Genomic DNA, 288,358 nt, shown 5'->3' with positions numbered 1-288,358 from the left:
AACAGTCTTTTATTTTTGCTATACATTTCTACCAAATACAAAATACTATTTTGTCGTCATTTCAATTTCCTCTGGTTGCTTAGGATGTACTCTTTGAATTCAGGATGTTTTGACAGTCCTTGAATTTCTCAAAGTTTAAAATGTGAGATATTTGTTAATAGAACAGTTTGTTCTCATGCACAACTGTGGTCAGGTAAGAGGAAGTCAGCAACTCAGAGTTTAGTCTCCCCTGAGAGAGAGGTCATAGGATAACACAACACAGCATATTGTTACCCCATGTAGTTGAGTTACATTGTTGTTTTGTTGTGAATATATGTGGAATAAAATTTTTTCTGTATATAAGCAGCCCATGAACTATCGCTGTCCTTTTCATGTCTTCACTAGGATCAGATCACAAATATGTTCACAATCTCCCTAGTGACAAGAACTTTTGCAAATTTCTATGGAAGACTCACCTTTTCATTTCTGTTTCCTTGTCTTGAATGCAATTTCAGATACATTGGATTTTCTGAATTCCAGAATTTAATTAGTTGTGGACGCTTAATTGTGTTATCTGGGCTCCTAGACCCTCAACATACTTTTGATGATGGTAGACTGTTGACTCCCTTAGTCCTGTCTTTGTTCTTGTGGCTTCCAGAATTTTGGCTTGATATTGCCCCTGGCCTCACAGAGATATTTCTAATCCTTATACTTGCCCGAGGACTCTGTTACTTACTCCAATATTATTAAAATGCTTACCTCAATGGTCTCTTCTTACTGTTTGTTCCATCTTAATATAGTTTTGGTTTTCTATATAAATTGAAAGCTGTTGTTTAGCAATTTATCTTTTCCAACTAAAAGTATGATTTTGTGGTCTTTCCAGGCTAATGAATATGGATCAATTTCAAATTTTTTGAGTTGTTGCAGAGGAGCATCTGAGTATTGTATCATAATATTTATTCTATAGATAGGTAGATAACAGATTTCTACTTTTTTTGTTGTAAACAATGCTGTGATGAAAATACTTAGATGTACATTTCTGAGCATGTGTTAAAAATGCAAAACTGTGCATTGGATACATAAAATTTGAATTCTTAGATCAAAGGTTATATATTTTTGAAATTCTAGTGATGAATTACTTTTAATCAATACTGTCAAATTATCCATTAACATGACCATATTAGTTTCTACTCCATCAATCATATATAAGAGAGTGTCTGTGCCAGGTGTGGTGGTTCATACCTGTAATCCCAGCACGTTGGGAGGCTCAGGCAGGAGGATTACTTGAGGCTAAGAGTTTGAGATCAGTCCCATCTCTACAAAAAAATTTAAAAATTAGCTGGATCTGGTGGCACATGCCTGTAGTCCCAGCTACCTGAGTGGCTGAAGTACGAAGAATGCTTGAGCCCAGGAGTTTGAGGTGACAGTGAGCTATGACTGGGAGCCGGTGTGTAAAAAAAACAAAAAACAAGAGCAGAGGGTCTATTTACTCACATTTTAATCCACTTTGGTTGTAATCACTGTTACCAGTTGAATGATTAAAACAAACTCTTCTTTAAAATTGCATAGTAAAGGTGAACATATTTTCATCTGTTTATTGGTGATTTGTATTTCATTTTTGTAACATTTTCTGTTATTCATTGTTCATTTTTATATTTAAAAATTTACAAAAATTCTTTATTATAGAATTATTTTCTTCTTTTGATATTTTTAAATGTCTTTTTCTTTATGTGAACTATAATACATATGCAGCCCCAGAAAAATTTATATCAACTTACTAGTAGAGCAAACAATCGTGTATCCACTGAAGTAAAAAAACCCCAAAACAACAGCAAGAACAAAAACTTAAAAAATGTCCTAAAGAATTCTTCCTGTTTCCTCGCTTGTCTGAAGTGGAAGAGTTAATCTGAATCCATTTGTTTGCTGTAACCACAAGCAGAAGTCTTTTATTCCTTTTTTTAAAAAAATATTTTATGTATTTTCATAACCACAAGCAGAAGTCTTTTATTCCTTTTTTTTTACACATTTTATATATTTTCATAGAACTGATAATAGTTTCATTCATATAATTTGTTAGATCTATAGAACTTACAGATAAACATTCTATCAGTTTAACAAGAGTGGTCCATGTAGTGAATAGCTAATATTTTATTTGCCCATCTCCTGCTTTTTTTGGGAATGGTAAAATCCTTGCCCCCTGACCACAGAGGGTTGTGTGACAGACTGGGAAATGAAAATAGGAAGTCATTCTCTTTCCAGTGGCTGAAAAAGAAACCAAGAAGGGGAGACAAACAAATATGGGAAGAGGAAGGGAGATTGATAGAATGAATAATATCTGAGTCCATTTTCAAGTTTTATTCTGAGGCCCTGTAACAATTCTGTACTTAAATTCCATGTCAGCATAGTGTCGTTAGGATGATTTTCTTTTATGTTTAAGCTGGCTCGGGATGGGTTTCTTTCTATGACGAGCAACAAAAAACATGTAATGTGTATAGAATAACTGCCTGAGATAGATTAATTTACTTCCTTTCAATAAAGAGTTTGGATGTAAATTTCTAGGAAGGGCATTAACAGACCACTGAAGCTATCTGTAGGTAAGTTTATTGATGAGATGTTACCACCCCTCTTTCTTCTGTTTCCATATATCAAAGTTTAGTAAAATTGAGGAAAGATTAGGTGATAGAATAACAGGCAGAAAGAAAGGATAAGAATTTGTTAAAGATTGCTAAAAACACCAGATAAAATGCATAGTAGGGTTGTAAATTTCACTTACTATGTTTCCTGATCTAGAAGTGCTAGTTAGCTATTTGTCATTCTCACTTTTGGGGCTGAGTGCTTTGGCTCATGCCTATAATCTTAACATTTTGGGAGGCCAAGGTGGGAAGATTGCTTCAGCCCAGGAGTTCGAGACCAGGCTGGGCAACTTAGTCAGATCCTTGTCTCTAAAAAAGGTTTTTTTGTGCTGTGTGCCTGTAGTCCTACTTACTTGGGAGGCTGAGGCGAGAGGATTGCTTGAAACCAGAAGCTCAAAGTTTCAGTGGACTATGATCCTGCCACTGCACTCCAGCCTGAGTGACAGAGTGAGATTCTGTCTCAAAAAGAATTGTTACATTACTTTTTGTAGTTTTTGGTTTCTTCCAGATATTTTAAAGATTTAAAAAAATTTCTTCTATCATAATTATTTCATAGTGATACAGAAAGTCGTTATGACTCCATTTCAGTTGTGTCTTATTTCTCTGGATTTGTGTTCACAGTGTCTTGTTTCTTTGCATATTGACAGTCTTTACACCTGGTTATCCAAGTCCAAAGATTAAACTTTTCTGTGAAACTTAAACTACTAGCTTACTCCAGCTCACTCTTTTTCAGACAGCCCTAACTTAAAGAAGGGGTGGTGGTGCTTGTCAGCCTTTCTTCTTAGGTAGGTGCTGGCTTTTACTTTAGCTGTCCACGTTCTAAGAAGCTACTAAAACCTCGGATCTGTTCACAGCTTTATCTTCGTATAGACAAATGCCCTCTGTACCAAAGCAGTTTCTCAAGTTGTTCTTACTTTATTGGGCTCCCACATTCTCCTAGATTTTGGTCTGGCAATTTTCAGCCAAATTATAATTCATATATATATTTATATATACACATATATATGTATATCTCATGCATTATGCATGTAACACAGAGTTTTAGCTGTGCTCAGTGGGAGAATTGGTCTTACCTGGTTCCTCATATTAGAAGTGGAGGAGGTTCTTCTTCCCAGCACTGAAAGCAGAGCAGTGGTTGCTAGAACCTGGGGTAGAAATGAAGATTAACTTCAAGTGGCTATAAGAACACATTTTATCGTGATGTAAGTGTTCTAAAACTACATCCTGATCATGGTCGCACCACTATATAAATTTACTAAAATTCAATCATCTGTGTCCTTAATGAGTAGGTTTTATGGCATATGAATTATACCTCACTAAAGCTGTTTAAAGAAGAAATTCAGAGGTGATGATTACAGAGTGGGAGAAATCCCGGCTAGACAGAGAGGGAATGTGAAAGTACAGAGAGCTTATACTCTCATTCCCTGTTTGGCTTCAGGAAGGAGATCTGTTCATAGGGAGCCCCCAGGCCAATGTGGAGTGACCACAGCAGAGGAGAAACATGATTTGGCATGTTTGGGCAGGGAGAGTGCTGAAGATTGCTTTTCTCTCTTAAATACTGCTGTAGCTGGGTGGCATGGAGAGAGATATAAAATTTTACACTTGCTTTTTGTGGAGGATTTGGAATATAGCTGAGCGAGAACAAATGGCATCCCTGTGGTGAGAACCATGTTGTCCATATAGGGGAGGCCAGGCATGGCCAGCTGAGGCAGAGGCCAGATGGAGAGAGTAGAGGAGACCCAGAAGATCGGAAGTGCATGCAGGAGTTGAGACAGGGAGGTTCAGGTGAAAAGCAGCAACCCCCTGGTGTGCTGAAATAATGGCCCATGAGCTGAACATTCTAGAAGCAGAGGTGGTAGGGACAGGAGCTGACAGACCCGCAAAGATAAAATTGCTGTGCTCTAAATCCTACACCTCCTCTCCATCTGGACCTTAATCACAAGTGGACGGGAGCCCCTGCCCTTCCGTTTCCCTGGGCATTCATGAGCTTTACCTTGTTCCCAGAAAACTGTCTTGCAAAGGAGGAAGACAGTCCTTTAGAGAGAGAGAAATGACAGTCCTGTTAAATAGTTTGACCTTTGAATTGGCTAAATATTTTTCCAAAAGGGACTTTTAAATAAAAAAGACCATTTTGAACCAGAAGAGCATGATTCACCTCTAATTGGCATTTTAACACTCTGCCTCCACCCCACCCCCAGCCATATGCTGGAATGGGTGTTTGGCAGTAAATTCAGTATGCGTGTTTTGAAATGAAGACTCTTCACTTTTGTTATACATCTGAGCTATAGTGTGTAAAGTTTATTTCCCCCACCACTCTATCAGCTATCATCTATTAATATCCAAACAAAATTTCCATGTGGAGGGGATGATTGTCAAATAATATGTGTCCATATGAAAAAAGTATTTTGTTTCTTGTAGATGAGAAAGCCTCATGCTCTGCGTGAAAATGTGCAGCTTCTTTGTCAATACTAATACGGTTCACGTTTTCTTGGTCAGTACTAGTATATTTCACATCTGCTTAAAAGAGATCATCAGACAAACTGGTTAAGATGGTGCAGATTTTCAATAGTGTGGATACTGTTTCTGTTTCCCCAGTTTCAACCAAGATGGTCAACTCTCTGCCCTGGAAATAGCATGCTAATTTTTGAAACTCTAAGATCTATTTCTGTTGTTGCTGCTGCTTTTCATCCTCCTCCTCCTCTCCATCTAATGCAAATGCTCCCCTTGCTACTAGGCTCAGCTTCCACTCCCTCCCCCGTGAATTCTTCTCCCATCACGTTAAATCATACACATTTCCTACTCCTCCAAATTCACAAAACCATTTAAATACAGACATTTGGTTCTCAACCACACACTGCCTAGTATAGTAATTGAACCATCTTTTACGTGTTGATCTAAAATCTCTCCCAAGCTTTGTGAGGTTAGAGCCTACAGCCTATATTTCTTTGTATATATACTCAGAGTGTATATTCCACTGTATGGTGTCAATCAAATCTTAGCACCTCCACTACTCTTTCACTTATTAGCTATATGCCTCTGAAGCAAATATCTCAGCTTCTTTTAGCCTCAGTTTCTTGTGAGGTTGTTGAGAAGGCTGGTGAGATTGGGCGTGTAGACTTTAGCTTCTGTATGTATAATTGATGTCACACAAATACTCAGTAAATGTCAGCTATCACTGGGAAAGTTCCTTGAAGGCAGGAATTGCATATCCTTTCTTCCTTCTTGTTGACTAGCCTTCAAAATGCATTCACGTCCAACCGCTTCTCATGTCCTTCCCTGCTACAAGCCTCCACCTGACCCTGGGCCGTGTCATCTCTTGCCTGGCTGGTGGCAGTACCTCTTGGCAGCTCTCCTTGACTCTTCCCTTACCAGCCTGAAGTCTATTCTCCATACAGAGTCTGAGGTGACTCTACTGAACTGAAGAGTCAGAGAATCTTGGATAAAGTTAAAAACTTTTGTAGCTTCTTGTTTCCCGTTGTGTAAAATCCCGTCGTTTTAAGGACTGCGCCTATCGCCAACTCCCTGACTTCATCCTCTACCTCTCTCCTCTTCAGTCACTTAACTCTGGTCACACTGGTCTCCTGCTGTCTGTAAACTGCAGCAGGGATTTATCAATCTCAGGACCTTCATTCTTACTTTTTCACCTGCATGACTTGCTCCCTCATATTTTATGGGTCTCTGCTCAAATGTCACCTTATCAGAGAGGCCTTCCCCTGCTACCCAATGTAAATACCGTAACTCATGCCATCTCCCAAAGCTCTCTATCTCCCTCACTTGCTTCGTTTTTCTTTGATTCACTTATTCTCTGAGGTATTCTAGTTCCATCTATTCACTTGTTTTCTGTCTTCTGCTGGAAGGTAAGCTTCATGTGGATGGAGCTTTATTTTGTTTTCTACTCTATTTCCAGTGCTTTAAAAAGTACCTGGCATAGTGCATAAAAGAATAAAGACATTAATGCAAAAGTAATTAAGTGATGGCATATGTTTAACAGCTATATGTTAAAAAGTCATCTGAATGGTTGGCAATAGAAATGATGAGATTTTTCAATATACAAGCTTATGCTATAACCCCCAAAGTTTCAGCATATTTTTCAACTGAATACATTCAATAGCCTACAAATTTCGACTATGTTAAAATGACCATATTCACCCTATTACCCTGTACCCTATATTGTGTATTGTTGCACTGTACTATTTTTTTTGGTGAGTATATTGTTATTTACTGTATGGCAATCATAGGATTTCTATTTTGAGCCCAGTCAGACACTGCTGTCTAATTGTTAGAATTCATTACTAATAGAGTTGCCAAATTTAGCAAAGATACGATACATGATGCCCAGTTACATTTGAATTTCAGATAAACAGCAACTAATATTTTAGTATAAGTATATCCCACATATTGTGTGGGTCATACATATAGTAAAAAATCATTGTCCATCTGAAATTAAAATTTAACTATGTATCTATATTTTATCTGGCAACTATGATTGCTGGCTGAATTTCCTGCCTATTTATCTCATAATTCTGAATGTTTTCTACCTTTTCCAGATCCACATCAAGCAATTTTAGCTTGGCCGCCTTGGCCTGTGATCTATTTTACCACTAGAGGGATTATTTCACTTTTGTTTTTGGCTGTTTTTGGAAAGTAAAGCAAAAAAGGTAAAAAGGATTAGATAAGAAACTTCCTTTCCCCTGACTCCAGTAAAACAGAGTATAGAGCGCACACAGTTCAATTAGAACTTCATTTTGAGAGGGATCTTTGAATAATGAGTTACTCTTGCTTGTCTCAACCGTCTATTAACTCACCATCGTGAAACAACAGATGGCCTGGTGTGAAATGTGCCCACAGGGCTCTGTGTATGGGAGAAACCTGTGCCAACGGCTGGAATTGTTTCTTTTTTTCTAATTACCCATTTGGTGGAGATATTTTTGGAATTTCCAGCAGTGAGTATTACTAGGTTGAGGATATGATTGGAACCTGCATGGCTGGCATCTAAGCTCTTGCTTTTATATGATTTCAGGCTTTGTGTATTATTGTCCACTGAAACCTGAATAAAATATTTTTGACCATGAATGAAGAATTCATAAATAAAGTTATTTATTTATTTATTGAGACAGAGTCTTTCTTTGTTTCCCAGGCTGGACTACAGTGGCACGATTTTGGCTCAGTGTAACCCCCACCTCTCAGGTTAAGTGGTTCTCCTGCCTCAGCCTCCCATATAGCTGGGATTACAGGTGCCCATCACCATGCTTGGCTAATTTTTTTGTGTTTATAGTAGAGACGGGGCTTCACCATGTTGTCCAGGCTGGCCTTGAACTCCTGACTTCAGGTGATCCACCGGCCTCAGCCCCCCTGAAGTATTAGGATTATAGGCATGAACCTAGTCCTAATTCAGGTTTATCTACACAATGATAGTAATTATTTCCTGAAAGTTGTACAGAAATGTGTAGTTTTTCTGATAAATTTCATTTTTTTAAGCTTTAATACTCCTCAGTTAATGATTGTTCTTACACTTTAATCTCAGAACAAAGCGTCATCAACTTATATATGTAGGAGTCACTTTATCTGACAAGACATTTCACCTTACGTCACTTTAAGAGGTGGGCTAGTGGATTTCAAAGGCCATTTGACTCAATAAACAGAGAAGAAAGTCTCTTACGTTATAGCTGCTTTTCAGTTCTTCTATTTGTCCCATAAACTATTTCTAGTTTTGATTTTCTAAAGATACGTAGAACTCTGTGAGGAAACTGCATTCTTAGGATTATTAGACTAACGTGTAGGGCAAACATTTATAAAGAGAGTAAATATTAATAGAACAGGCGGTATGGTGTAGAGCTCAGGTTAAATAATATGTGGTTTGCTTTGTTCTCTTACCTTCCAAATTCTGCTTACTCAGAGGCGCCGTGTGAAGCAGAAGCATCCATTATTGTGTACACGTTGGGTCAGGAAGAAAAAATTGACCTGTTGAAGAACATCAAGTGCCCAGTGTCCATGTCCTCAGGGCATTTTATTCCAGCTCAAATAACAATAATAGCAGTAATAATAAAAAATGGAGTTAATTTTTAAGCACTCACTACGTGCTGTTTTTTTTCATATAATATCTTACTTGTCCTTCCGACTCATGGAGAACTGTCATCAATTGTTAAAATTCTTCCACTGGGCTGTGAGCTCTTCAAGAGCACTGGCCATCTTATTCAGCCCTGAATTTCTAGTATCTAGCATAGTGCCAACTCATTATATTTCTCAGTAAGTGGAGAATAAATAATAAATAAGTGAACACGAAAGCTACTTTATTATTTAAAATGTTAGAGTAGAATAGTATTTATTGGATGACTCATAGTAGTCACTTTTTAAAATAATATTTAAAAAATTATATTTATTTTACCTTTATTTTTATAATATTGATATATACTGAGGAATATATATATATACACACACAAAATAAAGCATCGTATAATGACTAATTATGATCTGAGTTTTAAGGAGAGGAGTAGAGACGAGGAGAATGGGAGGAGAGCAGCTACTGGGGTTTTCAGTAGGTGTCCCTGCCTGAGTCCTGGGCTGTACTGTGGGTGAGTGGTCAAGGCAGGCATTCCCGCTGTTGACCAGACACCAAGGGAAGACTGTCTTCCCGAGTCCATGATCAGTGTTGGAGTGTTTGAGTGCATGGATAAAGAGTGTCTCCTTTGTATTTAGTTAGGAGAAGAATTTAAAGGAAAAGAGAAAGAGGGAGAGAGACTTGTCTCCTTTTCTGTACTTAGAAGGAAAAGGATTTAAAGGAAGAGAAAGAAACGGAGAGACTTGTCTCCTTTTTCTCTGTTTACAAGGAGGGGGATTTAAAGGAAGAGAGAGAGGGAGAGACTACTTACCCGATCTGAAGGTGGCGAGAGGGTTGTTGGGCTGGTCTGATGCACTGAGGTCACAGGTGGGTCTCTTCTCAGAGGAAGAGCAGGGACAGAGTCAGTCTCCCAGAGGAGTACCCCTGTCTTGGGTCTCAGCACCAAATGTTAGGTACGCTCTTAATGAAGAGAACACCTAAACAGGCTTTGTGTGAGCAACAAGGCTGTTTATTCACCTGGGTGTGGGTGGGCTGAGTCTGAAAAGAGAGTCATCAGATGGCGGTGGGATAGGAGTTGGTTTTATAGGTTTAGGGTAGGCAGGGGACAGAAGTTACAGTTCCGGGTGGTTTTTGCAAGCTGGTGGTGGGGAGGTGCCCCAGTGGGAGGGGGTTGTCACAAAGTCCAAGGTCCAGCGTCACAAGGTTGGCTTACCAGTTAAGGCAGGAACAGTTGAGGCAAGAGCAATGGCAGATGTTTCAAGGTCAGTTAATTAGGTACTGCAGGAGCTAGCCATTCTTTTTCTTTTGTTGCTGGTTCAAGGTCTAGTATCACAAGGTTGGCTTATCAGTTAAGGCAGGAACAGTTGAGGCAAGAACAGCGGCAGAGCTAGCCATTCTTTTTTTCTGGAGGTGTATGTGTGGGTCACAGGGGTCTCCATGGCTTGACCGTGGTATAGCATGGTACAGTCAGTTCAAAAACCCTTGCACCTACCTATGTGCTCCTTCCTTCACTCACCCCGACTGCCCTCCCTACTATAGGGTAATGACTGTTCTGAATATTTTGTTCATCATTCCACCATTTTTATTTTTTTAATATTTTAATATATGTATGTGTATCTAGAGAATATATTGTTTAGCTTTGCTAGTTTTGAGCTTTATAAAATATGGTGTCATGCTATACAAAGTCTGCAGAAACATGCTTTTTTTTTTTTATGTAGCATCATGCTCCTAAAATTCATCTATGTTGTTGCATGCAGCTGTAGTTCATTCATTTTAGTTAAATCATGTGAATAAACCAAATTTTAAAATTTCTTCTCCTGTCAGCGGACTTTTGGGGCTTGACGTTTTACCTTTTTGCTGGTATAAGTGATAATATCCACATTCTTGGAACATCTTCTAGCATGTGAGCTAGAGCCTCATTCAGGCATATACCTATACTTAGAATTGCTGGGATGAAGGCTGTGGGATTGTTCAACATTACAAGAGAATGCCAAACTATTTAAGAAGGCAATCACCTTATTTCCTGGGGGAACTAGAATTGAGGACCCAAGGTTAATCTAATTCAAACTACTTACCTTGTTTTCTATTTAGTGTTATGTCCTGGAGACTGAATATCTGTTAAGGAGCAAATTCAGTCAAGACAACATTTTGCCTAGTCATAACTGAGTTCCTGATGAACAGTATATGGTCTACAAAGGTTGCATATTGGGTAAGGTCTTTGAGAGATGACTCTGTAAACTAAAAGTCTAAACTCTGATGGTTGCAAAAATATACAATGTTACAAGTAGAATAGTCCTGAAGACTTTGTAATTCCCAAGAGCTACTTCAATGAAATCTCCTGAAAGCATAAGTATTATTTTGAGAATAATAATACTCCATGTACTGATATGGAAAATATCGTGATACAGGAAGAACTCAACGTGTTTAGTTAATTATTTCTAGGATATTTTTTGTTTTGCATAATATATTCTTCTGTATGCTGTATCCTGGTCTATTGGAAATACAAAAGAAATCTTTGTGATTTACTGCTAAAAATGTATTTTATCCATATATAGAGTAAGAAAAAAGTATTCATGCAGTTAATTATATATATAGTCGTATCTTTATTGGAAATTTTTATACATCTGCTACAAATTGGAAATTATTGACTAGAGAAGAATCTATATACTTTGAATAAGTTTTCATCCGACCTCAAAGTATTCTGATCTACTTGGAAGATTAATTCCCAATAGATTCCAATTATAATCCATATTCTTAAATTACCTATACTATTTAGATTCAGACACAAAGCTACATGTAAGTGTTACCAGAAAATAGACCTACTATGTAAGAAACTATTTATGTTCCACTTGCATGCAGAGATTAATCCCTCAAATGCTGTGTCTGTGCTTTTGAACTGATCAAATCACCAATCTTATGTTTGAAATCTAAGTTGTTAAATTTCATACTCTTATCATTTGGAAAAGGTAATACAGCTGAATAAATAACAATTACCCAGTCTACAAAATTATGTTTATTGAGCTTATACCAACATGTATTGTCCTGCACCAGACACTATGGGAGCTGGCAGAAGAGAACATAGCCCCATCCTGTATTGTGGAGCAAGGGAAGAAATTTATATTGTAATAAATGACGAACTTCATAGGGTAGAATATTAAATGTTGAGTGAAAATTGTCATAACTTTCGGGAGAGGGCTATCTTTTGAGAAACTTATTTCTTACTGTATTTATAAATTGAAAGTCAATTTCCATTAGATCTTCTTTCACTTTATAATTTTTTGCTTTGAATAGAGTTGTTAAAATTCAAATTTATTCTCTGAAGTCAGATGTAGAGTTGTAATTAGTAGAAACTTCTTTTTTGTTTCACATCTTTATTCTTATTGCTTATACATGTGTTTAGCACACAGTAACTGCTCAATTAACATCAATTCTATTAACTATTACACACATTTTAAATTATAATTATAAAAACCAATAGAAAATATATTAAGCCAACACCATGGTATTCAATATCTAGGGATCAAAATGAATATTTTCAAACATTGCTTATGTGATAACCAGAGTTGAGCCAACAGAGTCTAATTTATCTGTCTTTACCATAAACACGCTCAAGATATCCTATTATAAACTATAGTCTCTAAAATAATATTGGTGATGAGAATTTAATGACATGCAGATTATGAGACACTGGATTGTTTCACTTAAGGAGAGATCTGATTTTCCTTAAAGCAGTTTGCTGTCTTTCCACTTGGCAGCAGGGTTATGACTAAACTTTGACTTGAAATGCATTGTTAGATACAGCCATGCCTAATGTAGCCTAAATTTCTTACTAACATTTAAGGAGAAAATAAAAGACGGTAAATGATAAACTAAAAGATTATATGTGTGTGTGTGTGTGTGTGTATACACACATACATTAAGTGACACATGAGTGTGTGTGTGTATATTTGTGTGACACATAGATATAAAAACATATCCCACATCATTAAGTCACACACACACACACACACACACACACACAATGATGTGTCATTTAATGATGGGGATATGTTCTGCGAAATGAGGTGTTAGGTGATTTTATCATTGTATGAAAATCAGAGTGTTCTTCCACAAACCTAGATGGTATAGCCTACTACACACCTACGCTAGAGGGTACAGCCTATTGCTCTTAGGCTAAAAACTTGAACAGCCTGTTACTATACTAAATACTATAGGCAACTGTAACACAGTGGTAAGTATTAGTTTGAACATATATAAACACAGAAAAGGCACAGTAAAAATATGGTATAAAAGATGAAAAATGTTACACCTGTATAGGGCACTTACCAGAAATGTAGCTTGCAGAAGTGGAAGTTGCCCTGAGTGAGTCCAGGAGTGAGTGATGAGTGAATGTGAAGGCCTAGGACATTACTGTACACTACCGTAGACTTTATAAACACTGTACACTTAGGCTACAATAAATTTATTTTTTTAAAGTAATTGCACTGCGACATTATGATGGCTACGACATCACTAGTAATAGGAATTTTTCAGCCCTGTTATGATCTTGGACTACCACTGTATATGTGGTCTGTCGCTGACTGAAGGTCATTGTATGGTGCCTCTCTGTCTCTCTCTCTCTGTCTCTGTCTGTCTCTCTCACTCTCTCACTCTCACTTTCTCTGTCTCTCTCGTGTGTGTATGTGTGTGTGTATAAAACCTTTCTTTTCTTTCTTATAAGTGTTGGCTTATATTTTTCCAAGGAAAGCATTAAGCCAAAGAGAAAATAGTAACTAATTTATAACATATAAATACCAGTAATCGGGGAAGATCGTAATCTGTGGTGAACCGTGGTAATTACTACTTTCCATCGATGAAGGTCTTTCTAATTTGTAAAATGGTGTTATCTTACCCATGTCTCTTTATAAAGTCATACACATAGAACAGATAAGGAAAATTAGGCCTGTTTGGGTTATGACTTCTCCAGCATTTCGTGATTAATAACTCACCATCATCCTCTCACAGTCGGGCTCATCTTAATATAGCTTCTTCTGTTATTTTTATATGCATATGTATTTTCACTTAGTTTAACCCTAATATACATAAAAACTACATAATATTTATATCCTATTTATTTATTACAGTATATATTCATGTTTTGATAATCTGTTTTTACAATTATTATCCTAAATATCTGTGTAGTATTTTCTTAAAAAGATGTGGATCTTTTCACATCTTTTCATGAGGGAACCTTCATTCTTTTATTCAAAAATATTTATTAAGCCTTTATAATGTGTCAGGTACTAGGCACTGAGAGTATAGCCCTGAACTAGGCAGTTTGTTAATGTCCAAAAATTTAAAAAAGTTTTTGGATATTGTTTTCTAATATGTCATAAGTATATAAAAAACACAACTGCATGCCGTTGTCACAATAATTAGTCCTTTCCCTAAGATAATTAGCATATGACCCTTGATGCATAAATTTCCTTCAGATAGGTTGTAAACATTATATAACCACTGAGTCCATAATAGTGCTTAATTTCTCCAAATTCTTAACAGGCTATTACACATACACATACTCAGGCATGTGAAATATTATGTGTATATTTAATTTTGTTAATTTGATAAGTGATAAATGGTATCTTATAGTGTTGATAACTATTGAAAATATTAACTATATAAATATTTTTATATATTGAAACATTTGTTCACATCTGTTTTTTCTCACATGAAACATCTGTTCACATCTGAATCCACTTGTATTTTGAGGTACTAAGTTTAAGATGGAGAGGCCCAGCAACATTTATGAAGAATCTGTTTTGCCCACTAGTTTTATCACCTTTCACACATTTAATGTCTCTGTATACTTAGATGTAATTTTGTCTTAGTTAAATATGTAGTTTAGTAATATCTGATTAAATTACATTATATTTAAATGTATTTTAACATCTGATAATGCAATTTGCTCATTATTACTCTTTCTGTTAGAAAGTTCATTAGCTTTACTTGATCATTTACTATCTTACCTCTTTTAGTGAAGCTTTGTAGTTTTCTTCATAAAGGTCCTATAAATGTCTTGTTAGGACATTTCTAATCATTACATATATGACACATTGACTTTTTCGTTGTCACTTTGGTATTATGAATGGACTTAGTTATTTATGATTTCTTACTAGCTAGTGATGATATTTTCTAATTGGCCGATATACTGAATACTCATATTATTTATTAGCTGTTTTCCAGTTAAGTCTATCGATTTTTTAAATGTAATAATACCACTGGAAGTTGTTTTCTACTAGTTTTCAATATCTACAGGTCTTATTTTACTTATTTGCTTTGGCTAAAGATTCATGAACAGACTTCCAGTTCTGAGTAGGATTCAACAGCTTGTGATATTCCAGTGTTTTTGATGAAAACACTTGGGAAAGATGGATGCAGTTGGAATTCTGATAGGTTAACTGACTTATTCAAAGTAACACATCTGAAAAAATAAGGAACTTGGTTCAAATCCTAACTTTAGTTTCCTAGGTCATTTCCACTGTGGCTGTCATCTTTCAAAATACAGAGTATGAAAGATGTTATATGAAAATCAAAAAATTAAGTGTCAAAATGAAATATATGTCATTTATGCCTCTTTATCCTATTTTTATTGGTTTTTGTCTTAAGGATTTGAATAAGCTGAACTTACTGAAAATGGAACAGATTTTACTTGCAACATGTTTTTCTGTGCCCTTTCAGTTTTAAGGCTAAACTTAGCTCTGTATAGAGTTACTAATCAGATGGTTGAGTGACTTCCTTCTGATTGCTTTTTATATAAAACACAACTTGGTTATTGAGATATTTGGGGCATTTTTCCCCCAGGACATATGAACTAATTTAGGGTGAACATTTTAAATCTTCCATTTGTGATCTGTTTGTGAATATGCAATTCAGCAGGATGTAGAGGCCTTAAAAATAAACCAGGAATGTTAATTGCAGTTCTCTGGACAATTTGTGGCCAGTGGGCCTGTGAACAGAGAGGTCACTGCAGGCATTATAGTTTCCTTGCCAACATTGTAACTATTAACTGTTAATTTATGGAACATGTTTCTGCCTACTCTTCAATTGTTCAGAATATTACTGGTTTAATTCATGCCCTAGGATAGGGTTTGGTAGGGAGTAAATGACAAAGTAGATGTTTTCTTGGCAAGTTATGATTAGGAGACTTTTCCAGGATACTGGACTTTTACCAGGTAATAGATCTAGACTTGTAGTTCAGTTGTGTTAAGTTCTTTAACAATAAAATACTTTCAGACCAGATTTAACTTAAAGAAGATATCTTTCTCAAAATCTTAACAATGATTTTAAATACTAAATATATAAATTTATTATATTTATTCAAGTTTATAAGGGTGATTTTGTGCTTTTCTTCTCTGGAAAAAAATTTAGATAGAGCTAAATTTATATGCCCTTTTTTTCCCCTATGTTCTCCAAAAAGGGCTGTTTTCTACTGTTGTAAGCTTATTTGTTACTTTATAAATGCTTATTCACAAATAATAGATTGTTACAAAAAGTACAAATGTCTTTTGAGCCAGTTTTCTAGCCAAATGTTCTCATTTACAAATAAGGAAATTAAAGTGGAGAGGTTAAGACACTTGCACAGAAGTCCACAGATAGCAACTGAGTCCTATAACTTAGATCACAAGACCCTATCCTGTGTTTTTTCTACTCTGCCGTAATGCAGATTAAACCTACAACTTTAACAGTACCACAGCATAGTCATGGTCCCATTACTCTTTCAGCACTGGTAAATGATTAAATAAAAAGTTTGGTTAGGGGACTCAAAAAAAAAAAAAAAACTACTCATTGATTTTAAATATTTCTTTTAAATTAAAACCCTAAATATGCATTTTTCACCAGTATTTTGGTCTAGGATCCAGGTCATATCTTTTGGTGTGTGCCCATTGATTAGGTTACTTATGCTTTTTTTTTTCTTTTTTCATAAATCACACTGACAGTACAGCATTTACTGTTCTAGCATCAGTTTCTTTAGGTTATTAGAGAACTTAAATACACTTGCAAAGTAATTTGAGTCCTGAATCTTTCTAGATTTTTATCATTTCTTCTTGCAATTTAAATAATTTTTAGTCCAGCAAACATGTAGGCGATTCTCTCTCCCTCCCACTCTGTCTCTCCCTTTTTCCCTCCCTCCCTTCCTCTGTTCTCTTCCTTCTCTTCCTCTTCTTCCTCTGTCTCCCTCTTTCTCTCCCTTTCCCCCATTTCCCTCCTTTTTCCCCTTTCTTCTTTCTCTTCCTCCTCCTCCTCTTCCTCTCCTTCTCCTCCTCCCCTCTCCTCTCTGTTCTGTCACTCTTCTCCCTATCTTTGTCTTTCTGTGTCTGTCTCCTCTCTCTCTCTTTCTTGCTTTTTAACTGACTGGACTTTATGGAGTCTTTTCCAATCTTTAACTTGGTTGTTAGAAACAACATCTGTTTCACTGCTCCTGTTCCATCTATTTACATGCTAGTTAATTAAATTACAGAATAACAATAATAAGAGTAACTGGCATAAACAGGCTTGGGAAACAATAATAGGCCCTTGATAAACATGATTTAACTGTTGGAGCATTAGTGCTGGAATGTCTTGGAGAGCATCATCTTAACTACAAGCCCTCAGTGTGGATGGGAATCAGATGTTTAGAGAAGGAATGGAGGGACATTAAGAGAGTTTTACTCAACCTAATTCCAGTGTCCGAGTAATAATTAAAATGGCTTTTTAGAGTGTTTCTGATAGGAAAAATATGTTTTCAAAAAGATTAAACAAGAAAAGTAAATCTGCTACTTTGAGATTACATTATCATTAATAATTTAGTATAGTACCTTCTAGTCTTTCTGTGATCATATATATTTTTATAGGATTATGTTGGACATATAGTTTACCTTTTGTACTGTTTATCACTGATTTATACTATGAGTATTTCCCAAATTAAATACTCTCTCAAAATGTACATTTTCAGTGATTCACAGGATTTCATGTTATAAATTTACTACAATTATTTACATAATTGCCTATTATTGTATGTTTAGTTATTTCTAAGCCGTTTGTCCACTTTTAAAGGAGAAGTTGTATACCAGAGTAAATACAAACATGAACTTTATAGTCAGCCTCTACTAATTATAGAAAATGACACATAGTAACTACCTAAAAGTATTAGTGAGAAATATCTAGCAGTGCAAATTGTCTTCCTTGTTTTTATGTTTTAAAGAAACTTCTGACTCTATGTATGTGTGTGTGTGACATTTTTATACAATTTTCCCAACCATGTATTTTAAGTAATTGGATTTGTATTATTTTTATAAATGAATTTGATGGGACATAATATGTTGTCAAGTATATTACATGAGACTTGTCATTAAGGAACTCATTTCAATTTTTCATCTCTTCAGGTTTTGTTTTAGGTACCTTCATTAAGTTCTGTGGTTTCTGTGATATAGGTGATACACACTTCTTTTAAAGTTTATTTGTTGGTATTTATGTTTCTGTCATTATTATAAAGATAAGCTTTCTTTACCATTACATTGTGATTCATTAAATTTTAGAGCTGTTGAACTCTGTTCTTAGTTCTAAGAGTTTCTTCATTTGTTGGCTTTCAAAGGTCTATTTAACATAATTGTTCATTTCAGCTGAATGTAGACTAATAAAAAGTCCAAGAATAGAAGACATGAATATCCATACTAGGAAAATTTAGTAAAGACGCCACTACCTAGATTACTTTCCCCATAATTGAAGTGTCTACCTTTCATAATCATCTCAATTTTGTAGCCCTATTATTCCTGACTAATGAGGTCATAACAATGAATCTCAACACTCTCAGATCAATGATGTCTCTTTTACAGTGAATAAACCTTTAGCCTCCCCAAATGAAAATTATGTACATATAATTATACATTAAAAATATCTATTTCAAAAAATTACCAATTTCAATATTTAGGCAGATCTGAACTATAACGAAGTAGTCAGATGAGTTCACCTATTTGTAAAATATAAATGTGAATTTAAGAGAATAAAATGATCAGACATCATACCAAAGTGAAAAATTGAAGAGTGTAGATACAAAAGAGAATAAAAACTAGGGTTAATACTTGGCCAGATTTATTTATACTTAAGAAAAAAAGATGAAATAATAGGTAGAAACTAATTACAGATTTTAAAGTGGAAAACGCTGGATATTTGCTAGTCTGGTTAAGTGAACTCATCCTTCTTTTACCCCTCCCACTTCAGGCCTTGGATGTAAGTTCCCAAGAATTCTCTCCCTCTTGCCTCTTGCCTAAAGCTTTACAAATAGTCTCTCTAAATTCTCCTTAAGTTACCCAATCTGAGTGTGCCATTTATTTCTCACTGGAGTACTGAGTAATACAGTACTTGACATTCAAAATAGCCCCATGAAAGAAACTCTCAAAGTGGGAGTGGGTTACTCATGTAATTAAGGAGCAGGGAAAATCTTCCTGTTTGGGAGAACTAAGGCACAAGTTGGCATGCCATGTGGTGACATCAAGCTTACCTCAATGTTGGCATGGGATGGAGGGCAAGGCACTGGTTGTCAAATGTTTGTAGAATTTAGTCACTAAGTCAACAAATATGATTGTGGATTTGGTTATCTGGTGCCCTAGTTTTATCAGTGTCATGTATATATCACCATTTGTGGTTTATCTACTCCCTAATGATGTCTTAGAAAATTATGTATTTATTGGATGTTCCTTATATCACTTAATTTAAATGTGCCATATATTTATACTGGGTGGGGCCCTGGTAGGAGAGACTGCATCTGTCATTAATGGAATAAATGATGATCTATTATAAAAGCATCCATGTAAGAGCAAGCTTAGTCCCTTCAAGCTTCTGTAACGAAGTACCGCAGATTGAGGGCCTTATAAACAATAGAAATGTTTTATTGACCGTCTTGGAGGGTGGAAGAGATTAGGGTGCTAGTGTAGTAGAATTTGGTGAGAGTTCTCTTCTGCATTGCAGACTGCTGTCTTCCCTCTGTGTCATCACATGGTGGAAAAAGTATGAGAACTCTCCGGGGTGCTTCTTACAAGGGCACTAATCCCGTTCATGAGGGCTCGATGCTCATGACCTAGTCACCTCCCAAAGGCTCCACTTCCTAATACCATCACATTGGGAATTAATATTTCAACATATGAATTGTAGAGGAGCACAAACATTCAGTCCATTGCAACAGCGATATAGTTACAAATATGTTTCTTTAAACATATTCTTATCTAGCTGCTGTAAAAGTTGAAACTTGAAAATGCTCTCGGTTCAAAGTAATAATGTCTATGCTTAAATACCATTATTCTCATCACTTTTTGATGTTGATTTAATTTTTGCATCTTAATAAGACCCTCATTAGTTTTTCAAATGTATGTGAAAGATGTATATTATGCCATACTATTTCAATTTTTAATATTTAATTTTTTACTGTTTGAAAACTTAATAGTATCAAATAGTAAACAAAATATTTTTAAATAGTTTCCTTTAGAAAACCATCATCTTCTCTGTTTAGGATGAAACATTCAAATTCTACTTCATTGTTATTGCATAGTCTCAGGGACAACTCTTAATTGTATTAATAGCACTGAATAGCACTCAGTGATTTGTGGAGCTTTCTACTCAGATACTTGGTGACCAAATGTAGCCAAAGAATAATGTGATGAATTTCTAAAGAACTTAGTGCTACTTTGAAAAAGTTGGCTATACACCCACATTGCTAAATATTGATGATATTCCATGTTATTCTAATGTACAGGCATTACAAAAACTTTTTCTATGAAGTAATTATGAGGGTTTCAAGCATCTAATTTTTGATGACTCTTTTGTATTCTTTTCCAGTAATTTTGAAAAGAGCATTATCTCAGTAAGTTCTTCATTCACTGAAAAGAAACAACATTGAGTATAGTAAGACTGTTATTCCACAGAAATGTTCATTCTATTGAAATAAAAATTCAGTTGATTGCAACTCATTTTCAGTTGCTTTTTGGCAACTTCTACCAAATCATTGATTCTTCTTGAAATGTCACCATTATTCAATGGCATAGAAAAGATTATTTAATTTTTTCCATCATTGTACTAATCTCTTTTGAAGCTGCTGTGACAAATTTTTATACAATATCACATGGTTTAACACATCTTGTAGTCACTTGAACTATTTTTCAGAGACTTCTCACATCCATTCACCTGATTGCTAAAAACCGCTAGTGTCTTTCCAACCTTTGTTACGTGCAGAAACATTCGTATTTGTTTCCAAAATGCCCCCACTAGGAGGAAGCATCATTCCCTTCAAGAGTCACTGGGCTACAGTAACATTAAGCCACCATTTTGAAAGTCACTGAGAAAGGTTGATTTTGGGTTATTAAAATAAATTATGCGGTTGCAAATTTAAATATTCCAATAGAAAAGATTTTAAGGTATCTTGCATTCTTGTAATCTATTAATTAGTGAACACAGCACCTTCACAAACCTCTCTGAGAGAAAAAATTCAGTTTCTAACTGCTTTTTCTGAGGACTAAGGGCCCAGTATCTTCCACTCTTACAGAATCATACCTTTGGAAAGTCCTTTGAGAGGCCGAGGCGAGCAGATCACTTGAGGTCAGGAGTTCAAGACCAGCCTGGCCAACATGGCAAAACCCTGTCTCTATTAAAAATACAAAAATTAGCTGGGCATGGTGGTGGGCACCTGTAATCCCAGCTACTTGAGAGGTGGAGGCAGGAGAATTGATTGAACCCAGGAGGCAGAGGTTGTAGTGAACTGAGATCCTGCCACTGCATTCCAGCCTGAGCAACAGAGTGAGACTACATCTCAAAAAAAAAAAAGTTCTTCCATAGAGCGAACACATGCCTGCCTGCCTGCAGGGCCCAGTGTAGAATGAGGAAACTGAGTTAATGTGCACTGCTTCCTAGCACTATTTGTTTTCCTCTTTAGAACATGACCCATTCTGTTGACTCGATTTAGGCTTTTATTCATGTTACAGAGAGTCAGACTAATAAGTGTTTTTATCCAAACTGCTTCTTTCAGGTCTGAGCTCCTGTCTTCTTTTTCTTGAGGTTATGTTCAAAATCTTATTTTTTGTCCTTCCCCTGCATGTGAAACTGCGGAACTTTCCTCCAACTGAATAGGTATTACATTTTCCAGGGCAAGAATTCACAGCAGGGGCCTGTATTTCAAGCTGTCTTTCTTCTTTCATCTCCTAAGTGTCATGTTCCCCAAGCCTGTAGGACTTCGTTAGCCACCAGAGCACTGAGGACTCTTGGGTCAGTGTCCCCAGCTCAGGTACCTCTCTTTTGCTCAAGATCCGTTCATCTTCTGTTCACCTGAATAACCAAGGTATGTATGTTCAAAACCTAGCTCTCTTCTACCTTGCTGAATGATCCCACCACTCATTCCATCACCCAAAACAAAACCCTGCAAATTGTGTGAGTCTTCCTGAACTCACAATCTGTATTCATTTAAGTGGTAAATGCTACCACAGATCTCTCATAGGTGTTCAGTTTTCTTCACCATCAATCTCAGTGCCTTAATTATAATGGCTCTCAGCAAACGCGAGCTGTGGTTTGCCAGGAACTGTGCTAGACTTCTCACATACAATCTAATTTAGTCTTTATAAAACACGGGAGGAAAGTAATATCATTCTAATGTTACCTAGACATAAACCAAGACTCAATTAGGCAAAATAGTTCTCCAAAGGTCACGTAGCTGCTATCTGTTGGATCCAGGATTGAAACCTACTTCACATTTTCATCAAATCCCATTTTTTTCAACTTTATCAATTTCCTTCATGAGAATTCTTGAAAGCATTCTCTTGGTTTCCCTGCTTCCATGCGTTTTTCCTCTAATCTCACCTCTACATGGCTGCCAAAGTAATCTTTCTCAAATATGAATTCAATTGTGTGATTCCCATCCTTAAAATTCTTCTGTGTCTCTGCCTTTCTTGTATTTCAAGACAAAACCCAGACTCCTTGGTTTAGCCCACAAGATAATTCATGAGGTGACCTCTGTCCGCCTCTAGCTTCATTGTCTGCCATGTCAGCATGGATAGGCGCCCTTCCCTCTAGTCACAGAAGCAACATTTAGTTCTCCAAACACATCATGCTCTTTCATAATTTAATATCTTCTCATGTGTTTTTGGTCTACCTGGGTGCCCTCAACCTAACTTTTTCTGCCAGGCCAGTGTCTTCAAGGCTTGCTCATGTTACTTTTCTTTAAGAAATCTTCCCTGATAATCCGGTCTTTTATTTAGACAATTTCATTTTCATCCACAATACTCTATACTTCGATTTTAGAGACTTCATTTTTTTATGTACTTTTCCAGAAGCAAACACCTGAGACAAGGATTCAAGTATAAGTAGTTTATTTGGGATGTGCGTGGAACACTGGCAGGGAGAGGGGCAGTGACACAGGGAAGAGAAATCAAACGCAAAAGGGTGTGTGATTAACCACAGCGGGCCAGTAGATCTTAAATCCTACCAGGTAGCTTTTAGGAATTGGCATGTAATACACAACTCAGAATTAAACCACCAGTTGGAGGGAGCTGAAATATTTATACACCAGCACTTGTATATAAATTAAGAATGTCTTGAAGGTGCTGCTTCTCAGATTTTGAAGGATTACTGTTCTTTGGGCAGAGCAGACTTGTGTGGTTCAGAATAAAGCACTCAGGCCCAGGGATGCAGATTATGGCTAGGGGTTAGGATTAGGCGGCTGCAAGTCATCTGGACCATGTGGAAAGCGTATGAACTGCATAGTGACTGGTCTGCATGCTAGCCTTTACTATGGTCCTTTATTTACTTGTCTGCATTCCCAACTAGACTATAAAGCGAGAAAGTATCTTACAGTTACCTCTACTTCCCCTGCAGCTAGGACAGTTGCTGCCACAGGGTGGATTACTCTCTTAAAAAATGGTAGAATAAAAGACTGAATAATATGAGGCCCGTCAAAAGTGCAAGTAGGCACAGGAGTCCCAGGCGCAGAGAGGAAGTAGATTGAAGTCTTTTCCTGGAGGGCAGGTTGGGAACATCGTCAACATTCGAAGGTGTTTCCTGGTGGCTTAGCTATTGGATTTCCTTCTCAGTTTTGGAGACTCAATACAATCATGTCCTAAAATAGTGGCAACATTAATTCACTTATTCATTTATTCACAGATATTTATTAGCCATTACCATGTACCAGGTACAGTGCAAGAACCTAGCAAGAACTCTTTCAAAATTTTGTGTCCACTGAGCAGAGTTCTTGTTGTTTGTGGATATTTGTGGGATATTTGTGAAATCTGTTAAATTCTGTGTAAAAGTATTTGAGTGTGTTTGCATTTTTATGAATGTCACGTTCTTACACTGTTATGACTCATCTACTGAAGATGTTAAATGGGAATTTTGTCTTGACAATAGCAGTACATCACAAGTGTTTTACAAAACCCTTTCATGAGCACGACTACATTTGACTGTTGCAACAATCCTGTGAGACAGAAAGAACAGACAGTATGTCTGTACTATATAGGTGAGGAACGTGAAGTTCAGGGACTGTAAATCACTTGCTCAAGGTTATTCATATAGTAATTAGCAGCCTTGGCTCTAAATTTTCAGAGTCCAAATTTAGTTCCACTATGCTTTATTATTATTAGTTTTATACAGAAGTCTTTTATTAATCACTTAACATTAACTCATAAATAGGTACATGCATGACTAAGAAATGAACACTTTTATTGTCTAACTATTACTGGTAATAATCTCCAACCACTTAAAGATGATAATTTAGCTCATATCCTGAAGTCCATCCTCTGATGCAAGTTTTTACTGTAGTGGCGCAGAACAGTGTCCACATCGATTTGCATGTTCAGGAAACGCTCTTTATTATCTATCTCCTGCCTACCTTTCTGACTTATTTCCTGTTATTTCTTCCTAAAACACATTAGACTTTAAACACATTAGACAGTTTCCCAAACACAGGATACAGTTTCATTTCATTGTGCTGTAGCTCATCCTCTTTGCTCAGGCTGGAATGAGTTTGAGCTAATTAATGAATCCAAGAATAAACAAACTCCAAAGTCCCCTCTTTTCAGCAGCTTTCCCTGACTGGTCTAGGCAAGATGAATTGCTCCCTCATCTATATTCCCACAATACATTTTGTTGGGAATGTGTCACAACTTTTACCACATTGTCTTATAGTCATTCATGCGTTTCTCTTCCTAGTTACACACAATTTCTTGAGGGCAAACGCCATGTCCTTTTCATTTTTGCATTCTTAGTGTTTTGCTGTGTCCCTAGCATGGCATGGTGTTTCAATAATGTCTGTCAGATGAACTGATTATAAAGAGCATTGATTATAAACTGCACTTATTATTATTAAGCTTGCCGTGGTGTCTCTTAATCTTGTTTAATGACATTGCTTCTGCCAAGTATTTTGCCCTGGAAAACAGTAGTTTTCAGTCTCCATAAATTAAGAGTCACAAATAGTGACTCAATTTATTATTGAGTTTTATTTGTAGTTAGATGATTAAAATTTAGGTCATAAATTTTATTTTTTTATGTTTATGACTGTGCTTAAAATGTATGTATTGAAGAATTTGAGTTCACTGCTATTTTTGAGAATCAACTCCATTATCGTTAGGGAGAGTTTTCTTAATATCAGTGTTTGATATTTTATAGATGTTTAGCATAACGATTTTTAATTCCTCTTCATATATCCCAGCTGACTGAATATAGAGTGGAAGGCTTTTTTCTCATGGTTTTAGATTGTGAATTTTCTGAAAGTAATTCCAATCATTTACTTCCTAAAACATTATTTTTTTGTTTCATGGTTCAAATTTTATTATCGTTCTCTATATCAGTTCTTTTTTCACATTAAGTTGAATAAATTGAAGTTGCTCTGAATGCCACAAAGTGAAATATAATTATCTCATAAAGCATTTTGATTTTGCAGGATAGAAACAGTGGACAGAAAGATGATCAGAGATAAACTGAACTATTACACCATTATTATACTTGTGAAACAGTGAATCAAGCTTTGTTGGGTTCAATCAGAAAAACACAAAACACCTTTACACATTCAAACGAAGAGAATGTAATAAAGCATTAGTTACACAGGTGTGTAACAAAGAAGTCATAAAAGATACTTTGGAGCCACTCAGAAATTAGCAAAAGCAGGAGCTGTTGTCACTCCTTGGCTGGAGAAGGTGTGTTTTGGAGGCCCAGGGACAGGATTCAAGCACTGGAACCACTGTAGTCTACCTAGTGCGAGCTGGAGCTATGCAGTGGACACAGACCAAGTCAGAGAGGGAGGGCAAAATGTACCCTGGTTTCTTGTTTCCTTCCACCCTACAGTCTCCTGACAGCGCCTCCTAGTGTCCAAAACCTAGTTTGATGCCTGTAAAATAGGGACGAAGGGGTGAGTTGTATGATGCAGAGTAGAGGAGAGGGAGGGGAATGAATATGAAATCACATAGGCAGCACTGACACCCACATTATTTATTATTTAGTTTCCGAATCTACATGCTCCTAACATCTTCTGGATCACTTAAGCTTGGCATAGTTGGAAGACCTGTGACTGGCTGAGGTATTGGATTAGCTGGTTGCTAAGTTTAGACAAAATATTATTGGACCATACTGCTTACAGTGTTACACTGCTATTGTGCGCTTTAGCCCCATTTTCCAGTGGCCATTATGAGGTTAGAAATAATGCATCTTAAAAACAGTTTCATTGTGATATAATTCACATACCGTAAAGTTTACTTTTTTTTTTTTGAGACAGAATTTTGCTCTTGACCAGGCTGAAGTGCAGTGGCGCCATCTTGGCTCACTGAAACCTCCGCCTCCTGGATTCAAGTGATTCTCCTGTCTTGGCCTCCTGAGTAGCTGGGATTACAGGCATGCACCACTAGGCCTGGCTACTTTTTTGTATTTTTAGCAGATATAGGGTTTCACCATGTTGGCCAACCTGGTCTCGAACTCCTGACCTCAGATGATATACCTACCTTGACCTCCCAAAGTGCTGGGATTACAGGTGTGAGCCACAGTGCCCAGCCAAAATTTACTTATTTAAAGTGCACAATTCATTTTTTGCACATTTACAGATATCTGATATTATCACCACGGTCAATGTTCAGAATATTTGTATCACCTCACAAAGAAACCCCTTACTCTTTAGTTATCACCTCTATACTCCCCCACTGGCCCTGCCTCCCAGGCCTAAGAAATATCTAATCCACTCCTGTCGCTTTAAAGTTCCCTGTTCTAGACTTTCATATGGACAAAATCATATAACATGTAGTTTTTTCTAACTTTCTTTCACTTAGCGTAATGTTTTTGAGGTTCATCCATGTTGTAGCATGTCTCAGTATTTCATTCCTTTTGATGACTGAATACTATTCCATGTATGAATGGATATACCACATTTTATTATCAGTTTGTCAGTTGATTGAGGTTATTTTCATCTTTGGCTGTTATGAATAATGTTACTATAAACACGTGTACAAACGTTTCTCTGTGGATATATGTTTTCATTTCTCTTGGGTATATACATAAGAGAAAACTGCCAGGTCATGTGGTAAATCTGTGTTTAACTGTTTGGGAAACTGACTTTCGGCATAAGTGTCTGTGACATTTCACATTCCATTAGCAGTGTGTGAGGGTTCTGATTTTGCTTTATTTTCACCAACATTTGTTATCTAGCTTTTTGATTCTAGCCGTTTTAGAAGATGGAAATAATACATTTTCATATGAAAGGAAAACTTTATGGCAGAAATTGTTCCTTCGACATGAACATATTTCCCAAGCAAGGAAGAGAGCACTGTAGTGCTCCTTTTTTCAGAGATATAGTTGGTTCAAGATCTGCTATTTAAGAACTGTTATATGGGCAAGGGTTCAAATTAGATGGGTTCTTTTTTGAGTTTTAATTGCATTTCATTATGGTATCTGAGAGTGATAATACTTAGAGAAATGTTAACAAGACTATGTATTTTTGCATTTATTATATTTGCTACAAATGGATTTGTCTAGTGTATTTTTAAGTTATAAAGCATAACAAAGTGATCACTTCTGAAACAATTGCCTACATTGAGAGATAGAACATTGTCTTATCACTGATGTTACCCCATGTGCGTCTTCTAGATCTCAAACTACTGACTCAGTCTCCAAAATTACTAATTCCTAGTATCTTGTGATTAAGATGTGTGCTTTTAAAAGCATATGTTACCACATATGTATGTGTCCCTAAACAATGTATTGTTCAGCTTGTTTTTGAGCTTTGTAAAAGTGGTATCATCTTATATGAAGAGTTTTGTGGCTTACCATTTTTCCTCATTTCTTTTATAGGAATCATGTATTTTGGCATATAGAGTTCCTTAATTACTGTTTTCTACAATAATTGAGTGTGTGAATGTGCCATATCATTTATCTAGTATCCTGTGTTTAAGCACTTAGGTAATTTTGTTTGTGTTTGTTGCTTTTATGACCAGTGCTGGTATAAACATTCTTGCATATCTACTGGGGTTTATGTGCAATGATTTTTCTAGAAAGTGGAGTGGGATTGCTGAGTGGTAATGTAAGTGCATATTCAAATTCGTATTATAATTCCAAATTACTTTCCAAAGAGTTTAAACCAAATTATTATGGATATAGGGGCTTCTACATAAAACCTAATTTAGCTGGCAATAATATTGCTGTAATAGCTTTACTTAGTTTAGTGTTTGATGGTATATAATTTTATCATTGTACTTTCTACATTTTCAGCATGCATATTTAAAGAAGATATAGGTGGATTTTTCCTAAATTTAAACTTGTATTTTAGATACAGGGGGTACATGTATAGGTTTATTACCTGGGTATATTGTGTGATACTGAGGTTTTGGGTATAAATCCTGTCACCCAGGTAGTGAGCATATTACCCAATAGGTAGGTTTTCAACCTATATGATATGGTTTGGCTGTGTCCCTACCCAAATCTCATCTTGAATTGTAACTCCCACTCTTCCCACATGTGGGAGAGACCTGGTGGGAGGTAGGTGAATCATGGGGGCAGGTCTTTCCCATGCTGTTCTTGTGATAGTGAACAAGTCTCATGAGATTTGATGGTTTGTGCAGGAGTTTCCCTACACAAGTTCTCTTCTCTTGTCTGCTGCCATGTGAGATGTGCCGTTCACCTTATGCTGCTATTTATGAGGCCTCCCAGCCACATGGAACTGTGAGTCCATTAAATCATTTTCTTTTGTAAATTGCCCCGTCTTGGGTCTGTCTTTATCAGCAGCATGAAAATGGACTAATATACCATGCTCCCTCCCTCACTCCCCGCATTTAGTAGTTTACACTGTCTGTTGTTCTCATGTTTATGTCCTTGTGCGTTCAATATTTAGCTCCCACTTATGAGTGAGAACATACAGTATTTCGTTTTCTGTATTATTTCTGATATTATTTTGCTTAATATTATAGCCTCCTGCTGCATCTATGTTGCTGCAAAGAACATGATTTCATTCTTTTTTATGGCTGTGTAGTATTTCCTGGTGTATATGTACCACATTTTCTTCCAATCCACTGTTGATGGGCATCTAGGCTGATTTTATATCTTTGCTATTGTGAATAGCACTGTGATGAACATATGAATGCATGTGTCTTTTTTTTTAATAGGAATATTTCTTTTCTTTGAGGTATATACCTAGTAATGGGATTGCTGGGTTGAATGGTGGCTCCGTTTTAAGGTCTTTGAGAAATCTCCAGACTGCTTTCCACAGTGGCTGAACTAATTTACATTCCCATCAATAGTGTATAAGCATTCCCTTTTCTCTACAGCCTCACCAGCATCTGTTATTATTTGACATTTTGATAGTTGTTCTGATTGGTATGAGATGGTATCTCATTGTGGTTTTGATTTTCATTTTCCTGATGATTGTGGTATGAGCATTTTTTCCTGTTTGTTGGCTGCTCGTATACCTTATTCTGAGAAATTCCTCTTCATATCCTGATATGGTTTGGCTGTGTTGCCACCGTAAATCTCATCTTGAATTGTAATCACCATAATCCCCATAATCCTCACATGTCAAGGGAGAAACCAGGTAATTTAATCAGGGGACAGTTACCCCTATGCTGTTCTTGTGATAGTGAGTGAGTTCTAGTGAGACCTGATCGTTTTATAAAGTTTGGTAATCTGCCTGCATTCATTCTCCTTCCATCTCTTGAAAAAGGTGCCCTGCTTCCCCTTTGCCTTCCGCCATGATGTTTCCTGGGGCCTTCCCAGCCATGTTGAACTGTGAGTCAGTTAAATCCTTTTCCTTTATAAATTACCCAGTCTCAGGCAGTTCTTTATAGCAGTGTGAAATGAACTAATATGTGGCCTTTGCCCATTTTTTAATGAGGTTGCTTTTATTGCTTGTTGATGTGTTTAAGTTCCTTATAGATTCTGGAAATCAGACCTTTGTCAGATGTGTACTTTGCGAATATTTTGTCCCATTCTGTAGGTTGTCTGTTTACTCTGTTGATAGTTTTCTTTCTTTTTTTTTTTGCTGTGCAGAAGATCTTTAATTAGGTCCCACTTGACAATTTCTCTCTTTCTCTATTTTTTTTTTTTTTGCAATTGTTCTTGACTTAGTCATAAATGCTTTCCCAAGGCAGATGTCCAGAGTGATGTTTCCTAGGTTTTCTTCTATGATTCTTTACTTTGATGTCTTACACCTAACTCATTAACCCATCTCGAGTTGGATTTTTGTAAGTGGTAAAAGATAGGGGTCCAGTTTCATTCTTCTGCATATGGCTATACAGTTATCCTAGCACTGTTTATTGAATAGGGAGTCCTTTCTCTATGACTCATTTTCACTGGCTTTGATGAAGAGCAGATGGTTGTATGTGTGTGGCTGGATTTCTGGGTTCTCTATTCTGTTCTATTGGTCTGTGTGTCTGTTTTTGTAACAGTGCCATGCTGTTTTGGTTAGTGTGGCCTTACAGTATTATCTGAAGTCAGGCAGTGTTGTGCCTCCAGCGTTGTTCTTTTCACTTATGATTGCTTTGGTGGCTATTTGGCTTCTTTTTTCGTTCTTATAAATTTTAGAATAGCTTTCTAGTTCTGTGAAAAATGACATGGGTAGTTTGATAGAAATAGCATTGAATCCTTAGATTGCTTTGGGCAGTATGGCCATTTTAATGATACTGATTTTTCCTGTCCATGAGCATGGAATGCTTTTCCATTTGTATAGTCTCTGATATTTTTCTGTAGTGCTTTGTAGTTATTTTTATAAAAATATTTCACCTTCTTGATTTATGTGTTATTAGGTATTTCAGTTTTTTGTGGCTATTGTAAATGAGATTGATTTGACTTGACCCTCAGCTTGAGCATTATTAGTGTACAGAAATGCTACTAATTTTTGTACATTGATTTTGTATCCTGAAACTTTGGTTTGAAGTTGTTGATCAGTTCTAGGAGCCTTTGGTAGAGTCTTTAGGGTTTTCCAGGTATAGAATCGTATGGTCAGTGATGAGAGATACTTTGTCTTCTTTTCCTATTTGGATGCTTTTTATTTCTTTCTCTTGCCTGATTGCTCTGGCTAGGACTTCCAGTACTATGTTGAATAGGAGTGGTGACAGTGAACATCCTTGTCTTGTTCCAGTTCTCAAGGGGAATGGTTCCAGCCTTTGCCCATTCAGTATGATGTTGGCTTTGGGTGTGTCATAGATGGCTCTCATTATTTTGAGGTATGTTCCTTCAATGCCTACTCTGTATAGGGCTTTTATCATGAAGGCATATTGAATTTTGTCAAAAGTTTTTTCTGTGTTTATTGAGATGATCCTACATTTTTTTTGCTTTTAATTATAAGTGGTAGTTCACATTTATTGATTTGCTCTTGTTGAACCAGTCTTGCATCCCAGGAATAAAGCCTAATTAATTGTGAATTAACTTTTTGATGTGTGGCTGAGGTGTGTGTGTGTGTTTGTTTGTTTGTTTTTCATCTTTAAAATCAGGGACATTGGCCTGTAGTTTTCTTTTCCCTTTGTGTCTCTGCCAGACTTTGGTATCAGGCTGATGCTGGCTTCATAGAATCAGTTAGAAAGGCGACCCTACTCTTTATTTATTTTTTGGAATAGCTTCAGTAAAATTGATACCAGTTCTTTGGACATATGGTAGATTCAGTTTGCCTGTGAATCTGTCTGATCTGGGGCTTTTCTCTGCAGGTAGACATTTTATTACTGATTCAATTTCAAAACACTTGTTATTGGTTTGTTCAGGTTTTCACGTTCTTCCTTGTTTAATCTTAAGGGATTGTGTGTTTGCTGGAACTTATCCATTTCCTCTAGATTTTCTATTTTGTGTGCATAGAGGTGTTCATAATAGACTCTGAGGATCTTTGGTATTTCTGTGGAATCAATTGTAATGCCATCTTTGTTATTTCTGATTGCATTTATCTGGATCTCCTCATTTGTTTTTTATTCTTAATCTAACTCATTCTCTAACAGTCATAGGTATTTCCTCCTTCAATGCTGCCTCTCCTCCATTCTTTCTATTATCTCTTCTATGGTTCTGATTAAATCTTATTTATTCTTTGTTTCTTTTATCCTCTCTTTCATGGTTTTATTTACCTTGTATTTCTTGGTAATTCCTTTTTCCATTGAATTTGCATTTTAATTACTGTATTTTTTTGTTTCTTAAGTTCTGTTTGATTCTTTTTTACCTGGTCATTTTTATAGTCTTTTGTCCCCTATTTTCAGTTCATAATCTAATTTGTTAACATTTCATATTTAGTTTTTAATGTTACTTTTCTAATAATTTTAATTTTCATTATATCATTGATGATTTTTTTTTGTTTTTCTGCAGTTGTTTTGCTGTTTTAACTCATTGTGGCTTTTTCTTTGTAGCGTTGATAATTTTTATTGTGATTTTATGTTTGGTTAAACTTAATTTATGGAAATGAATTTTCTCCAAAAAGGATTTATGTTTGTTTCTTCTTGCTTCCAATGAGTACTGCCGACTTAGTATCCCTTTCCTCCTTTCTGAGGCTGTCAAATTCATAAACCTCAGGTGTAGGTCCTTCATACTGCAGAGCCTGTGTCCTCCAGTTCCAATGATTCAGTCGTGGTGAGGCGACTGTCCTTGGAATCCTTATAGCTTACCTTTCTGATTTCAGTTTACTGTTTATTATGATCTTCACTGCTATTATTATTAATCTTATTAGCTCATATTTATTTACTTGTGGGTATAATATTAGAAAGCTTTTCTAAATTTACACTATATCTAATTTTTTGTAGAAGAAAGACCTTTAGATCTAATCTTCCTTATTGCTAGTAGAAATCTCTAGGGTATCTTTAAAGAAAATAGTCTTTTATTGCCTCTAAAGACAGGTTCATTTCCTGCTTATGTTTTTACCACCTTACACTGCATCAGCTGGTGAAAACAATTAAAAAGTGTTTGTTATGGTTATTTTATGTGTCAAATTGACTGAGCCAAAGGACGTCCAGATAGTTGGTTAAACATTTCTGGATATACCTGTGAGGGTGTTTCTGAATGAGAAGAACATTTGAGAACCGAGAAAAGCAGGTTGCCCTCCCCAACGTGTGTGGGCCTCATCCAATCTGTTGAAGACCTGAATAGAATAAGAGACTGATTAAGAAGGAATTCTGTCTTTCTGTCTGACTGTCTTTGAGCTGGGGCATCAGTCTTCTGCTGCCTTTGGCCTCAAACTCAGACTGGAATGTACACCATCAGCTCTCCTGCTTCTCAGGCCTTTGGACTCAGACTGCAACCATCCCATCAGTTTTCCTCTTTCCAGATTTAGTCTCCATAATCATGTGAACCAATTTCTTATTAATAAACAAATTAATACTTACCTATATGCTTACCTTTTGGTCCTCTTCCTCTAGAGAACCCTGACTAATACAATGTTCTGGAAAATATTGGCAATAGCAGACAATGTAAATCCTGTCCCAGCTTTTACTAGTAAGCACTTGAATATGGTTGTTGTATTAGTTCATTTTCACACTGCCGATAAAGACATACCTGAGACTGGCAATTTACAAAAGAAAGAGATTTAATGGACTTACAGTTCCATGTGGCTGGGGAGGCCTCACAATCCTGTTGGAAGGTGAAAGGCACATCTCACACTGTGGCATACAAGAGAAGAGAGAGCTTATGCAGGGAAACTCTTGTTTTTAAAACCATTAGATCTCATGAGACTTATTCACTATCACGAGAACAGCGTAAGAAAGGCCTGCCCCCATGATTCAGTTACCTCCCACCTGGTCCATCCCACAACATGTGGGAATTCAAGATGAGATTTGGGTGGGGACACACCAAACCATATCATTCCATCCCTGGCCCCTCCCAAATCTTGTCCTCACATTTCAAAACCAATCCTGCGTTCTCCCAAAGTCTCAGCTCATGTCAGCATTAACTCAAAAGTCCACAGTCCAAAGTCTCATCCAAGACAAGGCAAGTCCCTTCTGCATATGAGCCTGTATAATCAAAAGCAAGTTAGTTACTTCCTGGATACAATGGGGGTACAGGCATTGCATAAATACACCCATTCCAAATGGGAGAAATTGGCCAAAACAAAGGGGCTACAGGACCCGTGCAAGTCTGAAATCCAGCAGGGCAGTCAAATCTTAAAGCTTCAAAATGATCTCCTTTTTCTCCATGTCTCACATTCAGGTCATGCTGATGCAGGAGGTGGGTTCCCATGGTCTTGGGCAGCTCTGCCCCTGTGCTTTTCAGGCCACAGCCTCCCTCCTGGTTGCTTTCAAGGGCTGGTATTGAGTGTCTGTGGCTTTTCCAGACCTATGGTGTAAGCTGTTGGTGGAACTACCATTCTGGGGACTGGAGGACAGAGGCTGTCTTCTCACAGCTCCAATAGGTGGCGCCCTAGTGGGGACTCTCTGTGGGGGCTCCAACCCTACATGTCCCTTCTGCACTGCCCTAGTAGAGGCTGTCTGTGAAGGACCTGCTCCTGCAGCAAACTTCTCCCTGGGCATCCAGGTGTTTCCACACATCTTCTGAAACCCAGATGGAGGTTTCCAAACCCCCAATTCTCGACTTCTATGCACTTGCAGGCTAAACACCACCTAGAAGCTGCCAAGGCTTGTGGCATGGACCCTCTAAAGTCATGGCCTGAGCTGTACCTTGGCCTCTTTTAGTCATGGCTGGAGTGGCTGGGACACAGGGCACCAAGTCCCTAGGCTGTGCACAGCACTGGGACCCTGAGGTGGCCCATGAAACCACTATTTCCTTCTAGGCCTCCAGACAGTGATGGGAGGGTCTGCTGTGAAGACCTCTGACATTCCCTGGAGACATTTCCCTCATTGTTTTAGGGATTAACTTTTGGCTTCTTGTTACTTCGGCAAATTTCTGCAGGAGGCTTGACTTTCTCTTCAGAAAATGGGATTTTCTCTGCTACCACATTATCAAGCTGCAAATTTTCCTAACTTTTATGCTCTGCTTTCCTTATAAAACTGAATGCCTTTGACAGCACCCAAGCTGCTTCATGAATGCTTTGTTGCTTAGAAATTTCTTCCTCCAGATACCCTAAATTATCTCTCAAGGTCGAAGTTCCATAAACCTTTAGGACAGGAGCAAAATGCTGCCAGTCTCTTTGCTAAAACATAACAAAAGTACCTTTGCTTCAGTTCCCAACAAGTTCCTGATTTCCATCTGAGACCACCTCAGCCTGGACTTTATTGTCCATGTCACTATCAGCATTTCGGGCAGAACCATTCAACAAGTCTCTAGGAAGTTCCAAACTCTCTGACATTTTCCTGTCTGCATCTGAACCTTCCAAACTGTTCCAACCTCTGCCTGTTACCCAGTTTCAAAGTCACTTCCACATTTTCGGGTATCTTTCCAGCAACTTCCCACTCTACTAGTACCAGTTTACTGTATTAGTTTGTTTTCACACTGCTGATAAAGACATACCCAAGACTGGACAGTTTACGAAAGAAAAAGGTCTACTGTGAGGCGGACTTATTTTTTTGTGCTCAAACTCACTGAAGAAAATCCAGGAATGTGGAAGAAGAGAAATGGTAATTGGTGTTCATTAATTTCTGTGAGTCTATACTTAAACAGAGACTACCCTCAATTTTTCCGGGGAAGCAATTTCAGTGCTTTTCTATACATAGTTCTTTAGGAGGCATTCTATTATTAACAAATAAAATGCAGTGAATCACGAAATGCTGGAGCGTTTCTCTGTTACGCATACTAACAGAAAATAAGAAATATGGCTACTGACAAGAACTATGACCAAGGTATGCTGTTTATTAATATTTTCTCTCTCCCCACTTTCAATCTCTCCTCCCCTGCTAAATACAAATACTGAGTTAAGAATTTAAATAGCTTATATACTGAGAATCTTCACTGATTTATTAACATTGCTGCTAATACAATATGTTTTAAATATTTAACATAAAACCTTTATCGTTTTAATTAAAATGTAAATCCAATGAATTGAAAGTGATTGTGGGGATAAATTAGATTTCAAAATTGTCCCCTAAATTAAAAAATAGTCGCTGTCTGGAAGAAATTCTTAGGAGATAAATTTAATTAATGTGGCTCTTGCCAGGCAGCCTCTTTCTACTTTTCTTGTAAATGACCTCAGCTTGATAGAACTTGACCACCTGTTCTGTGTATCCGTTACAGGGCTCAACTTTAGCTCATTAAACTGGCCAGGTTGCTTTGATAGGAGTCCCAGGTTTCATTCCTGCAAATGTTCCTGCCTCCATAATAGCTGGCTTCTGATTTCCTAACCCTACTGCGTGAGAAGTCATAGTGGCAAGTTCCAGCCACTTTGACTTTTCATCTGCTCCGCTTGTATGAATTTATTTTAGTTTAGGACCTCCTGTTACAACTGCCGTGAAATGTACAAGGAGTGAAGGCAGTCTAGTCTTGCTGCATGGAGTCTTGGCATCCAGTTATATTATTAGGATGCTTTAGGGTCCAATGGAAGAAACCGAAATTTAAACTGGGGTGAACACAGGCTTACGTTATATTTTAAGGGAATCCCAGCGGGGAGAGCAAACTCCAAGATTACTTAATTGGGGAATTCCACTGGCTATTCAAAAGCCAAGGTTCTTTTGTTCCTTCATATGTGCTCTTGGGCAGAGGCGTTATCCTCAGGCTGTTACCAAGTTGCTGGGAGCAGCTCCAGGCATCATTTCCAAATATAACCATATCCTCAAGATGAAGAGAGTTCTTTTTGGTTTGGCTTTTTTCTCTGTCATGCTGAAACCCCATTGAATCCAGTGGGGATGGCATCAGGTTGAAGAGGCTTAAGAAGAGACTGAAAGCCAGCAAACAAGACACGGGGTTTCACTGGGGCTTACATAGAGGGGAGAGAGTCCAGAGGTGGCAGGCGAGAGAGTGATTGCACAGCCCAGTGGGAACAGACTGGGCAGAAGCACTGCAACTACTTGGAAAAAAGCATGAGGTTTATATAGCATTTTCTCGTAACATTCTTTGCCTAACAACCTCCACCTGGTAACCTTCATTCAACCCAAAACATGGGCCTTGGTCCTGTATATGGCTCATGTGTCATGGGATGGACTAAAGGCTCAGATGTTTCCCATAGACAAGGAACGAATTTGCTGGTTGGCCACTCCTGGATTCCCTAGCTCAGAACACACACTCAGGTATGTCTGCCATACAGGGCTATTCTCAGGTTACGCTTAAGTTATTACCATCAGGTGCATTTACTATACACTCTCTAAAGACAGGTAATTTTTTTTCCTTCAAGTGCTCTCCACCATCTTCCCTTCCACCAACTGATTTACCCTCATATGACATTGGCCAGAATTAAGTTACATTTGAACCCTGAAGCCTTCATGGCAAAGGGAATGGTAATGACCGTTCCATCAGGCACCCCTTGAGTAGGGGAGGAGGTCTTATCCTCTGAAATACATAGCGATGTGCAGGAGGGTGGTTATCTTAACAACATTTGGATTTTATTAAGATGAAAGAATGGACAAAAGATTCTGGGTAGGCACCCTTATAGCACCTATCATGTCCCTTTGCACCACTTACAATGTCATGCACAGAAGCCTGGGCTATGGAATCAGGCAGATCTGGATTCAAGCCCTAAAGAAACAGTGGTCTCTCCAGCTGACCTTGATCAAGTTACTTAACTTTTATGAGGTTCAGGGTTTTTTTCATCCTTAAAGTAGATATCATTACCTTTCAGGGTTATTGAAATGATCAAATAAGAATAGCAATAACAACCATAAAACAGAAAAGATTCATAGAGTTCTGGCCTTACTAAGTTTTTTTCCCTTCCACTCCATTAACCTGTCAACTCCCCATCCCTGGCAAAATCACTTAAAATTTTACAAATCGTATTTGTTGCTTTTCTGACAAAGATTTTGCTGGAGAAACACAATATCAAAGTTCTTCCAAACCTAGTATGTATTATCCTATTATGCTTCCTTTCTGAGTATGGAAGTGTTTGTTGAGCCAGAGTGTTAGCAAAATTTTAATTTATGAAATGGAATATTAATGGTTGTATAATTTGCCTAGCCCAAAGACAGTGCCATGTTGTTCTGAGGAAACTGTAAATCATGCAGAAGGATGAGAGTCAGATACACTAGACATAAAACATTCGTCGACTTGTCAAAAAACCCAAAAACCCCAGCCAGACAGGTAGACAGTGACCCCACTGCCATGAAATGTCATCTGACCTAGTCTCAAACAATGTTTTGAATCAAAGCTGGTTGCAGGCCAGTGATAGCCAAGTTGGAATTAAGTGGTAGCCATGCCATAAAATCCCACACCAATTTACCGTTGCAAATGAATTGGATGGTTCTCCGCAAAATATTTGAATTCACTGTTGTTGAGTTCAATTTCAATAGGTGGAAGGATGTAATGTGTGATGAGTTATGAGAGTTGATTTAGGGGAGAAAGTCAACGCAGGATTCAGAGCTGTATTCCCTGTGCTGAAGAGTTCACCAACTGTTCATTTACAATTTGCTAGTAAATATGTCTTGAGAGTATTACTTCCCCTCCTTTCTCAGTCAATAATTTTTACCTTTTTGTCTGTGGTTAGCCAAACACTGACTTTCCCCATTTTCTGCTTTAGGGAGTGTGGGCCTCTTGAGGCTATGAAGAGGAGTGCATTTCCCCTGTAGGGGGAGCCACTGCAGAGAGGGAGCGCCTGTTTGAGCTGTAGCTGATCTTTGACACTATCTCCTCACTGGTGTGGGAGGTAGCTGCCTATAACAAAGTGCCAGATTCTCCCCTAGGATACTCTCTAGGCTTGGACTCACATTTCATGCTTGGAACTTCTATTCTTACATAACTTCTCCAGATTTTGCCCTGCTCTCCTTCCCTGTAGAGCCCTTCCAGACCTACAACTTGATTGGATGTTTTGCCCAACTTTCAGTCTCTGATTCTCTTAACGATGCCAGCTCTCAGATGCTGCCCTCAGGGCTGGACTGCACAGCCATGCAAAAACACCCCACCTCCAGGCTGCACCGGGTTCCCCTGTGGGCAGCCCAGCAGTCCAGACGTGCTGCAGTGTTCCTATTGTCTTGGTGGGGGGACAGAACATAACTAAATTACATTCAGTCATGGATATGGTGTTAGATGTAGGCTTAGTCTCACTTCTGCTGTTTTCTGTGTGGGCTTAGAATCACACCTCTTCTATAAGCCTAGGTTTCCTCATCTGTAAATTGCTAATAAATTTATTTACCTCAAAAAGTCTGCCTTATAGAATTTTATATTTTCTTATTAATTTTCAAAAGTAATATGAAATTAGAATGTATTACTTGACCTATAGAATAAGAAAAAAGTAATACCTAAAAGCTTTCCTAATGCCCTCTAATTACCTTAGAGTATGTGGATGAATGCTTGAAAATTTGAATATTAAAACTGTACTCTGAGCCAGGCATGGTAGCTTACACCTGTAATCTCATTGCCTTGGGAGACTGAGGTGGGAGGATTGCTTGAGGCCAGGAGTTTTAGATCAGCCTGGGCAATATAGCAAAATCCCATCTCTACAAATAATAATAATTAGCCAGGAGAGGTGGTGTGTTCCTGTGGTCTCAGCTACTTGTGAGGCCGAAGTGGAAGGGCCACTTGAGCCCAGGAGTTCAAGGTTACAGTGAGCTATGATTGTGCCACTGCACTCCAGCTTGAGTGACAGAGTGAGGACCTGTCACTGGAAAAAAAAAAAAGACAACAAAAAACTACTTTATTCTGAGAATAAGCATCCTTACTGCTTGAAACATCCATGTTTTTATTCGTGTCAACATTTACTCTGTACAATTTTTCCTGTTTGTGAATGCACAAGGTATAGAAGAAAAAATCATGCTAATGTATATTATAATTTGTTAACGAGTCAGCAATTTCTTATCTGACACCTATAGGCAACAGCCTTCCATTGGTTTGTGTCACAAAACACTGCTTAGTTTTGTCTGTGGGAAGAAATCACTCCTGGTTCAGGAGATAAGGATGATGCTGCTAGAAGCTAATAGCAGATATCTAGTATATATAGTAGCATTTGTGATTCTTGGAGGAATTGACTTTTAAGCTATTTATTTAATCCCTTAACATACATTTATGAACATCTACAATATGTCTGGCGCTGTGGTTACAAAGACTCACCTTTGAGGGTCTAGAGTTCAGCCAGAAAGTTAAAGTGGCATGTTCTAAAATGGGAAGATGCATATAGTAACTAGAATTTTGGGAAATGACAATGATACAGAGGGATAGAAGCCTCAAAAATAGCATAAAGGCAAGTATTTGCTGGGGCGTGAAGAATAATGATCCGAGAATTGTTGTAGACTTAGGATTTTAGAAGTCATTTTGAAAATGTATGAGATGTAGGGAGTGATGAGGAGATAGAGGCAAAATTGTGCAGGTCAGAGGCTTATCTTTTGATTGGACAAAAGATGACGAGTTGATGTCCCAGTAATTCAAAAGCCACCTCTGTCTCATACTGTGTAATGCTTAGGTATATTTCTGAACTCTCTACAAAATCGCATTATCTATTGGTAGCTGGTACAAAGAGAGAATATAGCTTAATGGTTAAGGATGAGACCTCTGAGGACAGACTGCTGGAGTTTCAATCTTGGCTTTGTCTTTAGGACATGTGAACTGCAGCAAGTAGCTCCGCCTTCCTGTGCCTCAGTTTTTAATGTATTAATACCTTAAACAACATATAGTTGTTATCCCACAGTTTCTGTGGGTCAGGAATCTGAGCATAGCTTAGCTTGGTCCTTTGCTTAGGAACCCACATGGCTGAAATCAAGAGGCTGGCGAGGCTGCATTCGCATTTGGAGGTTTGGTTAGGAAGGTTTGTTTCCAAGCTCAATCAGATTATTGGCAGATTTCATTTGTATTCTAAGGTCCTTGTATTTTTTTGCAGTTGTATGACTTAGGTCCTTATATTTGGCTAGCTATTGATCAGTGTCTTAGTTTGAGCTGATAAAACACCATAAATTGGGGGTCTAATAAACAGCAGAAATTCATTTCTTACATTTCTGGAAGCCAGGAAGTCCAAGATCAAGTTGCTGGCAGATTCAGTGTGTGGTGAGAGCTGACTTTTTGGTTCATAGACGGCATCTTCTTGCTGTGTTCTCATATTGTGGAAGGGGCAAGGCGTCTCTCTTTAACTTAGATCGTAAGGGAACTAATCTCATAAATGAAGGTTCCACCGTCATGACCGAATCACCTGAAGGCCTCATCTCCTAACACCAACACCTTGGGTGTTAGAATTTTAACATAGGAATTTTGGGGGGACACAAAAACTCAGACTATAGCAGTCAGGGACCACTCTCAACTTCTAGAGCTGCCCTCACATCCTTGCTGTGTTGGTCTCTCACAGGCCCTCTCACACCATGTGAGCTTACATCATAAAGGCTAGCAGGACAATCTCTCTTACTTCTAGTCTCCTTCTCAAGGGTGGCCTGGGCCCTTTATAAAACACTAGCCTGATTAGGTCAGTTGTACTAATGATAATCTTTTTAATTACTTCAGTCAACTGACTAGAGATCTTAATTACAGCAAAAATCTCTTTATCATTTGCAGGTAGTATAGCATAGTCATGAGATTGAAATTCCGTCATATTAACAAGTCCTTCCTACACTCAAAGGAAGAGCAATGTACAGCATATATGTGCCAGGCGGTAGCTGTCTTGGGGGTCATCTTAGAATCCTTCCTACCACATGGCACTATAAAGCAGACCCACCCTTCTCCCCAACCCCTGCCACCACCAAAAAGAGAGAAAAAGATCAAAGTAAACAAAGAAGAGATGAGGCAAATAAAAAGTAAATAGCATGATAGTAGATTTAAACCTAATCACATTGATAATTATATTAATTTTAAGTGGTATAAATGCCACAATTAAATGGAAGAGACTGTTAGACTGGAGAAAGGAAAAAGGCCCAACTATGTATTATCTTTAATAAACCCACTTTATATATAACAATACAAATAACGTCAAAAGTAAAAGGACATAAAGAGATAAACCATCCTAATGCTAATCAAAGGAAAGGTGGAGTGGCTATATTTATAACAAAGTAGATTTCAGACAAAGTAGATTTCAGAATCTTGCCAACAATAGAGAGAGTCCTTTGATAATAATGAAAGAGTGACTTCATCCAAAAGACATAAAAATCCTAAATGTTTACATATTAATAAGAAAATTTTAAGATAGGAGAAACAAAAGCAAATAGAACTACAAGAAAACGTAGATCTTTAATTATAGTTGAAAAACTTAACATCCATCTTTCAATGGCTGAAAGTGCAGTAAAAGAAAAAGTGGTAAGATATAGAAGCCTGAAGTAACACTATTGATCAATGTGACTGATATGGTAGGCTGTGTCCCCACCCAAATCTCATCTTGACTTGTACTCCCATAATTCCCACATGTTGTGGGAGGGACCTGGTGAGAGATAATTTGAATAATGAGGGCGGTTTCCCCCATACTGATTTTGTGGTAGTGGATAAGTCTCATGAGATCTGATAGTTTTATCAGGGGCTTCTGTTTTGCATCTTCCTTATTTTTGCTTGCTGCTGCTATGGAAGAAGTGCCTTTCACCTCCTGCCATGATTCTGAGAACAGTTTGAGGCTGGTGGAATATTCCAGATGAGCCATGATGGTGGCTCTACCCTGAGTAGTAGCTGGGAAAGTAGTGAGAAGTATCAGATTTAATATCAGATTGGATGTATTTTGGAGGCTCAGCAAACAGGATTTCCTGACAGATACGATGTGGAGTGTGAGAAAAAGAGAGACATCAATGATAACTAAAGCTTTTGGCCTCTGAAACTGGAAGAATTGAGCTGGAGCTGCCATTTACTGATATAGGGAAGATAACAGAAGGACCATGCATTGGAGGATATGTTAAATTTGAGATGCCTTTTAGACACTTAAATGAAAATGTCACGTGAGCTGTTGGTTTTAGCCAACAGAATCTGGTGTTTAGGGAACCCTGATCCAGAAAAATAAATTTGGAGGTCATCAGTGTTCAGCTGGTATCTTAAGGCCTTGAAACTGGGTGAGGTACCCTAGGGGATGGCATAGATGGAGAAGGCAAAATGTCCAAGGGATGATCCCTGGGACAGGCCAAGGTATAGAGTTTCTTTGCTGAGGAATATATTAGTTTACTCTTGCTTCTATAACAAATTACCATACATTTAGTGGCTTAAAACAATACCAGGTTTTTTCTCTTACAATTCTGGAGGTCAGATGTTTAAAATCAAGGTCTCATCAGAGTTTCAGAATGGTGTTTATTTTAGAGGCTTGAAGGGAGAGTCTGGTTTCTTGCCTTTTTCAGTTTTTTTTTTTTTTTTTTTTGAGATTGAGTTTCACTCTTGTTACCCAGGCTGGAGTGCAAAGGCGTGATCTCGGCTCACCACAACCTCTGCCTCCTGGGTTCAAGCAATTCTCCTGCCTTAGCCTCCTGAGTAGCTGGGATTACAGGCACGCGCCACCATGACCAGCTAATTTTTGTATTTTTAGTAGAGACAGGGTTTCACCACATTGACCCAGATGGTCTCAATCTCTTGACCTCGTGATCCACCCACCTTGGCCTCCCAAAGTGCTGAGATTATAGGCATGAGCCACTATGCCCAGCTGCCTTTTTCAGTTTTTGAAGGCTGCCTGCATTCTTTGACTCATGGCCCTTTTCTCATGTTACTCCAATCTCTTGTTTCTGTCAACACATCTCTTACTACTGACTTAGATCCACTTTGTGATTCCACTGGGCCCACTTGGGTAATCCCTATCCCCAGATCCTTAACTGAACCGCAGGTACAAAGCCCTTTTTATCACATAAGATAACATAATCACAGGTTCTGGTCCCCCCACCTTTTGGGGGGACAATATTCAACCTGCCACAAGGAGGAACTGGAAGATTAAAGGGAGCAGTGACCTATGGAGTAGACAGAGAACAGAAGTGAGTTCTGGAACCGGGTGAAGACAGTGCTTCAACAAAAACAGAGTAATCACTGCTAAATATCACTCTTGGATCCAGTATGATGAAAAGGAGAATTGACTATTAGATTTATCCTATGGAAATCAGTGCAGACATCGAGAAAAATCATTTTACTTAGTAGAATTGGTGGAGGATAAAAGCTGGATTGGGGTGGGCGCTGAGTACAATGCAGCAGGACCAGGTCCAAGGCCCCATGCTTAGAGGAGGCCACACAGAGATTAACGCCCTGTTGCCACTGTCTTGAAATTCATAATTTTCAACAAGGGGTCTTACACTTTTATTTTGCACTGGACCCTGCAAATTATGCAACTGGTCCTGCAATGGAGGAACAGGAATTGGAGATAGTGATTATGAATAACTATTTTAAGGAATTTTACATAAATGGAATCAGAAAAATGGAGCCAGAGAAGGAAATAGCATCAAAGGGAAATTTTTAAATTTAGGTTGGTTGCTTTGTAGTTTGGTGCTTATTATGTAATAATAGAGAGTCATGGCTAACTGGGACCCATTTTCTCTACTGCCAGATATCCTACATGCAGTCTTCATTGATATTACAGCATAATTTGACTGGAAGTAGGAAGACACGCCTCTGTTTTCTGTGTAGGAAGACACGCCTCTGTTTCCTGGGCTTACCTCCATCATTTTTCCTGTGGGTTGGTGGTGTCATGCATGAAGAATCAAAATCTTTGTAAAGTCAAATTTTAATATGTCTTTGTAATCTACTAGGCTCCTGTCACTCTGAACTCAGAATTGGTAGAAGAGATTAGTTTTCCAGGCTTTGTTCTTCAAAAAACCATATTCTTTTAGAAGTATTTGAAGATTGATTTTATCGTGATTTGTTCTAGCATTTTCCCAGGCATACCAGTTAAGCTGACTCATACCCACGGTCATTCATTTGCTGTCTTAAAGAAAGGCACAGTTGGCATGTGTCCAAGCTGCAGGCATTTCTCAATCTATCATAGTCACTGTGAAGGGCTCCTAACCACACTTAACAAATAATCATCCAAAGAACTGTAGGAAGCAGCCAAACACACCAACCCACCATTCCATCAAGGAAGCAAAATGTAACACACACACACACACACACACACAAACACACACCCCGCTCCTGTGGCCCCAGGAAGTAAACTATCTTTGACATTATAGGTTAGAAATTTTCAGAGATCCCTGAGATGAGTGCTTTTGAAACTATTAACTAGAAAAGCAGAACTCACTCTCAAACCGTCTTTAACACTTATCTACAATTGTACAACTTGTTGGAGCAAATTACTGTTTTGTATTACAGCTTCAATTTTCCCCCATGGGATAACAAATCTTTAAGGCAATCCATATTAACAATTACAATAAAATTCAGATAATATTCTGTTACCCGATGCTGAAAATTTCAAATTTATACAGGACTTTCTTTCGTCTCTTTTAACTAACAGCACTTGCCTGCAGTACCCATTCTTAGTACTTGCTCAGTAAGTGTCTGAAGGTTGTGAAGGCAACAGGGAAAGAAGGATGAAAGGATGGACAGATGGATGAAAGCACAGTCTCAAAAAAATTGAAACAGACTTTTCTTCATTGATTTATGCAGTTATTGTTTGCCAGTTAAATACAGTAATACAAGGTTAGGAAATATAATTCTTGCAGTCAAGGGGTTCGTATTTTAATCGGGAAGACACATACATGAACAGGAAACTACAGCATATTATGAGAGGTGACATGTAATCAAGGCCTAAGTTTTAGGGACTCCCTCTTCTTTTCCTTTTTTTCTTCCCAGGTTTCCTTAGTCCTGAGTATTCTCGTGATGCTCAAACTTCTTGTCCTGGTTTAACTTTTCTTTCTCTTTTTCTTCCTTTTGACTCTTCCATCAACACTCACTCTGTTTTATTCTTCCAGAATCTTGCTCTTTAAACTGATTTTAAAAAGTCACTCCTAGTATATTAGTAAGTGAATAGTTCACCCTTCTCAGACAACACATTAGGAAATATAAGAAATTTTAGTTGTGAAACTCAAAATGCATTTTCCCTTTCTGATTTTATTTGAGAATAAGTTTTAATAGTGACCACTGCAGGCATTTTGGTAGACAGCTGCAGCACCCTAAAAATTCTAAAAGTTTCAAGAGTGTTTTTAGGTGTCATTTAATACTTACAACAAGCCTATAAAAATTTGTTCTTCCCATTTTACACGTAAGGAAACAAACGACCAGGCCAGGGTCACAGAGTCAGGAAAGGATGGAACGTCATATCGTATCTGCTTGTCATTTTTAAACCCAGTGCTCTTTTCAAGACGTTTTTGCTACCTTTCTAATTCCAAAGTCAAGTTTCTGAAAGTGCTCAGTTGTGATCTTGATTTTGAAAGAAAGGAGGGAAAGAGGAAGGGAAGGAGAGAGAAAAAAGAAAAAGAAGGAAAGGAAGGAAGAAAGGTAGGTAATGTTGGAATAGGAATGACAGGTGGAAGTTGAGTCAGGAGACTGAAGACATTTATGCTGTTTGGTACCAAAAAGCTGTAAGTTTCTTCCATATCCTCTTCTGCTATTGCTCTTCCAAGCAGCAAGTGAAAACTAAAATAATCCAATAGATAAAATGTATGAGTCAATACAGAAATTCATTTGTCATATTGAAGTTTGAATTAATAAATAATAGCTGGAGAGGCATATTTGTCAGATGATTAACTAGGTATCATCTGTACAAAAGATTCACTCTATGCTTTTGATGATCTTTGATCAAGGTAGAATAGCTTTAGCTCGATAACATTAACTTAAAGTAGGTGTAACATATTATTCATATCTATAAAAAGAACAGATGAGAGGTAAAAAAAATTCAGTGACTGAGTACTAATCTAGAAGGAGGCTATTTTCAATCAAACTAGCTCAGACTAATTTCTTTCTTGTTTTCTATGTTAATTATTGAATGTACATTTTAGATTTCAGTATTTTTATTGTAGTTTCCTTTGATGATCTTACTTCCCTAGATATTTGCCTTGATGTCAGTGATGTGACAAATGTTTTTTATGAATGCCTGATAATATCTAGCAGGGCTTACATAAAGAAATTCAGAAGCATCTATTTTAATTAATAGGTAGTTTAAATTTTTTCAAAAGAAAAATTTTCAAAACTTCTTTCAAAGAAAAAGATCAAATAAAATCTAGTATTTTATTTCATTTCTTACATAAAGAGAAAATTCCAAGTAAAGCTCTCCAAAAAAGTTATCGTCAGTCGTCGACTCTCATTCATAAAACATTTTATTCAGTGAACCCTCTTTATGCTAATATTGCTACCACAAACAAAACTGGAAAAGGTGCTATTAATTTTCCCTAGTGTTCTTTAATTAAAATATTGATAATTTAAATCTTCTTAAATCTAAATGTGCCTTATTTTTTATTCTCTTGAATTTTCATCATTATATTTTGTTGAAATACGTTTTTGAAATGATCCTTCCCCCAAAATTGCTTATTGCTGTGAAAATAAATTACAATATGTGAAACAGATGTTGCATTTCATAGTGATAAAATAAAATAAAAATAGAAAGTGAGTTGAATGGTGAAATTTCCTCTGAAAATTAGAATATTTTGTTATGTTTAATCATCTTGCTGATTGATACCTTAAATATATGGAAAAAGTCTACGTTAGGGAAATGATACTTCTTTGCTTGAACATTTATATTTTACATATACCTACATGAAAATAGAAGCTTAAAAGGAGATTTATCAACTTGGACTTAATTCTAAATTTAGTCCAAGTTGATAAATATATAAATATTTTAGGTAATAACTCAGAACCACTGAAAGGAACAGTTGAGTTTGTCCAAAAAACATCTGTAATAATGAATCAGTTATTTATTTTTTCAATATTGTCTTGTCAAATAACTATCAGTGCTTTGCTTTTAAAATGTCTTTTTTTTTTGTCCTAAGGGAAACAAAAATATTATCCTGTACAAAGTACCTACTAGATTATACAAGCATAAAATGTAAATATTTTTAGCATTTCTCCATTTTAGGCAACATGTCTTTTTAAGGCTAATTTATCTTGTGAGCTGAAGGGTACATTCATTTTAGACAAGTCAGATTTCCACTGTAAGTAGAAAAACTGGGTTATAAATTTAAAAATTATTAGCTACTAGAACATTTTAAACTGAAACTTCTGATTAACATTAACTTAGCGGACTAACAGGCAAGAGCTGCAGGCTCCCGGTTCTGCACGCCCTGTGGTGTGAGATGCCGGCAGCACGACTCGGCTCTCTGACTTCACTGAAGCGTGAAGCTGTTTCCTGCGCCTGTGGCCACAACGTCGCCATTTTCCCCTTTGTCTCCCGTTTGTCCTCATTATGGGTAGTCCAAGGCACTTTCAGAACAGCCCTCTAAATTCAACCCAAACAACCAGACTACGTAAAGAGTATCTGAAACAACCATGGCTCATAAGTTATAATAGAAACATAATTTATACCTCTCACTACGTCCTTTAAAATGTATTCAGCAGGGTGGATTTTGTCTTTGTGTCGGGATGAAATCTTTGTCTCAAGCAGGCCCCTTACAGTTCTGGAGCCTTAGGGGAGTGTCAGGAGTCCTAGAGTCTGAAAACTGTGATCAGCCCACTCACTTGGGCATGCAGCTTCTGTTGAATCACTGTGTCTTGGTGGAAACCTTGATGTTAACATCTATTTTACTGCTTTATTAGAGCTTTCGGGACTGATAGAGGTGACGAACTATAGCAGATGGGTAATATGAGGTAGAGAGTTTCAGCTTCACGTGAATCATGAGTCTTGGGTTTTACTTAGAGATGCTCTCAGATCTTTTAAATTCTGCCTCTAACCTCAGCATCTTCTCAGTTGAGAACTTGCTTCTGATTTTCCTGAATTCCATCTTACTTCTCCACTGTGGTACAGGATAGATACCAGCTGTGTTCTCTGGATAGTCAAAGCAGTCAGCTCAATTTTTATTTTTTTATTTGGAAACATTTTTATTTCAGTTTTCAGATTGCGTATATTCTATGTTCCTAGCTATTAAGGAAAGAAAAGCCTTATTTGACGTGGACTATGTCCTTCAGATTTTTACAATGTATTTTGCTTATTCATTTACAAAACTATACCAGACACTTTGTTGATTTATTTATACATGAGAAAATAGAAAAAAATGGATGCACACAGAATAGAATAGATTTAAATGATAACATATTTGGTACAAATGTCAGTAGCTATGGAAGAGGAGAGAGAAGTGTACTGTAATAGAAAAAGCACTATATCTAGCCTTACGCTTTGCTAATCAATCTGTGGTCCATGTGAACCAGACATGTCAGCACCATCTAGGAGCTCATTAGAAGTTCAGACTCTCAGAATCTACACTGTATCTGAGAGCAGAGGTATCTCCTAAATTACAATCTGCATTTTAACAAATCTCAATTAAACTTTGAGAAGCACTACTCAAGAACACATGGACGTAGTCCTTTTGGAGCCATTTTTGAGTGTATGACCATGAACTACTATATGATAGGAATGACTGATATCAACAGGATTACCATGAGACTCAAATTCAAGATGACAGATGTGAAAACTCTGTATAAACTATTGAATGATATATAGATGAAAATTACCTGTATTTTTAGAATTTTTTTTTTCATGGAGAATGTGTAACTCCAGGATGATCTGTGTAATATAATGCAACCTGAAGATCTCTTTTAGTTCTCAACTTCTGCTTGGCTGATGACCCTTTCTCTTACAAAGACACACTCTTTGACCTCTATTCCTGAATTCTTTTTTGAGATGTTGTTATTTTTGTTGCTGTTTTTTTTTATTCCACTCTGGAACTCCTAAGTCATTATACCTTTCCTGAAAGAGCCAGCATTATCATTTTTTCAATCTTTTTCAATTGAGTTAACAGTGAACTATTATCAGTAATACAGATATTTACCTAAACAGTCATACCAAAAGGTGATCAAACACTTAAACTTAGGAAATTGGAGTAATATGACATGAAATATGTAGGGATTATATATATAATTTGTTTGAAATTGAGACGCATGTGGAAATATTTAATTGTTTAATATTAATCATATCCCATTGCTATGTGACAAATGAGAACTAATTCACTCCTCCAAATTCTTTCCACTCCACTTTACAATATACAACTTCCTTGAAAGATATAAAATATTATCAGCTCACACCATTACTAACAACTAGGAGTGACAGTCATTCCTTTGCCAGACTATGGAGAGATTTTCCACTAACCATAAGGCCTATTGAACAGAACTAAGTTTTAACGATTGCTGGCCAAAGTAATTTTCCATTTGAATATTTTATCTCCAAAAGTCATATAAAATATTTAAGGATGAGAATACAATTTTTTTTTCTAGTTATTTGTTGTTTTTGATGGGGTTGGGGAATGAAGGAAATGCCAAAGACTGTCGTGTGTCATACATTTGGGGCAAGCTTATAGTTGATAAAATTTCTAGTTTGAAAAAAATTTTATATTCAGACAATTAAGCCACATATCAATAGGTTTATTTTAGTTGTAAGTATTGGACTGAAAAGCAGTACCTCACTTATTTTGTCTTTAATGGAGAAATAGTAGAAGTAATTGACATACTTAGAACTTCTGGAAAAAGTTTTAAAAATAAGTTATATACTTTCATTATTCTAATCCATGTCTCATCCCCAAAAACAGCACTCAGTGGGAAAACGTTGACTCACAACTGCTTTATTAACTGATATTTATCTATTGTTTAACACAAAATAAACTCTTTTGTCTCTGATCCTTTCTATGACATTTATGTTATCTAGCTATTATAATACAGAGAGCAATTATGTTTGATATACTATAATGCATTTGAGTGCGGTGACATTTTTAGAAGTTTTCTATGTTTACTAAGTCTTGTGTCATTTTTCAGTACCCCTAGCTGATAGGTGGAAGACTATCAAAGTGGATTATTCATATTTGGCAGATCAAAGTAACATATTCATTGTTTTGTATTCTTAAGAGTTTATTTAATCTAAATGTCATACAATGAATTTCATAATTGCATCCAAGATTTTTCTCTTCTTGGAACCTGACATTTTACAACTATGTTAATTAATAATGATGTTTTGCTGTTCTGTGGCACTCTTTTGTTTGAAAATCTCACTACTTAATCTTCATCATATTTTCTGGCATATGTGAAATCTGCAATATTTTCTGTTCTTTTTAAGTATAAAAAGTGTGTTAATCTCAATGTTTACTTAATCATCATATTTTTGGGCAGGTAGGAATCTTTTCTGCTTCTTCCTTTTTAAATATAAAAAAGTGTATTAATCTACTTTGTGTCACTCATTGTACGAGTAAAAGAAGGGTATCAATCAGTTGTTGTTTTCAAGGAGCCTGCATGAGCCCTAACTAGTCTCCTGCCTGCCTCTGATGAAGGTGCCAGTGAAGACAGTATGCATGCAAAAGTACTTAACAGACTTCTTGGAGGTAAAGACTATACCTTTACGTTTGATAATCATTCAATGTATTTTACATTATAGCTGAAATCAGGTAACTATGAACTCCACATGTACACACTCCACAGTATAACGGAATGGTGAATTTGTAGGAGAAGGTGAACTACAGCCATAGAAAATCTGAGATTAGTTCAGATTCCTTGTGGTAGCAATCTACCTTGGAATAACAAATTATCACAAATGCTGACGCTTAATACGGCACACATTTATTGTCTCACAGTTTGGGTGGGTCAGAAGTCTGGGCACAGCATAGCTGATTTCTCTGTTTAGGATCTTAAAAGTTTGCAAGCAAGGTGTTAGCTGGGCTGTGTTCACATCTGGAGGCTGACTGGGAAGAAGTCACTTCCAAGCCTCTTCAAGTTGTTGGCAGAATTCATTTCCTAGTGGTCATAGAACTGAGGACCCTGGTTTGTTGCTGGCTGTTGGATAGAGAGACTCTCGGCTCCTAAAGGCCTCAACTTCTTGTCATGTGGACCTTTCCACCTGGGTATTTCTTCAAAGCCAGCTAGGAAGACAGAGTCTCTAGAATCTGCTAAGAAAACATAGTCTTACATATATAAAGTAAACATGAGAGTGACACCTCTTTGCCTTTGCCATTTCCTGTTAGTGTTAAGCAAGTGACAGGTCCTGCTTATGCTGAGAGGGAGGCGATTGCCCATGGGCATGAGCAGTAGGAGGTGGAAGCATGGAGGACTGCCCTAGAGTCTGTCCACATGGCTCCTTCACTGTTTGTATCAACTGAGATTAAGGGAATCTGCATACAATGGAGATGCCAAGTTAATAGTGACTAAAGCAAAATAGATCTTTATTTCTCTCTTATGGAAAAAAAAAAGATAAATCTATGGAAAAAAAAAAGAGATAAATCTAGCCAGTTGTAGTGGCTCATACCTGTACTCCCAGCACTTTGGGAGGCTGAGTAAGGAGGATCAATTGAGCCTGGGAGTTCATGACCAGCCTGGGTAACATAGGGAGACCTTGTCTCTATAAAAAATGAAAAAATTAGCTTATTACAAATAAAAAAAATTGCTTGGCATGGTGGCACACATCTGTAATCCCGGCTACTCAGGAGGCTGAGGTAGGAGAAGTGCTTGAGACTGGAAGGTTGAGACTGCAGTGAGCCATGGTTGTTGCACCACTGCACTCCAGCCTGGGTGACATAATGGGACCTTGCTTAAAAAAAATTGAGAGGAGTGCTTGCCATGACTGGCATGGCAGGTTCATTTGTTCACGGGGGACCTATACTCCTTCTCTCTTTGTAATATGCAATTTTTAGTTCATGGCTTCTAGTCATGGCATCTGGTGTCACTCAAGGTTCCCTCATAGTCTAATATGACTGTTAGCACTTATAGTAATCACCGAAAGAAAGGAGGAATAGTAGACTTAAAAAAATTCACTCCAGCTGGAGCAGTTCCCTTAGTCTTCCTGTATACCCCACAGAACACTCCATCACTTTGGCCAATTCTTAGTTACACAGAGCTGAAGGTTACATACAACTTAGTTACATGTAGCCGAGAGGGAGGCAGAGAAACATGATTTTTAACTAGAGTTATTTTTGCCCACAATAAAACCTTGGTTCTTTTACTAGCAAAGGAAAGAAGAAATGTTAGATGATACCTTGCTGTTTCTGCCATGCTGGCATTCAGAGCCCCTTACAATCTTGCCCTGACTAAATGCTGACCTTGTTATCCAATACTGACCTCCTAATTGAAACCATTCACCTGGACCCACCTCTATCCTAAACAGAAAAAAAGTTATGTTGATCCCTGCCTGTGCTAGTCTAGCGTCTTCACCAGGGAAAATCCCACACATTGAGTTTTCTATCCTTGCCAGAGTGGCTGCATTGATAACGTTCTGGGAATCAATCAACGGCACTTGGGCTGTGCTTCGTGTTTTTACTAATCCTACCCTTCATCTCCACCCTTTAGATCCCCAAATTCTTGGGTTAGAGTCCTGGACCGGTGCCTACCTCCCTTTCGCTTGGTAATTTATTGACTGCTCTGGAATCCCTATCACTGTGCACTGCCTACATTTCAGGACTTCAGATTGTATTTTGCATCTTTTATGCCGGGTCTTTGGAGCACATCCTGTTCTCTGTCCTCATGGTCCTGGTTATGAGCTGCTCTATGACCTATGGCTGGAGCTAACTTCATGCTTGACATTTCTCATTGTCTGGACCTTGTTAACATTTTAGCTACCCTCAGCCTCAGTCTACCTCTCTTATGACAATTATCTAGACCATGCCAGAGGTCGAACAGCTGGTGATACCAGTTAAGGTGCACAGTAGGTACGTGGTGAATATGTGATTGATTGATTTGATTGACATATTAATTAAACTGGGCCTAATGAGTACTGTATTTTAGAGAAAGATTATTTGATCTTACTGATGCCAATCTCCCTCACCTATTCAGGTCATGCTCTTTTCTTCTCAGAGAACAATTCGGTATAGGCCCTAGTAGACTTGGGTCCTATCTTTGTCAGTGTCAAAGTAACTTGGATGGGAATCTTAATCAGTGGTGAAATATTTGAAATATTTGGGAGCTTTTTTGGTGCATTGAGACTCCTGTGACCTGGAGGCTAAGGTTGGGATTGTCAGAAGGAAGAAGGAAAGGAAACGTAGATCAGAATTCTGCTGAGCTGCCCGGGCTTTCGCTGCCACCTTTATATTTGCCACTGTTGCCTAAAACCTCCTTCCTCCTTCCACTTCCACCACAGTTTCTGGAGCTCCTACAAATGTGAGTAATGTCTTACACATGTCTTAGAAAAATTATGCTTGTCAGGTGATTGTGCTAGGTCATCCCACCCACCCTCCAAGCTCATCTTTTTGCCTTCGTGTCTGACCTACTTTGATCCCTAGGTTTCTAGTATGAAGTTACAAGTACAGTGGCCAATATTCTCACCTCTCCAGTAAAAACAACATCACAGTCTCAGTTTTTCATTCTCTTCTACTATCCTTCGGGAGCTCTTCTTTGAGCTGTGGTTTCTTCGAACCAGTGTTCCTGGTGGTTGGGATACAATGTTTAATAAAGAGAATATTCTTACTCTCACGTCGTTTATAAAGTAGACAAATACACAGACAAAGAGCAAGCAAACTAAATGAATAAACATGAAAAAGTTCAAGGAATGACAAATACATTGTAGGGAATTAAACTGTTGTGATAGTAGGTGACTTAGGTTTAAGTGATCAAGAAAGGCCTCTACAGAATTAAAACACATGCTGAGATCCAAAAAAATAAAAACAGCTAGTTGTGTGCTGACAAAAGTGAGCTTTTTCAGCCTTCCCACTATTGAAATTTTGGACCAGATAATTATTTGTGGTTGGGGACTATCCTATGCACTAGAGGATGTTTAGCAACGTCCTTAGACTCTAGTATAAGAAGCTAGTAGCACCTGCCAGTTGTGAGAAAACTGTCTGGGAAGGCATTGCCAAATATGCCCCTGGGGCAAAATTGCCACTGATTTGAGAACTACTGGATTAAGAGAAGAGCATTCCTAGCAAAGGGAACAGCTAATGCCAAAGTGTATCATTGGAAATCAGTTTGATATTTTGAAGTAGGAGAAAGGAAAGTAGTATATCTACAGCGTGGCAGTCAGGGGGAATGGTACCCAATGCCAAGAAACATAGGTAAGATCCAGGTAACAAGGGGATTGTAAACTTACTCAATAGGTAAGATCCAGGTAACAAGGGGATTGTAAACTTACTTACCCAATAGGTGAGATCCAGGTAAGCAGGGGATTGTAAACTTACCCAATAGGTGAGATCTGGGTAACGAGGGGATTGTAAACTTACTTACCCAATCGGTAAGATCCAGGTAACAAGGGGATTATAAACTTACCCAATAGGTGAGATCCAGGTAACGAGGGGATTGTAAATTTACTTACCCAATAGGTGAGATCCGGGTAACGAGGGGATTGTAAACTTACTTACCCAATAGGTGAGATCCAGGCAAAGAGGAGATTGTAAACTTACTTACCCAATAGGTGAGATCTGGGTAACGAGGGGATGGTAAACTTACTTACCCAATAGGTGAGATCCAGGTAATGAGGGGATTGTAAACCTACCCAATAGGTGAGATCCGGGTAACGAGGGGATTGTAAACTTACTTACCTAATAGATGAGATCCAGCTAACGAGGGGATTGTAAACTTACCCAATAGGTGAGATCTGGGTAACGAGGGGATGGTAAACTTACTTACCCAATAGGTGAGATCCGGGTAACGAGGGGATTGTAAACTGACTTATCTAATAGATGAGATCCAGCTAACGAGGGGATTGTAAATTTACCCAATAGGTGAGATCTGGGTAATGAGGGGACTGTAAATTTACTTACCCAATAGGTGAGATTCAGGTAACAAGGGGATTGTAAACTTATTTACCCAATAGGTGAGATTCAGGTAACGAGGGGATTGTAAACATTCCGAATAGGTGAGATCCGGGTAATGAGGGGATTGTAAGCTTAATTACCCAATAGGTGAGATCCGGGTAAGGAGGGGATTGTAAACTTACTTACCCAATAGGTGAGATCCAGGTAACGAGGGGATTGTAAATTTACCCTATAGGTGAGATCCGGGTAATGAGGTGATTGTAAACTTACTTACCCAATAGGTGAGATCCAGGTAACGAAGGGATTGTAAACTTACCCCATAGGTGAGATCCGGGTAAGGAGGGGATTGTAAACTTACTTACCCAATAGGTGAGATCCAGTTAATGAGGGGATTGTAAACTTACTTACCCAATAGGTTAGATTCAGGTAACGAGGGGACTGTAAACTTACTTACCCAATAGATGAGATCCAGGTAACAAGGGGATTGTAAACTTACTTACCCGGTAGGTGAGATCTGGGTAATGAAGGGATTGTAAACTTACCCAATAGGTGAGATCCGGGTAAGGAGGGGATTGTAAACTTACTTACCCAATAGGTGAGATCCAGGTAACGAGGGGATTGTAAACTTACTTACCCAATAGGTGAGCTCCAGGTAACGAGGGGATTGTAAACTTTCCCAATAGGTGTGATCTGGGTAACGAGGGGATTGTAAACTTACTTACCCAATAGGTGAGATCCAGGTAACGAGGGCATTGTAAACTTACTTACCCAATAGGTGAGATCCAGGTAACGAGGGCATTGTAAACTTACCCAATAGGTGAGATCCGGGTAACGAGGGGATTTTAAACTTACTTACCCAATAGGTGAGATCCAGGTAACGAGGGGATTGTAAACTTACCCAATAGGTGAGATCCGGGTAACGAGGTGATTGTAAACTTACATACCCAATATGTGAGATCCAGGTAACGAGGGGACTGTAAACTTCCTTATCCAATAGGTGAGATCTAGGTAATGAGGGGATTGTAAACTAGAGTAAGCCTTTGAATTTTATCCTAAACCTACTGGAAATTAGTGAAAAATTCAAATTATGGTGAGATTTAATCAGATTTATATTTTCAAAGATTATTCTTAATGTTATATAGAGAATTGGTTATAGAGAGTGTTAGAGTAGCTGATGAAAGTTATGGTGGCTTGAGCTAAGAAGTGATAGGGAAGACAGGGAAAAAAGGATAGATTTGGTTTTATGTCAGAGGTACAGTAGACAGAAGTTACTCATAAAATGGACGTAGAGATAAAAGTAAAAATAAGAAATGTTAACTCAGATTTTTGATCTGAGCAACTTAGTACTAGTGATACTATTTACTGAGATGTGGGAGACAAAGGAGGAACAGGAAACGTTATCAATTCTGTTCTGGTCTCTTAAATTTGAGAGCCGATTAGACCCTGCAGTCATGTTGGAAAGGCAGTTAGATATATAAGCCCAAGGAAAGGTCAGCACTGTAAATACAGTATGGGAATCCTTGTTTTTTAGTTGATCTTTAAAGTGACAAGACTGCGGGAGGTCACCTAAGACATTGTGTGAAAAGAGAAGAGCTCAAAGCCCAGGGCTGAGCTTTGAGTACTGTTCCATTTAGGAATTAGATGGAAGAGAAGCCAGCAAAGGGGTTAGGAAGGAATTGCCATTGAAATAGAATGGATGCCAAGAAAGTGTGGTGTTCCAGAGGCAAGAAGGGCTTGTTCGCACACCAAGGGCTTTATGCTACTTTTTTTGTTATGCTAAGCTGTTTTTCCCTAGACTCTATTAAAAGTTCAGTCTGTGAAATGAGACTGCTTGAGATGAAATCTTGGCATCACCTCTACCGAATGTTGACCTGACTAGGTGTTCCCTTGTGTTTTCAGTTTTCATCTGTAAAATGAGAGTCATAATCACAGCTCCTACATTATAGAATTGTTTTAAATGTAAGTGGAACTGTGAATCTAAAATGCTTGTGAACAGATGCTGCCATGTAGCAAATGTTTCAAAAAGTTAGATTTTGCTATTACTTGGACTCAAAGTTTTAGTACAAATAGTATGTGTCTCAGGGTGAAGAAAATTCTCACTTCAGAGTGGGAGAAGATATTGGTATGTTCTGTCTGAAAGAATGCATGCTAATGTCCATGAAAAGCTTAAAATATATCTATGTCCTTGATACAACAATCCAATTCTGGGAACTTACCGAAATAGTGCAAAACAATACATGTATAAGGATACTCATCATGATATCATTCAAAAACAAAATAAACGATAAACTGAGCCCCATTAGAAAATTAATAAAATAAAGTTTAAGTTTAAAAGCATGTACATTCATACAATATGCTGCAACTAAAATGAATGCTATAGATGTACATTTAGGTAAAGAAGTTTGCTTTACCCAAAAATGTTGCTACTTTGTGCAAGTTTATATAGAAAAATGTAACAATTATAAACGTTTTTTAATAGTACATAGTGAGGTTAGTGGTGAACTAAAAAATTTTTCCCTTTTTACTTTCATGGGTTATGTGGATTTTTTTTTTCAGTGTATAAGATTTTCTCTTACATTAAGAAAAGAAAAGCAATTAAAGCACTTAATAAAATAGAAAGAAAGGGATACAGACAGGCTGCCCCTAAGCATCTCCCTCTGCAGTCAGAGGTTAGTGACTCTTCATCATGACACCAAGGAGCTGCTCTTCTTACTGTTCCTCACAGTTTTTTTTTACACAAGATGAAGTACTACACAAGACTAGATTTATTTGAGACCCAGGTGAACGAGGATGAAGCCATGTGCAGCTGGTAGTTCCAAAGAAATGAAACTTCAGACAAGTTAATGAGAAAAGAAAGAAACAGGCCATTGAAGATGTCTGCTTGTTACTGAGCTATAAATTTTCTCCAATTACTTCTCTTCAGCCAGCTGTGCTATGTGACCTGATGCTTTGCCCAGGAGACCATCTATGTTCAACAGATTGTGTTAGAGTAATAATTCACCCATCCAGAAACATGAATATGTTTCCAAAGAGAAGCAAAGTGAAAGTTCAGGAACAATAAGAATTCTATACTATGCTGATCTCTTTTTCACATACAGACACATTTTATAAGCATGTCCCATTAACTAAAGTTATTTATTATGAAGACATTCTGCTCATTTTGAGAGAAATCAGATAAATTATTATACAGCTACGTTTATCCTATTTTTCCATTTTATTATATCCCAGTATAATTAATATGCTGTCTAATAGTATATATTGAATACAGTGCAAATTGTCCTAACGTGACAACTTAAAATTCTTTCAATTGAAATAAACACATTCATTTCTACGTGTGTTTTGATCTACTTACTGCTCAAAGTCGTATCCAAAGCTCTCAGAATAAGAATGTCCCTTAGAAATCGTCCTGTCTAGTTTTGGTACTGTAGAGGAGGAGGAGTTTTTTTTCAGAAACTTATGAGTACCAAAAAGCAGGGTAGAAACTGTAAAGGATATGACCCTTAAAGAAGAAAAACCTCACTGGAAAAGGTACACTTTAACTTGGCTTTTACTCTGTGGGAACTGTCTAGCCTGAAAGGCAAAGAACACAGGTAGAAATAAGCTGAAAGCTGTTGTGTTACTGACTTAAGGTGCTGGAGAACAGAATTGAGGACTGCCTGAGGAGTTGGAAATTGAGTGGGAAATCCTGGCAAGGAGGAAGACAGAAGAAAGAGCCCCCAGATCTTTATATAAACAGTCCTCAAATCTCGGATCCCCTCTGATATGCGTATAAGGGGAAGATTCTAAGGAACCCAGCTGAAACCCTGACAACGATTTCAATTGCTGCCCTTCATAAGGGAGACAGAATTTGAAATTTGAGTCTGGTCATATTGAAGCAGTTTGGTAAACTCAGGCTCTTCGTGGAAACCCCATTAATTTCGCATTGCAGGAGTAGACTATCCCAAAATTTAAACCTAAAGGATTCACACTAGATCTGTGCATAAACCATGAGACACTAAAAAATGGGTGAAACCTCCAAAAGTCTGATGTGATCATCCAATAATTTAACTGCCTGTTAGAATAAAAATCAACATTATCCAGAAGATGATAACAGAATCCACAGTCTCTGCAAAATATTATCCACAATGTCCAGTACAGAGTAAAAATTAGTAGGCATGCAAGGAAACAGAAAATTGTGTCTTATAATTAAGAGAAAAATAAGTCAAAATAAATCAATCCTAAGATAACATACATGTTGAAACTAGCAGACAAAAATTTTAAAACAGTTATAACTATGTTCAAACTGGCAGTTACCAGTTTGTCGTCTCTTAGCTCCAAGTCTACGTTTCTTTTCAGTGCTTTATGATCTATAGCTAGAGTGAATCAACTTTTCCCTTTTGTCAGTTAGGGAAATATTAAGATTTAAAAATTTTTATTTGGATACAAGGTCTTGCTCTGTCATCCATGCTGAAATGCAATGGGATGATCCTAGCCTGTTGGAATCTCAAACTCTTGGGCTCAAGGAATCCTCCTGCCTTAGCCTCTCAAGTGGTCAGGACTACAGGCATGTGCCACTAAGCTTGGCTACTTAAAAATTCTTTTTTTTGTAGAGATGGGGTCTAACTGTGTTGCCCAGGCTTGGCTTGAACCCTTAAGACTTGGTAATAGAAGGTGCTGAAGGAACACTGTAGGAGGAAGGGGCTTCTTTCTCTTCCTTATTCGGATATGCTTTTTATTTTTAATTTTTTGAAAATTCTGGTTTCTGAGTGTGAGGTAGCCTGTAGAATGTGACACCCAGAAGGTGTTTTTCCAGTGAATTTCATCAGGCAGCTTCTCAGTACTATATCACTGGGCTGGGCACTTTAGCAGGTGATTTTGTTTGCCATCTCTATATAAAGCACATCACTAACTTTCCTGCCATCCAGGGAGCCATGGCCACACCCCCTCCAGTCATGTCTGAATCTCAGCCCTGGGAATAGAGGTAACTTATTCTATGTTTATTTATTTCTTAGTTACTCTGCTTCAGTCCTAGAAACAGTGGCTGTTCTCTATATCTGCAATTTAAATGTGCCTTGGAATTGTCTTTATTTCTTAGTAGTTACTGATTATTTTAATTACATTTTCCTATTCAAATTTTTGGTGAATTTTCTACTTCCTGACTGGACCCTAGACTACAGCAATAATGTTCCAAATGAATAGAAAAATCTGGGGCAGAGCAAGATGGCAGAATAAAAGCCTACACCATTCGTCCCATCCCCCACTTCCCCACCACTAGAATCCTGGTTTAACAACTCTTTGTACACAGAAAAGCACAACTATTAGAACCAAAAACCAAGGCAACAATTACAGTTCCCAGTTTTAGTCTTGAATTTCTAACACACACCCCCCCCCACCAAGCCCCTAAGCAGTGACTATGTGGCATAGAGAGTCTGTGAACTTGGGAGAGGGAGAGTATGGTGACTGAAGGATTTCCATTGAACTCAGTGCTGCCCTGTCATAGTGGAGAGCAAAGCATGCTGGGCTCAGCCAGCACTGGTGCACAGGGGAGCCCTTGAATCAGACCCAGTCAGAAGGGAATCACCCTTCCAAGTGGTTGGAACTTCAGTTTCTTGGCAAGCTTCACCGCTGCAGGCCAAAGTGCTGTCGGGTCCTAGTAAACTTGAAAGGCAGTTGAGGATGAAAAGATTGCAATTCCTAGGCAACTCCTAGTGCTGGGATGGGCTCAGAGGGTGGCATTTTACTTAGGGAGACATCAGGCAGGATCACTGCAGGAGTGGCTCTGCTACGCCTCCTGCAACCAAGGCTATACAGCTCACAGCAACAAAGGTAACTCCTTCCTTCTGCCTAAGGAGAGGAGAGCAAAGAGAACTTTGTCTTGCATCTTGGATTCCAGGATAGGATAGAGCACTGAGCAGAGTCGTGAGGGCCCCATTTCAGGCCCTCGCTGCTGGATGACATTTCTAGAAACATGCTGGGCCTAAAGAGAACACACTGCCTTGAAGGGAATGATGCAGACCTGGCAGAAGGACTCATTGCTTTCTTACTAAAGAGCCCTTGGGCCTTAAATAACCAGCAGTGATATCCAGGGAATACCCCATGGGTTCTGGGCTCTGAGACATGCTGACTACAGGTGTGACTTAGCACATTCCCAGCTGTGGTGGCTATGGTGAAAGAATACTTCTGTTTGAGAAAAGCAGAGGGAAAAGTAAAAGGGACTTTGTTTTGCATCTTAGGTTCCATCTTGTCCACAGTAGGGCAGAGCAACAAGCAGGGATTTGGGGTCCTGAGTCCAGGCCTAGGCTCTTGGACAGCATTTCTGGACGTACCCTGGGTGAGAAGGGAGTGCACTTCCATGAATGGTGTGTCCCAGGCCTGGCAGCATTCACTACAAGCTGATAGAAGAGCCCTTGGGCTTTAAGTGAACATCACTGGTGGACTGGCAGAATTCTCCCATGGGCTGATGGTGGTAGTGGCCACAGAAAGAGGCTCCTCTGCCTGTGGAAAAGGAAGAAAAGAGTAGGAAAAACAGTATTGTAGTTTGAGTGCCAGCTTAGCCACAGTAGAATAAAACATCGGGCAAATTTCTAAGGGTTGTGACTCAAATTCTGGATCCCAGATAGCATCTGTGGAACTGCCCAGGGCCCGGAGGAACTCACCACCCTAAAGGGAAGGACACAAACCTGGCTGGCTTTGCCACCTGCTGATCATAGAGTACTTGGGCCTTGAGTGAGCACAGGAGGTAGATAGACAGTGGTTAAAGCAGGCTTTTGGCAAGACCCAGTGCTGTGCTGGCTTTAGGTCTGACCCAGCACAGTCCCAGTGCTGGTAGCCACGGGGTTAGTTACATCACAGTGCCTCCAGTTCCAGGTAGCTCAGCATAGAGAGAAGGCTCTGTTGTTTGGGAGAAAGAAAGGGAAAAAAACAAGAGTTTCTGCATGGTAATCCAGAGAATAATTGCCTGTCTTATCCAAAACTACTAAGAAGGTACTTATGAGTCTGCAAAAACCACAGTGATATTGGGCATGGGGCCTAAGTTCTTTCAAATACCTGGAAAGTCTTCCCAAGAAGGATGGGCATAAACAACCCCAGACTGAAGACTACAGTAAATACCTAACTCTTCAGTGTCCAGGTACTGAATGAACATTTACAAGCATTGATATCATCCCGAAAAACAAGACCTCACCAAACTAAATAAGGAACCAGGAACCAATCCTGGAGAAAGAGTCATGTGACCTTTTAGACAGAAAATTCAAAATAGCTGTTTAAAGGAAACTTAAAAAAATTAAGAAAACACTGAGAAAGAATTCAGAATTCTATCTAAATTTAACAAAAAGATTGAATTAATTAAAAAGCTGAAATTCTAAAGTAGAAAAATGCAACTGACGTAGTCAAGAATATATCAGAATCTCTTAATAGCAGAATTGATCAAGCATAAGAAAGAATTCGTGAGATGAAGCCAGCCTATTTGAAAATACACCATCAGAGGAGAGAAAAGAAAAAAGAAAAAAAATAATGAAGCATGCCTCAAAAGGGTGAATCTAAGAGTTATATGCCTTAAAAAGAAGATAAAGGGATGAAGGTAGAAAGTTTATTCAAAGGGATAATAACAGATAACTTCTTTAACCTAGAGGCAGATATCAACATTTTAGCACTGGAATGTTATAGAACACTATGAAGATTTAACCCAGAAAAGACTACCTTAAAGCACGTAATAATTAAACTCCCAAAGGTCAGGGATAAAGAAAGGATCCCAAAAGCAGCGAGGGAAAAGAACCAAATAACATACAATGGAGCCCCAGTACATCCGGCAGCAGACTTTGCAGTGAAAACTTTATAGGCTGGGAGAGAGTGACATGATGTATTTAAAGTACCAAAGGTGAAAAAATAAAACTTTTACCCTAGAATACTGTTTAGGGTAGAGGTGGGTTCAGGTGAATGGTTTCCATTAGGAGGTCAATATTGGATAACAAGGTCAGCATTTAGTCAGGGCAAGATTGTAAGGGGCTCTGAATGCCAGCATGGCAGAAACAGCAAGGTATCATCTAATATTTCTTCTTTCCTTTCCTAGTAAAAGAACCAAGGTTTTATTGTGGGCTAAAATAACTCTAGTTAAAAATCATGTTTCTCTGCCTCCCTCTTGGCTACATGTAACTAAGTTGTATGTAACCTTTAGCTCTGTGTAACTAAGAATTGGCCAAAGTGATGGAGTGTTCTGTGGGGTATACAGGAAGACTAAGGGAACTGCTCCAGCTGGAGTGAATTTTTTTAAGTCTACTATTCCTCCTTTCTTTCGGTGATTACTATAAGTGCTAACAGTCATATTCGACTATGAGGGAACCTTGAGTGACACCAGATGCCATGACTAGAAGCCATGAACTAAAAATTGCATATTACAAAGAAAGAAGGAGTATAGGTCCCACGTGAACAAATGAACCTGCCATGCCAGTCATGGCACGCACTCCTCTCAATTTTTTTTAAGCAGGGTCCCATTCTGTCACCCAGGCTGGAGTGCAGTGGTGCAACAACCATGGCTCACTGCAGTCTCAACCTTCCAGTCTCAAGCACTTCTCCTACCTCAGTCTCCTGAGTAGCTGGGATTACAGATGTGTGCCACCATGCCAGGCTATTTTTTTAAAAATAAATTGAAAAATCTAGAGAAAATGGGTAAATTCTTACCTACCAAGATTGAACCATGAAGAAATCCAAAAACCTGAACAGGGTAATAACAAGTAATGAGATTGAAGCCATAATAAAAATTCTCTTAGCACAGGAAAGCCCAGGACCGATGGCTTCACTGCTGAATTTTACCAAAGATTTGAAGAACTAACATCAATCCTGCTCAAACTATTCCAAAAAATAGATAAGGAGGGAATACTTCCAAACTCATTCTAGAAGGCCAGTATTACCCCAATATAACAATCAGATGAAGGCACATCAGAAGCAAACAAAAAGGAAAGCTACAGGCCAGTATCTTTGACAAATATTGATGTGGAAATCCTCAACAAAATACTAGCAAACCAAAAAGTATTCATCATGACCAAATGGGAATTATCCCAGAAATGCAAGGTTGCTTTAACATATGCAAATCAATCAATGAGATACATCATACTAACAGAATGAAGGATGAAGATCATTTTTTTTGTCATGATAAAAATCCCTTAAAAACTGAATATAGAAGGAATATACCTCAACACAATGAAAGCCATATATGACAGACCCATAGCCAGTGTCATACAGAAGGGGGAAAAACTGAAAGCCTTTCATTTAAGATGTGGAACATGACAAGGATGCCACTTTCACCTCTGTTATTCAACATAGTAATGGAAGTCCTAGTAGAGCAATTAGACAAGAAATAAAGGGCACCCAAATTAGAAAGGAAGAAGTCAAATTATCCTTGTTTGCAGATGATATAATCTTATATTTGGAAAAGCCCAAAGAGTCCACAGAAAAACTATTAGAACTAATAAACGACTTCAGTAAAGTTGCAGGATACAAAATCAACATAGAAGAATCAGTAGCATTTCTATATGCCAACAGTGAACAATCTGAAAAAGAAATAAAAATGTGTTCACATTTACAATAGCCACACACAAATACCTAAGGATTAACCAAAGAAGTGAAAGATCTCTATAATAAAACTATAAAATATTGACAAAATTAATTGAAGACAATTGAAATGGAAATAAATGAACACAAAAAATGAAAAGATATTTCATATTTATGAATTGGAAGAACAAATATTGTTAAAATATTCATGTAACTCAAAGCAATTTATGGATTCAATGCAATCGCTATCAGAATACCAATGACATTCTTTACAGAAATAGAAAAAACAATCCTAGAATTTATATGAAACCAGAAAACATACAGCATAGCCAGAGCTATCCTAAGTGAAAAGAACAAAACCAGAAGAATCACATACCTGACTTCAAGATATACTATAGAGCTATAGTAACCAAAACAGCATGGTATTGGCATAAAAATACACATAGATAAATGGAACAGAATAGAAAACCCAGAAACAAATCCATACACATACAGTGAACTCATTTTTTTTTTTTTTTTTTAAACAAACGAGCCAAGAGCATACACTGGGCAAAAAACAGTCCCTTCAATAAATGGTCTGGGAAACCTGGATATCCATATGCAAAAGAATAAAACTAGATCCCCATCTCTTGCCATATGCAAAAATCAAGGTAGATTAAAGACTTAAATCTAAGAGTTCAAACTATGAAATGACTATAAGAAAACTTTGGGGAAACTCGTCAGAACATTGGTCTGGGCAAAAATTTTCTTGAGTAATACCTTGCAAGCACAGGCAACCAAAGCCAAAATAAACACATGGAATCACAGCAAGTTAAAAAGCTTCTGCACAACAAAGGATGCAATCAACAAGTCATAGAATGGGAGAAAATATTTCCAAACTATCCATCTGAGAAGGGATTATATAAGAAGAATATACAAGGAATTCAAACAACTCTATAGGAAAAAAAATCTAATCCAATAAAAAATGGGCAGAAGGTTTGCCTAGACATTTCTTAAAAGAAGACATACAAATGGCAAATAGGTATGTGAAAAAGTACTTAACAGTTATCATCAGAGAAATACAAATCAAAACCAGTGAAATATCGTCTCAGTCTAGTTAAAATGGCTTATATCCAAAGACAGGCAATAACGAATGCTGGCAAGAATGTGGAGAAAAGAGAACCCTCGTACACTTTTGGTAACAATTAAAATTATTACCATCATTATGAAGAACAGTTTGGAGGTTCCTCAAAAAACTAAAAATGGAGCTACCATATGTTCCAGCAATCCCATTATTGAGTATATACTCAAAAGAAGGAGAATGAGTCTATTGAAGAGGTAACTGCAGTCCCATGTTTGTTGCAGCACTGTTAACAATAGCCAAGGTTTGGAAGCCACCTAAGTGTCCATCAACAAATGAACAGATAAAGAAAGTGTGGTAAACATATACAATGGACTACTATTTAGTCATAAGAAGGAATGAGATCTTGTCATTTGAAATAACATGAATGGAACTGTTAAGTGAAATAAACCAGGCACAGAAAGATCAACATCTCATGTTGTCACTTATTTGTGGATATAAAAATCAAAACAATTGAATTCATGGAGATAGTAGAATGATGGTTACCAGAGGCTGGGAAGGGCAGTAGGCAGTGGAGAGGAGATGGGGATGGTTAATGGATACAAAAAATAGAAAGAATGAATAATATCCAATATTTGACAGCACAGCAGGGTGGCTATAGTCAAAATAATTTAATTGTGTATTTTAAAATAGCTAAAAGAGTATAACTATAACACTGAGGACAAACACTTGAAAGGATAGATGCCTCATATTCTAGAATGTGCTTATTTCACATTGCATGCCTGTATCAAAATATTCCATGTACCATATAAATATATATGCATACTATGTACCAATAAAAATAAAAATATATTTTTAAAATAGAAATTTTCATGGGAAATCTCAGTAGAGATTCTGAAGCTAAAAATATATGGACTAAAATATGAGATACATATAAAAATAATATATAAAATATCAAAAATAAAAGTGCATGCCATGAGCTTAACAGCAGATTGAACATGACAAAAGAACAACTATAAATGTAAAGGTTAGTTAATATCTCTGTGTATCTCAGAAGAAAGGAAAGAATAGAAAATGAAAAAAATAACAGGGCTTTAGGGACCTGTGGAAGACTGTGACAAAAATATAACATACATGTAATTGTAGTCTCACAGAGAAAGGAGAAAGAAAAGAAAATTTAGCTGTAATCTCAGCTACTCGGGAGACTGAGGAAGGAGAATTATTTGAACCCGGGAGGCAGAGGTTGCAGTGAGCGGAGATCATACCACTGCACTTCAGCTTGAGTGAAAGAGCAAGACTCTGTCTCAGAAAAAAAAGAAAATATCATTCTTAGACACATGGTAGTTAAACTATGAAATCTAATGATAGAAAATCTTGAAAGCAGACAAAAATGATTTGTTGTATAGAGGGTAACAGTAATATTAGCGCTGACTTTTCAGAACTAATGGAGAACCATAATATCAGAAATAGCATCTTCACTGAAAGAAAAGAAACAAAGATCAACTAGGAGTTCTATATCCCTTGAAAATATACTTCAAAGTAAAAATAAAGGTAAAATAAACAATTTTCACATAAGTAAAAACTGAGAAAATTCTTCACCAGCAGGTCTCCACTATAAGAAATACTGAAGGGATTTCTTAAGCAGAGAAACAGAAAATCACATCTATAGTTGGGAATGAAGAGCACTGGAAATTTAGAAACTTATTTATCTTTTAATTTGCATAAAACACAAAAAATCAAATGAAACAAAGTTTATAACGTATGAAGATCTACAAAATATAAAAACCATAACACAAAGGAGTAAATTGAATGATAATATTGTAACATTTTTACGTTTTACGAAATGCGGTACAATATTAATGCTAATTAGTTCAATATTATGACAAGTTACAGGTGCATGGTATAATCCCTAAAGCAGCAATTAAAAAAAAGTTTTATGGCCAAATAATCAAAAGGAATGCAACTATTCAGTTAGTACTAAATAAGGGGACATGAAGGGGAGAAAACAGAGTGACAAATTAAAAATAGTATCACCCTTTCTGCTACTTTTTTTGTTTTGTTTGGGCTCTCAGTGAAAACATGCTCACAGACACACTCCAAAATGTTTTGTAGCTATCTGCGTATCTCTTATCCCTCTCAAGTTGTCTCATAATATTAACCATGACAATGGGAGTATCTTTCTGTTTATTTATGTCTTCAATTTCTTTCACCAATGTCTTACAGATTTTAGTGCACAGATCTTTCACCTCCTTGGTTAAATTTATTTCTAAGTATTTTATTTTTTTGATGCTATTGTAAATGATATATTTTCTTAATTATTTTATCCAAATAGTTCATTATTATTGTGTAGAAACATGACTTATTTTTGTATGTTGATTTTGTATCCTGCAACTTTACTAAATTTATTCACTTAACTGTTTTTTGGTATAGTCTTTTGAGTTTTCAATATATAGATTATATCGTCTGCAAATAAACAATTTAACTTCTATTTTTTATGACTTTTACTACCTTTTCTTTACTAATAAGAACTTCTGGTGTTAAGTTTTTTAGAAGTTGCAAGTGTGGGCATCTTTGTCCTGTTTCTTATATAGAAGAAAACCTTTCAACTTTTTAGTGTGAAGTATGATGTTAGCTGTGGATTTTCTGTATCTAATTTGTTGAAAGGTTTTTTTTAAATAATGAAAATGAGCAAAAAATGAATTTTGTGGGCCGGGCGCGGTGGCTCACTACTGTAATCCCAGCACTTTGGGAGGCTGAGGCGGGTGGATCACGAGGTCAAGAGATCGAGACCATCCTGGTCAACATGGTGAAACCCCGTCTCTACTAAAAATACAAAAAATTAGCTGGGCATGGTGGCGCGTGCCTGTAATCCCAGCTACTCAGGAGGCTGAGGCAGGAGAATTGCCTGAACCCAGGAGGCGGAGGTTGCGGTGAGCCGAGATCGCGCCATTGCACTCCAGCCTGGGTAACAAGAGCGAAACTCTGTCTCAAAAAAAAAAAAATTTTTGTTTAATGCTTTTTCTGCATCTATTGATAAGACTTCGTGGTTTTGTCCTTCATTCTGTGAATGTGTTGTGCCACATTTACATAAGTTGAACCATCCTGCACCCAATTGATCATAGTGTATTATTCTTTTTTTTTTTTTGAGACGGAGTTTTGCAATCTTGTTACCTAGGCTGGAGTGCAATGGCGCGATCTCGGCTCACCGCAATCTCCGCCTCCTGGGTTCAGGCAATTCTCCTGCCTCAGCCTCCTGAGTAGCTGGGATTACAGGCACGCGCCACCATGCCCAGCTAATTTTTTTTGTATTAGTAGAGACGGGGTTTCACCGTGTTGACCAGGATGGTCTCGATCTCTTGACCTCGTGATCCACCCGCCTCGGCCTCCCAAAGTGCTGGGATTACAGGCTTGAGCCACCGCGCTCGGCCAGTGTATTATTCTTTTAATGTGCTGCTAGATTTGGTTTGCTTATGTCTTGTTGAGGATTTTGCATCTATCTTCATTAAGGAAATTGGTCTGTAATTTTCCTTTCATGTAATGTCCTTGTCAGGGTAATGCTGGCCTCATAAAAAGAGTTTGGAAGTATTTCTCCTCTTCAAGTTTTTGGAAGAGTTTGAAATAAATTGGTATTATTTCTTCTTTAAATAGTTGGTAGAATTCACCAGTCCATCTGGTCTGGACTTTGTTGAGAGATTATTACTAATTCAGTGTCCTTTCTTGTTATTGGTCTGTTCATATTTCAATTTCTTCATGATTTACTCTTGGAAGTTTGTAAGTTTCTAGGAATGTGTCCATTTCTCCTACATGATCCAATTTGTTGGCATCTAGCTGTTCATAGTAGTCTGCTACAATCTTTTGATTTTCTGTGATATCAGATGTCATGTCTCTTTTTTCATTCCTGATTTTACTTCAGTCTTCTCTTTCTTTAGTCTAGGTAAAGATTCGTCAATTTTGTTTATTCAAAAACAAACAACTTTTACTTTCATTGATCTTTTTACTGTTTTTGAGTCTCTATTTTAATGATTTCTTCTTGGATATGTATTATTTTTTCCTCTGCTGACTTTGAGCTTAGTTCATTCTTTTTAGTATCTTGTTTAATGTTAGAGCATTTATTTGAGAGTTTTCTTTTTTCTTAATGTTGGTATTTATCTTCATAAACTTCCCTTTCACTGCTTTTGCTGCATCCCTTATGTTTTGGTCTGTTGTGTTTCCGTTTTTATTTCTTTCAAGAACTTTTTAATTTCTATTCTGATATCTTCTTTGACTTTTTTGTTGTTCAGGAGTGTGCTGTTTAATTTCCAAGTTTGTCAATTTTACTGTTTTCTTCCTCATATTGATTTCTAGTTTAATACTATTGTCAGAAAAAATACTTGATATAATTTTAATCGTCTAAGTTTGTTAAGACTTGTTTACTGACCTAACATATGATCGGTCCTGGAAAATTTCCATGTTTGCTTAAGAAGAACGTGTTTTCTGCTTCTTACGGATAGGATGTTATGTGTGTCTGTTAGGTTTGTTTGACCTAAAGTGTAGTTTGAGTCCAGTGATTCCTTACTGATTTTCTCTCTAGGCATTCTATCCATTGTTGAAAGTGCAGCTTTGAAGTCCCTTACTATTATTATATTGCTGTCTGTTTCTGCCTTCAGTTCTGTTAATATTTGCCTTATATATTTAACTGCTTCTATAAATGTTGGGTATATACATATTTTCAAATGTTAAATCTTTTTGATGAATTAACCTTTTTATCATTATTTAATGACCTTTGGAAGTCAATAGCACTTTAGTGTAATTATGTTTACTCATTATATTAGTTATCATCTGTAGATGTGCAACGGAGCTTAAGTGACTTAAACAATGAACATTTATTATCTCATGGTTTCTGTTTAGAAATCTGGTTGTAACTTAACTGAGTGTCTCTGGCCTAAATTGTCTCATGAAGTTACAGTCAAGCAATTGGCCAGGTTTACAGTCATCTCGATACTTGACTGGAGCTGAAGAATTCGCTCATAAGATCACTTAGTGTTTGTTGGCAAACCTCAGTTCCTCCCTGGCTGTTGGCCAATTCTTCACCCCATGAACCTCCCATTAGGCAGCCCGAGTGTCCTTATAAATGTCATGTAATTCCTCCCAGACTGAGCTACCCAAGGGCAAGCAAGAGCGTGTGTGTGAAAGAGCTCCCAAGATAGCAGTAACAGCCTTTTTATAGCCAAATCCTGGAATTGAGATACTATCATTTCTGTCATATTCTTTTTATTAGAAGAGAGTTTTTAAGTCTTGCGTAAACTCTAGGAAAGGGGATTACACAAAAGTGTGAGTACCAGGAGGTAGCGATCATTGGAGGTCATTTTAGAGCCTGCCCAGCACATTCATGTTTTACTCAATAATAGGCATTATTCATTAGGTAACTGGGGCCCTGATTACTGGCTGGTAAGGTGAATAATAGACACAAATTTGTTTTGTAGTTAGAAATGACAGCATTGCTGATCAAGTGCCGCCTCTGAAATGAATGCTGTAACAGGTACCACTATAAAGTCATTATAATTGAGATTCTGTTATAAATTTGAAAACACACTGAAATCATGGGCATAATCAAATTTGACTCCAAAACTAACTTATACAATCTAAATTCTCACATCAATATAGATTTTCAAAGGTTTCACAATGCATACAGAAATTGATTGCCATGACAGAATGTTTTATAAGTAGGAGTTGCAGAAATACTTCTCAGAATATAAATAAAATATTTTGAATACATACAGAGCTTATATGACTTACCCTAATATCAAGTATTAATAAAAATAATATTAATATAAATGTTTCTTAATGCCTTATACTAAAATAGTTTTAACATTAAGTATTAATGTGATAGATATTAAACTAATACTTAATTAATTATTGACAATATTAAATATTAATAAAGAAAACACTAATTCTAATTTTTTTCTTAAAGAAATCATCCTTCTAAGGTAGTATCAGCTTAATAGGTACTATCTCAGTGTCAGCAGCTTCGGCCCAAAGTAATAGCAGTAAAGTAAATAGTCATGCCTTGTTCATTTCACATTTAATGTCTGGGAACACTTTTAGCAAGGAGCTAGATTACACAAGCAATAAGTTATGCTAGTAGTTAACTGTAAAGTCGTAAAAGTTGTCTGTTTTTCCTACAGCTTCAGAGACTAATCTTTGTTGAACTCATTTGCTGGCCTTTCTTCTTGGCTTGATCGCTAAATATTGTAGCGCTTCAGGGCTGGTTCATGAACTTTCTTCCCCTCTTTACTTAAATCCTCTCCAGAGTCAGTTTTAGTAAACTCCTTCACTTCAAATATCCCTGCATTACAATGATTTCCAAGGTAAATCCTTACACTGAACAGCTCCTCTAGATTTTAGACTTGTGGGCCTAATAGCGTACTAAACGTCTGTACTTGTACATCTAGCAGGAGTCTCAAATCTCATTAGCCGATGTAAATTTCTTACTTTTTTCCCTAAAATCTATTCCTTTCCCAGGCTTCCCATCTCAGTGAACATCATTTAGCCAATCACTCAAGTCAAAAATCTAGTTTTTTCCACCTCTCACATCCAATATACAAGTAAGTCATGTTAGTTTTATCTCTAATTGCCCTAAGACTTGGGCAAGTGTGGGGACATTTGCCCTAGGCTTTTGTCTTGGGGGACCCCACTAGAGGTGATTGCCTGGGAATTTTGTAAGTCTCTCTGTAATGTCTGAAGTATGCTTGGGTTGACAGTGCCAGTTTAATAGGCTATTCCAAGCCCAGAATGGCGGCATATGGGTCCCAGTTCCCGTTTCTCTCTCTTGTGCTCTTCTCTTATTTTACTTCCCAAAACACTTGGGCTTTATCAGTTGCTCCTGGAAGCTCTGGAACTTGCACCTATGAGGTTATTCCATGGGTCCCTTGCCAGGCTTTGATTCCAGTAGACTACTCTGCTTCTAGTCTAGTGAATGCGTCTCTCTCATTGGCCCAGAGATTGGGCCACCAGAATCATGCTGAAAGTTTGATTTGAAGTGACTCCCACTCATGTTGGATGCAAGACAATTTCAGGGCTTGTGCTGTATTTGCATGGATCTTGATATCTGTGTACCAAGGTACCACTTCTGGTCTATAGCACTTGAATATATCAGGGGTGACAATAGGTATCCTTTACCCTATATGTCCCCACTGCTGGAACTGAGGGTAATCACCCATACTTTCTGCAGACTCTGTGGCACAAGTCAAGTAGTTCTCTAGGGGTGGCCATGCCTATAACTTTCTATGGCCTTTAGGACCATTGTCCTGTGATGCAATGACTTAATGTTCTTTCTTGCCTTTAGTTAATGCAGAGAAAAATCTGTGCTTTCCTAGGTTGATCTCTAATCATACTGGATAAGGAATGATCTTTTTTACTAACATAAGACCACTGTTATATAAGTGTATTTAAGACATCTTTTCACTTTCTTTACATTGTCTTTTGATTAACTAAACTTGTCTCTTTTTATTAATTTTTTTTTCTTTTATTATACTTTAAGTTCTGGGGTACATGTGCACATCATGCAGGATTGTTACATAGGTACACATGTGACATGGTGGTTTGCTGCATCTATCCCCCCATCATCTACATTTGGTATTTCTCCTAATGTTATCCCTCCTCAATCCCCCCACCCCCTGCTATCCCTTCCCTACCCCCTGACAGGCCCTGGTGTGTGATGCTCCCCTCCCTGTGTCCATGTGTTCTCATTGTTCAACACCCACTTATGACTGAGAACATGCAGTGTTTGGTTTTTAGTTCTTGTGTCAGTTTGCTAAGAATGATGGTTTCCAACTTCATCCATGTCCCTTCAAAGGATACGAAGTCATCCTTTTTTATGGCTGCATGCATAGTGTTCCATGGTGTATATGTGCTACATTTTCTTTATCCAATCTATCATTGATGGGCATTTGGGTTAGTTCCAAGTCTTTGCTATTATAAACAGTGCCGCAATAAACATACATGTGCCTATGTCTTTACAATAGAATGATTTCTAATCCTTTGGGTGTATACTCAGTAATGGGATCACTGGGTCAAATGGTATTCCTATTTCTAGATTCTTGAGGAATGGCCACACTGTTTTCCACAATGGTTGAACTAATTTAAACTCCAACCAACAGTGTAAAAGCATTCCTATTTCTCCACATCCTCTCCAGCATCTGTTGTCTCCAGATTTTTTAATGGTCACCATTCTAACTGGTGTGAGATGGTATCTCAATGTGGTTTTGATTTGCATTTCTCTAATGACCAGTGATGATGAGCTTTTTTTCATCTATTTGTTGGCTGCATAAATGTCTTCCTTTGAGAAGTGTCTGTTCATATCCTTCACCCACTTTTTGATGGGGTTGTTTGGGTTTTTTTTTTTTTTTGAAATTTGTTTAAGTTCTTTGTAGATTCTGGTTATTAGCCCTTTGTCAGATGGGAAGATTGCAAAGGTTTTGTCTCATTCTGTTGGTTGCCAGTTCACTCTGATGATGGTTTCCTTTGCTGTGCAGAAGCTCTTAAGTTTAATTAGATCCCATTTGTCTATTTTGGCTTTTGTCAACGTTGCTTTTGGTGTTTTAGTCATAAAGTCCTTGCCCATGCCTGTGTCCTGAATGGTATTGCCTAGATTTTCTTCTAGGTTTTTTATGGTATTAGGTCTTATGTTTAAATATTTAATCCTTCTGGAGTTAATTTTTATATAAGGTGTAAGGAAGGAATTCAGTTTCAGCTTTCTACATATGGCTAGCCAGTTTTCCCACCACCATTTATTAAATAGGGAATCCTTTCCCCATTGGTTGTTTTTGTCAGGTTTGTCAACAATCAGATGGTTGTAGATGTGTGGCGTTATTTCTGAGGCTTCTGTTCTGTTCCATTGGTCTATATCTCTGTTTTGGTACCAGTACTATGCTGTTTTGATTACTGTAGCCTTGTAGTATAGTTTGAAGTCAGGTAGCATGATGCCTCCAGCTTTGTTCTTTTTGCTTAGGATTGTCTTGGCTATGCAGGCTCTCTTTTGGTTCCATATGAAGTTTAAGGTGTTTTTTTTTCCAATTCTGTGAATGAAGTCTATGGTAGCTTGCTGGGGATAGCATTGAAACTGTAAATTACTTTGGACAATATGGCCATTTTCATGATACTGTTTCTTCCTAAGCATGAGCATGGAATGTTTTTCCATCTGTTTATGTCCTCTCTTATTTCCTTGAGCAGTGGTTTGTAGTTCTCCTTGAAGAGGTCCTTCATGTCCCTTGTTAGTTGTATATCTAGGTATTTTATTCTCTGTAGCAATTGTGAATGGGAGTTCACTCATGATTTGGCTCTCTGTTTGTCTGTTATTCGTGTATAGGAATGCTTGTGATTTTTGCACATTGATTTTGTATCCTGAGACTTTGCTGAAGTTGCTTATCATCTTAAGGAGATTTTGGGATGAGACAATGCGGTCTTTTAAAGATACAATCATGTTGTCCACAAATCGAGACAATTTGACTTTCTCTTTTCCTAACTGAATACGCTGTATTTCTTTTTGTTGCCAGATTGTCCTGGCCAGAACTTCTTAATATTGTCATTTGATAAATTATTACATTTAATGTGTTAGAATATATGAAATTTTTATTTAAAGTTAATTCCTTTTCTCTTCTCTCTAAGAAACATTTGCCTATCCTCAATGCCATGAAGATATTCATGTGTTTTTCTTTAAAATTTTTATAGTTTTACCTTTAAAATTTAGATTTACAGTCTATTTGGAATTGACTTAGAAGCTTAGTATAAAGAATAGTCAATATCTGTACTATTTTTATATGGATGTTCAATGAACTCAGCACCACCTGTTTAAAATAGCATGCTTTTTAAAAAATATTTTCAACTTTTATTTTAAATTCGGGTTACATGTGCAGGATGTGCAGTTTGTTACATAGATAAACTTATGCCATGATGGTTTGCTGCTCAGATCTTCCCATTACTCAGGTATTAAGCCCAGCATCCATTAGCTATTCTTCCTGATGCTCTCCCTCCTCCCACCTGCTACCCTACAACAGGCCCTGGTGTGTGTTGTTTCCCCCCATGTGTCCATGTGGAAAGGAACATTCTTTCCCAATGCTTTGCAGTACCATTTATATCATAAACCAAGTCTCTCTATATATCTATTCATATAGGTGTATATATATGAATGTCTGATTTTGGACTCTCTCTCTCTCTCTCTCTGTGTGTATATATATACATATTATAAATATATGTATATATTTATGTCTAATTTTGGACCCTAATCTATTTCATTGTGCTATTTCTCTATCTTAGCAGTAACATTATATCATCTGAATTACAGTAGCTTTCTACTAAGTCTTGACATATAGGAGTTTGAGTCCTTCAACTTTGGTTTGTTACTTTAAAATCATGGCTACCATTGGCATTTCATGTAAATTTTAGAATCAGCTTGTTAATTTCTTCAAAATAATCTTTTGGTATTTTAAAAATTTTGAGGTTACAGCTAATGGATATATTAGTTTGGGACAAATTGCCATCTTAAGAATATTGAATCTTCTACTTCATGACAATGTTATAACTGAATTCATAGAATATTTATTTTCCTAAGTAATGTTTCCTAGTTTTCAGTGTTGCAGTCTTGAACATCTTTTGTTATTTTATTCACAGGTAATTATTGTTTTAATGCTGTCTTCAGTGGCTTCATTTAATTTGAATGTGGATTGATATTATACAAATTATAATTAATTGTTTTCATTGGCATTGCATCCAGCAACCTTTCTCACTTCCCTTGCTAAATATAATGGGATAATCTTTTGGATTTGGATTTTTATTGACAAAATCATGTTATCTGAGAAAAATCACAGTTTATTTCTTTCTTTCCAATTTTTATAACTTTCATTTTATTTTAATTTTTGTGTATTTTTTCCACCTATTGCACTGGTTAGGACCTCCAATACAATGAGCAATAGAAGTCTTATTGCAATGGCAAGATGTCAGTGTTGCATATTAAGAATAACTTTGCTGAGATTGTGCCACCACACTCCAGCCTGGGTAACAGAGGAGACGCCATCTCAAAAAAATAAATAAATAAATAAAAATAAAATAAAATAAAATAGAAAGAATAGTTTTGCTATTGGTTTGTGTGAATTTAGGATGTTCCCCTATGTTTTGAATTTCCTAAGAGCTTTAAATCATGAACAGGTATTAAATTTTATCAAATACTTTTCTGCATCATTTTAGATTGTTACAAATGCTCCTTGACATACTATGGGATTATATCCTAATAAACCCATCATAAGTTGAAAATGTTGTAAGGTCGCCTGCTACCTTAAGTGTGAACAGAACACTTATATTAGCCAACAATTTGGAAAATTTATCTAACAAAAAGTTTATTTTATAATAAAATGCTAAATATATCATGTAATTTATTAAATACTGTACTGAAAGTGAAAAACAGAATGGTTCCATGGGTACCTGAAGTGTGGTTTCTATTGAATGCATATTGTTTTTGCATCACCCTAAATGTCAAACATGATAAGTTGGGAGCGCTAGGTATATGATTTTTTTCCTTTATTCTTTTAATGTGATCAAACACATAGATTGCTTGCTGAATGTTAAGCCATCCTTGCATTGGTGAAATAAACTTAATTTGGAAACATGAATATTATTTGCTAATATTTATTTACAAGTTTACATCTATGTCTTTTTAAAATTATTAAGTTTGGGTGTACATGTGCAAGATGTGCAAGTTTGTTACATAGGTAAATATGTACCATGATGGTTTGCTGCGCCTGTTAGCCTGTCACCTAAGTATCAAGTCCAGCATGCATGAGCTGTTTGTCCTGATGCTCTCCCTCTCCACCAGTACCCCACTGACAGGTCCCAGTGTACGTTGTTCCCTCCCTGTGTCCATGTATTCACATTGTTCGGCTCCCACTTATGACATGTGGTGCTTGGTTTACTGTTCCTGCATTAGTTTGCTGAGGATAATGGCTTGCAGCTCCACCCATGTCCCTGCAAAGGACATGATCTTGTTCCTTTATATGGCTGCATAGTGTTCTGTGGTATATATGTACCACATGTTCTTTATCCAGTCTATCATTGATGGGCATTTAGGTTGATTCCATGTTTTTGCTATTGTGAATTGCACTGCAATGAACATACACATGCATATATCTTTATAACAGAAGGATTTATATTCCTTTGGGTATATACCGAGTAATGGGATTGCTAGGTCATATGGTATTTCTAGTTGTAGGTCTTTGAGTAATCATCACCACACTGTCTTCCACAATGGTTGAACTAATTTACATTCCTACCAACAGTGTAAAACCATTTCTATCTCCCTGCAGCCTCTCTAGCATCTGTTTTTTTTTCTTTTTCTTTTTTTTTTTTTTTTTTTTTTGAGACAGAGTCTCACTCTGTTGCCTGGGCTAGAGTGCAGTGGCACAGTCTTGGCTGTTGGCTCACTTGAACCTCCACTTCCTGGGTTCAAGCGATTCTCCTGCCTCAGCCTCCTGAGTAGCTGGGACTACAGGTACTTGACTATGCCCGGCTAATTTTTGTATTTTTAGTAGAGATGAAGTTTCAACATGTTGGCCAGGCTGGTCTTGAACTCCTGACTCCAGGTGATCCACCTGCTTTGGCCCCCAAAAGTGCTGGGATTACAGGTGTGAGCCACAATGCTTGTCCTATTGTTTTTTGACTTTTTAATAGTCTCCATTCTGACTGGCATGAGATGGTATCTCATTGTGGTTTTGATTTGTATTTCTCTAATGATCTGTGATGTTGAGCTTTTTTCTTATGTTTATTGGCCACATAAATGTCTTCTTTTGAGAAGTGTCTGTTTATATCCTTTGCCCACTTTTTAATGGGGTTGCTTTTTCTTGTAAATTTAAGTTCCTTGTAGACTCTGGATATTAGACCTTTGTCAGATGAATAGGTTGCAAAAATGTTTTCCCATTGTGTAGGTTGACTGTTCACTCTCATGATAGTTTCTTTTGCTGTGCAGATGCTCATTAGTTTAATTAGATCATATCTGTCAGTTTTTGCTTCTGTTGGAATTACTTTTGACATTTTCGTCATGAAATCTTTGCCAGTGCCTGTATCCTGAATGGTATTGCCTAGATTTTCTTCTAGGGTTTTTATTTTGTGTTTTACATTTAACTCTTAAATCCATCTTGAGTTAGTTTTTGTATAAGGTGTAAGGCTGGGGTCCAGTTTCAGTTTTCAGCATATGGCTAACCAGTTCTCCCACCACCATTTATTAGATAGGGGATCCTTTCCCCATCACTTGTTTTTGTCAGTTTTTTTTAAAGATCACACGGTTGTACATGTGCAGTCTGATTTCTGAGTTCTCTATTCTGTTCCATTGGTTTATGTGTCAGTTCTTGTACCAGTACCATGCTGTTTTTGTTGTTGTAACCTTGTAGTATAGTTTGAAGTTGGGTAGGGTGAGGCCTCCAGCTTTATTCTTTTTGCTTAGAATTGTCTTTGCAATAGGGCTCTTTTTTTTTTGGCTTTGTGTGAATTTTAAAGTAGTTTTTTGTATTTCTGTGAAGAATATCAATGGTAGTTTGAAGTGATAGCATTGAATCTTTAAATTACCTTGGGAAGTATGACCATTTTGATGATATTAATTCTTCCTATCCATGAGGAGGGAATGTTTTTCCATTTGTTTTGCATCCTCTCTTATTTTCCTGAGCAGTGGCATGTAGTCTCCTTGAAGAGGTCCTTCACATCCCTTGTTAGTTGTATTTCTAGGTATTTTGTTCTCTTTGTAGCAATTTAAAATGGGAATTCATTCATGATTTGATTCTCTGCTTGTCTGTTGTTGGGGTACAGGAATGCCTGTAATTTTTGCACATTGATTTTGTATTCTAAGACTTTGCTGAAGTTGCTTATCAGCTTAAGAAGCTTTTGGGCTGAGATGATGGGGTTTTCTAGATATAGGATTACATCATCTGCAAACAAAGGTAATTTGACTTCTTCTCTCCCTATCTGAATACCCTTTATTTCTTTCTCTTGCCTGATTGTCCTGGCCAGATCTTCTAATACTTTGTTAAGTAGGAGTGGTGAAGCAGGGCATCCTTGTCTTGTGCCGGTTTTCAAGGGGAATGCTTCCAGCTTTTGTCCATTCATGATATTCACTGTGGGTTTGTCATAAATTGCTCTTATTATCTTAAGGTATGTTCAGTCAATACCTAGTTTATTGAGAGTTTATAACATAAAGAGATGTTGAATTTTATCGAAGGCCTTTTCTGTGTCTATTGAGATAATCATCTGGTTTTTATCTTTAGTTCTATTTATATGATGAATTATATTTATTGCTTTGCATATGTTGAACCAGCCTTGCATCCCGGGGATGAAGCTGATTTTATTGTGATGGATATGCTATTGATGTGCTGCTGGATTCGGTTTGCTAGTATTTTATTAAGGATTTGTGCATCGATTCTCATCAGGGATGTTGGCCGGATGTTTTCTTCTTTTCTTGTATCTCTGCCAGGTTTTGGTATTAGGATAATGCTGGCCTCATAAAATGAGTTAGGGAAGAGTCCCTCTTTTTGCACCGTTTGGAATAGTTTCATAAGAAATGTTACCAGCTTCTCTTTGTATCTCTGGTACAATTCAGCTGTAAATCCATCTGGTCCTTGGCTATTTTTGATTGGTAGTGTATTTATTACTGCCTCAATTTCAGAACTCATTATTGGTCTATTCAAGGATTCAACTTTTTACTGGGTCAGTCGTGAGAGGGTGTGTGTGTCTAGGAATTTATCCATTTCTTCTATTAATAGATTTTCTAGTTTATTTGCATAGAGGTGTTTATAGTATTCTCTTACGGTTGTTTGTATTTCCATGGGGTCCATGATAATATTCCCTTTATCATTTTTTATTGTCTGTTTAAGTTTCTCTCTTCTCTTCTTTTTTAATCTAGCTAGCAGTCTATTTATTTTATTATTTTTTTCAAAACAGCTCCTGGATGCGTTGATTTTTTTCGAAGAGTTTGTGTGTGTGTGTGTGTGTGTGTGTGTGTGTGTGTGTGTATCTCTTTCAGTTCTGCTCTGATCTTGGTTTTTTCTTGTCTTCTACTAGCTTTTGGGTTTGTTTGCTCTTGGTTCTGTAGTTCTTTTAATTGTGATGTTAGGGTGTTATATTTGAGATCTAACTTTTTGGTGCAGGCATTTAGTGCTATAAATTTCTTTCTTAACACTGCTTTAGCTGCATCTCAGAGATTCTCGTACATTTTCTCTTTGTTCTTATTAGTTTCAAAGAACTTCTTGATTTATGGTGTAATTTTATTATTTTTCCAGGAGTAAATAAAAATCAGGTTGTTCAATTTCCATGTAGTTTTTTGATTTTGAGTGAGTTTCTTAATCTTGAGTTCTAATTTAATTGCCCCGTGGTCTGAGAGACTGTTATGATTTTAATTCTTTTGCATTTTGGAGTGTTTTACTTCCAATTATGTGATCAATTTTAGAGTGTCATGTGACACCACGAAGAATATATATGCTGTTGATTTGAAGTGGAGTGTTATGTAGATATCTGTCAAGTTCACTTGATCCAGAGCTGAGTTCAAGTCCTGAATATCTTTGTTTATTTTCTTTCAATGATCTGTCTAATATTGACAGTAGGTTATTAAAGTTTCCCACTGTTGTGTGGGAGTCTAAGTCTTTTTGTAGGTCTCTAAGAAGTTGTTTTATCAATCTGGCTGCTCCTGTATTGGGTGTATATGTATTTAGGATAGTTAGCTCTTCTTGTTGAATTGAACTCTTTATTCTTACATAATGCCCTTGTTTTTTTGATCTCTGTTGGTTTAAAGTCTGTTTTGTCAGAAACTAGGATTTCAACCCCGGTTTTTTTTTCTGTTTTCTTTTTACTTGGTAATTTTTCCTTTATCCCTTTATTTTGAGCCTATATGTGTGTCTGCATATGAGATGGGTCTCTTGAACACAGTACACTGATGGGTCTTGATTCTATCCAGCTTGATGGTCTGTGTCTTTTAATTGGGGCATTTAGTCCATTTACATTTAAGGTTACTATTACTGTGTGTCAATTTGATCCTGTCATTATGACGCTGGCTGGTTATTTCACAGACTTGTTAAAGTAGTTGCTTCACAGTGTTACTGGTCTGTGTACTTCAGTGCGTTCTGTAGTATCGTATAATGGTTCTTCCTTTCCATATTCAGTGCGTGCTTCAGGAACTCTTGCCAGGCAGGCCTAGTGGTGACAGAATCCCTCACCATTTGTTTGTCTGGAAAGGATTTTGTTTCTCCTTTGCTTATGAAGCTTAGTCTGGCCAGATATGAAATTCTGGGTTGGAAATTCAGAATGCTGAATATTGGTCCTCCAAACTCTTGTGGCTTTTAGGGTTTCCACTGAGAGGTTCACTGTTCATCAGACAGGCTTTGCTGTATAGGTGACCTGGCCTTTCTCTCTGACTGCTCTTAACATTTTTTCAGTCTTTTCATGGGTTTTTCTCCTTTTAATCTTTGAAGCTGTTGACCTTTGGCTGGGTTTTTGTGGGATCATTTTTTGGTGATGTTGTTGTTTTCTCTTTGTTTTTGTTTTTTTTTTTTAACAGTCATGCCCCTCTTCCACATGGCTGCTACAGTTTGCTGGGGGTCTATTTCAGACTCTATTTGCCTGAGTCTCTCCTGCACCTGGAGGTATCACCAGTGGAGGTTGCAGAACAACCAACATGGTTGCCCGTTCCTTCCTCTGGGATCTTGGTCCCAGAGGAGTACTGACCTGATGCCTGCTAGAACTCTTCTATATGAGGTGTCTGGCGACCCTGTAGGGAGGTCTCACTCAGTCAGGAGGCACAGTAACAGGAACCTGCTTAAAGAAGTAGTTTGGCTGCCCCTTGGCAGAGTGTGTGCACTGTGCTGGGGGGAATTCCACTTGCTGCCCTGACTCCTCAGAGCCAGCAGGCAGGAAAGTCTAAGTCCCGTGAACCAGAGACTGCAACCACCCCTCCCTCCAGGGGCTCCATTTACTTGTTGCCTATTATTTAAAAATATTAATTATATATGCTAAAGAACTATAAATTATTCAGAATTTCCAGCCAGAAGTTTAAATTGTTTTTAACTTAAGAAAGAAGAAAGCCATGATATTAATTTTACAAATAACAGAAATTGCCCTAATGTCAGACTATTGCAAACAGATGGTATTATACTCTGGACAGCGGTTACGAACCTGTAATAAGAACAAGACGAACTTCTCTGCTGGTTTCGTGAGATAAACCCCTTACCATCCTAAATAAGTTACACAAATGCTTATCTCAGATAGCAGCAAAGATGGAACGTATTTATAAACCATGCTTTGTATGTTCAACATTCTCCATGGTTTTCAAGTTCTGTGATTTGTCTTCTCACTGTATTTCTCATATTCACCCTCTTCTTCTCATTTCCTAGAAACATACCGTAATTCAAGATCTTGAGTATTTCTCATAGGGAGTGAGAATTATACAGTAAAGTGGACATTTTTGCTAAATTATTATTTGAGTCTAGTTTTAATAGTGACATTTACAGGTTGATAGGCCTTACAACTGACTGAATTAAGCTTATATCATGACCTATGCTATTAAATATCATCCCCATTTTATTCCCCGCCTTTTTCACGTGTCCTCCTTTATGTGCTTATGATGTTATTTGCATGGCTTTTTTCTCTGTCACTTTTCTCACGATCCACTCAACCGTACTCTGTCATTCAAGGCAATGACTTCCTGTTGTATTTTCCACTGGTGCCTTTCGCTTGGCATTCTTGATCTGTTGTGCTTATGTCCTTCACATGTTCACATCTTGACAGATAATACATACACGAATCATCAAATGGGAAATTACTGTTTCCTTCTCCAAGCTCACACTCCACCTTTCCCAGTGGGCTCTGTTGCTTAGGAGGTTGACCTCTTTAACTGCATCACACACATTCCCTCACTCTCTAGGTTGTGGTTGGATTTTGCAGGTGACTCTTACTGGCTAGATATTGGTGAGTGGGAGTAAAGAGACATGAAGGTGTTTGCTTTTGAGATATTGCAGTGGTTGCAGCCTCTCACTAAGGTCGTCATTATTACTGGGTGACTCCTCTCCCACAACTATAATTTTTGCTGAGTTCTGTTAATATCTACCTTCTATTAACCCATCAGACCAAGGAGGGTAAAAGTTTCTAGCGATTTCTAGTTCTAGAATACTTAATCCTTCTTAAGTGTTCCTACAACTTGCCTATAGCTTTTCAAATGATCTCTCCATAAAATTCTCTTTGCTTTCCTCTTTTGGTATGACGTCTCTCAAGACCTTGATGGATACACCTGTTTGACATAAATAAATGAGGCTGGACTATGTGACCATCTCTGAGGGCAGTATTTTTTTCAGCTTTAGAATAACTTGTCTCTTCTGCATTTCTAGAGGGTATGTGTGTAGAATATTGCAAAGTCCTGGCTACCTGGAAGAACTCTGTCTAGCATTTTCTTAGACAGCTTAACCAAGTCTACGGGTTTAGATTCCTGATTCATAGGTAATTTGAATCACAAAACTGGAAGAGATTTAGCTGATTTTCAGCTATATTCATTGAACCAGATAGTGGTGTAGGCTGGGATTGATGGAAGGGCTGAGCAGGCTGTATTCCAGCTTCCCATGCAACTCTGTGTGCAGAAGCAGCACTGCTGTTATCTGTTGTATAGCATGAACTTTTACAAATATTCAGATTTGAAGGCAGAACTATGTGTTAAAAAACTTCAAAACCAATTATATTACCCAATACTCTTATTTTACTGATAAAGAAACCAAAGATACAATTTAGGATTGGCCATTCCTAAAAACTGAACATGGATGAATGCTTTCTTCACTTTTGAGCTTTAATTTTAGCTCATGTGATCTCACTAGTACCTAATAAGTCTCTGCAAAATTAGGATTATTTATTGTTATGGGTTGAACTGTACCTTCTCCAAAATTCATATGTTGAAGTTCTCACCTCTAGTAACACAGACTGTGACTTTATTTGGAGTTCAGGCCTTTCAAAAGGTAATTAAGGTTAAATGAGGTTATTACCATGGGTTCTACTCCACTATGACTAGTGTCATTTTAAGAGGAGAAAATTAGAATACAGACACACAGACGGGAAGACCCTATGGGGACACAGAAAGAAGGAAGCCGTCCACAAGCCAAAGAAAGAAACCAATCCTGTTAGCACATTAATCTTGGACTTCTAGCATCTAGAATGTGAGGAGATAAATTTCTGTTGTTCAAACCATGTCATCTCTGGTAATTTGTTATGGCAGCCTGAGCTGATGGAGACATTTGCATCTCCATTTGACTGTGGAGGAGAAAGGCTTAGAGAGCATTGAACTCAACCCGTGTCTTATTACACTATTCTCATGCTTTTGCTGTTCCGTGACACTACTCACCTGGACCCATGTGCCTTATGGAAACACCCTAGCAGGAGACACGAAGGAGCTGTGGCGTTGCAGCCAAGCAAAAATGAGGAAACACTAGGTTTGGAGCCAAAGGAGGTAGATCTGAGTCCTAGCTTGGTCACTTAAGAAGTGGGCACGCAGGGCAAGACTGCCACCTCTCTGAGCATCAGTTTTCTCCTCTGGACAAGAAAGTGATAATACAGACATTTGTGCAGCATTGTTGTGTTCCAGGCACTGTTCTACACTTTGCATTTCTTAGCTCATGTAATCCTCACAATTAGCTTTCTTGTTTTACAGATAAACAAGTTGTTCAACTGATCTGATCTTCAGTTTTCGAAGGCTCTGCAGCTGTGTCGGAGACTAGATTCAAATTCAGACACTGTGCTCAGAGTCCACATTACTAACTGCCATAGGGTACCTTGCAGGATTATTATGTGTTGATGTGTTAATGTTTGGTCTCAGCTTCAGCCAGTAATGGAACGGGCTGGGATCATCTTTACTCTCTTGGAGACAGCAAATCAACAAACCTCTACACCTCTACACCTCCACACTGTAGAGGCCTTTTCAATTCATAACAGATCAGAGACATTTCAGTCCTGTCAAATTATACTGAATAGAATGGGAGACAGAATGAGAGAGAGAGAGAGAAAGAGAAAGGCAGACAGAGAGAGAACTGGCTAAGAGACAGAGAGTTGTTTAGAGTGTTTGAAATTAGGAACAAAATCTGGATGAGAGAAAAACTTTACACTGCTTGCCTAAAAGTTTAACTACACATACTATGAAAGCAAACAATTCTACCCTGAAATAAATACAAAGAATTTATAAGAACACACTCATGGATGTTTGGAATGGTAAAATCGAAGACCAACATTTTAGGTCTGATTTCTTCTCATACTTCTTAAACAAATAACAATATATACCCAGATAACCACCACTAAAGAAAGAATATATATAGCCATGAAAATAACATATGCTAACTTTTCCATCTAGCCATCAAGATTAAACTCATGAGATTTTCCTGCTCAAATTCATGAAATTATTTCAGGAGTCACATAGATTAGGTGTGGGGTATAATCTTGCTATTACCTAGAAATTCCTGGTATAAAAACTTATTATAAAGTTTTTATAATAAGTATAAAAACTTACATGAAATGAACTATGTCCGTTAAGGACCTCTGGACACAAATATTATAAAAATAGTTAACAATAGCTGACACTTAACAAATGCTTAATGTACATTGGAATAATTACATTCATTATGTCATCTAATTATAGCTCTACCACCACTACTCAATAAAACATAATAAAACTCACCCCAGCTCTGGAGATTTTACTGCATTTGAGTATATAACTACACTGTAATGTTTGGCCTCATTAGTTGACAGCTGTCAAGATGATGAGAGGTCGAAAGGGCATATACCAAGATATCTCTAAATCTCATTCATTGAAAACATTTTATTTCTCTAATTAAGTCTGTCACCTGAAACAGCACAGTTTTTTCATGGTGAAATGGTGAAATGGTTTGGGAGGAGAATTCTTTTAATTAGCATTTACCACATATCTGCTATGTGTCTGTCAACATAGGAAGATGATATACATACAGCCTGTGCCCACAAAATGCTCATAAACATGAACATAAACAAAGTGACCATACAAATACAAACTGTAATCTACATTGCCAGGTTTTAGCACATGAAGGACCCTTGGAAAACATCTAATCCATCCTCCTCATTTTACACATGAAAACGAACTATAAATGCAATTAATGTATGCAGTTCCCTGGTCTTCAGAATTCATGGAGTCACTCACTAGCTTAATAATTAAAATTTAAATTGTTAGAGAGCCAATGCCTTGTACCATGTCAGCAATTTGGCAAGGATTTAAATTTTAATAGTTCCATTTCACTCCAGTTTCATATTTCTAAGAACCCTTGGTCTTATTCAAGTCCTCCCCACCATGGCCATTCTGTCCTCTTGTCTGAAATGTTTAAGACATTTCTCATAGTCCCTGTCTGTGATGTCTCTGAAACATCACCCACAGAAGGCAGTCTGTAGTTTGGAGGGAAAGGGAGAAATACACTGTAGCATGCCTAACCCTATACAATTGAATATTAAATATCCTGGTTCATAAATAGCAACTGGACCTCCCCTACCTGAGGAATTACATGAAAGAAATAGCATGAGTTGGGCCTTGAAGAAAAATAGGATTTTTTAAAATTAGAAATTACAGGGAGAGCCTTTTAGAAAAGAAACATTAGAAGCAAAGGTACAAGTCAAGGATAGGACATGAACAAATATCTTTCACAAAAATGACTTTCCTGATTGTCCACCACTACTCTGACATACACACCATTCATTTGGCAATAATAGTACCCTGAACTGCCTTAGGGAATAGTGGTTTTGCTAAATGAAAGATGCATAAGTGAGTACCGTGGATAAAACCTAGAAGGTGGCTTGAGGGAAATAGTGGAGAGTTAGATAAATTTAACATGTATGATAGAAGACTATGAAGGTTTTTGAGCAACGGAGTTTCTTTACCAAACCTGGGTTGGTGGAGGATTAATATAGGAATGATGTATGTGCTAAATCACAATAGGGAGAGGTGAAAAGAGGAAGGCAAGCTGTCACGAACAGGGATGTGCTCTCCAAGTGGGGCAGTGATACTGGGAGTTTTGTTCATAGACAGCCTTCTGTTGTCAGACTTGCTGTGGATTGCATCACCTACAGAGGGTTCTTTCTCTCGGCCAATGTCAGACCCCTTGCAGTACTGGCTCACCTCTAGTGACTGATGGATGTTTAAGTATAAAGCCCGGACATATTGGCCCAATTCAAGACAACCCTGTAGTGTCTTTCTAGCTTCTGAGCTCCTGGGATGGGTGGTGGACTTGGGCTGACTTTTATCTCTGTGCACTCCAGGTTCCTCCTTCTCCCTTCCACTGGTGTTAATCCAAAGCACACACTTTTATCAGTATTTTGCACCTTAAACTACATCTTAATCTGTTTTCCAGAGAAGCCAATCCGAGGCATTGGTTAGAACATGATTACCCTAGTCTAGGTGAGGGGCAATAAAGACCTGAATTAAAACTGTGTCATCTAGAATAGAAAGTTCAGACTTTCTGTTAAAGGAATCAGTTCCTCCATGGTATAGCTTTGCTGCCATGTAGATGTTATTGGGGATTCTGTAGTTAGGATTCACTAGGACCAAGTCTGTGTGACTACAGGATGATTCAGCCTAGTCCTTTCAAAGTATATGTGAAAACATGAATGTGTGAATAAATCTATAAATGAATCAGTAAGTGCAACAGATAGGGTAAGTTCATTTATCATCGCATTAGTAGAGTGGGTCCGGAAATACTTATTCCACTGTTTGTAGGGCAGCAGTGACAAGCCATAGAGAGGCTGACTGGCTGGGTGTGTTGTCGTGTTTGATTTGGCTGTACTTGTATATACAAAGACTGTGATCAGAAAAGCAGCACAGAGCATTTTCAATGAGATATTTATTGTACTACAACTGCAAGTCCCATACATGCTAATCAGGAATGTGAGATATCCTAAATAGGTATATCTTACCACAGTCCACTGCCAGCTGGGAAACAAGAAATGACCTTTTGTTTCCTATTTAAGGTATCAGATTTATAAAAGGATACACTGAAATTTCACCAAGTATTTGTCAACTGTGGATCAGCCAGGAAATTGTTTTTCAACACTTTGATTTTATGAGCTAGTAAAAAATGAAACAAGATGATAAGACAAATTTCACAGTAAACGAGCTTGTTCTGTTGTAATTTGTCTTTTTCTACTAAACATGAAAAAATAAGACCTGGATTATTTTAAATACTGTCAGTTAGATGCTTGCTGATTGTTTTATTTTTTTTAATCCCATTAAGAATGGCAGTTCAGGGGATGGCCTAATTTCTACACTAATGCAGGCAGCTTCCTACCCTAAGTATGTCCATAACTCAGACACACTTATCCTTAGACACTAAAATATACCTACTCTCCAAAGAAAATGTATTGTTGTGGAATATATTATTTTTATCAAAGATATTTTTATTCTACAAATACTTATTGAGGATTAACAATGTACAAAGTACCACACTAAGTAGGGGGATGTAATGTTACTAATGTTATGAAAGAATAAGAGCACTCAAGGAGAAAGGGAGAAGGGGAGGAAGGAATGGAAGTTGACAGTGTCACTGTTGCTGAGGATTAAAACATTCATTAGATTCAACATCTTGTACATCAGAAGCAACTTTTGAAAAGCAGTTTCTGCAGGGTAGAGGACAAAATGTGGTGGGTTCATATTTTTCACATCAAGAGAAAGAAGCGGATTCAGAAGATTCTTTGTGTTTTTTGTTTGTTTGCTTGTCTGTTTAAGCTCTATCACCCAGGCTGGAGTGCAGCAGCACAATCATAGCTCACTGCAGCCTCATACTCCTGAGCTCAAGTGGTCCTCCTGTCACAGCCTACTGAGTAGCAAGAATACAGGCATGTGTCACCACACCAGCATACATAGCAAGCTCTGAGTAGATTTCAGGCAACTTGATGTGAAGCAAAGGAAAAATGCAGGGCAGTGACTTGGGAAGAGGAATAAAAGCAGAGAAAGAAGCTTTTTTACAGATGTGAAATAATTGATCTTATATGCTGAGAGGAAGAAAACTACTAGAGAACAAAATGCAGAAAACACAGGACAGTGAGGGAAAAAAATGAAATGAGAGACTCCCGGGGCAGCCTGGGATGGGACTGTGAAGACAGTTGTTGGGTTAAGTTTTGACAACAACCAGAGTAATAGCAATAATGATAACTAATAAGCATTGATCTCTATGTGCTATACCCGCCTAAGGATTATATATGTTGCTTAATCTTCCCCACAACGTTGTTAGATGTATATAATTATTATCTCATATTTTAATGGTAGCTCAGGTGTAGGAGATGGGTCAGGGTGGTGGGAAAAATTATAAGGAAAGATGCAAACCTTCTTGGAAGGCCAGGAGGTTTTGCAAAATGCTTGGGAAAGAATTTTGGCTGAAGGCAGCTAAATCCTCTTATCTTGGGGCTAGGGCAAAGAGCAGGTTACAAGGGAGTGCAAAGGAATTTATCTAGATGAGTTTGTTTACCTGTTTCCCTGGAAACCACCCTTTGATCATCCAGGCAAATGACTGCTCTCTACTCAGAGGGTCAGCAATGTTTATTACCCACAAATGGTGTTTGCTTGAGACCTTAGTCATTGAAACTATTCTAAATAAATACAAGCATCTCTGGCATATGGGTGCTACACCGCACAGCCGGACTCCCTCTTGGGGGTCTGTAAGCCAAGGGGTCCCCTTGCCATGCTCTTACAGGCAAAACACCTGTGTCTGCAAACTCCTTTCATCCACTGCTTGCCAAAGTCTGCAGGTCAGACTTGGAACTTAGGAAAGTGAGACACAAAGAGGAGAAGTATAGATTCGGCCAAGGTTTTAGGTGGGGAAAGAAATTGAGGTGTTTGCTTTGCTGGGCCTCACTTTGGCCTGTAAGGCAGAAGGTCAGTAAATCTGCTGAAAATAAGGATGAAGCTGATAGAGCTTGCGAATTGTCAAGGTTGGAAATGGTTGTGAAAGAAACTGGAAATCTTATGACACTTCCTTAGCAGCTCTGAGGAAATGAGATTCAAGATCATGGATTTCTACAATTTCATCAACTTAATTGTGCAATTTGCTCTAGGAGCAGAGAAGGAGCTCCCAGGAGCAGAGGAGGTAAACACTTAGTGTTGACACCAGGATCACAGTCTTTCTCAGTAGCTCCAAGAGCTTCTAGCATCTTGAGGACATCAGTGTTCACATGATGGCCCATAAATTATCCCATTGTTAAAGTCCCTTGACCTCTCCATTCCCATGATCTCCCTCCTCACTGCATTTCACCTGCTTATTTCATGGACATTTTATGAACTCATTATAAACCTTGTTTGCACAATATATATTCTGAGACCTCATTAAAACTAGCAGCACTTAAGTCCTCCATCTTTTCCCAAGCTATGAGATTCTTCCTATTCAGCCCAGATCCAAACTTTCATTGTTTTAATTATTTTTAATTTTCTCTGTAAATCAATCAATCTGTCATCTATATATCTATCTATTGAGAGACAGAGTCTTGCTTTGTCACCTGGGCTGGAGTGCAGTGGGACAACTATAGTTCACTGTAGCCTCGACCTCCTGCCTTGGCCTCCTGAGTATCTGGGACTACAAATGTGGCATGCACCATCATGCCCGATAATTTTTTTTTTATTGGAGGGATGCGGACTTGCTATGTTGCCCAGGCTGATTTTGAACTCCTGGCCTCAAGTGATCCTCTCACTTTAGCCTCCTCTAGTGCTGGATTACAGGCGTGAGTCACGGCACTTGGCCTTAATCATTTATTGATACTGTCTAAACTACTACCTCCCTGTTTGTATGTCCTTCCACATGCTCCTCTCTTTGTCTAGTACATAGTTTTCTGCTTTCTTTGCCTGGCAAAAGCTGTCCTATATGTCATACATAGCATATGTCTTATATGTCTAGGAAACCTTTCTTGACTCCTCTCATTCCTAAGGATTATTATTATTATTATTATTATTTTTTGAGATGGAGTCTTGCACTGTCGCCTGGGCTGGAGTACAATGGTGTGATCTTGGCTCACTGCAACCTCTGCCTCCTGAGTTTAAGTGATTCTCCTGCCTCAGCCTCCTGAGTAGGCCCAGCTACAGGTGCCCACCACCAAGCCCAGCTAATTTTCTTTTTTTTTTTTTAGTAGAGACAGGGTTTCACTAACATTGGCCAGGCTGGTGTTGAACTCCTGACCTCGTGATCTGCCTGCCTCAGCCTTCCAAAGTGCTGGGATTACAGGCATGAGCCAGCGCTCCCAGCCAGGACTTTGTAGTTATGTATCTCCTATAGGCTTCCTCCTGTAGCACTCTGCATGACTCTTTCAGTTACTTTCTGGCCTCCCACACAATTAAATCATGAGGCTCTTAAAGCCAGAAATTCTGTTTTTGTTTAATGTCTATGTGCTTAAAATTTACCATAGTGACTTAAATAGAGCAATTGCTTAATAAACTCTTGAAACATATAATCAATTTCTTTTTAATATTAATTCCAGACTGCAGAAATGTTCTTCTACTCAATATTTTCCCAAGAACATGAAAATAAAATTCTGAATGCAGATATATATTCACTGTGTAAGAATTTAATGACACTAGACTAATATACACTAATTTTCAGTAATCTACACAAGCATTCAGAAGTCTTGATGCTGCATTTATCCTTTTATTTATCATTTCTTAGTGATGCATCATATGCTATTCCTGAGAAAGTATCTCAGTATTAACATGAGTAATATTAGCATTGAGGGGCTGACAAAGTTGCCATACTTTAAGAAAATATTTTTTAAAAAGGAATAAATTGGAGAGATCCAAGATGGCTGATCACTAGCAGCTCGGGCTTGTAATTCCCAGTGAAAGCACAGAGAATGAGAGGACGCCACACTCTCAGACGAATATTTGTTGCTCACGGACTAGGAGATTCCCAGCAGAGGAGCCCCATGGGTCACCAGGGCGACTCTTGTGGCCGGCATGGCAGTTTTGCTGGCACCTTAGCGCGCCAGTTCTTGGTGCAGAGTCCAGAGATTCCCGGGCAGAAAAGCACCATCAATCTTAACACCACTGTTTTGGCCGGCGCAGTGGATTGCTCAGATTTCGGCGCTGGGAATCAACAAGTTGGACGTTGGCTCAGAGACCTAGTTAGAAAGTCGGTAATTACAAAGACGACAGATGGATAAATATATAATGAAGGGAAGAAACCAGCGTAAAAAGGCAGAGAATACTCAAAATCAGAATGCCTCTCCCTCTACAGGGGATCACAATTCCTCATCAGTAACGGAACAAGGCTTAATAGATTACGAGTGTGTTCCAATAACAGAAGCAGGTTTCAAAACGTGGGTGATAAGAAACTTCTGTGAATTAAAAGAACTTGTTCTAACCCAATGGAAAGAAACTAAGAACTTTGAAAAAAGGTTTGATGAAATGTTAATGAGAATGGACAATTTAGAGAAGAATATAAGTGAATTGATGGAGCTGAAAAACACAACACGAGAACTTCGTGAAGCATGCACAAGTTTAAACAGTCGAATTGATCAAGTAGAAGAAAGGATATCAGAAGTCGAGGACCAGCTCAGTGAAATGAAACGAGAAGACAAGATTGGAGAAAAAAGGATGAAAAGGAATGAGCAAAGTCTCCAGGAAATATGGGACTATGTGAAAAGACCTAATTTATGTTTGATAGGTGTACCTGAATGTGACGAAGAGAATGAATCCAAGTTGGAAAATACTCTTCAGGATATCATTCAGGAAAACTTTCCCAACCTGGCAAGGCAGGGTAATATTCAACTCCAGGTAATACAGAGAACACCACAAAGATATTCTTCAAGAAGACCAACCCCAAGGCACATAATTGCCAGATTTATTAGGGTTGAAATGAAGGAGAAAATACTAAGGGCAGCCAGAGAGAAAGGTCAGGTTACCCATAAAGGGAAACCTATCAGACTTACAGCAGATCTCTCAGCAGAAACCCTACAAGCCAGAAAAGAGTGGGGACCAATATTTAACATCCTTAAAGAAAAGAACTTTCAACCCAGAATTTCCTATCCAGCCAAACTAAGCTTTATAAGCGAAGGAAAAATTAAATCTTTTGCGAACAAACAAGTACTTAGAGACTTCACCACCACCAGGCCTGCTTTACAAGAGCTTCTGAAAGAAGCACTATACATATAAAGGAACAACCAATATCAGCCTTTCCAAAAATATATCAATAAGCAAAGAGCATTAACACAATGAAAAATTTACACTAGCTAATGGGCAAAACAGCCAGCTAGCATCAAATGCCAGTATTAAACCTATATATATATTCTAATTGGATAAAAAGCCGAAACCCATCGGTATGCTGCATCCAGACCCATCTCACATGCAACGATACACAAAGACTCAAAACAAAGAGAAGGAGGAAGATTTATCAACCAATCAGAGAGTAAAAATAAACAAACAAAAAGCAGGAGATGCAATTCTCGCCTCTGATAAAGTAGACTTTAAAGCAACAAAGAGCAAAAGAGGCAAAGAAGGACATTACATAATGGCAAAAGGATCAATGTAACAAGAAGAGCTAACGATTCTATAGATCAACGAGACAGAAAATTAACAAGGACATTCAGGACTTGAACTCAGACCCGGAACAAGTAAACTTAATAAACATTTACAGAACTCTCCACTTCAAATACACAAAACATACATTACCACCTCACACCTATTCCAAAAGTGACTACATAATTGGAAGTAAATCACTCCTCAGTAATCGCACAGCATTTCATAGGTTTAAATGAAATATTGGTTGGCTGCTTGTTTGTTATTTTCTTCCCTTATTCCTTCCTGTCTACATCAAGTATAATTATTGGTATAAAAGAGGTTTTCAATACCCATTACTAAACTGCATTCTAGCCTGGGCAAGAAAGCGATGCTCCCATTCTCTCTCTCTTTTTCTCTTCCTTTTTCTTCCTCTTCTTCATTTTTTTTCTTTCTTTCTTTCTTTAAAAAAAAAAAAGGAATAAATTTTATATCTCAAAGCTTTGTGCTATTTTTACAACCACAGAGAAATTAAATGAGATCTGACAGGGCCTCACTTTATTACTTGCAGTACTCTTCATTCCTTGAATCTTGGCATTGCTCAAATCTGTCCTCACTGGAAATAGAATATTATTTTTATTTTGATATGTAAAAATAGTAATAGGTAGTTTATCTTTAAAGTTTGAAGAGTTATATATGTTTTTAAAACACTGAGAGTTATGTAGATTTTCTAAGACAAAAGTGACGGAATAGGAGGAATGATGTATAAAAGTGTTGAGAAGGTTATGATGGATCATTGATACGTGGAACTTGATGATGAAGCCACCCAATATTCGTCTGGTTCCCTCCATAAGCACTCATAAGATGGAATGCCCCTTGCTGTTTCAAGCCAAGGGCCTTGGCTAACACTTTCCTCCAATACAGAGCTCATGGCTTGCCTCCTTAGCCTTACTGGACACTTTGGTTGATTTAAGTTCCCCTTTTCTGTGGTCTCATGGCACCCAGGCAATACTTTGTCTATCCAAGCATCCAGAGCTCTGTATTTTGATTTTAGTATGTTTATTAGTCTCCCTCCTAGACCATGAGCTTCTTTAGGTCTTGGATCATGTCTTATCTGATTGTTCATCACCTTTCTTTCTTAACAGAGAGCTTGGCACAGAGTAACTGCTGAATAAATACTGATGGTTGAATGGATGGATACATGGATGGAGGAGATGAATAAGTACAAAATATACCAGATCTTTGCCTCTTTCCCTTCTTGTAATGCAGACGGGATACGTGGAGCTAGAGAGGGGTACTGTGGGAGATTTCTGGTTAAGAATGTCTCTCTTTTCTCTCACCACCTGTTGTTTTTCATGAGGTTTATACTTCCCATAGGCAGTAAACTTCCTAAAGCAATTAGCTCTACCATTCAGTTCCATCCTGCAAAGATCACGCACCCATCAGTCTATGCACAGAGCTCAAAGAGAGATGACACTTGACACAAGAAAAATCCAATTCTAATGTCACTGAGCTGCCTGCAGATGTCACTCAGAGATAAGGCCAGTATCTCTGTACCTGTCTTTCTTTCTTTCTTTCTTCATTCTGGGTCACTCTCTCTTCAGATCAATAAAGAGGAAGAGATAAGGATTCTGTTGTCTGTTACGTGCCAGGCTTTATTCTAAGTGCTTTACTTAGTGTCATCTTATCTCACCTTCACACAGTACTGCAGCATAGGTAACATTTATAGACAAGTAAACCAGGGGCTGACTACATTCATTAGAAGCAAGGGGACCCATTGAATGGTGCACCAGCTTTGGATTCAAGCATTGACTCAACCATTTGCCAAGATATTACCTTAGGCGAGCCATTTACCTCTTCTAATACTCAGTTTTTTAGTCTGTAAATGGCAATATAAATGCTTTCTTTCGAGAGTGGTCATAAGGGTTAAAGCAACTAGCACAGTGTTAGGCACATAGTGTTAAACACACCTACATTATTATACAAATTTATTTGCAGTCTAATATCATTCTAGTCAATAGTAAAATTTACTCCAGCTTCTAAAGACCATGTCCCCAGCCCTCTACAACTCCAGCTTGAGACAGGAATACTCGGTGGTCACAGAAGGGAGAAAATGTCAAGCAGCAATTTCATCTGGCTGCAAGAAAGGAGCTGTTAAAATTAGCCACAATGACAAGGATGAGCCTAGGCTGATAAGACCCTAACAGAGAGGATGGGGGATAACCTGGTTGAAACTGGCTGAGTCCAACATGGTGCTGGATTTGACGCATGCTCTATCCCAGACCTAATTACATGCTCATTACCATCCTAAATGACACACCCACCAGCACCACAACAGATCCGAGCATGCCCATATTTAATATAAAAATAGGTGCCACCCCAATTCTAAGAAATCACCACCTTTTTTCCCCTAGAAAACCTCCTGATTATTCCACCCCCTAATTAGAAGAGCACGTTAAAATAGAAAACCCAAATTCCTTTGTGTGTGACTTGGTCTCATGAGCATGCCTGCACTTCTCTCTCAAGCGTGTGGTTCCTCTTTCCAGTGCAAGCTTCTTGTCTTTTGCATCATTCTGACTCCTTCCCAAATTCTTTCTTGTGATGGTGTCAGGAACCTGGGCACTGGCTGGGGCTAGGATCTGGAGACCTTCCGGAGCCCTCCAACAATAAGCTGACCTCATCAACCACATCATGAGCAACACTGAACACATTTCCCATTGGGGCCACTTATTATAGTGGAAAGCAGACAGACTTTAGAATCTGAGGACACGTGAGTCCCCTCTCTGGCACTTAACCTGATCTTGGGCAGGTAATTTAAGTTCTATAAGTTTCTGTTTTCTCATGTGTAAGATGGCGATAATACAATGATACGAGATAATTTATGAAAAAATATTTCTAATAATATTTTAGTGTCCTCCAGAGATCACTATTACTGCTATCACTACTTCTATATTTAGTACTTACACTTCTACGACAATGCCGAGCTATCTATACAGTCTCATTTAAATCTCACAAAACGCTTGATGTACTGACATTTATTATACAATAATTACAGCTGGTGAAATTAAAGCTTAGGGAGTTTAAGTCACTTTCTGAAGATAAAACAACCATTAAGTGGCTGCGTTGGGATTTTGACATATGTCTTCATACTCCCTGACCTAAAAATGCTACTCTGTGGCCTGTAATGTGGTACAGAAAGGCCCTATTCAAACTAGTTTATCATATGATATGATGGCAGCAGTTAATTGTATCATGTAACTGAATACCTTCTTAATACCTGTAAGAAGGCATTTGAAAACGTTCTCTAGGATTCATTCTCAAATTACTTCCTTCTGAATCAGCAGGAGCTCAGGGTAGTTCTACACATCCTGCCATTTCTCATCCTGGAAGGTCTATTGCTAAGACGGAAGGAGAGGAAATGTTACACCCATTTCCAGAGTACTGAGGGCTCAGTCACTGATGAAGATGAGACAGTCAGATGGGAGTGGTCCCTGGCAAACTCCTACTGGCCTGCGCACTGGGAGGAATGCTCACTGAAGTGGATCCTTGGGAAGTTCGCCACATTTGCAGGGGGAAGGAGCCTGGCCCCTCCTCTTCCTGTGTGTGGAAACTGGAATTCAAACTGCCCCTAAGTCTAACAGGGGACTCCGGCCTTGCGGAGAGTCCCTGTTTCCCCCTTTTCTTCCTTTTCACCCTATAAAACCCTGCTTTACTCACCCTTCAAACCGTCTGCAAGCCTAAATTTTCGTGGCCGTGAGATGGACAAGGACCCTGTCTTTAGCTGAACTAAGGAAGAGTTCTGCAGCAAAGGCAGTTGCACGTACTGAAGAGAGCTCCTGGTTTGATCAACACACACATGAACTAGAAACCAGCTTTGCCATCTTGCAGCTTTAGCAGGCAAGCATTCTATGCCTCATTTCCCTCATTCATAAAATGGGAACAGCTCTACGTCATTACTTCATTAACCTGAAAGCACACACGGTGACTCAAAAGCCAAAGATTTCCACAAAGATAACTAAAAGGGCAGGGCAAGTCTGCAAGCCTTTGTGACAAATAGCATTAAAAAAATCACTTCTCAGTGTGGGACACCTTATGATTCAAACATCCAAGTTGAAGTTGAACTGGGATTTGTTTCGTGAAAAGCAGAGGAGCCAACATGAAGGGGAAAACACGATCGAATATATGTTATAACTTGAAGAATGTGATTACAGAGCGATATTTGCTACTCAAAAGCCCCACGAAGTGTGGCGTACTTGAGAAATACCCGTAAATGAGTACACTGTCGGGAGGAGACAGAATAGGACAAGTTTTGGCTTCATCAGCACAACAGTACTTAAAAGCCGAAGTCAGTTTCATTGCATGATGGAGCTGCTGCCTTGCGGCATGTAGGGCAGGGAGAGAGCTGCTGAGAAGGAGACTTCAGTCCTCTTGCTGTGAGTCAAGATTCACGGAGGAACATCTCAAATCACTCATAGGTCTGCCTACAGGGAAAAGAGTGTGGGCATTAAGGCTTTCAGATATTTCTGGCCTCGGAGGCAGGGACTTTTCATGTTTCTCAGCAGCTTCCCATGTTGCTTACCACAGGAGAAGAATGTGCTTGTCCTACGTCTTTTATTGCTGTGATATTTGTTTTTTCCCTGGCTAACACCAGTTCTTTTGTGCATTTTAGTAAGCATGAGTCAGCTTCCCAGGATCTGACCACCCTAAGGCATTGACCCAATTATGTCTCTGGCCTTCACAGAAAAGGGCTACATCCAGTCGCATCTTCTAAGAAGGTGCTGCTTTCTCACGCACACAGGTACAATCCCACACTCAGAGCATGCACATTATAGATAAAAAATATAAACATAGTTGGAGACCTGCTTGGCTGCCATGGAAGGGAATCTTGGACACTAAGGTCAGCATGTGATTTCCCATAAAATTACAAGAGAATGTGCTTGTAAAAAGAAATGTTGTCTTTTCTTCTTTTTTTTTTTTTTTTGCCTGAGGCAGGTCATGGAAAGTGACCTATACCAACACTTGCCATCGTCCCTTTATGTGACCTTCCTCCCACTTCCTGATTCCTCAGATCTGTGTGAACCACACTGAAGCTCAGTACTGCAATAAAACTTTCTGCCATAAAATTCAAAATTCACCTGAATATTTTAGTCCAAGTTAGTCATTTTCCAACTCTAGAAGTGTATGAACATTGAACATGCTCAGTGCACGTATGTTCACACCACATCCCAGGAGAGGAGATGGCCATATGGGTGAATGGGTGAGATCTTCCACTTAGGCGGCATTCTGTATCTTCAAATTCGGAAGAGTACAAAGCGGACAGTACATACGTGGAAGCTCAGTTAGACACATTTTTCTCGTAAGAACTGCCCCCTCATTTACCAGCTTTCTTCTCTCAGCCTTTTTGAATTCACTTACATGAAAGCATGAATAAAATACATAAAATTTTCTGAAGACATCATAGAGGAGACAGAGGAAATTCACCTCACACATTCCACAGCCAAATTTTGGAAGAAGAGACGTGATAATGGATTGTTTTTTGTCCAAGTTTGTTCTTAGCCAGGGATGCTGGGCTCCAGGGGAACATTTTTCTTAAAGAAGAATCACTGGCACCTCATTGGTGCTTGCTCCCTTCCTCCCAGATGTTCCCCCGGGAATTTGAAATTGCCCAGTCATTTTTGGAGGACTTATTTTCCATCTCAAGAAACTTATAAGGAGTTTCTAAACAGAGGATAACCTGCTTGTGAGGAATTTTTATACTAGCTTCTAAGAGACAAAAATCACAGTTCCTTATTATGTAGTAATATAAAAATATTCTTATATTTTATGTGTGAGTGCAGTAATATTATGCCACAGAATGAGGAAGATTCTTTTGAAACATTTAGAACAATGGAAATAAAAATAAACTACAGACTTCTATATTTACAGATTAGAGAGCTCTCTAAAAGCAGTGTTCTATACTCTTCTGTGGAGTGACAGGTTAATTATATTTAATGACTGAAAAATAGACATATTTGAATAGCACGCTGTATCTCCTAAATGTATACAATTAGTATGTGTCAATTAAAAATAAAATAAAACTTTAAAAAAGCTAGGATAAAAAGCTAGTCTACTATGTTATAACCATTAGTCATCAATAGTAATTATGAAAAAATATCATAGTCAGTGGTCTCTATTTTGGAAAACTCTGGCTGTGGTTGAGTATGTTTCTCAGAAAAAAGATACATGATTGAGACAAATCTAGACACTGGAATCCTATCTTCTTTGTGGTTATATAAGTGATTTGGAGGGATAGTTGCTTTATCAGTCACGGTCCAGCTGGGAAAAGAGAAATCACTCTAGCTCTTTCAAATAGAGTAAATTTGATACAAGAAATGGTAGTACTGGGGTAGAAAGGATGAAAAGCCAATATGAGGTAGTGAGGCACCCTAGAGATTTAGCAGCAGCAGTAACACAACAGGCGTAATGCCAGACCTTGGACACCAGGGCTGTGTAGAAGGTGCTAGAAGAAGAGTGGGTAGCTTGATAGAAGCTGGGAACCCAACTAGGTCAGAACATGAGCCATGGTGAATGTGTAATTGCTGCCAGACACCATAGGAAGTGGACAGAAAGAGGGAAGGAAAGGAGTACCCTGGTTTCTCCCTTCCTTCTGTCCTTCCACCTTCCACAATTGCCGCCAAGTACCCAAACTTGTCATCAGACCGGAAGAAATGGCCTAGGCAATGTAGCTCCCTATAATTCAGAACATAGGAAAGGAAGGATAAGAAATGTATCTCAGAAAAAATGGAATTTTGACATGCATAAGTGCTATTCTTGTAATCTGTATTTGAACTAATAAGAAACTTACAAAATATAATTTTATTGGACAAGTAGTTAGAAGAAACCTAGTCGTGTACTTTCTCCACTACCCTTCACCAACTTAAGCTGTTCATCGAACCCATCGTTACTCTCTTACCTCCTTTAACAAAGAACTATTCTTCCTTAATATGAGTCTCATAATCTACCTAGGCTCTTGTCAACCTGCCATGACTGTGTTCCACCAACTAACCCATGTGTCCTCTAATACCTTCCCTCTCTATTCTTTCAGCCAAGATTCTTTGCAAAAGAGCATATACATGGTTTTTACATTTTATTATTCACTCTAATCTGATTTCTGCTGTTAGACTCTTTAAATCCAGCGAAGTTTTCCAATAACTCATCTCTTACCGAATTGATTGAATGGGACTTCCCCTTATAAAACTCTGATGCTGAATTTGATTCTATTTATCTCTCCCTTCTTTAAATTGTTTCCTAACTTGTCCCTGTGAGACCAGTTCCTGTAAGCTTTTCCTTTTCTTTCTTAATAGGGAAAGGTGACATTTCTTGATGGGAAGAAGAAACGGAGGGGAAAGCAGTGCTAGGTTTGGAAAGAATAGATGACTCTTGGAAAGGAGAAGTTAGAAGGTAAGTTTCAACATCCCCACAATCTCCCCGGTCAAACACCCTGTTTTGTACCAATTAAATGGATACCAATACTGTGAAATCCCTGGTAAAACTACCACATTTTTCTGAAGAGGAAAGAAAATCTTGCATTTAATATAGTTGCCAGCAGAGTGGATTATTTCAGCTCCCACCCTCAGGCCTAGCTACCAACCGGCTGCCATATGCAAGCTGTCCTCATCATGCAATGAGGCTGAGCTAGGAATGATAACACCCTCAGCAGTGGTTGGAAAGGCTCCTATATAGCTTTATACCCAAGGGGAAAATACACAGAAAAATTCAGTTTTTCAGTGTGAATTTCAGCAACACTAACACATGGTCACTCCATGGAGTCCAGTCTACCCAGTGTTCTGGGTTCCAGGATTTCTCTCTCTCTGCTAGGTCCTTGGACTCTATCAGGCCTCTCATACTGTATCCAAGCCAGCTGGCTGGGACCTGCATTCCTCTCTCATTCCTACCCCGCTCTGTTTCTTTGCACTGAGCCCTATTTTGAGTATTCCATGGTTCATCTCAAAGAGATTATCCAGGGCATGTCTCTGACATCCGGTTGCCATTTCTGTCCCTGTTCTGCCCTCCTGAATCAAACTTTTGTTTTCCTCCTCAAACCTTGAGGCTTTCCCACTTGATATAAATCTTGTGGCTACACTTTCTTAGGATCAAATATTTCTGCCCCTGGTGGTGCCTCCTTACTCCTGTGAATTAACTCCCTCTTGTTGTCTTCCTGTGTCAGCTCGGATGACAGAAAATGAATGGGAACAAACAACTGAAATGGTTAAAGCTTGCTCTTAAAAGACAGGTGTCTGGTGGCTGAATACTTCTTATACAATGAATTAATTAATTAATCAATATTATTGAGCTTCTACCCATACTGTTCCCAACTGTGCCAAACAGCACAGAGGAGGCAAAGTAATACTCTAAAGAGTGTGTGATTTAATCAAGTAGATTAATAAATAAGTGAATACGAGTAGTGAGCAATTAGACCCTAGTTCCAATCTGGGCTCTCTCACTACCTGTGCAACTGTGAGGCTTGAAAAGGTAAATCACTTTCCCTTCCTATAGTATAGGAATTTAAAACATACCCTCTTGGATTATTTCATCATCAGATAAGAAGATGAAAATAGAATGTATACCATTCACTGAAAAGCTCCCGGTTTTTGAGCACTGCATCAGTAAGTGTCCAATAGATAAACAGAAACGACTTTCAGTATTCAGAACAGGAAATGCAATGCTCACAGTTAGCTACACAGGTGGTAGAAAATCTTCAAAGATCACAGGAGGAGGGGAGGCAGCCCAGAAGTTAGCAGCAGCGGGAAGCCACTACCCTCCTTAGGATGAACAGAGTAGGGAAGATCTGGGTTATAAGCAGGGTCACCCATCGAAAGTTGGAACCGCAGTGGCATGTGGAGTAGCAGCAGGAGCCACGAAGCAGCTGCCCCTGCTGCTGGAGAACAAGCCCTTGGTGCAAAGCGAGGGAGACATACTTTGTTTTCTGCTTTCCTCCTCCTTCCTCCACCCCCAGTCCTCAGGAGATAATTTTGACTAGTTGAATCCATCTTAGTCAGAAATAGGGAGAGCAGTGGAAAAGATTTATTGTTCCCACCCAGCTATTCCTCTCCCCTGGCCGCCCCCCCTCACCCATAACAGGCACACAAAGGCAAGGGCAAAAAAAAAAAAAGATTTAAGGGCAAGCCTGCCCAGCATTGGCACAGCACTTGCCTTGGGTATGTGTGTGTATATGGTGGGGTGTGTGTAGGGTGGGTGGGGTGGGAAATAGGGTCACGGATGTATGGTGTTTGTGCTGGAGAAAGGCATGATATGGTAGGGTGAAAGAAGAACAGGTAGGGGTTCTAGAGAGAGTAGGTCTAGACCAGTAAGCAAGTGGTCATATTTAAGAAAACCAGATGGAAGGAGTAGGTAATAGGGAGTCATTGTGGACTACTGAGTAAGAGCAATGCAATGGCAAAGTAAATATAATATCTAAGCCAGAACCTTGCAAGCGCCGAATGCACTGAGAGCAAAGCAGATTATTTTTAAAAACATTTTATTTACCTATTTAATTGCTAAATGACAATGGTATACATTTATTGTATACAACATGTTGTTTTGAAATATGTATACACTGTGAAATGGCTAAATTGAGCTAATTAACATGGATTACCTAACACACATTATTATTTTTTGGGGTGATGAGAACACTTAAAATCTACTCTTTCAGGAGTTTTCAGGAATTCTTTACATTGTTATTAAATATACTCACCATGTTACACAATAGATCTCCCGAACTGTTCTCCTAACTGAAATTTTGTACCCTTTGACCAACATCTCTGCTTTTACGTTCAGTATTTAAAATTTAAATGGTGGCTGTTCTTAATAATTCTACCTGCTAGAACGTCTGGGTAGTAAGAAACTAAAACTCATACTTTTCATGGGAATAATATATGAATGCAAAGGAGACTCGTTTCAAGTGTTTTCATGATTTAGTTGTAGTTCAATATACCTGATCTTACTCAACACATGTATAATAAGACTAATCATCTTTTTTTTTTTTTTTTTTTTTTGAGATGGAGTCTTGCTCTGTCACCCAGGCTGGAGCACAGCAGTGCGATCTTGCCTTACTGCAATCTCTGCCTCCTGGGTTCAAGCATTTCTCCTGCTTCAGCCAGGCATGAACCACCTGGCAGGCTAATTTTTGTATTTTTAGTAGAGACAGGGTTTCACTGTGTTGTCCAGGCTGGTCTCAAACTCCTGATCTCATGTTATTCACCCATCTCAGCCTCCCAAAATGCTGGGATTACAGGCGTGAGCCACTGCGCCCGGCCGGACTAATCATCATTTTTAATTAAAAGATTATTTGCAAAATTTTTATACAGCTTCTTTGAAAATGTATAGTCTCCTAAAATTCAACTCTCTTGATGAATTTTCTTTGAAGCCCTTGTGTAATATAAATCTAGTGATCTGACACTGCAGATTATGAAGCAGAATGATCTGTTTCTTTCCACATAGCAAATTGGCACTGGTGACTTTTACTCCAGGAAACTACCCTACGGTGTTGTCTCTGCTTACCTGCTGCCAGATGCTGAGCTCCTCTGTGGCATTATGTGTCTTATGTATCTTATGGCCTGGATCTAGCACACTGCCTGGCACATGACAGGAGCCAAGTTCATGTTTGCCAATTTGTTCTCATTAAATTAACTTCAGAATATTCTTACCAAGGAGGCTACAAGAAGGTCCCATTTCTCTCCCTTCTGTTACTCTAATGCCATGCAAATGAGGCTTGAAGTAGTGCTCTGACAAAGGACAGACTTCTTGGGCTTCCTCTCACGCTCTCTGATCTGTATTCACATCTCTGTTGTACCAGTCTTGGGTCATGTGAAATTAGCTTCTCTGAAAATAAGCTTTTGCATTGGGGACTACCCATACCTACATTCAGGGAGTTCTGTGGATTAAAGAAGATCATGTAGCTGGGAGTGAGTAACAGTTACTAGCCACCTTCTATGATCCTGGAGTGGTTTCACTCAGCTATTGATCTGCTAGGACACTACTTATTCCCAGTGGGGCTCCACTTCAGTTTCCTTGTGGTGACATGAAGTCTCATGGAATTTGAAGCTATGAGGTTAATTTCAAGACAGTTGGCTAGGTGCATTCCAGCTGCTTAGCTAAACGTACCATCATTTCATGCCATTAACACCCATTCTGCTGTATTTCCTATGGCACAATATCCTTGTGATTCTTCCTCTGAAATAAGCCTTATGTTCCAACTCTTCTATTCTCATTGCTGCCATACCTGTAGGCTGTAGACCCCAAGATAAATTACTGCAATAATTTCTTAACCATTTCTCCAACTCCTGTATTTCTGCCTCTCCATTTCTATATACACCTGCTGGATTTATCTTCCTGAATCCTCCCCTCTCAACCTTGCATCAGGTAGAATTGTGATAACAATTAGAGGATTTCAAAGAGTATTTCCAACTAGCCTCAAAAAGCAAAGCAAAATAAAAGCTAAAACTTACTTTTCTTTTACATTTTTTAATGCAATGATATTGAAGATAGTAGATGTCTTTTAGAATATAGGCTATTACATCAATGTGGTACTTTTAGCTTTATGTAGAATTCACGAGATAATGTCATTATTTTTACTTTTTAACTGAGATCATTAAACATTTCACCACATTGGTTGGCAACAATAGAAATAAAAAAATTTCACCACAGGTAAGTATTCAGAAACACTAAAATATACATCTCCTCTAATAGGTGTTTGGACCCAAAAGCAGTTTCTAAAACCAAGCCCCAATAAGTAGTTGAAGACATGAGAATAAAGTCCAGAATGAGGAATGGAAATAATTTCTTCCATTAACTTTACTAAACTAGCATCTTTGCTGTCTTTTTTCCCCCTCCTGCCTCTAACCTAATGAAATGTCCCATTGCACCATTCACCCATTGCTACTGGAGAGTTTCAGTCCTCACAACCCTGATAACATCCATCCTGCATAGCTCATCACTTGGATTGGGGTAAGAAAATACAGAGTGGCCATGTACCATATCATGGGTTTTGAACTTAAAAAGCTCTGCACTAGAAGTCTCAGGTCTACTGGTTAACTGTCTGATAAACTCAGGCAAGTTTTTCAAAATATTGGTGTAAAAATGTCTAGTACATTATAGTTCCTGATACCTCAGACTTGCTCAATGATCGTTACCTTTTTTTTTTTTTTTTTTGAGACAGAGTCTTGCTCTGTCACCCAGGCTGGAGTGCAGTGGCGTGATCTTGGCTCAATGCAACCTCTGCCTCCTGGGTTCAAGCAGTTCTCCTGCCTCAGCTTCCCAAGTACCTGGGATTACAGGAATGTTTCACCATGCTGGGCTAACTTTTGTATCCTTAGTAGAGATGGGGTTTCACCATGTTGGTCAGGCTGGTCTTGATCTCTTGACCTTGTGATCTGCCCGCCAGATTGAAGAAAATAGGTAATACTGCCCCCCAGATTGAAGAAAGTAGGTAAAACCTCTCCAAGTGCTGGGGTTACAGGGGTGAGCTACCACCCCCGACCCACTGGTTACATTTCAACTTTATTTTAGGACATGAGAACAAGAATGAAAAAGGTTAAAGTGTTTCAGAACTGTTTGTACCCTTTTAGTCATGAACAAAATGGAATTAAAATTTCTGAGTCTTCTACTTCCTTTCTCTCAAACCATTTTAACACTACTCACTTTTTTCTACTATTGTACAGAACAGAAACTACAGTCATGTGCCACATAATGACTTTCCATTGAGCAAGGGGCTGCATCTATAATGGTGGTCTCATAAGATTCTAATGCCGTATTTTTACTGTATCTTTTCTATGTTTAAATATGTTTAGGTACACAAACTAGTATGTTACAGTTGCCTGCAATATTCTGTACAGTACCATACCATACAGGTTTGCAGCCTGGGAACCACAGGCGATACCATAGTTCAGGTGTGTAGTAGGATATCCCATCTAGATTTGTCTAAGTGCACTTCGTGATGTTTGCACCAGGACAACATTACCTATGATCATTTCTCAGAATGTCCTCTTGCTAATATGCGGAGAATGAATTCCTGATTTTTTCCTAAGATCTAAATTAGTAGTCATCAGAGCTCAACTTATTAATAGAATATGTCACATAATTTCAGAGAAACAAAATTAATCAAAATTCTTCCCCGAAGTATTAATTCCATGTATATAAAAGACAAGCCAAGGGTATGGGAGCAGGAAATGGGGATCTCAGGACCCGTGGTGGAACATCCACTAAATCCTCAGTGGGAGACTCACAGGAAAGAGGAGATTCTGTTTAAGCACAATAGTAAAGGTCACCCTTGCTTATTTTTGCTGCTTCGGGGAGAGAAGAGGCAGACCTAAATATATTTAAGAGCTTAAAACAGAATGAAGTTGAGACTGTCTGGGTTATCTGACTGCTGGACTTTTTCAGTTCCATTACATTCTAAACAGAATCCATCTGTGTGCAATGTTCAAAATCTGTACTGAGAAAACAGATGACACAGAAACATAAAAACTCATTGGAAAACAAATGATATTGAAAAGAGCTGATGTGCGGGGTTTATGACCCTGCACATGTCAGTATCCCCTGTAAATCATCATAAAACAAGGTACTTCATGACCCCTGCACTGTATGAAAATTCATTTAACCTTCTTCCTGAAAAATTTGTAAATGTGTGAACTTTAAAACAAAATCTGAAAAAATGAATTTTGATACATAGCATGAAGATTCTACTTAAAATTCTTTTTTTAGAGTGAAGAAACATTAGTATAACCAATTAAGTACTGATTTTTCTAAAACCTACTTATCTAATACTCGATATTTACATAAATGTGTACTTCTTTAAATATGTGTGTGTCTGTGCGTTATTAAAGTGCCTGATGGTGAAGACTGGATGGCAGGAGAGCGAGATGATGCTGGCTTGTTCCCTCACCAGCAGGAAAGCAGCCAGGTGTAAAAAGCAAACTGAAGGCCAGGAGTGATAATTACTCAGATCAGGTCTGAGCTAAGGTAGCTCATACCTGGGCAGCCCTTCACTCTCCTGAAACTCTAGGTTCTTTGGATGAAAGATGGGATTCTAGGTCAAACCCAGGAAGAGTGAAGGCAGAGGACAACAGCAAGAAGAACACAGAACAATAAATAGTGGAGAGCATTACACTGGAAGCAAGTAATATTTAAACTCCCAAGGAAGTTGTGGGTGATGCAGAAAGGCCGGATGGGGTTAGAAAACATTTATATTTGAGTCGCCCTGGATAGCTCCCCCTGGTGATTGAAAGCAGCTTTGCAGCTTCTTCTCCATCACCTTTGGTCATTGACGGGGGATTCTGCCTCATAAGACACCCATTCCTGCCCATGAGTCAGTGAAGGCCATCCTTACATCTTTTCCACTTTGGAATGAAAACCTATATTTTCATGCTAAAATGTAGTTGTTAAGAGAAAGAGTAAATAAAACCTGGGATAGAAGACTAAAGAATGAAAATTTGATAGAAAATTTTTGAGTGTCCAGTATTAGTAAAATGGGAATTTGTTATCAAAACAGGTTAGATCGCTGAGTTCTCTGTTTGTAGTACACATGTAATAAAAAATACATTAAACAATTTTTTATTTGACATTTGAGTAATTATCGATTTCATTTTGCTCAAAAGGGTTTAGTGTAAGGATAGCATTCTAGAAGGCATTCTTAGCTTAGATCATGCAATTTTAGAGTTTCAGGGATCTTAAACATCAAATAATCCAACATTTTCATTTTGGAAATGGAGATAAAAAAGGCTGAAAAGGTTGGAAGAGAGTCAAAGTTACATAACACATTCATTTATTTTTCAGTATTTTTATGGTCTCCAACGTGCCAGGCATGTGGACCAGATAGTGACAAAACCAGGATAAGCAGCCAGATATTATCTGCTGTATCCTAGGAGCCTCACCACCGAACCACTGGTGCTGGGTACACCATGAAGCCCCCAAATCTTTCCAGTTATACTGTTTTCTTCTGAGAAAAATAGAGCCAAGTAGTTATTTTATGCATAAGGAATCAAGTAATTGTAATCTTCCTCCCTGGCCACTGGAGAAGTCAAAGAATACCTACACCACATTTCTGCAATTCAGTATGAAGTTCCCCTGACGTTACCAAATTTGCTCTTTGGCAATAGTAGATACTAGGTAAAAGTAGGTTTGTTGCCCAGTTTGAATAGAACTAGGCCCAGATTGACTATGTGATAGGTGAGCCAATGTCTTGAGTTACATGCATTTTTGTTAATCCTGTACTAAATCCAGGGTGAATCAGACTTGGTGATGGTAATGCATTACATTGGAGACCAAGGGCTATGTATAGACACGTTCAGTGGGAAGGGGCACAAATCAAAGAGAAAGTGAACAACATGATGTATAAAGAAGCAGGAAGAGAGCCAGGCATGGTAGCGTATACCTGTAGTCCCAGCTACTCAGGAGGCTGAGGCATGAAAGATAGTTGGAGACCGCAATGCACTATCCTAGCGCTTGTGAATAGTCATGACACTCTAGCCTGAGCAATGTAACAAGACCTTGTCTCAAAGCTACAACAATACCAACAAAAAAGAAGCCATAAGAGGTGACATGTAAAGTTTTTGAGACACAGTAAGGAGTTGGAATTTATTTTGCCAAAGAATTCCAAGATCCTTTTATAGCTTTGAAAGGTTTCTCAACAAAAATCTAACAAAATATGCAACTTAAATTTTAGCATTAAATTTCTATAATATATGTAATCCCAGCACTTTGGGAGGCCGAGGCGGGTGGATCACGAGGTCAAGAGATCGAGACCATCCTGGTCAACATGGTGAAACCCCGTCTCTACTAATACAAAAAATTAGCTGGGCACGGTGGCGTGTGCCTGTAATCCCAGCTACTCAGGAGGCTGAGGCAGGAGAATTGCCTGAACCCAGGAGGCGGAGATTGCGGTGAGCCGAGATCGCGCCATTGCGCTCCAGCCTGGGTAACAAGAGCAAAAAACTCCGGCTCAAAAAAAAAAAAAAAAAAAAAAAAAAAAAAAAAAAAATTTCTATAATATATTAAGCAATTATTATTGACTACATATGGGGAAGATGGGATTCCATTAAATGTAAGATCAAGATGAAAAAGCGAAAATGTTTTTCAAGTGAGCAAATGTTAGAAAGGCACAAAGGTTTTGGTAGGTCTCATTATCTCCTCTAACCCAGCAAGATCCTCTGGGATTGAGCTTTACATTGTCAAAATAATGTACACAAAGTTTTATCAGTAGCAGTTTTAAAATAATCTATACAAAGTTTTATCAGTAGCAGTCTCCCATAAACAAACATTTATGGGAAAAGCAGAAAGGTTATGGCTTAAGTTCAAATATTATCAAATAAGCTTAATTTATGACAAATAATATATCTTTTGTATGTAGCAGTCAGTGGAGCTGCACTTAGCAAGGTGGGTCAAAGAAGGTAGAGAATAAAGAGTTTCACATCACATCCTGTATTAAAAATTACTAGGTTGATTATATTCTAAGTCTTCACTTAAATTCTCTCTGATGAAAAATGCATATGGTTAATAACTTTTAAGTTTTCTGCCTTACTGAAATAGTGAGGAAACATGTTGACCTTCAGAGACCTAAATATTTCATGACATTTAGAGATTACTTAAGTTTTGCTTGAAACCACATGCAGATCTGACACTCTGCAGAGAGTTTTCTGGTAACATGAAGTAACATGAGAGCAGAAATTGGGAGAAAGGAAATTTATTATTCCTTATTAGATTTCATTTAATTTTCTTTCTGATGGGATTGCCAGATCAGGAATCCTTTAGATTCCAGTAGGTAGTAAGACCACCATGATAGCTCTGTGAGTTAACAGGGAAATGCAGGCAAGAGTTTAGTGCACTTAGTTTTAAAACTAAGCAGTCATGTCTGATGAGTGCCCATAAATGAACTGGTGTCAGCTTGGAAGGTGGTATCTGGCGATATGTGAAATATCAACATGAATTTCAATGGGCTTAAATCAGAAGATTGAAGTGAGTATTCCTATTTTCCTCAGTATATGTTCAAGTTTTGTTTCCTTCTAATCCATCCCCATCCCACACTCTTACCATAGAAATAGAGCACTATTTCTAGAACCTCACTCTGTCACTTGTCACTTTAAAAGTTTTCAAAGATTCATCAAATACTTTAGGATTATGACTCAACTTCTGGGCATGGTTTGACTCTGTGTATTTTCACAGTCTCATCTTTTTTGTCCCTTTCCTCTCTTTTATACTTTAAGGATAATTAATCAGTTTGGCGGATTTGGATATATGACTTCTCTGCGTGAAACATCACTTGCCCTCACTCTTCAACTGGCTAACACCAAATCACCCCTCAAAAACCAGTTCAAGTGAGTCTTCATCAGGCTTCATCTCTGAACCTTTCTTCCACAAGTAGGGTTAAAGTTAGCATTAAGGGTTTAAAATTTCTTCACAAGCACAAACTTTGAATCAGAAGACTTAACTAAATTTATTGATCTTTGTTCTCATTAATCTTAAGTAATACCTGACATCTAGATAAAAATTTTTAAATGTTTACTGAATGAAGAGAGAGTACTGTAACCAAAATTCAAATATTTAAGCACTCTAAGATAGCCATTGTTCAAACATTTCTAAAAGTTTGAGCTTATGAATAAACAATACAAAATTAATGAGTCTATACAATGGAACACTCACTATACACATGTAAAAATGTTCTTATAAAAGAATATTTAAAGTGTACATGTAAATATTTACTACTTGTGGTTAGATAAAAGAAGTAGGATACAAAATCATATTTATAGAATGTACTGTTTTTATAAAAGAGAAAAGCACAAATAGAAAGGTAAAATTTTCACAAGGACTACATCAAATGTTAACAATGGTTATTTTGAAATGATAGGAGTGATGATTTTTATTTTTAGTATTTCACCTGTTTATATTTTGTAACATAAATGTTTGGTCTGTAATATAAAAGAGAAAATATTTTAGGAAGTAGAATGAACTCCCTGAGAAGCTCATCATGAAGAAGGTTCTTCAGGGGCACTCCTGCATTGCTGATTCCCTTGGGTATGAGTCAGTAGAGACATGAATGTGCCTCGGGGCATGCTTCCTTTTGCTCCCCATATTATCCTCACATAGAGGTGAAATGTCCAGCTTAAGAAAGAAATGATATGATGTGTGCTTGGTGGAAAGGGGCCACCATAGTTTTTACCCTGTATGCTTCATGACATAATCTCTGTAATTCTTGAGAAAACCACACCAAAAGTTAAGGCCCTACACAAGAATTTTCTTATGGTTAGCTTCTGGAACTTAGCCACGCTAACATGTTCTTTGCACATGTTTCTCTGAGAGTGCAAGTCTTCCTTCGGACATCCAGAGTGTGAATTCCCACCCACACAATAGCTGCCTGCGCTCTGGGAAATGCATCATTCATTACCCAGCCAGAGACTTTGTTAAATAGTGTGGAGAACAGAGCAATCTTTAGGAGGTGCACCCTAGATTAGAAGAATGTTATGTGGGAACATCAGCAGAATAGTAAGAACATTATGTGGGAGTATCAGCAGAGTAGTTCAGGACTCCAGTCTGGCTTAATCTCAAATCTGACATCCTTTGAGGTTTCCTTCACACAAAACACACACACACACATGCACGCACACACGCACGCACACACGCAAGCATGCACGCACACACAGAGTAATGCTTCTGAGCCAGGGAAATCTTGAGAATACATTTGCGGGGCATGCTCTGTTATCGTCTGTAGATGGGAAGGGAAGGCAGTATGAGGATCTTTTATCCTCAGTGTTATGCACGCTCTGAATGAAGAGACCCCCTAAACAGGCTTTGTGTGAGCAACACAGCTGTTTATTCACCGGGTGTGGGCAGGCTGAGTCCGAAAAGAGATTCAACAGAGGGCGGTGGTATAAGAGTTGGTTTTATAGATTTGGAGTAGGCAGTGGAAAGTTACAGAAGTTACAGTTCAGGGTGGTTTTTGCAAGTTGGGGGTGTGTCACAAGGTCCAAGGTCCGGTGTCACAAAGTTGGCTTATCAGTTGAGGCAGGAATGGTTGAGGCAGGAACAATGGCAAAATGTTGTCAGGTTAGTTAATCAGGTTTCAGGGTCCAATGTCACAAGGTTGACTCAGACTTTCTGGCTCCAGGAGTCCATCTGGAGGTGTATGTGTGGGTCACAGGAGTCACCACGGCATGGTCCATGGTGCAGTCAGTTCAAAGAAACTTGCACTCAGGTTGTGCTAAATGGCAGGAGATGAGAGGGTGGAATAGAGTGTTTATTTTGTGGAAAACAAATTTTCTTAGTTTTTAAAAGACTGTTAAGATCTTAGGGTAAACAGTGAATGGAATAAAACTTCACATCAGAGAGTGTGAGGTGGAAAGTTAGAGAGATTTTGAGTCTCAGCAATATTCAAAAAAAGACAGTAATTTATGTCTCTTTCTCTCTCTGTGTCTCTGTGTGTGTGTGTGTGTGTGTGTGTATGTGTCTGTGTGTGTGTCTATGTGTGTGTAACTGGAGTTTTATTATTACTGAAATAAGTCTACCTTGGCATTTGGGGATCAGAGTTTTTAAGGACATCTTGGAGGGTGGGGGTAAGCCAGTGGGCCAGGAGTGCTGATTGGTCAAGTCAGAGATGAACTCAGGGAGTTGAAGCTGTTTTCTTACAGAGTCACTTCCTGGGTGGGGGCCCCAAGATCAGATGCGCCAGCTTTTCAATCTAAGTGGTGCCAGCTGATCCATCAAGTGCAGGGTCTGCAAAATACATCAAGCACTGGGTTTAGGTTTTACAATAGGGATTTTATCCCCAGGAGCAATTTGGGGAGTGTCAGAATCTTGTAGCCTCCAGCTGCATGAGTCCTGAACCATAATTTCTAATCTTTTGACTAATTTGTTAGACCTGCAAAGGCAGTCTAGTTCCAAGGCAAGAAGGGTGTTTGTTTTGAGAAAGGGCTGTTATCATCTTTGTTTCAAACTAAAAACTATAAAGTTCCTCTTAAAGTTAGTTCAGCCTATGCCCAGGAACAAACAAGGATATTTTGTAAGTTAGAAGCAAGATGGAATTGGTTAGATCAGTTCTCTTTCACTGAAGAGACAATAATTTTTAAGAGAAGGGAGATACTTTGAAAAGAGAGCTTAGATTTCCCTTAGAAGTGTGGTAGCCTCTTCTCATTCCACTTACTGTTTCAATTCTGTGTTCCAATCATGAACTCTCCAGCATCCCTGAACCTTCCATGCTGCCTTTCACATTCAGGTTATTACCTTTTCCTGGAACACGCCCACTGTCTCCCCTGACTCCTAGGGATATCAGTCTCCTGATGTCAGATGCTATGACATCTCTTCTGATGCTCAAAGCAGAGTAAGTCTCTAACCCAGGCACCTCCATACCATTGTGTTTATCCTTATCATAGGTGCTATCACAGTGCATCCATTCTGTCCTCAAGCCAAAAAGCCGACTTGGTTTTAGAGTTGGTGCTGTGTACATTTTCACCATTGTATTCTTAGTGCGTCCCACAGTGCCAAGCACCAAGTGGAACTCAATACATTTTTTTAAAGATATCAAAGAAGAAATGTTGGACTGAGAATAATCTAGACTTAGATTTTAGAGGGAGATCAGAAATATTCAGAAAAACGAAATTAATAAGATTTTTTTCTACCACATTCGTTGTGTAACTCATACATGTTTAATTTACTCACAGAGTTGATATCCCTCTCTATTTCCACTGCCTGTAGTAAGGCAAAGCAGTTACCCTGGAGAGGGCCACTGGAGGAAATGTGTTATGAAAATAAACTTTCCACCTATTTTCTCTGTGACTGACAGAAGCTGAGTTATCTTTGGAACGTAAAGTCTTTTAAATGTATTTCAGGACTATCTCAGTGTCATTAAGCTGGGAAAAAAACAATTTTTTTCTATCCATATTTCCCTCCAATTCTCAAGGGCCTACTAGGGCAGAATCACAGACTAAAATAGATTAGACTAATTTAGGCTCTGTTAGGCAAGCTATTTCTTCTGTTGTACATAGTTGGTTTTTTTTCTTCTGAAACATCTAGTTAATTCTATTAATGCTATGAAAGCATCTATGTGGTATGAACGAGACTGACAAGACTGCTGTTCATATTGAGTCACTTCCTTGAAAGTAATTCTCAGCATTCAGCTTTTGTTGAACATCTGTTATTTCTCTCTTCAGTTCATTTTATTACAAATTATGTTTCCATATTAAAGCCACAATACTTTAATATCTGCCTGATTATTGATGACACATTCATCTATGCAAACAATCACATTCTCAACATGTAAATATTTTGATTATAAAGAGAAAATTAGTTTTATACATTTTCATTTCTTTGACTTTGGGATTTTTCATGGGTCACTTTATATTGAGTACCCAAGTCCTTGTGGTTATATATACATATATATACACATATATATATACACACACATATATATAATATATATACACACATACATATATATACACACATACATATATATACATATATATACACACATATACACACATACATATATATACATATATACACACACATATACACACATACATATACATATATACACATATATATACACACACATATACACACATACATATATATACATATATATACACACACATATACACACATACATATATATACATATATATACACACACGTATACACACATACATATATATACATGTATATATACACACACATATATACACATACATATATATGTGTATATATGTGTGTGTATGTGTATATATGTTTCCTTCATTTTCTTCCTTGTTCACTGTGATCATTAATGCTTTATCCATGTTTATGTTTCTTTCTTACTATATCTTTCAAGTTCTTCCTTTAAAGTTCCTTCATGTTCTCCAAAGTATATCTATCATCTTGATTCCTTCATGTGGCTTTTTATGAAGGTTCAGATTGTGATTTTCTCAGTGTGTGGAATATAGAAAGAACAATGTCAAGGGCAGTATATTTCTGTCACTTTAAGAACTCTCAAAGTATTGAGTAACTATTCCATCTTGCAGCAATTTCTACCTCCTACCTCACTTCATCACCCCTACCTCCAGCATGTGTGAGGTTCTGGTGTATTACGTTTTGCTAAATTAATAAAGATTGATTGAGTCAGTAAGACCCAAGGCAGAGTCTTGATATGGCAAATAATTCTTGAATACTGATGTGCTAAGTACTCTTCTTGGCACTAAGAATTCAGTGGTAAAATACAAAAGGTTCCTGCACTGGTGGATCTCATAATTCGATCATAGAAGATGGCCAAGTAATACATGAACATTCTATATGTCAAGTTGTAATGAGTGCAAAAAAGAAAACTGGAAAAAAGGATAGCGATGGCCTGCAATTCTTTTGCAAGGACACATAATTTCGTTTGTATATTCTGAGAAGGCTCCTCTGGTGAGGTAGCAATAGGCAGAGACAAGAATGAAGGCAGGGAGCCAGCTGTGCTGATAACCGCAGGGAGGATCGCTTGAGATGGAGCGAGCTCACACAACCAAGGCCCTGAGGCGGAAGCACTCTCTGCCTGTTTGAGAAACAGCAAGAAATAAGTGGAAATGAAGAACTACCATGTCTGCAAGTTTCTGCAGGGTCCACGTCTGCTAATACCGCAGCCAAGTAAGTTGTACAGCCAAACTCAGAATCAAGGGTGAGAAAATTGACTCCCATCGTTAACAGGAAAAACTGCAAAGTCATGGCAAAGAATATAGAGAAATGGGTAAAAAACTGGTACTCAGAACATCTTTACCCACATCCCCACTTATTGCCTTAGAATAAACATCAAAAGTAGGAATTATGAGACATGATTTTTTGAGTTTTTTCTTTTACACAATTAATGTAACAAATAACTTGTTTGATTTTTTAATATTAAATTTCCCTTTTGTTCCTAAGATAAAATCAATTTATTCATGATGTGCCTAATTTTTAGGTATTTATGTAGTGCATGATAATGAGTGAAACTGGCTTATTATTTTCTTTTCTTACACCTTCTATCTGATTTGATATTAAGAATATGTTGTTCTCATAAAAATAATTGGCAAGTATTATCCCTTTTATTATTCTGTGGCTAAGCTGGTATAAGATTGCATTCATTGCCCTTTGAAATGTTTAGTAGAATTAGCCAGTGAAGCCATTTAACATTGTTTTCTTTATGAGACATTTTTAAAGCCTGATTCACTCTTTTAATCAGGAAATAGAATTCTTATTTCTTCATGTGTTAATTTTGATAAGATGCATTTTTTCTAGGAATTTTTCAGCTTTCATTTGGGTATAACTTTGTATATAATATCTTGCCATTATTTATTAATGGAACTGTACATCTTACAGATGTACAGTGATTTTCTATTTTGCAATTCTAAAATTGCTTTTTTCTGTTTTTGTTCTTTTCTTGGTAAGCTTGCAATAGGTTTATCAATTTTACTAATTCAAAATATCTATACTACACTATGTTTTGCATTATACTGGTGGTATTAACCAATGCAATTAGACAAAAGAAAACAACTAAAAGAATAGAAAAGCTGTTTTTAATTGCAAATGGTGTGATGTTACTCCTAGAAAACCCTGAATAATTGATGATAGAAGTAACTGAAACAAAGAACTTGGTAGGGTAACAGGATATAAAATTAACATATAGCAATCAGTGGCCTTAATGCAAACAAAAATAACTATTTATATAACATAATGGAAAATAAAACTATATTTAAATTGAGTGATAAAAGTTTTAAAGTAAAAAATGTGCTTAACAAGAAATATGCAAAACCTGTGTGAATAAAACTACAACAATTGTCAAAGATGAATACAGATTTGAGTAAATAAATAGGGCATCCCTTGTATTTGGATATAATGACTCAACATCATAAAGATGTCAGTTTTTCTTAAATTAATGTGTAAATTTAATGTGATCCCACCAAAATACCGCCAGGTGTTTTTTTCTGGTGTCAGAAATATTGATACTAAAATTTATATGAAAAAATAAGCATACAAGAATAGCTAGGAATATATAGAAAAGAAACACTAAGAGACTAGTCTTAAAATATATTAAAATATATTGTAAATCCTCTACAATTATAACAATGTGGAACTCACAAGTAAATAAATATATAAATGAAATAGAAAACTCAAGTCTAGAAGTAGATTCAAGTACATGCAGAAATTTAATAAGTGAAAAAGGTGGTACCTAAGAACACCAGGACAGAGGTGAAGTTTTTAATAAATGCTACTGCGGTAAGTGAAGAGTCATTTGGAAGAAGACAAAATTGAATCCATAACTCACACCATACACAAGAAAAAAATTTCAAAATGAATCAGATATAGAGATATAAAAATGAAGCCATACAAGCTCTGGGAATTGTGTTTTCTCTTACACCTTGGCTGTAGGGAAAGAAAATTTAACTATGACCCAAAATCCAGATTAGATAAGATTTGAAGAAGTTATATCGCTATCTTCTGGTACTTTAGAGAGCAATCATTGGCTAATTGAATTGTTGTTCACCTTTGTATATTTTATCATATTTCTACTGGCTGCTTTCAAGATTATCTCATTGTCTTTAGTTTTCAGTGGTTAAACTATGATTTGCCTGCTTCTATATGGTAAATTAAGTTTCTACAAGACTCACATCTGCCATATTTAACAACTATTAATTCTGGGGAAAAAGGCAAAAAAAATATGCAAAGGCACTTGAGAATGAATGAAAGCAGCATAATTCTTGAGGGGAGTGAAAACTTGAAAGAAGAGTCCCATTTGGAGTACATTTCTCTCTTTTTTGACTTTTATTGGAGGAGAGGCCAAAATTGCCACAAAGTGGGGTGGGAAAATCTGCAGTAGAAAACTCATAACCTTAATGGCCTCTGGACAAGAGGACAAAATTCAGGACAGTCTCAAGTGCTGGGAAGTCAGAGAAGATTCCTAAAAGAAGAGATTCATAATGGGGGTGATTTTCAGATTATGTAAACAACTCTGGCCAAATCTGGCTGGAACTAAGCATACATGGGGGTAGATTCAAAGTAGCACAGCTAAAAATAAAAGAACTGCCTTGAGCTGCTACCCCAAAGAAATAATTTGCAATTTGTTTGATCAAGTGAATTCCTTTATTAAAAAAAATAAGACTTTTCCAGTCTTCAAAACCTTATATTCATTTGCCTAGGTTACAATCATATATAGTTTAATTTTTAATTTTTGTGGGTACATACTGGGTGTATATATTTATGTTATACATGAAATACTTTAATTTTTTTTAATTGTACTTCAGGTTCTAGGGTACATGTGCAGATCCTGCAGGATTGTTGCATAGGTACACACATGGCAATGTGGTTTGCTGCCTCCATCCCCCTGTCATCTACATCTGGCATTTCTCCCCATGTTAACCCTCCCCAACATCGCCACCCCCCTGCTGTCCCTCTCCTGGCCCCCAAAACAGACCCCAGTGTGTAATGCTCCCCTCCCTGTGTCCACGTGTTCTTCTTGTTCAACACCTGCCTATGAGTGAGAACATGCGGTGTTTGATTTTCTGTTCTTGTGTCCCATTCACGATTGCTACAAAGAGATTAAAATACCTAGGAATATAACTAACAAAGGATGTAAAGGAGTAGTTCTTCAAGGAGAACTACGAACCACTGCTCAAGGAAATAAGAGAGAACACAAACAGATGGAAAATCATTCCATGCTCATGGTTAGGAAGAATCAATATTGTGAAAATGGCCATACTGCGCAAAGTAATTTATAGATTCAATACTATTGCCATCAAGCTACCAATGACCTTCTTCACAGAACTGGAAAAAACCACCTTACATTAAATAGTTTTTTTTTTTTTTTTGAGACGGAGTTTTGTTCTTGTTACCCAGGCTGGAGTGCAATGGTGCGATCTCGGCTCACCGCAACCTCTGCCTCCTGGGTTCAGGCAATTCTCCTGCCTCAGCCTCTTGAGTAGCTGGGATTACAGGCACACGCCACCGTGTCCAGCTAATTTTTTGTATTTTTAGTAGAGACGGGGTTTCACCATGTTGACCAGGATGGTCTCGAACTCTTGACCTTGTGATCCACCTGCCTCGGCCTCCCAAAATGCTGGGATTACAGGCTTGAGCCACTGTGCCCGGCCACATTAAATATTTTTATTCAGACATACAATGCATAGTAATCATATCAGGGTAAATGGAATAACCATCAGCTCAAGCATTTATCCTTTCTTTGTGTCACAAACCATCCAATTCTACTCTTTTACTTATTTTAAAATATACAATAAATTACATTTTATTTATTTTAAAGTAAAGTAAGATGGTAGGTACAGTTAGATTATAGTTTTGAGGCTCATGTGAAACCAGTGTCACCTTATTTTGATATTCTTGTTCAAGTCAAGGCCTGAAACATCTGTAGTCACCCTGTTGTGCTATCAAATACTAGATCTTATTCATTCTATCTAACTATATTTCTGTACCCATTAACCATCCCCCTGCCATACCCACTACCCTTCCCAGCCTCTAGAACCACCATTCTGCTCTCTGTCTCCATGAATTCAATTGTTTTAATTTTTGGCTTCCACAAGTGAGTGAGAACATGGGAAGTTTGTCTTTCTGGGCCTGGCTTATTTCACTTAACACAATGACCTCCAGTTTTATGTTGTTGCAAATGACAGGATTTCATTCTTATCATCTGACAAATACAGAACTAGGGAAATGTGACCTACTTTTTTTTTTTTTTTGAGAAAGTAGTAAGGATTTTTTTTTTGTTGTTGTTAAAACAAGAGATCATAATAGAAGACGCAAATAAATTAATTGTTCTGATAATTCTAGACTCCAGGCCTGTCTATGGAAAGGTCAGCTTCTTATGAGATACTATCCAGAACAAAAATGAGTGTTTGAGACAGCGTTCAAGACAACGACTGAACATGTACACAGTGAGGAGAAATAAAAAGGCAGTTTCCCTGTTTCTTTTCCTCAGTAAAGTTATGTGTTGTGTAAAGGAATGAGGCTCATTTTGGTGAAAAATGCTTTCGTACAGAAAATTTTGAATTCTTTCACCTCCCAGTCCAGACGTTTCAGTCCCTGATTTGAACAAGCATATCAAAATAAGGTAACACTGATTTCACATGAGCCTCAAGACTATAATCTAACCTATCATCTTACTTTACTTTAAAAAAGTTTAATGTCCATTTACCTGTAACAATTCAGCAGACTGAATTTTCTCTCTTAGAAAGTCTTTAATCAAATTGGAGTTAAATTAATCTCACTTTAAAGCACAAGAAAGGTTTTGCCAAACTAGTGTTTGTTCCGTGGCATAGAAAGAGAAGCATGCCTCTCCCGGTACTGGCCTAAGAGACCCCACATGAAGAAATGGCTGCAGGACAGTGATCCATTAGATCTACCAAAAAGCAGGGGGACTCAAGGTTCAGCCTAGAAAGAAGGGTCCATGTCAAGTCTGCCTTTTACCAGTACCCAAGTTCCAAACAGATCTTGGGTCCCCTAAATGACAAGGCTGGAGCACAGTACCAGCAGTCAAGAGGGTTAGAGTCATCTCAGTGAGTCAGTGAGCACCTCTATGCCATGATTTGTAAATGCTCACATGGATAGTGGTAAAGGAATCAAGAGCCTGGGTTTCAGAACAGCACAAACATTCCTTATCTAGTAAGCAATGATTGAAATTCTTACCTAGAGTAAATGATGAAAAAAGCAGGTAATGAGATCCCCCATACATCACTGCTGAGATTATTTAGTCCAACTTTAAAGCAGTACAAAATGGCTTCTTGCTCACAACAAGGGCAAGCTTTGTACTAATGTCTCTTAAAAACCAATTATGTCTCCAGCGCTAGCCTCAATTTAACAGGTTTTTAGAAATGTACCTTTCCTATGTCAGAGCCAATGTAAAAGGGAATTTGGGAGCAAGAAACCCTCTTTACCAGGGTCCCTGGAATAGAAAGGGCTCTAGAAGCCAGTGGGTGTGAGCACATTCAAGGTATGAGGTTTGAGCTTATGGGTCCGTGGTGGATGTCTCTTCCATCACTAGGATGTCCATCTTGGGTGGCTTCAAGGTTGCTGGGTCTTCAGCCATTCAGTTGGCCTGGACATGGATCAGTTCCATTGGAGAAGGCTTCTGGACTCCTTGGTAGGCCTGGGTGGCAAAACTTCCAGAATCATACTTCTGAAGGGATCTTGGTCCAAAGAGGGTCCACTTACCTGACAAGTTTCTGTCCTTATCTCCACTTCCATAGTCTATGGTGCTAGGGTTTGGCCCAGGGAGGGCTGTGGAAGAACCAGAAGTGAACTAGCCTCTGGGCTTCTGCTTAGGGGAAGAATGAGGAGTGGTGCTTGGGGTGACTGGCCTGATGCAGGCTGTGTCTCGTCTTTTGTTATCTCCCCACTCTGCAGCTCCAGTTTGTGGAGCGCTTCTGCCACTGGAAGGTACTTGGTCTCCTTGGTGGTGAGGTCCCGGTCGGTGTGTAGCCAACATCTCTCAGCCCTGCCTGTCGTCCAAAATGCTGAATGCTTTCCTGGGTTTGTTTCGTGATCAGCTAATTCATGATGACATGGGTAGCTTTAGCCTTCACCACTGGGACCTTCTCCACACTGTCAGGGGCTGATGACAGGGTCATGGCAGGGGAGGGTAGACTGGCCTCATCTTCCTCCACCTTAGTGAGGCACTGATATTGTGCTCTGGAATCTGGCTTTTAGGGGACACTGCCCGTGTCCGACGGAGGAGGAGTCATGGGCGCTGGGTTCTCGAGGGCATCTTTGTAGCTGGATGCTCGATGGTGTATCCTTGTGGGCAGGAACGTCTTGCCTAGAGCCCCACGAGCCTCAAGAACAGGGACTTCTGGTTGTCTTGAGGCCATTGAAAAACTGGGATCCAGGTGCTTTTTCTATATAGAATTCCGAGTTGAGTCCCTGCCACCGCAGTGAAATGATGTGATGACTAAGCTGACAGACAGATGTTAATGAGAAACATGGTCCAGCTGCTGCAAATTAGCAAAGCTTCCCAGGAAGAGTCCATTCAGAGGCTCTTTATCCAGCTTTCACGGGGCTGTCTGCAGTCTGGAATCTGGCACTCAAGAGATTTCGAGGGCCCACGTCTCCTGAGAGACTGTGGCGAAGTCTAGACCCAAGCCATGGTAAGAGCGGCAGTGACACAGGTCTCCAACACCCACTGGACAACACTGCCCCAATACGACCTATTTTTAAAGGAAAAGATAATGAACAAAGATGACGCAGTTGTTAGAAGTAGTAGATAAGGATTTTAAAGGAGTTGTTATAACTATGTGCAGTGAAGAAAAAGAAAATATTAATAGAAAATATCTAAAAGGAAGACATAGTTTGCATAAATATAGAAATGAAGACTAGCTATGCTTTATTCTTTATTACCTTATCCTTTATGTATAAAAAAGTATCCAAAATTTTGGATGTAATATCTGAAATTAAAAAATTTATTTCATTGTCTTAGCAGAATCAAGATGACAGAGGAAAAGAACAGAGAATTTAAAATGGATCAATAGAAAATATCTAATATGAAGAACAAGAAAAATAAGAATGAAATAAACTAAACATATAACATACATGTATTTTGGAGTCTCAGAAAGAGACAAGAGAATGGGCCAGAAAAAGATATTTGAACATATAATTAGCAAAATTTTATCCAAATTTAATTAGGCACCAGTTTTCAGATTGAAGTAACTCTGTGCTTGCTTTTGATACATCAGTTCCACTTGTAGGTATTCATCCTAGAGATACACCTTTGTATCTGTCTGTTCTCACACTGCTAACAAAGACATAGTGAATAACGTATGAAGGAAAAAAGTTTAATGGACTCACAGTTCCTCATGTCTGGGAATCACAATCTTAGCGAAAGGCAAAAGAGGAGCAAAGTCACATCTTGCATGGAGGTGGGCAAGAGTGAGTGTGTGCAGGGGAACTCCCCCTTTATAAAACCATCAGATCTTGTGAGATGTATTCACTATCATGAGAACAGCACAGGAAAGACCCTCACCCATGATTCAATTACCTCCCACCAGATTCCTCCCATGACATCTGGGAATTATGGGAGCTATGATTCAAGATAAGATTTGGGCAGGGACACAGCCCAACCATATTAACCTCCAATAATATGAAAACACACATACACAAGACTAGTCATTATATCATTATTAATAGTTAAAAATATTGGGCACAGATTCAATATCAATGCATTGGACATTGTTTGAACAAATTATGATTAATTTTCACCAAGGGACAGCAAAATTTTGTTAAAAACCAGGGAGGAATTTTTGGCTCACATAGTCTCTATTTCAATTACTAAATCTGTGGTTGTAATCCAAAAGCAGCCATAAAAAACGTATAAACAAATGTGCATGGCCCTGCATCACAGATCGTTTACAAAAACAAATGGTAGGTCAGATTTTGCCTGTGGGCCCTAATTTGTAAATCCTTGATTTACACAATGGATTTACATAACAATACATCAATTTCAAAAAAGATTGAAGAAGATTTCTATAAACTGATATGGAGGGGTTTTCAGAGGCTGATCAAAGTAGCAAATCTAGAACCATTTGAGCAGCAAAATAAATTATGATGATAATGGATAATAACCACTTCAATCAAATATTGGATAATGAATAAATGTCAGGAAAAGAAAGTACTTTTCGTTCACTAACCGTGCATTCATGGATATGCATTTTAAGTATTTATACCTATTTGTATATATATGTATTTATATATTTGTCACAGATTATTGCTCTTATATTACTATTATTTTTATCTAATATGTATATATAATAATGTTATTATTATTTCTGGGCTCTCTATTTTGTTCCATTGGCCTGTGTGTCTGTTTTTATGTCAGTACATGCTGATTACTATAGTTTTATAGCAGATTTTGAGATCAGGTAGTGTGATGCCTCCAGCTTTGTTATTTTTCCTCAGGATTGCTTTGACTACTTAGAGTTGTTTTAGTCAAGGTTCTCCAAAGTGACAGAGCCAATAGAGTATATATAGAGAGATATGAAAAGTTATTTATTAGAATTGGCACACTTGATTTTGGAGATTGAGAAATCTTGCAGACCATCTTCAAGTGGGAAAACCAGGAAAGACAGTAATGTGTCTCAGTCCAATTCCAAACTGCAGAACCAATAAAGCTGTGGTGTAATTTTCAATCCTGAATACTGGAAATCCTGAGGGCTACTTTTATGAGTCTTGTAGTTCAAAGACCAGACAACCTGGAGTTCTCGTGTCCAAGGGCAGGAGAAGAAGGATGTCCTGTCTCAGGGAGAGAAAGTGAGAATTCTCCCTTTCTCTGCCTTTGCTCCACTAGGGCCCAGAACTGATTGGATGTGCCCATTCACATTGAGGGTAAGTCCTCCCCACTCAGACAACCAACTCACATGCTAATCTCCTCTGGAAACATCCACACAGACACACCTATGATAGCCCGATCATCTAATGAAACCACAACTACCTGGGCTTCCCTTTTAGCAAAAGAGGGATCAGTTCCTCCTGAAATATTAAGAATAAATAATACCTTACCTGCTATCTGAGTATACCTTAATCAAGTTAAGTTCAAAATTAACCATCACAGGGTTTTTTGTGGTTCCATGAATGCTTTAGAATTCTTTTTATTTCTGGGAAAATGTCACTGGAATTTTGATGGAGAGAATCTGTAGCTCACTTCGGGTAGTATAAACATTTTAACAGTATTAATTCTTCCAGTCCATGAACATAAAGTATCTTCTATTGATCCATGTCTTCTTCACTTGCATTCTTCAGCGTTTTATAGTTCAGCGTACAAGTCTTTTGCCTTCTTGGTTAAATTTATTCCTAAGTATTTTTTTTAGCTATTGTAAATAAGATTGTTTTCTTGATTTCTTTTTTGGATAATTTTTTTTTTAAATAAAAATGCAATGAATATTGTATGTTGATTTTGTATCCTGCAACTTTACTATATTGTTTATTATGTCTAACAGTTTTTTTTTGGTGGAATCGTTAATATTTTCTAACTATAAGATTATGTTATCTACAAACAGGGACAATTTAACTTCTTCCTTTCCAATTTCGATGCTTTTTATTTCTTTCTCTTGCCTAATTGCTCTGGCTAGAATTTCCAGTACGCTGTGTTGAATGGAAGTAGGAAGAGTGGACATCCTTGTCTTGCTCCTGATTTAGAGGAAAAGATTTCAATTTTTTACCATTGAGATGATATTAGTTGTGGGCTTGTCATGTATACCTATATTGTGCTGCAGTGCATTGCTTCTATATCTAGTTTCTTAAGAGTTTTTAATCACGAAAGGATGTTGAGATTCGTAAACTGCTTTTCCTTTAACTATTGAGATGATCATTTGGTTTTTGTGCTATATTCTGTTAATGCGTATATCATGTTTATGGATTTGCCCATGTTGAACCATACTACATTCCAGGGAAAAATGCCACTTGATCATGGTGTACCATCCTTTTAATGTATTGTTGAATTCAGTTTGCTAGCATGTTGTTGAGGATTTTTGCATCGATGTTAATTGAGGATATTATAATTTTCTTTTCTTGTAATGCCTTTGTCTGGCTTTGGTATCAGGGTAATGTTGGGCTTGTAAAATGAGTATAGAAGTATTCCCCCTGCTTCAGTTTTCTGAAGTAATTTGAGAAGGATTGGTACTAATTCTTCTTTAAATGTTTGGTAGAATTCACCAGTGAAGACATCAGGTGCTAGGCTTTTCTTTGACAAAAGATTTTTGATTACTGATTCAGTCTTCCTGCCTGTGATTGGTCTGTTCAGATATGCTGTTTCTTTATAGTTTAGTCTTGGTTGATTGTAAGTTTCTAGAAATTTATCTATTTCTTCTAAGCTATCCAATTTGTTTCTATATAGTTATTTGTAATAGTCTCTTAAGATTCTTTGTATTTCTGTATAAGTTGTAATGTTTCCCTTTTCATTTCTGATTTTAGAGTCTTCTTTTTATTATTAGCCTACATAAAGGTTTATCAATTCTGTCTTTTCAAAAGACCCACTCTTAATTTTGTTACTCTTTTATATTGTTTTCTGAGTCTCTATTTTATTTATTTCTTCTCCGATCTTTGTTATTTCCTTCTTTCTACTAGCTATGGACTTAGGTTGTTCTTTTTTTTTTTTTGGTTGTTGTTTTGAGGAATGATGTTAGGTTATTTATTTGAGGTCTTTCTTCTTTTTCAATGTAGGTGTTTTTTTGCTACAAACTTTTCTCTTACAACTACCTTTGCCGCTTCCCATAATTTGTAAGTTGTGTTTACATGTCATTTGTTTCGATATATTTTTTAATTTTCCCTTTGATTGGTTCTGTGATCCATTGATTGTTTAGAAGTATGTTGTTTAATTTCAAAATATTTGTGAATTTTCCAGTCTCCTTACTGTTATGTATTTCTAGTTTCATGCCATTGTGGCAAAAAAAGATACTTGATATGATTTTAATCTTTTTGAATGTGTTGATTATACACTTTAAAAAGTTAACTGTATCTTTAGTAGGTTTTTCAACTTCTTTAATTACACTTGACTTACTAACGCATACCATTTTTGGCAAAGGTATGAGACAGAAATCTCTTATCCAATTTAATTTATTCCACATTCCTTCACTTCTCTAATTGACTTAAGATGTGGTCTTTATCATACCTTAAAATATTTTGTATCCTTTATTCTTTCTATTAAATTCTTTATATATTTCTAGTTTGTGGGTACCAATTTACATTATTTATTGTGGTTTTATTAAATCATTTCAAATTTTTTAGACCAAGTTTCTTCGATTGCTTTTCTTTTTTGGATTTTTCTTTCTTTTACAAATTTATTTTTAGAAATGTGAAAAAATAAATAGCAGAGAAAAACGTGTCCTTAGGAAGATAATATTGAAACTACTACATTCTACTAAATGTATAAATTTAATATGAGTGTAATGAAATTATCAAAATATATTATATAATTTGATATAGATCTTTGATTATTTTTCAGTTAGGTCTTAGTGAAGATTTATAATTTTCTTTTCATAGGTTTTATAATTCTCTGTTAAACATATTTCTATTTTATATTTTATAGCTTTTATTATGTTTTGACTTACTCTTGACAATACAAAGGAAAACTACTGAATTTTTATTGTTTACTTTTATTATCTGAGACTGTATCAAACACATTTCTCACTTTTGAATTTAACTATTTTTGGTTAAAAATATTGAATTTTTTATAGTAGACTATTATTATATAGCCTGTAAAGTAGTAGATTTATGTTCTCATTTCAAACTTTTTTGTTATGTTTTATTTTACTTACTGTTGAAGTTTTTAGGTATAAAAAATAGTAATGATAATTACAAACACCTTTATTTGATTTCTTATGTTAATGGAAACATCTCTGGTATTTCCCCATGTCGATTTTATCTAAAACAGTTTACTTCACTACGTCAAAGATGTGTCTGTTACTCTTAGTTTATGAAGCTTTTTCTTATTTTCTTTTAATAAATGAAGAATAGATATTAAATTTTATCAACTTTTTGGATCCATGGAGCTAGTGATTAGTTTTTGAATTTTAGACTTTTTCTTAGAGGACCTTAGTTTTCCTTTAACTTTCCGTTAAGTATATTAATTTCCTTTGTAGTATATGTGGAAACTTGAGGTCCAAATTGTATTTGAACATCTCCAGTGAAAGAAAACTAAAAACAAGACAAAAACCAGCAAAAACAAACAAAACGATAAACCAAGAGCAGCTCAGTCCATTCCTGATATGTCTTTATTTACCAAACTTGGGTGACATTGATCTATAAATCAACAATCTTTTCAACCATCCTCTAAATATTTATGAATCACTCCTTTGTTACCCAGCTCATATTTTTCAGTCATGCTGACAAACATATCACACTGTGCTCTTGGTAAATAGTTTACTAAAAATTTCCCAATAATTATGTCGAAAGAGATGTTAATTTAGTACAAGATAACTTTTTCTCTAAGTGAAACCTTATTAATCACAAGTGCTTATAAAATAAGTCTATGATAGTGTTAGAATTTTGGACAATATCTATGTCAAGCTCAAATTAGAGCAAAAATGAAATTATCAATCCATAGAGTCTTCTATTTGTTTCTGATGGTTAATAACATAACATTTTAGCTGCAAGAGAGATACTAAATTATCATAACCTCTTTATTTTAAAAATTAAGAAATTGAGGTTCAAAGATACAGTAGCACCTGCTCAAATTTGCCTCAAACTGGAGTTTGCAGAGCACTTTCATTCCTGGAGAATCAGCCCCTCTGCAGCTTCTGAGGTGTTTCTGTTCTTACATGTGGTAGGAGTCAGGGCTTATGCTTTAAAATATCCAGATGCAATCATGACTAAACTTTTACCTGTGCTTCTGGCCAACCAACTCCAAACTGGATTTCCCAGAGAGACTCCTATGCTAGCTGTTTCCCATCAGCAACAGCAACTCACAGACTGCAGCTTTGTGTAACTTTTGAGTTTCTTGAGTCATTAAGCATTTAATGTTTTCTCAACCTTTTGCTCCTAGTGGCAATTTCTTTTCCTTTCCCTTTGGGGTTCTTGCCTGAGACTTCCAAGAGCAGGGGTCCCCAACCCCCAGGCCATGGACTGCTACCCATCCTATTAGTAACTGGGCCACACAGCAGGAGGTGAGCAGTAGGCAAGCCAGTGAAGCTTCACGTGTATTTACACTTTTCCCCATCACTTGCATTACAGCCTGAGCCTCTACCTACTGTGAGATCAGTGAGGGCATTAGATTCTCCTACAAGAGTGAACCCTATTGTGAACTGCGCATGTGAGGAATCTAGGTTGTGTGCTCCTTATGAGAATATAATGCCTGCTGGTCTGCCAGTGTCTCCCCTCACCCCTAGATGGGACCATCTAGTGGTAGGAAAATGAGCTCAGGGATCCTATCAATTCTACATTATGGTGAGTTGTATAATTATTTCCTTATATATTAAAATTTAATTATAATAGAAATAAAATGTACAATAAGTTTAATGCACTTTAAAAATCCCAAAACCATCTGTCCCACCCCACAGGTCCATGGAAAAATTGTCTTCCACAAAACCAGTCCCTGGTGCCAAAAAAGTTGGGGATCACTGCTCTAGAGGACAACTCTTTTTCTTTACTCATTTTTCTCCTATCAGCTTTTCAAAACAGTGTTATTATATGTATATTACGTGTATACAGTATATATACACGAACACACATACATATAAAATACATATATGTTATGTATTTTCTACACACATACATAAAAAACATCAGTTTTTGTAAAATCAATCTATTAATCAAACAGTGCAGATATGTATAATGAGGCAAAGGTCCTCTCTCATCAACATCTCTTCCTCTGCCCACAGAGACATATAGCTCACCTTCATTCTCATATCTCAGAATTAATGACTGAGCGTTCATTTTATTTCAGTAGCATAAACATATTACATAAACATACGTAACCTTTAATTGCATAGCAATTTCCAACGCTGTAAGAACTCAGTCCTGTGCTCACCCAACAATTTTTAACTTTAAAAACTATTGTTTCTTTGTTCACTCAGCTTTCTTCATGACTCCAAATCTACTTAATACTTCCATATTAGTGCAAAAATATATTATTTGATCATGTTTTGTCTTTTTTTAAATTGGTTTCACCATGATTTTAATGTAAAGTGATAAAACTGCATGGATAACTATATAATGAGGGAAGTTAGAGATTGAGGCATAATTGTATACCAGCTTACTGATGAATAAACCGAAGCAGAGAGAGATTTAATGACCTCTCTGAAATCATGCGACTTCAGTTAGGGAAATGGCCGAAATGAAAATCCAGGCTTTGAGACTTCTGCTCTAACGATCCCACTCATCATGTCATGAGCTGTTTCAGAATCTTCTAACATTTGTACACCATCTTATTCCTTCGGTGTACTCAGTAAATGCCCCTGGGATTGTTGGTCTAGTACTCACTATACTTAAAAACAAAAAACAAAACAAAACAAAAAATAGAGAAAAACTTGTCCTTACCAAATGATAAATTGATTTCAGAATAAAAGTTTAGTAATTTTTTCAATGTGAAGGTTGTTACCTGTAAATGAAAAAAAGTATTAGGAGAAAAGGCACAAACAGCTCAACTAACTATAACAACAGCAAAATAAATTGTCTCAATTTTTTTTTACATGAAAGATTAACACTTCAACTGACACTACAAGTATTTTCTAACTTGGCTTTAACTCACAGAATTTGAGTTGGGTGGAAAACGTTTGATATTACTTTTCCCATGAATGTTTTCCCATACTTGGTGTTGCCAAAGAGATGAGTTTGGCAGTTTAACTAAATATTTATTGACGAATTCATTCAAGCATCAAAGCTAATGTATACTTACAGATAGCAGTTGCCACAAACAAACTTCAGGCAGAATATCTTATTGCTAGATATGATAACCAGAAAATTGTAAGAATTTTAAATCATGGCTCTACATGTTGAGAGATCAAAAGGAAAGCTTTTAAATCGGAAACAACAGACTTCAGAACGATCCAGGGTTGTTCACTTCCCCAGGGAAAATGTTCTTTCAGGTGCCAAGAACATTTTTTTATTTTTTCTATATTCCATCCATGCATCCATGCATGCAAGCACGCATATAAACATGCATGCATCCTGCATACCTGTGACAAATACAAAGCTAGATCCTCTGGATAAACTGGTTTCTGCTCTGAGTTTCTGTTCTAAATTTAAAGGCAAACTCAGAAGTTTCTAAATGTGTGACCTCTTTTGCCCTTTATCAAATCGATTGCTTTTGCCCACCCTTCCAACATTCATTTTGTTGTCCGCCTGTTCGTGGGAAGCATAGGCACCTTTGCAGACAGATTTCAGTCTGGCTTTCTTCCATCCAATTGCAATAGGCCTCTGATCTTTTCATGGCTGGATGCTTGCCACACATGTCTCAACTTAACAAGCGCCTCCTTGGAGGGACCTCTTTTAACCACCTCATCTGAAGTAGTCAGTCACCAGCTGCCATCACAGCAACCTGTTTTATTTTCATTGTAACATTTGTCTTTGATATTTTTTCATTTGCTTATTTAATCGATTCCCCTCTCTGCCATGAAAGCTCTATGAGGGCAGACAGGTGCCTCATCTGCTTGTTTGCCTCTGAATTCTGTAATAATTTGAAACGCAGTTGGCATTCATTAAATATTTGTTGACTGAATGAATGGATTCTTAATTGGCTACTACTGTGTAAAGGTCTACAAATACTGATTCATCCTTGTTGACAAGTTTTTACTTCTCACATGTATGCATATTTATCAGAATTGAAAACTAAGTCTTAAAAATAAAAAGCGTGGAAATGTGGGAAACATCTGGCAGAAAAATAATTCTGGCACTAGCAGTGATGGAAGGAAATTTTTTTCTCTGAAGTAAGCAGGTTGTTGGCCTCTTTATCGCTATCATCGGAAAATGCTTGCCTATTTTTGTTGGTTTCCTCAGAAACTGGGAACATCTGGCTTTGGGAACACAGAACGTTGTTCGTTTTTAAAGCAAAGAGTCATAATAACTTTAGGAGTTGAGAGTAGGAGAGAAAATGCCCATAGAAAACGAAGGCAGTCTGGAGAAAGAAGAGGCTCCTATCCCTTTTAAGGAACAGGTTTCCTTGGCTCTTCGAGAGTGGTTCTTAAAAGAATCTTCCTAGAAAGTCCGCAGTTGGGTCCTTACTAAATAGGCCGACTAAATAGTAGAGGGGAAAAAAAGTGTGTGCCTGGCTCCTCCTTGTTCAGATTCATACCGCCTCCTGAAAGTTGTGGCTACAGGACATGCTTTGGGTGCTTTCTAGAACGTCGCTCTGATCCCTTTAAAGGTGGGGATCTTGACGGAGAATGCGGGGGAAGAAGGCGGGAGCTGAGGGCTGGAGAGTCTCGGTTGACATAGTAACTCTTCAGCTCAGTCTCCCTTGTTCTCGGCTCTCAGGCTTTGCTGCCACCCGCGGCCCCGCCTGTGCTCTCTCTGCCCTGGGGCCCCGGAAGCATCCTCGTGGGGTCTCCTCGGCCTGACCCGCTCAGGTCAGGGTCCCCTTTGCACCCCCTTAAGTGGTGACTTCTCCCTGGGCCAGCGGGCGAGCCACACGCGGCGGGCATCTGCACCCCTGCCTCATCGCCGTCCCCTGGGCACCGGTCTGCCCAGGACCGGTTCTGCCACTGACGCGGGCCCTTCGCACCGGGTCCCTGCTGGAACTGTCCACTCGCTTCCCTCGGGAGTGGAACCCAGGCCAGTCGGGAGTTCCTGCCATGAGCCAGAGCCCGGAGTTCGGTCCCCGGAGGGGCAGTTATCCCCGGGGCACAGTCGGAGCCGGTGCGCGGCGCAACGAGAGCCAGGACTATCTGCTCATGGACTCGGAGCTGGGAGAGGACGGCTGCCCGCACGCCCCGCTGCCTTCTTACAGCTACTACCCCTGCTTGTGAGTGCCAGTGGCGCGGGCGGGTCGGGCGCGGGCTGCGCGGACGGAGGCTGTGCGCTCGCATGAGTGGCCGAGCCCGGTCCGCGCGCGTTCTGAACCCGCGTGTGTACCTCCTAGGACGGTGCTGGGAGGTCTGTGAGAGCCAGGGCTGGGACCCGAGTGAGTGGAGGGGCGCGCGGGGAGTGGGGGTGTGTGTGTCTAGGTTTGCTCCTGGTGAGTACCCATGGATATGTTTGCCCAGGAAAGTGAGACCGCGGAGTACCAACACCATTGCAGGTGAGAGAGCTGGTCGATTTCTCCAGACCCCTTGATCCTGTGCTCCCGAAGAGACTGGATCGCTGCGTAACAGGCATGATATGAACAGGGGGCTGATTCAGATGTGCGCCCTGGTGACTCTTGGCCTCTGTGGGAGAGATGACTACAACTCCAAGGGTTGGAGCCGCCTGGGTGCGTGTGGGTAACTCTGGAACTCGCGCGCCTGGTGGTCTCCACGCCTGGCTTAGCGCTTCAGGCTGAGCGCAGAGGTCCTTGGACCGCCGGACAGCCGAAGTTAGAAGGCGTGCTTGGAAGGGGGTGGACATGTTCCCCAGAATATTCTCTCCTCGGTCCTGGGGCCTTGGGGTGAAGACAGAAATAGAATCAATAGGCCTCCCCACTGGCTGCGCGAAGGTTTTTACCAGGGGCGGGAGTCGGGGGAGACGAGCCTGTTAGGAGAGTGTGCCGGGAGACTCCTGGGCTGTAAAAGTGAGGGCGTCGGGGTGGTTTGTATTGGCCTGTGGGTACCTACAAGGTTTGTTTGTGAATCTAGGGTAGTTTTTTTTAGCGGGGTGGGTGGAGGGAGGAGAGGTAGGGAGTAAGCAGAGTGGACTCCAGAAGAAAAGACTCCGCTTCCCCACACCACTGTGACCACATGTGCAGCGGGCAGATAGTATTTCTGCGCTTTCCCCTTTGGGTGATTGGGTAGTTACGTTTCCTGACTTATCACATCCGCCTGCAAGTGGTTTCTCCAGGTTCTCAGCTCTATAAACAGCTTTAGTTGGAGGGAGGATTCCTCCCCTTAGGAGCCTGGGAGACCCTCCTAATAGATGGGTGGTGCGTCAGGGCTGCCTGCCTCAAAGCCTGCTGCGGTGCCCTAAGTAACAGGTGCGCCCCAGTAAAGGATCGCTGCGTCTAAGCAGCGATCTAAAAGAGCATCTAAAAGAGGTGAGCATTTAAAAGAGGTGAGTCCCAGTAAAGAGAGTATCTAACTTTTCTCAAAGATAAAAGAAAATAGTTAGAACTGGTTTCATTAATCGGTGTGCTGTGCAAGTTAAGAGCATTTACAATTTTTTATATATTTTTCTTTTTAAAAGGTCAAGACATAATTCCCATATCATATAATTCCCCCATTTAAGTTGTACAATATACTATTATTTAGTATATCCATAAAGTTGTACAGCCATCACCAATATCTAATTCCAGGACAATTTCATGATCCAAGAAATCTTATATTGATGTGTTAAATTAGAAGATATTTTTATGTCTCATAGTACATACAGGCTCTTCCAACTTTAATGGGTGGCATACAGATCATCTGGAAATCTTGTTAGAATGCAGGTTTTGAGAAGGCAGGTCTTAGGTGCAGCCCAAGGTTCTGCATTCTTGACAGTCCCTTAGATGATGACAAGGTTGCTCATCCGTGGACCACCCTCTGAATAACAAGGTGATATATGATGGGAAAAAATAAGAATAGAAAGAAAAATAAATTCTGGATATTTGGAAATGCTGCTATTTAAAAATTTGCTTTGAAAGTGTAAGTTTAAGGCACAGATGGAATTTTTATTGGCTTAAACTTGAGATATCCTATGTCTGAGGTTTATAGGTTTGGCACCATTACCTCCCAACTAAACTAAGTGACTAAAAATTTATACTGCTTTTTAAAAATTAGACTGTACCATGAACAAAACATTTTTTTCATTCTATAATCTCTATAATCACTTGTCACTGTGTCAAAAAATATTTGATTGAGAAACTTGTGGTTATATGTCAGTAGTGAGAGAGACTCTCAAGTTGTCCTGAAAACTGTCCCCAATGCTTTCTTCAAATGTGGCTTACTGCCTAATTTGTCTGTTTATTGTTATTAAGTTTTTCAGCTACAGGTTCTCACTGTGCTGCCCAGGCTGTCCTGGGCAAAATACATATTCTCATATGCTATTTTGTGAATATGTATTTTTCTCTCTTAGTTTGAGAATCCTGGACTATTCTTAATAAATATAACTGAGCAGCAGAGTGATAAGCAGAAATATTTTAATGTGCTTCAATTCAGATCATCCACCCTCTGTGTCATATAAAGGTACTGTAATACATGTAAGAGTGAGCCATGCTCTAGAATTTGAGTTTGATTTTATATGAATCTATTATTTCCAAAAGATTCTATAGTTATTTTTCATCCACTGTTTTCTCTGACAAGGTTTTAATTTTTCCAGTTCAATAATCAACTAATGGAAAAATTTTAACCAATAAACCAAAGTATTTCATACCTATGATGTATGAGAAAGAGCTAAAGAAAATTACTTTCTCTGGTAGAGTGGAAATCAACTCTTTCATATGCTTTTGACTTGTGATTTATACAATTTCATTTTTTTTTCAGTGGGAGGTGTATTTCTGAAAATGGCAATCACTAGTACATTTTAGATATGAATATTGCCATTTTCTTAAATCATTGAGATTTTCACTTATAAGATCTCAAGTCTTTGTAAGTTGTCATTTCTGTGGAATAAATTCTGTGACTCTTGCCAAAAATTTCTGTTGCATAGTTTTCTTATTTAGTAAGATTTTTGCATATATTTAAGGGGCTTTTACTTCTGAAAATTATGGTAAATTATCTCATTTGTGAGCAATTATGTATTATAAAGCCTTAAATAGTAAAAGTAGTAACAAATTAAAATGGTGTTTAGAAGAAAATGACTCATTTTCTTTTTTTCAACTTTCAATAGCAAATTAATTAATACACTCGATCAATTTATAATGGTGATTAGCAAGAAAGGCCCATGTTCTGCCAAGGTCCCAGGAGGCATTTCAGACTTCCTTTATTTAGTCAGAACTTTAAAGATATGTCTACAGTTCATCACTTCTGAACTTGGGGAAGAATCCCAGACATTAAAAAAAGTTAAGCATTTCTAAAATTTCAGGATCTGAAAACACAGTCCAATTAAACTTTCTGCTTGGGAAGGAGTAAATGATTAATTATGAATAATGAAACAGTGAACTTTAAAGCACTGGCAATGCAGTTGACTGAGACAATCTGAAAAATTTATGGTTACAAACACCTAGCAGTACCGGATGGAAGATTTTTGAGTAGTTTAAAAATATTATCCAACTTTGGGAAAAATGGAAGGGCAATCTACCATGTGCCAAGAACAAAGACGTTCAAAGTGAGTATGGATTGTGAGGTGATGATGTGGCTACCATAGGAGTTATGGTCTTGGTGACCAAGAAGCCTGGAATCTAATGTCCATATGAGACAGAAAGAAGGGAAACTTGGTGCCAGATGAGGTAGAGAGCTGGAACTGAGATATCCCTGTGCCCCGCATAAAACCGTTAAATAAAAATGTAGGCTAGAAATATATACCCACTAACATAGAGTGAGAACAGGAAACTTTATTAGTAAGACGAAGAGAAATCTCCCCCTTGAGAATTTCAATTTTGGGTTTTTTGTTTTTGCTTTTATACTCTACCTAACTAGCCTAGAAATTATCAACCTGGAAAATACTCCTGGGGCTCCTACGAGAGTAAAACACAAAATCATTATGAAAGAATAGTACCAAGCATCTAGATTGCCTAGGATTTTCAGGAAGAAAGCAAGTCCGGCTAAAGATATGCTAGCTACAATGAATGACAAAACACACAAGAAAATGATCGACCGAGTGAGAGTCAGAGGATGATACAATCCGTGAGTGAGCGTTGACACACGACATGCAGTAGTGAGTGGACTTTTCAAAACTTGAGATTATAAAACAACATGAAAAAGAATATTTAAAATGTACATATAAACGTTGACAATATAAATGAAGAAATCAAACCCTAAGGAAAAAAACAAGACATTTTTAAAGAAAAAAAACAAATAGAACATCTATAAGTAAAAAATACAATTCTTAAAAAGTTCAGTGGAAGGGTTAAATGTAGACTAGACAGACCATAACTGATGATAATACCCAAAATGCAGAGACATAAAAAATAGAAACTATGAACGTCGTTAAGAGTAATGGAGCTAGAAGGTAAGAGTTCCGGGAAGAGAAAACATTAGAAAGGGGAGAGGCAACACTTGAATAGATAATGGGCAAGAATTTCCCAGAAATGATGAATTCTCATGTTCATGAAGTATACCAATATTAGTGTAAAACAGAAAATTAAACCCTTTCAAATGTACAGTTTAATCTGCAGAATACCATAGATAAGAGGAAATACTAAAAATCAATCAAAACATACAGATTTGAATGAGTGAGTTTTAAAAATTGAAGTATTTACAGTGGAAAGGAACTCATAATATATTTTGATATTACCTTGGTTATATAATGTGTAGCTTGTAAGAACTATGGCTTTTCTATTACATAAAAGGTTTACTCTCCAGTTATTAATGGAGTCAGTGCTTCACTGCTGATAAGGTCTCTGATGGATATGTACTAAAAGTTTTTGGAAGGTGACTTATTGAATCACAGTCTTAGGGGAAACTGAAAGTGATTCTTAATTCTATCTTCTATGTCATATGAAAAAACAAAAAAATGACTTTTTAAAAATGGGTCACAGATTTTTTAAAATTTTTATTGACTTCAAGAGTGTTTTGGATGATCTGAACCTCCCATTTATGAACCCCAAGATCCAGAGTTTAAATTCCCCATTTAAGAAAGGTAATGTAATATTAGAGACCACAAGTAAATAAAACCCCACGTATAGCCTTCTTTTCTCCAGGCAAAAAAATTAGTCTTGAATACATTGATAAATAACTGAGAGAATGAAAAATTCAGACTATAAGTTGGAGAATCTTTCCTGATATTGATTGCCAATAGGGCAACTACTGTCTTAAAGAAGTTTAAGATTGAAGAATATGGACTCAGACCTATGCATCATATTAAATTATCATATCCTTGTTATCTCTCCCTCGTTTGTGGCAACCATGTTTGTTGAAACATCTGCTACACATTTTTACACTTATTTGTTCATGTGTCATTTAACTCTTACTAGAATGTAAGCCACAAGAAGTGGGACTGTCGTTCATCCCCCTCTACTTAACACAGTGCCTGGCAAAGAGAAGGTGCCATTTAATTTATTCCTCAACAAAGGGATTTCCTCTTCCTTGATATGTGTTCTAATAAGAAATAAAATATGCCAGCTACTTTATAAAACAGCATCTGGATCAGCTAGGTTAGGTAGAAGAGTGAATGTCCATATCAAAAGAGATACCTGTATCTTATATTCCAGCTGCCTGTCGCAAAGACTCATCTCTCAGGGAATCTTTCACTAATCACCACTGCCACCAGCATACTATTCTTTTAGCTCTCTAGCCTGAAGTTCTTCCCTTGAAGTTTCCTCTGCACACCTGAGATGAGGCTATGTCTTTGCCAAAGAGAATTAATAAAAAGAGAAAAACTCCTGGCTGGCTATAACTGCTCTTCCAGCTCTTTTATAGTCTTTTAGGGACTGACCCTTGCCTGGCCCCAAGTGTCATCTATCTGGCAGTGAGTGTTCTTGCTTTCTCTCTGCAGACTGTCCTCAATCAAACTAGTCCTTAGTCTCAGCCTAGACTGAAGAATGACTTTTTCTTTGTTGTAAGATCTACTTTCCAAACTTTATTTCTTTTTAAAATTCTCCTTCTTTCCTGGATGATTGACATTAGATATGTCCACTCCTGTAAGCAGAGATACCACCACTGACCCACAGAGGTGTGGCTTTACTCTCTGACCCCAAAGGGGCAGTCACATCAGAATACGACAGCCCAGCTGCAGGATGGGGTATTTCCAAATAAAATGAAAGGTCTGATTTTCTTACAAGACATATTTATCAAATGATAAATGAAATCAATAAAAGAGCATGTGCAACACCATGATTTCTTATACATATGTAGTGGTTTAGAATGTGGAAAGAATCCTATAGTCTATTATACCCTTAGAAATATCGTCTATAACCATAAAGCCAAGACCTGGACTTTGGTGAAACGTTTGCAGTGTGGAAGCTTGCTCTTCCAGGAAAAAGGACGTGTAAAAACCACCTTTGAATCTGGATCCCCTTCTATTAGGAGCCATCATCTTTCCCAACCACTTGGATTAATGGTAGGTCTCATAGCTGATGACTTTGAAGCTCTGTGTTCTGCATGGAAACCACCTATTTTGTGTTGAAACTTTTCCTGGCCTGAAATAATCAACTCTGCTGGTAACACATTATTATCATGAAACAGTTTTAGGATGCCAGCATTGTAGGTTGTGGAATGATCGCCAGATGTGCTTAAAAGCCCACATTTATTCTGTAACAAAATGTTTGCCTCCAGGAAGACATTGCGTAATTCTTTTTCTCTAGACAGTTATGCTTCTTGAGTTGTAAGAAGTAACTTCATTAGGCAATTCATCTTAAAGAGGGTAAAAGTCATAAAAGAAAAATATTTTCTTGAGTCCATTCATATTTTTCTCCCTCTTTCATAAAAAAATGCTAAATATAATTGGTTCCATTTGGATAAAATTACCATGTGTGATTGCTCTTTGTTTAGGAATCTTCTGATGTCTTTCAATACGTAGAGAAGTGCTCATCCATATGGCAAATTTCAATTAAACTTTGGCATCTAAAATTTGGTATGCTGCTCAAGAGGCTTTAAGCCATTGGAACTGATTGAATCACAGTTGTTATAGAATCTCTGTTTAGAGCAGAATACAGAAATGAGTGTTACACATACTCAAACAACCTATATGATTGCAGCCTAACTGCTCTCTACCTAATTCAGCTCTCAGCCTCGACAAAGAGGAGAAATGATGTGAACTAGAATTATATACAGTTTAATGTAAGTTGCTGTTTCTGTGGAGGACTAATCCAAAATATTTATATATATTTGGGGCAGCTAACATTTTTTGAATACCTATTCTGTAGCAGGTTCTTTTCTAGTTGTCATACAAATGTAATTCGATCTTCAGAGCATCCACTCAGCTATTTTTAGTATCTGTTTTATAAAAGAACAGTGCTGAAATGTAGAGATGTTAAACAAAGTGAGGAAATTTACACAGCCAGTCAGTTGTTGTCAAGTGGGCAAAACCCAATATATTTGGGGCTGGAACACGTGGAGAGAAGGGCTGGCAGGTTGCGTGGGGTCCTCTATTCTCTCAGTATCCAGCCAGACACAGCTGGATGCAGGTGGATTATGCTCTTCAAAAGCGCACTCACCTGCCATTCCTTCTCTTCTCCCTTTTCATAGGTATTTGAAGAGCCACACATTGGCTCTGATCTACCGAACCAACATTCCTTGTGCTATGCTCATTATATCCAAGTTGTATCCTGGGTACGGGCAGAAGACTAGAGGAAAAGGGCATAAATAGCAGTATTAAGTATGTTTAACCCCCACTTCCTTGTTCTGCTGAAATCTTAGTCATCTTTGAAGGTCAAGCTTTATATCTCACTTCTTTCATTAATTCATTAATCTATTTATCCATTCATCTGTTGATTTTATATGATTACGTCCAACAAGAATAGAAATAATAGGTAGATTTATCAGAGGCTTCTGTGTGCTAGGCCCTTATCCAAGTGCTTTGTAGGTATGAACTGATTTAATCCTTACAACAAACCTATGAGATATGCATTTTTATAATACCTACTTCACTGGTTAGAAAAAGGAATCACAGTAAAAAGAAGGTAGGTGACTTGCCAAATGTTACACAGCTAGCAGTTGGAACAAATGGGAAGAAAAGGAAGAGCAAAGGATTTTGTTTTATCTCTCATTTCAATACACAGTGAAAGTAGGTTTTGAAAAACTGCCAATCTTTGTCACCAGAGGAAGACTATGAATGTAACAAAATTGTGTGTAGATTGCTAATGTTACCAATGACCCACAAACTGATCATGACTAAAGATTGCAAAAGGCAAGGCTTTCTTTTACTTTTCATTGCCATCGAGTGGATAAAACTGTTTCTATGCTATAATGCAGGTTGTTTTAGAGACACTGACTCACATAACAGTGTGAAACCGGGAATTTCACCACAGGATTTGCATAATTTTTAAAGCATTTACATGGCATTTATCTAAAAATTTAAGTTGCCACAAATCAATTACAATGTGGATAGTCGTATAAAGAGTGATTGCCTATTCGAAGCAGAGTTCACGTTTCAATTGCAGCAGCTTTGGTTTGTGGCACAAAGAGCGTATTTTCCTGACCTGTTAGCACAGAACCCTCACACAAAACTAGGAAGAGTTCTCTTCGTGGGAATCACTAACAAAACTATCTTGAGAGTTGTGAGTCATAATAAGAATTAGAAGTGGTAATTTCTAAAGGTAACTTAAAAATTCTTTTAGGGGGTTAAATTGTTAAAGATAAAAATCATTTTTGTTATTACTGTGTTAGCCCTTCTTGAAACAGAATTTTGCATTGAATACATTGAAGGGTGGAAGAAGCAGCTACAAAAAGCTGATCCCTGGGCAGTTAGAAAATCCCAACGCTTACCTAGGGGAAGGATTTCTGCAGGAACCCTTTTCTTGGAGGGGCATTTAGGGCCAGACAGTGTATTCCATCTGGAAAGATTCTTAATCTATTTCAACAAACATTTGTTTAAGTTCCTTTGGTACGGTAGGCACCATCTTAGGGGAATCATGAATACCACATTGCATGAAGTCTAAGCTTCTATCAATTGTAACCTGCTTTGACATTTTATGTATCTTAAAGAAATAAGCAAAAAAAAGTGCTATCTATTAAATTGTATCTTAGATTTTTATTTTATACCTATCAAAACACTTCTTTATACTCAATTAGATATAGATTTGGATCATAAGTAAGTCTTATATACATAAGAAAAAAATATATAAGCAAAACAAATTTGTTATGGTATTCCTAAGTTCTTCAAGCTTAGGGATGGACTCTTCAGAATCACTTTTCAACTCAGAAACTTTAGTGCTTACATTTTTCCACAGTATTGTGCTATGTGCCAAAAGAACATTGGTGATGAAGCATTTTTTAAAACACAATCTAAAGAATCTGTAATAGACCAAAAGCTTTTGGTGCTAGGCAATTAAGCTGACTTTGCAATTACATATAACTAGTCTATTTTGATTAACAGTTCCAGAATGTTGCTAAACAAATCTGATTCACCACTGTTCCTTATGTACTCTCCACTCTTCTTCCCAACACACACACACACACACACACACACACACACACACACACACACACACACGTATTTGTTTCTTAGACTTAAAAGGAGCTTTACTACTGTTTCCAGGATTTTTTTTCTTCAAGCCATGCCATTCATTCTGAAACTCTGAATGCCGTTGTTTTCAATGTTTGAACATGCACTGGTAATGAAAACTATGTCACAGTAATAACTGACACTTGACTGACAGTGATTGCAAGAAGGCTTAGATTATAAGACGTTTTCTATTTAGAGAAGTTAAAATGGCAGAAATATGTGTCTTAGACTCAATGACACATGATGTTCAGTGTGCTAGAGTTAGGGTGAATGAGAAAGAGGAGACGTGAAAGATTATAAGGCAAACAGTATTGTTTATGATCTGTCCACAGCTAAGGAGTTTGGATATTATTCTTTAGTGGACTTTAAAACACAGATAAGACTATGCCAGGGCGTTGCTTTATTTACATTAGCTTATTTGATCCTCACAGCAAACCTGTGTGGTTGGTAATATTATTTCTACTTGTAAATGCAGAAACAGAAGTTGAGAAAGGTAAGATCATTTGCCAAAGAATTAATGGTTCTTAAGTATCTGAGCCAGGATTGGAGCTCATGTTTGACTGTTTTGTTTATATCCTTGTTTGTTTTTTCCTTTACCGTTTTATGCTTCCCCTGAAGTAGAATAGCAGCTCGATGAGGACAAGATATACTCTGTAAACAGTGACTGGCATCTGGTAGGGACTTAGTAAATATTTGTTAAATGAATAAATCATTGCCTGCTTTATACAAAATGATTTCAGTGTATTGGCCTTATCTCTACAATTCCTTCCTCTATGGACATCATATGGTATCACTAGACTTTGCCTTTAGGGTATCATGTTTTCATCTTAGCCTTTTAAGAAAAACAATATTAGAGTTTTATATTCTTGCAGCTTAGGTTATTTGATGAGTTTTAAGAGTTTTGTGTTATATTCTTGATCTCTAAAATGGTGCTTGTTAAATATTTTTTGACAATCCTACAAATAAAATATGTATATAAACAGTTTTTCTTTTCAAGTTCATAGAATACCGATGGGAATACATCTTTTTTGTTTTTGTTTTGTTTTAATAATAAGATGTCAAAATCTGAATATATCTGGGTATGTACTAATCGAATAGCAGTCAGTGTATACATTTCAGCCAAAGCCATAGAAGAAAAAGCAATAGTTGCTTGCATTGTGATCACCTACCACCAACTCTGCTCAGCCCTGTAACGTGGTAGGGAGAAGGTATGACAGGAAAAGCTTTGACTTGTCACTGTCTATACACTCTCTGTATCTTTTTGGGGTAACTTCTTGGCAGTTTCGGTGTTCAGCCATGTCAGTTGAAACTAGCTAGATTTTTCTGTAGATTTTGTACTTACCCCCGGGGGCCTAACACTGTCCTGTAATCCATTTGTCAGGCTGTGTGTAAATGTAGAACCCTAATTTTTCTATTAAAAAACTGTACGAAGAAAGAGGGCAGTACCAATGGGTTTTTCTGCCTTATTTTTACCTTGATCTGAGCTGTCCCTGCAGATTTAACCTGTCTTCTTCTCTCCCATTATTCTCATTTTCCTTTTACCTTTCTCCACCATCCAGAACCACAAAAGCAAACCACCTACCTCCTACCTCCTTTTCTCTGGGACAAGGATAAAGGAATATGCTTTTCCAGAGCTAGCTCATCTTCCAGGTGCTCAAATCACTTTCCAAATAAACTGAAACCTGGATTTGATACTACAAATGTTGGGAAATCTTAGAATAAAGAACAAGAAAGAGGAAGTCATTGGCTAGTAGAATTAAGAAAGGTAGGATTCAGTGCTTACCGATGACTAGAAGCACCTTGATTAAACTGATGTTGCAGCATTTGATAGAAGAAACAGTCCTGAGGATCATGCTCATTTTTCAGGGACCCTCTGAGGAGTCCCTGTCTTTGGGAAGGTAGCAAAATGGCCAACTGACGAGTGGAAAATGTGGCTTGTCCAACCCTCCTCCAAGTTGCATTTCAGTTTCTTTCCAAAACTTATTAGCTCCCCTGATTTGAGACTTTGGAAAAGGTGGAAGGAAGAATTGTGTCTTTATATTCCCCTCCCTGCATGTGTCAACACTGTGATGTCAGTATTTATTAATCTATGTTTGGTGGCTTGTACAAATAACCTCTGTAGTAAGAAGATTCAGGATACTAGAGGTGGATTTTTGAGTCATTTACATGTATACTACATAGCAAGTTGATATTCATGATGCATGTTCTTTAAAATTAGTGATTGTGTGTCTTAAGTCTTTAACTTCCAATAGTTTATCATGTATGTAATACCTTCCATCTTTGCTTCTGATAAATGGAAATGTAGATTCACTGTCACTTCCTGGGATATCTCTGCTCACGCTTCCAAGTTGTTTTCAATGACATTAGCCAAAGTTGGGTTTGCCATTCATCCCTTACGCATGGTAAATCTTGTGTTGTTCCCTGCTGTCCTCCATAATATGTGACTGGGAATAAATCTTACAGCAGTTTATTTTAAAAAAAAGTCTTTGGAGGATGGGAGAAAACGGGAGAGAAGATAGGAAACAAAATAGAGAATTTTTGAGATTTTGTTTAAACTAAATGTTTTATGTAGGATGCAACACGTTGGCACGTCAAAAATATGGCTGTGTAGACAAATGTAGTTGTGCTCAGTTTGTGGTGATGGAAAGTGTATTTTACTTTGATCAAATAAATAATGCTGGAATACTCAAAAAAAAAAAAAAAAAACCCAAGAGGAAAGGGGGTGTAAATTTTTATTTAATTTAAGTTGAAAGGAATTGTGAAAACTAAACTTCCTGAGACCAAAGCTCATTATCTCCAGAAAAAAATACTGAAATGAAGAAATCCAACTTAAAATCAAGAAAGTTAGAAAAGAATGGGTAAGCAAAAAAATACTCTAAAAGTTACACATTATTGATAAAATAATTTTGATTTTTACAAAGTTGTGCCTGGGCAAAACTTATAAAGTGACTTAGTTGATTTTAATTGTAATCTGTCTTCTAAAAATAAGGTCAACATTTTCAAATTAGATTACAATATACCCCATATACTCTAAGTAGCTTAGAAATTATTCCCATCTCCCTTCCTACCTGCAAGAATCTAATATCCCTTTACTAGAAAATTATGGAGAAAGATACCACTGAAGAAAGAGTGTTATGTGTTAAATGAACATAGAGAAAATATTAGCAAGCTCTTGTCTAATCATGTACGTCAGATAATGACGATTTAAAAATGTTTTAGTTAGTGTTTTTTACATCTAGTTATGTATTCGAATCACTTAAATGATTTTTTAAAAATATAGATTCCCTAAGACTGACAAGAGTCCAGATAAATCAGAATTTCTGAGGGTAGAAATTCTGAGCCTAACAATGACATATTTTTTTAAAAAAAATTACCTAGATGATTCTGATATGTAGCTAGTTTTGGAAACCTATTATTTCAACTATTTTAGATTCACTGTGAAAACCAGAGCTGAAAATAAACCTAGTTTCAATCAATGAAACTATTACTGTGTATTTAAGAACAAACATATGAGATTAAAAAATTATGCTATTTAGGATCCAATGATCAGATATTGTCAAATAAATTAGAAAATAGTATATTCTAATTCAGCACATTTTTGTCTAATACCTACTATATACAAGATGCTATTCTTGATATATTTTAGGAGCAGAAATGATGGGTCTTTATTTATATGCTAGATAAGATGTTGGAAGAGTAGTGTCAGAGCATTGTTTTTTGAGAAAGTATATGGAAAAATTCCCCTTCCAGTTTGTTTCTTAAAGAACAGCCCATTGCAATAATTTTACATTTAAATTACAGAATAAAATTTCTTAGGATTTTATTTTTATCATCATATTGACTTTCTTCCTCATTTGGATTCTCAGTGTAAACTTCAAGTTCTGTAATTTCAGAAAGTATTGAGGAATCTGTTTTTTTTTTTTTTTCAAATCACCCAAGATTTTTAGGGTAAAATTTCCCTGAAATGAAAATTTTGCTATTAACTAAACTCATTATCATTTAGCTGTTTTTCTTCTTGTCTGAATATTATGTAGTTTTGAACACTTCTTTTCATTTGTTGATTGTTTTCTTTGCTGGGCAGGAGCTTTTAGTTTGAAGAAGTCCTACTTGTTTACTTTTGCTTTTGTTGCCTGTGCTTTTGGTGTCATATCCAAAGAATTATTGTCAAGACCAATGTCGAGGAGCTTTTTTCCTATGTGTCCTTCTAGGAAACGATCTTATGTTTAGGTCTTTAATCCATTTTGAGCTGATTTTCGTGTAGGGTGTAAGAGAAGGGTCCAATTTAATTCTTTTGCATGTCGGTATCCAGTTTTTCCAATATCATTTATTGAAGAGACTATCTTTTCTTCCATTGTGTCTTCTTAGTACCCTTGTCGAAAATTATTTAACCCTATATGCTAGGGTTTATTTGTGGGTTCTCTATTCTGTTCCATTAGTTGATGTGTCTGTTTTTATACTGTACCATATTGTTTTGATTACTATAACTTTCAAATATAATTTAGCTTGTGTGATGCCTCCAACTTTGTTTTTCTTTCTCAGGATTACTTTGGCTGTTTGGATTCTTTTGTTGTTCTGTATACATTTTAGAATTGTTTTTCTATTTCTGTGAAAAATGCTACTGGAATTTTGGTAGAGATTGTTTTGAATCTCTATATCACTTTGGGTTATATGAATGGTTGAACAATATCGATTTTTCCAACCCATGAGCACAAAATATTCTTTCCGTTTGTTTGTGCCTTCTTCAATTTCTTTTATATTGGAAGCATCTCTTTTTAAATTCATGAGAAGACAATGATACCTGCACCGCTGCTTCTATTAGCATGTACTGAAGCCTTAACTAGCACAGTAGAAAGTGGAAGAAATAAAAATAACTTTTAAAGGAAAAGACAAAAGTGCCACTATTAGCATAAGACTGACTGTATAGTAAAGCTCTAAAATTCTGTGGAAAAATTATTAGATACAGTAAGACATTTTAGCAAGTTGTTCTGTATATGATTGATATATAAAATCAGTCAGACTCATTTATATCAGCAATGAACTGTTAGAAAACATAATATATATACTGTTCACATAAACAACAAAACTTGCGGTCATTGGGAATAAATCTAGCAAAACATGGCTTTAATGGAATAAAGTTTAAAATTCTATTGAAAGACATTAAAGAGTATTCATACATTGCAAAAGCATATGCCATCTTCACAGATACTAAAGCTTAATATTAAAGGTGTCAGTTTTGTTTTCTTTGCAAACTGATGTCTCACACTGGATTCGTTATTGAGGAGGTGGGAGTAGGAGGAAGGACAAGTTTATCAAATCTTGCAATGTGTGCAGCAACCGTCTCTGTTTCTGTAGCTCCATGCAGTCAAACATATAACTCTGCTTTCCTCTGGCCATCTCTTTCTCACTCTAAATGTACAAGGAGAAAATGGGACAAAGAAGGAAAATACTTAATATAAAACTAGTGAACGATTCTTGGGTAGAGGGATGCAGAGGCCTGGATTGCCCTCACCTTCGCTCTATACGCCCTCTGTGTGTTCACTTCATCATGCTCTGCATACCCAGTTATACACAAACCCCTGGTCTCTCCCATCCTGACCTTCTCTTTTCTTCTCCCTCCAGCCCCATTTGCAGATATTCCCATCCTCTCTATCCTCACTCCATTCATACTTGACTTTTAAAATTTATGAATTAAGTGAATGTATGGTGAGTACCTATTAGGCTGTAATTATTGTACTAGAATCAAGAAATTTTAAAAAAGATGTAAAAGACATACAAGACAATAAACAGCCTTAATATGTTTTGCAATGTTTTCCTACCTAAAACCTGTTCACTCTTCAAGACCCCTTAAGCTTCAGTTTTCTAACATAGCAGCCCTGCCCCACTCTTGGAGACACATGGGAAAAGCAGACACGTACACATAAAAGCATCCTCAGCTCTTCATGAAGCCGCTGGGTCTGTTTCCTTAGGTCTCTGTTATTCTTGTTATTATAATCAGTTTCTAGTACAACACTACGTGGTAGAAATTTTTGAAGTGGTGGGTGTGTTCATTATCTGCTCTGCCCAGTGTAGCCACCACTGATACCGAGCACTCGAAACATGGCTGGTGCAACTGAGGAACTGAATTTTCAGCATTGATTAATTTTAATGAATTTAAATTGTTATACATGGCTAGAGGTTATCATACTGGACAACACAATTCTAACCTCTTTACGTGGATTAGTTTTCCAGATTACTGGCAGAAGAAATATTAATAAAGAACATACTATCTGCCAGGCATGATGCTAAGCGTTTTATGCATAGGAACCCATTAATACATCATGACAGCCCCATGAAGTAGGCCTATTATTTTCTCCATTTTACAGCTTAGAAAGTGAAAGAGCAGACACAAAAACTAATTTTTGCAAAGTCACGTAGGTAATTTGGAGAGCTGAGATTCAAACCCAAGCAGTCTGACTCCAAAGTTTATATTCCTAGGGCTTATTCTCTACTCTCTTGGACAAGGTATTTTTAATACTTACTTCCAGCGTCATATTTCACAGGGGTCAGAAAGAAGGACAAAGGCATTTTTCCCATTATGCTTCAACTCACAACAGTAGGAAGCTGCCTACATATGCATATGGCTCAGATTATTTTATTATGTAAACTAAGATTTTTGTTAGGAGATCTGTAGAGCAAAATTTAATTCACTTGTTCTACAATTTCACGTTTTATAGAAACAAGCATTTTCACATAAAATATATGAAAAAATTTGGTAAAAAGAATAGAGACAGAATTTTAAAACATAGGATTTACAAAGGGATTTACACTGGAAATATTCTGGGACTCAAGATGAAACCATAAGCTTTTTGAATTTAGGGACTGTCCCAAATTCATAGGTACTAAATACATAACTGTGTGCTAAATACATAACTGTTCATTCAAATCTTTGCAAGTCCCACAGAAATTGGGTAATTTCCCCTAGTTTCTTATCTTCCTCTTTGTATTCCTTTCTTTCTTCTGTTACCATCTTTATTTTTGAGTCCATTATGTCTTTTTCTCTTCTGTTCTATGACCCGGTTTATCCATTTTCAGAAGTATTAGAAGAGGACAAGAACTGAGAAGTAGGAACCATCCATAAGCAAAGGTAGTTTGAATTTTTGGTCTCCTGGGATATTTATATACCACAGGTTCGCTTCACTCACCCAGGAAACCAGCACCATCTTCTTATGATCCTATGGTGTATCTTAGGCATTTGTGAGCTGTGCCCCAGGCAATTTATTAGTAATCAGAACTAAAGACCAAACTCCTAAAATAATTTACTTCTAAAATCATTTAATGTATGTTCTTTAATATCTTCATATTTATAAATACATATAAACTAATATGTATAAATATATAAAGTAATATGTGTATATTTTATATTATTTAATGTCTTTCTATTTATATTACGTATTTTTAAATGGGGTCATACTATGCTTACTTATATTGCAATTGTTTTTCTTTCTCATTTAACATGATTATAAATTTTAGGGGGTTTAAGTTTAGCCCTGGAACTCTCTGATATTGTCAGGCCCTCTCGTATGTTTCCTAAGAAGAAGACAGAGGAATGAGGCTTTCGAGAGTCCCCGCCTACACTGTCAGTACCTCTATATAGCAAGCTAAGGGAGCTTTCTCTCATTAGGTAAACATCTGGTCAGATGTAGAGTAGCAGGATAAAAAGGATTAGAACCACTATTCTCAAATGCTTTCAACAGTCTCCATGAAAATTTAAAATAAAAAGTATGGAGGGGCTTCCTAGTAAATAAAAGAGTTGGCATGAAATTTGTGTGTATAATTTATAAGGGTGCTTGTTCTAACAAAAATAAATGACTTTACATATATCTAATGAACTTGCTCTTTTATTTTAGCTGATAGTATGTCAGAAAGAACAAATGAGAAGAGGGGGACAGTACTTGAGATTTTTAATTTAACTAACAGCTTTGTATTTAAAAAAGATGAGTTACTCAAGTGGAGTATTATTAGTGTAGGAGGAAAAGTCCCATAACTCTCAAACCCACTGATAGCATTGATATTTTATCAGCAGCATGCTGTAGTGATTGACATTCATAATGCATTGTTGATTCATCCAAAGCAACTTAATCTGATCATTAGAAATATAATTTAAGAAAAGAGAGATGTATCCAGTGTATTTTAGAAAGATTTTAAATCAAATATAACAGAAATGTTCACACTATAAGACATGATATTAAACTGGAATGCTCTCTTATGTGGATTAACTCATAGGCAACAATCTGAGACCCTATTGTGGGATAGCTCAGTTTATTGGCTTCCACAATCCAAATTCTACCTTCCTTCACCAACATCAGCTCTTGCCTTCTTCCCAGTCTTTGTGCTCTAATAAAAAATGATCAATGTTTCTGACTGCTGTGCCTTTCCTACACTGTTTTCTGCCTAGATTACCTTGGACTCTTTTTGATTCTTTTTTCATCAGGAACAGCACTTCAGAGAATCCTTCCCTGAATTTTCCTCTGCACTCCGGGTTGCTTCTCAGAGCTCTCATAATGTTCTGGGCAGATCTCTGCTATGTTTTTTTCTTACCATACTATAGTACAATGATTTATTTCTGTGTCTGCTGTATGGAGCTTTTGGGTATTTGAGAGCATAGACTAGGTCTTAGTAACATACCTGTTATAAAACAGTTTGTCACACACATTATCTAAAAATGTTTGATGCATGGAAGGATGGTTGAATGAATCGGTCTTGCCAAGTCAAATGCTTAAGTGCAAGTAATGAAAACAAGAAAAGCAAATCTGATGTAAAGGAGGGTTGGGGACATAATGATCTTGAGGAGAGTCTTACATAAAACTGATAGTGTTCATTCAACCCTGATCACTTCTTGCCTGGAGGCTTTAGAGGCTTGTGTTCCAAAATTCTTTCTTTTTTTTTTTAAGAGAAGCCAGAATTAAGGTTTGATATGTGAAGTGTTCTGATATTCTCAAATGCTAAATGATCCAAAAGAAATACAAACCAGGCTCACCCACAGACTAATCATTTTTAAAAGATTGAGGATGAATATTAGGTCAATTTCCATGAAATTCTAATTGGAAATTGAAAACATTTTGCCTGCTCATATGCCACCATAATGAAACCTAAAACTCAATTGATCCACAAGAAAATTGAAGTTATCTTGCTGCCATACAGGTTTTATTTTTGTTTCAGTACTTGATCTGACAGACGTTACTTTTTCACAAGATGGCCAGCTGTTGCTTTAAAAATTAACTGTAAGAAAAGACATTGAATTATAGTAGATGCTTTTAAGTGTAGAGAGAAATAAATTTTGAAAAATCACTGAAATAAAAATTATTTCAAATTGCCAATAAATTCTCTTAACTCCCTATGAAAAAAAGTTCACTTGTATCTGTGGTATGTCATGAACATTATTTGTTTTGTTAAAATCTATGGTGATAACTTCATAAAAAATCACTCCCTAGGGAATAGCCTACACAGTGCTCCTCAAACTTTTAAAAACCGTAAATTGGCAATTTACAATTGTATAATTTTATAGGGTACACAGTGTTATGATTTATGAATACAGTGTGAAATTAGAGATTAGTCTAATCACTAAATAGCTCATCAGATTAGTGATGTTGAACATTTAAAAACATATCTGTTGTCCATTTAGATGTCTTCTTTTGAGAAATGTCTATGTAAGTCTTTTGCCCATTTACTAACTGTGTTTTGTTTTGTGTTTGTTACTGAGTTGTTTGAGCCCCTTATATAGTGTGGATATTAATGCCTTATATATATGGCTTGCACATATTTCTCCTAAGTCACAGGTTGTCTCTGCATGCTGTTGTTTCCTTTGCTGTGCAGAAGATTTTTAGTTTGATATAATCCTATTTGTCTGTTTTTGCTTTTGTGGCCTGCACTTTTGGGTTCAAATCCAAAAAATCATTGCCTAGATCAATGTTGTGTAGTTTCTCCCTTATGTTTTCTTCCAGTAGTTTTACACTTTCTGATCTTATATTTAAATCCGTTTTGAGTTGATGTTTGCATATGGCATGGGATAAAGACCCAATTTTATTCTTCTGCATGTGGATAGCTAGTTTTCTGAACACCATTTATCAAAGAGACTATCCTTTTGAAAGTTACCATTGTGCATTCTTGGCGCCTTTGTCAGAAATCGGTTGACCATAGGCTGGGCTTAGTGCTCATGTCTGTAATCCCAGCACGTTTGGAAGCTGAAGAGGCAGGATTGCTTGAGCCTGGGAGGTTGAGGCAGCAGTGAGCTGTGATTACATCATTGTACTGCAGCCTGGATGACAGAGCAAGGCCCTGTCCCAAACCCAAACAAACACAAAAAAAATCAATGGACCATACATAAATTGGTCCTGGGCTTTCTATTTTGTTCCACTGGTTGGGGTGTGTGTGTGTGTGTGTGTGTGTCTCTACCTTTGTGTTTTTGTGTGTGTGTGTGTCTGTACCTATGTGTTTTTGTGTGTACATGTGTGTCTGTGTGTGTGTGTGTCTGTACCTATGTGTTTTTGTGTGTATGTGGTGTCTGTGTGTGCGTGTGTCTGTACCTATGTGTTTTTGTGTGTGTGCGTGTGTCTGTACCTATGTGTTTTTGTGTGTACATGTGTGTCTGTGTGTGTGTGTATTTGCCAGTACTATGCCCTTTTGATTACTATTGTTTTGTGCTAGATTTTGAGGTCAGGTAGTATGATAACTTCAGTTTTATTTTTTAGCTGATGAATTGCCTTGGCTATTTAAGGATTTTTGCAGTTCTATATGAAATTTAGGACTGTTTTTCACTTTCTTGTGAAAAATGATGTTGGAATTTTGTTAGGGATTGCATTGAATCTGTAGATCACTTTGGCTGGTATAAACCTTTAACAGTATTAATTCTTGAAATACATGAACATGGAATATCTTTCCATTTATTTATGTCTTCCTCAATTTGTTTTATCAACATTTTATGATTTTCCTTGAAGAAGATAGTCACCTCCTTGGTTAAATTTATTCCTAAATATTTTATCCTTTTCGTAGCTATTGTAAATGAGATTTTTCTCCTGATTTCTTTTTTTGGATAATTCTTTGTTAGTGTATAGAAACGTTACTGATTTTTGCGTTTTAAATTTTTATCCTGCAACTTTTCTGTATTCATTTGTTCTAACAGGGTTTCTTTGTGTATGTGTTTGTGTGGAATCAGACAAAAGCCTCACTCTGCCACCCAGGCTGGAGTGCAGTGGCATGATCTCGGATCATTGTAACCCCTCCCTCACAGGTACAAGTGATTTTCATTCCTCAGCCACCCAAGAAGCTGGGATTACAGGCATGCACCACCATGACCGGCTAATTTTTGCATTTTTAGTAAAGACAGTGTTTCACCATGTTGACCAGGCTAGACTGAAAGTCATGGCCTCAAGTGGTCTGCTTGCCTCAGCCTTTCAAAGTGCTGGGATTACAGGTATGAGCCACTGTGCCTGGCCATCTTTATTTTATTGAGATACCTTTTTTCTTTACCTAATCTGGTAAGAGATTTTATCATGAAAGAATATTGAATTTTGTCAAATGCTTTAGATGATCATATGGATTTTATTGTCCTTTTTTTCTTTCAATGTAATGGATCACATTTGTTAATTTGTGTATGTTGAACCATCCTTGCATCTCAGAAATTAATCACCCTGATCATGGTGGATGGCCTTTTTAATGTGTTGTTGAATTTTGTTTGCTGGTATTTTGTTGAAGATTTTTGCATCTATGTTCATTGAGGATACTGGCCTATAATTTTCTTTTCTTGTAAAGCTCTCATCTGACTTTGGTATCAGAGTAGTGCTGGCTTCATAAAAAGAGTTTGGTAGTATTCCCTTCTCTTTAATTTTTTGGAATAGTTTGAAAAGGACTGGTATTAATTCTTCTTTAAATGTCTGGTAGAATTTAGTTATGAAGGCATCAGGTCCTAGGCTTTTCTTTGATGAGAGACTTTTAATTATTGGTTATTTATTTAATCTCCTTACTTGTTATTGGTCTGTTACATGTTCTGTTTCTTTGTGATTCAGTCTTGGTAGGTTCTATGTGTCTAGGAATTTATTTCTTCTAGGTTATCCAATTTGTCGACATTTAATTGTTCCTAGAAATCTCTCTTACATACCTTTGTATTTCTTTTTTTTTTTATTGTACTTTAGGTTCTGGGGTACATGTGCAGATCATGCAGGATTGTTGTATAGGTACATGCATGGTAAGATGGTTTGCTGCCTCCATCCCCCCATCACCTATTTCTATGGTATCAGTTTTAATGTCTCCTTTTTAATTCTGATTTTATTTGAATCATCTCTCTTTTTTTTCTTAGTGAGCCTAACTAAAGATTTGTTGATTTTATCTTTTCAAAAAAACATACTCTTTGTTTGTTGATCTTCTCTATTGGTTCACTAGTCACTATTTCATTTATTTCTGCTCTAATGTTTATTATTTGCTCCCTTCTGCCAACTGTCGGCTGAGTTTATTTTCTTTTTCTTTTTCTGTTTCCTTGAGATACAATATGAGGTTGTTCATTTGAGATCTTTCTTCTTTTTCGATATAGGTGTTTATTGCTATAAACTTTCCTCTTAGAACTGCTTTTGCTGTGTTCTCTAAGTTTTTGTATATTGTGTTTCCACTTTCATTTGCCTCAAGACATTTTAAAAATCCCCCTTTAAATTTTTTGTTGGCTCCTTGGTTGCTCAGGAGCATGCTGTTCAATATCTGTGTATTTGCAAATTTTTCAAAAGTCCTCTTGTTACTGATTTCTGTAGTTTCAGTCTTTTGAAATTTGCTGAGGTGGATTTCATGCCCTAACATGTGATCTGTCTTGAAGAACGTTTTGTATGCACTGATCTTCCAGTTTTATAAATAAATTTTATTTATATAAAATTATCCACATTTTATGTTCCTGGCTACAGAAAAAAAATGACTGGTTCTCATAGAAATCTGATACAGTCCACCATAAACACAAATATTCTTTGACATCTGTTTTACATTAAAAGTTTACATTCACATAATGTTCCCATGTTCATCTAAAAATAAAATTGTTTTTCTATCATTCCTTCTTCTAAAAAGATGAAATATGTTTCTCCATAACTTCATATGTCCTTAGGTCACGCTGCATGCTCAGGGGTATTCATACCAGGATGCAGAAAAGCAGATGACTCACGTCGATAACTATGCACAGAATATATCAGCTCAACCGCTTACCAAGCTCAGGTCGTGAACAAATACACTGAGTACACAGGACCCTTCCTAAACAGGAAAAGGAAGCCTTTTTGTGGTTGTGGTTAAATAATAGAATAGAAGAGAAGTCCATTTCAGAATGGTGAAAGAGTAGGATGCCATGTGGCAAAGTTGAAAAGAAAGGTACAGTTTTTGGAACAGAAGGAATAGTATGGAGTCCTCATATGTTCTATGACCAGTTGACACCCAGCCTAAAACATCCTACCTTTGAAGAATAGGTGAAGGCTGATTTCATCAATAAGAGAGTTAGTCGTGTAATAAACTTAACAAAAGGATGAGCTCCCAAGGTCTGCAACTCTCCTGCTCATGGCAGTATCCCTTGGCCCAGCACAGGGTGAGGGCTCAGTGACTATCAGACCACAGTGTCTTAGCACTGAAAATTATCTAGGTAGGAAGAAAGCAAACATTAATGCAACCTGGACCAACCTCAACCCATGGAGTGACATCTTGGTGGCCTGTTGTAAGACTTGAGCATAGAGAACAAGGTAAGTTTAGAGAGGACAGAGAGGGAAGGGAGTCAAGTGGGTGACATGCCTACACCCAGCAGGAGGACAAGGTAGGGCAAGGAAATAGGGCTGGGATTGATTGAGAGAACACTCAGCTTTGAAAGAAGATCAGCTGCTATCTGTCTTAGGCTCGAGTTTACAATACCTTTCATTAACTTTTGGTTAATAAATAATTTTGTTGATTGGTTGTTTTCATCTTTGTTTTTTAAATTTTTTCCTCACTTTTTGGGTGAAGCTGGGAAAGGAATATAGTGAGGCCGATAACTTGATTCTTCCCATTGCCTGGCAATGGGCAACCACCACCTGAAATGGGCTAGGGCACTGAAGGATGCCGTAGAGGTCAGTGTCTCACACTGACACCGGGAAAACCCACCACATTCCCTATATATATATATATATGTTTTATACATACATTCCTGCAAGCATGGGAAACATTAAGGATTCCAACATAACGAGGCCACTGTTTATTCTCTTAACAGGTTAATTTGTTTTATTGTTGCTCTACTTTAAAATAAGCCTAGATGCCCAGTTAATATACCAAGCATAACAAATGCAAACAAAAGTTTATACACGTATCTAAAACTTTTCTTTTGTTACAGCTTCTCTGCTACTGACCTCTTAATGAAAAGCAGAAGTGAAAAGAAATAATTTTCATTTCAGTTCTTCCTATTGAAGTGACACAGTATAGAATATACCGTCTTACACATCCATTTCACTGAGTGTGCTGGTCTTCTGCCTGGAATGCTGATTTCTCCTTCCTCTTTATTTATAGAACCCTTTTGCATCTGACCCTTTATTTATAGAATGCTTTTGCATGGACATGTACTTTAAAAGTCACAGCCAGTGAATTCAGCTTCAACTGATGCAGAGTCCAGTGTGCCTATTTCTTTATTTCCATGTGCATTGTACATACCTCTAGCATAGCATTTAAATCATGTGTGAAATGTGTTCACATGAACATTTTTCCCATGGAACTATGAAAACTTACAACAGCATCTAGTACAGAGCAGGGAATTAATTTTAATTTTTATTTTTTTGCAATTTTCTCATTTTCCTTTATAGATACCCTATTGCTGAACTTGGTATCTGGAACATGATAAATCGTAAGTACCTTTTTGTGGAGAGAATGATATATGACTGCACTTACTCTTCTAAAAGTAACTATGGGAGTCAGAAGAGATGTGAATAAAGCAGAGGAGCTTTTCCATACATGTGTGCTAGAATGTATTATAATTCTTAGTGAATGTGATACAATGTATGCTAAGTTCTCAGTAGGCGAACTGGTTAAGAGCAAGGAAAGCTGGAAACTATTAGAAACACAACCTGGTGGATTCTAAACTATTGATCAGCAATCTAAAGTATAACGTCCAAAACATGGGACTAACGTTACTTGCTTTAAACTAACATTGGCTGATGTGATAGGTAAGGAAGGCAATAGGAGTTCACAGGCAGGGAGATATTTGTATTTAGCCTATGGTTTCATCTTAATTATTCTTTTGTTTATCTAGTTTGAAATAGGATATCAGCTGTGATAACGGTTCAGGGAGAGGGTTCAAAGCCTAGTTAGGAGGAAACAAAAGCAAAATTTTTAAAAAATAAGGGTAGTATCAGAGTAGGCAGAGATGGGATAGATGATAGGAAAGAGTTAGCTTAAAACAGCATTTGGTTTCTGCAATAAACTTCAATTTTTCAATGGTAAATTTCACTGGCTGGAGTTATTACATGTATCAGAGCTAGCTCAGGTGTACAATCTTGAATCAACAGGGAAAGAGGGGACTGGCACTGACTCTTTGATATGCGTTACCCTGTGGACACTATCTTACTTCCCATTAATACTCTACTTCCTGAATTTCTGCGAACCAAGACTTGAAGGAAGCTTCTCTTTTCACATTAGCCAAATACTATGTACTTCTTTGCCATTATCTGAGAAAAGAATAAACATTTATTGGTTCTGATATTTTCACTTAATTTCTGCCACTTGAAACAGAAAAACCACACTGGATGAAGTCTAAAGATGTTTGTCACTATCATTTATATTCATGCCATATCATTTACTCATGCTACTCCAAACATTAACGAACCCAGAATTAGACCTGATCCTCATCTGCTGCTATCAGGTGTGTATTTAGCACCAATTGAAAAATAATAATGTAGGAATTATAGAGAAACTATGCAGAGTTTGAGACATTATCATCTTAATTAGATAGATTGTTTTTGGAAATGGGTAATCTAACAGCTGAGACTAAACATTTAGAATTTGTTGTTGGATCATCAACCAGTGTTTTATTTTTGATTTCTGCAACAAATAAACCTAAATAGAAGAAAGATGTCTGAAGAGCAAAACTTGAACTTTCTGACTCACCTCCTTAGTTTGTCTTGTCAGAATGGATTGACTAAAGCTTTATGATTTGGTACAAATACTTTCTGGACCCTTTTATTTCTTTATATGGAAACTGCTGAGACAGAAGGTGATGAAAATACTTAGAGCCAAGTAATTTTGGATGATTAAAAAAGCCAGCCTCATGTGGCTTTGTTATTGTTTCAAATGTAGGCCACTGTGTGTTTCAAATGTGGGTTACTTTGGTTTCTCTTCGTCATCTTTCTTGTTGCTTACAGCTAGAGGTGACCTGCTGCCCAGTTGAAAGTGTGCAGTGAATGGCCCTGACTTCACTTAGCAAAAGAAAATGATAAGTTTCTATGTTCTGAAAATAACTTATAAAGGATAAAATAAAGTATATGATCTTATGTAGAGACCTGTGAAAGGTCTGAGATTTTTGCTTGGAAACTTACAAGATGGCCTGTCATAGCTTCATAGATGCCTGATAAAAAACACAAACCTCCTGGGCAAGGCTGGACAGCTTTTACTCATAGCAGTAACAGAAGCTAGTGTATTCTCATTTTTTTTTTTTTTTTGAGACGGAGTTTCGCTCTTGTTACCCAGGCTGGAGTGCAATGGCGTGATCTCGGCTCACCGCAACCTCCACCTCCTGGATTCAGGCAATTCTCCTGCCTCAGCCTCCCGAATAGCTGGGACTACAGGCGCGCGCCACCATGCCCAGCTAATTTTTTTGTATTTTTAGTAGAGACGGGGTTTCACCACGTTGACCAGGATGGTCTCGATCTCTTGACCTCGTGATCCACCCGCCTCGCCCTCCCAAAGTGCTGAGATTACAGGCGTGAGCCACCGCGCCCGGCCTCATTTTTGTATCAGTTTCCCAAACCCCAGTTTCTACAAGGAGACACAACAGGATGGGATGGTACCTGCACTCACAGTGAGCTGTGTTACAGAAGGATCTCTAAGCTTAGAGAACCTAAACCTTTGGCAATGAGCAATAACCATGACTACCCCTGAGGCTCTGGAGGGAGACATTCTATCTTCCATGACTGTTTGCTTTAGAGAGGGCCTTGAAAATACAGTTTGGATCAAAGGGCAAACATTGCCTTGCACACAGTATGTGTAGAAATTCTAGACCCATCTGTAAATAACTGAATTTTAGGAAAGTTTCTGAATCATTAACTGATAGAGGTAATTTGTTGATGGGGGAGGTGGGAGTTGATTTAAACATTGTTTAGAACTACAGAAAAAATGTACAGCTTTATGACTATGTGAGAGGGTAATGAATATCAATTTCGTGATGCAGAGGTAAATCAAGTTTTTTTCCTAAAGAATGTTATTTCTTAGTAGAATAATTTGTATTACTTTTAAAAAAGAGAAATTATGCCAAAAGATACTTTAAATGATCAAATCTAATGTATTTTTGGCCTTCTTTTTGACAAACTGTTTATAAATATGTTTTGTTACTAAGATTGTCACTCCAGATTGGCCGTCAATACTGTTTATTCTTTAATACTTTAAAGTATGGTTGCAGTTAATGACTGCCAATTCATAGTATTCATTTAGTCCTTCTAATTCATTTAGTAGTTTCCCTGAGTGTATTTAATGATTAAATGTTAAATACTCGCTTCCAGGAAGTTTGAAATTGAGCTATTTATTTATAGAAGGATGTTGACTTGAAGATATGCTCTTATATGGAGAAACTATTTTCTGATTCTTAAAGTACAGAAGCATTTTTTTCTAAGCAAACCAGATTATGGATACTGACTACTTTGTCCTATGTACTTACCTATTTGTAGTCTTATTGTTGCTCTTAATGAAAAGATTATTTTAATTTTGGTCGATGCAGCACCAAAATTAAATATTTCATTATTAAATCACATAGTTCAATTTACTTTAAATACTATGATCTAATAAACTATGGGAATCATCTTTTATATCACAACATTATTAAGTGAGCCCAATGAATGTGTAGTTGAGCACATATATTATTTTTAAAATAAAAGGAAATATGCAATATTTCAAAAGCACTACACTCAATAAGAACGCATTTCTCCAGTACAGTGAGATTATGCCAGATGCTCTCCAGATTGTGTGTATTTTTTACTTAATCTGTTTGTGTTTTATAATGTATCATCCTACAAAGGCCTTAGGAAACATTTATATATAAAGAATAATATTGTTATTCAACTGCCCTTTGTCCTTATTTATTAGTGCTTATGACAAATATTATAGATTTTGCTGTTGAAATTACTTTTTCCTTATTTCTGTTGCTTAAAAACACTACTGTGTGTTTTAAGATTATGAAAATTATTATCAGCTGCACAAATATTTGCATAATAGCATTAGCAGAAATAAAACTAAAATTAAGAAAAAAGCATCAATAAATCTGCAGTCTAACAAATCAAATTATATTCTTTTTAAATTTAACATAACATCATACTTGTGTTTTCATATGTGTAATATGTATTCTTTATAATTATGATAAAAGGCAGATAAAATTCAAGGAACTTTTTGTTGAGGAATTAATTATATGATGATTTTGTAACTGATGATTTTGTAACTGCTGGGCATATGTAAGTTGATTCTAAACTTTTGTTCTTATATACAATGTTGCCAAAAACATCTTATTTAAAAAAAAATTAGATTCTTTTTAGACTAAATTTCATCGGTAGTAATTTCCAACGCAGAAAAACTGAATATAATTATTTTCATGAATCTTAGACTATATTATTAAGTTAATTTCCAATCAGACTGTTCTAATTTCTATATGATCAGAAAAAGGGGAGGTTATAATTTTATATCAGTCTTGTATACTTTTGATATCATTCTTTATACTGCTAACTCAATATGGAAAAATAATACCTCCCGTTGTTTATCATTTGCATTTATTTGTATTAGTTGACTAAATCTTTTTCTAAGTTGCTTTACTAATTGTATTTTTTAAATTACATTAATTATATCTACATGAAATTTACCTATTTATCTATTAGGGCCATAATAGTTCTCTCTCAATTTTATTTTATTTTATTTATTTTTTGGCTTTTTTTCATTTGTGTTTTATATTTTTATTATTTAATTTATTTTGTAATGTTCCATTTTACATACGAGAGTTTTTTTATCCCTTTTTTGGGTCAAATTTCCTCTCAATTTTACATATAATAACTCCTCTTTTCTCTTATTCAATATAATGTTTTTGTGCTACCACTTTTTATTGAAATTATTTTATCATAAACATTTGAATCTTGCTTTTTATAATAGCCTCTTCTAACTCATCAAATTTGTAACTACCAATATAAGATCTGATAGATGTTGAATTGCCTTTCGGTATTTTCTTGGATTTGTCTTTATTTAGCTAACTAAATAAAACAGGTAAAAATGTTTTACTCACATTTTTTTTTTTTTGCTTTATTGTGTCATATGAGGTGTGGATATAAATATTTTTCCATATAACTGACTGTCCTCACATTGTTTTAATAACTATTTTTTTACATTTTATGATATATTCCTTTTTAAATCAACCTATTGAATAAGTCAGATGTATTTCTAAGTTTTGAGTTCTCTTTGACTAACAGAAGTGTTTGATTTTGCACTTCACTTGCTGAAATCACTTCAAGTGATTAAAGCAGGCATGTCTAGTATTCATCTCCTGCTAGTAGTAGGCCTTTGTTCAGATCTGAACACCTCATAATCTTTTTAAAAATCGGATTGTCTTTTAATTTTAGAAAGTGATATTTGAACATGAAACATCAAAAAATACACAAAGATACAAAGGGAGAATGTCAGTCTCTCTGCATGCACCCTACCCTTGCTGCCACCCCCAGGGTTACCCACTGATATGTCCTTGCACATTCTTTCAGAACACGTCAATGCATATGCAACTCTATCTATTTTTTGTCAAAGCAAAATTAAATATCATCACACTCTTCTACACCACAATTTTTTTCACTCAGTATATGTATTTTGTAAAATTTTGCACTTTAGCGACTATAGATATATTGTATTCTTTCTAATAGCTGCACTGTATTTCACTGTGTGGAAGTATTTTTTAAAGTTTTAAATCATTTCATCTCAGTTTTCTTTTTATAAATAAGCATGATTGTTTATAGATGCAGCGTCTCTTGAAGTGAGAATAGCATGAGCTTTGCTATCACACAGAATTGGTGTCAATAAAAAAATAGAATTGGATTCTTACCTTGGTTTAGTGGCTGGACAACGTTTTGGATAAGCTACTTAATCTCTTTCAACCTCACTTTTTTCATCTGTGATGTGATGTGTGTGTGTGTGTGTGTGTGTGTGTGTGTATTTATATAATACCTAGTTCTTAGGCTGTCGGGAAGATTAAGGAGATGGTAAATTTTAAATGCCTGGCATATAGCTCAAGAAGTGAAAGGAGAGAATATTTCAGAATACCTTGTTTTGTTGAAGTTCTTTTAGATTATATTTGGTTTAACAGAAATCCTATTTTAGCCCCATTACTGAAATAATAGATTCACTGTACATGGCAAGACTTCCATACTCTCAATAGCCTTAAGGAATCCTAAAGTCATAATTGGTATCTCCTGGAGACAGTTTATATGTGAGAAATATGTGTGAACATATTTGCAGCATATTTATTGATGTAACAGTTACATTTTGGTGTCAGAATTGTCTGGTAGTCTTATTTCAGTGTTCCTTAGTTTGCTATATGATTCTGAATATTGGGAATTAATGAGTAGGAGGGGACAGGCAGCAGGCTAGGAGCATATAGTGCCTACTGGGATCAAAGAAGATACAGCGGTGTGCACCTGTTCCATTCTCCATGTCCGTTTGTTAGTGTATGCTGGACCTTCAGGCAGTTTTCTAGGACACACGTCAGAAAATTACTACCTGGATACCTGTTAACATTGTCTTCTACAAAATTCTACATAATTTCTAATAACTCATTGCTTTCTAAATTAAAAATACGAAGAAATATTCATAACAGAAATTGATGGTCTCAGGTGATATACTGGAGGCATGGTTGACATAATTGATAGGGCTTGTGCTAAACCCACAGGGAGTGTGTGTTCTCCTTAGCTTGAACCAGGAAAGTTTGGGAATTTCTAAATAAGCTATTAGAATCCTACAAAATGTTCTTTGCAGCAGAGCCTTTGTTCCATGCCATTCATCCTATTTGTGTTTTAGAGTACTTGAGATGCTTTGTTATTCTCATACCTAAAAGGAACTATTACATGTTTGTGAGTTCATGGGAATCTCAGGGCCCATATAGACTTGCAGATGTCAAGTGTTTGTGAAAGAAAAGGAACATTAATTAACTAAAAATAATTAATACTTTGTAATGCTAATGACAGTTTTGTTTCATTCTTTATTGAGAGTCACATAGAAAAGTAAATAATACATATAAAGTTTAATAATTATAAAATGAATTCCATGTACCAATGGTCAAGATCAAGGAACAAAATGCCACCAAACCCAGAAGATTCCCATGAACCTTTTTTTGACCTGACTCTTGTGAAGATCATTTCTTTGTTTTTCTTTATCACTTAACGTTTATTATATATTTATCCTTAAACAATATAATGTGTTTGAACTTTCTGTAAGTGGATGATGTCATTTGTATTTTTTATTTCTTGCTTATTTTGTTCACCAGATAATTTTGACATTCATAAAATTTTAGTGTCTCTAGTTCATTCATTTTACTATTGTACAGTATCCCATTGTATGAATATACCATCATTTATTTATCTGTTCTGTTATTGATAGATATAACACAAATATATCTATCATCATCATATGTAGAAATTCTGATGGTGTATTCATTATACAATGATGAATATACCATCATTTATCCATTCTGTCATTGATAGATATTTGTATTATAACAGAATGGATAAATAAATGACGGTATATTAATCATTTTTTGGTAAAAGTCTTTGGTAAAAGATATCTTTTTAAAAAAATCATAAATAGAAGTTAAATTTCATCAAGTTAAATTTCATCATGTTTCCTGCAGCTGCACTTCACTTTTTTTAATATCCACTGCTTCCCAAATGATGTGATAGATCCTTTATATATATAGTCTCTAAAACTCAGATCAGTGTTACAAATAAGTATTATAATTCCCATCTTGTAAATGAAGAAGCCAAAGCTCAGAAAGGCTAAGTAGCTTGCCCAAATTTCTAGGTACTAAGTGGAAGAGCTAAGATTCAAAGTGAGGTCTCTCAGGCTACTTCATTCACTCATTTATTAATTCATGCACATACTTATTTACTAACTTGTTACCGAGGAACCTGCATGTTACCTTGAAATCTTTGCAGTTGCTTTCTCTCTCTCTCACATGAATCTGAGGGTAAAGAGTTCCAAATGTGATACTACATAATCACATTTTTATTTCCTGTAAACTCAGATAGTTTGTCTTCACTCTCTCTTCTTTATAGCACTATTCACAGAATGGAACAAGTTGGACATCATAGGCAAGCACATAAAGGAAGGGCCCACCTGCGTGAAAACCAGATGACACCAGGGATGCTTATGTGTAAATAGGTCAGATAAAATGATGCCTACGTTTAGTAGCTGATATGAAAAATAACGTCTATCTCAGGCAAGTGGAAAGTTGTCTTAATTAAAGGAAGGTAAATGATAAAGGCCTCCATCATCTGCCTAAAAATTATTTTAAGGAATGGGGAGACTACTAGTGTGTTAGCTAAATTATAAGAAATGTATTAAGACTGAATCCAGATGACTGCTTTATCCAACTGTTTGGTTTTTATCAGGAGATTTCATGATGTGGTTAACAGAGTGTTGGATTAGCAATCAAAAGACCCAGACTATTTAATAGTCTCAAGAAAGCTATTTTATGGATTACAAAACTAGCCAATGTGCCTTATAAAATAGAAGTTTTGTTATTGTGGCAATGTAATGGATAGATAAACAGTTGTTAGTATCCATAGGGGATTGGTTTTGAGTTACCCACTCCCCCTGCAGATAGCAAAATACATGCTCAAGTCCCCGATATAAAATGAGCTAGTATTTTCTTATAACCTATGTACACCCTCCTATATACTTTAAATAATCTCTACGTTACTTACAAAACCTAATACAATGTAAGTACTGTGTAGTAGTTGTTACATTGTATTATTTGTACTATTTAAATTGTTACTGGTTATTTTTTATTTATTTCAAACATTTTTGATCCATAATTGGTTGAATCAGTGGATGTAGGACCCATGGATACATAGGGCTGACTGTATATGATGTTTGCATTTCTGTGTGTGTGTGTGTGTGTAAAGACTAATACAGACCTAATTCTCATTCAGAACCATAACTCTTATAGGAGTCTCATACTTAAAGGCTAGGTGATCTTCATAAATTGAACAAATTCCTACAATATTATTTCACAGGGCAGAGTTTCTACATATAACACCACTGGTGCTCCAAATATATTCCTAGAAAAGTTCAAGAAGTGTCAATTAATTTGCAGACCACTGAACAAACATATGTTTTTATCTGTCTTGGAACGGGACTGCATGGTCATACAGAACATGTAAGTTGCAGTTTATATGAAATTGAAAAATGCTTTTCAAAATGGCTACACCATTTTGCATTCCCACAGCAATGTATGAATTCCAGGTTGTTCACACCCTTGCCAAACTAGATGTGGTCAGTCTTTTTTATTTCATGATTAATTGTGTTGAGCATCTTTTCACATGCTTATATGATATTTGTATATATGTTTTCATTTTTTGCCCTTTGTTTTGGGTTGTCTTGAGTTTTAAGAATTCTTTATATATTCTGGGTAGAGGTTCTTTACCGTGTATGTATTTTGTAAATATTTTCTGTCTATAGTTTGTTTTTAGCATGTTCTTGAGTATCAAAGAGCAGAAGTTTCTAATTTTAATGAAGTACAGTTAACCAATTTAAAAAATAGTTAATGTTTTCAATATCTTGTCTATGAAATCTTTGTCTAATCTAAGGCCACTAAGATTTTCTCATGTTTTCTTAAGTTTCTTCTCTTATGTTGAATTTTAAAGGTCATAGAATTTTAATCTGTTTAGGTGTGTCTTTTATTTTCATTTTAAAATAATAATTATATATACATCACATTCGCTATGCATAATGATAGATTATATAAATAGCTATAAAGTTAGAATTTGTTTTATTTACTAACCTTCATAATGGCAAAGTATGCTTACTTTTTAGTAGACACTATTGTCTCTTTAGTTTTCTTTTATGTGTTTTTTTTGAATGTTGTAGCTTTTTAGGATTCATAATAAATGTTAAACTTTAGACAACAAATTACTCATTGTAGGTAAAATGCAGGATGCAAAACCCAAATGCATCATTTGGTTTCTGTGTATCAGCTGGGTTTGACTGCTGACTTTAGTAGTGGCTATCAGCTAGTTGAAGTCAGTCTTTACACAAGAAAAACTTGCAAAACTACCTAACAAAGCTAGCTCTGTCCCAGAAAGATTTATTTTCGATTTTTACTTAAGGGGACTATCTTTATCAGTGGGTCTGAATAGAGTGGCCAATTGACATTTTTTTAGTCAGGAGGCGTTAATTGGCACCCTGTTTATAATTGATCCTGGTGTTCATTTATTACATATTTGGATGGGGTGCCGCAGGCAGGTGCCCAGCAGACCCTGCACTTCTCTTTTACTCTGTGTCTCGTCTGATTCTACCCTTGAAATTACAATGATCAAAACACTATAGATCAAGGCACAATAAATACATTAAGTACAACTGTGGCTCTAATTTCAATTCTTTCAATTATTTTAAAAATTCATCTAGGAATCATTTGTTTGTCTAGGAATTTGTTTTTTATTTATCTAGGAATTTATTTTTTATTTATCTAGGAATTGCTCTTCCAGTAGCAAATGCATCAGCCATTCTACCAATTACATTTTAGACATGACAGTTGCTGATTTCAATCTGAATTATCCAAGAGTTGCCTGATATTTTCCAGATACTCCAAATTTGTGGACTTAGTATATATTTCAAGATAATAGGAACTATATGGGCGCTTCTTGGTTGGAGGCTGTCTGCTTGAGTCCCCCCATAAGCCTCTTGAGAGCACACTGTCATCACCAATGCTATACTTGCATATACATTAGCATGCTCTGAGCTTTCATTCTTGAATTATTAAGAAAATTAATAATGTAATACTTTTTTTCTCTTGTGCTGCAAAGCAACTGGAGAAAGCATCCTCCAGCCTGACATCCTCCAAGGTATTTTTCAGCCTTTGGCAAAAGTAGGCATGAGTGGTGCCCTTACTCAGAAATCGCCCATGGAGAATTCCCTCACCATATCGACCTACTCAGTCTGCCTCTGGCCTATGCTCTCTGTCTCATATAGACTATAAGAAACACAGTAGAACTCTGCCTCTACTAAAAATATAAAAATTAACTGTGTAGGGAGGCAGACACCTATAATACTAGCTATTCGGGAGGCTGAGGCAGGAGAATTGCTTGAAACCGATAGAGGTTGCAGTAAGCCGAGATCATGCCACTGCACCCCAGCCACTGCACCCCAGCCACTGCACCCCAGCCACTACACCCCAGCCACTGCACCCCAGCTTGGGCGAAAGAGCTTCTGTATGAAAAAAAAAAAAGGAAAAACAGAGGCATTGTAAGAAGAAACTTATTTGCTTAAAGCATCATAACTCTTCTGCCCCATTTTGTCAAAAACCTCACAGAATTGGATAATGGATAAGAAGCAAGCTGAATGAGTTTAAAATTTTTGGATATGTTTTCCACAAAGAAAAAAAAATGACTGGTTTTTATCTATCAAAGAGACTTATTTCTGAAGTTAGTATAACTAAAGAATCCTTTAGCCTCATAAAAGTTTGAACCAAATTTCCTTGCCTATGGACATTAATATACTTTTTCTATTAATTCATAAAGTATGTCTGTCATTGTTTTCACATCCTGGAGCTTTCAGACTATGGTGGCTTGTGTATCTGCATTGCTAGCCTGATTTTGTCTCTCTTGTGCATTAAGCAAGTTTCAAAATATTGTTTTAAAGTTAAAAAGTTTACATATGTAAAGGGTTTTATAATTCCTTGTAGGCTACAAAAGCCTACACGAAGTAGGTTATTTTTTATTTATTATACTTTCAGTTCCAGGGTGGCTTGGGTAGAACACGCAGGTTTGTTACATAGGTATACATGTGCCATGGTGGTTTGCTGCATCCATTACCCCATCATCTACATTAGGTATTTCTCCTAATGCTATCCCTCCCCTACACCCCCTCTAGCTCCCCACCCCTGAAGGCCCCTGTGTGTGATGTTCCCTTCTCTGTGTCTCTGTGTTCTCATTGTTCAACACCCACTTATGAGTGAGAACATACAATGTTTGGGTTTGCTGAAAATGATGGTTTCCAGCTTCATCTATGTCCCTGCAAAGGTCATGAACTCATCCTTTTTTATGGCTGCATAGTATTCCATGGTGTATATATTCACATTTTCTTTATCCAGTCTATCATTAATGGGCATTTGGGTTGTTTCCAAGTCTTTGCTATTGTGAACAATGCCGCAATAAACATACGTCTGTGTGTGTCTTTATAATAGAACGATTTTTAATCCGTTGGGTATATATCCAATAATGGGATTGCTGGGTCAAATGGTATTTCTAGTTCTAGATCCTTGAGGAATCGCCACACTGTCTTCCACACTGGTTGAACTAATTTACACTCCCTCCAACAGTGTAAAAGTATTCTTATTTCTCCACATCCTCTCCAGCATCTGCTGTGTCCTAATTTTTTAGTGGTCACCGTTCTAACTGGTGTGAGATGGTATCTCAGTGTGGTTTTGGTTTGCATTTCTCTAATGACCAATGATGATGAGCTTATTTTCATAAGTTTGTTGGCTGCATAAATGTCTTCTTTTGAAAAGTGTCTGTTCATATCCTTTCCCCACTTTTTTTTTTTCTTGTAAATTTGTTTAAGTTCTTTGTAGATTCTGGATATTAGCCCTTTGTCAGATGAAGAGATTGCAAAATTTTTTTCCCATTCTGTTGGTGGCCGGTTAACTCTAATTTCTTTTGCTGTGCAGACACTCTTGAGTTTAATTAGATCTCATTTCTCTATTTTGGCTTTTGTTGCCATTGCGTTTGGTGTTTTAGTCATGAAGTCCTTGTCCATGCTTATGTCCTGAATGGTTTTGCCTAGGTTTTCTTCTAGGGTTTTTATGGTGTTAGGGCTTATGTTTAAATCTTTTATCCATCTGGAGTTAATTTTTGTATTAGATGTAAGGAAGGGATCCAGTTTCAGCTTTCTGCATATGGCTAGCCAGTTTTCCCATCACCATTTATTAAATAGGGAATCCTTTCCCCATAGCTTGCTTTTGTCAGGTTTCTCAAAGATCAGGTGGTTGTAGATGTGTGGTGTTATTTCTGAGGCCTCCGTTCTGTTCCATTGGTCCATATCTCTGTTTTGGTACCAGTACCATGCTGTTTTGATTACTATAGCCTCATAGTGTAGTTTGAAGTCAGGTAGCATGATACCTCCAACTTTGTTTTTTTTTTTTGCTTAGGATTGTCTTGGCCATGCAGGTTCTTTTTTGGTCCCATATGAAGTTTAAGGTGATTTTTTTCCAATTCTGTAAAGAAAGTCAATGGTAGCTTGTTGAGGATAGCATTGAATCTATAAATTACTTTGGGCAGTATGGCCATTTTCATGATATTGTTTCTTCCTAAGCATGAGCATGGAATGTTTTTCCATCTGTTTATGTCCTCTCTTATTTCCTTGAGCAGTGGTTTGTAGTTCTCCTTGAAGAGGTCCTTCACATCCCTTGTTAGTTGTATTCCTAGGTATTTTATTTTCTTTGTAGCAATTGTGAAAGGGAGTTCACTCATGATTTGGCTCTCTGTTTGTCTGGTACTGGTATATAAGAATGCTTGTGGTTTGTGCACATTGATTTTGTATCCTGAGGATTTGCCGAAGTTGCTTCTCCGCTTAAGGAGATTTTAGGCTAAGATGATGGGGTCCTCTAAATATTCAATCATGTCATCTGCAAATAGAGACAATTTGACTTCCTCTTTTCCTAATTGAATACCCTTTATTTCTTTTTCTTGCCTGATGGTGCTGGGCAGACCTTCCAACACTATGTTGGATAGGAGTGATGAGAGAGGGCATCCTTGTCTCGTGCCAGTTTTCAAAGGGAATGCTTCCAGTTTTTGCCCATTCAGTATATTTCCTATGGGTTTGTCATAATTAGCTCTTATAATTTTGAGATATGTTTCATCAATACCTAGTTTATTGAGAGTTTTTAGCATAAAGGGATGCTGAATTTTGTCAAAGACCTCCGCATTATTGAGCGAATCATGTGGTTTTTGTCTTTGGTTCTGTTTATGTGGTGGATTAAGTTTATAGACTTTCATATGTTGAACCAGCCTTGTATCCCAGGAATGAAGCTGACTTGATCGTGATGGGTAAGTTTTTTGATGTGCTGTTGGATTCAGTTTTCCGGTATTTTATTGAGGATTTTTGCATCATTGTTCATCATGCATATTGGCCTGAAGTTTTCTTTTTTAGTTGTGTCTCTGCCTGGTTTTTGTATCAGGATATTTGTCTGACAAAATGAGTTAGGGAGGATTCCCTCTTTTGTATAGTTTGGACTAATTTCAGAAGGAATGGTACCAGCTCCTCTTTGTACCTCTGGTAGAATTCCATCGTGAACCTGTCTGGTCCTGGACTTTCGGTGGGTAGGCTATTAATTGTTGTCTCAATTTCAGACCTTGTTATTGGTCTATTCAGGGATTGAACTTCTTCCTGGTTTAGTCTTGGTAGGGTGTAATTGTCCAGGAATTTATCCATTTCTTCTAGTTTTACTGTTTTATTTGCATAGAGGTGTTTGTAGTAATTTCTGATGGTAGTTTGTATTTATGTGGGATTGGTGGTGATATCCCCTTTATCATTTTTTATAGCATCTATTCATTCTTCTCTTTACTTCTTTATTAGTCTGGCTAGCAGTCTATCTATTTTGTTGATCTTTTTAAAAAACCAGCTCCTGGATTCTTTGATATTTTGAATGGTTTTTTTGTGTCTCTATCTCCTTCAGTTCTGATCTGATCCAAGTTATTTCTTGTCTTCTGCTAGCTTTTGAATTTGTTTGACCTTGCTCCTCTAGTTCTTTTAATCGTGATGTTAGGGTGTCAATTTTAGATATTTCCTTGCTTCTCTGGTGGGCATTTGGTCCTATGAATTTCCCTCTAGACACTGCTTTAAATGTGTCCCAGAGATTCTGGTACATTGTGTTTTTGTTCTCATTGGTTTTGAATAACATCTTTATTTCTGCCTTCATTTCATTATTTATCCAGTAGTCATTCAGGAACAGGTTGTTCAGTTTGTATGAAGCTTAATCCTGAGTTCTAATTTGATTGCACTGTGGTCTGAGAGACTGTTTTTTATGATTTCCATTCTTTTGGATTAGCTGAGGAGTGTTTTACTTCCAATTATGTGGTCAATTTTAGAGTAAGTGCAATATGGTGCTGAGAAGAATGTATATTCTGTGTATTGGGGTGGAGAGTTCTATAGCTGTCTATTAGGTCTGCTTGGTCGAGATCTGAGTTAAAGTCCTGGATATCTTTGTTAATTTTCTGTTTTATTGATCTGTCTAATATTAACAGTGGGGTGTTAAAGTCTCCCAGTACTATTGTGTGGGAGTCTAAGTCTCTTTGTAGGTCATTAAGAACTTGCTTTATGTATCTAGGTGCTCCTGTATTGGGTGCATATATATTTAGGATATTAACTCTTCTTGTTGCATTGATCCCTTTACTAATATGTAATGTCCATCTTTGTCTCTTTTGAACTTCGTTGGTTTAAAGTTTGTTTTAGAGACTAGGAATGCAACCCCTGGTTTTTTTTTGCTCTCCATTTGCTTGATAAATCTTCCTCCATCCCTTTATTTTGACCCGATGTGTGTTGTTGCATGTGAGATAGGTCTCTTGAATACAACACGCTGATGGGTCTTGACTCTATACAATTTGCCTGTCTATGTTTTTGATTGGGGAATTTAGTGCTTTTACATTTAAGGTTAATATAATTATGTGTGAATTTGATCCTGCTATTTTGATGCTAGCTGGTTGTTTTGACCTTCAGTTGATGCAGTTTCTTCATAGTGTCAATGGTCTTTACCATTTGGTATGCTTTTGCAGTGGCTGGTACTGGTTGTTTCTTTCCACGTTTAGTGCTTCCTTCAGGAGCTCTTGTAAGGCAGGACTGGTGGTGACAAAACCTCTCAGCAGTTGCTTGTCCTTAAAGGATTTTATTTCTCCTTCGCTTATGAAGCTTAGTTTGGCTAGATATGAAATTTTGGGTTGAAAATTCTTTTCTTTAAGGATGTCAAATGTTTACCCCCTCTCTGTTCTCACTTGCAAAATTTCTGCCAAGATACTGTGAGTCTGATGGGCTTCCCTTTGTGGGTAATCCGACCTTTCTCTCTGGCTGCACTTAGCATTTTTTCCTTTATTTCAACTCTGGTGAATCTGATGAGTATGTACCTTGGGGTTGCTCTTCTCGAGGAATATCTTTGTGATGTTCTCTGTATTTTCTGAATTTGAATGTTGGCCTGCCTTGCTAGGTTGGGGAGGTTCTCCTGGATAATATCCTGAAGAGTGTTTTCCAGCTTGAATTCATTCTTCTCCACACTTTCAGGTACATTGATCAAATGTAGATTAGGTCTTTTCACATAATCCCATGTTTCTTAGAGGCTTTGTTCATATCCTTTCACTCTTTTTCCTCTAATCTTGCCTTCTTGCTTTATTTCATTGAGTTGATCTTCAATCTCTGCTATCCTTTCTTCCACTTGATCGATTTGGCTATTGAAACTTGTGCATGCTTCATGAAGTTCTTGTGCTGTGTTTTTCAGCTCCATCAAGTCGTTTATTTTCTTCTCTATGCTGTTTATTCTAGTTAGCATTTTGTCTAACCTTTTCTCAAGGTTCTTAGTTTCCTGGCATTGGGTTAGAACATGCTCCTTTAGCTCGGAGGAGTTTGTTATTACCCACCTTCTGAAGCCTGCTCTGTCAATTCATCAAACTCATTCTCCATCTAGTTTTGTTCCCTTGGAGGAGAAGAGGCTGTCTGGTTTTTCGTGATTTTAGCTTTTTTGTGCTGGTTTGTTTTCATCTTTGTCAATTTATCTACCTTTGGTCTTTGAAGTTGCTGACTTTTGGATTGGGTCTCTGAGTGGATGTCCTTTCTGTTGCTGTTGAAGTTATTTGCTTTCTGTTTGTTAGTTTTCCTTCAACAGTCAGGCCCCTCTGCTGCAGTTCTGCTGTAGTGCTGTAGGTCCACTCCAGACCCTGCTTGCTTGGGAATCACCCACAGGATCTGGACAAAAGCAAAGATTGCTGCCTGTTCCTTCCTCTGGTAACTTCATCCCAGAAAGGTACCCGCCAGATGCCAGCCTGCACTCTCTTGTATGAGGTGTCTCCCTGTCAGGATACACAGGGGTCAGGGAGCCACTTGAGGAGGCAGTCTGTCCTTTATCAGAGCTCAGCACTGTGCTGGGAGATCCATTGCTTCCTTCAGAGCTGCCAGGCAGGGACGTTTAAGTCTGCTGAAGAGGAACCTACGACCACCCCTTTTCCCAGGTGCTCTGTCCCAGGAAGGTGGGGGCTTTATTTATAAGTCTCTGACAGGCTTCTGCCTTTTTTCAGAGATGCCCTGCCCAGCAAGAATGGAGTCTAATGATAGTCTGCTTGCAGAGGCCTTGCTGAGCTGCCATTGGCTTCTCCCAGTTGCTGTGTAAACTTCCTGGTGACTTTGATTTACACAGGTGAGGTTAAAACCGCATACCCGAGCCTCAGCAGTGGTGGACGTCCCTCCTCCCACCAAGCTCGAATGTCCCAGGTCGAGTTCAGACTGCTGTGCTGACTGCAAGAATTTCAAGCTAGTGGATCTTAGCTTGCTGGTCTTTGTGGGGTGGGGCTTGCTGAGCCAGATCACTTGGCTCCCGGGCTTTAGTCCCCTTTTTCAGGGGAATGAGTAGTTCTGTCTCACTGGTATTCCCAGCACCACTGGGGTATGAGAAGGAAAAGAAAGCTCTGCTATGCTGAAAACAGCTGCCCAATTTCGTGCTGAAAACCTGGGGTGCTGGTGTTGTACGCACTGGAGGGAATCCCTGGTCTTTGAGTTGTAAAGACCGTGGGAAAAGCTCAGTTTCTGAGCCAGAGTGCCAGAGTGTCTAGAAAAGTCCCTAATGGCTCCCCTTGGCTGGGAGAGGGAGTTCTCCAGCACCTTGTGCTTCCGAGTGAGGCGATGCCCCATCCTGCTTTGGCTTGCCCTCTGGGCTGCACCCACCGTCTAACCAGTCCCAATGAGATGAACCTGGTGCCTCAGTTGGAAATGTGAAGATAACTCACCTTCTATATCACTCTTGCTGGGAACTGCGGACCACAGCTGTTCCTGTTCAGACATCTTCTAGGTTATATTTAATCTAATCCTCACAATTCCTTTGTGCCTTTATGTCTGCATCACTGGTGAGAAATTAAAAACTCACCTAATTGAGTCAACAGAAACCAAAAATGGTGGTCAAATAAGGAATGTAACCAAAATATTTTGATTTTTAACTCAACCTTCTTTAGAGTTCATATTCAAAACAAATTGTTTCAGTATTTCAGAACAAAAAATATTGTATCTGAATTAACTGGACTCCTCAGGTCAAAATTATTTTTAATATTGTTATGCGTATACATTTTTTCTGACATCTTCTCACTGATGAAATAAATGGCCGTGACCTCTGAATTGTACATTGAGTTGCCTTGGATGTCTCTTTACATTACATATGACAACACAATTAAACAAGAATGAATTTCAATAGACTCCAAGCATGTAGAATGCAGTCATTTAACACTGCATATGCCCAGGAAATGTAAAGGATAAAATACTCTGAAAATGTGCTATGAAGAATATTTTCCTCCATGTCTTTGATAAAAATTAAAAAAAAAGAAGACAATTTAATTGGCTGTGATTTAATGTCTTGCTCTGAGTACCTGAGTCTGCTTCACTCCCACGTCGTTCCTTAGACCCTGCAGTGTTTTGTTTCCTCATCTGCTCTCGCTCTGCCTGTGTGCCCTTCCCATCACAGCTGAAGAGCAGAGGCCTCGGGCAGTCTTCTATGTGGCTACCTCATTGGTGTTGCCTCATTTCCACTGCTGATAATTGTTTCAGCATTTCCTGGAGAACAGGAAGTTTTACACATATGCGTTGTTCACAGCTAAGATAAACCAAAAAGCTTTTGAATAACTTTTTAATTTTCTCATAAAACTCGCTCAATTATTTGCTGCATTTTGACATAAGTAGAGGTTTAAAAAATGATTTAGTGTTTCAAATCTATAATTAATTACATAATAAAAACAAATGATCCCATTGAAACTTCCGTGACTGACTCTGAACGGCTCTTCCTTCACCACTTGCCAGTTCTTACAGCATTGACGTCTAGACAGGTGGGCTTCATCGCACACTCCCAAATTCATAGACCAGATGGCCTAGGACTTAATGAAATCTATTTTAATCCAGCTCTCCTTATGCAGAAACTTATTACTAAGTTTTTAAAGACAACTGCCATTAGAAAATTGAAATATGGCCTGTTTTAAGAATAATATTTATGAGCAATTTTTCTTAAGTATGTTTAGATTAAGCCCAGGATTCTGGAAAGATGCTTACAGCAAAAGAAGCATATTTTTTAAAAAATGTCTTTAAATTCCCCCGTATAAAGTCATATGCAGGAGGAACAACATCAAAGATAACTCTCTCTACTTCACAAAAGACTAGAAGGATTGGAATCAACACGAAGAAAACAACTAGAGGAAGCTGGATCTTCTGGAGAAGGATGTTCTTGGAGAACAGGCAGATTGAAAGAGGTGAAGTCAGTGACTCAGGAAAACTTCACGTTTTCACCTTTGGCATTTAGATGATACTTTTTACTGTTTGCCAGAACACTTGAATGTGCCTCAGCAAAGGTACCTACTCCACGTTATGTTGCATTGCATGATGATCAGGATTTTAGGATCATACAAGTGAAGCATTGAAGGAGAAAGTCTCAGAGATATTTAGAATATTTGACAATGGTTTGAGAATGTAAAACAAAAAGGAACTAGTTAGACAAGTTTTAAAATTATTTTTTACTTTGTTGCAATTTTTTGGCATTTTGACTGAAATATAACTATCATTAATTTCCTCTTCATCTCTGATGTGCTTGGCAATAACCAGGTCCATACATATCTTCTGGTTTACTATATGCAAAAGTTGTAGTTGAAAAAAGATGACAATTTTAAAGTCAACATGAAGAAGGTAAAATCCGTATACATTACAAAAGGCTACCTTTTCTAAAAGCTGTGTACATATAATTTATTAAGGAGCTTAATATTTTTTAATCTAAAAAAAAAAACCAGCCAAGGCAACTCTTTAGTAAAACCAAAACATGACAGACAATATTTATGACAAAATTGGTGACAGAGTGTCTCCACAATCCCAAAATGTATGCTGATGAGGCAAGTCAGCTAAAGCCAAAGACCTGCTTGGAGTACGTATCTTCAGAGGAAAGCTCAGTGTGGCGTCTGAGAAACTGATTAGCTGCACACAGTGATGAATATTTACTAGACGGCCCAGGCAATCTGAGAACAGCAGCTGAAACTGGGAGGGTTTCGCTCATTCTAATAACAAGCGCACAGGGCTTACAGTCAATTCTAAACGTGAGAGCAGCCTAGCCCCAGAGTTGGAGCAGTCTAGCTCTAAGGAATCTGAAAACTGAGATTTTAGGGATCCTTTCTAGGACTAGACCTCACAATGAGGGTTGGAGTCAAAATTGAGCATGATAAAGAAGACAGAAAGAAAGAAAAAAGATTAAATAAAAACAGATGTGCTTGTTTTCAGATTACTAGTGTAAAACACTGCCACAAATTTAGTGACATGAAATAACGTGAATGTATTATCTCGCAGTTCTGCAGGTTAGCAATCTGGGTGGGCATGGCTGATTTCTCTGTTCTGAGTTTCATGAAGTACAACCCAAAGTATCAGCTGTCTGGGCTCTTACTGGGAGACTTTAGAAACAATCCTCTTCCATATTCGTTTAGGTTGATGGCAGAACGTTGTAGCATGTAGTTGAAAGACTGAGGTCTCTGTTTCTTTGCTGTCTGTTCTGGGGATAGTTCTTATTTTCAGAGCCTGCCAGCATTCTCTGATTCATGACCCTCTTCATCTTCAAAACCAGCAGCAGTGGCCCTGTCACATGAGTCCAGTCTTTGTCATGTCTCACATGTCTCTGATCTCTCATTCTGCCTTACGTCTCCTTCCTCCAGCTGGAGAAAGTTTTCTGCTTTTAAGGGCTCATATGATTAGACTGAGTTTACATGGGTAATCCGGGAAAATATCTCCAGACTTTATTTCATAGTCGATAACCTTAATTTCCTCTGTAGAGTCCCTTTTGTCATGTAACATGACATACTCTCAGGTTCCAGGGATTAAGGCACAGATACCTTTGGGAGACGATTCAGTCTCCCACACAGGAGTTGGGTGGGGGGTAAGGTAAGGGGGCCACAGAGCCAGGAAGTCTTGGGAAGCAAAGCTGCTCTACAAAAATGATGGGGAGTTCTGTGACATTAGAAAGCTACCCTGAGTTATGTGCCTCCTAAAAATTCAAAGAAAGGAATTTCATAGAAAAACAGGCAACAGAAAAGTATAGAAATAGCTTTTTTCAAAATAAGCTAAAAGACTTAAAAAGATGATTTAAGAGCAATATTGATCAGAATGAGGAAAATTCAGAAAGGTGGTGACAGAACTGAGGTATTAGAAGTAAAGAACAAAAATCCACACAAGAGAGAAGCAGCAAACACACTGGACAGTGCTAAGTAAAACTAAAAATAAAAAAAAAACGAAGAAGGAGATTTTAAAAAGAATAGAAAGTTAACAATTGAGAACAGGCAAAGAAGAATCAACATAAAGATAATTGAGATCTATGGGAAAAAATTTAAAAAGCAAGAGGGCAGAAAAATATACTAAGAACTGCAGTCCAAGAAAACTGCTAAAAATATGTATGCATTTACAATTACATATCGAGGGTACATGGAGTGATTAATAATGTCAACCCAAAATGACCAACATCAGACACATTCTAGTAAAATTACTCATTTTAAAGAAAAAGTAGTTCTTCATCTAAGCAAAACCAGTAGGTGAATTATAAGGCAAATAAATGTAAATTGTCATCAGACTTTTTTTAACAGCAATTTTTTTTTGCTAGCAGAAAATGGAATAACATATTTAAGATACTCCAGGAAACAACTATTAGTGATTTTTTATTTATTTTTTGTGTATATTTTTTATTATACTTTAAGTTCTGGGGTACATGTGCAATTCTGCACATGTGGGTTTGTTACATAGGTAATCACATGCCATGGTGATTTGATGCATCCATCACCCCGTTGTCTACGTTAGGTATTTTCCTAATGCTAACCCTCCCCAATTACCCCATCTCCTGCTATCCATCCCCTAACCACCCAACCCTAGCAGGCCCTGGTGTGTGATGTTCCCCTCCCTGTGTCTATGTGTTCTCACTGTTTAACACCTACTTATGGGTGAGAACATGCAGTGTTTGGTTTTCTGTTCTTGTGTCACTTGCTGAGAGTGATGGTTTCCAGCTTTATCCATGTTCCTGCAAAGGACGTGAATTCACCCTTTTTTGCGGCTGCATAGTATTCCATGGTGTATATGTGCCACATTTCTTTATCCAATCTATCATTGATGGGCCTTCGGGTTGGTTCCAAGTCTTTGCTATTGTGAACAGTGCCACAACAAACATAGATGTGCATGTGTCTTTATAACAGAATGATTTCTGATCCTTTGGGTAGATATCCAATAATGGGATTGCTGGGTCAAATGGTATTTCTAGTTCTAGATCCTTGAGGAATTGCCACACTGTCTTCCACAATGCTTGAACTAATTTACACTCCCACCAACAGTGTGAAAGTGTTCCTATTTCTCCACATCCTCTCCAGCCGCTGTTGTCTCCTGATTTTTTAATGATAGCCATTCTAACTGGCATGAGATGGTATCTCAGTGTGGTTTTAAATTGCATTTCTCTAATGACCAGTGATGATGAGCTTATTTGCATATGTTTGTTGGCTGCATAAATGTCTTCTTTTGAGAAGTATCTGTTTATATCCTTTGCACACGTTTTGATGGGGTTGTTTGTTTTTTTCCCTGTAAATTTGTTTAAGTTCTTTGTAGATTCTGGATATTAGCCCTTTGTCAGATGGGTGGACTGCAAAATTTTTTCCCCTTCTGTGGTTGCTGATTAACTCTAATGATAGTTTATTTTGCTGTGCAGAAGCTCTTGAGTTTGATTAGATCTCATTTGTCTATTTTGGCTTTTGTTACCATTGTGTTTGGTGTTTTAGTCATAAAGTCTTTGTCCTTTTCTATGTCCTGAATCGTTTTGCCTAGGTTTTCTTCTAGGGCTTTTATGGTGTTAGGGCTCATGTTTAAATCTTTAATCCATCTGGAGTTAATTTTGTATAAGGTATAAGGAAAGGATCCAGTTTCAGCTTTCTGCATATGGCTAGCCAGTTTTCCCAGTATCGCTTATTAAATATGGAATCTTTTCCCCATTGCTTGTTGTTGTCAGGTTTCTCAAAGATCAGATGGTTGTAGATGTGTGGTGTTATTTCTGAGGCCTCTGTTCTGTTCCATTGGTCCATATCTCTGTTTTGGTACCAGTACCATGCTGTTTTGATTACTGTAGCCTCATAGTGTAGTTTGAAGTCAGGTAGCATGATACCTCCAACTTTGTTTTTTTTTGCTTAGGATTGTGTTGGGTATGTGGGCTCTTTTTTGGTTCCATATGAAGTTTAAGGTGGTTTTTTCTAATTCTGTGAAGAAAGTCAATGATAGCTTGATGGGAATAGCATTGAATCTATAAATCACTTTGGGCAGTATGGCCATTTTCACAATATTCATTCTTACTAAGCATGAGCATGGAATTTTTTTCTATCTGTTTGTGTCCTGTCTTATTTCCTTGAGCAATGGTTTGTAGTTCTCCTTGAAGAGGTCCTTCACATCCCTTGTTAGTTGTATTCCTAGGTATTTTATTTTCTTTGTAGCAATTGTGAATGAGAGTTCACTCATGATTTGGCTCTTTATTAGTGGTGTATAGACATGCTTGTGATTTTTGCACATTGATTTTGTGTCCTGAGACTTTGCTGAAGTTGCTTATCAGCTTAAAGAGATTTTGGACTGAGATGATGGGGTTTTCTAAATATACAATCATGTTATCTGCAAATAGAGACAATTTGACTTCCTCCTTTCCTAATTGAATACCCTTTATTTCTTTTTCTTGCCAGAACTTTCAGTAGTATGTGGGATAGAGGTGGTGAGAGAGGGCATCTTTGTCCTGTGCCAGTTTTCCAAGGGAATGCTTCCAGTTTTTGCCCATTCAGTATGGTATTTCCTGTGGGTTTGTCATAAATAGCTTTTATTATTTTGAGATATGTTCCATTGATACCTAGTTTATTGAGAGTTTTTAGCATAAAGGGCTGTTGAATTTTGTCAAAGACCTTCTCTGCATCTATTGAAATAATCATGTGGTTTTTATCTTTGGTCTGTTTATGTGATGAATTATGTTTATAGATTTGCGTATATTGAACCAGGCTTGCATTTCAGGGATGAAGCCTACTTGATAGTGATGGATAAGCTTTTTGATGTGCTGTTGGATTTCATTTGCCAGTATTTTATTGAGGATTTTTGCATCAATGCTCATCATGGCAGTGATTTTTATATTCAGCAAACTGACTTTCAAGTATACAGAGTGCAGAGTAACTGTGAACAACATACAAGAACTCAGGGAAATAGTTCCCTAGATCCCTTCCTGAAGATGCTTCTAAAGAATGTTCTGGACAGCCAGAATGACTATAGAAATATCAACATGATGCCATGTGGTAGCATTAAAGATGTAGTTACTTACAGAATTCAGACAAGTGTTTTTGAAAGAGTGAGAGAGAATATAGTATATACGACCAAATGTTCAGACAGAATATAGTGTAACTGCAAAGAAATAGAGGGAGGAAAAAATAAACCCATTCTCAGTAATTGCATAGGCAACAGTAGTATTAGTGTTGTTATTCTGAGACTGATGATTGTAATGTGGGATAAAGTGAATGAATATATATGGAATATTCTATCATCCCTTGTGTCCTTGGGAATCAGGATTCTTGGTGTAGATGAAAAAAGATACAGGTATAATATAAAAGAGGTTAAGTGAAAAACAATGTAGTCTTGAATTTGGATTTAAATTAGTACAATTTTGAATATTATCTTAAAATTTTCTAAAGGAAGTGAGGTTCAAAGACTGCATTATCTTATCACAAAGTACTCCAAATACAGAGACAGCACTATAAGCCTAGATGTTCAATCCAGGCATTGGTAAATGCATTTAACCTTTTACATCCTCAACTCTTCGCTCACAGCCAATCAGCCTGTAAATCCTATTAATTCTGCCTTTCCAAGATTTCTCAAATTCATTGACCCCTTTCCATCCTAATGGTGCCATCTCTCACCTGGAGCACTTCGATAGTCTCCTAACTGGTCTCCTTGCATCTAGGCTTGCCACCCTCCCATCTGTTCCTCAGATTACAATGTATCTCTACAAAACAAATCTGATTGCATCACCCCAGGTTTTAAACTCATCAATGACTTCCCAGAATCCTAAGAATGGTACAATGACCTATATGCTCTGGCCGCTGACTAATGACTGAGCCAAGAGAGGCATTATTCTCCTTTCAGCTCTCTGATCCTCCAGCCCTACAGGACTTCTGGCTCCTCGAGCATGCCAGGATCTTAAGGGCCATGATATTAGTTATTTTTCCTTTCTGGAACGCTTTCTTCTCCCCCTACTACATCATACTTTTTCTTTGGTTTTCATCTTAAATATCATTTTCTCCAGGAAGATTTTCCTGATTCTTACCCTAAACTAGAGAATATACCTGGGAGTGTGCAGCACTTTGCAGTTCTTATCACACTCTGAGTGCTTGCAGTTACATTTTCTTTTCCTTTCTTCTTCTTCTTCTTCTTCTTTTTTTTTTGGATAGAGTCTTGCTCTGTTGCCCAGGCTGGAGTGCTGTGGTGTGATCTCGGCTTACTACAACCTCCGCCTCCCAGATTCAAGTGATTCTCATGCCTCAGCCTCCCAAGTAGCTGGGATTACAGGCATACACCATCAAGCCTGGCTAATTTTTTGCTTTTAGTAGAGACAGAGTTTTACCATGTTGGCCAGGTTGGTCTCGAATTTCTAACATCAGATAATCCTCCCATCTTGGCCTCCCAAAGTACTGGAATTACAGGTGCGAGTCAGTGTGCCTGGACTGCAGTTAATTTTCAGTGTCAGTTTTTCTCATCAGTATGGAGTTCCATGAAGAGAGAAATCTGTCTGCTTATTTCCCACAGTTTCCCCATTTCCTAGCAGATAGCAATGCTGAGTAAATATTTATTGCATGGATAAGGGAATTACTGTCTGAATAGACAGGATTGGAGCATTTTTAAAAGACTGACATTTTTCTTGTTAATCTTTGTATTAATTAAAATCAGGCATGATGCAATCTATTTGATTTATAGGAATATCATCGCAAGGATATTCTCACATTCTACAGCCATTAATCTGGTTACCAACTTTTTGTTATTAAAATTTTTCCAGGCAGGTCATTTCATTTATCTATAGAATATTTTATTCTTTCCATTCTAACTTCTAACTAAAATAAAAGCTGATTAGTATCTCTAATCAATAATGCTTTTATGCTCTGCTTTTATCAGACTAGACAAATCACAAAGGGAAAATACTATATTATAAGGTATTTTACTAATAAGTAAACCAAATTATGAAGTCATATCCTAGAGTCAGCCCAGTTTTCTATATGTTCTATATTTGAAGTGAACATAAATGTTCACAATAATGACTTTATAGTCTTCTGAAGTTCTGAGTCATTAAAAGGAAACAGAAAGTTTGGAGCAGAAATAGACAAATATCTTTTATGAATACTTTCAGTAACAAAGTTTAAAGCCAAAAAAAAGACCATAAGATTAAGGAATTAGTTGGCTACTAGCTAAGGTATCCATAAAAATAGGTTAATTAGAACATGCTACTTCTGAGCATTCTGGAAAGTTTTTACCTTTATTTTTATATTATTATATATTTCCTAATCACTTTCACTCCCCAAATAATTTCCTTCCTTCCTTCCTTCCTCCCTCCCTCCCTCCACTTCTCCCTTCCTTCTCCTTTTCCCTTCCTTTTCCTTTCTCTTTTATCTCCCTTCACTTCCCTTCTCCCTCCCCTCTCATCCCCCTCCCCTCCCCTCCTCTTCCCTTCCCTTCACTTTTTTCTCCCTCCTCTTTCCTTCTGTCTCCCCTTCCCCTACCCTCCTCTCCCCTCCCCTCTCCTCTCTTCTGTTTCTTTGACAGAATCTTGCTCTGTTACCCAGGCTGGAGTGCAGTGGTGTGACCTTGGCTCACAGCAACCTCTGCCTCCCAGGTTTAAGCGATTCTCGGTCCTCAGCCTCCGAATAGCTGGGATTAGAGGTATGCATTACCACACCCAACTAATTTTTTTTTTAATTTTTGTTAGAGATGGGATTTTGCCATTTTGGCCAGGCTGTTCTCAAACTCTTGACCCCAGGTGACCTGCCCCCCTGGGCTTCCCAAAGTGCTGGGATTAACAGGTGTGAGCTACTATGCTTGGCCTGGTTTGTGTTTATTTTCTCATATAAATCTTACATATTTTCTCATATAAATGTATATGACCTATATACATTTCTGATGTGTAGAAATCTCCTAATAAACCCTTAAAAGTTTTTCAGAAAGTACAGATTGGATTGAAAGCTCACTCAGCTGTTAAGTAGCTGTGTTAAAAAGATGTGAGCCATCTCTTGCTAAGTGGACCATTAATTCTAAATGTGTATCAGTTGTTACTTAATCTTTCTTTTAATTAAAAATATATGGAGTTATCAATCTTTTATCTATAGTATTATTTAGAAACCTGTTTTTCTTTTTTTAAAAAAAAACTTGCTTGACATTATCAAAAGATAATTCTAAGTGAATTCGTTTGTTTTAGGATAATGTTTACACCAAATCCTTACTGTTAAATCTTGAAATGATACTTGAGTGTAGGCAGTAGTAATGCAGATTATATAAGAAGTAAAGGGAGGCTAGGCGTGGTGGCTTACCTCTGTAATCCCAGCACATTGGGAGGTCGAGGTGGGTGGATCATTTGAGGTCAGGAGTTCGAGACCAGCCTGGTCAACATGGTGGAACTCCATCTCTACTAAAAATACAAAAATTAGCAAGGCATGGTGGCAGGCGCCTGAAGTCGCACCTACTCAGTAGGCTGAGGTAGGAGAATCACTTGAAGCTGGGAGGTGGAGGTTGTAGTGAACTGAGATGGTGCACTTCAGCCTGGGCAACACAGTGAGACTCCATCTCAAAGAAAGAAAGAAAGGAAAGAAAAAATGAAAAAGAACTGGGGCCCAGTTCAGTATCCAATATTGAGGAAGGATAAGAACAGAGGAAACTTCCTGATGACAGAGCTTGGTTTTGGAAGAGCTGCCTCCTGAGCTGGCTGGAATGGAAGCTTCCAGACAGGCATATAGAACACAACATCAAGGAACCTATTAATAGTTCACATGGAGTGACAGGAGTGGATGATCATCAGCCATAAGCTGATAGATTATGGAGCCCTCAGTTGCCTGAGTGCGGCTGTGAATACAGCAAACAAGCTGGCCTTAGATATCGGGCTGAGGTTCAGGGTAGGATTAATTCCCAAAAGGAAATGGAACCATGAGCAAAAAGCTAGTTAGAATAAAGGAACAGAGAGAAAGACAGAAGTCCCTGTTTATAGACTGAGATACCATAAAAAACTAACGGCCAAAACTTAAGCAACACCTCAGTTCAGTTTAGGAGTGACACCAAGATCCCAATATGGTGAAGCTCTTTCTACTGTGAGTCCCTGAACCTGACACTGGAATTTCACTTGGAGCTTTAGACCTACAACTCTGATACGCTTTGCCTGTTTGTTCCTGTGCAAACCTCAAGTTGAATGATCATCCCCAATGCTAGAGGTGGGGCCTGGTGGGAGGTGTTTGGATCATGGTGGCAGATTCCTCATGGCTCTGTGCTGTCTTTGTGACAGTGAGTTCTGGTGGAATCTAGTCATTTAAAAGTGTGTGGCACCCACCCCACACCCAAACTCTCTCCCGCTCCCATTTTTGCCATGTGATATGCCTGTTCCCGCTTTGCCTTCTGCCATGATTGGAATCCTCATGAGTCCTCCCCAGAAACAGATGCCATGAACCAATTAAACTTTTCTTTTTAAGTTGCGCAGTCTCAGATATGTCTTTATAGCAATGCAAGGACAGCCTAATACAAAGTCTTACTCCTATCCTTTCCAACCCTGATCACCTCCCAAAGACTGAGCTTCATTCATTGTTCATTTTCTGTATTCTCAAGCCCATTTTTCTAAGTGCTTTCTGTACCCTGACCTTCTTGGTTTGTGGCTCACCGTGGCACTGTTGAGTGTTTAGCCATGCAGTTCAACCAGCACTGAGATTCTGGGGTGCTCTTTTCTGAGGAGCTCAGAGTGACTACTGGTTTGGCAATGAATTCTTAGGGCATCTGGGAGGAAGAAAGATCTGAGGCTGCCATGTAGTCTCAAGAACCTTTGGTCTTGGAAATCTGATGTGCCTTCCCATTCACTGCCTCACCCTCTTAATGGCCACCCCCAAGTGACAGAGAGGGGAACAGCTTTTCTCTTTCTCCCGTACTCCTCAGTCATGCTACTGGCTGATCTTGGCTAATTCTTTCTCCTCCTCAAGGCATCCTTCTTATCTGCTGAATTTCATTAGCATAACAATGTTGGCTGAGGGCTGGAGCCACACTTTCCATTAGCCCTCTGTTGTTTTCAGGAGTTGCTTAAATTCACTACATTGTCCACTCCTATTTACTTCCACCACTTGGACAGTCCTGATGAACAGGCCATGTATCTTTCCGTAGTTCTCATGCCATGCTATAAGTGACCCTCATGCACACTGACCCTAGGCTAGGACTCAGTAAATCCTGGCAAATCATTTTTATTCCTGGATGCTTTTAGGAAAAGAACAAGATCTATCTCAAACTCAGGTTAACTTCAATAGTTTATACAACAAAGTAAGAATTCCTCAAAGGCAGAATGAGACAGGCTATAGGACACCAGAGATGCATTTTGTCTGGTTTTCAATTTTCTAAATAGCTGAACCAAATTCCACCTTGAAGGTATGATTGAAACCATTGATTCAATGAGAAGATTTAGGTTTTGTGGATTCTTGAACTTACACAATTTTAGGAACCTTTGCTAAAGTCTCTTCTAAGGCTTGGAAAGGGATCTGTACCATTGAGGTACTCTGAAGATTGAGTTACTTAGCTTCAGGATACATGTGCCCTTGGGTTCAGCAGTATAATGTTGTTGCTTGATCTGAACCCTGGACTTGCTTTTGCTTTAGCACCACGAGTGATTTCATTTTGATCCTTGTCCACCTAATCGTGCCTCTGCCTCAGGACACTTCTTGCCACGCCTGCAACCTGCAGAGCTAACACCTTTCCAAGTCTCCATAACCAGCCATCTCTGCTGTGGTTAAAACAGGTAGATAGGAAGGGAGAGAATGCTTAGGGCAGTTCTACAATAACCCGGGAATAGGCTTCTGAACCTCAGTGGAGCAGAAAGAATAGGGAGAAGAGGGAATGAACTCGATTGCTTATGGGGGATGCCAAAAATGTAATATATAACGTCAGTACTATCTGGGAGTAGGAAAAATGGATGTGGAAAAGTTGCTGATGTGGGTCTTGCCTGTTTAGATTGGGTGAAAATATGATAGGCAGTAAAATAGTATTAAATACAAAACGCCTCAAATTATGCCTACTTCATTCATCCTATTCATAAGATTTGGGAAGAGTAATTAGCAAATAATCTTCTTTCAGCAAAATCAGATATTCCCAGAATCAAGATTGTGAGTCAAATTCTTTTTTAGAATAAATGCTATGCATGCTGTTCAAACACACTACCACAATCCTTCACATCTAGAAAAAGTAATACTGAGTGCCTACCAAGATAAAAGGCAATGCATTTGAAAGGTTCAGGATGCGGACTCTGGGTCTAGACTTCCTGAGGTCAAGTCTCTGTTCCACCACTAAGGAGCTGTGCTACCAAGACCAAGGCACTTATACTCTCGTTTCTCATTCTTCTCACCTGTAAGCAGTGGTACTAATATAATGTACCTCATAGAGTGCTTATGAGGATTGAAGATTTTTTCCCAGATTTATTAAAGTATAATTGTCAAATAAAAATTGTATATATTCAGGGTGTATTACATGATGATTTGATATATGTATGCGTTGGGTGATGATCACTACACTCAAAGTAATCAACACATCCATCACCACACATTGGAACCAGTGTGTGTGTACGTGTGTAGGCATATGTTAAGCACACATTAGCAAAGTTCACTCTCTTAGCAAAGTTCAAGTCAACAATGCGGTATTATTTGCTATAGTCACCATGCTGTACATTAGATTCTCGGAATTCATTCATCTTACAACTGAATGTTTGTATCCTTTGACCAACACCTCCCCATATCCCCACCCTCAGGCCCTGGCAGTGCTGTGAGTTTGACTTTCTAAGATTCTACATATAGATGAGATAATACAATATTTTTTGTTGTGTTTGGTTCTTTTTTACGATTTCTATTTATTTATTAAATATCTTGTTTTATTGATGCATTGGTTCTCTGCTTTTGCTGGGTCCCAGGACTGATGGGATTTCCTCCAGTTCACAATCTGTGCTTGGTAGGGCTGTTACCAGGCGATCGAGCTGGCATCAATATTGTCTGGTCCTTGGGCATTCTGGACTTCCAGAATCTTGGTCAGTAGGGCTGGTACTAGTAGAAGGGTCCCCTTCAGGGTCTGCAGACAATGGGCCTGTTACTAGGTCTGTAGGCAGGCGTGGCTTCTTTGGGATTCCTGGGAAGGGTCACTTGGTGGGTCCCTGGCGGGGCAAGACTGGCCCTAGCCTGCAGATAAGAGGAACTAGAACTGGGTCACAGGGCTGCTTCAGGGCCTACAGCCCAGCCTCACATCTCAGACCTGCCTTTGGAGGCACAGATGGGCGTGTCTCCTCCAGGTTCCTGGGTAGGCAGAACTGACCTTGGATCACAATTGAGGGGCCCTGGAGACAAGCTGCTGGGCTGTCTCAGGATCAGCTGTGGGATGGAGTTCAGCAGCCTGCCTCCCAGGGTCCACAGAGGTGTGACTCCCAGCAGGCTCCTGGGTGGACAGGACTGCTTTCAGACTGCAGTTGATAGGGGCTGGAGCCAAGTCAGAGCTTTTTCAGGGTCTGCTGTGGGACTGAGGGTGGCAAGCCTGCTTCCTAGGGCACGGATGGGTATGTCTCCCAGCAGGTCTCTGGGCAGACATGATTGTTCTCAGACTGGTCGATGAGGGGCTGGAGCTGAGTTACAGGGCCACTTCAGGGCCCACTGCCAGGCCTGTGGTTGGTGGACCTGTCACCCAAGCATAGCTGAGCATGACTCCTCCTTGATAGATGGTTCTGGTGTCAAGACCAAGGCCAAACAGGATTGTAGCTGGGTCTACAAGGGATGGGGTCATTTCTGATCAATAGCTTATACCATAGTCAGCAAAATTGACACCCAAGTGTGGGCCTGCCCCTATTAAAGCAAGCCTCCTTAATCTGGGGCTCTACCAGAGTTTTAAAGTCTCCTCCCTGGATCCCAAAGCTTCCACAGAGGCACTTTTATCAGTGGATGGCTGCCAAATCCTTCTTGCTGTGTGGGTATGTGAGCAGGGGGCCTCCTGTTCCATTATCTTGGCAACCGTGATTGACTTATTATTTATAAAATAACGTTGAAAATTGTACCTGGCATTTACATAGGAAGTAGTATCTGTACTTCATAAATAAGTGCATGTTTTTTAAGGTGCCTCCTAATTCCAAGATTATCAAATTCTGTAGAACAATGTATTCTAGCCAGTCTTTAGCATTGGTTTAGTTTACTTTGCATCAGATGATTCTGCATTAAAACAAACAATTTTGAAACACTATGTATGTCTGAGGTCCTAGTTAAATGGCAAGAGATCACTCAGTGCACGTTCGTGCTTTTACTTATGCAATTTAATTCCTTTTATGAAGCAGCAGATTCTACTGGTTCCCTTATGGGAGTGCTCCAAAGGCAGGAGCTTTCAGTGCCAAGACGCCGCACTGATATCTAGCCTAGACTCTCCTTTCTTCTATGTCTCTCCTTCCCTCCTAGCTAATCAACTATACGCATTATGCTTCTCCCACCCGCAGGAGCAGGTATTGGGCAGCGAACTCCCTTCATTCTTTCTGATCTTTCTAGACTTTTAGTGAACTTTGAAGCTTTTTTTTAACTGTTTGATCTGTGAACCCCTGTGTTACAAAATGAAGCCTTGTGGATCCAGAAGTCTGGTATTTAAAGTATGTGGGAATTCCTAAGAAATGTACTTATTATTTCTTACTTTCAATTAATACTCAGTTCATGAGTTGTTCAAGGGAGAAAAATGGTGCCTATCCATTGTTTATGTCTCCTGCTTGCTAATGTGGCTGTGCAGTCATTAGTTGGAATTTTCCAGAATACATGGCTTGGGAAGAATCATTAATATTTTCATGATTCCAGATGCCAGTTGACCTGTAGTATTTTTTACAAATTGTTTCTTCATATGCATTCTTAGGTCAACTTAGCCTTTCAGAAAACATTTAAGAACCTTTCAGTTTGTAGAAATTCAGTTTGACCCAATGAATCTTTATTGATATAATTACTTGTTATCTTACACTGCTAAGCATGTTTATGTTTTTCAGATATGCATAGGCTAAGAAAGTACCACATAGCAAAGGTGATGGTCCTACATCTGCAGAGATTTCTATAAGAGAAAGCAGATTGCACATAAGAGTAAAAATAATACAATGGTAATAAACATATTTACTGAGTATGTAATATGCGTAACTCTTTATAACGTGTTACCTCGTGATACAGATGCCAACAACCCTCTAAAGTAATATCTGTTTAAAGATAATTTTAAGTATTTCATAATAGATCATACCAATAAATAAGATCGTATTGCATACATTAACTTTGTGCAGTGACAGTGACAATGACGTTTTCAATGTGTGGGCAATGAGGTTTGTCCAAGGTACAATATTGCTGATTGAAAACTTTTCCCATATTACATATACCACCTCAGGATCTACTTTGTTTTTGCAAGTGAAAACATTTCACCAAGACTTGGAGGCAGTAATTCATCAGAACCTTGCAAAACCAAGAAACCCTATTTGGAATTTAAGAGGAAGTATACATTTCAGAGGCAAATAATATATTGCAGTAAATGAAAAAAAAGAAATTTTATTCCTGAATAAAATTCTTGCAAATGATTAAGATTATTCATATTTCCAGCATTTTTTCTTGTCCAATGTTAGTAGTGTGCTTCAAAAATACTACACAGCCTCGTACCTATAAAATATTTTTTGAAATTGTAGCCTTGTTCATTCATTTAACATTTATGTATACAGTGAAGAGTATTGCTCACTAGAAACATGACTGAATCAGATATACTTTAAAAATACATTTTCTATTGTTCAGGAACTGAGACTATTTAATTAAATCATCTTCTAATATTCAGAAAATTCTGGAAAGGATTTATATACACAAATAAAGAAACAGTTTAGGAATAGCACATCTGAAAAGATTCACTCAGCAAAAAAACAAATATACTTAATCATCTTGAGTTTAAAAGAAGAAAGAGAAACTAAACTATGCCAAAATTTAGTTTTAAGTTCAAAGTATGTATCTTATATGTTTCTGAGGTCAGAAAATGTGCCATATTTAACTTAATGTTCAGCATATAATACCATTTTGCATAGAAATTACCACTGAGAGTTTTTATAATAACAGTGGTCTTCTCTCTATTGGAGAAAACAATTCCATTAATTCAAGGGTCTGCATCATGCCTATGAGTGGTCACTGCTAAAAAGAGAGGCACAAAGAGAGAGAGATTCATAATTACACTCTTACATTAACGTACATATATGGAACTCTTCAGGTGCCAGAAATTGCGTGAGGGACTAGAAACAAGACACTACTCTTGGAATCTGTTCTACTATGTCATTAAGATGTACTGTGATAAGCGCTCTGCAATGAGGGCCATGAGAACAAAGGAATATGCATCACAAAAGAAAAAGAGCTGTCCCACCCATCCTATGGAATCAGGGAAGGTTGTTCTCATGTGTTCTCTTAGTTCCTGCTGCTGATAGCAACTTTAGGCCACCATTGTGGCTTATAGCCATAGTCTCTTACCTGGTCATCCTGCTTCCTGTCCCTGCTCCTCTCACCTTCAAATGATTTAGAAGATTTCAGTGTCTCCACATTATGCTCAGGATAAAGTACAAACATTGCATAATAACTCAAAAGTTTCTTCGTGATTGGCTGCCCGTTCCCTCCATCTTCATCTCTATCTACTCTGTTGCACTTGACTCCTAAAGCATATTAAACTACTTTGAGTTCCAAAAACATGTCATGTTCTCTCTGACCTTCTGCCTTTTGTTCATTTATCCCCAAGTTCTAGAATAGCCTCTTTCTTCTTACTGAACCTTTACCTGGCTAAGTCATACTCATCCTGTAGGTCTCAGTTTGGATCTGTTCATCCAAGCCAGAACTATGAAAGTTGTCCTGGACTCTTCCCTTTACTTCCTTCTTTCCATTCAATTCATCACCATGTCCTGAAAATTCTAAGACTAAGCATCTTTGCTGTGGGTTACTTGAAAAATTTCCCCTACTTATTAAAATTAACCTGCATGGTTGGTATTCATGTTGCTCTTTCTCATGTGGTGAAACTGAAGCTAAGTGATATTAAGTTACTCACTCAAGATCACACCCTTACTAACTCATAAGCTAGAGTTTGAGCAAAAGTCCACTTGACTCCAAAGACAAAATGGTCTACCACCTTGCCTTTCGAAGGCAAGAGATATGCTAATGACCATTGTGTGCTTGTTCCAAAACAATAGTACTTTGATACTTTTCATTTCATTTAATTTTTCCTTCCATGGTTATGCAAAAATCAGTGGCTAATAAAATTGGCACTAGACTTATAAACATTTTCATCTCTTCAACAATTCCTTTAAGATTTCTACTTAATGCAGAAGCTATTTCGTGAAGCAGTGAGACTCGATTGATTGTTGCTAATGTATTTCTAAGGCCTAGAAATGAAGAAATAGTTGGAAAGTAAATTTAAGCAGCATTTCATTTTGTATCGAGGAAAAATGTATTATTTATAAAGTATCGCAGGCACACTATAGGAAATGCATAAAATAATGACCAAAAACAAGTGAAATATAAAATCACTTGCACTGATTCCTTCCATGGATAACACTGCATCAAATTTTGCTGTCTACTTTTCTTAAATGAAGTCTATGTATCACATTGTATACTTACATATCGTACCACCTACTACCTGCTACTCACTGTTTTGATAAAGGGGGAATATTGACATGGAAAAAAACAAAGTGTTGAAATCAAAGTTCTTGCAGCATGGTGGAATTATATTTAATGGTAGAATTACTTTGTGATTTAAATACATTTAAATTTAAGGGATAAAAATGGCCTGACTGAGGCAGAAGCCCCTGCCTTTCCATTTGTTGGTAAATTCGCTTAAGGGATCGTGATCAACCTATAATCCCAAATTCGAAAAAGGAAGGCTGTTGTGATTACAAAAAGTAAAATGAATGAGCAGCTATTTTTACATTGGAGGAATGTGGACTAAACAATGGGATATAGGCAGCTGAGTATCTATGGGTAATCTTATGTTGACTTTGACAAGGACAATGGCTGTTCCCCTCTGAGGAGTGCCTCCTAAATTAACAGCCATTATAATTTTAAAACCACAGAAGGATCAGGATGAGAGGAATAACAAGGGAAAATATATTTTACTAAAATATAGACAGGGAAAAGAGCAGAAAATTTCACATGAATCACTGTCTCCATTCTGAATCATTTTATGCAATAATAGAAAAATTTTAAAACAACTTTGTTTCCTACTTGTATGTACATGCCTTAAATTGGATACATTTGAGATACTTAAAAATGTGTCTCAAATTGGATACATTTTTATCTCAAATAGACTAAACCGCTGAAATGGTTTAGTCTATTTCAATTTGTTCTATTCAATTTCAGCTATCAATAAGTATCTATGAAATGAACTCCTGTCTAAACTAAGAAAATATGGAAATTTTGCTTTTTTAGTCTCCCGTGAAGATTGAAATTGGTTTCAGCAAAGATTTAGTCTAATCTAAATTTGTGTAATCTATATTTTATTTCTGCTACTATTGATTTAAAAGGTTTTACAAGAAAGATAAAATTACAGATAGTTTGAAGACAGTGGCAACTGTTCAGTTCCATTTTCTAATATGTTTTAGAAATGATACAGAATAACAAAAGAGAAATAAAACTTCACAGATGTCATGCCCATGGCATAACTTGAAGACAGAGAATCACCCATTTCAAAATAACTCTGACCAGTGAAAGAAAAAACCTTGCTAAATCCTAATGCATGTCTGTCATCCTCCTGCTCCCTGCTATCACTCTGACCTGTTTTGGGATAAGCAAAGACAGACCAAGAAAAACTACAGGGAATTAAGAGGAAAGCTAGTGAACTGCTGCAGGTTGATCTGAAACCACTTCCGGAAAGACTAAGTTTACCTTAAGTCTGAAGAATACTGAAAACGTGCCTTGGTAGATCAGAGCATGGAGAGAAAGCGTTCTTTGTTTTGTTATGCCCAATTTGCCAGATTTTTAAATTCACGAGATCATGCTTTTGGTGTCATATCTAAAAGTCTTTCATCAGTTCAAGCTGTCAAATGTGTAGGCACAAATTACTCAGCAATATTCTATTATCCTTCTGACATCTCTAGACTCTGTAATGATGTCATCTCTCTCATTCTGGTGTTGGCAATTTGTGTTTTCTATCTTTTTTGTTTCTAATTAATTTGATATAACTTTACACATTTTATGGATTTTCTCAAGGAATTGTATTAGAATGCTGGCACTGAAGCTATGCCTAACATTTCCTTGCAGACATAGATGCATAGGTTATATCTATGCATGTTTTCATCCATTCAACAGATATTTGCTTAGAATCTACTAGGTGCAGGCTCTGTTTTATGCACTGGGAATACTTAGGGGGAAAATAAATGCTTTCATAGAACCTATATTCTTATGAAAGAGACAAAAATAAACAAGATAAATAAGTAAAATGTACAGATGTTAGTAATAAGATGAAAAAAATAAAGAAGGAAATGTAGACCTGGAATGTTAGAGGTTGAGATTTTACTTTTAAATAGTGACCAGGGAAGGCCTTAGTGAGAAGGTGACTGTATTAGTCTGTTCCTACACTGCTGTAAAGAACTACCTAAGACTGGGTAATTTATAAAGAAAAGAGGTTTAATTGACTCACAGTTCTGCAGGCTGTACAGAAGGCATGGCTTGGGAGGCCTCAGGAAACTTACAGTCAATCATGGTGAAAGCCAAAGGGGAAGCAGGCACATCTTACAGAGGAAAAGGAGGAAGAGAATGAAGGGGGAGGTGATACACACTTTAAAGCAACAGATCCTGTGAGAACTCACTATCATGAGAACAGTAAGGGGAAAAGCCACCCCCATGATCCGATCACCTCCTACCAGGCCCTTTCTTCAACACTGGGGATTACTATTTGACATGAGATTTGGGTGAAGACACAAATCCAAACCATATTATCCTGTCCCTGGCCCCTCCCAAATCTCATATCCCTCTCACATTACAATATACAATCATCCCTTCTCAACAGTCCCCTAAGTCTTAACTAATTTCAGCATTAACTCAAAAATCCACAGTACAAAGTCTCATCTGACACAAGGTAAGTCCCTTCAGTCTATGAGCCTGTAAAGTAACAACAAGTTACTTACTTCCAAGATGCTATAGGGGTACAGGCATTGGATAAATACATCTGTTCTAAACAGGAGAAACCAGCCAAAGGGAGGCGCTACAGGCCCTGTGCAAGTCTGAAACACAGTAGGGCAGCCATTAAATCTTAAAGCTCCAAAGTAATCTCATTCAACTCCATGTCTTACATTCAGGCCATACTGATGCATGGGGTAAGCTCCCAAGGCATTAGGCAGCTTTGCCCCTGTGGCTCAGCAAGGTTCAGCTCCCACGGCTACTCTCACGGGCTGGTGTTGAGTGCCTGTGGCTTTTGCAGATGCTCAGTGCAAACTGTCAATTGATCTACTGTTCTGGGGTTTGGAGGACAGTGACTCTCTCTCACCACTCTACTAGGCAGTGCTTCATTGGGGACTGAGTTTGGAGGCTCTAACCCCACATTTTTCCTTAGCACTGCCCTAGTAGAGGTTCCCCGTGAGGACTCTGCCTCTGCAGCAGACTTCTGCCTGGACATTCAGGAGTTTCTATACAATCTCTGAAATCTAGATGGAGTCTCCAAGCCTCAACTCTTACCTCTGTGCACCTGCAGGCTTAATGTGACATGGAAGCCACTAAGGCTTATGGTTTGCACCCTCTGGAGCAGCAGCCTGAGACATATCTGGGACTCTTACAGCCACAGCTGGAGCTGGAATGTCTGGAACGCGGTGAGCAGCGTCCTGTGGTTGGACAGGGCAGCTGGGCCCTGGGCCTGGCCTATGAAACCATTCTTCCCTCCTAGTCCTCCAGGCCTGTGATAGGAGAGGCTGTCACAAAAGTCTTTGAAATGCCTTTAAGGCACTTTCCCCATTGTCTTAGCTATAAACATTTGGCTCCTCTTTACTTTTGCAAATTTCTGCAGCTAGCTTTAATTCCTCTCCTGAAAATGGATTTTTGTTTTCTACCACAGGGTCAGGCTGCAAATTTTCCAAACTTTTATGCTCTGCTTCCCTTTTAAATGTAAGTTCTGGTTTCAGAGCATTCATTTGCTCATGTATGTAAGCATATGCTGTTAGAAGCAGCCAGGCTATATCTTGAATGCTTTGCTGCTTATAAATTTCTCCCATTAGATACCCTAAATCATCACTCTGAAGGTAAAAGTTCCACAGTCCCCTAAGTCAGGGGCACAGTGACTCCAAGCTCTTTGCAAAAGCATAGTGAAAATGACCTTTACTCCAGTTTTCAGTAAGTTTCTTGTCTCCATCTGAGACCACCTTAGCCTGAACATTGTCCCTATCACTATCAGCATTTTGGTCACAGCAATTTAACAAGTCTCTAGGAAGTTCAGAATCTTTCCTTATATTCCTGTCTTCTTCTGAGCCCTCCAAACTGTTCCAGCCTCTATATCTGTTACCCAGTTCCAAAGTTGCTTTTATATATTTAGGTATCTTTATAGCAATGCCCTACTTCTCCGGTACCAATATTCTATATTAGTTCATTCTCACATTGCTCAAAAGAACTACTTGAAACTCAGTAATGGGTAAAGAAAAACAGTTTAATTGGCTCATGGTTCTGCAGGCTGTACAGTGAACATGGCTAAGGAGGCCTTAGGAAACTTAGCACCATGGTGGAAGGCAAAGGGGAAGCAGGCATGTCTTCCATAGCCAGAGAAGGAGGAAGAGAGCGAAGGAGTGTCAGGGTCATCATCTGCAGGGGTCTACAGTTCCTGACTCAGTGATGGATGAGTAAAGTACACCGACACACAGATACTTTGCTAATTCGACTGTGTGTCAAGTGACTTACAGCACTCTGGAGAGCGCTATAAACAGTTGTGAACACTGGCTGACCTTTATTCAGCACACATTAAATGACAAAAACTCTAAAGTCAACACCACTAGAGGTTAAAGATTAAAGGACAGGTTCCCAAAGCAAACACCATTAGTAGGTAATATCCCTGATCGACACCCCCCCCCCCACCCCCGCAACCTAGAGAACCATCCAGAATGATCAAAGGTTAATGAGTAAACAAGTTAGATAAAACCCCCACATTCTTTTGTTTCTACTCTGATTTACTTGACTAAGGGGTCAGGCTGCCTTCAGTCAAGAACTATAGAAAAAACTCTTAGGCCTTCCAAAAGGGTTTGAGACTATATTCTCTAACTTTCTCTAATATTTTTCCCTTAATATTTTTGCCACCACTCTGAGTGAATCCCCACAAAGGGGGAGGTGACATACACTTTTAAACCACCAGATATCATGAGAACTTACTATCATGAGAATGGAAAGGGGAAAATCCACCCCCATGATCTAATCACCTCCCACAGGCCCCTTCTTCAATACTGGGGATTACAATTCATCATGAGATTTCGGCAGGGACACAAATCCAAACCATACCAGTGACTTTTAAGTAAAGAAAGACCTGAATGAATTGAGAGTATGTGCTGAGGTGTCAGGATAAGAGCTTCCAGGCAGAAGGTAGAGAACGTGCCAAAGCACGAGCATGCGTGGTGCATAGAGGAAGAGCAGGAAAACAAGTATGGCTGGAGCACAGAGACGGAGTGAGCTGGTCAGAGAGTTAAGAGAATTAGTATAGGTTAGATTGCACTGATTCTCTTAACTCTCTGACACCCTCACTCGGTAAAGTTCAGATTGTGTCAGGCCTTGTAGGTCATTGTATCTAGATCTAATGATGCCTGGACTGGGGTGGTAGTAAGAGGTACTCAGATTCTGGATACATTTTGAGATACAGCTCAGAATTTTGAAGAATAAGCAGGATTTCCTGATTAAATCACTTTGGAGTATGAAAGAAAGAAAGAAGTCCAGGACACCACCATGATTTTTTTTCTGAGTAAGCAGAAAGTTGGAGTGCCACTAGCTGACATAAGTAGCAAGACAGGTGAAGCAGATCCTGGAGAGAACATCATTTTGTAGCAGGTTTTCACCAAGCTCTCACCTGACTAGGTTATTTAGCTTAGTCTTTGTCCTCAAATCTGTTGAAAATGAAGGTAAATATTCCACTTAATTAAAACAGAGAAATAGACTTAAATGTTGTATTAACTGGAAGGGTCTCTAGAGGTTGCTTTATTTATCATATTTTATATTTTTAAATTATTTTTAAAAATTTTCTGGGTACGTAGTAGGTGTATATATTTACGGGGTACATGAGATGTTTTGATACAGACATGCACATCACGGAGAATAAGCACGTCATGGAGAACGGGGTATCCATCCCCTCAAGCATTTATTCTTTGAGTTACAAACAATTCAATTACATTCTTCACATTATTTTTATCTGTACTCTTAAGTCATTATTGACTGTAGTTAACCTATTGTGCTATGAAAGAGTAGGTCTTACTCATTCTTTCTTCTTTTTTGTACCCTTAACCATCTCCAGCTCCTCCCAACACTCCACCACCTTTCCCAGCCTCTGGTAACCATTCTTCTACTCTTCATGTCCATGAATTCGACTGTTTCAATTTTTAGCTCCCACAGATGAGTAAGACCATGCAAAGCTTGTCTTTCCATGTCTGGCTTATTTCATTTACCATAATGACCTCCAGTTCCATACACGTTGTTGCAAATGACTGGATCTCATTCTTTTTTATGGCTAACTAGTACTCCATTGTGCATAAGTACCATATTTTCTTTATCCATTCATTTGTTGATGGATACTTGGGTTGCTTCCAAATCTTACCTATTGTAAACAGTGTTGCAGAAAACATGAGAGTGCAGATATTTCTTCAATGTATTGATTTTCTTTCTTTCGGGTATATACCCAGCAGTGGGATTGCTGGATCATATGGCATCTCAATTTTTAGTTTTTAGAGGAACCTCCAAACTGGTCTTCATAGTGGTGGTACTAATTTACATTTCTGCCAACAGTAACAAGGGTTTCCTTTTCCTCACATCCTCACCAGCATTTGTTATCACCTGTCTTTAGGATGTAAGCCTTTTTTAACTTGGGTGAGATGGTATCTCATTGTAGTATTGATTCGCATTTCTCTGATGATCAAGATGTTAAGCATCTTTTCATATTCCTATTTGCCATCTGTATGTCTTCTTTTGAGAAATGCCTATTCGAACATTTTGCCTATTTTTTAAATCAGATTATTAGATTTTTTTTCCTATATGATTATTTGAGCACTTTATATATTCTGGTTATTAATCCCTTGTCAGAGGGGCAGTTTACAAATATTTTCTTCTATTCCTGGGTTGACTTTTTACTTTATTGATTGTATCTTTTGCTGCACAGAAGAGAGATTACTTAAACAGCAAGGAAACAAGACCAAAGGGGGCAAATGACACTTTTCTTTCAACTGAACTGGTGATAAACATCTGGCTGATTCTATTGATTAAGTTCTGCAATAACATCTCATGAGCAGAGATACAGGTGCTTTATAGCACAACTCTGAGCTCCAGCTAAGATCTGAGGAATATTGATTCAAACAACTTTTTAACCTAGGCCAATTATTCTGCTTTTATTTGGCAACATTATAAGTGGGAATAAATTTAATATGAGCTATGGGAATATCTAGGAAACAATATGTTGTTTGTTGTATTAGATCTTCATCATAAGAAAATTATCCTTAATAGGACCAGAAAATAATTTCTTATCAATAACACTGATGCCATTCCCTTTTGGTTTTTACAGTTAAGGAATCAGAGGCTCAGAGGCTCAGAGGGATGACACAGGTAGTATCTGACAGAGTAAGGATTCCCAGCTCAGCTATCTTTCTTTAAAGCTTTGTTCTTCCAAATATTTTGCGAGGTTTCCCAAAGTTTTCTCAAGTTCAGGTCCGCAAGGACTCAGTTCTCAGTTTCCCTCAATTATTCTCACTTGAAATCGTGCATTATATAAGCCCAAACCCCTCAGAACAAAACCACTGGGGTGGCAATCCAGTCTGTGGGTCCTGAAGCTTGAATCTCCTAAATTGGAATCCTGAGCTGTTAAGGATTTACCTAAATGTTTACCTTTCTGCCCTAGGGTAGAAGTGCTAAGTGCTAGATGTGCTAAATGCTAAACTGTGAATATCAATGGATGTTTAGTTTCTAATCCTGAGTGCTGGCCCTTTAGTTAAACTCAGCCAGGAACCAGAAATCCTACTGGGGATGAGAACTCTTATGCGTTCCAGCCATAATAAACATTCTTCAGGTTTTTTTCTGGATTGCTGACTTAGGCAACTGTGATTTTCTCTGCCTGCAGGCCAAGTCTCCTCTTTCCTCCTCTCAGCCTACCTCTCCTTCATTCTTAGGCTAAGTGGTATGTCCTCAGAAGGCTTTCTGTGACCCCCCAGACTGGGTTGAAAACTGCTTGCTAATCATTTATCTACCATACTACTTCCTCTTTGGTGACATTCATAACCCTGTAATCTTTTGCTTGCTTCTCTTTTTTTCTGCCATGTCCTATTTCTTTCTGGCTGTACCCCCATGTGCCTAGCAGAGTGCCTAGAACATGTTGAAGTAGATGTCCAGTAAATATTTGAATTGATGAATGAATGAATGAATGAACTGTTACGATCCCAGTGGTGGTGGGTGTGACGGTTGATAATGATGTCTGAAATCATACCACATCAGCAAAGAAAAGCATTTCATGATTCTGGTTTCAATAAATGAAAACTATGTGCTGCATGGTCCTACCTTCTGTTTCTCTATTCATGTACTCTATTACACATAGCAGTCTCATACAGACTGAAACTGTACTGTGAGCATTTGGAGCTCTCCCCCGTTGTGGACATTTAGAGTATGTTCCAGACCTATTATCAAAGTCTCTTTCTTCAGCCCCATTATCTCTGGGAATCAGCAGCTTCAGCTTGTGCTCTTCACAAACATTTTGAATGTTTTTATGACATCAGATTATTCTTCTCACGCTCTAAATCAGAGTTGTTCATCCTAAGCCTCATATGAACATTAATTTAGAATTTATGTGGATTAATCTTAGTTACAGATTCACTTTTTTAAGATATTGGACTGCATGAACTTGAATGGGTGAGTGTCTTTCCTGACAGATAGCTTAAAGAAGGGAAAAATAAGCTCAGAAAGGTGTGAACTGATGATGCAGCAATTACACATCAAAAAATACAGTTACCATTTTTTGTGTGCATAGTTTTTATCAGTAATTTCTTTCTCTTTCTAGTAGTTTAAATTTCTTTAAAAATTATTTCAATAGGTTTTTTTTTAGGGAACAGGAGGCATTTGGTTACTTGGATAAATTCTTTAGTGATGATTTCTGAGATTTTAGTGCATCCATCAGCCGAGCAAGGAGTTAATTATGGCAAAGTGAAATTATCTTATATAGAGCATATGCTGGGTGTCGTTGGCTTAGTCCTCTTGGCCTACCCTTCATGCTTTGCATACTGTTCTCTGCCTGTGGCAACGGCACCAATGCAGACCTGTGTGGACTGCATCAATGGGCTCCTTTGCCCCCCAGCATTGGGCTGAGTTCAGCCCATCAGAGGCACTGGAGAGCAGGAGAGTAAGGTCAGAGTATCAGTTCCTTTGGCTCTCTCCTTGATGGTGAGCTGTCACCAGGTCAGGGCCACTGTCAAGTGTCCCTTGTCTTATAGTTCTCCTGTTCTGGTAACTGTTCCATCGTTATGCCCCTTCAGACAGACTTAAGCCTACATTGTCTCAAATGTGGGCACTGCATGGTGCCATGTTGGATTTCCCTAACTTCTGCACACATACTCCTACAGTTCCTTCATTAGACTTTTAAATTGTCCAATAATTGAAGTGTGCTTTTTCCTCCCCACAATCTATCTTATGCAGAGGATATTTGTGGAATTGGAAAATGTGCTTGTGTAATACACATGATAATGACCGTCATTGATAATAGAAGCAAAGAATTTAAACCTCTGCCTTCAATGAGATAATTTGGATATAGTTTGCTGGTATTACACAGAAACTTTTTAATATTCCCAAGAGTACCCTGTTTTGTTCTTAGAGCTTTGTTCTTCCCAATATTTTGCAAGGTTCCCCAAAGTTTTCTCAAGTTCAGATCCCCAAGGACTCAGTTCTCAGTTTCCCTCAACTTGTCCTTAATTATTCTCGCCACAAATGTCTGGGCCCAGAGCTTTTCCAAAGAGCATTTCAAAGTAGGAAGACATGACACATGAAATAAATTAAACCACCAAGGAGAAGCTAAAAGGGAACAATGACATTCCAGACAGTGTTTTGTAAAACAGCAAGTTTCTATAACTTCTGTTATTTACCCACAATTTCATTCTCTCACACAGTTTGATTTCTAATTTGTACAAACAAGATGTCAATTGATGATACACACAATTTGTTACACGCATCCTACATTTTTCAGTCATATTTTCGCTGGCTCCCAACTGAAACTGACAAGCAGCTCAGGCTAGTATCATTTCATTCATAGAATACTAAGGCAGGGTGTGATGTAGTGTGACGGATCAAACAGAAAGTTAGTATTTGAAGAAATGAGAAGAGTTCATGGGGAAAATTGAAACTAATTGAATCAAAATGAATTGCTATCTAGAAGATTATCTGGAAGTTCAAGGGATTTGGTAGTGTATTGTGAAGATGGGTGGTCACAGTCTATGTATAATGTAAAGAATCAGGAGAGAGAGCAGGGTGAGAAAATATTAGTTCTGTCTTTATTTTTTTGTTTGTTTGTTTTGTTTTTTGAGACTGAGTCTTGCTCTCTATCACCCAAGCTGGAGTGCAGTGATGCAATCTCAGCTCACTACAACCTCTGTCTCCCGGGTTCAAATGAGTCTCTCACCTCAGCCTCCCAAGTAGCTGGGATTACAGGTGCCCACCACCATGTCCGGCTAATTATTGTATTTTTAGTAAAGATGGGGTTTCACCATGTTGGCCAGGCTGATCTCGAACTCCTGACCTCAGGTGATCCGCCCACTTCGGCCTCCCAAAGTGCTAGGATCACAGGCATGAGCCACTGCTCTCAGCCCTAGTTCTGCCTTTAAAGCCAAGAAAATCTCTGCTTCCAGATCATGAACAAGTCACAAGTATGCCATTGAAAACATGGTTTTCAATTTCCTTTGTCCCCTGTTGAACTCAGTACTTATTTGAAATGAACGTAACACTACATATACATCAGAACACACTGTGGCTCAGCTTTTCTGTTTTGTTCCTTTTTTGTGTGTAGGGTTGTACATTGTAGTCACTTTCAGGCAGGTTAATAGGGAACAAACAGGTTTTGAACTTTATTTCTTTGACAGGAAGGATCCATGTATTCCACAGTTATGTACTGAGAGTTTACAACGTGTCCCTCTGCAAAGAGGGGTGAACTCAGTGGTGAAGAAGGCAAAATCATCCTTGCTCTCATAGAACTAAGGGAAAGCACTCTAATTGTTTATTGCTTCCTCAACCTCAGAGGCAAGGCCTAGGGTGTGTGTCCAGAGATTAAGTAGTCAGGGCAAAAACAGTGTCTGTGCTGTAAAATGAGAACAAAACGACTTCTTTTATTCATCTCCGCAAAGTGGTTTGCAAACTTGCTTGTTGTATATAATGTTAATCTCTAAATATCCGAGTCTAATTGTTCACATAGATAATTGTGCATGTAATAAAATGCAAATTCTGGAATTTCTTTTATTTCTACTTTCCTAGGATGAATCTACATTACTCTTGTGGCTGACCACACTGCCTGGAATAGTTACATTCCATTTACATTTTTAAAACTTCTGCTGTGGTAGAATTGTGCTTTAAAATGTTTGTAAGGATTTTAAAATGTTTGTAAAGTTAAGCTGGGTACTTAATATGAAGCTTAGTTTGTATAAAAGCAGTTCCATTTGATAAAAGTGCATCATAGTTGAACAGGAAGTAGAGAAAATTACTACATATGCTGGACTCAAGCATGCAATCCACTCTACTCAGAAGCTAATTTGTATTGCTGGCATTTTCAATAGAGATGGATTATTCCATCTCTCACTATCTGGGGCAGCAAGCACTATTAGGATCAGGAAAATGAGGTATGTAAAAACATGGCTTTCATGATCTTACCTATATCTGAGTGCCATAGGGGCGGTGGCTAATTACACTCTTTCCTAGAACCAGTATTTAATATGTTGTTTAAAGAAGTTATAAAAATACAGACATGAAAATGTAGGTCATTAAGCTTTTAACCATGTTAAATGTGGCTAAATGGGTGACAAAATTTCTTAGTATTTTCTTAAATAGAAGACCTGACTTTAAAAAGTGTGCTCTTTAGCTGAAATGAAAATGTCTCTTGTTGAAGTAGTGCTGCAGAGCTATGGACCGAGTTGTTCCTCTTTTTCATAGATGATTTGGCTGCATTCCATTTACTATTAATGTAAAATTCTACAACATAGTTTTTCAAAGCCATTTGCAGAGAGGTTTGTAAAATAATCTGGTAACATCTAGTATCTTTCTTGAATTTGTTTCAAATATCTGTTACTTACAAAGTTGTTTTACACATTTTGCTTTTGCATAGGAGAGGCGGGGATTAAGCAACACCACTCATGACATAAAAATACGAGTGGTATCTTTTATTGCTTCTCCAGGCTGCAGTTAAGAAAGATAAGGAGAGCAGCAAGGCATGCGTTTTGTTCTGTTAACATGCGAGCAGCTTTTACTGTGTCTCACTGCTCATGCAAGGGGTGCTGAATTCATTGTGCCTGCATTTGTAATATTCCTAAAATAATCAAAAACAAACAAAAATGTATTGGTACTTTCTGGCTTTTCAGATACAGAATGATGAAGTTGTAACTCTGTCACAGATTCAGATACCGTTGACAGAGTGCTAAAGAGATTATGACAATCTAGGCCTTTTCATAAAAATATATCTGAAACTTGTATCATTGCATATGATTAATATGTGTGGTCACAACAACTAAGAAGATACTTTAAAATGGAAAAAAAAAATCTGCGAAAATATCTTTGCTGTTCCTTCAAGAAGTTACAGGTACAAAAGCCATAATAATTTAGAAGGAAATAAGACACATCCTTAGGATTAGTGGCTTGCCAAGATAGAACTTGTCATTTTTCAAATAAATGGGTAGGAAAATCATAGATTTTTTAAATTTTAGAATAAAAGATGCCACAACTCAGACTTATTCTATCTAGCTCAATGTAAACTTAGTATTCGATGAAAAAATAAAATGTTCTAAACCAGATTAAAAATTGAGATATAAGTAAAGTTGCCAATTATTATTTTTCTTTCTTTAAAAAGACAAAGACCAGGTGTGGTGGCTCACATCTGTAATCCCAGTATGCTGGGAGGCTGAGGTGGGAGAATCACTTGAGCCCAGGAGTTTTGAGAACAGCCTGGGCAATATGGTGAGACCCCTTCTCTACAAAAAAATACAAAAATTAGCTGCATAAGGTGGCGTTTGTCTGTAGTCCCGGCTACACAGAAGGCTGAGGAAGGAGGATTGATTGAGCCTGGGAGGTTGGGGCTCTAGTCAGGCAACAGAACGAGATCCTGTCTGAAAAAAAAGACAAAAAAAGACAAATAACTTATATCAATTACCATCTCAGTTCTTGCCTTTCTCATGGGTCTTCTAACTGAATAACGGCTAAAAAAGTGATAAAGTCAGTGTCCTTCTTATTTTTGTAAGTACTATATAAGTGCTTATTCTTACTGATGCGGTTGTGAAAAAATTAAATCCAAATTAAAATGCTTTCCACATTCATAATTTCAATTAGCTCTGAAAATAGTCCTTTGAGATAGGTCAGAATAATTATTCCTCCATTTTAATAGATAAGAAAATGGAGCCTTGTTCTTCATGTTTTGGTATTTGCTACTATTTTGTGTCAATTTTTTGTCATTTTTTTAGTTATATGAGAACTTTCCTTGCAAGTTCTCACTCCTAGTACTTTCGTCTTACTTTTATAGATGCCTGATCTCATTTTGTTTTTCCCTTAATTTTACATTTTTTCTTTTTCAAAGTATTCTCCATGTTTGGAAGATACTGTCTCTCCCCCTAATCTTTGAACTTCCTCTTGTTTACAATAGAAACTATGCAAAGCAATAAATACAGAAGATGAGAGAGAGGAAGTAAAAGGCTGAAGAGGTTAGTAAAAGCCAGAAAAGTGACAGAGAAAAGGGAAGAGGGTTAAGAATTCAGCAGGAAGATGATGGATGGTTGCTCACGTAACAAACCTTGATGATCTCCTGTCTCTTCTACATTGTCCATATTGTTAACTCAGAAATAATGCGGTTCTTCTAGAAACTCACTCCTAACTCAGGAATCACCTTTTGCCAAAACTAACATTAGTCTCAGTCTAGTTTTTATAAGAGGAAATTATATTCTCTTAGAAAAGACATTATAAGGAATATATTTTTAAAAAAGCAAAGAATATCTACTAAGAATCACTAGATATATGAGGAAAAATTCTACTATGAAATACAGAGACCAAAGCAAACAAACACAGAAAAGCAACTCATGACTAAGTTCTCTGAATTATGATCTTCATCACAAATCTTTATCATTAACATCTCCAGAGGGAGAAGAGAAAATTTTTGTGCCTTTAAAAGCAAAAGAGTCCTATAAAAAGTAACATTTGAAAATCAAAAAGATGTTTTTGAAAACTAAAAATATAATAACAATTTTCATAAATATAAAGTTGGAGAATTTTCCAGAATATAATAAACAATATTGAACATAAATAATTAGAAGTTTAAGAGAAAAGATGAGAAAATGAAAGGACAATTCTAGGATGTCCAACATTCAAAAAGAAGGAATTCTAGAAATGGTACATTGAAAGCAAAAAACAAAATTATCAGATAAATAGGGCAAGAATGTTTCTTAGAAAAGAACACTTTTTTTCCCACATTAAATGGGCAGGAGTATGGAGGAGAAGAGACTCCCTTCAATAAACAACCATGTAATTTTAGAACACCAGAGACAAAGAAAATACCCATAATCAAAATTGCATCAGGCTTCTCAGTAGCCGCCAAACTATAATTTAATAGAGCAAGACCTCCAAAATTATCCTCAACCTTGAATTCTCTACCCAGCCAAACTATCAGTTCAGTTTAAAGGTAGGACAAAGTCAGTTTTAGATGTACACCTTCTTTAAAAATTTACCTACGCATGTTTTATTAGTCAGCTGTTGGCAGATGTCCTGTACTAGAACAACGAAGTCCACTCAGAAAAAGGAAGATCTGGGATACAGAAAATAAGGACCCCAATACAAAAGCAAAGCAAAGAGAATCCTTGGAATGATACCAAAAGGAAGATTCAGAGATAACATACATGCATTAAGTCTAGACAGCAGCTGGTCCAGATTTTCCAAAATTGAAAAAAGAAATACCCACATAATATGTTGAATATATTAAAATAAGATTTACACTGATGGAAAAGAGAGTTTGATTGAATTAGTCACATGTATATAGAGCACTGAGCAAATGAAGATAATTTTTACCTACTAGGTTTCAGCTTGCAGGGAAGTTGTACCTGAAAGTCACAGTAGTGTACTGCTTAGCTATGATTAGCACTTGCGTTGTCAAAATGTAAACAGTAAATAGTTACCTAAAAAATAGTCATGATATAACAATACTGGAATGATAAGGAACCATGAGGGGGTCTACGTGTGTGTGTGTGTGCGTGTGTGTGTGTGAGAGAGAGAGAGAGAGAGAGAAATGTGAGGGTGTGCTATAATGGGAAGTCCATAGGTAATGCCAAACCTGAAAAATCAAGAAGTAAAAATATAACCAAAGCTATGTGATTATAACATTTATAATTATTTTAAAAACCAGCTAAAATAGTTAAATTAAAATGTTTTACCTCTGGAGATCAAGACATGGGGAGAATAAACTAAAATATGCACATGTATAACTTTAATAGAATTTAAAATGGAGTTAAAAATAAAGTAATAGCTACAGGACAAATTAGTTACAGATGCTGTTCCCTTATAATTAATAAAAGTTGCACATACATTATCTAATGACCCATTTTAGAAGTTACTTTCATATATAACTTGATATTGGCCTTTCATGTTATTTATCAATTATTATTATTATTATTATTATTTTTGAAATTCACAAAGTTGTCTCTTAAGAAAACATCAGTTTGGTTGGTTTTAGAGAGGCCTTGGATAGCTAAAGGAATCACTATTGAATGAAAATCTATGAAAAATATTTGTGAATATGGTGGCATACTCTTCAATCTCCTCCAAGGAGAAAATCTATTTGTGAGTTGCTGAAACTTGACTATCTTCCTTTCTATTGCTGGCCATCACTCTGCCACAGACCACATTGTCTGGAGATGTGGAATCAAGGTTGATAAAGACCAGTAGGGAAAGCAACTAAGATTCTCCAAACCTGACTGTATTGGAGGGAAAGATGGCTTATGGGGTCCTTGGATCTTTTTATTGTCTTCTTTGTACTGGGAAGTTTGTGACAGTTTTTAAAGAGGGATGAATCTTGGAACATTCATAAAGAGAGGAAACAATACGCATTTATCACACTTTTCTTTCTCTTTGCCTCCCCTATAACCTGGCCCTTCCCCAGTTCTGCAAAACATGCCTTCTTCGGGTTCAGTTAGTGATACCAATAGGAGTTGAACATCTAATTGTAATGAGATCCCTTCAAGCTCAAAAGAGCTTAAGACATAAAGTTATAAATTAATAAGGAAAAAATATTTATTATAGAATTTTGATCAGAGGAAGAATCACTTCCCCCTCCCTTTTTTTTTTAATACAGGATCTTGTTCTATCACCCAGCTTGGAGTGCACTGGCATGATCAAGGCTCCCTGCAGCCTTGACCTCCTGGACTCAGTTGATACTCTGCTTCAGCCTCCTAAGTAGCTGGGACTAAGTAGCTTGTGCCACTGTGCACCATCAATTTTTCTATTTTTTGCATAAATGGAGTTTTGCCATATTGTCCAAGCTGGTCTTGACTTCCTGGCTCAAGTGATTTGCCCAACTTGGCCCCCCAAAGTCCTGGGATTACAGGGGTGAGCCATAGCACCCAGATACTTTACCTTCTTATCACAGATTGAAGGACTGCACTGAAGGCTGGCCACTGCTCTGACCACTTCCTGTACCATAAGAGTGTTTTTTCCTAACTGGCATCTGCATCACAATTTTCTCCAGTTTGCAGTGATTTTTGAGACAACAGAGTTCAAGCACTTATTGCCCATGTTAATGAAACCTATACTCTAACATCTAGCTGATACCTCTGCTAGAGAAAACTTTCAACCTATACCCAATCCCTGTCTCACCCTCCCAAAACACACTCTCACCTGACTTCTACTCATTCTTCCATTTTCAGCATGTCATTTTCTCTCAGAATCTGGGATAGATGCCCCGCTATAGGCTTATCATTATAATTAAACAGCTGATAACAAAGCAATGTGCTGATTGCCCATCTCTCTCTTTAGTCTATAGGACTTGAGTCTTTCCTGCTTCTGGATCTTCTAGTGAAGATCCAGAATTAGGAAAAAGCATATGTATGTATATATATGTATATGTTGGTTTTCTTGGACCTAATATAGTTCCTGGACTTGGCATCAGAGGGACTCAATAAATATTTGTTAACTTGAATGGATTTTCTATTGTCTCTACTTTTTAAAAATTAGTCTTACATTCTCTGTCACATTGGTGACTGATTATGGATAAGAGAGTCCATCTTTCCTAAGTCTATACCATCTGTATTTGAGAAATGTACATTAGTTTCTATTTGAATGGCACAGAGTGATTATGGCAATTGCTAGTCTCAACCCCAAACTGGAACGTTAAAATCTGTAAAGTGCTTGGCTTTCTTAGACGTGTAGTTCTTGGAATCCATTAATAAATAAATGCATCTTCATTTTTTAATATAATAGGTCTAGAGATGATGAGACAACATCTAATATACTTGAGGATTGTATTAGATGAATGGCAGGTCATTTGGCACACTAAAATGCTCTTAATATGATTTGTTTACAATCTTTCTGTTTTATTGCAGCCGGGGATCTGACAACAGACTGGCTCACCGGCGGCAGACAGTTCTCCGTGAGAAAGGGAGAAGGTTAGCTAATCGAGGACCAGCATACATGTTTAGTGATCGCTCAACAAGCCTATCTATAGAGGAGGAACGCTTTTTAGATGCAGCTGAATATGGTAACATCCCAGTGGTGCGGAAGATGTTAGAAGAATCCCTCTCGCTCAATGTTAACTGTGTGGATTACATGGGCCAGAATGCCCTGCAGTTGGCAGTGGCCAACGAGCATCTGGAAATTACAGAACTTCTTCTCAAGAAAGAAAACCTCTCTCGGGTTGGGGATGCTTTGCTTCTAGCCATTAGTAAAGGTTATGTTCGGATTGTGGAAGCGATTCTCAGTCATCCAGCTTTTGCTGAAGGCAAGAGGTTAGCAACCAGTCCTAGCCAATCGGAACTCCAGCAAGATGATTTTTATGCCTATGATGAAGATGGGACCCGGTTCTCCCATGATGTGACTCCAATCATTCTGGCTGCCCACTGCCAGGAATATGAAATCGTGCATACCCTCCTGCGGAAGGGTGCTAGGATTGAACGGCCTCATGATTATTTCTGCAAGTGCAATGACTGCAACCAGAAACAGAAGCATGACTCATTTAGCCACTCCAGATCTAGGATTAATGCCTATAAAGGCCTGGCAAGTCCAGCTTACCTGTCATTGTCTAGTGAAGATCCAGTCATGACGGCTTTAGAACTTAGCAACGAACTGGCAGTGCTGGCCAATATTGAGAAAGAGTTCAAGGTAGGTCATTAACAATCGACACTTCACCATCCACAAGCTAGAGTCAAGGTACATTTACCAGCTTCCACCATGTACTCAGCACTGTCCTAGTTACCGTGGACGCTAGGTAATTTTATAAATTTATCCAACAAGCTCTTTATTATAATCATTGTAGCAAAAGTTGTGATCGCTACCATTTAGTGATGCTCTACTCTCTGCCAGACATTTTACATTTATTATGTCTAATCTTTATCCATTCCCCTTGAGAAGATATTATTAGTTCCTGTCTGGATGGGTAAATGAAGGCATAGAAAGTTGCGGTAATGCCCGAGATCAACAAATGGGAAATGACAGAGCTGGGTTCAGAATCCAGGTATGCTGTGCTCTGAAAAGCCCAGGCTTTTTCTCCCATAAAACACTATTTCTATGTTCAGATCACAGTGATAGATGCTGTTGAGGTCAGAAAGAAGAATAAGCTTAAGGGAGTCACAGTTGACTTGAGAGACAAATGCTCACCTGAATAAAAATATAAACAAAACTACCGGGTAGAGGTAAAAGCAACATAATGCAGAATTTCAGAGAAGACAATATTTCATTCCTATCAGGCTTCAGGAAAGCTATGTGTAAGATGGCATTTCAGCTCTATATGGTAGAACAAGTAAAATTTTGGAAGGCAGAGAATGAGGGAAAAGATATTTTAGGCGAAGGTACTAGCAAAAGTGAAAGATTGTAGATATGAAATAGTGGGAAATGAGAACTCTGAGCAGTCCATCTCTTAGTAAGAGGTATCTGGAGAGAGAAATGGTGTCAGATGCTGCCATTCTCCGTATGGCTCTGCTGCATTTGGAGAGGATGAAAGCTTGTATCCCTAGCCCGAGATCTTCCCCACAGATATCTCTAAATTCCCTCTGCCAGTTTGCGGTAGTTCTGATCTAACTTTTAGTGCCCATCACCTTTTACCATGTGTTATTGATATTTATGATGTGCTTATCTCCTTTACCAAATAATGCAGATTGGAAACAGGTTGGATTCATCAAGTACAGTGTTTTACAAAAGTGTATATTGGTTTTATTTTTTCTGTTCTGAATGCTGTGAGAAGGCTTGTTTCTATACTGCTTGAGGGATTGCAGCCCAATCTGTCCTGGGCAGCTTCTTGGTGCCACTGTCACTGATGTTTCACCTCAGTATCAGACGTCATGTGTCCCTCTATCCTCAAGTCCTGTCTATCCAGAAGGGGGAGGAGGAGGAAAGGACCACTGAAATGCCCAAGGCGGAGAAAGGTGTTTTCCTCCAGCTATCTGGTAGCTAACAGGGCAAGACAAGCAAATGGTCCTTTCCAACCCTGTCTCAGATTCTTACTACTTTTCGCTTGACTCCTAGGACACAGAGAAGTTCACCTGATTCAAATGAAATCATTCTGAACTCTGATTAATAGTAATCATTTTCAAAATCTGTATTACTAATTTTGATTAATTTCACTTCTTAATTTCTTGTTTCTTTTACTGTATCCTTGTTTACACACTTTCTCTAAACCACGGAAGACTTATTATAGTCTTTATTTGTTCATTAATCCATTTGCCTACACCTTTTGAGTCCCTGTTGTTTTTTTTTTTTAATTAGGGATAGTTGAGGATGAGGATGGTGAGGTAGTACAAAATACAAAGACAATTCAGTCAGCAATCCTGTCCTCAATTAGTTTATAATCCAAGGTAATAGAAAAGATCTGTGTGTAGTAACTACCATATTAGGGATGACCTCACGGAGCGAGGAGCGGGCTAGTGGCTCAAAGAGGGGAAGAATCTCATCCAACCAGGATGTGAACTCTTCATGGTCCCTAAATGCATTGCAAAATGTTGAGGCCTCATACGATGATGAAGATATAAAGATACGGACATTCTTTTCCCTGTTGATCACAGCCTCCTTTTGCTCTCATCGGTGTGAAGTGTATGGATTAGGCATTTTCCTCCCGTTTATGCTTCTCTATTAGCTTCATTATCTTTAGCAGTTACTTAGAGCCTCTGAACAAGCATTTTTGATAATGCCCTGCCTCTGTGAAGGTTTCAAGGCAAAGAAAAGATAAATCTAACTGAAAACATAATTGTATTTAGGAGTATGTTATTGATGTTTTTTAAAAATCTCTTTTGCTCATGCAAAAGAGCACTTTGGGAGACCGAGGCAGGCAGATCACCTGAGGTCAAGAGTTAGAGAGCAGCCTGGCCAACATGGTGAAACCCCCGTCTCTACTAAAAGTACAAAAATTAGCTGGGTGTGGTGGTGGGTGCCTGTAATCCCAGTTACTCAGGAGGCTGAGGCAGGAGAATCGCTTGCACCTGGGAGGCAGAGGTTGCAGTGAGCCAAGATCACGCCACTGCACTCCAGCCTGGGCGACAAGAGCAAGACTCCTTCTAAAAAAAAAAGAAAAAAAACTTTCAAAAATTAGATTACTGTTAAACAAGAGTAGCAGTTTAAAAAATGCTTTTCTAAAGTATGTCCTAGAACTTGACAAATTTTATAATTAGAAACCTGACTCAAAATTATTGCACAAGGAGAAAGGACAGTTATTGGCTTGATTTTTAAGGCCTGTTTACAAAAACAAGAAACAAGAAAGGATTTCTTCCTTGCCAGGTATCAAGCATTAAAACAAATATTCTTCTTCTTTGAAATTAGAACAGCAGATGAAAGAACAGCCGCATATGAGGGTGAAGCTCCATTGCCTTTGTGTATAAGCTCACAGGGAAATCACATTCCCGCATGACCCATGACTACTGCGACACTAACCCTTTTGCCAGCATCCCAGCATCCCAGCCTCAGTTTGCAGCAGGGCGGGATCTTACAGGACTAGAGAAGTTGGCGTCTCTAAGTTGAGGTTCGCTCCTAAGTCTGCTGCATCTACCCTTAAAAATAACTTTTCTTTCTTTAAAATAACACATAGCCATGTTACAAATAATAATATAAAAATGAAGAAAGTTTTTAAAATCATTCCTAATTTTGCCATCAAGAAATAAACACTGATACTCTGCAAACATACCTGCACATAGCCTTTCAACCTTTTTTTTTTTTTTAATCTTTTTAAATAGCTCCCTGAGAGTCTCAGAAAATAAAAGTCACTGAGGCTGGATAGCATAGACCTGGTCAGCCTCACAGGGGCCTGAGAGGTTGTACTGGCCGCAGGAGATCCTCCCTGCTTGTGGTCTTTTATTATTTTTTCCTCCCTTTCCATCTGAAAGACGTTTGGAAAATTCTGTGTTCATTTGCACATTTCAAAATTGATATATTTTTTGTCTTTTGTAAGTATAAATATTTTTAAGGAATATGACTTCTACATGGTGTGCATATCGCCATGTAAGAATAGAACTCTTCGATTGTTCCTTCAGCTATATCCAAAGGACTTTAAATGCTGTAATGATTTCGTGCCCACCACAACTAAGCGAACAGCCTCTTCTTGAATGTTCAGAATGGCTGCATCTTTCCCTTTACTCCTTGAGATTATATGTTCAGTCCAATTCCTTCACAAATGTGATTCCTAACATTACATCTTTTTATTGTAAAGTCTCTTAAAATCACTTATATACATAATAACATGTATATCATTTATAAATAAAATATATATAACACACACGTATATAAAATTTTAGAATTTTTTTTCGTTTCCTGTTGTTAAAAGGCTCTAGACATTGAAAATACTCTGGAAAGAGTTATCATTATATCTATTATTGACATATTTAATCAAAAACTATAAAGATGAACCCAGTTGCTAAAAATAATATGTACACATTTTGAAAAATAAATTTTGACTATATGACACAATTCTTATTGGATGTATTTTTAGTGGTATTAAAAATGTTCACACTTTTGCTATGTATTTAATGAAAGAAAAATGTGCGTGTATATACACATTTCCTATTGTGTGTGTGTATATATATACTATTTACATATATACAATATATATATGTGTGTGTGTGTGTGTGTGTGTGTGTGTAGCTAAAAATTAGTTGGTATGGCAGCCAGTATGTTACTTTAGACTTCGTTTATATGACATATAAATTATTAAAGATTTTATGGAATAAATTAAAGGAGGATAAATTGTAGTTGAAATAAGTATTTCTAGATATGACTTGATAACTATCTTACTGAATTACAAATACTAAATTGGAAAGAAATCACATAAAAGTTTTATCCACGGGTTTTGACCATCATTCTGTAAAAATTTTGAGTTCTATAAACTATTCCAAGTCACATTTAAAAGAATCACTCTAAGTTTTCTGCCTTGCCTGTTTTCGATACTCTTTTTTCTAGCTAATGATACATCTGAAAGATATTAAGAATAATATAAAGGAATCATTACATTTAAATACATGACAAAGGATTGTTTGGTATTCAGTATTCCCTACTGATGCTGTCTTTGCTTAACTCTTTCTGGACTCTCACTCAAGAAGCATTCATTCTTTGATAATTGTTGGCAAATGAAGAGGTGAAGTCATTACAAATAGTCCTTGTTTCTTTCTCTACCCTGCACTCTACATCTGAAATTGGAACATCCCAACAAGAGCCAAGGTGCTGCATTTCTATCAGTAAGCTTCATCTTCAGCAGAAATGTGTATTTATTCAGGGAAATACAGGAAGCCTTTCAGGGTTTATAGAACTTGGGTAGTGGAAAAGGGGGACTCTCTGTTGTTTGCTACATGAATGAGTGGGTGAGAGTGGGGAATTACTTTTGTAAAAGAGCAAAAGATCTGTTTTCAAGGAAATCCATTTTGGGAGAGTGGAAGATCTGCAAATTGATTCCCTAAAAATTATCAGTATTCTACAACCCCTTGGAAAGTATTCGTGTACCTCCATTTGAAGGCAATCTAGTTTGTGACAGTCAGAGAATGAGACTTTTCATAAAGATTTTGTAAGCTCCAATATACAGCTTGCTTTTATAAGTTCCTTCCAAATTGTCCCCTACTACAATAACCCATAGCCCATTAACAAAAGAGACCATGGGAGATGTTCCTGGGTTTCTGAGGCAATTTCAGCCTGTGCCTTGAACCTTCTAAGCCAAAGTTTTTTGTTACTCATATCACTGCATGTGTAGCTGGTTCTAAGCAGAGGTGATACCAGAGCTCAGCAGAGAAATATAACTATTAGATGGAGCCACAGGAACAAAAAGAAAACCAAGAGATGTTGGGGAGTTGCAGGTTTTTAAAGAAAATGGAGAAAAACATAACTTTTTTACCCATTCTATTTCAGTTTTTGTATTGAATCTTTATAAATTGTTTTAGGCTTTGGTAGCATGAGACCTCAGCCATCTTAAACTAAAAATTAGGTTAAGATTGACAACACATACAAAATCAGTAAAAAATAGAAACCCCAAAACTGACTGGTTTCGATACCAGAGATGGACAGCAAAAACTCTTGGCTTCTTTCCTTGACTTGAGTTTTAATTCAAATAAGGGACCACAGACTTAAAGACAAGGAGATAAATACCAGGGATGCTCTTGTCCACAAATACATTCCCCAGAATTCTTAAGTTCTTTTTAGTATCTTGATATGTGCCTTTGACTTATGTCTCTAATTTCCTTTTTTTGAACCTGTTTACCTTTTAGGTTGTTTGTAGTCACACACAATGTTTCCTTTTATTCCCCTTAAAAATCCCCTATTTTGGGGAACATCACACACCGGGTCCTGTCAGGGGGTTGGGGGCAAGGGGAGGTAAAGCATTAGGACAAATATGTAATGCATGCAGGCCTTAAAACCTAAGATGATAGGCTGATGGTGAAGCAAACACCATGGCACATGTATACCTAGGTAACAAACCTGCACATTCTGTACATGTGTCCTAGAACTTAAAGAAAAATAAAAATTAAAAAAGGAAAAAAAATCCCCTCTTATATACAGCAGGAATTGTCCTCTTCTCTGTCATTCTGGATAGAGAGCTTTTCTGGAGGTCTTCCAGCTCCTTTGCATCTTCCTAGAGGTCTGCACGTGATGTGCACATGGTCCTCCAGATGCCTCTGCTGCTGACTCTGAGAAAGAGGAAGGGTAGAGAAACTCCTGCCTTGCCTGTTTTTAAACAGTTGCTATGTTCTAGTGTATAATATCCAAAAGGTAACTATCCTCCAAGAAAATAGCTGCTTTGAAAAGTACTTTTTATTGGCACAAAGATGGTGTCACCATTATCAGACCTTAACAGGGTGATAAAGGGTGCCACTGACATGTGAAGTAGTCCGCAAGGCAGAATCATAGCTCCAGAAGCAGGGCCAGGATTCTGACCACAGAGGAAGAAGACAGTGTGCCTTTGGTGAGCTTTATGAATTACTCTGTTATTTACACTCTATGTTATAGCAGAATTTAAGTTGTCCTTCATGAGGTGAAATTAGAAGGCCAGCAAATGAAATAACCTTTCCAATATCATATAGTAAGTTAAGCGGCAGGGCAGAAATTCAAATCCAGGTGTGCTTTGTAACCCAGCTATGTTCCTTTCTTTACATCAGTTGGCAAAATGTGTTGATTACCTACTACGTGCCTCCCACCATGTTAGGTTGGGAGGATTCAAAGATGAGTAAGACATAATCCTTGTCTTGAAGGATATTTGGTCTATTCAAGAGAGGCAGAAACGTAAACAAATAAATGCAGTAAAGTGATATGGGGATGTGTGTATGTGGGTTCTTGTCTTTGAATTTTCTATTGTAGCTTGAAACAGATGGGCAGAGAAAATCTCATTCTCACAGGATTGTAGGTTTATGACAAGTCAACAGGTAGGGACTTAAGTGCAACAGTTTGCTTGATGAGCAACCCCAGCCCCTGAAACCACCTGTTTGCCTTCATCGCTGCTCTCCAAGCTTTGTAATTTCATTGGGACCTGAAGATTCTCGTGCAAAGGGAAGAGTAAAAGCTAACCAGACATTGTATTAAGTGTGTATAACCAAACACTTTATCAAGTTAACTAAGCAGCCACTGCTGATGGCGACAACCAATAGAAAAAGTCCGACATATCTAGGGAAATGTTTTTCTTCAATTCTTTTTTTGAAATTGTGTTCCATTTATTTTTACCTTTTCTATAGAATAGTGTCTGATTAACTTTTATGCCCTCACCACCCCACATAGTAGATGCTTTATAAATGCCTGTTAATCATCACCACATCAGCTGTGACAGAGCTTCATGATCAATGTGCCATCTGGTGGCAATTATCCTGAGGAGCAGAGAGCCCCAGAGTCACACTTGACCCCAAGGAGAATGGCTGGCCAATGCAACATTGTATGTATCATAGTGTTGTGCACTTATCCTGAGGAGCAGAGAGCCCCAGAGTTACACTTGACCCCAAGGAGAATGGCTGGCCAATGCAACATTGTATGTATCATAGTGTTGTGCACTTATCCTGAGGAGCAGAGAGCCCCAGAGTTACACTTGGCCCAAGGAGAATGGCTGACCAGTGCAACATTGTATGTATCATAGTGTTGTACATTTATCCTACTGACATGCTTTGGATTTGCGTCCCTGCCAAAGTCTCATGTAGAATTGGGGGAGGGGCCTGGTGGGCGATGACTGCATGGTGAGGATGGATTTCCCCTTTGCTGTTCTCATGCTAGTGAGTGAGTTCTCATGAGACTTGATGGTTTAAAAGTGTGTGACACTTCCTCCTTCGTTCTCTCTCCTGCTGCCATGTGAAGAAGTTATTTGCTTCCCCTTTTCCTTCTGCCATTATTATAAGTTTCCTGAGGTCTCTCCAGAAGCAGAAGCCTGTATAGCCCACAGAAGATCAGCCAATTAAACCTCTCTTTTTGATAAATACCCAGTCTCAGATAGTTCTTGAGTGTCAGTACCTCTGCTGCTCACTGTGAGAAGGAGGAAGGGACTAAAACACTTACTCTTCACATATATAATCTCATTTTACAAACTGCCATCTTAGAGAGTAGTATCTATCACAGTACTGTGCATAAACTACTTGTTCTGAAAATATATGAATAGTTTTATTTCCAATGTTTGCAGATAATATCCAGGAATTTCAACATGACTTTATATTTGATAGCATAGCTTTGTGATGGGGAATTGTGAAGGGCTGGATACTGTTTGTGAAATAAACAATAATCATCATCATTAATCGGCACTACCCTGTGCCAGGAACTTGGCATTCATTATCTTGTGTAATTTTCACAGTAACCCTAATTCGTGGGGATTAGTATTATTCCCATTTTAAACACAAGGGTTAGAAGGTTTAAGAGATTAAATCATTTATCTAAAGTCACATAGCTAGTAAGCTTCAAACCCAGGTCTTCCATCTCCAGGGCCCACACAGTAGATTACTGAGAATCAAGTAATTTCTATGAAGTAAACGTCATTCTTTATATAGAAAGAAGAGCCAGAGATTAAAATTACAAATCATAAAATCTATTATGTAAAATTCAACTAAGAGGATACTTTGAAAGGATAATTTTAACAGGGTTTTTTTTTTTTAATAGTTTCTAAACTTTTCAAAGGTAAATAGGCAAGCACCCATATCTAATTAATGAATGTGTGGTGTAGGTGTGTGATTCAAAGACATGACCCAGAATTTAGTCAGCCTGTCAGCTTCACTTTTCCTCTCAAGGAGCCAAAATCATAATGCTGCATTCTGGCTAATAAACTACCACCAACATTTTATTTGAGTGAGTTTACATGTCAATTGCTTAAAATATGAATTAATAGTAATGTCTACAAGTTAAAATAAGAAAATAGTTGTAAATGATTTCCTGAGTAGAAAAAAGTGTGTATTTCTGAAATCATAGTCTTATTCTTTCTTTCTCTCCTAAATAGGATTTTTGCTTAAGAAAATGTCTTAGGAATTAGTGATGAGTTGGACAAAAAATTATAGATTAAGGTATTAAATACCACAAAGCTCTTGCTCTTTACTTTTTCAGTCCATGTGGTTTCTGATTTAAAAAATTGTTACCTACATTTGAATGATCATACTTTCTTTTCAAATATCTAAATATATCTGAGCTTTCTTAGAATTCTAGAGAGCACTGTGAAAATCACTTTGTTGCCTTTAAAAGGACTAAGAATTCACTATAATTGAGCTCTACATTCAAAAGCAGCCAGGTGCATTAAATTTTGTCCTAGCTCTATGATAATTTATGAATGTCAAGAGATGGCCAGTTTTCAGATCTTGTCTTTGATGATATAAAATAAAGTAGTTACACTTTATCAAATGCTTGCTAAATGCTCACAACCATGCTAAGTCCTTGGCGTGCATAATCTCTTTAATACTTACTTAATCTCACTGAGCCTCAGTTTTCTCATTTGTAAAATGAGAGTAATAAGAACCTCTACCACATAGACCGGTTCTAACTTATTAAAGGTCACATGGCTGATTAGTAGAAGAGTTGGGATTTGATTACAGGTATATCAAAACTACCAAGTCCTAACTACGATACTATAGTATAGTGGACACAGATAAATATGTACCTCCGTATCTAAAAGTTTGTCCCCATGGCCCTAATAGACTCTTTTATGGAGCCAACATGGTGAAAGCCCATCTCTACTAAAAATACAAAAATTAGCTGGATGCAGTTGCACGGTCCTGTAATCCCAGCTACTCGGGAGGCTGAGGTGCAAGAATCGCTTGAACCTGGGAGGTGGAGGTTGCAGTGAGCCAAGATCACACCACTGCACTCTAGCCTGGGTGTACGCTCTAGCCTGGGCGACTAAGCAAGACTCTATTTAAAAAAGAAGATGGGCAAAGCTGTTTCCTCGTAACTCTCTGTATACTGTCTGCCCAGACATCTGTTTATAAGTAGTCTGAGCCATTCTCAGGGAAGACACAATTTGCTTTATTAATTTGCTTTTCTGGAATCTTTTTAGACCTGCAGTTTAGCAAATTGTAGCCTGTTTAGCAGTTATTAAAATGTACTGAAATTCACTTTCAGCATGATTTACAGAAAGGAGCCCAAGCAGGTACCTTACACAAACTCAGAATTAGCCTGTTCTCCATACAGACTGCCCCAGTTATGGCCTTATTGACTGACATCCAGAATCACATGCATTTCTCTTGATCTCTCCAAGGAAATCTTTTTATCCTATAACACACTGGTTTCAGGAAGAGGAGGCAACTGACTTTAAATCGGCAGCACTGTGTTTAAGATAAAAGTCTGTCATTGAAGCCCTGTGGTTTCAGAGAAACTTAGTTACTTCATGTGCAAAATGGGAATAGTATTTTCCCTGCTTGTCCCCTCAGTTGTTTCAAAAATCAAAGTAGAAAAGCACTCTCCAAACAAGAGAGATAAAGGGGCATTATCTCAAAGGCAAAAAGGTTTGGGGCCAAGCAGATTTAGGTTTAAAGGTTGGTTTTGGTGCTTACTACCTGCATGATTTTGGACACATATTTCAACCTGAGCAATTGTAAAGATTAAATGAGATAATACCATCCATCTGCAATTCAACAAGCTCTAGCTCAAGCTTGTCCAATCCACAGCCCAAGGACACGTGGGTCGGATATGCGGCCCAGGATGGTTATGAATGCAGCCCCAAATTTGTAAATTTTCTAAAAACATTAAGAGATTTTTTGTGAAAAATTTTTAAGTTCATCAGTTATTATTGGTGTTAGTGTACTTTTTGTGTGACCCAAGGCAATTCTTCTTCCAATGTAGCCCAGGGAAGCCAAAAGATTGAATACCACTGCTCTAGCTAACAGGATTTCTCGATTAGCATTTGGTTATAGGTGGTCATAGTGTATGAAAATAGAGGGAGGAAATATTAGAAAGGCATGAATGACGATGTAAATCGATGCCATGTAGAAATATCATATGAGTTTATGGTAATCTCAATGTGACCTGCACGATTTTAGTCTTCCCAATAGAGTATTAGATAGTTAGCAACAAACTACAAAACTACAACTGTCTTTGATTCAACTTTCTTTTCTCTAAAGAGTCACAAATTGCAGACTCTATGTCCAGATTTCATCTTTTGACCATGTGGCTGCAATATAAAGTTCTTCAGTGAAAATCTGTTAAATAGATATGTGCTTGCTCTTCTCTGGAAGCTTTCCAATGTTCTATGCTGCTCAAGTTTATCAACACAGTTTACAAGGTCTTCCGAAGACCTGTTAAACGTATGTCATGTGCCTAACTGATAAAGTTGTGCCCACGAAGGAGATGACGTATGCAAAGTCCTATGATCATGCTGTGGAAAAGGTTGGTTATTTTATATTTCTTCTGAATCAACAGGTGAGTTTAGTACAACATATGCTTTTTTTTTGAGACAGGGTCTCACTTTGCCCAGGCTGGAGTGGCAGTGGGATGATCATGGCTCACTGCATCCTCGACCTCCCTGGGTGATCTCCATCTCAGCCTCCCAAGTAGCTGGAACTACAGGCACACACCACCACTCCAGACTAATTTTTTCTGTAGTTTTTAGAGACGGAGTTTTGCCATGTTTCTCAGGCTGGTCTCCAACTCCTGGGCTGAAGAGATCTGCCCACTTCGGTCTCCAAAAGTGTGTGTTTTACAGGCGGGAGCCACCACACCTGGCCAGCGTACTCTTTTTAAAATAACTGTGATTATGCTTTAGATAAATTTCCTTTTTGAGGGTATGAAGAAAATATTCATGTACTAAAATGTTTTAGAGGTCAGAAGAAACAGCAATTGAAATATGATAAATGAACAGTAAAACTAAGAATGGAATGTTTCTCTTGAAGTGTAAAATCCGTCAAGTCTCTGAAGCGTAGTAAAATGCACTGCTTCTACATTATTGCTTTTGTTTTTCTTTGTCTTCCCTAGAATGACTACAGAAAACTGTCAGTGCAGTGCAAAGACTTTGTTGTTGGACTCCTTGATCTGTGCAGAAACACAGAAGAAGTTGAGGCCATTCTGAATGGGGACGTTGAGACGCTCCAGAGTGGTGATCATGGTCGCCCAAATCTCAGCCGTTTAAAACTTGCCATTAAATATGAAGTCAAAAAAGTAAGGTCAGGCATGAAGCCCGTTTACATTATTTTGGTTCTTGTTGGTGCTAAATAAGGATAAAGGTTTGATATTGTTAGATTGAGCTGGAATTTTCTAATTAACGGTTGTACTAGGCAGATTCTCTAACAAATCATAAGCATCTGTGCTAGTTGTGAGGCACTTTACCTACACTAAATGCCAGTCTTTAAAATCTAGACGTATTGAAACAGAACTTTGCAGGGATTGCCACTTTCTTTGACTGGGCTAATGCTGTAACAATGACTTCGTGTATCCAAATTCTAAAATATTTGTTATAAGACAGAACATTACTATTTGAGACTCGACTCCATTATCCCGGTTGTTGCCGTTTTCCAATAATGCCTTCGATTCCTTCTTTACTGCATTAGGCTTTCCTCCAGCTGCATCTTCATTTGTGAACTATTTTTAGTCTGTGTCTTCAAGCATTGTCCCCATTCTCTACTTTCTTAGATTATATGAGATATCTTTTAAAAAGTTGGCCAGGCGCAGTGGCTCATGCCTGTAATCCCAGCACTTCGGGAGGCCGAGGCAAGTGGATCACTTGAGATCAGCAGTTGGAAGCCAGCCTAGGCAACATAGTGAAACCCTGTCTCTACTAAAACTACAAAAATTAGCTGGATGTGGTGGTGTGCACCTGTAGTCCCAGCTACTTGGGAGGCTGAGGTGGGAGAATCATTTGAACTCTAGAGGCAGAGGTTGCAGTGAGCCAAGTTCATATCACTGCACTCCAGGCTGGGTGATAGAGCGAGACTGTGTCTCAAAATGAGTAAATAAATAAAAAATAAAAATGCTTTTAAAGGTAGGTTTTTCTAATAAAAGTAATATATGTCTATGATAAGTTTTCAAATACTATAAACATGTCTCCTCCCCATTTTTCCAGTTCCGAATGAAGAATAAGGAACCATTGTTATGTTTCTCAACACAAATTTCTTTCTTGGACAACTTCACCTATCAGTCAATAAATGTCCACTTGATCTTTTTAAAGGATGCATTGTTATCTCATTACATTCATTTAATCCGTTTACTATTTAGGGATGTTTATTATAATTTTCAGATATTTGTTACTATATTTTTATTTTTTATGCAGCAAACATATTTGTTCATATAGCTTGCTTACTTGCATGACTTTTACCTGTAAACAAAAATTCTTAGATGTGGAATTAATATGTGAAATTTTTATTTTTAGGTTTCCAAACATTTGCTAGGTTTCCCTTCAAAAATGGTATACCAGTTTCCATACACACCAACAGTGTGTGACTGGGCTTATTTCTTCTACCCACAATGGTATTATCCAACTTTACTATTCTGAGTGGATAAACATTTTATCTTGTTTTAATTACCTTTGAGGTTAACCAAACTTAAGATGCACTTGTAGTTCTTTCATATGATCTGTCCTTTGTATAACCTTTTAATATCCTTTACCAATTTTTATTTTGGGATATTTCTTTTTGTATATTAAATAACTCTGCCATATGTATGGCTCAATTGTAAAAATAAATATATGAGAATTTAAAAATTCCCTCAAAAAATAAATATTGAAATTTAAAGGGTCCTTAATTAAAAGAGATTTTTGCACAAGAATGGAAGGAGAGATCAATAGAACAGAATAGGCAGTCCAGAAACAGACCCATATACAAATGGGAATTTAGTATAAAATGTGTGACATTTTAGGGCAGCTCAGGAAAGGTGGTATTTTTAAAAATAATTTAGGCAACTGCGTTAATATGATATCTTTCTAGATGAAAAACTATATAATCATAAAAGCCCTATGTAAAACATAGATTAATCTTTTTATAATATTGAATTAAAATTTTTTCTATGCTTTGAAAGAAGGCTCATTAGTCAAAAAGGAAAAGTTAGATAAATTGAAATCTTCAAATTTATGTAAAATATTTGGCAACAAGCAAATGACAAAAGGTTCTAATGTTTTATGTTTGCTCTTTAATTCTAACCATATCTAATGTTTTATGTTTGCTCTTTAATTCTAACTATATTTCATCAGAAAGCATGGAACTATTAGAACACATGAAAATTGTTTATGCCGAGCCTTTCTTTAATCAAACTGTTAAATGTTTCGTCACTTCCCTGCTAGTTTGTAGCTCATCCAAACTGCCAACAGCAACTTCTCTCCATCTGGTATGAGAATCTTTCTGGTTTACGACAGCAGACAATGGTGGTCAAGTTCCTTGTGGTCCTCGCTGTTGCCATTGGACTTCCCTTCCTGGCTCTGATTTACTGGTTTGCTCCATGCAGCAAGGTATGTATGGGAAGCCTGGACCTCTGTTATCTACTAGAAGTATGTCTTACATGGGGAAAAATCTTATCTCCAAAATGAAAATTTCAGGGAATTATAGTTGAGTTTCAGTAATCTTTATTGTTTGTAATATTACAAAATAATACTTGAGTTTAAATAATTTTTATTACTTTTAATATTTTAAAATAATACATATTTGCTATAGGAAACAAAAAATGGAAAAGTTGAAATTCATCTGTAATATCACCACTGTTAATGTGTGAAGGAAAACTCAGTAACTATATTTGTTTTTTTTTCTTTGACTCTTTTCTCTATGTACATCTATGCATATACTTTTTTTTTTTTTTTTTTTTTGAGACGGACTTTCCACTCTTGTTACCCAGGCTGGAGTGCAATGGCGTGATCTCGGCTCACCGCAACCTCCACCTCCTGGGTTCAGGCAATTTTCCCGCCTCAGCCTCCCGAGTAGCTGGGATTACGGGCACGCGCCACCATGCCCAGCTAATTTTTTCTATTTTTAGTAGAGACGGGGTTTCACCATTTGACTAGGATGGTCTCGATCTCTTGACCTCGTGATCCACCCGCCTCGGCCTCCCAAAGTGCTGGGATTACAGGCGTGAGCCACCGCGCCCGGCCCTGCATATACTTTTATATATCTTAACGAGGTCATAGTACCATCGAGCATATATTTCAAACGACATCCTAAAAGTTGCACACTTTTTTCTGTTTCTCCTATGGCAAAATTTGAGATGAAAGTTTTGTCTTGTATTTATTTTAGCTAATATGACCAGATAAATCTTAAATGAAAGGCCATCATGTAAATACTAATTAATACTTGTTTCAGTAGAGAATATATATATTTTTAGGGACTAAGTACACCAGAACCTGACAGCAGAAATAGCCTATTTTCTTAGCAAAAGCTATCTGCCCAGACTTTGGTAAAAATGCTCTGTTCAGATGGATCTAGCCTTTCATTAGTGTGACAGGATAGGTTTGAGAAATATTGACCTATCATTCTGTTAACAAGTAGAGGAATTTGTGTCCTGCATTGCTAACAAGCCTATTCTTCAGGTTTTTGAAGCCACATTCCTGGATCTGTTTAACTCTGAGAAGCAGATTGAAATAATTCTGAAGCTTAGTGGCTAAATGTCTGCTGGCTATTAATGTGACTATCAGTAGGGGCACTTCCCCTGCTTAAACATGGGCATGATTCGTTTTCAAACGTTCATAATATGTGGGTGCAAACACAAACATCACTATTACTAACATATTGTTTTCTAAATACTTGGTAATGTAAGTGGTGTTTTAGCCATATAAGGACTGTTCAAAATGACTCACGCTAGAAAGCTTGTGCAAAACCTTTTAGACAGTGGAAACATAATTATTTCTAGTAATGATGACAGGAACTACTGGAAACTGGACATTTTCTCATGAGAGTAAAATCCATCATCATAGATATTTTTCCCTTAAAAATATATAAGGCCAAATTTTGATATCTTAGATACATAAAATATAAATGAGGAAAATAAAATGAAAATAGTGCAATTTACTAGAAATGATATCTATAGTACAGATTTTCATCTAGAAAGTTAAATTTTTCCCCTTTTTAATAGAAATGACAGATTTTGCCTGGAAAAATAATGCATATACATGGACATAGAGTGTGGAATGATAGACATTGGAGACTTAGAAAAGTGGCGGCGCAGAAGAGGGACGGGTGGTGATAAATTATTTAATGGGTAGAATGTGTATTATTTGAGTGATTGGTACATTAAAAGCCAAGACTTCACCACTATGCAGTTTACTTGTGTAACAAAATTGCACGGATAACCCTTAAATTTAGACAAACACATTTCTAAACCGTCCTCACTAGAATATGTTTTATCTATGTAGGTAGTGTCTTTGTTCTTCTCCTTATATTTCCTCAGTCATCTGAGATTTAAAGTAAATTAAACTGGGGGGAGTTTTTGAATTAAACCTGTTCTCATTCTGTGACCCGTTAAATTATAATCTCTTTCCTGAACTGAATAATTTTCCTTGTCCATAACCAGTGTGTTAGAAAGCATAATATCTTCCAGAGTGTCTGGTGTTTTGACACAGACTATTTTTGGCAGTTCTTAGAGTTACACATTTCTTAAATTTTGATTGAATTCTAATTAAACTGACTTCCTTTACTATTTCTTCTTCCCTGGTCATATTTCTTTCTGGCATCTGTTTTCCATCCTTGTTTATGAACATTGAGGCTAATAATCAAATTAAAAGGACACTGTCAAGGTATTTTTTTTCTCCTATCCAAAACCTATTTTACTGTTTACTATTTTATCCTTTGAAGCATGATGATAAAACTTATTTTATAGTTTTCCATTTGCAACAAACATAAATATGCTTTACAGGCCACAGGATTTTTTTGTGGGAGGAGATTGCTTCAGCTAAATTGGTGGTTTTATTCCAAATATATTTAAATATTTTGGATTTTCCAATATATCCATGAACATTAATAAGATCAAATTGCAGGCCTATGCACTGTGACCGAGGGAGTCCGTATTTCTATTTAAAGTTGGTTTTGCCATAGGAAACAAAAGTTGGCTTGCTTTTTCCCCTTTCCAAAATTCCTTTTGTTTTCACTTACTCTCTTTCTTATACTATAGTCTAAATATCAATTATTTTTGCTCATTACAATGAAATAGTCACACTGTAATTTCAAATCATTTTAGTTTAAGTTAGTCTCAACCTTTTTCATTTCTCTGTAGTATTGAGTAGCTAGGTATTTAGTCATCAATAAATACCTAAAGAGAGTATGACATATAATATTTAAAGACAGGTATTTATTTCAATCCTTATCCTCAGTCATTTTCCAGGTACATCAGTTGTTCAATTTCTTCATCTAGCTCTCCTCCTTTGCAGTTTTTTACTAAAAAGGGTAACTTGCTTTAATTCCTAAAGTCTAGTGAGAGATGCCCAAATCGCTCTTAGTTTAAAGAGAAATGCAATTCTCAATTTTTGTAAGAAAAATAAAGGCTGTGAGGTTTCAAACATGCCCATTTTAGTTTCTAGGCAACCAGCTTTTTGTTTGCTAAACAAAACAAAACAAAACAAAACAAAAAACCACCAACAAACAAACCAAAAAATACCCTAAGACTTTTAATAAGCAGAAGAAAATGAGTGGATTGATACTCCCTTTAGAATAAAATAAAGGAAGAGTAATATTATGTAAAGGTCAGTAGGCCAGTGGAGAAAAAAGGGAAGCCAGGTAGGGGTGAGGCACACAGATCAGACACCCTGCCTTGAAAATTGAAGATTGAATTTAGAGGTGTCCACAACGGCTAAACTAAGGTTCTGGAATTTTCAGATTTGTGGCTCATTCTAATGTAGATAGTTTTATTTCAACTCCATTTTATGTCCCCAACCTCACGTTTTCTATTTATGTATTTATTTGGTTCTACTTTAACTTACGCTCTACTGTATGATGTCCTTGAAGTCTGCTTCTTATTCTTTCTGGAACCAGGCAGGTGATAAATAAGTTTTTCATGAATTTCACTAATAGTCATTGCCCCTAATCCCATGTTTCCCAAAACAGTCAAATAAATTGAGAATTTTAAAAAATGGTTTAGGATTTATAATGGAGTTTACCATGAGAAAGATAGGGATTCTTGAAATATATTTTTATTTGCTTTAATAAATGGTTAAAATAAATCATACATAAAACATAGAATTAAAATTGTATGTATAACACATCATGGAAATATAACATTGATGTTTATTTTTAACCATTTATATTTAAAAAGAAAAATAGGTAAGGACAATAGGCAGAAGACAATCAAACTTACTTTTTCTACCATTTGTTTTAATTTTGCCATCATTTGATTATTTGAGAGTTATGTTTTAAAAGTATCTAAAAAAACAAAAACAAAAAATACTCTTTGAATCAATTTAGTAGGTGATCTCATCTAAGCATTTTTTTTACAGCAAATTTTTACAAAGTAACTTTGGATTAGTTCTGCAATCCTAGAATCTCTTGGCTTAAAACTGTGTGTGTGTGTGTGTGTGTGTGTGTGTGTGTGTGTGTGTGTGTATTCTTTGGCACTCTGTATCTGTGGGTTCTGCATCTCTGGATTTAACAAACCACAGATTGGAAACATTTGAAAAAAATGATGTCAGTACTGAACAGGTACAAGCTTTCTTTCGGCATTGTTCTATAAACTGGATATTGAATATCCTCAACACAAAGAAATGATAGATGTTTGAGATGATGGCTATGCTAATCACCCTAATCTAATCACTGTATATTGTATGTATTGACACATCACTATGTACTCCCTGTAAATATGTACAAATACAAAAATTTACATAGCATTTACATAATATTATGTATTATAAGTAATCTTGGCATGATTTAAAGTATTAAAGTACATGTGCCTAGCCTCAGATTTTAGTATCCATGGAAGGTCCTGGAACCAATCCCTCATGGATACCTAGGGATAACTGCGTGTGCACACATGTGCGTGCAAACACACACACACAAACCCAGGGGGAGAGAGAGAGAGAGGTAGATACAATATCTCCTGATATTCTGTGTCTGGCCTGACATTCAAAATGTCAAGAGAAGTTATGAACTATATGATTGGTTCCAGATCTAATTTTTATGTTTTTGAAAACCACAGAGACAAATAAAGGTATAGAAATAGAAAACACCAATTGTGTTCCTTCCATGATAGCATTTATCTTTTCCAAGTCTTAAAAGATAATTCCTTGTTTCCACTAATAATTTATATATGTAGGCACATTGATAAGAAAGTATGGGCTGGGCGCCGTGGCTCACGCCTGTAATCCCAGCACTTTGGGAGGCCGAGGGGTGGATCACGAGGTCAAGAGATCGAGACCATCTTGGTCAATGTGGTGAAACCCTGTCTCTACTAAAAATTCAAAAAATTAGCTGGGCATGGTGGCGCGTGCCTGTAATCCCAGCTACTCAGGAGGCTGAGGCAGGAGAATTGCCTGAACCCAGGAGGCGGAGGTTGCGGTGAGCCGAGATCGCGCCATTGCACTCCAGCCTGGGTAACAAGAGCGAAAACTCCGTCTCAAAAAAAAAAAAAAAAAAAAAAGAAAGTATGAAATTATTCTGTAAACCAAATAGAAGTATTAACTCAGGAACAAGAGTGCCTGGGTTCAAGTTCCAGCTCTACCACTTATGAGATACGTGACCTTGGACAAGTTTCTCGACCTCACTTCCTCAGTTTCTTCATCCAAAGTGGGCATTTGCGTGCACCTACCCTTTTGAATTGTTGTGATGATTACGAGTTAACAGTGTAAAACACTTAAACAGTGCCAACTAAGTGTTGGTTGTGTTTTATTAGTTTGTAAAGTTTTCCGTAATAATAAACTCATTTGAAAAGCCGTTGAGAGCTGTGGACCGTCTCCTAAAGGGCAGGGTGAACTGCACATACAGTTTGAGTTTTGTTCATTTCAGAGGACGTCCAGACCTCTTAGTCACATCCCAGATCCTCACTCTGCCTAGGTGAAGATCTGTACATCCCAGACAGAAATGAATCTTGTACTATTAAGGCACACTAGCTTTTATTGCCCCATATTTCATATAAAGCCTGGTTTTCACATAATTTGGAAATGTGCTCATTGTTACTCAGCTAATAAGGGAATGAAACCGGAACCTGAACCTAAAATGTTGGACTTTAAATCCAGTGTCCTTCCAGAACGTCGCTCCAGTACACCAGAGGAACCACCTTGCCCTCAGCTGGGAGTTCTCTTCTTGGTACTCATGATATATATTTTCTTGAGATGGAGTCTTGTTCTGTTGCCAGGCTGGAGTTCTCAGTGCAACCTCCACCTTCCGGGTTCAAGCGATTCTTCTGCCTCAGCCTCCCGAGTAGCTGGGACTACAGACGTGTACCACTACACCCAGCTAATTTTTGTATTTTTAGTAGAGACAGGGTTTCACCATGTTGGCCAGGATGGTCTTGATCTCTTGACCTCATGATCTGCCCACCTTGGCCTCCCAAAGTATTGGAATTACAGGCATGAGCCACCATGCCCAGCTGGTACTCATGACTTTTACTGCATTGACAACATCACCAGAATAGCAATATCCACTCAGGCCTGTCAATGAAGTGTATGTGAGAACAACCACCGAGGTTCTATACCTTGTGAAGTAGGCTCAGTTTCATGTTTTCATAGCCACTTCCTCAATATATCAGGCCCACTAAATTAGTTTGCTTTATATGAATAATGCTGATATTATGCTCTATATTTTCTCCACAATATTATATATTTTAAGAATTTAAATATCCTTTAGAAAAATACATTTATTTAGCTATTAATCGAGAACATTGGCACATGTAGGTGAAGAATGTGAACAGAATTTTATAACAGCATAATGATATTACTCTATCATGAATTACATAAGTATAAACAATTATCTCAGAACACTGGAGTATGCAGATGTTTATTCTCGCATGTATTGCATGTTTTGCAAAGTATACAAAACAAAGTTCAGGTTTTCTTTTGGTGTGTGTCGTGGCAGATGGGGAAGATAATGCGTGGACCATTCATGAAGTTTGTAGCACACGCAGCCTCCTTCACCATTTTTCTGGGACTGCTAGTCATGAACGCAGCTGACAGATTTGAAGGCACAAAACTCCTTCCTAATGAAACCAGCACAGATAATGCAAAACAGCTGTTCAGGATGAAAACATCCTGCTTCTCATGGATGGAGATGCTCATTATATCATGGGTAATAGGTAAGGACTGATTTTCTGTCATGATTTCTCTTTGCGGTCTTAGCAGTTGGACTGAATGACACTGATTGTTTCACACATCAGTTATACAAATGTATGCAGCACGATACAATGCCCTGCACATCATAATTTTCTTTGTGTTCTTAAAGCACAGCTGCCTTGGGTTCATTATCAGTGCCGTAGTCTCACATGCTGTGCACTTTTTGCATTTCCAAGGGAAACCCAGGAAGAAAAACAACAGGATCGTATCAGGCATACCCCACCAGTGACACAAGGCTATTATAATATTCATATTTTGAGAGACAGCTGTGATTTCAAGCTTAAAAACAACCACAATTTTACATTGAGATTTGATAGGAATTGAAGCACTTGCATTTATTGAACATTTATTATGTGCCAGGAATGATTCCAAGCACTTTATATACATCAAATCACATTCTCTGCATCTCAATTTTCTACTCTATAACATATAATCACTTATGTTTTATAGGAGTTACGTAAGGATTAAGTAATTTACTTTAGGACTCCTGGGTGGTAAGTGAAAGAGAAGGAATATGGTCTTAGTTATACTATTTGTCTTTAGAATCAATCATACATGTGCCTTGCCATTAAATATAATGCAAACAAGAAAGATACTTCAATTAGATATTTATGAATAAATAAATCAATCCAGTGGTGGTTAAGTGCCTTTGTTAAGTAATGAGGATATTCAAGTGAATGAGACACAGTCCCTGTGCTCAAGGAAGGTAAGTCTGGGAGGCAGGTCAGTAAGTAAATCAATGATTAAAATTCAACATGACAAATGTTCTAATTGAGGAGTTATTGGGATATTATGAACATACACAGATCGGGCATCTAAATCTGAGGCGGGATGTGAAGTGGAAGGGGCAAGAAGTCCTTCCTGGGCAGTGCCTTCGATTTGATACTTTGATGATAAGAGAATGTTATCCAGACCTGTTTGGGGGACAAGGATACTGCAAGGCACAGGAACGTTAGAGATGTGGAACTATGGCAACACCTGGCACACTCGAAATATGATGAGTTAGGCAGAGAAGGAGCCCAGGTGCGTTTATGGATGTGAGTAAGGCGAGATAAGGGTGGAGAAATGGCTAGAGGATGCTTTTCAGCAATGGGCGATCTGATCTGATCATGTTTTAGAAAGGTCACAGTGGCTGTCAGATCGAAGGTGGCTTTAAAGAGTCCAGAGGCTGAGACTCAGTGCAAGTGCTCCCTATGAGAAGGATGAGGCCTGGGACTCAGGAGATGGAGGAAAGGACTTGAGAGACCATAATAGGTAAACCCCAAACTACTTGGTGATTATTGCACATCAGAAGGGAGAGCTGTGGGTTCTGCCCTGGATCAGCTGGGAGTGACTGCAGTCTCTAAGAGGGAGAATAGAGAAGGAAGATCATGCTTGGGACTGAAGGAATGAAGAGCTGATAATGTTTAGGTTATGATTGACTTTGAAGTGCCTGTGGAATTTCAAGGTGGAAATGTCCATTTAGTAATAGAAAATACGATCCCTGGGAGTATTTGGGTTTTGAGTAAAGTTCCAGCAATCTTGAATTCCCAGATGGCACAAGAGACATGTTCAAGAAATTTCAGGTAATTGTAGTTATTCAACTTTTCACTAAGAGTTTATATGTCAGTTTTACATAGGAGTGCTATTTTCCTATTAGGCAAAATATGACTGTTTTAGTACAAGATGAAACTTTGAAAAATTGAATGTTATGTAAGGGGAAAAGAATTTAAAAAATTAAATTTTATATAAAGGGGTATAAGGAAAATGACTTATGGTAAAGAATAAAATGAACATATTATATTTTATTTATTTTTTTTGCGACGGAGTTTCGCTCTTGTTGCCTAGGTTGAAGTGCAGTGGCACGATCTTGGCTCACTGCAACCTCCGCGTCCTGGTTTCAAGCAATTGTCCTGCCTCAGTCTCCTGAGTATCTGGGATTACAGGCATGCACCACACCCAGCTAATTTTTTTTTTTTTTTTTTTGTATTTTTAGTAGAGATAGGGTTACTCCATGTTGGTCAGGCTGGTCTCAAACTCCTGACCTCAGGCGATCTGCCTGCCTTGGCCTCCCAAAGTGCTGGGATTACAGGCATGAGCCACCGTGCCTGGCCAGACGTATTATATTTTATATATAAAACATGTATAAACTTAAGAGCACACTAATAGGTAAACCCCAAACAACTTGGTGGTTACTGCACATCAGAAGGAAGGACCTGTGGGTTCTGCCTTCGATCAACAGATAGTGACTGCAGTCTCTAAGAGGGAGAATAGAGAAGGAAGATCATGCCTGGGGCTGGAGGAATGAAAAGCTCTGAAAACAACTAGGCTGCATGGGTTCAGTGAGTTATATTTTATATAACATGGTCGTGTCATTCTTTACATAAATCATTCTCCTCATACTAGTCTTAGTTTTAAACTTCATATATATTTTTTCCTTTTTCATTTAGAAACCTAACACAGGAATATTAAATGAAGCTTTAATCAAAAGCATTTTCCTTGTAACTTTTGTCCCATCAGCCTCTGTATTTGACTTCAGGGATTAGCGCACAGTTATTTATTTAAAGGAAAAATAATGAACAACTCAGGACAGCTGATGCTTTTGTAGCCTATGTTAGACTTCTGGTTCAGTTTCTGACATTGGTATTTATTTTCTTTTTCGAAGTTATTCTTGAAAGAAAGTTGTACTTTCTGGAAATGTTAATAAGAAGTGGCCTACTTAGATGAGATGTTGGGTGTGTTACGTGGGCTTGAGGGAGAGCGTGACGCTGTTAGTCACAAAGCAAATTTATCTAATTTTTATTTGACAAAAAGTTGAAAGGCTGAATGACAAAACCGACGTGTTAGGAGATGTTGACCAGGCAGAACACTGAGTTCAAATCAATGAGCGGATGTATGCCAGGAACACAGGGAGGAGAGCATGCTTGAAGACACTCGTAATAAGGGCCTTAGGAGCACTTGTCACTTAACAGCCAGTCTGAGCTGTTGAGAAAGCAGATGCAGTCCTGGGCTGACTCTTCAACAGAAGGAGAGGACTCAGTCGAGGGTAGTAATTACTCAGGGGCCAGACCGCACCTGCAGGCTCCGGGTGCCACGCTCAGCCAATTGGCAAACTAACAAGAGTTTCAAGCACAGCAGTTAGGAGAGTGAGTGCTTCTCAGAACAGCTCTTGAGGGACTGGGGAAGCTTACCCTAGACGGTGAGGCATGGGGTAAGATCCAGTGGAATCTGAGGCTTGTTTATTCCGAGGGCTCCATTTAGAGAAAAAGAAGACAAAGTGAGGACTTAGGAGCCTGGGCAAGTAAAGGCATCTTGAAGCTTCAGTTTCGTGGTTAGCCTGCCTCTGCTAGCGAAAAACAAATTTAAGGACACACAGGTGGGATTTTTTGGTTGTTTTTTTGTAAAAACAAATTTGAAGGCAGAGGGAGCTGACTCATTTGCTACCTCTCCAGAGGGCAAAAATAGAACCAGTGGATCCGCATTGAAGGAATATTCTGAAAATTCAACAGTGGGATGAGCAGCCTTCAGAATTAGTTAAGTACCTTATCGCAAGATCTATACCAGCAGAGGCTTGATTCCTGTGAAGTCTCCTGCTTGGGGCAAGCGTGAACTTGATACAGGATTTCAGACTCTGCTTAGCGGCTCTCAGGGGTTCTCAGGACAAATGAGACAGGAACTTTTCCTTCGAGCAGAATAGCTCACTGATTTGTTTTAGTTTTTAAGCTTCAGGAAGACATCATTTGTGCCAAGAATTCTACTTCTTAAAGAGAGATAGAGAAAAACAGAAGATGGAGAAGAGGGAGGAACAAAAGGAGGGGAAGCTTTGAAAACAAATAGACTGCATGAGTTCAAATGTCCCTTTGGTCCCTGTGCTTGTTACTCTGAACCATCCTCATCTCCTGGTGAGGCTGACAGGAACCCAGGGACCAAGTAGAGGGAAAAAGCTGCCATGTTTTCTGTTATAAATTTGATCCCCCAGATTATATATGAATTCAATCCTAGTCCCCTGTTAATTTGAAACAACTCAAAACAAGTAATGATGTCTTTTCTTAAACCCGTGTCCTCTGTGCTGCACTGAATACTGGTTTTGAGAAAAGGGACATGATGTGCTCTTGGAGAGCAGAGACAGGGCGTTTTCTTAATCCCTGCAGGGCTATGCAGCCATTCACATAGCAGGTTCTGTGATTGACATTTAGGGCAATTGTGAGAATCTGGGGCAGGTGGTTGCTGAGGGTGAGGAGAAGATTAATTTCAACCAGAGGCTGTGAAGGACTTCTAGATGGAGGCAAGCTTTGATCAGTTGTTGCAGTTGGCTTGTGTTTCTCCAAACGGCTCCAGAGGGAGGCAGGATGTCAGAGCAGGGGATCTTAAAGACAATAGGGATAAAGCAACTTCTTTTTAATTTAAAAAGTGGGATCATTCAAATTAAGAAAAAAATACATGTGCCAATCATGGAAAATTTTAAATATTAAGCATTCAATCAATGTCATATTTTATTTTTGCAGCTGTATATTTCACATGAACTGTTTTATTTAAGGCTCATAACAATCCAGTGAAGCAGGATCGAACCAATATCATTGCCATTTTACTAACTGAGTTTTAGATAGTTTAAATAGCTTATCAAAGACTTCATAGCTGACAAATGGAAGAACAAATTCTCAAATTCATGGTAGTCTTATCTCAAATTTAGTTCCTAAGTACTACGCTAAAATTTTGAACAAATATGCAGTACTATTAATAATTCCACCAGAAAAAGGCAACGACTATTAATAAGTTCCTGTCATCCCTTCTAGGCTTTCACTGTGCTGGTTTTAAACATAAACCATAGGTCATAACATTTTAAACATTTTTACTTAGCCTGACAATGTAAATTGTTTCCAGTGGATGTTAGTTCGGGTCCTCCAAGAAGCAGGCACAAAGATTAAATGTTCAACAGGTTTATTAAGGAAAATGGAAATTTTATTAAGGAACATTTCTTGTGAGAGGAAATGGCGAGAGAGCTGAGGAAAGTCTCAAGAGCTCTCCGACAGGGATGCAAGTCAAACCCCAAGGGACAGAGAGCAGGCAGGAAGATTGGGTAGAAGCATCCTAGATCTTTACACAGTCTCAGGAAAGTTTGGCAAGGCTGTCATGAAATCCTTGAGTCAAAGTCAGCCATCAGGAGAGTCTCATGTCTTCCAAGAAGGGGCAGTAACTGACTGAGAGCAGCCTGGGGAAACATGGCCTTGAACAGAAGTGGCCATGGTTTTCAAAAGGCAGTAGATGAGGCCTGTGATCAGTCAAATTCCTATAGTTGTGTGTCACTGAGGCACATTCTCATGGTCACTGTCCCGTGGTAATTAATAAAATATCATATTGAATGGCTGCAGAATATTCCATCTGTGGAAGTTCCACCTTCATTTTACTTCTATTTTGAGTGTGTGGGTGTGGGTGTGTTTGTGTGTGGGGTTATTATAAGGTCTCTTATAATAAACATCTTTTAAATGTATTTTTACATGTGGAATTAATTGATCAGCAGGATGTTTGTTATTTTTTAAGGTGTTCAGTGAACTTTGTCGAATTGCTTTGAGGTATGCACTGATATTTCTAGACTATGATATTTGTGAGGATTTGGGGATTATGGTGGGATGGCAGGTTGGGGACAAATTTTGAAGGGTTTTGTAATGTGAAGCTGAGACCTTTCAGACATATTTTGTTTTATAGAACAGCTAAGACTGAATGTGGTTGAATTGATATTTTAATCCCTTTCTGCTGCAGGCATGATATGGGCTGAATGTAAAGAAATTTGGACTCAAGGCCCCAAGGAATATTTGTTTGAGTTGTGGAATATGCTTGACTTTGGTATGTTAGCAATTTTTGCAGCATCATTCATTGCAAGATTCATGGCATTCTGGCATGCTTCCAAAGCCCAGAGCATCATCGATGCAAATGACACCTTGAAGGACTTGACAAAAGTAACACTGGGAGACAATGTGAAATACTACAATTTGGGTGAGTTTACAGTACACAGTCAATATAAATTAGTAAAAGTACAGAATTTGCTTGTAAAACAGCTGTCAATAGTAGCTTGGCTACTGCCCAATTCTTATAAAATTGGTTGTTGGTTTCCAACATCTGTATCTGAAGAATGAGCATCTGTATGTGAGAAAGCATGCTTTCTGCTTCTTCCTTTGATTTTTCTACTCCCTGGAAAACTCTCTTAATCACAAGACTCATCTCTCTTTACCTCTTAGATCGATTGGCTAATTACCAAACTTCATTGAGAATACCTGTATTATGTCCTGAATTTATTTCCCCCCCTTTTTAAATAAAAATAGTTCACATTTTATCCATCTATCTGTATCTCTGTGTGTGTGTGTATATATACACACACACACACAGATATATATTCAATGGAATACTATTCCACCGTTTAAAAGAAGAAAATCCTGTCATTTGTAACAACATAAATGAACTTGGAAGACATTATGCTGAGTGAAATTAGCTAGACACAGAAAAACAAATGGTAAATGATCTTACTTCTTTGTGGAATGTACAAAAAGCCAAACTCAAAGAGGTAGAAGGTCATGGTGGTTGTCAGGGGCCAGGGTAAGGGGCATAAAATGGGGAGGTGTTGGTCAAAGGTACAAAGTTTACAAAGGGTACACAGTTACTATGAATAAGTTCTGGAGATGTACAATATGATGGGTGGAGTTAAAAATGTACTGTATACTTGAAAATTGCTAAAAGAGTAAATTTTAAATGTTCTCACCACAAAAACGTAAACATGTGAGGTGAAGAATATGTGAATTTGCTTGACTTAATCTTTGTACAGTGTATACAGTCATTTATGAAAACACCAAGCTGTGCCCCATAAATATATATAAAAAAGTTCACATTTGAGTACCATGTTCATTTAAGATATATAAAAAGTACTTGAAAGCAAAGGAATTGTTGGGATCTCTGAGAGGGCCCCCCCATCAATAACACTACTATTTCCCAACCAGGCTTTGAATTAGTGGAGAAATAAAACAAGGAGTTAATATGGAGGCCAGATCATCACCTCTAACACTGATAAAATCCAGGATGGATGACATAGGTCTGAGTCTATTAGCTAATGGGTTCAGTAATATTGAACCCCAGAATTAGGCAGACATATCCTCCAATTTCTAGACAGCAATGGACCGGGGCGGTCCTCCCCACAGAAAGAGGATGGCAGCAAGTGCCCTATGGAGTGAGATCTTCCATAGAGGACCAGAGGAGAATTGCCGAGAGAGAAGGTAATGCCTAATTAGCTATGCTCAGTTATTCATCCCAGTTTAGCCATCAGCTAAGTCATTCCAGCTTTCCAGGAAGAAAGTGATGAAGGGATGGAAATTGGTTCAGTTGTTTACTTAAGGAGACTCCCACATCATAGAAACCCGGATGGGGAAAATATATTTTCTGCGAATTCTCATTTCAAACCCTCTGATAAGAAATTAGTTAACATTCACTTATGAGTTTATTGGTAATATCACATAAGGGCTCCATTATTAGTATTTAATGTTTTCATGTTTAATTTTAAGATTCTTAAAAGTACACTTGATTTTAAAAATTCAAAGCTGTCTATGTATGGATAATGCTTGCATTCAAAGCACCATAAAAAAGAAAACTGCTTTCTTGTTATCCTTTCCTAATTCCACTTCTCAGCAAATAAACAAATACAAATTTGTAATTATGTTTTTCCCCTTTCTTACACATTGTTTTGTGTTTTTCTTCATAATGGTTTCTTAATTGCATTTTTGATGACTTAATGTAATAATGCCAGAAAAATTCATAAGCGAGTAATTGCTACATTTTATGGTAAAAATAGACTTGTTTTTAAAAGTGACCAATAAAAGTTACTCCTAATAAATTTAAGTGACCACAAATATGCTACAAGCCAAAAATTATATTATAGTGTAATTATAGTTTAAGACTGAATAATAAATGCTACCATTTATTAAGTGCCAGGCACTTGCTAAACACTGAACATAAGTTGACTTATTGAATTCTCACAAAGATAAAAGAGTTAGAAGGGATATTACCTCATTTTCAAAAACGGAGAAACAAAGATAAGTAGTTTGCATAAGTTCTTTCAGTTTTTTTTTTTTGTGTGTGTATACATATATATACATGAATTTTTACAGATACTGAGTTTCTAGTCTCAACTCTTAACTATTATGCTGTCCCTTTTTGGGAAATTGCTAGCAAAACCAGGAGAGTCATGTTCTTAATAAACTAAGAAGCTCAAACATAGGAGATGCTTAAGAAGCCCTTTAAGATGGGAGACTTCCATTCAAAAACTGGAGCATCACACACTGGGGTCTGTGCAGGGGAACTAGGGGAGGGACAGTAGGGGGTGGGGAGTTGGGGAGGGATAACATGGAGAGAAATGCCAAATATAAGTGACGGGGAGGAAGGCAGCAAACCACGTTGCCATTTATGTACCTATGCAACAATCTTGCATGTTCTTCACATGTACCCCAAAACCTAAAACGCAATTAAAATATATATATATATATAATATATATATATATATATATGAAAACTGGATTCTAATGTAATTATATTTTTTTCTCAGAAAAAAAAGTTACCTAAATAAAAACACTCACCACAACTCTTTGTCTTTGCTTTTTCCTAGCCAGGATAAAGTGGGACCCCTCTGATCCTCAAATAATATCTGAAGGTCTTTATGCAATTGCTGTAGTTTTAAGTTTCTCTAGGATAGCTTATATTTTACCAGCAAATGAAAGCTTTGGACCTCTGCAGATCTCACTTGGAAGAACAGTCAAAGACATCTTCAAGTTCATGGTCATATTCATTATGGTGTTTGTGGCCTTTATGATTGGAATGTTCAACCTCTACTCCTACTACATTGGTGCAAAACAAAATGAAGCCTTCACAACGTATGTAATCTCATCTCAGATGTTTTGATGATAGTTATTATAAATTAAATAAATACTAGTTTAATAGTGTTTATTTAAGTCCATGGGATAAATAATGTTTTGGTAAAGAGTTCATGTCTAGTTCCTCTTTTGCAAAATGAGAGGGGATTTTAAAAATGAGTTGGAGGGGCTCTAAAATGTAGGAACCTTTCTACTATTAAATAGTGATAACATTTATAGAGCCAGTAAATACCTTGCATGCCTCCCTTTATTATCTCTGTTTCACTAAGAAGAAACTGAAATTCACAAAAATTAGTAATTTGCTGAATATTCCATCGCGGTATGTGGAACATCCAGGGTGTAACCCTTGCTTGCTCCTTCTAGGGTCTGTTACTCTGAACTCCCCTGCCCTCCTGCCTGTGGGACTCCTGGGGACACTATGAAAACAACTGCTTTCCTAATTGAATTTCTTGGATCTTATCACTGAGTAGATCTGACTTACCAATAGTGATGAGTTTTGACTTATGTTCAACGTGGAAGTGTTTTTTTATAAAGTGTGTTTGGGATAGAATATTTAAATATTGGGTCTTCAGTGTTACAATGAGAAGTAACAACTGAAACATAAGCCTACTGTTTTCCATATTTCTTTAAAATACAGTTTGCCAGGGAAATGAAACCACCTGAGTTAAGCAAATTGGCCTAGCTTTGGTCAATAATTATGCCTAAAGCATTGAAATTCCTACCTAAGACATGTCAGTGATTTTGGTAACACTGTCTGTTTATATGGTCACATTTTCTATTAAGATGTATATGATTATTATTTATTGGATACACACAGAAGTATAGATCAGCAGTAAACCTAAAATGATTCTAACAAATTATATTATTTTTAAGTAGTACATTTAACAGTTCCATTGCCAAAACTATGGATTATTTAAGTGTTCATATCTTTGGTTAAGAAATTATGTTCATAGCATTTATTGAGTGCTTATTATGTATTTAGATATTGAGCTGTGATTGTGTACTTCATATGCACATTATCCCATCCTTGCAACAATCCTATTGTAACCATTTTATAGAAAATAAAAGTGAGCTTCAGAGACATGAAGAATATTTTTAATAAATTCTCACTAATTTGTAAAGACACTAAACCAACTCACTTTTATTATGGTACTATTGTTATTTATTTATACATTTTCTTATTTCTTTTATTTTTCCCCAGAGTTGAAGAGAGTTTTAAGACACTGTTCTGGGCTATATTTGGACTTTCTGAAGTGAAATCAGTGGTCATCAACTATAACCACAAATTCATCGAAAACATTGGTTATGTTCTTTATGGAGTTTATAATGTTACAATGGTCATTGTTTTGCTAAATATGTTAATTGCCATGATCAACAGTTCATTCCAGGAAATTGAGGTATAATCTCAATACATTTTATCATTTGTGCCTACATGTTTTAACTATTCCAAGAACTAACTCAGCAATGAGGATTAGAGTATGGGCTGCTGTTCCCCTTCGTTCATTTCCTGTTTTATATACTCGTTTGACCAGTAATCTGGAAAATTTTAACTCTTTGCTTCCAAATGTAACATCAATAAGGTATAGTGGGGCAGTAAGGCATAAGAAGCAGAAATGCTGATTTGTTATTCATTTAATAAAAAAATTTAGAAATACTATATCAGCATGAATTTATATTTTATTCAAAAAATTATTGTTTATGAATACCATTATTCTCCAAGTCTTTTCTGAGTGATATTCAAAATTAACCTTTTCTCAAGTTGAGATTAATAGTAGAAATTTTTATTCCAGAAATCTTGATCTGTGTCCCAAATAACTGAGTGATATATTGCAGGATAAAAGAGAGAATAATTTTTCATAGTGTTTTTCAGAAAGCAGGAAAATAGATTTATATCTATCAGGTATTTATAAACACATGGAAACCTGGAGATTCATAGTCCTGTAAGACTGTCAAAATTTTAGACAAATTTAAGAAAGAGTGTGTGAATAGAATGTTAACATTTTGAAAAACTCTTGGAACCGTCACTGGGGTCTGAGAGTGTTTGTAGGCATTGTTCTCCATCTAGCAACACAATGTTAAAAGCCTCCCAGTAATTCTGTTTATGCATTTCCTTGCTGAACTGCCATGTGTATTTGTATAGGATGACGCTGATGTGGAGTGGAAATTTGCAAGGGCCAAACTCTGGTTTTCCTACTTTGAGGAGGGGAGAACACTTCCTGTTCCCTTCAATCTGGTGCCAAGTCCAAAGTCCCTGTTCTATCTCTTACTGAAGCTTAAAAAATGGATTTCTGAGCTGTTCCAGAGTCACAAAAAAGATTTCCAGGAAGATGCAGAGATGAACAAGGTAACTTCGCTTGATAATTTTTAGTTGTACTCTTAAATGCTGTGACTACTGTAACCACTGTGCCACATCCCTTTAAAAAGCAGCAGTTCCTGATGACATGTCCATTCGTGACTACTGTAACCACTGTGCCACATCCCTTTAAAAAGAAGCAGTTCCTGATGCTCTAAAAGTTCCTGATCCCTTTAAAAAGAAGCAGCGCATCCATCCCACATACAGCCACTTCACACAGTACAGTCCTTTGGCTTGTGTCTGTTTAACATGAGCACACTGAACGTTTCCTACTTAAAAGAATATAAGAAAAAATCATGAAATATCACTAAAATAATGTGTTGTGTTATTTGGAGTGAGTACTGAGAGAAGAGCGGTGCTGGGCTTTTTTGCTGTTGTGGCTTCATCTCCCTCCCTTCTCCTTCAATTTATAGAGCCAGGTAATGTATCAGCAGCTAGTTATGGCTGGGGGGCAACTTGATGAACTCAGATAACTTCCACATTGAAAAGTTCAGAAATCAGTTGCTCACATGCAATTTGGGAGACCAGGCTTGGTAAGTAGTTCAAGAAAGAAAGCAAGCTCAGGACATTGATTGAAAACAATAATCCCACAAGGTGATGCAATCTTTAAAAAACCATGAAAAGATTTAGTGCTTAAATGAGGCAGTAGGGCCATCACAACATGTTCAGATATGTTTAGAGAACGTGTGGAATTTGTGTCTAACTGGAGGGGGAAAGTGAGCAATTATGCTGTGCAAAGATCCCTGCTGAGCACAGACCACTATACTCAGGAGGAGCACTGAGATACCAGTTGCATCTAGAGGAGGAGGACCAGAATGGGACACATATGGATATAGTGTCATATGAGGGAGAACTGAAGGAGCTGTTTCTTCTGATAAAGGAACATTGAAGATGACCAGAAATGTCTTTATAATTTCCATCTTTAATTAGGAAGCACACTTGTTTTTCCAAAATGGGAAGAGAAGCAATGGGCAAAAAAATTCAAATAGTTAAATTTTAATTCAGTCTAAGAACAAACTTTTGACAAGAAAATCTGCCCAACAGAAGAGTGGGCTGCCTTTAGAAGTAGTGAGCTTCCCACCATTGTAGGCAGTCAATAAATGCCAGGTGGCTGACAGTGGGAATTTATTGAAGACTTTTCCTTCTTACACTGCATGGGCAATTGGGCCAAATGATTATAAAGTTTCCTTGGAACGGTAAGATTCTATCATTAAGTAAAAGGAATATTGCAATTCCTGCACTGTTTGTTTGCCATTTACTATTTAGAGTTCTCAAGTAAGTAACACATTCTCTGAGTTCGTTTCCTCATCTGTCATATGTGAAAAAATTATATCTGCATCCTGAAGATCAAATAAAATAAGTATATAAAAGTACTTTCAGAATTTTAATGCTTTCTTTAAATGTAGTTATGATTAATTTGTGCAGAAATTTTGGAAAGATATACCATCTATGACATTGTTCCAGAAATATGACTTACAGAACTCAGTGGACTGAGTGGCAAAAAATTCCCCTTCTTTCTTTTACATAATTAAATTAGTGGTTTACAGGTCTGATTAGAATTGCAGCTTGAGGGAATTCAGAGTCCAAAGGAAACGTCCAAGCACTTGCCAAAGGGAAGAACCCAGTAAGAATATGCTCCTCTCATTAAACTTGTTGGGGAATTAGACCAGATGGCTTTTAAAATACGGAATGAAGAGTGAAACTGGTTCTGCAGTTATACTCATTTCACTTTCTGTCTTTAAAAGATAAATGAAGAAAAGAAACTTGGAGTTTTAGGAAGTCGTGAAGACCTTTCAAAATTATCACTTGACAAAAAACAGGTAAGCTAATATTTGAAAATATGATATGCGTATGATCAGGTTTGTCTTTTCAGAGAAAGGGACAGATATTCAGAAGCAGTTTTAAGAAGCAGAGAACAGACACATTAAATAATTCAACTATTTTAACAATTCTCAAAAATTCCGTTACTGAGAGGTGGAAGTAAGCCTATACTTGATAAGCAAAAAAGAATTATGTGTATATTTAAGACATATATGAAGCACATACTTATGGTGATGGAATGTAGGACTAGTGATACAGAGAAGGGAATATGAAGGGATGAATCTGTCAAGAACCTGATGGGAGGATACGATTAACTTCACTTTCTGCAGCTCAGGTAGAGAGCACATGTGGTCCCCAGTGCCTCCTAATTTGTCAGTAATCAAGAAGTGATGGAAAAAGGCACTGTGGGAACTTAATGGCTATTGTGGTAGACACCGTTTATAATGAATGATGTGCTCTAGAGATCTATCAGCTCCTTAGCTGGGAGTAGCAAAATCCTCAACAATGAGGACATGTTTCATTTTTTGTGGGATACACATAGTGAGGGCACAAAAATGCTTGTTGCTAAAAGGAAATGATAAAGGAATGAATTAGGAAAAGGGCAATGTATCAGGTAGGACGTGCGTTCAATTACACATAGTAATATAAAATTCAAATCATGGCGGTTTAAACAAAACAGTTGTTTCTTCCCTGCCTCATTTAACTCTCCAGATTTAGGCAGTTTGGGTCTGTTGTCAGGCGTGAGTTTCTGTGATTCTCTTGGATTTTTTGTCATAGTCAGGTGTAAGAGGACAGCTTTTCCTTCTGCTATTGTATCCACTTTTCAGGCATGTAGGAGTAAGGGCAAAGGGAACGTAGGGCATGCTACTCAATCTGCCAGCACCCTCAGAAGAATCTCCCAAAAATTTCTGTTGTTATATCTCATTGGCCAGAACTACGCTACATGGCCATCCCATGGAACACAGATGACAAGGAGGGAGACTGTGTGTGTGTGTGTGTGTGTTTTAAGCTGGTTGTGTTACCTCCCCCAACAACATAGGAATCCTTTTTCGGCCTATCTGATATCCGGCCACCCAGCTTCCTTTCTAACCATCGCTTCCACTAGCATGTCAATCATTACCCATTACAAATCAGAACAAAAAGGAGAGCTTTAGGTCAGGGAAACCCTAAACCATTAGCCCTAGTAAGATTAGGAGATTTGACTGGGAGGAGCTTCCAAAGAACAGTATCACAGGTGGGAAGGCCTTCAGTGGGAAGTAGTATGTGGGTGAGGGACCTATGCATGAATTCTGGGAGTCCTGCCACAGTCTGGGGCTCAGCCACAGTGATGGGGCCACGTGGGTTGAGAGTAAGACAGCAAGAAGGGAAGTAGAAATCATCCCGGGTCATCCAGGAGAGTCAGCGGATTAAGGTCATTGCAAATTGGCACATTCTTGCTGTTCAGACAAGCTATGTTTGTCTTGCCTATCCAGGTGAATCCAGATTGCATTTTAAAATGATTTCAATAAGGGAAACTTAAGACATGGAAAATAAGTTATATAACAGAGCTCCAAAGTCATTTCACTCTAGAAAGATAGTTTAGTGGTTAGGAGGCTAGTGTAGGGGGTCAACAAATCATAACCCTTGGGCCACATTCAGTCTTCAGCCTGTTTTTGTTCAGACTGAGAGAGATTTTTAAAAATTACATTTTGGCCGAGTACGGGGGCTCACGCCTGTAATCCCAGCACTTTGGGAGGCCGAGGCGGGTGGATCACGAGGTCAAGAGATCGAGACCATCCTGGTCAACATGGTGAAACCCCGTCTCTACTAATACAAAAAATTAGCTGGGCACGGTGGCGTGTGCCTGTAATCCCAGCTACTCAGGAGGCTGAGGCAGGAGAATTGCCTGAACCCAGGAGGCGGAGGTTGCGGTGAGCCGAGATCGCACCATTGCACTCCAGCCTGGGTAACAAGAGCGAAACTCCATCTCAAAAAAAAAAAAAAAAAAAATTACATTTCTAAAAAGTTGTGAAAAAATAAAGAAGGATATGTGAGTATGTGAGAGAGGCCATATATGGCCCACAAATCCTAAAATATTTATTACCTATGCAAATGTAATGTCTCATATTATAAAGAAATGGCTCTTTTTGTTATTTGGTTGTAAATGTCAGTAATTTTTTTGCGATAATAGGTCACTGTAAATTGGATCTTACATTTTTCTAGTAAGAAAATACTCATGCTGAAAGCATGAAGGATGTATAATAAGTAAGTCACTAGGCAGATAGGAGAAAATTCAAATAGAACCAAAATGGCTTTTTCTTTATGATAGAAACTATGGTGTCTATCAAATCAAATAATTTTATTTTCCCTGTAGCTTCTCTAAAAATGTGGAAAATTATACATTTTACTGATGTAAAATTTTTATTATATATTTAAAATGAGAGTTACACTTTTCATAATATGTATTTTTTTTTGTTATTTTTTATTAAGCTTTAAGTTCTGGGGTACATGTGCAGCACATGCAGGTTTGTTACATAGGTATACATGTGCCAGGGTGGTTTGCTGCATCCATCACCCCATCATCTACCTTAGGTATTTATCCTAATACTATCCCTCCCCAATTCCCCCATCCCCTGCTATCCCTCCCCTAGCCTCCCACCCCCAACAGGCCCAGTATATGATGTTCCCCTCCCTGTGTCCATGTGTTCTCGTTGTGCAACACTCACTTATGACTGAGAACATGAGGTGTTTGGTTTTCTGTTCCTGTGTTAGTTTGCTGATAATGATGGTTTCTAGCTTCATCCATGTCCCTGCAAAGGACATGAGCTCATCCTTTTTTATGGCTGCATAGTATGCCGTGGTGTATATGTGCCACATTTTCTTTATCCAGTCTATCATTGATGGGCATTTGCGTTGATTCCAAGTCTTTGCTACTGTGAACAGTGCTGCAATAAATATATATTTGCATGTGTCTTTCTTTATAATAGAATGATTTATAATCTGTTGGGTATATACCCAGTAATGGGATTGCTGGGTCAAATGGTATTTCTAGTTCTAGATCCTTGAGGAATTGCCACACTGTCTTCCACAGTAGTTGAACTAATTTACACTCCCTCCAACAGTGTTAAAGTGTTCCTATTTCTCCACATCCTCTCCAGCATCTGTTGTCTCCAGATTTTTTAATGATCGCCATTCTAACTGGTGTGAGATGGTATCTCAGTGTGGTTTTGATTTGCATTTCTGTAATGACCAATGATGAGCTTATTTTCATAAGTTTGTTGGCTACATAAATGTCCTCTTTTGAGATGTGTCTGTTCATATTCTCCACCCACTTATTGATGGGGTTATTTTTTTCTTGTAAATTTGTTTAAGTTCTTTGTAGATTCTGGATATTAGCCCTTTGTCAGATGGGTAGATTGCAAAAATTTTTTCCCATTCTGTTGGTTGCCAGTTCACTCCAATGATAGTTTCTTTTGCAGAAGTTCTTGAGTTTAATTAGATCCCATTTGTCTATTTTGGCTTCTGTTGCCATTGCTTTTGGTGTTTTAGCCATGAAGTCCTTGCCCATGCCTATGTCCTGAATGATATTACCTAGGTTTTCTTCTAGGATTTTTATGGTGTTAGGTCTTATGTTTAAATCTTTAATCCATCTGGAGTTAATCCAGTTTCAGTTTTCTGCAAATGGTTAGCCAGTTTCCCCACACCATTTATTGAATATGGAATCCTTTCTCTATTGCTTTTGTCAGGTTTGTCAAAAATCAGATGGTTGTAGATGTGTGGCATTATTTCTGAGGCTTCTGTTCTGTTCCATTCATCTATCCCTCTGTTTTGGTACCACTACAATGCTGTTTTGATTACTGTAGCCTTGTAGTATAGTTTGAAGTCAGGTAGCATGATGCCTCCAGCTTTTTTGTTTGTTTTGCTTAGAATTGTCTTGGTTATGCGGGCTGTTTTTTGGTTCCATATGAAGTTTAATGGTTTTTTGTCCAATTCTGTGAAGAAAGTCAATGGTAGCTTGATGGGAATAGCATTGAATCTATCAATTACCTTGTGAAGTATGGCCATTTTCATGATATTGCTTCTTCCTAAGCACAAGCATGGAATATTTTTCCATCTGTTATTTCCTTGAGGAGTGGTTTATAGTTCTCCTTGAAGAGGTTTTTCATATCCCTTGTTAATTGTATTCCTAGGTATTCTATTCTCTTTGTAGCAATTGTGAATGGGAGTTCACTCATGATTTGGCTTTCTATTATTGGTTTATAGGAATGCTGCGATTTTTGCACACTGATTTCATATCCTGAGACTTTGGTGAAGTTGCTTATCAGCTTAAGGAGATTTTGGGCTGAGACGATGGGGTTTTCTAAATATACAATCCTGTCATCTGCAAACAGAGACAATTTGACTTCCTCTTTCCCTAATTGAATACCTTTTATTTATTTCTCTTGCCTAATTGCTCTGGCCAGAACTTCCAATACTCTGTTGAATAGGAGTGGTAAGAGAGGGCATTCTTGTCTTGTGCCAGTTTTCAAAGGGAATGCTTCCAGTTTTTGCCCATTCAGTATGATATTGGCTGTGGGTCTGTCTTAAATAGCTCTTATTATTTTGAGATACATTCCATTAATACCTAGTTTATTGAGAGTTTTTAGCATAAAGCACTGTTGAATTTTGTTGAAGTCCTTCTCTGCATCTATTGAGATAATTATGTGGTTTTTGTCTTTGGTTCTGTTTATGTGATGGATTACATTTATAGATTTGCATGTTGATGAAGCTGAGTTGATTGTGATGGATAAGCTTTTTGATGTGCTGTTGGATTCAGTTTGCCAGTATTTTATTGAGGATTTTTGCATCAAGTTCTTCATGGATGTTGGCCTAAAATTTTCTTGTTTAGTTGTGTCTTTGTCTGGTTTTGGTATCAGGATGATGTTGGTCTCCTAAAATGAGTTAGGCTCTTTTTGTACTGTTTGGAATAGTTTCAGAAGGAATGATACCAGCTCTCTTTGTACCTCTGGTAGAATTTGACTGTGAAACTGTCTGGTCCTGGACTTTTTCTGGTTTGTAGGTTATTAATTGCTGCCTCAAGTTTAGACCTTGTTATTGGTCTATTCAGGGATTCGACTTCTTCCTAGTTTAGTCTTGGGAAGGTGTAAGTGTCTAAGAACTTATCCATTTCTTCTAGATTTACTGGTTTATTTGCATAGAGGTGTTTGTAACATTCTCTGATTGTAGTCTGTATTTCTGTGCCATTGGTGGTGATATCCCCTTTATCATTTTTGATTGCATCTATTTGATACTTCTCTTTTCTTCTTTACTGCTTTGGCTAGCGGTGTATCTATTTTGTTGATAGTTTCAAAAAAACAGCTATTGGATTCATTAATGGTCTGAAGGGTTTTTTGTGTCTCTGAGTTATTTCTTGTCTTTAGCTAGCTTTTGAATTTGTTTGATATTGCTCCTCTAGCTCTTTGAATCGTGACACTAGGGTGTCGATTTTAGATCTTTCCTCGTTTCTCTGGTGGACATTTAGTGCTATAAATTTCCATGTAGATAATGCTTTAAATGTGTCCCAGAGATTCTGGTATGTTGTATCTTCATTTTCATTGGTTTCAAAGAACATCTTTATTTCCGCTTTCATTTCATTATTTATCTAGTAGTCATTCAGGAGCACATTGTTCAGTTTTCATGTAGTCATGCAGTTTTGAGATTCTTAATCCTGAGTTCTAATTTGATTGCACTGTGATCTGAGAGACTGTTATGATATCCATTCTTTTGGATTTGCTGAAGAGCGATTTACTTCCAATTATGCAGTCAATTTTAGAATAAATATGATGTGATGCTAAGAATGTATATTCTGTGGATATGGGGTGGAGAGTTCCATAGATGTCTTTTAGGTCCACTTGGTCCAATCTGAGTTCAAGTCCTGGATATCCTTGTTAATTTTCTGTCTCATTGATCTCTCTAATATTGACTATGGGGTGTTACAGTCTCCCACTATTATTGTGTGGGAGTCTAAGTCTCTTTGTAGGTCATTAAAGACTTGCTTTATATATCTAGGTGCTCCTATATTGGGTGCATATATATTTAAGATAGTTAGCTCTTCTTGTTACATTGATCCCTTTATCATTATGTATGTAATGCCCTTCTTTGTCTATTTTGATCTTTGTTGGTCTAAAATCTGTTTTCTCAGAGCCTAGGATTGCAACCCCTGCTTGTTTTGCTCTCCATTTGCTTGGTAAATCTTCCTCCATCCTGTTGTTTTAAGCCTAGGTATGTCATTGCATGTGAGATGGGTCTCCTGAATAGAGCACACCAGTAAATCTTGACTTCTTATCTAATTTGCCAGTCTGTGTCTTTTGATTGGGGCATTTAGCCCATTTACATTTGAGGTTAATATTGTTATGTGTGAATTTGATTCTGCCATTTTGCTGCTAGCTGGTTGTTTTGCCCGTTAGTTGATGCAGTTTCTTCATTGTGTTGATGGTCTTTACAATTTGGTATGTTTTTTGTAGTAGCTGGTACTGGTTGTTCCTTTCCATGTTTAGTGCTTCCTTCAGTAGCTCTTGTAAGGCAGGTCAGGTGGTGACAGAATCGCTCAGCAGTTGCTTGTCCATAAGGATTTTCTTTTTCCTTCGCTTATGAAGTTTATTTTGGCTTGATAAAAAATTTTGGGTTGTAAATTCTTTTCTTTAAGGATGTTGAATATTGTCTGTCTCCCACTCCCTTCTAGTCTGTAGGGTTTCTGCCGAGAGATCCACTGTGAGTCTGATGGGCTTCCCTTTGTGGGTAACCTGACCTTTCTCTCTGGCTGCCCTTAGCATTTTTTTCCTGCATTTCAACCCTGGTGAATCTGATGATTGATTGATTACGTGTCTTGGGGTTGCTCTTCTTGAGGAATATCTTTGTGGTGTTCTCTGTATATTATTTCCTGAATTGCTGAAGAGTGTTATCCAACTTGGTTTCATTCTCCCCGTCATTTTCAGGTACACCAATCAAACATAGATTTACATTTCCTGGAGGCTTTGTTCATTTCTTTTTACTCTTTTTTCTCTAATCTTGCCTTCTTGTTTTATTTTATTGAGTTGATCTTCAATCTCTGATATCCTTTCTTCTGCTTGATTGATTTGGTTGTTTAAAGCTTTGTATGCTTCACAAAGTTCTCGTGCTGTGTTTTTCAGCTCCATCAAGTCATTTATGTTCTTCTCTAAGCTGGTTATTCTAGTTATCATTTCGTCTAACCTTTTTTCAATGTTCTTAGGTTTCTTGCATTGGGTTAGACCATACTCCTTAGCTCGGAGAAGTTTGTTATTACCCACATTTTGAAGGCTGCTTCTGTCAGTTTGTCAAACTCATTCTCTATCCAGTTATGTTCCGTTGCTGACAAGGAGTTGTGATCCCTTGGAGGAGAGGAGGCATTCTGGTTTTGGAGATTTCAGCCTTTTTGCACTGGTTTCTTCCCATCTTTGTGGATTTATCTACCTTTGGTCTTTGAAGTTGGTGACCTTTGGATGGGGTCTCTGAGTGGACATCCTTTCTGTTGATGTTGAAACTATTTCTGTTTGTTAGTTTTCCTTCAAACAGGCCCCTCTTCTGCAGTTCTGCTGGAGGTCCACTCCAGATCCTACTTGCCTGAGAATCACCAGTGGGGGTTGCAGAACAACAAAGATTTCTACCTGTTCCTTCCTCTGGTATCTTCTTCCCAGAAGGACACCTGCCAGATGCCTGCCATAGCTTTCCTGTATGAGGTGTCTGTCAGCCCCTGCTGGGAGGTGTTTCCCAGTTAGGATACATGGGAGTCATGGAGCCACTTGAGGAGGCAGTCTGTCCCTTATCAGAGCCCGAGTGCTGTGCTGGGATATCCGTTGCTTCCTTCAGAGCTACTGGGCAGGGATGTTTAAGTCTGCTGAAAAGGAACCCAGAACTGCCCCTTTTCCCGGGTGCTCTGTCCCAGGAAGATGGGGGCTCTATTTAGAAGTCCCTCAGAGATGCCTTGGCCAGCAAAAGGGGAGTCCAGTGACACAGTCTGCCTGCAGAGGCCTCACTGAGCTGCCATGGGCTCTGCCCAGTTGCTGTGTAAACTTCCCAGCAACTATGTTTACACAGGCGAGGTTAAAACTGCCTACCTCAGCCTCAGCAATGGTGGACACTCCTCCCTCCACTGAGCTTGAATATTTCAGGACCAGCTCAGACTGCTGTGCTAGTTATGAGAATTTCAAGCCAGTGGATCTTAGCTTGATGGTCTTCATGGGGTTTGGACCCACCGAGCCAGATCACTTGGCTCCCTGGCTTCAGCCCTCCCTTTTTAGGGGAATGAGTGGCTCTGACTTGCTGGTGTTCCAGGCTTCACTGTGGTAGGAGAAAAGAAAACTGCTGTGGTTAAAATGGCTGTCCAGTTTTGTGCTGGAAACCCGGGACACTGGTATTGTAGGCACCAGAGGAAATCTCATCTGTGGGTTGTGAAGACTATGGGAAAAGCGCAGAATCTGTGCTAGAGTGTCAGGAAAAGTCCCTAATGGCTTTCCTTGCACTTTCTGGGTGAGGCGACACCCACCCTGCTTCGGTTTGTTCTCCTTGCATTGCACCCACTGTCTAACCAGTCCCAGTGAGATGAACCAGTTACCTCAGTTGGAAATGCGGAGATCACCTGTGTTCTGCATCACTCTCGCTGGGAACTGCTAAGCAGAGCTGTTCCTATTTGGCCATCTTGGCAGAAAATCTGAAAATACATATTTTAATCATAGCTTAAAACAAACTGTAGAAGAAGTACTAAACCTGTGATGTCTGACCTCAATTGTGAAGTTTGAACTAAAATGTTGATTCCAATCAGTTTAACAATCTAGACAGCCTCTTGGTAATTGTGTATTGTGGCAGCCATGGAGATGTGCCACTCCCCAAGAGAGGGACTGACTTTCCCACACAATCATCTCACCTCTCCCTCTTTCACAGGTGAGTAGAGACTCACAGTGGAGAGGCTTTCTCTGTCTTCTGCTCCAACTTCCCTTTATCTATCGCAGGTATAACCCTTGCTGCATCTCATACTTTCAACTCAGTCTTGGCATTTGATTCTTGGAGGGCTAAATCAACACAAGTATTTATTTTCCCTTGCCAGGTGAGCTTGTGGTGAACAAAACTTGAGATACATTTCACATGCCTTGGTTTTACGCTATACATTAAACTGTATTCCTGAGAAAATGTTTTTTTTTAAGGCAATCATTTATATTTCAAATAATTTTTGCCCATTGTTAATGAGATGGTTTGGGTTAAGTGTATACATACTAAGAAAAATGCTTATGGGTCATTCTTTCTTACCCAACTCATATGACTTTTGCTCACTCTTTTTCATAACATCTATATCTAAGATGGTAAGTGAGTTTCTATTTCACTCAGGACTTCTCTCTGACCTCTTGAATTTTAAGGTATTTAGTTAGCTGCACAAACGCAGCTGTCACATCTGCTCCAGGTGCACCATAGATACCAGTAGGATGAACTATATATAAAAATACATTTTGAAACAAGGTAAGAAGACCTATTCATTATCTTTGATCATATCCTTTAACTCTGAAGGTCACTGACTTTGGTGGTTGCTAGCATTAGTTTTTGAGATATACAGTCTGAAAGGATAGCATAAACTAAAAGTTGATCTCTTCCATAGTCTATTACATGTGTAAACCTGATAATGCCAGATAACTTCTTGACTATCTGCCAACTTCTGAACAGATCACATTCCAGTTGTCATCTTAGGGAGGGTTTTTAAACCCAGTAGAGCTTAGGAGATTTTAATGCCCATCTGAATGTGGGAATCACTAAATATTTCATTCCTTGAATGACTTAGTCATGGACTTGGGCACATTAGTAAAAAGTAATATTTGGCAAAATATATCCAGGATGAATTGACTACAGACTGTCCCAGGCCTACCATAGTTCGACTTGATTTTCCAACTTTATGATGGTGTGAAAGCACTATGTGTTCAGTAGAAACTGTGCTTCAAATTGTTGATTCAAATTTTTTATAATAACATTAATATAAAATAGGCTTTGTGCTAGATGCTTTGGCCAACTGCAAGCTAAGGTAAGTGTCCTGAGTATGTTTAAGGCAGGCTAGGCTAAGTTAACGATGTTCAGTAGTTACGTGCATTAAGTGTATTTTCAACTTACAAAGGATTTATCAGGACATAACCCCATCATAAGTAAAGGGGTATGTGTAGATTAAAGTTAACCATGAAATAGACCTAAAGCCACATAGTAGATATTTACCTTTCTATAAAATAATAGGTATTGACAGTTATAGAATGTCCACTGTATGTCAAGCTATATATTCTCTATACCTCATCTCTTTAATTCCTGCAATGCTCTTGCAAGCAGGTAATATTTTCTCTATTGTATATCTGAGGATCCTAAGGATACAGAGGTGAAATGATTTGCCTAAAGTTCCATTTCAAACAAGTGACAGAGCCTAAATTTCAATCAACATCCACTTGATTCAGAGCAATATGTTTATAAGCACTGTACGATGCAGCTTCATTCCTATCTGGACTGCCGACTGAATGTGTTGTCCGCACCTTTTCAGTCCACTGCTCTGTTCCTGGTTGCAGGACATTTAATGCTTGTAGAATAGGAGACTCTCCAGACTGTTTCTATATCCAGCAATATAAGAAACTTTAAAGACTTAAGAGTACTTGTTTGTTTTTAATGAATTAGAAACAAGTTATTAGTGTTGCTCACTCTAATCCTATAATGAACCTACATAAGAAATATTAAAATATTAATATCAAACTAATTATTAGGAAATGAAAAAGAAAACGAGGCTGGGCGTCGTGGCTCACGCCTGTAATCCGAGCACTTTGGGAGGCTGAGGTGGGCAGACTGTGAAATCAGGAGATAGAGACCATCCTGGCCAACTTGGTCCAACACGGTGAAACCCCATCTCTATTAAAATATAAAAATTAGCTGAGTGTGGTGGTGCGTGCCTGTAATTCCAGCAACTTGGGAGGCTGAGGCAGGAGAATCACTTGAACCTGGGAGGTGGAGATGGCAGTGAGCTAAGATGATGCCACTACACTCCAGCCTGGTGACAGAGTCAGACTCCATCTCAGAAAAAAAGAAAAGAAAAAGAAAACGAATAAACAATGCATAAAATATGGTAGAAGGTATTAACTAAGAGGGCAGTCAACGGTTCATTTGGACTTGGAGAGAGTGTACATTTCTATATTAGGAACAAAGCTTGCATTCAGTCCTTTTTGCATATAGTCAACAAGCTTCCCACTTCCAGTCTCTGTGGCAGTATACATGTTGGCACCAGCTATAAATATCCAAATCCCTGAGCTTTAAATACTATTCAATTTTCAAGGTGAATTTTCTTTCTTTTATATGCAATAGTCTTGTAGACTTGGATTTCCAGACATTAAATAATGGCACTTTCTGCCACCAAGTGGTAATAATACTTCCTTGCACCACTGGATAAGTTATTCTTCTCTGTGGTATTCAGTTTTTTAAAAAAAAAATTACTGAATTTCTATGATGTATTACAAACTGACTAGATTTTTTTTCTGAAAATAAAATATATATGTATCCAAAACTTGGTATTTCATGCTTAGAAAAAAGCTAGTCACATAAAAATGCCCCTGTGGATTTATAAATATTTAGATTTATACCATTTAACTATACCAGTGGTTCTAGACCAGCGGTGATTGTGCCCTCCACCCCCAATCTGGTGCATTTGATAATACCAGCAGATATTTTTGGCTGTCACAGTAGAGGGTGGTGGGATCTCTGATTGACATCTAATCCCTAGATTAGATGCAGCATTCCATAATGCACAGGAGACCACCCACACCAAAGAATTATCTAGCCCAAAATGTCAGAGGTGAGTTATTGAATAGATGGCAAATAAATCAGTCATGATGGTTATGAGCCTCTCCTCACCTGCACGCTTTATCATTTTGTGCTCAGTGGGCTTCACACTAAGCTTCACACTTGGTTCTCACCTTTTATGATGTTCTTAAGACATAAATTCTAGTTTCAAAGCCAGGGTTCCCATTATGTTATTTAAAATGTTATGTGGAACTTTTTATGCATTTCACAAATTCATAAATTAGTGCGGTTTAAATGATGATAGAAGCTAGCTAGACCACTTCACTGTCTGTCAGACAAGGATAAGCATCTCGCCTACTGTTCCATGGCTAGCTTGTAGCAAAGTCAGATGGGGTTTATCCTTCAGGTTCGCTTCAAGTCCTCTTTTTGAGAACCTAAACTGCCTCTCTCTGGTTAATTTGATGAATTTTATAATTCATCAGAGTGATTTTAAAATTCAGTATAAGTTAAGATATATGGACACTTACTGACATCTTTAGAGTGAGTGACAGAAAAAGGAAATAGATACATGAAAAATGATGCTATATAAATAACATTTCCAGATTTATGTATTACAAATCTTATCAATCTTGCAATCTTGCTATATTTTTCATAATTGTGCTATTACCATAACTCAGCTATACCATAATTGCCTATGTTCATTTATACCCAGAGCCTAGCAGAGGACCCTCAATATACACTTGCTCAATAGATGAATGTCTGAGTAGCTGTTTTAATTCAATATGTGGCTAAAGCATCAAAGCTTTGAAGTTAATACAAGGATTTTGATTCAGTCTCATTGAGCTTTACTTACAGCAACATAGATGTCACCAGGAAATATAAATCACTGCATATCTTTGAAGACAATCTCGAGGTGTCTCTTCCTCCAGAAAACAGCTGTGTATCATAAACATGCAAATTTAGAGCTGCTTGTTTTACTTCAGTTCTTCTACTTATTTCTTTGTAAAACCAGTTTTTTCCTTTAGAAAACATATTAAATCATCCCCCTCCATGTTAATATGGTATGCTACCACCTCTATTGAAGATTGCTTTAATTATTTCTTATTTGCCTATTCAGGTAAATGTATTTTAACTTAAAAAATGCTGCCCAAATGGGATAGTATGCAGTACCTAAAATTCAAACATTAATTAGAAATTTTTTGGCAACTGAATTCTGTTCCACCACAGTCTTACCCTGGTGTTTCTTCAGGAGCCACATCAGACCCTGCCGCAGGTGTGAATGTCTTAGTTTATCAGGTGGCACCGTTGATCCCTCATCAATGAACTTCTGAGATCACCACCATTATTTCCTCAATTTGCTTGACTCTTCCTCTACTCTGGATGTATCTGTGAAAAGATTAAAGCATGATTCATGACAACGTGACTGGCACTCACAAGTCTACGAGACTCCTCAGACAAAACTGAACACACCTAAAGTGTCACTGATTTGTCTTGGAAGACATAATTTGTGTATATGAGACTATTTATTAGTTAATTGTATAACATCTCATTACATTATTTAAAAGAAAATTTAAATAGGAATTCATTTCTAATTATTTTCAAATTACAGGCTGGGTACAATAAACAACCAAGTGTAAGGAACTCAGAAGATTTCCATTTAAATAGTCTCAATAATCCGCCAAGACAGTATCAGGTAAGCATGGATTTTTAGGGAAATAAGAGTTGTTATTTATAATATTTAGATTCTTAAACTATGTGATTATTTAAATGAAAATAAAGTATTAGGATATTTTCCTCACTATCAAATAATGCATTAATTCAACAAGTATTTATCAACTACCATGTACCAGGCATTTTGTAAGTGCTAGAGAGATATAAGTTAAAAAAAAATAGTCTTGGAATCAGATCTGAGAGTCTCCATGTTCAATGAAAAAGACAAACCTTAGAAAAAAACAAAGAAGAGAGTAAAATTCATGTCAAACTCCACCATTGAGAAACAAAGACTGCTTGCTTTTGGTAAAAATTCTCTCAGGTGATTATATGTCTATATGTGTGTAATTTTACAAATATCTTAATAATGTTATGAAATGCATATATAATACTATATAAATGAGTTAATTGTACTTATATAATGAGCAATAGTTTTTAGCTTGTGATTTTTCTCTCCACAAAACATATATTCCTGTTAATTCAGTGAATGTATTATATTCCTTTATATAAATATATGACAATTTACTAAAAATAATTCCTTATTGATGGACATTTAAATAACTAGTTCTACTATGAACATACTTGTTCGTGTACTAAATCATATCTTTAGAATAGATTCTTGAAGGTGGGGACTTACTATCTACCATTTAACCTTGGCTTAGGTGTAAAATCTTTAGTTCTATATCCATCCAAGACTTTCTGAGCATCCATTAAGATTCCTTCTTTTTATGAAAAAAAAAATAGTAAAATCAATGTTTGCATGATAGAAGTCAAAGTACTTGAAAAATTTGTTACATTGAAACTAGTCTTTCCCAAACTAATAGAAAGTTTAAAATAAAAACTGCTTCCATTTTTTGGTCAGACACATGGGGCTTAAATGAGTGGACATTAGCTCGATTCCCCATTTCCATGAGCGGTAGTGGACATCTTTCATCAAACCCACTAAAAGACTGTCTTGCTCTAAGACTTTTCAAATAAAGTACAAGAAATGGACAGAAGGGATTACATGTTTGCTCTAAACAAACATTCTTTTCTAAGAATTCATTTTTGAGTCATTAGCCCAGGTGATATGGAACTGCTTTAAAAAGAAAAGCAAGGCTGGGCACAGTGGCTCACGCCTGTCATCCCAGCACTTTGAGAGGCCTAGGTGGGCAGGTCACGAGGTCAAGACATTGAGACCACCCTGGCCAAAATGGTGAAACGCCGTCTGTACTAAAAATACAAAAATTAGCTGGGCATGGTGGCGTGCTCCTGTAGTCCCAGCTATTTGGGAAGCTGAGGCAGGAAAATCGCTTGAACCCGGGAGACGGAGGTTGCAGTGAACTGGCATCATGCCACTGCACTCCAGCCTGGCCAGAGGGGGAGATTCTGTCTCAAAAAAAGGAAAGAAAAGCAAAATGTGGAGATCGCATGCATCCCAGCTGAATCACCTTAGTATTTGATAGCCATCACTTCCAAAGGGCTGACTACAGGGAGGAAGACTCAGAATCTTGTTCCAAATGCGAGATTTGTCATCAACCTCAAACTGACATAGATTTCTCCTTTCTCCGTCTAGAAAATAATGAAGAGGCTCATTAAAAGATATGTACTGCAGGCCCAGGTAGATAAGGAGAGTGACGAAGTGAACGAAGGTGAGTTGAACACAGAAACAATCAGCCCCTGAATGTGAGTCAGGACCGGGTCCTAAGGCACAGTGGAGGAAGAGCTGCAGAGACGCGCACGGGCCGAGTGAACTTCGAGGGGAAAAGTAGCACAGGGTCTCACCAACCACCAATTCTGTTAAACAGTAGGGAACTCCACAGGTGGGGACAGCTGCCACTTGCTAGATAAAAAGCCATCATTCTCGTGGTGGCCTTGGAGGGAGGAGGAAGTGGTTGGGAAAGGCAAGGACGGTGCTGCTGCCTCAACCCCTGAATTGTTCACTACCGTTTTCTTTTAACTTACCTTAGGATGACTTTTGTTATCATTCTGCTACAATCTCTTCATTCACCAAAACATTTAGCTAAGAAAACCACCACCTTCTCCATTAGGAACTTATTTCCTTTGAAAGGATTCAAAATAAAATTGTGTGTGAAATTAGGGCTAATTTCCTCCTGTCCCACAATCACAAGTTTTTCTGCATTGCATATTATGGTTGACTTCTTATCACTCTTGCTTTCAAAGGGGAACTGAAGGAAATTAAGCAGGACATCTCAAGTCTCCGCTATGAACTCCTTGAAGAAAAGTCTCAGAATACACAAGACCTAGCAGAACTCATTAGAGAACTTGGAGAGAAATTATCCATGGAACCAAATCAAGAGAAAACCAATAGATAATGCGAAGGCTTCTTTAGAAATTTATATTTATTTGTTCACTTGAAGCCATATTATTTTCTGATTTATTTTTTTAAGTGCCAATGTGCCCACCTTTTTTTTTTTTTTTTTTTTAAGCAGAGTCTTGCTCTGTCACCCAGGCTGAAGTGCAGTGGTGCAAAGTTAAATAACTTGGGTCATCCTATCATCTGGAACCCTAGTATGTAATTTTTTTGGTGATTAAACTCCATTGTTCAGGGTAAAGGTTGTGGATTATGATAAAAATTATGCCCAATGGTTTGGTGCTTGTTTTATAAACTGCTTTCTTAGATATAACTGTTGTGATGATGTCATTGCTACGTAGTGTCTGCCTGGAAATGAGTTCCACTGGGCAGGGGCTGACCCATGTTATTGCCCATGTGATTTTTCCTCTAAAGGTTATTTCAGGTTCTTTCTTGCCTGCTCTGTGGATCCCCTGCTGGGGACTCCCAGTTCTGAAATTTGGGGAAAGTAGTCCATGACCCTTTAAAGAATGCTGTTTAACCACCATTTACCCTATTTATCCCTCAATGCACATGATTGACACTGTTCATACAAAATGGTCTTATATCTATTTGAAAACATTATACTTACTTAATAACGAAAAACAATTTTTCCTCCAATGAACCCTGAAAATATGGTCCAGTTTGTGTGTGTGTGTGTGTGTGTAAATATGTACACACATATATAAAATGCTTACCCTATTTCTTTTGTGGCTAATGTGGACACAAAAGCTCTTTATGTTATAAATTTTTATTGTGACTAAAAAATTACTGTCTAAATAAGTAAGTACCTTTTATTGGAGAAAAAAATCAAAACTGCAAACAATGTGGTTATTTGGTTCTATTATAGCACAATTTTGTGCCATTTCTGGGAGTAATGTATGAATCCCCAAACTTAGCCACTGAATGTAAAGGAGAAAAATAACATGGAATTTTAAAATACTTTTATCTGTTATTAATATGTTGTATCCTCCTGCCCAAATATATAAAACAGGAATTGGCATTCATGTGCATTACCAAGAGGTTTTCGTTATTACTTACTGATGATGTGAAGTGGTGTCTTAACTAAAAGAGAGCGATGAAGGTTCATCTGTTTACTCAAAGACCGTTGGCATTCAGAGGATGCTGGACATTAACTGGAAATGCTAATTTCAATTCAATAAAGGGATATTTCAAATGCAAATCTTTTTAACTTAATCTTAAAGATGAAATGGTCACAGAAAAGCTGTTTAGCTCCAACTTTGGCTTAATTTAAATTAAATAACATTTATGTAATCAGATCAGAAAATACAGCTGAAAATTTATATTCAGTGATTTTGTATTTGTGGATACTAATGGAAAAGTAATTTAGTGATATATAAAGATCGATTTTCAAGTATTTTGTGACAATATTTGAATCAGCAGTTGTAAAAAATCAACCTCATGCCAAATGCACTATCAGAAAATTAAAATAATCTAACATCCACAGAGTGTGTGTTGTGCCGTGTGAGAGACGGGCCGTCATGCCAAGGACGCTCTGTGACAGCACATGGGCTTGACTCCAGAAGACTCAAGGAAACATATTCAGATTCCTCAGTGTCTTGTAAGTTTGATTGACTTGACAAGATGTAAGTTTTGGGAAACTCAACAGGCACGACTGTGTGTTCCTCAGCAAAAGGCACTACCCTCCAGGCGGTTCCTATGGTTCAAATTAATGTCCTGAGGTCAGATTTTCATCAAAGTGCAACTGAATTGACATCTTTTCTAATTTTATCTTCCAACTTAGAATAATTAGCATTTCTTCTAAGTTGGAAGATGAAAAGGGAAATTAAACGTATTTTAAGAAACCTTTTACAAATTCCAACAAGAGCTTAATTACAGGCACATTACCGAAATGCAGTCGTAAGCACAGGGAAAGTTGAAAGACCACTGGCTTTAAGTCCTACCTTCATGTCACAGTCAGCTTCACCTTTGAAACTAAGACGATTTTATCCCAGTTGCTCTCTCTGTCCTATTTCTCCCCTCCGAGTGAATGATGTCTGGAGGCTCATCCACCCATGAGGAGGACAGAGCTGCGCTACTTCTCACTGTGACCACACAGCTGCTCCCTGAGGGCTCAGCCCTGCCCACTCTTCGTCTTCTCACCTCAGATCGACCACCATTGAATAGAACAAAGTCACTGTTTTTCTCCATCAAGGCCTGGGTTTCCTCTCCGCTGCTCTTATTACTCTGAAACTGAGAAATAACACAAACTCAGTATGATTTTATGAGGCATATCAAAGAAATTACCAGAATCTGCTGTCTGCTTAAAACTACCAGAGATTGAAAGGAGAAGAAAAGGAGTGTTTGAACGCAAGGTACTTGCAACCAAATGGGGTAATGGGCCTTAATACAAATAAGAGAAATGTTAAATATTTTCTATAAATTATCCAATTTAATCTAACTTAGTGCTTACATTGACTATATGAGGTAAATGCTATCATTATTCTCATATTGGAAAGGAGACAGCTGAGGCAGTTAGATGCTAGGTAACTTGCACACAGAGCGTCAAAGCCAGGAATGAACACTACGCCTGCTTTGCATTTATGGGAGGTCTTGATGAGCCATAGGGGAGTGTGGTCGTCTCATTGTGTTATAAGCTTGTATTTAAGTTTCTAGGTGAGGAAAAATACATGGTATCTGAACACCCTAGCTTCCATTATATGTCCAGTCCAGGGATCAGTGAGCATTAAGCAAAGAAGGCTGTGGGTTAAGAGAGGATTTGGCTTCAAAAGATTGTAGATATAGAAGAGGAAAAATATCTCTTCCTTACCCAACCTATGTTCATGACTGCTGCCTCTATAACCAAAGACAGGTTAACAAGAGAAAAGCATACAAATTTATTTAGCATGTTTTATGTGACGCGTGAACCTTCAGAAATGAACAGTCAAAGACACTCTGAAACTTATGCATTTTTACGTTAAGTTTGACAAAGAGTGAACAGTCATGGAGAAATGTAATTGGACAAGGGGGTATTATGTAATGGTACTGAAGTGGTAGAAACTTACCAAGGTCTATTCAGATTCTTCTGTTACTTATACAGAAATCTATTTACAGTCAATAAGCCAATAAGGCCTGGGGCTTTAAGAGATGTAAAGCCTGTGTGTGTGTGTGTGTGTGTGTGTGTGTGTGTGTGTCTGTGTGTGTGTCTTCTCTGTGACTCCGTGTCTTCAGAGATAAAGAGGTTCCTATTTCCCATGTATAGGAAGGGCACTTCTGGAATGAGTGTCTCATGACCTACTTCAGTGGAAGATCAGAAAATTCTTTCTAGGTTCTATGACCTGCTTCAGGGGATAAGGGTGAGGGGAAGGTGAGAATAACTTTCCTGCTTCTGCTGTTTCTCGAATTCTTTCAGCTCAAAATATTGAATATGCTAGGGTGTCATATTTTAGAATAGCATGTCTTGAACTCTGTCATAGTTATAAAAAAGAATAAAAGATAGAGATGTGTATTTCTTGGCAGGGACAGCATGAGCAAAACCAAGAGCTGGGCATGAGTGTGGGACACTTTGAGAGTTCTTCGGAGAGCAATACTAAATTCAATGGCTATGAGTAAGTGAGAAGAATGGATTAACTCAGGAGTAAATGTTTTCACTTTATTTGGACAGTCTATCCCACCCTTCCAGGACTGTTTCAGTATGAAAGAATTTTATCGCCATGTCAATAGTGAAAACAAACCTAAATTGGAGACACTATATGCCAGGCAGTCCCCTAATGAAATCACTGTCAGGACTGATTACCAGCTTCAGACCAAGAAAGAGCCCCAGACACAGATGATGTTTCTCCAGGTGGCACGTTCTGAGCATGCCCTGCGTCAGTTCTGATCTGAACACATAAATAGCGTCTCCCTCTTGGCTCTGAAACCCTCCTTCATCACTGCGTGCCAAGCAAGGTTCGTGAGCGTCATGCCAGTCATCCTGGCAGCTCTGGTCAATGGTGCTGAATATGAATTCCTACACTTTAGAGTCTCTGCCCTTTGATGTAAACAGCACATATTTCCAACTTAATCAAAGGTTGTGCAGGAGTGCAGCCCAGAATCCTAAAATGGATGGAAACTGAAACTTCAGCTGCTATCTGTTACCATACAAAACACTGATGCCTAGTCCAAGTCATTACTTCCATATGTGGCTAGCCGAGGTGGGAGATACAGCACACTCTCTAAAAGACCTGGTAATTAAAGCCATGTTTTTTTTCATGAATCATTGCAATGATTGCTTGAATTTTCTTCCTTGCTCTATGTTTATAGCTATAGCTGTAAGTTTCCAAAGGCACTTTTTAAAACACTTTCCTGGGATGGATTTAATGATAAGACCTATCAAAAATATTTGATTTTAGAGATTTTTATAGAGCTGAGTAAACAGCTAGAGACAATGACCAACTGTATGATAGTTTTTTAAAAACAATATTAGTGCCATATGAGGGATAATTAATTTATCCAGTGTAAGTGGATCATAGGGATAGTAGCTCATATTTTTCAAAATCTCATGAAAATTACGTATCAAAAGGCACCTTATTCAATGGTAAAGGTAATTATATGTACTAAGGAGCTCACATATTCATAATGACTGTAATACTTTCTAAGTAAGTATAATCTTACCTAAAACACTGAAGAAAATAAACAGGAGAAAGATTGGTATTCTAATCTATTTGGGCTGCTAAAATAAAATACCATATGGGTAGCTTATACACAGCAGAAATTTATTTTTCCCTCTTCTGCGGGCTGGGAAATCCAAGATCAAGGTGCTGGCAGATTGAGTGTCTGGTGAGGGTCCACTTGCTGTGTCTCCCATGAAGGAAGGGGCAAGTGAGGCCTCTAGGGACTCTTTCATAAGGGCACTAATCCCACTCGTGAGAGCTTTGGCCCATCTTCAAATGCGATCACATTGGGAATTAGGATTTCTACATATAAACTGGGGGAGGACACAAGCATTCAGATCTTAACAACGTGTTTGTATAAAATTGAATAATTTTTTAACCTTTCTTCTTTTTCTAATGTCCACCCTGGAAGTCACAAGACTTTCATCCTTGCACACTGATAAATTATAGGAGCAGTGTATAGAAAGTCGACAGAGAGGTATATCATCTGGGAAATGCACAGAGGGCACACTATTTTTTTTCCTAAATGATTAAAGAAAACCTTGATGCTGACATTCAGGAAATGAGTCTTGAGTTTCATATCCCTGCATTTTTGTCCTAATTATTGTCTATGGAAATACACTCTTATACCACCATAGAAACAATTTTTTTTCAAAATAAAGTAAGTTTACTTATTATCATGTCTCAGGCTCAAAGCGCTGTGGCAATGGTCTACGTTTGCTTTAACCTTTTTAGTAGTCTATGATTCAGCCATGTGACATTTACCCTTCACTCTTCTTCAGAAAATGGATTTTCACCCGAATAATTGGAAAAGGTCAAATTGTAAAGTGTTTTCTTATATTTTGAAAAATGTTAACATGTCACGTTGTTGCTACTCTTTGTTAACACAGAAAAATGTATACATACACATAAACATATACATGGAAAGTCTGCCATGATATATAATGGATAGCCAAAGAACACATATATATGTGATTGTATATATGCTGAAAGACATTTTTCAAAACACAGCTATCTATAATTCTATAAAAAATATAAATATGGATCTTTTGCTTTTCCCATGTATCCTTTTACATTTTTTTTCTTCATTTCAATGATTTTACTCTCTTTCTAGTCTCTCTATATTATTTACCTCTTCTGAGTTCTTTTCATCCCAGTGGTTCAGAGTACAGCATCTGTGGTCAGAAGTAGGAGTAAATCTCAGCTCTGACAATAGCTGTATACTCTTCAACAAGTTTCTTAACCTTTTTTGGACCTCATTATCCCAATTATGCAGGAGGGAAAAAAATAAACAACTAATACCTCCTACATTGAGTTTTTGTGAGGATTAAATGAGTTAATACATTTCAGGCTGGTGCTAAGCATTCAGTTAATACTAGCAATCATAGAGAAAGCGTGTGGCTCCATAGTTTCTTTTGCCACTCTGTCTTAACTCTCCCTTAAACCTCATACATCTATTGAAATTTAGGTCTTAACTCATGTTTCTCTGATCACTTGATACACGTCTAAGGCACTGTGATAAGAAGAATTCTGAGGCCCAGTCAGAACTGGTAGGAAAGAATGACATAGAGACAATGAAAAAGCTTGCCATGGGCGTGGGAAGCTGGCTCTCATGCCACCTATTTACCATTTTTGAAAAAGATGAGTCACATTTGGGCAGTATTTGGGAAAATTTCAAAGCACTTTTCTTACTTTTGAGCATGATAACTGACATCATTTTATAACAGAATCATTCATGAGGTAGCTTAGGGCGGCTTCCATATTAGGTCCAGCTCACAAAACTTTTATTTGAAACCTGTGAAATCCATCACAGTGCTCTGGGTGCTATTGCCAGCAGTAGTACTAGAAACAGAGTACGAGTAGTCTGTTTATAAGCAAAAGACCTCATTAATACAAGCTACTTTCCTGAGGCCCATCTTAATTCATTCATCCTAGATAGCTATACAGCCCTCGAGAATGAAGCCTGGACTAATTTGTATTGCGTTACTTTACCTGCCACAGCTTGTGGTTTTATCCTATTTTTTTAGAGGACACACCAAATCCACGTAAGGAAACCTTGACATTGTCCAGTCATTGGGTGATTCCTGATTGATTTGCATCTCCCTCTTGGAAGGTGATGACTTTTGACTCATTCACTCATACTTTTGTTTAATTACAAAGCTATCTTTTGGCTGAAGAAGTAGAAGTAAACAATACATGACTCACATGCCTGCTTTTTCTGCTATTCCATTTATGGGTCTAGCCTATCAGGCTGCCTCAGTGCCATGATCCAGTTGCCTTTCATGATCTACTAATAGGATATAGTTAACCTATACGTTGTGTCATTAGTTCATTTGACATTCAGCCTTACTGATAAGAAGGACACAAAAAGCCTGTCTCATTTTTGTCACCTCTGCCTGACACTGTCTACTCTGAGACCTAATTACTTTTTCTTGCAAATCCCAAAACATCTAGGTTTGAACTTAGGGTAGGTGTTTCTATCCTAAACCAATGACATTTCACTAATGGTTTAAGAGCCCAGGGAGGGTTTATAAAGAAAACCTCTGCATGAAAAGCAGTTAAGGCTCTTTATAGCCTTTGAATTGCTATTAATCAGGACAAGCCAGAAGTCCTCTAATATTGTTGTTGGTAAAAGGCATTAATATGTCACAGGATCAGCAGTTATTTTTTTAAATAAACTTTTTCCAATAAGAAGTCTGGCCTGACACTGACATTGTGAGGACATAATTTTCCCAGGATTCATTTATTCTTAGTGTTACAATCCAGACATTAATTGTAACCTATCTGCTGCCAATTGTATCCAATGAGATAATCTAAATCATTCCCAATTCCTTCCTCTCAAAGCAGGTACCAAGCCTGTAGCCTTCTAACATTTGCCAGTATTTCATGAGAATTGCAAAAGTATCCATAAGAAATGCATTAGCAGAAACTCAAAATAATGCGGTACTCCATGTGTCTTGACCTGTGCTCTGCAAGAGAATTATCTAATGCCATCTTCATCCCAATGACTTTTATGCATCTCCATGTTTAGAGAGCTCCTGGGACTTTGTGGCTGCCCAGCAACATGTGGTTTATTCAATCAGTAAACCAAAAATAAATTCTAAGCCCTGCCCAACCATCTGAATGAGCCCCTCCTCTCAGCCAAGGACATTCCAAAGTTATCCTGAAAAACTCATTATGCCATGATCGGAAGGGGCAGCTAGACATACTTTGTTATACCCTTCTCTCTTGAAATTCTTGACAGAAAAGACTCTTTAAGCCTGATAAGAAATATTCACAATCTATTCTCTCTGAAGCCTGCTACCTGGAGGCTTCATCTACATGATAAAACCCTGGTTTCTACAACCTCTTATCATAACCTACACATGCACAGTGTGTTTACTAGAGTTCTATGCATGCTCACTTGAGGAATTCCTCCTTTATCAGTCAAATGTCCCTAGAAGCTCATACACCAGTTAAATTCTGTGATTTTTTTTTTTTTTTTTTTTTTTGCCTCTTAATGTGTATGCTTGAGCCCACTTGTCCAACTCCTGAGATCTTGTCAGGAAGCTGCTGATTACCAGTTTCTGGTGTTTCTGTTTGCTGGGAGACTGCCTTTCCCTGGTGCTGGTTGCAACCAATTATTTTAGAGAGACAGTTTCATAACTGCCTGTCACCTGATGGCTGCCTGACATTCCTGATTGAGAAGGGACCCTCTCCTGCCCTGCTCACGTCTGTCTACCTGCTGTAACATAACCACCTTGGGCACATGTTGTCAGGACCTCATGAGGCTGTGTGATGGGCATGTCCTTAACCTTAGCAAAATAAACTTTCTAAATTCATTGAGACTGGTTCTCAGTCATTTCACAAATCATTTTGGGTTCACAAATAATTTCATTTAAAATTCAAACAATAATGAAGACAGTTTATGTTCTCAAAGAGTTCGGAGCCAGACATACAGCCTATTAAATGCTATGAAAGCCCCCAGGAGAGGCCTCTAGATGTGTATTTGGAAGGGGATGGGTGGGCTGGAATTTTAGGTCAAAGATGCTTCTGTTTGGAAGTAGCATACATTTTGGGGAAGCCATCATTGAGACTGAAGCACTGTTACTTCCATTCCTTGGGACAATGATGTCAGAAGGAGACCCTAGAATGAAGAGTCATGTGCAATCAATTTATGAAGAAATGCTCCCAAGAAAAAACTAGAAGTGGTAGGGAAGGCAGGACAAGGAAGGAGAAAGCCAAGCAATTGTGCAATGTAGGCAAAATCCTGCTAAGGGTAACTTCAAACAGATCCTTCAGAGGAATTTTCTGAGCTGAAATTTCATTTTCCATTTTCTATCAGTCATTGGCTAAGGGCTGCCTCAGATGAATCTAAACCCTCGGACACCTTCAGCAAAGGCTCCAGTAGCCCAAGGGTAGGCTTCCAGAGAAAGCAGCAGATGCAGGCATTTAGAAGCAAAACTATACAGTCTTCATGGATGAACACATTGAAAAGGCATCTTGGGAGGATTTCCACCAAAATAGCCAAATAGGAACAGCTCTGGTGCACAGTTCCCAGGGAGAGTGATGCAGAAGTGGGGAGACCTCTGCATTTCCAACTGATGTACCAGGTTCATCTCATGAGGGTTTACACAGTGGATGTTGCCCAAGGAGTGCCAGCTGAATCAGGGTGGGGTGTTGCCTCACCCAGGAAGTGCAAGGGACCTGAGAACTCCCTCTCCTAGCCAAGGAAAGCCATTAGGGACTTTTCCTGACACTCTAGCACTATGGCTCAGACACTGTGCTTTTCACATGGTCTTTGCAACCCATAGACGAGGAGATTTCCTCCAGTGCCTACAAAACCAGTGCTCTGGGTTTCCAGCACAAAACTAGGCAGCCATTGTAGCCAGAGCAGTTTTTTTTTCTCCTCATACCCCTGTGGCACCTGGAACACCAGCAAGACAGAACCACTCATTGCCCTCAAAAGGGGCTGAAGCCAGAGAGCTGAATGATCTGGCTCAGTGGGTCCCACTCCCACGAAGACCAGCAAGCTAAGATCCACCGACTTGAAATTCTGGCAGCCAGCACAGCAGTCTGAGCTCCACCTGGGACGTTCAAGCTCAGTGGGTGGAGGTGCATCCACCATTGCTGAGGCTCGGGAAGGCAGTTTTAACCTCACCTGTGTAAACAAAGTCACCTGGAAGTTTACACAGCAACTAAATGGAGCCCACGGCAGCTCAGCAAGGCCTCTGCAGGCACACTGTCACTAGACTCCCTTCTTGCTGGGCAGGGCATCTCTGAAAAAAGGCAGCAGCCAATCAGAGATTTATAATAAAGGTCCCCCCCGCATTTCTGGGACAGAGCACCTGGGAAAAGGAGCAGTTGTTGGTTAAGCTTCAGCAGACTTAAATGTCCCTGCCCAGCAGCACTGAAGGGAGCAGCAGATATCCCAGCACAGCGCTTAAGCTCTGATAAGGGACAGACTGCCTCAAGTGTCTCCATGACCCCTGTGTATCCTGACAGGGAGACGCCTCCCAGCAGGGGCTGACTGACACCTCATACAGGAGAGCTCTGGCTGGCATCTGGCAGGTAACCTTCTGGGAAGAAGATACCAGAGGAAGAAACAGGCAGCAATCTTTGCTGTTCTGCAGACCCTGCTGGTGATTCCCAGGCAAGCACGGTCTGTAGTAAACCTCCAGGAAAACTCCAGCAGATCGCAGAGGAGTCTGACTGTTAGAACAAAAACTAACAAACAGAAATAAATAGTTTCAACATCAACAGAAAGGATGTCCGCTCAGAGACCCCATCCAAAGGTCACCAACTTCAAAGACCAAAAGTAGATAAATTCATGAAGATGGGAAGAAACCAGTGAAAAAAGGCTGAATTCTCCAAAAATCAGAATGCCTCTTCTCCTTCAAGGGATCACAACTCCTCACCAGCAAGGGAACATAACTGGGTGGAGAATGAGTTTGACGAATTGACAGGAGCAGGCTTCAGAAGGTGGGTATTAACAAATTTCTCTGAGCTAAAGGAGCGTGTTCTAATCCAATGCAAGGAAACTAAGAACCTTGAAAAAAGGTTAGACAAAATGCTAACTAGAATAACCAGCTTAGAGAAGAACATAAATGACTTGATGGAGCTGAAAAACACAGCATGAGAACTTCATGAAGCATCCAGAAGTTTCAATAGCTGAATGAATCAAGCAGAAGAAAGAATATCAGGATCAATGAAATAAAGTGAGAAGGCAAAATTAGAGAAAAAAGAATGAAAAAAAATGAACAAAGCCTCCAAGAAATATGGGATTATGGGAGAAGTCCAAATCTACGTTTGATCTGTGTACCTGAAAGAGGCAGGGAGAATGAAACCAAGTTGGAAAACACTCTTCAAAATATTATCTAGGAGAACTTCCCCAACCTAGCAAGACAGGCCAACATTCGAATTCAGGAAATACAGAAAACACCACAAAGAGATTCCTTGAGAAGAGCAACCCCAAGACACATAATCATCAGATTCACCAGGGTTGAAATGCAGGAAAAAAATGCTAAGGGCAGCCAGAGAGAAAGGTCAGGTTACCCACAAAGGGAAGCCCATCAGACTCACAGTGGATCTCTCAACAGAAACCCTAGAAGCCAGAAGAGAGTGGGGGACAATATTCAACATACTTAAAAAAAAGATTTTTCAACCCAGAATTTCATATCCAGCCAAACTAAGCTTCATAGTGAAGAAGAAATAAAATCCTTTATGGACAAGCAACTGCTGAGAGGTTTTGTCACCACCAGTCCTGCCTTACAAGAGCTACTGAAGGAAGCACTAAACATGGAAAGGAACAACCAGTACCAGCTACTGCAAAAACATGCCAAAATGTAAAGACCATTGACACTATGAAGAAATTGTATCAACTAACGGGCAAAACAACCAGCTAGCATCAAAATGGCAGGATCAAATTCACACATAACAATGTTAACCTCAAATGTACGTGGGCTAAATGCCCCAACCAAAAGACAGTCTGGCAAATTAGATAAGGAGTCAAGACCTATTGGTGTGCTGTATTCAGGAAACCGTGCATGTGATCTCATGTGCAAAGACACATATAGGCTCAATATAAAGGGATGGAAGGTCCGGGCATGGTTGTTCCTCCATCCCTTTACTGGTACAAAGTGCCTGTAATCCCAGCACTTTGGGAAGCTGAGGTGGGCAGATTACCTGAAGTCACAAGTTTGAGACCAGCCTGACCAACATGGAGAAACCCTATCTCTACTAAAACATATATACACACACACACACACACACACACACACACACACACACACACAATTAGCTGGGCGTAGTGGCGCATGCCTATAATACCAGCTATTTGGGAGGCTAAGGCAGGAGAATCACTTGAACCTGGGAGGTGGAGGTTGCGGTGAGCCGAGATCACACCATTGCACTCCAGCCTGGGTAACAAGAACAAAACTCAGTCTCAGAAAATAAAAAAATAAATAAAATGGATGGAGGAAGATTTACCAAGCAAATGGAGAGCAAAAAAAAGCAGGAGTTGCAATCCTACTCTCTGATAAAACACACTTTAAACCAACAAAGATCAAAAGAGACAAAGAAGGGCGTTACATAATGGTAAAGGGATCAATGCAACAAGAACAGCTAACTATTCTAAATATATATGCACCCAATCCAGGAGCATCCAGATACATAAAGCAAGTGCTTAAGAACCTACAAAGAGACTTAGACTCCCACACAATAATAGTGGGAGACTTTAACACCTGACAGTCAATATTAGACAGATCAATAAAATAGAAAATTAACAAGGATATCCAGGACTTGAACTCAGATCTGGACCAAGCAGACTTAATAGACATCTACAGAACTCTCCACCCCAACACTACAGAATACACATTCTTCTCAGCACCACATTGCACAATTTTAGAAAATTGACCACATAACTGGATGTAAAATGCTCCTCAGCAAATGCGAAAGAATGGAAATCATAACAAACGGTCTCTCAGACCACAGTGCAATCAAATTAGAACTCAGGATTAACAAACTCACTCAAAACCATACAACTACATGAAAAGTGAACAACCTGCTCCTGAATGACTACTGGATAAATAATGAAATGAAGGCAGAAATAAAGATGTTCTTTGAAACCAATGAAAACAAAGACACAACATGCCAGAATCTCTGGGACACATTTAAAGCAGTGTCTAGAGGGAAATTTATAGCACAAAATGCCCACAAGAGAAATGAGGGAACATCTAAAATTGACACCTTAATGTCAGCATTAAAAGAGCTAGAGAAGCAAGATCAAACAAATTCAAAAACTAGCAGAAGACAAGAAATAACTTGGATCAGATCAGAACTGAAGGAGACAGACACACAAAAAACCCTTCAATAAATCAATAAATCCAGAACCTGTTTTTTGAAAAGATCAACAAAATATATAGACCACTAGACAGACTAATAAAAAAGAAAAGAGAGAAGAATCAAATAGATGCAATAATAAAGGGGATATCAATACCAACCATGGATCCCAAAATACAAGCTACCATTAGAGGTTACCACAAACACCTCTATGCAGATAGGTCAGTAAACCTAGAAGAAATGGATAAATTCCTGGACACTTACACCCTCCCAAGACTAAACAAGAAAGAAGTTGAATCCCTGAATAGACCAATAACAAGGTCTGAAGTTTAGGCAGCAATTGATAGCATACCAACCAAAAAAAGTCCAGGACCAGACCTGTTCACAGTCAAATTCTAACAGAGGTACAAAGGGAGCTGGTACCATTCCTTCTGAAACTATTCCAAATAATACAAAAAGAAGGAATCCTCTCTAACTCATTTTATGACACCAACATCATCCAGACACCAAAACCGGGCAAAGACACAACTAAAAAAGAAAATTTCAGGCCAATATCCATGATGAACATTGATGCAAAAATCCTAAATACAATGCTGGCAAACTGAATCCAACAGCACTTCAAAGTCTTATCCATTATGATCAAGTTGGCTTCATCCCGGCGATGCAAGACTGGTTCAATATACACAAATCTATAAACATAATCCATCGCATAAACAGAACCTAAGACGAAAATCACGTGATTATCTCAACAGATGCAGAGAAGGCTTTCGACAAAATTCAACAGTCCTTTATGCTAAAAACTCTTAATAAACTAGGTATCAATGGAACGTATCTCAAAATAAGAGCTATTTATGACAAACCCACAGCCAATATCATACTGAATGGGCAAAACCTGGAACATTCCCTTTGAAAACTGGCACAAGACGAGAATGCCCTGTCTCACACTCCTATTCAACATAGTATTGGGATTTCTGGCCAGGGCAATCAGGCAAGAAAAAGAAATAAAGGATATTCAATTAGGAAAAGAGGAAGTCAAATTGTCTCTATTTGCAGGTGACATGATTCTATATTTAGAAAACCCCATTGTCTCAGTCCAAAATCTCCGTAAGCTGATAACCAACTTCAGCAAAGTTTCAGGATACAAAATCAATGTGGAAAAACCACAAGCATTCCTATACACCAGTAACAGACAGAGAGTCCAATCATGAGTGAACTCCCCTTCACAATTGCTAAGAAAGAAATAAAATACATAGAAATAAAATAAAGAAAATAAAATACCTAGAAATACAACTAACAAGGGATGTGAAGGACCTCTTCAAGGAGAACCATGAAACACTGCTTAAGGAAATAAGAGAGGACACAAACAGATGGAAAAACATTTCATGCTCATGCTTAGGAAGAAACTATATCATGAAAATGGCCATACTGTCCAAAGTAATTTATAGATTCAATGCTATTCCCATCAAGCTACCATTGACTTTCTTCACAGAACTGGTAAAAACCACCTGAAATTTTATATGGAACCAGAAAAGAGCCCACACAACCAAGAAAATTCTAAGCAAAAAAGAGAAAGGTGGAGGCATCACCCCACCTGACTTCAAACTACACTCAAGGTACAGTAATCAAAACAGCATGGTACTGGTACCAAAACAGAGATATAGACCAGTGGAACAGAACAGAAATAATGACACACATCTACAACCATCTAATTTTTGACAAACCTGACAATAACCAGCAATGGGGAAAGAATTCCCTATTTAATAAATGGTGCTGGGAAAACTGGCTAGCCATATGCAGAAAGCTGAAACGGGATCCCTTCCTTACATCTTATACCAAAATTAACTCCAGATAGATTAAAGATTTAAACATAAGACCTAACACCATAAAAACCCTAGAAGAAAACCTAGGCAATACCATTCAGGACATAGGCATGGGCAAGGACTTCATGACTAAAACACCAAAAGCATTGGCAACAAAAGCCAAGATAGACAAATGGGATCTAATTAAACTCCAGAGCTTCTGTACAGCAAAGGAAACAATCATTAGAGTGAACCGGCAACCAACAGAATGGGAAAAAATTTTTGCAATCTACCCATCTGACAAAGGGTTAATATCCAGAATCTACAAAGAACTTAAACAAATTTACAAGAAAAAACCCCATCAAAATGTGGGTGAAGAATATGAACAGACACTTTTCAAAAGAAGACATTTATGCAGCCAACAAATATATGAAAGAAAGCTTATCATCACTGGTCATTAGAGAAATGCAAATCAAAGCCACATTGAGATACCATCTCACTCCTGTTAGAACGGTGATCATTAAGAAATTAGGAGACAACAGTTGCTGGAGAGGACGTGGAGAAATAGGAACACTGTTACACTATTGATGGGAGTCTAAATTAGTTCAACCATTGTGGAAGACAGTGTGGCAATTCCTCAAGGATCTAGAACTAGAAATCCCATTTGACCCAGCAATCCCATTACTTGGTATATACCCAAAGGATTATAAATCCTCCTGTTATAACAACACATGCACATGTACGTTTTTTGCGGCACTGTTGACAATAGCAAAGACTTGGAACCAACCCAAATGTCCATCAAAGATAGACTGGATAAGGAAAATGTGGCACACATACACCATGGAATACTATGCAGCCATAAAAAAGGATGAGTTCATGTCCTTTGCAGGGACATGGATGAAGCTGGAAACCATCGTTCTCAGCAAACTGACACAAGATCAGAAAACCAAACACCGCGTGTTCTCAGTCATAAGTGGGTGTTGAACAATGAGAACACATGGACAGAGGGAGGGGAACATCATATACTGAGGCCTGTTGAGGGGTGTGGGACTAGGGGAGGGATAGTAGGAGTTAGGGGGAAAGGGGAGGGACAGCATTAGGAGAAATACCTAATGTAGATGACAGGTGATAGATGCAGCAAACAACCATGGCACGTGTATACCTATGTAACAAACCTGCACGTTCTGCACATGTACCCAGAACTTAAAGTATAATATTAAGAAAAGTGGGTTTTGGAGGAACACCAACAACATCACTCCACACCCAACGCACAGCACCAGGAACAGTGTTCTTTGTGGTCACTCTAAAATGTTATTTGGTGGCAGATGTTTAGGTACTTTGCAGGAAATTGTATTTTTTTTATTTTTTATTTTTTTGAGTCTATAGAGGAAATGCATTGTATCCTTTTGAAATCAAGGAATGTCTGGGTTACATGGGGTTAAACCGGGTGACATCTTTGTCCCTGGAAACATGGCTGTGTTTATAGGTGGCTACTTACTCTATTAAACTAAATTATATCAATTGGGGGTTAGAGAGGAATCCCAGACCCATATCCCCTCCTTATGAGGCAGCTAGGCCTTTCAAACTGACCACTAGTTGTCCTTCCTTCAAGTGAAGATATAGTATGTTTCTTTGAAATGCAATTTTAATGAGGGTTATACATCAATGAATTATCAATATTATCCTGACAGAATTTAACTGATCTCTAAAGAATGAGATCCAGAATTGATAACCTTAGATGAGCAATCTAAGAAAATATCCAGAATATGGGGTCATTTTGTTAGGCTGCCTTGTAACCAAGAATGCCATAGCTGTGTCCTTGGCCTGAGGGGCAGCAGGAATGTATGAGACAGCCATGGAAATGTAAGGGCCAAGGGTGGCCTTGAGAAAAGGCAGCCAGCAGCACGAATGACTGATTTCCCCCTAGGTGGTCTTGTTCATGTACTCACGTTCCAACTGCCACACACAAAAAAACACCCTGCGCAAACTTTAGAGACTCATAACCTAAGGAATTAGTTCACAGCCACTTTCAGGTATTCTAGCCCATTTTCGGTACTCAAAAATATTTACTAAATGAATACATGTGTTGAAAGAATCCTTTGTTTGGTGCGATTTGCAACCCCAGAAGGGCTGGTAGCTACAGTCTGGGAGGGAAAAGGTGAAAAGGACCTTTGGTAGAGAAAAAGTCCCAAGGAACCATTTCAAGACTTTCTGGCTGAACCGTGGTGACACGGATGGCTCAGTAACCTTTTCCAGGCTGAGTAAGCTTTGAGACTTAGTGGAGGACTTGATCTCTGGTGTCACAGGAGCTATCTCTGGCTGCCTGGCACAGGATCTCCCTAAAGACTGCCAGAAAGAACACATAAACCTGGCTTGACTTGCGCTCTGTTTCCTGTATACCTGGCTGCTGGCCAAAACACACAGTATTCCAGATTAAGAGGTCACACTGACACAGTTCAGGCAGGCTGGTGACAAGGCCTGTGAAGAACTAGACAGGAAGCACCCACCCCTGCCACTGGTGCTGATGTCACATGGCAAAGTGGTTCAAAGAAATGCACACAGCTCCAGAGTCATAGCTGGAGCAAAACCTACCAGCCGCCATGTATCACTTCCCAGGTGAACCTGGACAAATGTTGAGCCTTCCTGAGGCCTACTGACCTCAGCTGTTTAAAAATAACCTATCTGATGAGGTCAAGTGATGGTTAAACAAGAAAATGTATGTGCAGTGCTTTTCCTTTGAGGGACTGACAATTGAGCATCCCTGTCAGGAACTGGGCTAAACCATGCCTTATGCATCTGCATCAGGTCTGCCCTAGGGGCCCAACTCAGTTTTGAGATGGTATTTGTGCCTGTAAAATAATCCCAGGACAAGCCTCCGGGTATGCATCTGGGTTAATAAAGACAAGGCTGAGACATGAGCCGACCAGTCTTTGAGAGATGCGGGGCAGGCAGGTAGCAGAGTGGGAAATGGGGAGCTCTGGCCCAGAGCCACGACAAGACAGACACACATGTTCTTGTCTATAACCCTTGGTTAATCTAGGTGCTGACTAAATTTCACCTCCAAACTTCACACTGGTCTTCTCTTCTATATGTGGCTACTGTCTCTGCGGGGACACGGCTTCAACCAGGCTTTATTTTCTGATACTTCCCTGGTCTCGATGGTAAGGACTTACTCGTTGGTGTCCCGGTCTCACGCCTATTGCTCAAAGCCGGCTGAGTTATCATCCCATAAACCGCCAGGGGTCTATTGCCGACTCTTAATCACTCCTTAAGCATTCCTAGGCCCCACTGGACTAGAGCCCCTTCCTTGATACTTCTGTGAGAGCCCCATGTGCTCAGGACTGAAGACTCCCTGGAGCGGGTGTGCCCAATCAGGAAAGGGAACCAGAAAAAATATCTGAAGAAGGCAGCGGAGGGAGCAAGCAGGTATGTAGGAAGAACATTCTAGGCTGGGTGAACCTGAGTGCAAAGACTCAGATGCACGAGCATGTCTTGGGGATTGCGGAACAGCGAGGAGAAGAGGGGGTTTGGAGGGAGGGAGGGGGACAGCAGAAGGAGATGAGGTCAGAGAGATCACAAGAAGGGTCAGAGCTTGGACGGCCGTCAGGGCCACGGGGAGGCTGTGGCTTTTCCACTGAGTGGAGAAGGAAGCCCTAGCAGGATTTCGAAGGCAGCGAAAGCAACACTGTTCTCTGGCTGGCTGGCTGCAGGGCCCGTTCCTACTCTCACTTCTAGAGCTGAGACCTTCCTTTCCTCATCTTACTTTGCCATCATCTCCTGAATGGCAGTTTCTTGTGATATTGGGAGCATCAGAACCGGCTGGGTCAAAGACCCACATTGTGACATTCCGTGCAGACTTCTGCGTTGACACATGGCCGAAGCTGAACTGGAACACACTATCTCCAGCCCCAGTCTCCCTTCCCCACAAGCCTTCCTCCTTCCTGCTAGCTTCTAGCCGAATCTCTCTTTCCTTCCTTTCTCCCACCTTTTCCCCATAATTTCCTTGACATGGACTCTTTTGTCCCTAGAAAAACTGATGCTAGCCTCAATTTTTTTTTATTGTAATTTGAATTTATTTTCTAATGGTCAGCATAGTCCAGATGAAGAATACATATATTTCATATATTTTTTCAGATCATTAACGAAGCGGACATTTGGAATTTGTGTTGGCTATCCTAAGTTAAAAAAGAAAGTATTCTATATAGTGCAGTTTTATCATCATTCGATGTCTTGCTAGACACCAAATTTTCCCCCAACCAGAGTTGACAGCGTGCTAGGCTACCTGGTGTTTTCCTGAAAACTTCCACTCTTCATCCTCCCACCTATTTAAGTAAAAAGTGGCAATAAAATTAGCATAGTGCTTGGTCAGGAAATTAGAGGCCAAAATGAACACTGATTTCAAAAAAGTGTATCTAAACTCTCTTTGTTTTTCTTCTTGAAATTGATGGACCTGAGCCGGCGTTGCAGCATGAACCCACTGTGGTTTGTGACTGAATCAAGCCACAGCCAGTTGGAGCCATAGTGCCCAAGTCACTTTCTAGCATGCCCTGTGGTGGAGAAGGGGTGATGTGTGAAGTTCTTTTTCTTTTTTTTAACTTTTACATTCAAGGGTACATGTGCTGGTTTGTTACATAGGTAAACTTGTGGCATGGGGGTTGTTGTACAGATTATTTCATCACCCAGGTATTAAGCCTAGTACCCGTTAATTATTTTTACTGATCCTCTCCCTCCTCCCACCCTCCACCCTCAAATCAGCTCCAGTATGTGTGCTCCCCTCCCTGTGTCCATGTGTTCTCATCATTTAGCTCTCACTTATAAGTGAGAACATGAGGTATTTGGTTTTTTGTTTCTGTGTTAGTTTGCTAAGGATAATGGCTTCCAGCTCCATCTATGTCCCTGCAAAAGACATGAACTCATCATTTTTTATGGCTGCATAGTATTCCATGGTGTATATGTACCACATTTCCTTTATCCAGTCTATCATTGATTGACATTTGGGTTGATTGTATGTCTTTGCTATTGTGAATAGAGCTGGACTGAATATACGTGTACATGTGTCTTTATAACAGAACAATTTCTATTCCTTCGGGTATATGCTAAATTATGGGATTCCTGGGTCAAATGGTTTTTCTGTCTTTAGGTTTTTGAGGAATGGCCACACTGTCTTCCACAGTGGTCGAACAAATTTATACTCCCTCCAACAGTTGGTAAGTGTTCGTTTTTCTCTACAACCTTACCAGTATCTGTTACTTTTTGACTTTTTAATAATTGCTATTTTGACTAGTATGAAATGGCGTCTCATTGTGGTTTTGATTTGCTTTCTCTAATCATCAGGAATATTGAGCTTTTTTTCATATGTTTGTTAGCTACATGGATGTCTTGTTTTGAAAAGTGTCCTGTTTATGTCCTTTGCCCACTTTTTAACGGAGTTTTTTTTTCTCTTTTACATTTAAATTCCTTATAAACGCTGGATATTAGACTTTTGTCAGATGCACAGTCTGCACAAATTTTCTCCCATTCTGTAGGTTGTCTGTTTACTCTGTTGATAGTTTCTTTTGCTGTGCTGAAGCTCTTTAGTTTAATTAGATCCCATTTGTCAATGTTTGCTTTTGTTGCAATTGCTTTTGGCATCTTCATCAGGAAATCTTTGCCCATGCCTCTACCCAGAATGGTATTGCCTAGGTTGTCTTCCAGGGTTTTGATAGTTTTAGGTTTTACATTTAAGTCTTTAATGCATCTTGAGTTGATTTTCGGGTATGGTGTATGAAAGGGGTCCAGTTTCAGGCTTCTGCATATAGCTAGTCAGCTGGCCGTCTCCAGGGCGAGGAGCAGCCAGCAGTGAGCAGCTTGTGCTTCTGCTCTGGAGCAGCCTGCTGGGAGGCCTGGAGCACTGTGACACAGACTGGTTTTATGAGGTAACTGGTAGGCTCTCATAACCCTGCTCGTAACTATGGCATTGGAGATGGGCCCCTGAAGACCATTAACAGAGCCAATGCAATTATGGCCTTGACTGGTACATGGGCCATACACAAGTCATTCCTTCATGTCATCTTCCCCAGCAGTGAGTGAGATGATGCTGCAATATTTGAGTTTTGCAAATAAATGTATTCAAATCTAACATAAATGTATCTAAAAATAATAAGGATTTTTAATAATAAATAACTTAATTATTTTTAATTTTTACTATGCAGAAGTCCTTATTCTTATAGATTTAGTAATATTAGTCAATGATAACTGTCATCTATTAAGCAGACATAACTGGCAGATTCTGTGCTAGGTCTTCTATCTACTTCCTCTCATCGAACTTTCATGACAACCCTACATGATATTGTTCTATCAGAGATGAGAACATTCAAGTTCAGCCAGATCAAATAACTGGCTCAAAGTTACATAGCTAATAAGTGGTAGAATCAGGATTTAAATAAGATCTTTTTGGAAATAACAGTAAAATGCAAGAAGTACAGATATTGGAGTTAAAATGCCTTAATTCACCTGTCTGCGCTTGATCTTTGTGGATGGAGGAAGATTTACACACAATTAATGGTGTTGCATCGGGTGTGTTACAACGTTGCAAAAATGGAAGAATATCTTGTCAGCTCCCCTTTTATTTCCCACTCTGAGAAGAAAAACAACTCTCTCCACAAACTATGGGCCGCTCAGAGGAGCAGTGGTGGCCAGGGGGGCTACAGAAACTCAGGTCGTGGAGAGAGATCCCACTTTGCACTGCCATGTCCAGAGTTCACAAAAACATAAGACTGATTTTTGTTGGTTCCAAAGACACAAAAACATAAAGCTAGCATACAGAGAGTGGTCTGTTCTGACGAGACTCTTAGTTTCATTGCTGGTTTATTCTGAATTCTCTTCTATTTCCTCATCACATAGGTTAAAGCAAACATCAGTTCCTTAGTAGGAAAACCTTGCGTCCTAAGCTCTACAACTGATCAAAGATGAATACAGAAGGGTCTGATAAATGTATAGTATTTCTTTATTTTTCCTTGCAAAGCATCTGACTCAGTACCTTGTGCAAAAGACAAAAAGATATGCTATTAATCACTGTACCCCTTTTTTTATGTATATGGATCCCATCTGACTATTAAAGTTGTACTTCAGAGTGAGAAAAAAATAGATGAATGCTTACAGAATGTTTCTTTAATATATCTTATTTTTCTCTGGGTGCACTTCACGTTCTATCTTAACACATTTGCTAATTTAATTCTCACAGTAGTCCCCATCTTGTATCTTAGAGAAAAGAAGTAGCAATCATTGTTCTTGCTGAAGACCAGGATTCTAATCCTAGTGCTTTTAAGACCAAGGCCAGTACTTTACGTATGCAAGCATGTACAGTAATTGCAAAAGAAGAGGTTTTCTCAAGAGGATGAGTGTTAAAGTAATTTTCAAACTCAGGTCAAGTTGCTCCTATCAGCAGTGAAGTGAGCTAAAGAACAATTTGTCTTTCAATTTGCCGATGAAGAATAGACGCAAAAAAGCATCTTGACCTAGGTAAGCCAGCAGAGGGCGCCATTGCCTCTTCCTGTAGATGTAATCAAGGCAAACCCAAGGGGCTCAAATTTCTTGCCAAAAAGAAAAGGTTCAGGTGAGACGTCCCAAACTCCTCAGGTCATAATGCTCCTCCATCTTCTTTCCACAAAATTTAGAAGATCAGTATAAAAATTTTCCTATAGGCAAACACGGAGCTGAGCTTTATGGATACAGGTAACTTAGTATCTTTGAAACTGGCTTGAAATTATTTTTTTTTAACTCAGTAGAAAATGTTTTTCCAATGACTAAATGAGACTGGGAGGACAAACAACAGTCCCTGCTGTCTTGCTTCAAATAACTATTTTTCTCTTTTAGAAAGCAGGATTCTGTGAATATGCAGCATTGCCCAGCCCTACCAGAAGAATCAGAGAGTTTAAACTGCCATAGAATGATTTCTAACCCCATACCCAAACCACCACCAATCCTGAATTCTCATCAAGCCACCTTCCTGGATCTATTCAACAGTGGAGAACACAAGGACTTCTGTCCACAGGAAGCACTTAATAAACAGTGGTTGAATGAACGTGTGAGCGCAGTCCCTGTTTAAATTACCCCAACAGCAGCAAAGTGATCTGCACATTCCCCAGCTACCCATCCTGCCACAGTTTTGAGCTGCCCTGCTTGTATGTGTCAGGAGTGAGCATGCTGAATGTCAAGCAGAGAAGACGTTTACTTGTGTCTTTTCCCTGCCAGTGGTTACAGACACAGCCTTAGTCTCACCATATATGCTTCAAAAATACCTGCTGAATTGAGTAAGAGCCGACTCTAATTATGAGTAATAAATGAGACTGAGCCAGGAAAACTGAATATGAAACAGTTTAAGGGGGAGATATTAATGATAAAATTTGTTCATGTGTACATAGCAGTGGCTGTCCTATGCCTTAATTATCTTAGAAAAAGAAATAGTTCAGCCTAGAGCTCTTCATGCAGGGATGCAATGAGAGGATGAAGGAGGCAGGGAAAGCACAGCAAAGATGCCCTAATGGGTTTTCCACATCTAGGTTGATTGACTGTTGAGAAAAGAAAGAACAGCTTGTACTATTCTGGGTAGCATGAGCACTGTAATTTGTGACAGCTATAGGTCATGTATCTATTTTTCTGTCTGACAAGGACGAGGAGCAGCTGGTGGCTGGTACAAACCCAGACTGGCTTGGTCAGGCTGTGAACTCTGAGGATAGAGTCTTGGTTTTCGGCCTGAGCTATAATGGAGGAAGGGTATGTGGTTAATGCTTGCATGTCCGTGCAAATGTAACTATAGTTAACAGATTTGTGGCTGCAGGTGGAAAATAAAGCTTAATGATTCCAGTAACTCTGTTCTTAATTTCTCTCTGATTCTGAAAAGAAGGTAGATTTTATACCTTTCACATCTCTCCCCACTCCCACTGTGGCCACTTTCAATTAAGTCCCCAAAAAAACCATTGTTTTAGTTCTTGTTAAATGCTTGGCACTGTGCTGGGCACTGAGGAAGTGAGAAGAGTGTGGCATACTCCCTGTCCTTCCAAGGTCCATTTAATACAGAAGACAGATAAGCAATCACATAGGGTGGTAATTGTGATAACAGATCAACGCACTAGAGCTGAAGGATGTGTACCGGTAAGGGAGCGATTTCCTCTATTGCTGTAGAATAAGGAGAGTTGTAGAAAACATCTCAATTCATAGAAATGAAAAGACCATATTAAAGAATGCAACTTTCCAAAGCATAATTCAAATTATTCCCTCCTGTAAGGTGATTTAAAAAGCATTGAAGGGTAAAAAGACTACCTCATCCTTATAGGTAGACTTTCCTCTCTGCCTAACCAAACCTCCCATGCCAAGTGATAGACCTCTGCTACTGTGACCAGACCCCTAGCAGGTGCCCTGCTCATGACCCCCACCCATTCCTAGGGCACAGGGTCTGTGCCTCCAACTACATTAATATCGTATCTTTTGTCTTGCAAAATATTCTGTGATTTTTATTTCCTTTGGACATTAAAAAAGAGATTCTGGAAAATGCATTCAGCTGGAACAGGGGTATCCAGCTTCTGGCTTCCCTGTGTCACACTGGAAGAATAACTGTCTTGGGCCCCACATAAAATATACTAACACTAACAGTAGTTGATGAGCTAAAAAAAATTGCAAAAAAAAAAATCTCATGTTTTAATAAAGTTTACAAATTTGTGTCGGGCTGCAAAGCCATCCTGGGCCACATGTGGCCAGTGGGTCCTGGGTTGGACAGGCTTGATCTAGACTGTTCTTGTCTGTGCAGGCCTCAAGTGTCAGCGTTTCCCTTAGGAAAAGAGCATTAATAAAGCTCCAGCAGGGGGGTGGGGAGTTGGGGAGAGAGAGCATGGGGAGAAATGCCAGAAAACAAAAACCAAAAAACAATTAATGTTTATAAATCTACCAGTGAACATAATGCTAGAAATGTCCCGTCTTCTCCTCATCCCCAAACTTTAACAATAGCATATGCTTAATTTTGGAACATAGAAATTACAGATATGTCTTAGCAACTACACATCAATTAAATGCTGAGTTCATCTCTTTAGCTTTGTTTTGTATATATTCCAGGCAGTGAACAGAAAGAGAAAGACAATCTTCCAATCTTTGAGAAAGTTCACACAAGGCTCAGAAAGAAAAGAAAAGAAAAAAAAAGCTCCATGTAGTTAAGCCACAAGACGAATGCATGTATGTAAGACGCAACTTCAGAAAGTCAAATACACAGTTTCCTGACATCTTCTCATTCCCAACATGCTCATTAATTCTGTCCTCACTTGCCCTTATCTCTTCTTAACCACACCTTCCATCACTCCTCCCTTTAGGGACCTTCTCCTGTTATGCCACAACAAACAGGCCTCCCTCGCTGACACTGTCATCCTTCTCCAGGAAAAAAATGACTGAGGGGAAAGAGGGAGTTGCGATGTCCTATCCCTACAGGAACGGGGTGTGGTTCACTTTTGGGGAACCAATGCAGAATGAGCAACAAATGAAGAGAAATCAAGTCTCCTGTATTTGGAAAGATCTCATATTTTTGGAATAAATCCATGCCTTCGGATCTTCAGTAGAAGGAAGTTATAAATATATACATAAAAATAAATATTGAATTAAATCCTCAGTGGTAGATAAAGAAAATGTATGGAAACTTTTAAATAAATTACATGTAATAACTGAATATTCCACAGTGCAACAGTAGTCCTTTTTATATTCCCAGGTTCATTTAATTAGCCCTGGAGTATTTAAACATCGAATTATGTACAGCCATCAGACTGAGCCTTAAGACTGTAAGAAAACCACCAATAAGGGAATGTCTCCCAAATCCTAGATCCCTAGGATGTGCTGTGTTAGCCAAGCACTTAAATCTTTTCAAATTGACTTAGGTTGTATTCCTGACATGGGTTTGTCATGTGATCTACATAGAAAGGAGTCTCTAATTCCAGAGAGTAATTTACAAAAATGTTCATTCCAAAGTAATTCAGGTTATGTTTAGACCATAGCACATATTAGAAAGTCTCTGAATGTATATGTATCCTGGAGGAGTTTGCTAAACTTTGGGTTTTGATGCGCAATAGATTTGAATATAAACTACAATTTAGGAAGCCTTCAAACAGAAGTACAGTCTGGACCCATGGCTTATGGTGCATCACATAAACACAAACAGTTTATTTAGCAAAAGCTTGGAAGTTTTAGTGTTTCCAAAGCAGATATTCAGGGACATAATCCAATTTCCTCTATTGCCAAATGAATTCCAACTGTGACCTGTTTTTCTCAGCCACGATGAGCTTTGTGTTTTTGATGGGACCCAAATGAATCT

At 37.9% G+C, this 288,358-nt stretch overlaps 1 protein-coding gene and 1 pseudogene across 4 annotated transcripts; one reads left to right on the top strand and one right to left on the bottom strand.

Moving 5' to 3' along the window:
* Positions 1-102,351: 102,351 nt before the first annotated feature.
* Positions 102,352-263,766, top strand: TRPC6 (transient receptor potential cation channel subfamily C member 6). Of its 4 annotated transcripts, none has more exons than XM_064375355.1 (13): positions 102,352-102,373; positions 211,683-212,457; positions 224,173-224,355; positions 226,469-226,633; positions 233,166-233,382; positions 239,156-239,389; positions 242,040-242,304; positions 243,506-243,701; positions 244,445-244,648; positions 246,403-246,477; positions 259,869-259,952; positions 261,525-261,600; positions 262,133-263,766. In XM_064375355.1, the coding sequence occupies exons 2-13, from the start codon at positions 211,771-211,773 to the stop codon at positions 262,282-262,284; spliced, it is 2,538 nt and encodes an 845-aa protein (XP_064231425.1). In that variant the 5' UTR covers positions 102,352-102,373; positions 211,683-211,770; the 3' UTR covers positions 262,285-263,766. The 4 variants fall into 4 exon arrangements, with proteins under 4 accessions (XP_064231425.1, XP_021527350.2, XP_064231424.1 ...); XM_021671675.2 differs by lacking the exon at positions 102,352-102,373 and adding an exon at positions 134,167-134,336; XM_064375354.1 differs by lacking the exon at positions 102,352-102,373 and adding an exon at positions 135,392-135,539.
* On the bottom strand, positions 122,855-123,762 carry LOC105719033 (putative monooxygenase p33MONOX; annotated as a pseudogene).
* Positions 263,767-288,358: the final 24,592 nt, after the last annotated feature.

This window comes from Aotus nancymaae, unplaced genomic scaffold, assembly GCF_030222135.1.
Source record: "Aotus nancymaae isolate 86718 unplaced genomic scaffold, 86718_ANA_hifiasm-v0.15.2.pri h1tg000012l, whole genome shotgun sequence".
Classification (NCBI taxonomy): domain Eukaryota; kingdom Metazoa; phylum Chordata; class Mammalia; order Primates; family Aotidae; genus Aotus; species Aotus nancymaae.
The sequence above is the reverse complement of the archived record's forward strand: the minus strand, read 5'-3'. Positions and strand labels throughout refer to the sequence as shown.

What these genes read in the sequence shown, in the direction of transcription:
- TRPC6 (XM_021671675.2), top strand. Translation starts at nt 134,167, where the DNA reads ATGAGCCAGAGCCCGGAGTTCGGTCCCCGGAGGGGCAGTTATCCCCGG. An exon ending in TGTGAAATACTACAATTTGG is followed by an intron (nt 239,390 to 242,039) that starts GTGAGTTTACAG and finishes GCTTTTTCCTAG; the next exon opens with CCAGGATAAAGTGGGACCCC. An exon ending in ATCCGCCAAGACAGTATCAG is followed by an intron (nt 259,953 to 261,524) that starts GTAAGCATGGAT and finishes TTCTCCGTCTAG; the next exon opens with AAAATAATGAAGAGGCTCAT.